The sequence below is a fragment of the Rousettus aegyptiacus genome, unplaced genomic scaffold (assembly GCF_014176215.1).
Source record: "Rousettus aegyptiacus isolate mRouAeg1 unplaced genomic scaffold, mRouAeg1.p scaffold_m13_p_17, whole genome shotgun sequence".
Classification (NCBI taxonomy): domain Eukaryota; kingdom Metazoa; phylum Chordata; class Mammalia; order Chiroptera; family Pteropodidae; genus Rousettus; species Rousettus aegyptiacus.
The window spans coordinates 39,915,106-40,178,323 of record NW_023416292.1 but is presented as its reverse complement, the minus strand read 5'-3'; the positions used below and the strand labels follow the sequence as shown (position 1 = coordinate 40,178,323).

Here is a 263,218-nt window from a genome sequence, read left to right as displayed (position 1 = left end):
ATCATAATTTTTCCAATTAGTTCTCACCTGAACTATAGAACCTAAGCAGTAGTAATCAGAATATTATGCAACTTCCTGGGCAATTTAAACCTGAAATTGAATAAACAGAGAGTGAAAGCCAGTATATAATGTCTTGCTTCAAAAGAAAAAAGAAAAAAAGTCAAAGAAAAAACAATATCCCTAGCACACAAAAACTGCACTGGCTTTCTATATGTTGAGTGAAGTATTCTTGGCCACATAACAAATTAAAAAGATATCTTTCTTCTGCTTTTATTTGTATATATTACTTTTTAGTTCTACAGAAATAAAAGCTACACTGAATTTTAAATTCTTTTACTGGATAATACTTTATTTCTTGGTGATCAACCCAACCTTTGAGGACATATTGTATACATTTCAAAAGGCAACTAAAAAATTGTTTTTTTCACATTTCTATAAAATACTATGTGGAACCTTTAATATCTGGTAAAGATGGAAGCTGTGAGAATCCTAACTGTACTTAGAAAGCCTTAGAAACCAAAAAGAAACATCTTATGGAAATACCGTTCTGTTAAAATGGGAATGCATTGGATTTATATATATCAATGTTATTAATATTCCCCAACTTATTAGGGAAACTAGCACAGTAAATGACAGTGGTGGTTTTAAAAAATTATGCCATCTCTGTGACAGTTTGTCCTGCTCTGTCCAAGCAACATTCGAACCAATGTGGCCCTTCTAATCTTGTGCCAAAAATGCAGTGGGTCTGCAGCCAGGGTCTTGGGCAATTTGTGAAGCCCTTGGCCTGTGGAGTTGTTAGTGTGGTGGCTTAGCTCACTGACTTCTCTTAGTCGCAATTGAATATCTAATGTTTCAAATTGTTAGTCAAGGTCTGATTCATATTAATTCCTGCAATTTCCATTAGCTTCATCGCACCTGCCATCAACTTAACTTGAACTTGCCTTTGGTTAAGTTCCAACTGCAGATGGAACTGTGGCTGCATTTTTTCCCGGAAACTAAATTGCTATGTTTTTCCAGAAGATTGCACTTTCACAGCTTCTTTACAGACTTTATAACACTGATTTTTTTTTTTTTTTTTACTTTTCCTTTTTGCCATGTTTTTAGAACTACCATCATGTTTTCAGGACTTTCCTTTTTAGAACATTTTTAGAACTACCACATATTTAGAACATATTTCGAAGTTTCTTGCAGCAAACTTCAAGTTAAATAGTTTAGTGCAAGTCCCCCACGGTGTGATGGCTCCTCTGGGAATGCGGGTGGGTGGGGGCATGGGTGCTCCCCGTTGAAGGAGCCCGTCTCCTCAGCCTGCGATGAGCAAGAACCTTCCTTTCACTGTCCCGACTGTCCCCTACATCTAACCTAAATTCCTGATCTCTCACCTGTTCTCATTTCTTCTGTCCTGTTAAGACCCACAACAGCTGTTCCCATGCTTTGCATTGTAACATTCCATGTGCTGCTCAGTAAAAGCCTGATACGGATGATCTTTACGGCCGAACTGCAATTATTCTCGTCATGCTTCAGTTGTTTTTGTGGCTGTCCTCTGGACTGTCTTCAAATTCCGCTCAGTTTTTAGCAAGCTGGCCTAGAGTTCTCTCACAGGGGTCTGGCTAGCACATGAATTAGCTTGTGGTTAAAACCTTTCTGCTCAGTACTGGGACTGCCTTGTAATGAATTCATTTGCATTTAATTCTGAGCTTGCAAACATCAAGGATTCATGCTACCTTCAGTGTTCACTTAAATGGTAATGTCTTCTGTAAAAGAAAAGGACCTGTAGTTATTTTGATGGGCTCACGATAATAACAAGAACCATCTCAGGTGTGGCATAAATAATTCAGAGTTGACCTGGTCTGTCTGATGAGATGTCACTGAAACAGGTGGTGACCTTGAGATGCTAGAGTGAAAACAGGTGCTTAGAGTTCAGGAGAGAAGTGGATCCAAAGAGAACTATTTAGGAGACATTTGAAAGAGAGATGTGGCCGAACCTTTTGCCAAGAATACTGTGATCGTAAGTGAGCAGGAGGGAAAGAAACCAGAATACAAGCACTATCCAGAATAGCTTCTAGGAATCTTTCTTAAGAGACGGCTTCCCCCTTTCCCTTCCATTCTGCTGTATGGAATGTGGCTGTGATAGTCATAGCACCGTCTCGGACAGTGAGGGCAGGTGCGACACCAAAGGTACGGCAGAACACAAGTCCGGAAGCAGCCCGGGTCCATAAGGACCTAATGAGGCAGAGCCACCATACCAGCTAAGGGCATCTACCTGAGCGAGATACAGGTTTTGCTGTTATTTAAGCCACCATTTGGGTCCCTCGTAGGTATGGTGAAACCTAGACCTAGCTAATGTACTAATGTGAAGTGTTGTCTTGAGGATTAAGCGAGACACAGATAACTGTTGAGCATGGTGCCTGGTGCATGATAGGCTCTCAATATATGGGGTTTCTCCTTCCCTTTTTGTACCTAAATAGTCCACAGCAGCCTGCTCACGATCTACTATAAGATTTGCTTTCACTGCCAACACTACAGTAACATTACAGGATTTTTTTTTCTAGCAAAAATTGAGACCTATAGAAGACTTTGTTCTATTTTCCCTCGTCTTTTGCTCAGGAAACAACCAACTTAATGGAACGACTTATCTTAAATAGAAATCTAGGGAATTGTGCAGGCGTTTCAAACTTTGGGAGGGACTGTATTATATGACAACGATGTGGGTTGGGCAGGGGAATGCTTGAGAAGTTGACTTGGAAGATAGATCTGCTTGTGTTTCCCATTTCTGCCACTTACTGTGGGCCCTTGGGCAAGTTGTTATCCTCTCTGAGACTTGGCTTCCTCATCATTGAAATAAAAGAATAACAATATATACAGTTGTGAAGATTAAATAAAATAATTAAGATGCTTAATTAAAAGCGTTATATATACATAACTATAAATGACAATACAACAATAATAACCATAGTGTTCAAATGTGGTGATTGTGAATATGCATGTAGCTTTCTTAAATTCTTAAAGTGACAGGGCATAAGTCAGTAATTCAGTAAGTCAATATATTAGGAAGATTCTATTTTTGGCATAGTGAATGCACCTGTAATGTAGGTAATGGTTTCCCATATAAACAATGTCGTGGAGTTTGGCTGTGTTCTTTCCCACTTGACATCAGATGAATCATTGCTTTGTTTAACTGTACGCAATAATGGATAAATGAATCATTTACAATAAGTATTTTAAAAAGTAAAATGATGGCCCAACTTCTGTTAAATCTAAAATGAGCTTGAAAGCACTAAACATTCTAATTAACAAATGAATTCCAGTGTACTATGACATAGACACGCTATGCATAGAAAGTAGAACCCTTTGCCAAAAATGTAAAACATGTGTCTTACCAATTAAAGAGTTTGGACAGATTCCTTTTCCTCCTCTAGATACTCTTCCTTGTAGCAAGCAAGGCGATTCAGAGGCATTCCACAGATAAAAGATCTGCCTCATAGCCACGGTTCCTCCATATTACACTTTGCTGGGTTGTTGGTTGTGCTTTATGTTATATTAGAACTTCATAAAAAACCATAATCAAATCAAGGGCATAGATTTTTTTTTTTTTAGTATGTTGACATTGGTTAATGAAATCCAGTAAGTTTCAGTTGTACAATTCAACAGTAAGTAAAACATATATATATATTGAATTGTATGTTCACCACCCATAGTTAGAATTCTTTCTGTCACCTCATATTTGACCCCTTTATCCACTCCCACCCTCTGGTAACCACTAGTCTATTGTCCATGTCCATGAATCTCTGTTTGTCCTGTTTGTTTGTTGGGTTTAGGTTTATAGCCTGCATATAATGATATCATGTGGTTTTCAACGTTTTCTACCTGACTTATTTCGCTTAGCATGATTATCTCGAGGTCCAACCATGTTGTCACAAATGGCAGTATTTCATCTCTTCTTATGGCTGAGTAATATTCCATTGTATATATGTACCACAGCTTCTTTAGCCAAGCATCTATCATCAGACACTTCGGTTGCTTCCATGTCCTGGCCCCCCTGAACAATGCTGCTATGAACATCGGTGTGCAAATATCTTTTCGGATATGAGTTTTCAAGTCTTGGGGGTAAATACCTAGTAGAGAGATTGCTAGATCATATAGTAGATCAATTCTTAGTTTTTTGAGGAACCTCCACACTGTTTTCCATAGTGGTTGTTCCAATTTGCAGTCCCACCAGCGGTGTATGAGAGTTCCTTTTTCTCTACATCCTCTCCAACACTTGTTAATTATTACTTGTCCTGTTGATTATAGCTATCCTAACAGGTATGAGGTGGTATCCCATTGTGGCTTTGATTTGCATTTTTCTAATAGTGATATCGAGCATCTTTTCATAGGTTTCTTGGCCATTTGTATGTCTTCTTGGGAGAAATGTCTGTTCAGGTCCTCTGTCCATTTTTTAATTTGATTGTTTGTTTTTTTATTGTTCTTGAGTTGTATGAGTTCTTTGTATATTTTGGATATTAGGCCCTTATCGGAGGCATTGCTTGCAAATATATTTTACCATTTGGATGGTCATCTCTTTATCTTGTTCACAGTTTCTTTTGTTGTGCAGCTTTTTAGTTTGATGTATTCCAATTCATTTATTTTTGCTTTTACTTCCCTCGCATTCGAGGTCAATAGATTTCTTTTTCAGATGAGAGAGAGAGAGAGAGAGAGAGAGAAAGAGAGAGCGAGAGAGAGGAAGATGTCAGTGGGAACCTGTTCTAAGATGAACTAATATCATATTGCTTTAATAAACTACTACAGCAGAGAAGTCATAATACCAAAACCCTTTCTATCAGTGACTGCAGAATACAAGCTGCAGTTAGCTTTTTCAAACTGCTAAGATCCATAGGACATATAAAAACTCTCTTCCTTGTAGCCCAGTAACCTCCTCAAACAGCATAAGATCATAATCTGAGCATTTGAAACATGAGGTGAGACATTTAGTTTTTTACACTTCTTCCAAGTACATTAATCCATGTACTTCTAATATTTAAACTGTGACTCAGTTTCCTCATCTTTAAAATAGGGATAATCATTATAATTGCTTTATAGGGTTGCAGAAATGACTAAAAGAATCAATATACATAAAGCATTAATGATGTCTAGCACTATAAAAATTATCGTCTCAATTTTTTTACTCTATTTTTCCCTTACTACCACTATGTGGCCAGCATATAGGCTAGATCAGAGGTCCCTAACTCCCAGGCTGTAGACCTGTACCAGTTTGTGGCCCAGTAGGAACCAGGCTGCATTGCAGGAACCGGACTGTACTGCAGGAGGTGAGTGGTGGGCAAGCGAGCGAAGCTTCACCTGTCTTTGCAGCTGCTCCCCAGTGCTAGTTCACTGCCTCAGCTCCACTTCAGATCAGGCATTAGATTCTTAAAGGAGCACCTGTCCCTGGTGGCAAAAAGGTTGGAGACTGCTGGGCTAGATGACTCATTGATGGTACTTTAACTAGAAGCTCTTTTATGTATATTCTGAAAGTATTACGCTCAGATGATGCAATCTTCCCATCGTTTGCTCCCTAAATGGTCATAATGTTATTTGCTTGCCCCATAAAAAGCAACACTTGAACCATAACCCTTTAAAGAACTGAAATGGCTTGGGTTTGTGTGGCCTAAGTATAGTTTATCCTTAGATGTATGGTTTGTGAGGTGGGATCTATAAGGCAGGGCTAGAGTGTTAAGACACAGTGATCTAACGCCAGTAAGAAAAGAACAAAGGCACCATTAAAAACTGACTGGAAATACAACTTAATTTTCAAAGCACTGCTCTTCGTGTTATTGGCACAGACCCACTTATGATAAAAGCTTTCAACTCCAGGCAAAGCTCTCACTGTGAGACCAGAAACTTCATCTGCTATTCATCTTTATTCATACCTATCCCAGGATTTGAACCGAATGTAAACTCGATATGTGTAGAATGAACTAATTAATCAATTACAGGATGAATGTTTAAAAAAAGCCTTTGAAGACTTCAAGGAAAGGTTTGTACTCCCTGGTATTACACGGCAGGGCTGAACTTCATCAGCTTTTTCTCAAGCCAGTTTACTCAGAATCAGCATAGAAATCCACCAACTGATCTTGGAATCCACTTTGACTGGAAAGGCATGGAAAATGCCCCAACAGGCCTGTGAGCTTCCAGGATCAAGAAACTATCACTTCCCTCCTACATAACCACTTCTTGGAATACGTGAACATAGGTACATTTTGATCTCCAAAATGGAAAATAGTACCAATTCTGGATCTCATTCTTTCAACTTCCTTCCCTTTTGTTTCCTTTTCAAAGTCAAGGGAATGCTCTACATAATGAATGAAACCTTTGTTTTCTTGTTGGCCACTTCCAGCAATAACATTGGCTTCACTTCCGTGTATACATAGTTCCTTTTAAACTTCAGACATTATTAGTGAAAGACTTGAATTTTTTGCCTTCTCCCCTTTGGTATCAGCCTTTAGGAATATGGCAAAAGCTTCGTTCCACCCACTGCCCACCTTATGATGTGGATCAGCACTGCTGTCTGGCTGTGCTTCTGGCACCTTGGACACCCAGGGAATCCTGTCCTAAAGGTCCTACAAGCAGCAAGAAGCAAATCCTTTGCTGAATTCTCAATGGATATGACTAAAGAGAAGACGGTAATGGCAGGGGTTGGGATAGAGCAGACAGCTCATAGGTTCAAGAACATCTTGAACCAATGATGTTGGCCCTTCAGGGGAATGTATTACATACTTATTTCAGGACTCTGTTCTAGTTTTCATATTCTTTAAGTGAGGAGGAAATTTTTATACCATGTCAGTTGCCAATTAATTCAGCAAAAGCAATCAATAGGGAATTGGTTAAATTATGGTACATCCCACACCAGATCCAGTCAGGCTCAGTAACCTTTTAGATACTTTCATAGTACTGTTTTTTCTACTTACATGGAATTATATTTTTATTTTTATAATAGTTTAATCTGTCTCCTCCACTAGATTATAAGCCTAATGAAGGTAGGAACCATGAGGGAGGGTAGTCGCTTGTTGTCCCCAGCCGGTGCTTAGCGCCATGCTTGGTATATAGTAAATGTTTAATATTTAAACGTATAATAAATACACATAATAGAATACTATGCAGCCATTTAAATGTATAAAATTATTTATTGACATCTAAAGTTACCCATGTTTAATTTTTTAAAAAACCCAAATTATAAAATAGTAGATATAATATAATCTCATTTTTATATAAAGAATAGCTATGTAGTGTACAGATACATTGATCAAAATGTTAATAGTGGTAGGACTATAGAAGATATTTTCTTTGCAACTCTCTGCATTATCTGAATTTAAAAAATAATAACATTCTTTTGATCCATTATTTTCTAACTTAAACATTATTTCCATTATGAAAACCATCAAATAGGTATTAAAACAATTTCTTTTCCTATCATAAAACTTCACTTGAACATAGATAATATTTGAAACATCTGAATTTCTGAATGCAAATCAAAATATTGTATTCATTTTGATGCCATTTCTGATTTAAGTAGGCTTCTCACAAAATGATCATGATATCTTTATTTCTGTAATTACCCATTAAGCCCTACTCTCTCTACCAGTTATAAAACTATAATTGGGCATTTCTATTATTTGTTTGTTTATTTTTTAGGTGAGGCAACTCTTGGTTAACCTCATAGATTGCAAGGGCCTTGTCAGCTTATAATCTTTTATTTTTTATGCCTACAGCATCTTCCTAGGTGGTCTCCCATCCAAGTACTATCCAGGCCCAACCCTGCTTAGCTTCCTAGATCAGAAGAGATTGCGCTTGTTCAGGGTAGCATGGCTGTAGACTAATTGGGCATTTTTAATATCTACTTATAATTTTCCCTTGTAAAAGATGTTAATTTATATAAATAAGAAATTTACAGATGATGACCCCTACAGGGTAACATACTCCTGGGTATCTTAAACGCTGAGTATAATTGCACTTATTTTATATACCATTAGCATTATTGTGGGGAATGGAAAGTATTTTTGTATGTAAATTCCTTTTCCCGACTAAGGATAATTGAAAAGTTTCATTAAGAGTCAGTTTAAAATAAGAAGAAAGAAAAAAGATAGGGCAAATATTATCTATGGCTACCTGTTTTTTAATTTTGTTTTTCTTGTCAGTTTCGATCTATTGGCACAAAGACCTTGGCATCATATTAAGAAGTCACATCATGACCTATAAAATGTGACAGCCCCAGGAGAACCAGACAACGTTATTCATTTTCAATAAAAAGTGTTAACAGAACAGTGATAACTATGTGCTTTAGAGTTTTAATCAGACTCTACAAATCAAATGATAATACAAATTGTGATGAACATGTATTGGCACAGAGAGGATCTACATTTTCTTCGGAAACTCAAAAAGTTCAAGGATGTCATCAATCTTCATTTCAGATCTAGTAGCATAAGTCCTGGGTTTTCTAAGTAGGATTTCCACAAATTCGAGAAGTGTGACATTGTAGCACCATCAATAATTCTGTGATCACCTGACCAACTCACATTCATTATCTGTGCCTTATATACTTCTCCTTTCTGGTTAAATCGGGGAAGAGCCTAGATATAAGGAACAGAACAAAGAGTCAAACTTCACTTGCTCAAAGCATGAGCTCAAGCAACAGCAATGCTGAAGAGTCAGGCAAATCCCCCTCCTTATAACAGAGAGGAAATGGCCATCCCAAATGACTTATGAAAATGCTAACTCCTACATTCCTCATCTTTGAGTGTGTGCCTCAATCTTTCAGTTTCTCCAAGGTATTTCCCATTCCCTGAACAATTTCCATCTGTACAGTAAATTTCATCTCATATTTCAATTATTTAACAAATATTTATTGAACACCTGCTATGTACCAGGTACTCTGCTAGACTGAGGACAAAGCAATAAACAGAAAAAATAATCCTTGCCCTCTTGGAGTTAACATTTTAATGGGGAGATACAAACAATTAAGATAAATAAGTAAAAGATATAAAGCAGTTTAGAAAGGGTATAGAGTGTAGGCAGGGTATGAAAGCAGAGGGGAGGTGGCATATTTTTTTTGATAAGGTAGGCAGGGAGAGCCCACCAAGAAGGCTTATATGTGGCCATATGGATACCCACAGAGAGAGACAGAGGGGAGGTGTGACTAGAGTGTTGGAGGACCAGCAAAGTAGGACCAGCTAAGGGCAGCTGCAGCAGAGAGGTGAGAGGGTAAGTGATGGAAGATGTCACATATAGAGCACAGTGGAGGTGGGGCACATTGTTAAGAACTACAGTTCTCAATCTGTCTTTAGTAAAGGACCTGTTCCCCCACCCCCACCCCCACACCAAATTTTTAATCCCTTGTAGGCTAATTAAAAAAGAAATTTAAGGACCCCTCATACACTGCTGGTGGGACTGCAAATTGGAACAGCCACTATGGAAAACAGTATGGAGGTTCCTCAAAAAATTAAGAATTGACCTACCATATGATCCAGCAATCTCTCTACTGGGTATTTACCCCTAAGACTTGAAAACTCATAGCTGAAAAGATATTTGCACACCAGTGTTCATAGCAGCATTGTTCAGGGGGGCCAGGACATGGAAGCTACCGAAGTGTCCTATAATAAAGGATTGGCTAAAGAAGCTGTGGTTCATAATACAGTGGAATATTATTCAGCCATAAGAAGACATGAAATACTGCCATTTGCGATAACGTGGATGGACCTTGAGATAGATAATCATGCTAAGCAAAATAAGCCAGACAGAAAAAGTTGAAAACCACATGATATCACTTATATGTGGGCTATAAACCTAAAAGCAACAAACAAACAGGACAAACAGAGATTCATGGGCATGGACAATAGACTAGTGGTTACCAGAGAGAGGGTAGAGGGGAGTGGAGAGAGGGAAGGTAGATAGAATAAAAGGGGTCAAATATGTGGTGACAGAAAGAAATCTAACTATGGGAAGTGAACACACAGTGTAAACATATATATGCCTTACTGTTAAAGTGTACAGCTGAAACTTATTGAATTTTGTTAACCAATGTCACCATAAATAAGAATAAATGATTAAAATTTTAATTGCATATATGTATATATAAAGTGAATTACTAAAAAAATGAAATAACATGAAGATCAAAATCCAGGTTAATGTAGTGACAATGATATTTAATAATAGTGAATGTCCTGAAATGGTATCCAGGACGTTACTGTTTTAACTCTGGTGGTTTTTAACCCTGAGTTAACAGGGATGCCCAAGCCCCATCCTCTCAAATTCCAGTTCAGTTGGTATGGGGTGAGCTTGGACATTTTTTTCAGGAAACCCAGATGATTCTAATGTGTAGCTAGGGTTAACAGTCCTTGTAGCCTTTGTTCTAAGTCACTTTCACCTAAAACAGGGCAACAGATCACCTATGTTGAAACCACTTGGGTTTTTGTTTAAAAAGGCAAGACCTGGGGCTCTGTCCCCAAGGCCAAGAGGTCTACATTTTAATCTAGCACTCACAATAGTTCTTGAACAGAGTAAAGGTTGAGAAAAAATTAATCTAAATAGTGTCTCACTTTGTTATAAATAATAATTTGGATTTGTGTACTAATGTTCTCTGATATTCTGAAATAAAGATATTTTGATAGAAGCAGATTAGCTACATTTGTGATTCTCCGTAAAGACTCACATAATGCATAATGGCTGATCCACACAGAGACAATTCAGATTACTACCATCTGCCAATCACAGAGGCAGCCACCAGAATTGCAGGCCTAGCATTTAGGAAGAACTGTCTTACTGAGCCATGAGCCAAACATTGCACTAAGCCTCACAAAGGGAAAGGAAAACTTCAGAAATGGTTACTTTGTGTTTACTCTCCCGATGTGCTTAAACACTTTTTCTAACAATTTAATAAACACACCTTAATTGTTCCAAGACCCCCAACTGCTACTTCAGGTGGCAATATCACTGGTTTTGTATAGGTACCACCAATCTAGAAAAAAAGAAAAAGTAGGAAAATGAAGGTTTCGAGGAACAAATGGCAAATGAAATTTTGTGCTTTTAATTGAGTATATGATCCGAAATCTTAAGAGATGGTTTATAAATGTGGACATTACTATTACTTACTGATCCAATGTTGGAAAGAGTAAATGTTCCTCCTGTAAGATCGGTAGCGTTCAACTGACCCGCAGAGCCCAATTTCTGGAGGCGGTTCAATTCAGCTGCAATCTCAAATATGGAACAGATCTGAACATTTTTCACATTGGGGACGATCAACCCCTTCTCAGTATCCATTGCTATGCCAATGTTATGAGAAGACTAAAAAAAAAAAAAATACAGTAGGCTTTTTCATAAGCTAACAGGAAAGAAAAGATCGATCTTCACTGTCATAAAAACAACTACCAAAAATTATTTCACCAGATTGGTGATGACTTAAAAGAAATTATTTTTAAAGGATTTCAAAAAGATTTTTTGAAAAAGATAATTTTTTGTTGGTAAGAATATAGGGCAACAGGCTATTTCCAAACATTGTTCGTGGAGATATAACCTGGTATAGACTTTCTAGAGAACATTTAACAATATGTACCAACACTTATAAAAAATATATATTAAGGAGAAAAATGTGGAAGTATGTAGAGATACACAGGGATATTGAGTTTAGATTGTAAGTTTGAGAAATTACAATCAAGATGTTTACAATAGGTTACTGGTTAAATAAATGATAACAAAGCTAGATTTACTGACATGTTATGCTGTCCATAACATGTTAAATGAAAAAGAAAAAAATTAAAAGGAAATTTTTAAAATAAAGTTAAAAGTTAAATGAACAATATGTATAATTCCACATATAATTTTAAAAAGTATATAAAAATAAAAATACTGGAAGGATGCACATCTCAACATAAACAGTGAGTTATCTTAGGGTCTTAGGATTAAAGGTAAACATTTTCTTGTCTGAATTTTTTGCAACTGGTAGATACTCAATCAGGAAATTGTGTTAATCATATGGGAAGACTTAAGATCTGGTCCCTCAGAATATCTAAGCTTACTTCCTGCTTGTATATTTCTATAAATATAAATAAGGACTAGCAACCCCAAAAGAGTTTTCAGTCTAAGCAAATTTTCATTCCAAACAGAAGAGTTTCCCTAAACGGAATTCAAACTTTCATTACTTTTCCCATTTAAATTACTCTTGTTTTAAAAAGTTACAGGAATTCCATTTTGAGAGAGGTAATTTTTTTGAAGGGAGGGTATAAAGGATGAGTAACATAATCCTTTCCTCCCAGCTGTATATTTCCATTATTTTAAGCAGAAAACCAAAAGGGCTTAAAAACAGCAATCTGCTTACTTAAATAGTATCATTATTAACCAGTAAAACCAATAACAACAAATTATGTTTCAGTTTAACGTTTTAGCCCATACTTTTAATTTTGTCTAAAAAGGATCACTATTTGAGGTACGACAGAAGCTTCTCTAACTGACAAACTCATTTGCACCATCTTCTATTACAACATTTTCACAGCACATAGCCCACCTTGTATGTTATATTCTGGCAGTTTTCATCCACGGAGGCATTAAGGATAGGAAACTGCAGTAATCCCAAGGAAGTAGCCTGTTTAACAGAAAGAGAATGTACTTTTAACTCAGAAAAGATATGGGCTTCAGAGCAATAAGAGGTGTAAAGGAAGGCGTGAGAGAACTCTTATTTACGCAGTTTAATTTCAAGTCTACGTGTACTTAGGCAAATTACTTTTAAGCAGTGTGGAACCAGGTCACACTAATCATTTAAGAATAAAAGATAAAGTAGTCAGATAGCTTGCAGACATCAAGATTTTCAAAATAACTATACGGACTGACCAAAATACCAGAGAAAATGCCTAAATTCTAAGTGATATCCTCACATTTAGAATCTGAAGGTTTCCGTGAGAAGTAAACCTGTAGTTCAAAAAGGCAGTAAATTACTTATTTGCCTTTTTAAAAGAACAAGTGATAAGGGTTTCCAAGTGCACTGACCATTAGCGGTTAGTGTTTGACCTGGTGTCCTGGCCAAGTGAAGGGAACGGCTGGCAGAACATGTACTTTAGAGAAGATCACCTGATCATTCGCATTTATGTCTTCCTGCTTCGCCTTCTCCCTCAATCTCTCTCCTTTTTTCTCTTCTTAATACCATTCCTCTTCTGTCCATATTCAGATTTCCTTAACTGTCCCCAAAATGTTCTTTATAGCTGTTTCTCTGACCATTCGAGATCTAATCGAGGTTTACATATTGCATTTGGTTAAATTTAAAAATAGCAAAATAAAAAAGGTTATGATTGTCCTTAAAAAGAATCCCTCCCCAATACCCTCATCTAGTCCCATTACGACTTCTTTATATACATTGTGTGTTATTTTTGTTTGTGGGTCAGTGGTCTTGACAGAAAAAAATCATAACCTTGAACTAGATAAAGTATTATCAAGCATTTGACTTGATAACTGTAAGTGTAATCTTTAAATAAAAATCTATAACTAAAGTTAAAAACAGTATTTTTAGAATAATCCAGATTTTGTAAAACAAAAGCAAAGTATGTGTTCAAAGATTAAGATCATTTTTTCCCCTGTACAATACTTTGTGGTATTTTCCAAATGTTCTGAAACTTACATAGGCAGAAAAGTGTTATTCTAAAACAAAACTAGCATGCTAAATTTTATTTTCAAAATAAAAATCAGATATTTCAAGAATTAAAAAAAGAAAAAGATCAAGTATTTCATTCAGACTGGAACATGAAGAAAAAATAGTAAAACAAATTCTGTATAATAAAGAGCTGGTCTATCCCTGCTCCAGATAGCTTTGTCACCAGAAAGCGGTAAGAGGAACTAATCTGAAACACAGAGGTGGTCCTTCCTCTTGCTCTTCAAGGTGTGGTTCTCCACTGGGGTCTTTTGTCTCGCTCTTCACCCAATACCAGGGCCTTGCTCCAACAGTCCTTCCCTCTCACACATTTTTAACTTTGCATTCTCCAGCTCTCTCCTTCAGCCTAAAAAGCTGCTCATTTTTCTTTAAGGGTGTGCTGGAGGGCAGGGGGCAAGTGTAACCTTTCCTCCATCTCCCTCAAATAACCATTTTAACCACCTATGCCCTGTCTATCTTTTATCAGTTTTTTTTGAGAGTCTCTTAACTCAATTTCTATTGAAGGGAAGAGGAGTTTGCCACCCCAAAATATGCCTGTTTGGGATACTGATTATTTTAAGCTGGTTATTTTTAAGAAATAAGACTCAGAAACCCTGACCTTCCCCTTAATTGCATAAAAGAATTTAGATAGAGGATCTGCTCCAGGAAGGGAGCTAGTATCATAGGTAACTATAGTTTAATATGAACTAGTGAGTGATAGAAAGGAACCTAGCAAGGCCCATTTGTGCAAAGTCCTCTGTGTCTCATTGTTACAGGTGGCCCAGCAAATATTTATTTACCAAACATTTGCTTCCCTATCTCCATGCGAATTGCCTACCTGCCCTTTGAAGCCCAAACCACTACCCCTATCCTCCTTTCCTCCTCAGCTCAAGTGGCATATAAGCCTTAACTAGCATCCTTGGATCTCATATTCTTATGCAACTCTCGTAAGCACATACTTAATAAATTTGCTCATTTTCTCCTATTAACCTGTCTCGTGTTAATTTGGTTATTAGTCCAGCCAGAATACCATAGAAAAGTAGGAGAAAATTTATTTTTTCCTCCCCCACAGTATTCATTCCCCAACTAATTGTAGGAAACTTCTTCCCCAACAATACTTTATTCAATCAGTGCTGGCTGGGGCCACTCCAGACCTCTTATTACTAATCCAATAGCCTGTTTCCATCCCTCATCCTACTTAACCTCTGTGTTGCACATGACTGCAATCTACTCCCCTCTTAAAACTTTCTTCTTCTCTCTTGATGTGAGAGGCTCAATCAATGGCCCCAATCTTTCATGCCTCTCTCTATACACACTTTTTGGTAGTAGTGCACTGCAAGCTGATTCTGAGCTTAGTCATGTGACTTACTTTGATCAATGAGTTAAGAACAAACTCAATACAGCAAAGCTTAGAAAAAGTGCTTGAATTCTGCTTTCTCTCTTCATCCCTGCTAGTATTATGAGACCATATACAGGTTAGTAGACTGGGGAGATGAGAGAGATATATAGAAGAGAAATGAATTATCCTTGCCAAGGCCATCCTACACCAACCAGTCCCTACTCGTCCTCCCAGCTGTCTGTGGACATACGAGTGAACTCTACCAAGATCAGCAGACTGGTCCTGCTTTCTTATAGACTCTTAAGAAATAATAAGAGGCTGTTGTTTCAAATCATTAAATTTGGAGTTGGTTTGTTATATAGCAACAGATACACTTGGCTTCTCGGTGGCTTTTTCCTGCCTTTCCTATCATCAGACCACAGACCCCACTTACCCTCTTCCATTGTCTTTGCCAACTCAACTTCTACCTACTCCTTAAACATGGATGTAAAACCTTTAGCCTTCTTCTCTTCTCATTAACACACAGTTTGGGTGATCTCATCCATGTGATCAATTGCCATGTCTCTACAGATGGCTCTATCACTGTAATATAGTCCAGATCTCTCATTTTCTGACATCTGTCACATCTCGTGTTTATAGAACATCCACTTGCTTGTCAGGATAGTTGCTAAAGGGATGGAGATAAAGAACAATTCTGCCTAATGAGGCTCAGTGTCCAGTGAAGAGACAACTGAGTGAACACTTACAAGACATAGAGATAAATTTGAATGGAAAACAAAAGGATATTTTAACTCAAAATGTGACACCCACGAAGGGTTTCTAGAGCGAGCTATACCTGAACAAACTTTGGTACTTAAGATGCAAATGTATTTGATTAAAGGAGGAGGGGGCACTTCAGGTGAAGTTGTATATTCCAGCAACTATGTGTAGCTTAATCCCTGACAGAGGGAGTGACTAAGGGATAGAGAGAACTGGAGAGGAAGGTAGCAGAGACTCATAGTAATATTTATATAATGCACTAAGGAGTTTAGTGTGGCAATAAAGGGGAACCTTTAAAAGAACCAGGGAATAATAAAATAATTTGATTTATGGAAGATCAAGCTTGCTGCAGTGTGAAGAAAGGGCTGGTGGGAAGTCACACTGGAGTTAGAGACAATAGTATGCAATTTTGAGTAAAATAGACAAGGACCTGAAACTTAGTTTCTCCACTTGTAAGCTATAAACTCTTGACAAGTTTCTTAACTTTTCTGGGCCCCAATTTCCTTAAATGGAAAGTAGAGATAGCAATATTTACGTGCCACGGTTATTCTGAGAATTCAAAGAATCATTTATATACTATGCTTAGTATAGGGTCAGGCACATGTTAGCAGCTTCATAAATGGTGGTTATTGTGAACTTGACTGTGAGTTGCTCAAGGTCAACGAATGGTCTTATTCTATTTTACAGTGGTCTCAAGACCTAGTACTAGAAATGATTCCGAAAGGCCTCCATTTAAATATGTTGGCTACATGAAAGAAAATACATGTCAAGGCCACCCAAAATCAATACCAAGTTTCATTTTTGTTCAAATCAGGGCTTTGCTGCAATGATCCTTCCAGAATTAAAGGACTTTACCTGACAGGACAACACTCCCCTAGCGCAAAGAGGCAAGTGGATGAAAATATGATAAGGAATTTCAGTTTTATAAATTCCTATGAAACAAAGCATGTACTGTGCATTCTTCAATGTGATATGGTGAGAAGTAATATTTTTATTCAAACTCATAGTTAATACATTGCATATTTACAAAACAAAATTTAGATGTCCTACTCAACCCTTGTTTGAAATGAATAAAATCTCACCTTTAAGAAGAAAGGCATAAAGGTGAGTTTAACTCCTCGAGCAAAAGCAATAGGCTGTAATTCTTCTCGTAGCTTAACCAGTTCAGCAAGGTCAACCTCATCACAATACCCAAAGTGAGGTATCTTCAGGGCTGCAGACATGGTCTTGACCATTGCTTTCTGAAAGCCTGGAAAACATTAAAAATATTTTTTTAATCATTTTTCCCCCCACTAAAATAGAAGGCTCCTAATGTTTACTCTCAATTAAACTCTCTCTCTTGGAGCTACCACCTACCTTCATTACATAACTTGAAGGTGACTGATTTCAATGCTGAAGTATTGACTGCAGCATAACACCTAGTGTAAAGTGTAATAATGAAACAGTTAACTGCTTTCAATGCTGTGGTATAAACAATTCACTCAATGGGCTTCCTGCAAAATGATTCTTCAGGAAGTTATTATCCTAAGAGTTTATAAATAATAAATCAGAAGTAATTGTTTTAAAAGCTAACTAAAATTAATATTTAAAATAATTTCAGTGAGTCTTCAAACAGAACAATTATTTTTGTACAAGTTTATAGTCCAAGAAACCTGCTAACATAGTACTCTTCAGAAATCAACAGTATAAATTGAAGCTTTTCCTAGAAAAACTTATTTCATTATTAAAAAGAAATCATACGCTAAATTTGAACTTTCCCTTCAGTAAGAATTACAAACACTATATTTTATACATGGATCTACTGTGGTAGCTTCCCCCCAGATAAATTACACTATTACCTTACAGTCACTGTTACCTTTTATGGGTTCTGTTCTGTCTTTGCCTGTGAATACCGGAGGTTTTGATATTGGTATAGGAATAGTCCTGTCTTTTGGTTTGGGTGGAGATGGCATAATTTCAGCTTTTGGTGAAGGAGGTAATATAGCTCCCGTCTGCTTTTCCAAATAGTTGAGAATGTCTTCTTTAAGTATTCTGCCATCTTTTCCTGAACCAACAACTTCACTCAGCTTAATCTAAAAAAAAAAAAGACATTTTAATGTTAAAAATAACACTATCTAAAAATAAATAAATCCATCATTATGTCTCTAAATGGAATTTAATGAATTTAAGGTAAAAAAAATCTCTTCCCAATAAGTTAGTATAAAGAAGTCACATTTTCATTATCTTAGAATACTATTAGCTATAGCTCCCTTCATAAGTAATCATGTTACTTTTGTACGTACTGTTCATTTGCCCATGCCATAACAATGCAGTATCTACATTGTACATAATCCATTGCTATTTATGACAACTTACATTTTTAAGTAGTCAACTATCTTACATTTCTTGCATAATTCTTATTTTTTTTTCTATTTTGGGAGAATACATAAGAATGAGAATTCAGTTTAAAGAAGAGTTAAACACTACAACCAATGCAGACCAATGTTTCTCACCGTGGCTACCAGTAAACACGTAATAGTTAAAATAATCATCATACAAAAGCTCTCTCAAAGTAGTTTTTTTTTAAAAAAAAAAAAATTTCTTAGATCAGTACAAAATACTGAAATTAACTTAATTAAGGCATATTTGGAATGTGAGTTCCTCAGCCCAAGTTAAAAGTCAAATAGATAAGATTTATTATTGCTTTCTACAGAATAAACATAGATGATATAATTCCACTTTCCACTAAACATTCATGATATTTTTTGGAAACATATAGGATCTGGGTTTATTCAATCTCTTTCTATGTTTGGTTACAGAGATAAAATATTCTCACTACATTTAATTCTATTTAAATAAAAAGACACAAAGCTTGGATGATATCCTCACACATAGTGTGTATTAGTTAATTTCTTAGGATTAAGTACTGCTTTTGTACTGGTGCTTCTCTAAAGATGGCTTCAAAATAATAAAGAATTTTACATGTCAAACATTTAGTTTTTAACAAATGAACTCAGAATTTAAACAAATAATTTTTAGGTAATTTCAAACAACTATAAATGCCATTGATTTTTAATTTTAAACAACCGAATTCATAAATATGCAAATTACAAAAAAAAGAAAAGCGATTTATAAAAACACATCCACAATTTAATTTCTGGTAATTATACAAGTATTCTAGTTATTAGACACATCTTTAGGAAGTGCTATAGAAAAGCCAAATTATGTATTTCTACAAATAGTCATTCTATAAAATTAAAGAAAAAATATTGATATAATGCTTTATAGCTTTCAAAGCAATATACAAGGTCATTATCTCATTTGATATCCTTATTATTATTATTTCTTATTTCCATTTTCTAATATACTAAATGGTTGTCATATTTGAACATATTTAATAGCTAATAAATTGTCAAGAGTTTATAACATAATTTACTTAAGCATTTCATCGATTTTCAACACATGTGCCTTCTAATTTTTGGCTTTGAAACACTTGGAAGAATGTACCCTAGATTATTTCCTTGGGAGTTTCCCAACAGTGAGATAACTGGCTAAGGGATATGAACATTTTAATGATTCTTAATAGGTATTTCCAAAATATAATCTTTACTGGTTTTTCCCCCTCTGTAAGTTAATTATTCCTCTCAAAAACAGACAAACCAAAACACCTCCATTTTAGGGCATAGTGGGAAGAACTCAGGCTTTGGAACCAGACAGATCTGTGTTCAAATCTCCAGTTCAGCTATTTACTTGATTTTAGGCAACTTTATCAACTTCTTTGCCCTTTCTCATCTGCAAAATAGGGGTAATCCAAACCACTGTGCAGGGTTACTATAAGGATCAGAGATAATGTTTGTATAGTGTCTGGCTCCTAAGCACTCAAATAGTGAAGTCAATAATTGAGGCAGTGTATAATGATGAAGAGTACTGGCTTTGGAGTCACAGAGACACACTTCAGAATTCTGGCTCCACCACAGTGTTAGCTGTGTGACCCTGGACCAGTTACTTGACCTCTCCAATCCAAGTCTTAGAAGCCCCCTTACCTCAGAGTTGTGAAGATTAAATGAAATAGGTATATACTTATCACCTGGGAGCCTCCCTGCCCTGGATGTTAAGCAGCAAGGTCTGGCTGATAAGAGAATACAAAAGGCCAGCCTCCTAGCCTCAAAAGTCAGGACAGTTCTAGAGTTATCTCCACCTCTCTGGGATCAGGTCACATCCTAGAGACTGCATCCTTCCCTGGCCCATTTTCCTTCTTTTCCCTTCTTTATGCTCATTCCCAGTACATGTGTTCACTCTTTCAATCAATCAGTCAATCCATCAATCAATCAGTCACATTTACCCAATCCCTGTCCCAATCTGTGCTTCTGGGGCACCTGATCTAAGATATTAGTATTTACAAGTGCTCAATGGTAGCCCTGACTGTTATTAGGCTCTAAGAAAGAATAATAAAATCACACCCCTCAATATTAGGGAATAAGTTCACAACTTTCTTCTCATTTCTCATGAACACTTTTATGCAACAGACATTTCAGTAACAGACATTTTCATGTTTGCTTTAATCCCAACTTGAGCTATTTCATGATGGGATAGCTGGCTAATTTTTCATAGATACATATATATACTTTCTATGTGATCTCGCACTTAAATATTAAGAAAACTTACATTGTTTTCCATTGCAAGGCGGCGAACTGCCGGAGTTGCCAGTGTCTTTTGGCCCTTTATCTCTTGGTGTGTGTGTTCACTGTGGGACACAGCAGGTGTCTCAACAACATCTTCTTCTGAATCTGGTAACATGGTAAATTTTTACCATTCAGTTCAGATTATTTTTAAAAAGAAGCTTAGTGGCGTATAATATATAAATTTAAAGTTTATAGTCAAAAAGCATAATTTTAGGCCAATTTGGAATGGAAAAACAAGTGGGTAGATTATGTGTGGGAGAAAGTACTGGTGTCTGGTATAATTTAATGATTGTTTTTACCTGGTGTTTACTTCATTTCTGTTAAAAGCATATAGCCAGTTACAAGTTAAAAAATGAGTTTCTTCCATAAATTTTAAAACATTTTAAACACTTTCCTAATAAATTTCCCATTTATAAGCAGCATGAAATAAGAATCAAATGGGAGGTAAATTACATGAATGAGTCATGTAAAATCTGTGAGAAACTTAAATGCTTTCCCAAGATAATAGAGCATTTAAATTTTTTCTTTGCTTTTAATATGGCTTAAGGAATACTGTAGAAGATTTTATTTTCATGGCTAATGCTAATTTGGTTATTCTGTTCTGTAACTCTAGAGTACTGATATAAGAAAACTAGGGCTATTACCATGTATTTTTGCAACCAAAAAAAAAAGTTTTTGAGAGCATTTAATTGTCAAAGTCTGACACTAGGAAATCAGCGCCATTTGGTAGAATCTCTGTGGGAGTTAGTGACTGCAGACCAAACCACTGAAAATCAATAGGCAACTGAGTTTGCTTTGACATCCAATTCTAAGCAAATATTTCCACTGCTGCAGCTGTGGGCAGACAATCTATTCATTCCTCCTCACTAGCCTATGAATTGGTCCAGTGGAGCACTCAAAGTTCTCCTAAGAGTGAGGAAGAGAAGAAAAAAAACTTGTATTGAGCATGAAGGGTGGCAGAATATACCACCTGAAAATATGACTGTAGGAGTTCGGGACATGGCACCCCAAAATATGCCGCTTTGTATGTTGAGCTATAGGTACTTCAAAAATAGGAAATGCAGGGAGAGGCTTTCTCCTCATCTGCTCAAAGACAGATCCTCCTAAAGGAACTCAATTATCATAAATCTCCCCAGGAGTTTCATCCACCAGGGAAGACTGACTCTTATCACAGGAGAGACTAGACAAATGGTCAAAGTATCACACCTCCCATATATTCTTTTAAAGGCTCATTATTTTTCCTCAAAATCATTTACTATTCCCTAAGAGGTCTACATCCCCCCTCCCCTTCCCCTATTAAGATAATATTTAAGCCCAAATTCTAAGTCATCTTTTTGAGTTACTCATTTTTCCTTGGGTGTTTCTGATGTACACGAGTTATATGTATTAATTAACTTCCGTTTTTCTCTAATTACTCTGTCTTTTATTACAAGGCTCTCGGTTAAGAACTCAGAGGTAGAGGGAAAATTATTTTTTCTCCCCTACAAGCACCTACTATGTATGTCAAATACTATACTACATAAGCAAATATCTTAATATTCACTCCAACTTTGTAAGATAGGTGTTATTATCCCCATTTTATAGATTTTTAAAAAGTGAGACTTGAGAGATGAGGAGATTGGCCCCAAGGTCACACACCTATAAACTGTAAGAGGTGGGATTCAATCCTAGAGCTGGGATTCAATTCGGTCTATGCAGTTGCCATTAGTCCCCAGCCCTGGCATATTTTCTTTCTGGTTAAACAAGCTGGAATAAAACTCCTGTAGTTTAAGACATAATTTTGTTAGAGAAATGTCTGGAGAGACATACACTAATATGTTAAGAGTGGTGATTTCTGAGTAGGAGGAATATATTTTCATTTTCTTATTTTTGGTTTTCTGCATTTTTAACTTTCTACAATGCAATATCCTGATTTTATAATAGAAATTAAAGAAATAGAAAGGCTTCAATAAGCTATCTTTCAGCTTTTGGAGGCAGCTTGTCTTAGTGGATAAAGACTCAGGACATCCAAGTTCTAAGTTTGGCTCTGTCACTGCCATTGGGGAAATCGTCCCACCTTTCTAGGTTGGGTTTAGTTTCTTCGACCTGTTAAACTGGAATATTTACATGTAATAAGTAAAATCATAACTGTGAAACATTTTATAAATTGCAAAGTGTGATGATGATATTAGTTACTCTATCATTATACAGACTGCAGAAGAGTCAGCCAGCCACTGAACTTCAGACACCTTTTAGACTTTCGAAATATCTTTATCTCAGTACTTTTGGATAGCAGCCAGCTTTGGGTTGCACCACAGAACTTATAGCTCCCCCGGGCCCTGATATCAAAGGTGTCGCCTAGATGTCGTAACTTCGGTGTATCACAGCAAGGCCTTAAGGACGTTCTGCGGTAGAGACCTAGCTTTTTGCTACCACTGGAACAGCCCACTGTTTTAGTTTTTCTCCGTAACTTTTTCATAATAGATTTTCTTTTTGTTGAAACATGTACTGCTTGTAAGTTTCAAGGTCACTGCTTCTTCTGAATGCCAGTTTCTTTACTTTTCATTTTTATTTCTTTCTTTTCTCTTCTCTTCCAGTTTAGTTTTCATAAGCATCACCAAGAGTGCTTTTTTATTTTTATATCAGTGGCAAACGGAACAATCCCACTTTATTAGATTCAATATTTGCATACCACAACTTTTAATGTTAGTAACCAGTGTTCAAGGCCTGAATCTTTAATTCCTGAGAGAGCTTGTTGCTTCTTTGAACACTAAGGTTTCCAGAAGCTTCCAGATAATTATTTCTGTACATGTTTATAAGATGGTAACTGGTCAAAAGATACTTATGCATCACAAAGGACTTTTTCTTTTTTTCTGATTTCAGGTCCTAAACACCCAAATTAAATCATTTATTAAAAGTATATGTCGCTTTTAGTTGGTATCCAATGACAAAAGGACAGTAGTAATCAATTGGCAAAAGAGATGAACACATTTACAGTACCTTTTAAAGCTCCTGTTTCTATGTCTACTAATGGTTTCCCCACATAGGCAATATCGTCTAGATTATAATGCAGTTTTTTAATGACTCCATCGTAACGACTGGTGATAGTAACAGAAGCTTTATCACTTTGAACTTCACAGATGCTATCAAATTGAGACACTGTATCTCCTTCTTTTACATACCTAAAAGACAAACGCCACACTAAATTAGATCAGTATCCATCTAGCCCAGCATTTTAGTTACAGATGGTGCATCGAAGAATGTTCCAGAAAAGACTATGACATCCAGAATCTCTTTGATGTATCTCCAAGAAATACTAAAATTTGAAACACCACTCATCGGTCTATAATCTAAAACTTTAATTAAACTTCCGAGTTCTCTGCCCCACCCATTCCTTGGAATCCTAAAAATGTATTTTAAGTGTGTTTTTTTCCCCCTTTATTGCTTAATTAGCCCTTATTAAACTTTAAGGGATACCTATTATTTCTATAATTACATTTAAAAATCAATATCCCCAATACACATCCTTTGTAATTTCATAAATTTTAGGTCGAGTTTTCCCAGTCTTTTTTTCCAGAACTATTTTAGCCGATCCTTGTATATCAGTGTCTTTATCCCGCAACCATTTAGGTATGCTTTACAAGGCTCTTCTAAATCTTCTTAGAATAGCAAACAGAACAGGAGGAATGGGACCAAACCTGAAATGCCATATATAATTTGGATTCTAACATCATTCTTGATGTATCTAGCACATTTCTGATTTATTACCATCAATTCTTCATTAAGATAATTGTTCAGTCATTTTTATTCCTTGTCTTTCTGTACTAACTAGTTCTCAGTCCATAATAACACATCACCCAAGACATGGAAACTAAGTTTAAAAGCACATATATGAACTTTGACTTCCAGAATGGTGGATTAAGTCCTTCCGGAATTTTGCTTCTCCATAAAAGCAACAAGTACACTGACAAAAGTCACTTAATAAATTACATCAAATAAAATGCCATGATGTACGATGAATCGCGTCACCAGCATTTTGGCAACACAAATTAGTTTTACCTTATTGCTTTAAAAAAAAAAGCAGTGTATGCTATAGAAAGAAGTGTCTTAATTTATATAGAGTCCTACTTATTTTTACTCTAATTATTTTAATATTACTTAAATTTTTTTTTTTCAGAATAACTTACCATTCTTTAATAGTTACTTCTCTAATCCCTTCTCCAATGTCTGAGAGCTTGAACTGAACAATTTGTCCTTGTAGAGCTTCAAAGAAAATGAGAAATAATCTCATTAAATATGTAATGCATTTCCAAGAGATGCTTTTACTTCTAAAATCAGAAAATTTTCTCAAGCAGAAGCAGAAATGATTCCATTGTATACATAAAAAAGCATTTCATAATTTTAAAGAGAATAACCATCATTAATAACCATCAAAGATTTAAATAAATTAAGCAATGACACTGACCCACTGACACTGCCACAGAACTTATATTTTCCAACTTCCAAAATAGTTTTCTTTTACAAGGGTGAAGAAGACTCTTCCGACAAGTGAGATTTTGAAACAATAGCAAGGAACAGAATATAGAACATGATATTGTGGTAAGGGAGACCCCACTGCATCTCCTTGCTTTATGTTATGAAACTGTAATAACCATAAAGGGGCCGCTTTTTGATTTCTTTTGACTTCATACAGCTATTCTCATTTGCCCAAACTATGTTCTGCTAACTTAACACGAAATTTTAGTCTTTTCTTTCCTCTTTCCATTTTTTACCCCTTTTTGAATTTCTACCCCCTTCTTATAACACTTGAATGCCAATGATACTTTATGGTAATTATCCCCCAGAAAAGAAGTATTTCTGGTCAACAGAAAGCATGTATGGATCCTCTCGCTTTTCCAGGTTGAAAAATGGCTGTGAACTTATTTGAGAGTGCTCCTTTATTTTTAGACTGCTATTATCAAAATTGCTCATAAAACACACCAAAGCTGATTACGGTAGTAAAATTGTTTAAAATAAATGAGGAGGTAAGTTAGTAGTAAAGAAATACAAGAAATATTTTTGATATGGAGGTCTTAGGTACCTCTCGTTTCCTCTCTAATAAGCTGGATCCTCTTATAGCCTGCTGCTCATTGTATAAACTGGAACCTTTCTGAAAAATAGTTTGGGCATAAGTATCAAAAGCCTTTTTTAAAAAAATTAAAATTGTTGTGGTGACACTGGTTAATCAAATCAAATAAGTTTCAAGCGTACAATTCAACAGTATGTCAAATGTATATTGCATTATGTGTTTACCACCCAAAGTTAAATTTCCTTCCATCACCAAATACTTGACCCCCTGTACCCCTATCTACCTCCTCAAAAGCCTTTTTAAAAGGTCTATATCTTTAACTCAGCAAGTAATTCTAGTTTTAAGACTTTTTTGCCTGAGGAAATAGAGAAGTACACAAAAGTTTGTACTTAGTAATAGAATAGTTGTCATAGAGTTATAATGAAGAACTGGAAATGAAACTAAGTAACCAAAAACAAGTTAAAACATTATGACACCTCTATACTCAGCAATATCACCCAAGGAACAGCACATGTAAGAACATGAAAATGTGACAGTGTATAGCGTGATCAAGGAATGGTAACAGTTCTATATGCTGAAGATAGGATATATATGGCAAGAAATAAGCCCAGATTTATTTGTGCGCCATGCTGAAGTGAGGCGTTTAGAATTTATCCTAAAGGTAATCAGGAACCAGTGGTAAATAAATATGGTCATAAATTCTTTGAAGCTGCTCCAATAAGAGGTAAAGTCTATTTCTCCACCACTTGAATCTGTGCTGGCCTGTGACTTGCTTTGGCCAATAGATTATAGCAGAAGTGAAATTGTGTAAATTCTGGAGCCTGGACCTCTAAGGATCTTGTAGCTTCTCCCTCCTCTCCCTTACAATGCTGCCTTGAGATCCCTCTATAAGGGAGCTGATCTAGTCTAATGGAGAATGAGAAAGGAATGTGGAAGAGAAATGAGATGCCCTGCCTGAAAATCAACACTAACTGTTAGATATGTGATGAGATCATCTTGGACCTTCCAGCCCAGAGGCTTTTTTTAGCCGAATACAGTCACATTCATGACCAGGCCAACTCCCAGAATCCCAAGAAATAATAAACTATAGTCGCTTCAAGCTGCAAGGTTGTGGAGAGGGTTGTTATTCAGCAATAATTAATTGATAGGGAGTCCTATCTGCAATTTCAGATCTGTAACTTAAGACCTATAATTTTAGAAAAAAGTTCTCTCTGGCAGGAATGTAATGGGTGGAGTTGGGAAAGAGGTGGCAGAGAAAGCAGTTAGGAGGCTACTGCATGTTAAGAAACTGAAGTATGGAACTTAATATATTTATATATTTTCAAAGCTGTCTTAAAAGGAGAAGAAATATATAAGATGTAAAGTTAACAGATCTTGGTAATCAAGATGGATCCAGGTTTCCAGTTTAACTACTTAAGTTAGGCGATACAGGAAGAGAATGTATCCCAAGCATGTAGAGCAGTGTCTTGGCATATAGTAAGTGATCAATAAATACTTGTGTTGAATGAATTTATTCTCATAACAATACAATGGGGTTAGATACTCTGATTATTCTTATCTTCCAGATGATGACACAAAGAGAAATTAAGTAACTTGCTTAAAGTTACACAACTAGTAATTGGTAGACCAAGAATCCAAAGCTCATTATAACTATTGAGACACTGGAGCTTGAATGGCCTCTATTTTCTCCGAGAGAAGATCAACTTTTGAAAATAGAAATCTTTTAAAAAACGGCGAATATATGTGTATCTTAGGGTGTTGTGGAAGATGATATGTGAAAGGCCTGGAAGAACTGATTGATCTCAGGGACGGTTAGGCCTGGAATCCCCCTATTTTTCATTGTTTCCACAAACTAAAGCACCAAGTATCTGTTAAAAAGTTGATGATGTAGCAAAATTCTAAGGTTCTTTATTAGGGTTCTAAATATAACATCAGAAAAAAATGTTTTAGTGTCCTTGCCAAATCTAATACTTAAAAGACTTAAGTTCTTTACAAAGGGTAGAAAGATTTTGGGGAAAGGTAATTACAATGTAAAAACCAGAGAACTTTATAGGTAGGAGCACCTCGGGCTGGTTTCATCATACCATCGTAACAGGACAGATTAAGTGCTTCATTTAACAAGTAATACAGTGAATACAAAGACATAAATTGTTAAGTCAACAATGTACTCTAACTGAGAAAGCCATACCAATGCTGACTATTGCACAAAGTCAGTCAGATGATACAGGACAGATGGCCCAAGACAACCTATTCCCAACATTATGAAGACATAGATATTAAGGGAAAAGTGTGTGAAAGAGGAGTGGGGTGGAGGTGGGGCAGAAAAAAAAATAAAAAAAGAAGCAAGGAGGGCCAGGATAGCAAAAAAAGTCAACTTCTTTTTACTTTGATAAGTCTCCAGTAACTTAAAAAAAAAAAGATAGTAAGATACAAAACATTATTTTGCATAGGCTGTTTTGAGATCATACTCACCAGCAGCTGTTTTCAGCAACTGATGTGGATGGCTATATTTGAATGAAGGATAACCAAAGAAATATACATATTTTGGCTTCAAAACATGAATATTACTACATGTTTCAAAGTAGTGAACACAAATCTAGAGGTGAGAAAACAAAAAAAAACTTTTATAAATGATCTTAATGGCTTATGTATGTAAATATATATTGGATTTCAAATCTATTCTAAAAATAGAACAATCATGATCACAATTTAAACAATATGAAATTATCTCTAGGCCCAAATCAGAACACTTGGCATCACTAACAGTTAAGTTCATGAAGATAGGTTTTCTTAAGTATTTTTGTTCAAGAAATCAAAAGAACTCAAACCCTAGCACAAAGAACATTTTGTTGCCTTTGTTTAGTAAAATTATACCCTTAGAGTTAGATATGTCTATATGCTTATGATTCTTGCCAAAAATTCCTTATGAAAGATGTTTTAACAATGTATTCTCTATATAAATACATGGGCTTGTAGGTGCACTTGAGTTATTAGAGAGTTCCTGAAATAAAACTACTAAGGAATTCAAAAGTGACATCGCCTAAAGACACTGGAACACATGCAGCACTGTACTGTAAAAAATATTACAAATGAGTCACTTTAAAATGGAGTCAGAGCTGCTATCCCAGAGGAACTGCCTCACACATCTCAGGCTTACTCCTCAAACCTTTGGAATGTCAAAAGTGAGCAAAATAATGTTTAGACTGGGCCTACAATAGCATTGCTTTCCAAACAACTGTTTGCAAAGATAATAGGAAAGCAGACAGAACTACTTGATTAAAAATTAAAGACATTCTTAAGAAGAAGCATCAATAAATTAGATTATCTGCACCTAGAGAAATTCCTTTTTTCTATTCATGTAATTATTCCCCTTCCCGTTCTCATAAATACTCCTTGCCTTCACTTCCTAATAGGGCCACTAGTGCTCGGGTTTCTGCCTGAATCAGTGCTCGCAGAATTGCAGTTCCTTTTTACAACAAATGCCTGTTGCCTCTCACTTTGCCTTTAGGTTAACAGTACCTAAAGTTTTTCCTATCATAATTTACAGATGATTCTTTAGACTTAACTTTAACTATTTTACATAACATCTTAGTATTAAAAAAAGACAATAAGTAGGCCTGAATGTATTCACCTTGATATATCAACACCTAAGTTTCTGAAAGATAGAATATTTTATTTTGAAAGTTAAAATTTCAGTGTTATTAATACCTAATTAACTGCATCATTTGTAGTTTATACTTTAGTGGCGATTAGCCCTTAAAATTTAAAAGTTATATATTATGTAAGTATTATAGTTATGCTATATAATACATATTTATAAATGAGTTGTTTTTCTTATAGAAAATAATAAAAATTTGATTTACTGACAGAAATAATAAATTTAAATTCTTACAGGATTTTTCACTTTAATTTCCAAGCTGTTACTAGTTTCTGTAGGCAAAGAAAAACCAAAGATTCCTTTCCTAAAACATGAATAATTTTAAATCATACACCTTAGCTTTACTTTAAGAGCTCATTCTAAAGCAACTTAATCTTTATAATAGCTACATTTTATTCTTATTAACATTTAGGCTCGTAATATAAAGCCTAACTAAAATAACTAATATTGACAGCTTAAAACTTAGAGAAATTTTAGCAGCCTTCTTGTGATCATGAGGTAAAGGCCAAATGACAACCCTGATAAAGATAAGTCATTTAATGCCGGCTGCCATCTATCTTTGGGATGCTTTGTATGCACAAATACGGAATTTCCTATTTATTGGTTGGGTTGTATTGCTTGTAGCTGAAAAATACCTAATATATATGCAACTGGAGATTTTCAGGACAGTAGGATATATGGGTCTGGAGTGGAGCTGGCTGGTAGACTGGGGAAATTTAGGAAGCATCAGCTACAGATGACAACCAAATTAATAGTGGATGTGATAATCCAGGAATTGCAACAAGTGCAGAGGGCCAAAGTCAGAACCTTTAGAAACACCAACATTTAAAAGTTGGACAGGGAAAGAGAAGGAGAGTGGGACCAAGTGCCCAAAGATATAGGAAGAATCTCAGGAAACTGGTGTCACAGAAGCCAAGCATGGAAAGCTCTCAAAAGAGGGGAGGTCTATACCTAGTAAGGTGCTGCTGAGAAGACCTTTCTTCTGGTTACCTCTTATTTACTCATCTTTCACAAATCTCAAGTTACACAGTATCCTCTGGGAACTCCTCTCCCACCCCCAAAACCCCTCCTATGTGTTTCTGTAGCTGTAGGAATTGTCCCTACACAGCACTTTTCACGCTGTGCTGTAACTGCTTGTTAAATGTCTATATCTCTCTCCCTGTCCTCCACCACAAGGCTGTAAAACACTCTCTTATTCATTGTGCATCCTCAATGGCTAGCACAATAGCTGCTACTTAGCAAGCCTTCAAAAGGTTTTGTAAGATCAGGAGTCAACCATTGTGGAATGACCTAAAGAGGGGACCTTGGCAAAAAATAAAAAATAAAATAAAATAAAATAATCTGCTATGCAAACAGGATAAAACACTATGATTACAGTATGTTAATTGGTGCTAAAAGACTGCGTGAAGGGGAAAATTGCAGGGGAGATAGTGGTGTGTTGCAGTTCTGGTGAGAAAAAGGTTAGAAAAATACTGGTGCAGACGCAGGAGACAAGCACATGTCCAAGGAATGAAGATTGAAGATTGAGCCGCTTTGCTCCTCGGAAGTAAGGACCCGTGGTGTTTGTTATGCTTTGTTTGAAGGCTCTCTTCCTCTTGACTTAAGTTCCCCGAGGGTCGTATTATCAATGCCTGCCACGAAGTGGGTGATGAACAAAGTAGGTGATGAACAAATGCTGAATGAATACGTATCTCCCTATCCCCAGTGCCTAGCCCACTGCTTAGCACCCAGACGGTGCTCAATGAAAGGCTAGGGGGCCAAAGGCTAGCTGAGCCTCGGGTTGTAGACGGAATGGGAGGGCAACTGAGTCAAGAAAGAAGCGCATGCAGGTAAGGGGATGGGAAGTGGGTCTCCAGACCAGTCGGCTCGCCACCTTCTCTTCCCTTCGTTTTGCATATGTCCCTTCACCTCTCCACGCGTGGCACTCGGAGGACAAAATAACACACCTCTCTCAGATGACTGCGGGCAAATCACTTCTTCCCTACCTCAGGTCTACTCACACTTGCTTACCAGCCTTCCCGCAATCCGGCTCCAGGTCCTCAGCAGCGTAACTACCGCCATCTTACCCCGGAAATGACAACTCTCTGTGGTTGGAAGAGTTGCCTTTGCCCTATTTGGAGCCGGAAAGCGCACCTTCCCCTGAGCGACCAATGGGGGCGGGGGGCGAGGGAGCGAGCCTCCCACCGGCCAGCCAATCAGGGAGTGGGGCGGGGCGGGAGCGACACTAAGGGATGCGGAGAGCTCACGCGAGATAAAAAGAGCGTCAGGAGGGAACACCGGAGGCGAAGATAGCAGCCAAAACTTAGTTGCAGAGACTGTGTTGGACAAGGCACTGCTGTGTAAGTACATGAGCACCAACGGTCATCTTTGTTGTCCATGTAATAGGGAGAAACAGAATGTTAAGGGAACGCAAAGGATGGGCACTTACTGGAGAAAGTTATGTGAAGTAAGACCTGAGGAATGTGTAGGGAAACATCCCTTCTTCGGCTTGTATTATAAGCTCCTTGATTACAGAAAACAGAACGTTTCTATACTTTGTAGCAAGGCTCTTTCCCACTAGGCGAGTCATAAGTATATGCTGAAATATTTCCCTATGACTGGCATTTCTTATTCCCATCAAGTGCTCTTGACTACTGGAATTGTCTTTTCTATTTTTTTTTTTTTTGATAGATGAACAAGGTTTCCTTTATGTGTAAAATAAATGTTATCAACAATATCCTTAGAGAATATTGTCAGATGCAGCTGCCCAATATATGCAATATATGTCAGATATAAATTGATTTATTTGCCTCTTGGAGAAATGTCAAATTTAGAGCTAATAAAGATTAGAGCTTTCATAGCCAATCTTCTTGAAATAATTAGGAAACCAATTTCTATAAATGTTCTGGATGACGTTTGTCTGTTCTTGCCTCTTGCGTGGAAATGAAAAGCTTACATGGGAATGTCTAAAGAATTAGAGGAAAAAAAATACTGAAACAATGACAAATAAATCCTGAACACTGAATCTTAGTAGCTGTGAAATTAAATCTCAGGTATTTCACAAATTCACTAATATTATGCAAAACCATTCTTTTTTGCCTTATTTGCCTTTCAGTGTATTTCATACACATTACTGTAAGCAATGAATCTAAGTTGCCTTTACAAGAAAATCTGATAGTCAATTTTTTAACTTTCCCACTAACAAAACATTTTATAGGCACTATTAATATAGTTGATAATACTCCATGCATGTGTTTGCATAAAAAGATGAAGTAGTTGTGCCTTTGAAGTGAATTATTTTTCTTTCCAAGGTCCCTATACCACCTTCTTCCTCTTAACTTTCCTTTAATTCTACCTTCTCCTGAGAAAATATTTTTTCTTTTACCCTCTTTTATTCTCAATGGATTACTGCTTCCAGAGTTAGTACTATACGTTTATCTTTCCTTCCCAAATCAAGAGATAAGCCAGTATTTACTAATTAATCCTTTCACTCAAAAGAAACAAGAACTCATTTCTTCTCTTTCTCAAATTAATAAAAATGACTGATTACAACCCAGGGATTCCACTCCTAGCCGTCTACTCAAAAGAAATGAAAACATACGTCCACACTAAGACTAGTTAGTACAAGAATGATTGTAACAGCATTGTTCATAATAGCCCAAATGTCCTTCAATAAGTGAATGGATAAACAAAATGTACATCCATGTAACGGGCTTTTATTCATTCTTAACAATGACTGAAGTACTGATGCATGCTTTAATATGGATGAACTTCAAATTTTTATACTAAGAATCCAGATCTGAAAGGTCACATATTGCACGATTCCATTTATATGAAATGTCCAGAGAAGACAAATCTACCAAGACAAGAAAGCAAATTAGTGTTTATCTGGAGCTGGAATGGGAATGAGGAGTGACAGCAAAGGCACAAAGGAGAGCTTTTTGTGGTGATGGAAACTTCCTATAACCAGATTGTGGTGATGATTGCATAACTGAATTTACTAAAAATCATTGAATTGTACACTTGAAACAGGCGAACTTTATGGTATGTAAACTTCAATAAAGCTGTTAAAATTGTGTTATATTGTATACATACAATAGAATAATGTGACATAGATAAGTCACGTTAATAACAAAAACCTAGACTTACCACCCAATTTAAGAAACAGAACCTTTCCTATGCTGGTGCAGATCACTCTCTGCTCCTCTTAACCTTCCCTCTTCCTCTGAGATCACCATTATCCTAAAGAGTGTATTTATCATTCCTTTGTTTCCCTTAGAATTTACGATATACATGGATCGCTAACAATACATTGCTTACTTTTGCTCATTTTTGAGTCTTATAAAAATGTCTTTTACCACATAAAAATGGTATCAAATTGTAGATATCTTTCAACAACTAGCTTTTGTGACAATACTACCATTTATTTATCCATTGTCTACTCAGTGAACATTTGTGTTGTTTCCAGCTCTTTGATATTACCGTCAGTGCTGCTGTGAATTATCTTGGTGCCTGTGCAAGTTTCTTTAGGGTAGTACTTTTCGGACTGTCATGAGCATTCATATCAGCTGGGGATCTTTTTTAAATGCAGTTTCTAATTCAGTCGATCAGGGTGGGGCCTGAGAGTCTTCATTTCTACCAAGTTCTAGGTGATACAGATGTTACGATTTAGCCGGATCGCACTTTGTTTAGTAAGGTAAGAACATATACCTAAAAATAGAATTGTTGAGACATGAGTATATTTATTTGTAACCAAGATAATGAAGAACTGCCAGACTATTTACAAAAGTACCTACACCATTTTTTATGTGTCTCTCAAGATAAAAAGGTGACAAGATGACACTACACGCACGCACGCGCAGAGTATCAATGCACCCAAGGCACGCACATTTCAAAGGGCAGGCTGCAGAGAAGGCAAACCCGACCTGTAGAAGGAGGTCAGTGCACTGCAATGTCCGGACGTCTTTTACATCTTCAGCTCTAAGAGTCTCCAGCTATGGGTACCGCGGGATCCTCGAAAAACCAGAGATAAACACAGATGTTTATGCAAGCCGGCGAGAGAACTGAAGAATCTGGTTAGAGCTGAAACATAGGCTTTCTGCAATCTGCGGTTTTTGCTGTGTTCAGTGCACACACGTTTCCTACCGCGCTCCAAGACACCTCTCCTACCGCCACCGCATCTCCCCGGACAGCTCCAGATTTGCTGGGATTCTGTCCGCACCGCCTCTACTAGCACCGCGTGATGCGCATGCGCACTGGCTGCCGGTTCGTGCGAACCCGGTCTCGCAGCGTGGGGCGGTGCTGTTGGCTCCTGCGAAATCCTGTTTTCCCGAGCGGCCGCTGCTTCCTTTTTCCGCCAGATCCCCGCAGCCCCGCGCGAGGACTAGGTTTCGGAGCTGCGAGGCGGGAGCCAGCGTCTCCTCTTCCCCGCGCTCGCGCGGAGGCTGTGCGGCTGCGGGCCGGGCCCCAGGGCGCCCGCCATGGCCGGGCAGCGGGTGGAGGTGGACGGCGGGATCATGGAAGGGGTGAGTGCGGGGCCGGAGGCCGAGGGGTGGCGACAGCGGCGGGGGCTGGAGCGAGCGGAGCCTCCCCGTCTGACGTCGTCTCTCTTGTCTCCGCACCCGCACTGTGGCTGCCCAGGGCGGCCAGATCCTGAGGGTCTCCACAGCCCTGAGCTGTCTCTTGGGCCTCCCCTTGCGCGTGCAGAAGATCCGAGCCGGCCGCAGCACGCCTGGCCTGAGGTAAATCGGGGCGCTGGGGAAAAGGGTGGGGGTACGCTGCGTGGGGCTGGAGGGGTGGGAGGCCAGGGGGCAGCCCGTGGGGGCGGGGCTTGGGGGCTCGCGGTGGCGGCGGCGTAGGACTGGGGGACTCAGGAACCCGGGCAGTGATGCTGACAAGATCCCGGCCTTAAAGTGGAGGAATATGAACCCGGGCGCAGGTCCTGGGGTGCAGTACTCCAGCCTGGGCTGTCCGCCGAAGCCTCAGTTGTGCGGTCTTGAAATCCTCCAGGGGCATGTTAGAAAATAGGCCCAGATTTTCTCTGGCTACAATTGTCTCATTTCTTAAAGATTTATCTTTTTAAAACGCGCCCTCACTTCATCGGGCATTCCAAGTACCTAGAGAGCTCGTAGCAGCGGGCAAGATAGATCAGGGCAGATCAGCCTCTACAGCCAGAGAAAACCCAACTTTTTAACCAGTGCGTTCTCTGCTGCCGCACATTTTAGATAGAACAGGAAAGGACACTAAGATGTGTTAATCCAGCTTTCATTCATATCTCTGGGAAGCTGTGCATATGACCAGAATTATCGGTTGTAGAGAGGGAAAAACGTTGATCAACACTTGATTTTTCATGTTTCTTTCTGGCAAGCTAGGCATGCCACTAGGTAAGTTTCACGTATATGCGCCTCTTAAAAGAAGACCCACTTTGAAGCCAAACTGATCCCTTTGTATTATTCCATTGTAATAGGTCAGCCATCTCTTAGCCTTTTATCCACAATCCATTTTGAAATGATTAAAAGGTAATTAGTGATATGTGTGAACATTAATTCCCTTTGCCACAGTCGTCTACAGTAATCCATTTCACCAGTAGTGAAATCCGATTCATTAAGGCTGTGTTGATACTTTATTAGTTTGCTAGAGCTGTCATAACAAAATACCAGGTTGGGTGGCCTAAACAAGAGAAGTTATTTTCTTACAGTTCTGAAGGCTAGAAGTCCAAGATCAAGATGCTGGCGGGGTTGGTTTCTTCTGAGGGCCATAAGAAAAGATTCTGTTCCAGGCCTCTCCCCCTCTCCCCCTCTTCCCCTCTCCCCTCCTCCCTCTCTCCCTCGCTCTCCCTCTCTCCCTCTCTCCCTCTCTCCCTCTCTCCCTCTCTCCCTCTCTCCCTCTCTCCCTCGCTCCCTCGCTCTCCCTCTCTCCCTCTCCCCCTTTCCCTCTCTCCTTCTCTCCTCTCCTTCTCCATCTCTGCCACTCCCTCAGTCTCCCTCCCTCCCTTTCTCCCTCCCCCCCCTCTCCCCCCTGCTGGTGGCCACCCTTTTGCTGCCTCTTCACATGGCATTGCTCTGTGCATGCATATCCCCCAACTCTCTGTATGTCCTAATCTCTTTTTATTGGGACACCAGTGAGAATGGATTAGGGCTAACCCTAACCCACTCTTTTAACTTAATCACCTCTTTTAAGGCCCTACCTCCAAGTAATTACATTCTGAGATACTGGGGTTTAAGGCTTAAGCATATGAATTTTGGGGGAACACAGTTCAACCTTGACAGGTACCATAGATTATTTAGTAAAGTGCAAGTGAGACCAGTGGCACTTAGGTAGCCTGATTAGTTTTCCTCTTTTGCATACTTATAATTTACAACAATATATCAGTGTATATGTTTACAGCTAAATTAACTGGTGTGGAAGGAACCTTTAAAATGATGCCTACTAGCAGGTTGTCTAGGTACATGAAAACCCAAAAGGAAGGTCTAACACGGAAGAGTGGCACTTACTGTGGTTAGACCTTGCTGTTTTCTTGCCATTGCAGTTTTATAAATGTCATAAAGTGTGGGGATATAGGCAGTCTGAATGCACACGTTTTGATGCAGTATTATGACCTGAAGGCCTCAACACTTATCTGGACTGGAAATGATTCGAGATTTATGTGATGGGCAACTGGAGGGGGCAGAAATCGGCTCAACAGAAATCAGATTTACACCAGAGAAGATCAAAGGTGGAATCCACACAGCAGATACCAAGACTGCAGGGTATGTGTCATTTACTTTCCATTTATTTACAGGCTGAGGGGTTAGACCTGGATTCAGATGCAGGTACTAGCACTAACTGGGCAGGTGGTTTAATGTCTTCGAGCTCTAGTTTCCTCTCTTTTAAAATGGCAATAAAACACCATTTAGGATTAGTTTGTATGTAAAGTTACTAATTGTTTACTGTGTAGTTATTATTATATCTAGAATTTTCTCGTGTATATAGTATAATGTATTTGTTTTTTACTTTTTATTAGAAATTGAATATCTGAAAACTACCAAGTTTTCATGCTCTGTAGTCATAGTAGTCTTTGTAGCATATTTAGTTCTTGGCTTGCAGCTAATTATGAACTATAGTCTAATTTTAGTCTAGGTATTTTTGTTGGTTTTTAGTAGATACTTATGCAATTCTGTTTAGAAATTTTTAGATGTGGTAGTCGTTTTTTTTCCATTGGAAAATGGGTATTTAACAATTAAATTGAGCCTTTAATGTTTTCCAAGAATCCTTCCTTTTGTTGACAAAACACAGAGAGCAGTTTTTTTTTTTTTACAGAGAATATTTTTATTTTTTTTTAATTGAAGAAATGATTTTTAAAAATTTCCCCCTTCTACCTTCTTCCTCCTGCCTTCCTCCTCCCCTCTGGTAACCACTAGTCTGTTGTCCATGTCCATAAGTCTCTGTTCATTTGTTGCTTTTAGGTTTATATCCCACATATAAGTGATATCATGTGATTTTCTACTTTTTCTGTCTGGCTTATTTCGCTTAGTATGATTATTTCAAGATCCATCCATGTTGTCACAAATGGCAGTATTTCATCTCTTATGGCTGAATAATATTTCATTGTATATATGTACCACAGCTTTTTTAGCCAATCATCTATCATAGGACACTGCAGTTGCTTCCATGTCCTGGCCACTGCGAATAATGCTGCTATGAACATCAGTGTGAAATATTTTTTCAGATATGAGTTTTCAAGTCTTTGGGGTAAATAGCCAATAGAGGAATTGCTGAATCATATGGTAGATCAATTCTCAGTTTTTTGAGGAACCTCTATACTGTTTTCTGGAGAGCAATTTTTTGTGTTTTCTGTGTTATTTGGCTGATTGCCATTGTAAGGAGCATCCTTTACCAAAATCCTACCCATTTTCTAGGAAGCTTGATAAAATAAGATATTATGCTGTAAACCTGATGCCAGGTTGTTTCAGAAATGACTATTTTAATAGATTGTGATTTTCAGTTTGAGAAAATGTGTAGTGAGATTTGAGTAACGATGTGAATAGACGTCTATGAAAAGGGACCTGCTGGTAGGCCTCAGGTGAGTTTTGCCAAGTGAGAACTTTCCTAAGGAGATTAAAGAATTTGAGGTATCTTTATAGTCAGCATATTATTTCAGGCATTATCCTGGATAAAAAGTTGAAAAAAGTAATAGTTAACCAACTCTCTAAAAATTAACTGAAATAGAATCATAGAATTTTGAAGCTGTAGAGAGAAAATAGAAACCATATTTTCAACCCTTCCTCCACTTTGTGAATTAGAGACTGAACGCCTTCTGGTGTTAAGGTCAGAACTAGAATTAGAATTAGAATCTAGGCCTTCTGGCTTCTAATTCACTAGAATGTGTGGGAAATGAGTTTAAAGTTGATAATCCAGGTCCATTCAGATGACTAAAATAAATGTGTTCCTAGAAAGAAAACACATCTTATGCACATCCTAACATTTTTATCCCTAATTGTGATTACAGGACCATGTGTTTTCTCAAGTGTATTTTTGTTTCTGTAATTCCTTATGCTACTAAAATTTAGGTTTTCTTTCTAGTCTTAGAATCTGCTTTTATTGGGGTGAGGAGGAAAGAACCGCTTTATATGTTGGGTTCTTAAGAGGGAATGAACAGAAGTTCAGTAGTTATAAAAATATGGTTTGAGTAAACAAAACATTTCCAAGCCTTTTTTTACTTGCTCCTAGGCTCTACTTGAGAAGGGGAATTATATTGTACATATTTTCTTATGTCTAACACATTACACAGTCAATAAACATTCACTAAATTAATGAAATGCATGATCAGTGATAATAGACTCTAGTTCAGTCAGTACGTATGCATCGCTGCCATAAGAAAGTTAAATAAAGGTCTATCTTTTGGTATGTGGAGGCTCTGTTGAACTCCCTTTCAAACTACAATCTAAGGATGTAGTTCCATAGTGTAGCGGTTGGAATGTCTGCTTTGCACGCAGAAAGTCCTGGGTTCATACCCTAGTGGAGGCATGGTCCATGGTCTACAGCCATGCCACCCTGAACAAGCCTGATGTCTGATCTCAGAAGCTAAGCAGGGTGGGGCTTGTTAGTACTTGGATGGGAGACCACCTAGGAAGACCAGGTGCTGTAGGCCAAAAAAAAAACAAAAACAAAAACAAAAAAACCCTACAATCCACATGTGAATATGATTGCTTTCCCTTGACTTTAGAAAAGAAGGGAAGGAAAATAAGAACTCAATTAGAAAATCTGACCAAATGTTTTCTTTTATTAAAAACTTCATATTCTGTAGTTATTTCTCATGTTTTCTCACATTATTTGATTGTAAGGACCAAACAGGTGAGTTAAAGCAAGGATTATTTCCTTAAAACTTTTTCTGTGTAAAATATTTAGCTATCGGTATATGTAAAATATTCTAATATATCATGAACTCCACAGTGGTAGGAACTGTATGTCAGCTTGATATCTGAAACAGAGTTTAGTGCATGGTAGACATTCTGATACAATCATTTGAATATTTCTAGAGCTTAACTGTTTTGAATTATGTTTATAAACTGCTTTCAAGAATCCTTTTTATAAAAATGTTGCAAAGATGGTTTTATTTTTAATTTGTTTTTACTTCTTTGTAATATCCAGGCGAAAAAGTGTCAGAACTTAGCTAAGGTCACAGAGCTATTGTTTAATATTGATTCAAACCCAGATTTGCATATCAAAGCCGGTTCCTTCCACTGTGAAATACTGTCTTTCTTTAAGATTCAAGATTTTATGATTTAGTTACTAAAGTTTTTTTTTTTTAACTTTGAAGTGTTTTTTAAACTTGAGGGCATGTACCTGCCTCCCCAGCTATCTATGCTTCAGCTATGGTGATGTGTAGTAGTATCACTTTCTTGAGACTTTTAAAAGAAAATACAGCTAAGCTTGTTCTGCCTTCTTAGGAGCGTGTGCCTCCTGATGCAGGTCTCGATGCCCTGTGTTCTCTTTGCTGCTTCTCCATCAGAGCTTCGTTTAAGAGGTGGAACTAATGCTGAAATGGCACCACAGATTGATTACACAGAAATGGTAAGGGCTTTCGTTGTTGACAAGCTAAGATGATGATCTCATAAATTCCAAATCTCCATTCTCTACTAAGTATAACTCGAGTGTTTTCGTGTACATACCTGTTTATTTCTTCATGGTGTCTAGTTCTGCTGAGGAAGAGGGTAAGAGATTATGTTTACTTAAGACTGAGAGTTGTATCTTAGAACAGTGTTCCTAGTGAATTCTTCGAAAACCTCAAGTGTAATTATTATATAAATTATTTATTATATAAATTAGATATTTTATATTTACAGGAAGCATGGTTTGGAAGAAAAAACTCAAGACAGGAATTAAATACTGTGTTTGACTAGAGTTGGTGAGGATGTGGAGAAATTGGAACACTTGCACATTGTTGGTGGGAATCCAAAATGGTGGCTGCACCATTTTGAAAACCAGTATGAAGGTTCCTCAGGAAATTAAAAATAAAACTGCCATGTAATGCAGCAATCCCACTTCTGGGTATTTATCCAAGAGAGTTGAAATCAGGATCTGAAAGAGATATTAGTATTCCCGTGTTCATCATAGTACTAGTCATAGTAGCAAACGTATGGGAACAACCTAAATGTCTACTGATGAATGAATAGATAAAGAACATGTGGTATATACATACAATGAAATATTATTCAGCCTTAAAAAGAAAGAAATTCAGGACATTTATGCTAAGTGAAATAAGCCAGTCACATAAACACAAATAGTGGCATGGTTCCACTTACGTGAGATATCTAGAGTAGTCAAATTCATAGAGTCAAAAAGAGTGGCATGGGGTTGGGGGAGGGGAGAAATGGGGAGTTTCTGAGCAAGGTGCATAAAGTTTCAGTTAAGCAAGATGAAAAAGCTCTATAGATCTTCTGTGCAACATTGTACTTATAGTCAACAGTAATGTATACTTAAAAATTTGTTGAGAGTAGATTTCGTGTAATATGTTCTTCCCATAATAAAATAAAATTTTGAAAAAAAATACCATATTTTGACTATAAAATTTTAAAATGATAAAGCTCAATACATTTGAATTCATCCACACTGCTTGTATCAGCAATGAAAGCTAAGTAGTGTTCTGATATACGGAAGTACCAATTTTTTAATCTGTTTATCTGTTAAAGGACATTTGGGATGTTTCCAGTTTTTGATGATTATGAATAAAGTCACTCTAAACACTTATGTGCAGGTTTTTGAGTGAATGTAAGTTTTCATATCTCTTGAGTAAGTACCTAGGAGAGGGATTACTGGGATCTAATAGTAAGTATATGTCTAACTTTATAAGACACTGCCAGATAGTTTTGGCACTCAAATGTCTGCATTGTTTTGCATTTTCACCAGCACTATCCGAGAATTTCTACATTCTCCCTAGCACTTAATATTCTCAGGGTTTAATGAAAAAAATTTTTTTTGCCATTTTAATAGATGGTATAATCTTCTTAAATTCAGTTTTTATAGGATCCATAAAGAAAATTAAACTTACTGCTCTTTACGTAATCTCATGTAAGGAAATGGCCCTAATTTAATATTACGAAATGCAGCAAAGGATAAATGTTAACATTTATTTTAATAGAGCATTAATACGATAATTATTATATACATAAAATATGTAATACTGAAAATTTGGAGAATGATTAAATAAATTATGCAGTCATCCAGATATTATTTAGGAAGAATTTTATGATGTCGGGAAAATGCTTTTGTTTATAATGTTAAATAGAAAAAATAAGGAGAAAACATTGTACATGTAGCAAGATGTCAACTGAATAAAAAAATTGAGATAGCAGAATGGAGCATTGTTTACCAGTACCCCTAATTTCTTATAGTGGGTTATATAGAGAAGGGTCAGGAAATGCTGTCCTCTGGGCTAATGTAACCACTGGGGTCACGTATCCTGAGTCGCACCTTCTTTTTTATTAGGTAGACTTGCTCGGCCCTGATTAATTAAATGTGAACATTTTTATTTTAGCTATAAGTCAGTTATTTTATTTGAAACGTAGAACTAGCCTACACATTTTTATATTACTGTTTATGGTGCCTCATTACTAGGTCCAAGCAGAGCACTTTTGTGTAATAAATATACTTGTTGAATCACTAAATATTGGTGGTTAAAGTAACAATAAACTGATTTTGCAGGTTTTCAAGCCAGTTGTTGAAAAATTTGGTTTCAGATTTAATTGTGACATTAAAATGAGGTAAGTTACTTATTTCTTAGCCTTTAGGCCCACTACTTGTGGTAAAAATAGAAAAAGTAGCCCTTAGTGAACTATCATTCTGGAGCCCACACATTACCTTACATGTGCTTTGTGGCTTAAAAACAATAAGCAGTAGAGACGTGGGGACTTGAAAGCAGCTACTTGTGATATCGCTTGTTTTGGGGGAGAAATATTTTCAAGGAAAGTCTACATTGAGACATCTTCATATCTTTTATTATCTATGCTCAGCACGGATTGAATGCTCACAGAGTAGACAACTGGAGTAGGCACTACAGGATCATTAAAGGGGTACTCTCCTACAATGCAGTCAGAATTATTTTCCTAAGAAATAATTAGGCATTAGGCATTCGGCTTATTTCTCTTTAAGGCTTCCCTTCTGTCCCTTAATAACAAGACCAGAGTTCTTGATGTGACATTTAAGCGCTTTAACATCTTGTTCCAATCTGCTTTTCTAGCTTCCGATGCTCTCCTCTCCTCTCAACATACCACATATTCTGGCTACGTGATTACCTGCTAGTCCATCAACGTACTTTGTGCCTTCAGACTTCCATGTCTTCGTTCATGTTATTCCACCCCTGCTCTCCTACAAATTGAAAACCCTCAGTTTTTCAAAATGAAACTTGTAATTACTTGTGTGAATTTCCATGAGTGTGCCTCAGTTAGAATTCATATTTGTACTTCTGTCATAGTCCTAACAGCTGAGTTGTGTTCTGGTAGGTTGTATGTGGAGCCATCTCCCCACTAGATGGATAGGCACACTGTCATTCTCATCTTTGTGTTCTCAGCATCCTCTGTAGGTTGACCGACACTGAATATTATTAAAATTTTATTAGTGTTCAGCTACTTAAGTATTCATATTATTTATGGAGCACCTAGTATGTACCAGTCATTGTTTTAGTCCCTGGTATATAGCAGGGACAAAGTAGACAAAGGCCCTGCCAGCAAGCAGCTGATATTCTAAAACACCCCTGTCAGACCGAACTTCCTGCACTGAGGGAAATGTTCCCTGTCTGTCTGACGTGGTATTCACAGGCCACACACGACTGTTGAGCACCTGAAATGTGGCCACTGCGACTGGGGAGCTGAGTTTTGAATTTTATTTTATTTTATTTAAATTTAAATGGTGACATGCAGATTGTGACTACCGCATTGGACAGCACAGGTCTATAACATTATTTGGAAATTTCAAACAATTATATGGTTGGATGTCATTCATGTTATCTTACGGTAAATACTGAGCTTTACATTTGTTGTGAATCAGTTTGTGTTTGTTGTACTTTTTATAGGGGCTACTACCCAAAAGGGGGTGGTGAAGTGATCGTCCGAATGTCACCAATTAAACAATTGAACCCAATAAATATAACTGACCGTGGCTCTGTGACTAAGATATATGGAAGAGCTTTTGTTGCTGGTGTTTTGCCGTTTAAAGTAAGTTGTTTAGATGGTCTTAGAAGTGTGTGTATGTCTTGTTAAGTATTGTATCATTTAAATTTTGAAGTTATTGAAAGATCTTAATTTTTAAATAAATCCTTTTGTTAAAGTTTTTTCTTAAAATTCTGTATTCCCTACTCTTAAAAATCAAATGTTTATATAATGCATGTAAAAGTTATTATTTTATTTGTCTTTGAGGGCTTGAAAACAATTGTAAAAATAATAATTTATTTTATTCTCTTCTACTGTTTGGCCACATAGGCAGCAAAAGAAATGGCGTCGGCAGCTGTCAGGTGCATCAGAAAGGAGATTAGAGATCTATATGTTAACATCCAGCCTGTCCAGGAACCTAAAGACCAAGCTTTTGGCAATGGAAGTGGAATAATGTGAGACAATATACTTTTTCCTAGACATTGGTTGAGAGCCCCCAAATAATTATCTTATTTAAATGAAAGATTTGTATTTTTTTAGTTTAAATTTATAATTTTAAGAAGGTAAATTTTAAAGGGCATTTATACCCAAAACAGCAGCATGACGAATTAAGGTAATTATTTTATTCCAAATTTTATTCTGAGGATGATTTGCCTTCATTACAAGAGCTCTTTTCTTTATACAGTGAACTTAGATGTTGAAGCTAATCAGAAGGTAGCCTTTGAAGATGAGCCTAAGAGAAATATTGGACTTGCTTTTCCTACCCCAAATGTGAAATCAGTTTACAAGTAGATGTCTTAGAAATGGCAAAGATCTTTTTAGAAAAGAAATATAGCTATTATATTAATCCAGTTAGAAGTTATTGATTTAAGTGTTTTAAAAATGTCTTGATTGTTTAAAGTGAATATTTAAATTTTAAAGTCTTTTTCAGTGTTTCTTAAAGGGTTTAAAGTAAATGCACAGTCTACATAATGTTGTTTAAAACCCAAACATCTCTGTAGGAAGGCTTTTTCATTAAGATAATCGTAAGATATTTATAGTACAGTATGCCAGTGAAGTGGTATCTTAGTGCTGACAACGTAACTTCTGGGAGGGCCATTCCTTACCTGCGAGTGACTTGTCTGAAGTACTGAAAGATAGAGATGGAGAATGCTAATCATGTCCCCTCTCTGTACAAAGAATTTCACTTTTGCAAAGTACTAGCCAGATCTAGTTTTTCATGTTTAACAGTCACTATTCTCTGATACTGTATTTGCATGTAATTTTAGAATATTGATAGCATAGGTAGTAATACTTTTTTTTCCTATATAGCATTATTGCTGAGACATCCACTGGCTGTTTGTTGGCTGGATCATCACTTGGTAAACGAGGTATAGATAAATGAAGGGGGTGTACAAGTCCCAATGCTAGTGTAACATTCTTTAATCATGTTGGGATGAGAATGTTATAGAATGATGGATGACAAGTTTAAAAGGATACAGTTAACTGATTCTCTTTCAGAGTCAATTAAATTTTTAGTTTTTTTCACAACTTTATATTTTGAAAATTTCAAACTTATAGAAAAGTTGAATGACTAGTGACTATCCATACACTGTCCTCCCAGATTCACTAGTAGTGAACATTTAGCTACAAGTCTTGTGTGTTTATGAACAATTTCAATATAAGTTGCAGGGATACCGAATACTGTAGCATGTATATCCAAAGGACAATGCCTGTAAAATCACAATGCCATTTTTACATCCAAAGAATTTATCTATTATATTCAGACGTAATCACTTCCCTCAAAAATATATATATTTTTTGAGTACTTACAGCATTTGGTTATCTTATCTGTTTAGTCTTTTTTTTTTTTTTTTTTTTTTTAACTACAGAATAGTCTCTTCACCTCTTCTTTTTTCCTTTCATGATATTGACATTTTGAAAAGTCCAGGCCATTTTCTCATAAGATTTCCCACAGTTTGGGTTTGTCTGATTGTCTCATGATTAGATATAAATATTTGCAGATGCTAAGCTCTCAGAAGATTAAATATACATGAAATCTTATCCTAAAAGTCCCATTGGTGATTTCAGAGGCCTAAAGAATGTTATACCAGTGCTAACAGGGATATAGTAAACATTTCACATTTTAGTAATTAATTTAGTTTTTCTACATTGTGCCTGTCATAGGTGTAAATGCAGACAAGGTTGGAATTGAAGCTGCTGAAATGCTATTAGCCAATCTTAGACATGGCGGTGCTGTGGATGAGTATCTGCAAGACCAGGTAATGACACTTGCAGGATAAAAACCTTCGAGCCTATTAGATTTGAATATTTCATAATTTAATTGAATATGAATTTTAATCACTCACAGACACTGATTAGCATTTTCTAATTCAGTTAGTTTTTAAAGTATTATTCTGGAATTTATATTCCTCAGATTTTAGTCTTCATCTTACTTGACCTGACTACAGCATTTAGCACAACCAATAACTCCTTCCTTCTTGAAATACTTTCTTCACTTGGTTTCTGAAATACTGTTACCATTCTGTCTCACTGGCCATCTATTCTAGTTTCTTTGCTAGTTTGTTATTGTTGTTTTCATCTTCTCAGCTTCTAAATTTTGAAGAGTTCCTAGGCTCAGGCTCAGGCTTCTTTTCTGTATTCATTCCTTCAGTTATTTTGTCTCATCTCTTGGGTTAAGTACTATCTGTATGGAAGCTGACAACTTGCAAGTTTCTATCACTAGCCCAGACTTTTCTTTTAACTCCGTACTCATTATATCCCTTATGCCTGTCAGCATCTCCACTTGATGTGTTGCAGACCTCTCAAACTTAGCACATCTACTCACATTGAGAAATACTAGTGAATATTTCCAAAAAAGGTCTTTTTAAGGTCTGCTCTTGATAGATTTTTCTTTCTACCACACTTTTCTCTCCTTAATCTCGAATCAACAGTCTGTGTTTAGAAATGTATTCTTCAAAGTTTCTCAACCAGTTTCTTAAGACAGTTTCCCTTATTTCTAGTCTCTTCCTTCTTGCCCATGTCTACTCTACACCCCCAGTAATTCTGTATTGGATGTATTGCTGTTAAAATGTCGTAATTTTAGAGAGCGGAAGAAGCTTGTCATTATATATACCAGCTTGTAGAGATATTTGGTCTGATTAAATATATTAACTTTCAACTCTGTATTTTATTCTTAATCATTAATTTAAAAAATTCTATATTGAGGACTGCTGCTAAGCATTTCTCTTTTTTTCACTCAGCTCCCCAATTCCCCTCCCTTCTAGCAATCACCAGTTTGTTCTCTGTGTCTATGAGTCTATTTTCATTTAATTTGTTTCTTTTGTTCCTTAGATTCCTCATATAAGTGGAATCATATGGTATTTATATTTCTCTGACTTATGTAACTCAGCATGATACCCTCTAGGTCCATCCATGTCATTGCAAATGGCAAGATTTTATTTTATTTTTTTATGGCTGAGTAATATTCCATTGCATATCTATACCAAAACTTCTTTATCCAATCATCTGTTGTTTGGAGTACTTCCATATCTTGGCTATTGTGAATAGCACTGCCATGAACATAGGAGTGCATAGATCTTTATGAATTAGTGTTTTGGTTGTCTTTGGAAAAATACCCAGAATTGCAATTGCTGGGTCAATAGGTCAATCTATTTTTAATTTTTTGAGGAACCTCCAAACTGTTTTCCATAGTGGCTGTACCAATTTGCAATCCCACCAACAGTATACTGGGGTTTCCTTTTCTCCACATCTTTGCCAACATTTGTTGTTTTTTAATTTATTGATGATAGCCAATTTGACATGTGTGAAATGATATCTCATTGTGGTTTTAACTTGCATTTCTCTTATATTTAGTTACCTTGAGCATCGTTTCATATATTTATTGCCCATCTGTATGTCTTCTTTGGAGAAATACCTATTTAGATCTTCTGCCCATTTTTTAATTGGATTGTTTGTTTTTTTGCTGTTGAGTTGAATGAGTTCTTTATAAATTTTGAATATTAGCCCCTTATCAGATGAATCATAAACAAATATCTTCTCTCATTCAGTAAATTGTCTTTTCATTTTATTGATGGGTTTCTTTGCTGTGCAAAAACTTTTGTTTGGTGTAGTCCCATTTATTTATTTTTTCTTTTGTTTCTATACCACACTTTGGTGACACAGGTTTTCATTATCTTAAGTCTTCCAGAAATCTAAAGAAATAGAAGTTATTTTAGGTATTTTGATTTCTAGTAGTAGTCTTATATAGAAAGCAATAGAATTTTTAACTCCAAAAAGTAGTAAATATTTTTTTTCTTTATTTTTTTCTATAGCTGATCATTTTCATGGCATTAGCCAACGGAGTTTCCAGAATAAAAACAGGACCAGTTACACTCCATACACAAACAGCTATACATTTTGCTGAACAACTAGCAAAGGTGAGTATTCCATCAGAAAGAGTAATTGATTTTTATTGTAGCTAATTTGGGGTCAGATTTTAATAAACAGAAAACTTAATCATAATCATAATTGCTATCACTCCCTGAGTACTTCCTTTGTGGCAGACGCTGAGCTAACTCAGCAGTTTATCTGAATCATCTTACTCTCTGCATGACCATTTTTAGGTGGCTATTTATTATTCCTTTATACATACGAGTAAAGTGAGGCAGAGGGATTAAATTGATTGCTCAAGAACACATGGTTTCTCAGTGGCAGAGCTGGACTTTGCACAAACCCAGGAAACCATATATTGAAACCCATGTGTGGTACTGCCTTACAGAGTAAGTAAAATGTTCTGATGAGAATTGTGAAACCAAATCACAAGGGATTTGTAGTCGGCTGTAAACTTAAGTATTGTATAAAAGTTTTAAGTATTTTATTTTTTTGTAATTCTGTTGATAGAATATTTGCTGAAATTCTCATATTTGCCAATCCTCTTTAGAAGAGTAGTTACAATTTTTAGTGAAAGAAGATTTAACATTGTATAAACTCCTATTTATACCTTTTCTACAGAATTCTTAATTTAAAAAAGTGATCAGCATGTATATTTCACCCATAATCAATATTATTTCTTTATAGAAAATTTGGAAAATAAAGGAAAAAACCTGCTCATAATTCCCTCCTTCTAGTAAAACTAATGATGACATTTAAGCATTTTTCTCCTTTTTAAATTATTTCTCTGCATTTTTTGTTCAGCTAATGCACACAGTTTCATTTCTTGCTTTTTTCAGTAATGTAGCATATTTCCATTTTGCTATAGTCTTTATTATGTAATTTCATAAAGTAATATAAAATTTATAGCTCAAAATTTTATAAAGGAAGGGGCTGACCTTACGCATTTTTTAAAATTATTAAAGTAATGCACACTAGTTAAAAAAATGAAGTATTGCAGGGTTGTACTAAGCACAAAGCCACTGTTGCCCTACTCCTAACAGTTTGTATGATTTTTAATATATACTCTTTTTTTGTTGTTATTAGAAAGCACAGGTAGATTTTGGTTAAATTGTAGAAAATGACTGAAAGGAATTGAAGACATTATATTTCATGGCAAGAGATATTTAACTATTTTTTACTTTTATACTTATACTAAGCTTATGTTCGTTATAGTCTTCACTTTTCACAGTATTTCGCACATAGTAGACAGCTCCCATGTTGTTTGAAGTGAATACGTAGTGGAAAGTGCTGTGAGCTGGAATTGATAGCTCTAGCTTCTTGTTCAGGTTTGTTGTGTTTTAAGTGAGTGACTTGGGGCAAGCTGCTTTGTCTTCCAGTGACTTCGTGCGGATAATTCATCTGTAAAATCAGGGACTGGGGCTATATAGTCCTTAAAGGCTCCTTCCAACTACAAAGTTTTATAATTTTTCAGTAGGTTAGAAATGATTTCCATAATTGTTACCTGTGTCCTTATTTACATATTGCTTGTAATTTGAAAAAAATATGTGTCTATAACTACATAATAATTTGGCTATCTAGCTTACAATTCAGTGTTTATTCATTTAACAATAATTTCCAGTGGCCACTATGTGACAGCACACTGTCACAAAATACTGAAACTGGAATAATTTGTGAATATTACTGTTCAGCAGGGCCCCAGAATAATGGTTTTCAAATTGTATTAAAAGAATTCTAAGGTTTTAGGAACGCTTGAAATCCCTTTGCCACAAATTCAGTCATCCTACGTAGTTGTTTTAATTTTATTTCAGTTTGTTAGAATGAACACATTTGCTTTTTTCAAAAAATTCTGTTTTCAGACTACAGTGTTGGAGATCAAATATTTGAAAGCCAAACTTGAATTAGTTACCAGGTGGAAAATACACTGTCAAGCCCAATAAAGATGAAGGAGGGTGTTAGTCATCACCTCCCCCACCTTCCTTCTCTGAACTAGATCTTTCTGAATAGTATTTTTAAGGAATTAAATTAAATACCTGACAAGGTAAAAGAAGTATAAATGTGTCAGTGCTATGTTTTAGAAATATTTTAGGAAATATAGTGCAGAGACATTATAATTAACAATTGAGATTTTAAAGTTGATGTTTGTCGACACTGTACTCCTCGGGGTTCTGATTCAGTGTGTGTGGAGTGGGGTTCAGGCTGTGTATTCTGACAAAACTCCACAGGTGTGTATACCTCCCAATAAGAATCATAGTTCTGGAACAAAATATTTATATCTAGGCTATTGAAATTCTCATGACTTGATCTTTGTGTCTCTGACATCTTTAGTAAAACAAGTTTGATATTAACTACCTGCTCGTTTAAGCTGGAGTTATGGGCCTTTCCCTCCAACCCTCTTCATATTACTTATGTACTAAATACTTTTCTGGTTTCAGGCTCAATTTACTGTGAAGAAAGTAGAAAATGAAGATGATGCCTCTAAAGACACATATATTATCGAGTGCCAAGGAATTGGGATGACAAATCCACATCTGTAGTATATTTACCTTTTAAATGATATCTCAGCAATGTATTGCACTAATGCATTTCATAAATACTACAAAACAGCAAATAAGAAGTACCTTATTAAAGGACCCAACTTAAATTTGGAGATAAAGTACAGAGTGTTCTAGATTTATTATGCATGCTTCATCAAATTAATCTCACTTAGAATATTTCCCGAGGTATGAAAAATGAAATATAAGATTTGGTGGATATGTCTAATAGCTGACTTCAGTATTAAAGTACTGATGTAAAATATTCTTTTCCCCTGAAGTATGTTTTTCTTTATGTAATAAATTAAGTCAGGAATGTAAATTTGATCTGTAATTTGTGTATAGTTCTAATCACTTTGCTGCATTCTTGTGTAAACTATGAGACAACTTTATGCACACGTACTTACCATGTCAATAATTTAATGAACATTTTCTCATTCTAAGTACATGTACCTTTTTTCTAGTTGGGCACTTGGTAAATTTTGATTTCAAATCTGTTGAATATGTTGGGAAAGACACAATGAGAATTGCAAAATTTCAACCATATACACACACACACACACGTGTGTGTGTATATGTATATTTTTTGGCTTGTATTAAAAAATAATTGAGTACCTTTAGAACAGACTGTGCTTTTCATTTCTCTATTTTCTCATACCTAGCAACTTCCACATTTAGATTACTTCCTGCCCTGTAGGCAATTGAGGTTGACTCAAATGAAATCAGTCTTGTGTACCAGCTAAATATGCTGTACTATAGTATAATGAGAAATTCATTAAAATTTGGTCCTGTCTTGGACTTTACCCAGTGGTGATTAAAACATAATCCAAGATATAGATCCAGAGGATGATATTTATCACACATTCAGAAAGTGCTGAGTTAGTCTGCATAGAACAGTGTAATGAAAAAAAATTATTTCATATGCATAATCGTAATTCTTGTCAGTGATTTCAGTGTCCTCAGACAGTTGGGTTCAATTTGCTTTGAACATGAGGATGACAGCATTGCTTGCTATTTATATTTACACATATTTATATTTATATTCATTGTAGATAAATTTTATGAGTTCCATTTTTGTAACAAATGAGATAAGTATCGTTCTATTTTAGAGTAAAACTATATTTTTAATATGGTTTTCAGAGGGGTAGTGATATATTTGGGAGTTTTCAGTTTAATGTGAACTTTGCAGCTTCTGACAGGATGTATAGCAGTGTGAAAGAGGTTGGCTGGAATACAGAGTTTGGGAACTTTCGAGTGAGATTCAAGGTCAATAGTGTGTGTGAGTTTGTGATTAATCTTGGCTTGGGCGTGTCATTCTGGTTGATTCTCAACTTAGGTAAAATGAAGATAGGACTTCAGTGAAAAAAATTTTTGATAATCCTAAAAGTGATTTGAATTTCCATTTATTTTCCTCAAACAAAATTTATTTCTCTTTCTACTTATATGTCTAAATTCGATTTCAATGTTTCTTTTTCCTATTATTTAAAACCACCTAATACAAGTACCTGTCGATTCAACACTATGTGTACATGGACTTTAAGAGTAGTCTTCAAACCACCTTCAAACAGATGTTCATACCACTTGGTTCACAAAGCCTTCCCATGAATTTTAAGTTCATGGATGTCAGTAATTTTCAGAGAATTGTTTTCAAATTTGTTTGTTTTCAAATTTCCCTCAAATAAATATGTACTTCCACAGACACATGGTCTGATTTTTTTGTATCAATCTTATTGAGACATATTTCTATAAAATCTTACTATTATATTTAATAACATTTCAAAAAATATTTGTTATACTCAATTGTATAGTAATACTAATTGTAATTAACCAAGCCAAAAGAAATTTTAAACATTTTTAAGAATCTTGTGTTTACTGGAAATTTTAAAACTTAATGCAAATCAATGTGCATATTTTGATTGCAGAAAGATATAACAAGGTGAACTTTTAAGCATAAAAATATAAAATTGGAGAAGTGTAATGTGAACTTTTAAGCATAAAAAATGTAAAAATGGGGAAGTGGAATGTGTTTTTTTAATGGAGCTGGTGGATATCAAACAGCTATATTTCTAGAGTCCAGTGGATAAATTTAAGAGACTCAGAATAGTTTTATTTTAAAATGGCTGTACAAACATACCTGGTTTTATTGCACTTTGCAAATACTGCTTTTTTTTTTTTTTTTTTTTTCTCACCAATTGAAAGTAAGACCCTCCACCAGGGTCTGGAACTGAAGATCAAGTCTCTCAAGATTACAACTCACTAAAGGCTTGGGTGATTATTAACATTTTTTATCAATAAAGTATTTTTAACTAATGTATGTACGTTGTTTTTTTAGACACAATGCTATTGCACACTTAATAAACTATAGCATCGTGTAAACAAATTTTATATGCCCTGGGAAACCAAAAAGTTTGTGTAGCTCACTTTATTGAGGTGTTCTAGAACCAAGCCCCAAATCTCTCTGAAGTATGCCTACTGAGAGCCTTTGCTATAATTTGAAATTTATGATGAAAATTTTTGATGCCCAGATATCTGGTTAAACAATATTTCTTTGTGTGTCAGTGAGGGTGTTAGAAGAGAGTAGCATTTGAATCGGTGAGACCACTAGAGCAGATGGCCCTCCCAGTGTGGGCGAGCATCGCCCAGTTCCTTGAGGGCCTGAATAGAACAAAATGGTGGAGAAAGATTGCATTTGCTTTCTGCCTAACTGTGGGACTTCGGATATCAGTCTTCCTCTTAACCCTCAGTGCTCCTGGTTTTCAGGCCTTCAGACCCAGCCTGTAATCTACACTGTTGCTCTCCAGCTCTCAAGCCTTCGGACTACACCAGTGGCTTTCTAGGCCCAGCTTGCAGATAGCGGATCATGGGACTTCTCAGCCTCCATAATCACATGAGGAATTAACTTATAATAAATCAGTCTCTCTCCAAACATATATTGAACTTCTCAACATATATATCTCCTATTGATTCGGTTTCTCTGCAGAACTATGATACAAGTGTTGTTACAAGAATGTATGAGTTTGAAGGAGGGGTTCTCTGGAACTGAAGATCAGGTCTCTCAAGAAGGGGTACTTTTTACCTGATGATCAGGCCATGAGAGCATTTCAGCTGATACTCAGACTCTTAAGAAAAGGGGGTGCAACCCAGCAGGTGCTTGGAAGGTTCAGATAGCATGGCCCAGAAGGTCAGAGAGCCCCAAGGGGCTAATAGTCCTACTGCCAGAGTGTCAGGGCCAGCTGAGCGAAGCTTGGAGTTGTAGTTTGCTGCTGCTGACAGGAACTGGAAGCAGGAAGAGTCCTTTCTCCCTTCCTCTTTCCAACCGCACGCAGGGTCCCTTTTGCAGAACCGAACCAGAAGCGAGTTGTCAGGGGAATCTGGAAATTATAATTTACACACCCAAAGGTTATGGGACAGTTTCACAAGGTGTGCTTAGAGCTGAGAGACAGTAAGTAGCCAGTAGAATCTCTCCTTTGGTCGTTCAGCATTCACTTACATGTTGCTATCTTACAATAATAACATCTTTTTGCTATTGCCTGACAAAATACAGCTATCCTTTTTGTAAACAGATATTTCCATCCTCTTAACAGAGGGCCAAAAGTCCTCCCAGTCAATATTACCATCTCCGGGTGATGTTAGTGTCTATTTTACTCAACCCCACCTGAATATTCTATAACACATAGAGTATAAAGTTAATAATAGTCCTTATATGAAATAAAAAGACGAAGGGGAGGGGGAAAAATAAATGAATACCAATATATAGAGAACAAGCAAGGAAGAAAGTTTGCATAACTGCTACAATCCTGTGTTCTTAGGTTTGCTATATGCTCTATGTTCCCTGTACCCTCTATGGGCACCAGAGACAGGGAGGTAATCTTAATCTTCACTCCCAAAGGGTCTACATCTTGGTGATCTGTCTTTAATGTGTTGCTGTGGTTTTGCCTTGATTTGTATTGCTGAATTCGAGAGTACTCAAAGATGGCTCAGAGAATGCCTTGTGCTCTAGACATAGTCCCTCTGCCTTCATTGTTATAGTACCACTCAATTTACCCTTATTAATTGGGAGCAATTGCCCCAGCAAAAACGGTGATCCCTCTTTGTTGTTTCAATAGCATGAGAAGCTCAGCCTGGGCAGTAGAGGTCTCGTCTTCCAATTCATTGGAGCCATTATCATGACCTCTGGCGGAAGCATTTTTCCTTTGGGAATTAACACCTCTAAAATCAATAGCAATCAAAGTTTCAGGGATGGGAAATAAAATTCGGGTGATTGAATTAATTATAATAGTGGAAGCCCACTCCCACTTCCACCCCTCAGTCCACGTATTCTAGCTATGGAGGAATGAGTATCCTATATTAGTCTCTGGTCCCAAGGATGGCCCACATCTTATAAGATAATGTCCTAACTTAGAGAGTGTTGTTTCCCAACTGGCACTGTAACTGGATTTTCAGTAGGCTGTTTTCATCAGCCCTGCTGCTTCTAAGGGGTGTCATACCTGGCAAAACCAATAAACTCTATGGTACACTTTACCTGAGAAATGAATTCCCCGATCAGAATCAGTATTGTGTGGGTCAACCATAAGTCCACAGATAGTCATTACACATATCCATTGTTGTGTAGCCGATTGCTTCGAAACTTAGCTGCTTAAAACAACAAACATTTATTATTTCACAATTTCTGTTGGTCAGGAATACAGGACCAGCTTAGTTGGGTGGTTCTGGCTCGTGGCATCCCATGAGGTTGCGATCAAGCCTTGCCACTGGGTGGAGCTACAGTCATCTCAAGACTTGAATGGGGTTGAAGGATCCACTTCCAGTCTCAGGTTTGGTTGTTGCTTTGCTTCTGTTCCTCCCAAGCTGAAAAACTGTGGGCTTTTTCATTGGGCTTCTCACAAAAATGCAGCTTGCTTTCCCCAATGCGAGGGACAAAGAGGGACAGAAACAGAAAACCCCCAATCTTTTTATAAACTTATCTTAGAAGTGATACCCCATCATTTCTGCCCTAGTCTTGTTAATTAGAAACACACCACTAGTCCAGTCCAGCTCAATCTCAGAGGAACGGGATTACTCAAGGGCATTAGTGGGAGGCGGGATAGTTGGGGGCCATTTTAGAGGTGCCTACAACAGTTATACAAGCAGAAACAACCCATTAAGGTTTTGGAGTAGATAACCAGTGTTTTCAGAAATAGCTCTTGGTTTGCTACTAGGCCCTGGTAGAGACTGAACTGATCTGGGACATCTAAAGACCTTATGACCTGAGCTTCCTATGATGAACCAAATGTTTTCTGATGCACCACGATACAAAGTTGGGTGACAGCATCAGCAATCCAACATCAAGTGGAAATGGTATTAGGTGCAGGTAGCCTAGAAGATGTAAGCACGTTACATGAGAAGATGCGCAGTCTTCTCCAGCGTCTACCCCTGCTAATCATTGCCACTCTACCAACCTATGGCCCTGTGGGGCAGTTCCCAACCACCAGCTGACTGAGGAAGAAAAAGCTAAGGCCTAGTTTACAGATGGTTTTGTAGAATGTGTTGGCGTTAGCTGGAAGCAGATGCTGAAGCAGTACAACCCATTCATTCAGGGGTGGCCCGCAAGACGGTGGCGATGGGAAATCCTCCTGGTGGGCAGAACCTGAAGCAGTGCAGTTGGTCGTCCACTCTGTCTGGACTGAGAGATGGTCAGAAGTACAAACACATGATTCATGGACAGCAACCGGCAGTTTGCCTGAAACCTTGGGGACTCAGGGAAAAAAGGTTTGGCAGATTGGTGTCAAAGAATAGGGGAAGAGGAATGTGGATGAAATTTTCAGAAAGAGCATAGAGTGTTAAAAAAAAATTGTGTCCCACGTGAATACTCACAAAGGGCATCCATGTGGAGGAGAATTTGAATAACCAGGTGTACAAAATGACGGGCTCTGTGGCTGCTAGTCAGCCTTTTTCTGCAGTTAGCGCAGTGCTCACTCAGCGGCCGCAATGGTGGGGGCAAAGGTCATGTGTGGGACCGACGACATGGACTTCTGTCACCAAGGCTGCTCTGGCTGTCCTCGGTACTCAGTGCCCAACCCACCAGCAGCAGAGACTGATGCCGAGCCTTCCACAAAGAACTTTCTTTGAGAAAGACTGGAAAACTGCCTGGTGGTGGGTGATCACAATGGGCGGGGGCGGGGGGCAGCAATTTCTCCTCACTGGACTGCTCGCCTTACTGAGGACATGGGTTTGCTTTCTCCGACCACGATGCTTCTGCCAACATGACTATCCTTGAACTAGTGGAAGTTCGAGACAATATTGCTTCTAACCAAGGAACTCATTTCTAAGTCATCCTTAGAAAAAAAGAAGAAAAAAAGATAGGACGGTATTATATCAAAATGTTAAAAACAGCTGTCTAATGGGAATTAGGGTAATAAGCATATATATTGCTGTTTCTTTTCATTTTCTCCTATTTTCCAAATTATGCATCCGAAATAATATATTAAAATACATTATAGAGGCAATTGAAGATGGTTTTTAAACTGCACTGCTGAAAGAGTTTAGCTTCCCGAATAAGAAAGGATTGCTTGGAGGCCACTCGATTTTAATCTTGATTTCAGTTCTATTATTTTTAAGCCACTCAGGCACAGACTACTGCAGTCTCAGTCAGTGCTTCGCAAGCTTCAGTGTACGTGAGCATCATCTGGGAATCTTACAATGATACAAACTCCCAGTCCACTTCTCCCTCCAGACTGGGTAATTCTGGGTGGGACTCAGGAAACTGCATAGTTTTAAAAGGACCCCCCAAGTGAGTGACTGTTGTTTAGATTGTTCACATGACACCCTTTAAGGAACAGTGCTCTAGATTTACAGGAGGCTCCAAGGCTGGGGAAAAGCTGGAAGGATTCAAGTAAGATTTGGGAAGAAACAGGTGCAAGTTGTTATTGTGTTGTCAATAGGATCAGATTCCAGAAACACAAGGAGAAAGACAACCCCAAATCCTTTTTGCCTTTGCTTAGCCTTGATTCAAAACGTAGCACGTCACCGCACTCACATTACCCACCTAGCCGAGCAGAACGGCCCTCTATCTGCATGAGAAAGGCCACGCAGCATAATGGCGCTGCTATCAGATTGCTCTCTCCTGACCGTAATCTCAGCTGCCTGCAAAACCAGTGGAGACAACTGGATGTGAGTTTGAATACCAGCTTCGCCACTTATTGGTTGTTGACTTTAGGTGAATTAGCTAAGCCCTTGGAGCCTTAGATTTGTCGTGGGAATATTTTTGATCTCGTCCAGAAGTATGACGAGTTGAAATACTTAATCATTCTAGATTATTTATGTGGTATTTTATAATTTATTCTTGTAATTATTTTTGATGCTTTTCAAATTATCAATATTATATTTTAAGCATTTTATATTATTTTATATTTATTGTCTTATAAAGTTAAAAGGACCAGAATCTCTGATACTCTTTCCAGCTCTAAAATTCTTTGTATATTCTACTAGGATACTATTTGTATTATAAACTAAGTGGAAACATTCAGGATTTTTAAATCACAATGTTGAGATTTAAAAAACAAGGTAATTCGCTTCATTGGGCAGAAGAAAAAAGGTAATAACCAGTATATTCCTAAATTGGATGAATGATAAGGCAGTGATTACGTCAGGCATAATGCAACTACGTGGTGAAATTGTAGGGCCTCCTGAACTAAAGGTCATCTTTGGACCTGTTCCTAAGTGCTAAGTGCCGCCTTATCGGACAAATTCTGTGAATGTCCTCAACGAACTTTCTGTCATAGAGAAAGAATGTCCATTGATGAGAAACTGGGGTTCCATCACAAACGGCTCCAGAGAGGGGCTATGGTGCTAAATTCCTAAGGAGGCTTTGAGCTAAAATAGGGCATCTCATCTCTCTCCTGATGTGTCTCAGATTTCCACCCCTCTCTGTCACCACCAGGGAATACAAAGGGGAAAGATTTTCCTATCAAAGACCAGGAGCCTGGAGTCCTGCCTTCTCCCACTTTCTCTCACTTTCTGGCACCCATCTTGTCTACTTCAACACACATTGTTTAGGTTTACGTGGGCACTGCCCTGATGGCATGGTGGGGGTTCTGAAGCACAAACACTCCACAGTTGAGATTTTTTTTTTCTTAAGTGCACTTCATAGAGTTGTGCATACTTGCCAAACAGACTTGTAGGTTTAAACTACTAAACAGATACTCTTCTTGACATTTCACTTAGCTCTTAGGTCTCTGTAAGGACCTTCCTCTTGGGAGCTTAGTCACTCCGATGGCCCTTATTCCCCCTTTCCATACTGTGGGCCTTTCTTTTCCCTGGAGGTGGCAGGCAGCATTGCCGAATCAGGGACACACAGTAAGTAAGTAAACCGGGTTCAAGGAAGTTTGTGAAAAGCGCCCAAATAAAACACAATAGAAATGGAAGGGCAAAAATAAAATAAATAAATAATAAAACAAAATAAAATGGAAGGGCTATTCTCAAGTCACCAGTGGGGAAGAGTCTGTGAGAGTCAGGGGCCATGAGCAAGTTAGAAAAGCATTCAGGAAATCAGAAGCAAGTACAAAGCTCCACACACAAGGAGACCTTGCACCTGAGCTGCAGTCGACTGCAGAAAGGAAGCACCGTATACTGTCGTTCACTGTTTGCTGTCCTGCTGGATTCTTGTTGTATGATAGACCCAGGTGACTTACTTTCCCACATAGCTTAGTCCAATGCTCAAGCTCGCCTTGCCTCTCTTGAAAGAACTTGATTCCATCCTGTCTGTGATCCACATCTATACTCTGACTGTTGATAGAAGCTGCACCAATTTCCCCTCATTAATTTAGCTGGTGTATCTTTTCTTTTCTTATCCTAGTGTTGCTGCTTTTTCTGTCCTGCGTTATCCATAAAGATCCTGGATAAATGGTTTTTTTCCCTGTCTCCTTATTTTTGTTTTTTGTTTTGTTTTGTTTTTCTGTCAGACAGTAATATTCTTCCTCTTGGGTTTCTCTCTTTTCTTCCTACTTACCTTCTTTGTAGTTAGTTGATCTGCAGTTACACTTTTCTACATTTTTTCTGGCAGGCATTTTGGTATTCTCTTAGAGTTTCCCCACTTTTCTCTTGTAGGTATTTTTAGCTTATCACAACTTCACTTCCTGTTTCTCCCCCATTATCAATCATTTTAGATAAAGTAGAGATTATCTGTCAAGAGTTATCTTGGCTCAAATACATCTTTAGCCTTTTCAATGTGGCTACCAACTTGATAAAAGTTCATTGTCTTGCATTGGAATAATTTATGTCAAACTGTATGTTCTGTAGAAGAATTAAAGATTTTTTTGTTTTTCCAATTGAATGATAATTCAAAAATTTAATATAAGCATTTTTAGGGTCCCCATTTTATGGCCAAATGCTTTTACAAAATTTTAGTGTTCATAGTTGCATTTATAACTAAATAGGCACCAAAGAGAACAGGGGTAGACTTAGCATATAGGTGACACATTTGAACAAAGGGAGGCCGAGTGACACAATGGTACATTGTACAGATGAATGTTTTTCAGTGATTCAAATACAGAGAACTAATGGGAGAAGTGAGTCAGCACAGCCAAGCTAAAGCAGACCTGTACTGGGGAAGCTGCCCCTTCTCGCAGGCCATGATGGGCAGCGAGATAGCATCTGCAAGCATGGTCATTCAGGTAGTCAAGCTTCATACTCTATGAATAAGGTTCCCTTACGAAATTGGTCTTCATAAATCTAATGGAGCAGAAGTTTTGAGATTAGCAGGACTACCATCTCACTCTTCTCCAATTTCACAACATTCTAAGGGAAGTAAATCACCAGATTGGCTGATATATCAGGGTCCGCCAGACACTGTAAAAATAATAAAACATTACCTCAGAAATACAGAAGGAAACTTGTGTATCAAGAAGAAATTGAGTTTATCTAACGTGGAGATCCAGAATAATCATTGACAATGTGACTGCTATTTGTCATCAGACAAAAGCGTACTCTTCATGATATAGGACTTCCAAAATGACACATGAGAAATTGTACATTAAATGCTTTAATAAATATTCTGTAAAAAAATATAGAAAATTTAGATGGACACTTAGATTTCCTAATTTATGTATCTTGGTCAGCTTCTTCACAAACTTACCAAATCGTTTGTATTTTATCCTTATTGAAGTACACATTTTTAAATGCTAGCCTATTAATTTACTCTCGGTTATCAAGTATTACCAATATTGAACTATTAAAAGCACACAATGTCTAGTAAACCATCATAGATTTCCCATAATTTCACTTTTCTTTCAGTTTTTGTTTATACACGCAAAGAATTTTCAGAATTGCTGCTTTGGAGAAGTGATTTTCCTGAAATTGAATGAGGACCAGTGAAATAATGACTCCATTATTTGTTTGTAATTCTCTTAATGTTTTTTCATTCACAAAGTTACTGGAGTACGAGTGGCTTAATCAGCCTATATTACTCAAAACAATAAAAAATATAGCCAAGGTAAAGCCAGTGACTCTGTAGTATTAAGACTAGGGAGTTTTTGCAAAAGATTATTTGTAACCTATATTCAAAAAAAATGTCAGCGTATAAAATGGAAAATAAGAGATCGAAATGAATATAGCATAGGAATAAATCTTTGACTAGAAATTGCAATTTATTGTGTTTTTAAGGCTGTTAAGAAACTCTTGTTCTTCTGTTTATTTTACTGTTTTGGTTGTGATAATTATGCAAATTCTGGTAGCCATTAATTTTCTCATACTTAATGTTTGAAAACCTCATAAGATCAACCTAAATATTTACCTTGTGAAGGTAATTTTATGAAACTTTAAAAGGGTATTCCTGTGCAAAGGGTATATATTATTGTGAAAGTAAAGCCTCACAAAGCTAAATAAATTCTCTTCTATACCTTAAAAAAAACCCTATACTGGAGCAGTGAATACTATGAGCAGTTTAAACCAAATTACATCAGCAGTCACTTTAACGTACTAGTTAAAATAGTGTTACTAATCTGAATGAATGTTATTCATTTTCAGATTTGACATAATTAATTTCTAAAATTTTAAAACTGTTTAATTGTAATATATATATATATGGATTGCAGCTATTTTTCATTTGAGGATATTTACATAACATAATAAATTCAATTCGTTAGGCTTCTGCTTCTAGCCAGGATAGAGTAACAGGAATTAGATTTATTTTTTTGCCTGAGACAATTCAAAAAGTGAACAAAATCTATGGAACAATAATTTCCAAGATTTTAAACATCAGGCAGTAGAGGATAGTGTTCTCTGAAAGCTTGAAGACATACAGTGAGCCCTGCAATTGTCCCAGCTGATTAGCCATGGCACAGGGAAAGGAAACCTGGGTAGAGCCTGGTGAACTCTCTGTGTTGAGGATACTGACTGAGGGCTTGAGGAGACCTGCGTGGCTAGAGCTTGCAAGATAGAACACCAGAGTGGAGAGAGAAAGCATTGCAGAGAGAAGTCCAGGAATCTGCAGAGTATTTGCTTTGAATATTCGGAATACTGAAGAGTGCATGCACGTGAAGAAATTACCTGAGGCTGTGACAAAATCAGCTGGAGAATTAGAGGGAGTAGTACTTGGTGCTCACATAGGGCTAGGAAAAGTACCAGTCCACTGTCTTCCTTTCCCCCGACTCTGCTGAATTAGAAAACCTCATAATTCACAGGACATTGTCTAGAGCATTCGGAATGGTCATGCCTTAGATGTGGGAATAATTAGCCATAGAATAAATGCTGAATTGGTTCCACCTAATAGTCCTAAAAGAAAAATCTAAAAGGACTAAACTGTCTTCCATTAACTTAATCAATTTCAAGACTATTTACAAGAATATAAAAATATCCAGTCCCTAAAAAGGTAAAAAACACAACGTCTGGCATCCAATCAAAAATTGTCAGCCAATCAATGCTTCAGGAAAATATAACCCATTATTACAAGAAAAATGAGTCAATAGAGACTCACTCAAGACTAAGAAAAATATTATTATCAGATAACATTAAAATATTATTATATTATATTATGTAAAATAGTACTGTAGTATATTACTATATACATCCGAACAGCTAGAAGAAAGAAGTGATATGTTAGAGACATGGAAGATATAAAAAAAAAAAAAGGCGCAAAAGAACTTTGAGGGATGAAAGCTATGATATCTGAGATGAAAACCTCATTGATAGAATTAAAGACAGATTAGACATTGCAGAAGAGTAGATTAGTAAACTTGAAGATATAACAATAGGAATAATCCAAAATTAAGTATATAGAAAAAAGTGAATTTTGAAAAGTGGAGTATCAGTTAGCTATGGAACAACTTCGAGCAGTTTAATATGTTTGTAATTGGAGTTCATGAAGAAGGGGGGATAGAAAAGTATTTGAAGAAATAATGGCAAGATAGTTCCACATTTGATAAAAAATATAAGCCCACAGTTTTAAGAAGCACAACAAACATCAAGCAAAAGAAGCATGAAGAAAACTACACCAAGGTACATCATAATCAAATTGCCCAAAACCAATGATAAAAAGAAAATCTTAAAAGCAGCCAGAAAAAGAAGACACATGCAGAGGGACAAAGATAAAAGATGTCTGCAGATTTCCCTGAGAACCAATGCAAGCAAGATGATGGCGGAGCAGTATCTTTGAAGTACCGAAAGAAAACAAAATGTAAGCAAAGATATCTTCTAAAAATGAAGTAGGTAAAATACATTGTGGACCTACGAAATCTGAAAGAATTAACCATCAATAGACCCACACTACAAGAAATGTAAAGAAAACAATACCCAGGGAACCCAAAACTAATGATGAACACCAGAGCTGGTAACTCCATGAGTATAAATAGATAAGGTTTTATTTATTTATTTTTTTAGGGCTTCCCCCCACCCTCTTAGAGCTTTTAAAAAGAGAATAGGTTGTCAAAACAAAAAATAATATTCTGTGGGACTTATAATATAGAGAGAAGTAAACTGTATGATAACAGCAGCACAAAGGCTGGGAGGAGAGAACTGATTATCAGTTTTTCATGCCATATGTGAAGTGGTATAATAGGTTCTGGTCTGTGACTGTGCCCTAATTGATACACACTCCATGAAAAATGCGGTGGATTTTGAATGGGATTACATTAAATCTACAGATTCATTTCTGTCTCTCCTTTGACTCGTGTCTTCTTTAAAGTTTTCTAATTAAGTATTATCATCTTTTCATAAAGAAGTTATACTTCTTTTGCTATTCCTAGTTACTTTATATTTTTATTGCTATTGCTCTGTTTTTTTAAAACAGACTTTATTTTTTTAGAGCAGTTTTAGGTTCACAGCAAAATTAAGCAAATTTTAAGCAGAGATTTCCCATATACCCCCAGTCCACATATAAACATCAAAGTATAAAAAAGTGCCAAAATAAAGTCATCCATGATTCAACCAGTATTGGGACTTACATTTTTGTATGAGTATAAAAAGGAGATTGGTAACTAAAAATTTTTTAAAAATTGGAATCATAGTCAATACAGTTGTCCAATCCATCCCCTACACCCAACCCATAGATCAGGAACATTTCCTCATGGAAATATAAATTCTTCCGAATTTATATTTAAATTTAAATTTAACAATTGAGAACAGCAGCAGAGTTCACTGGGCAGGACCAATGTGATATCCCGGCCACAGAAGAGCCTAATTCCCTTGGGGGGTAAGCAGGACTGGACAAGACAGCAGAACAGCCTAGAAGAAGGCTGTATTGTTTTTCAGGGGACGTCAAGTCTCCCAAGCCCCACCCCATGGTGCTGTGAGAAAGAGAGCTGTTCCTCAGAAGGAGGCTTTGTGCCTTTGTCTGTCTCTGGGTGTATGTGCTCACCCCTGAAAGCCCCAGACCTGGGGCAAAGACACAACTCCTCAGGTAAGGAAAGGACAAACCCAGGAAAAACAGCGATGTCTGTTATGTATGATTTTTATTTTCTGATTTGTTTGTTGTAAGAGAAGCAGATGACATGAGAATCTTGGTAACTCCCAACCGGGAGTCAGAAGATGAGGCGGGGGGGTGGGGTGGGGGTGCTTTGCTCGTTCTGACTTTGTTATGGAGTCTCACATAAAAACCTGGTGAGTAAATTAGAGGCAGCATGAGGTCATTGAGCAAAATGTCAATTAGTGATTTTCGTGTCCCATGTCCAACTCTGCGTTCTTTCTAAAGGAACAACTTTATATTTTTCGGTCATCAGCTCCACATTTTCATCTTACTATTTCACTTCAAATTCAATTTTAATAAAATTAAACTCATTGCCCTATCTCCACCACTTACCCAAGTTTATCTCCCGTTTTTTATTTTTATTATTTTTACGTAAAAAAAAAAAACCCATATATTAAGTACCTATAACATGGCTAGATGCTGTGCCAGGTACAGGCTAAGGCTAAGCCTCTCTGGGCTTAGGGGATTTACAGCTCAGCTGGTGGGGGCTTGGGAGGTGAGTGGGGAGACACTTTACAAGATAGTTCACAGAAGCGTAGTTATGCAATAGGACCAGAAACTAACCTCAAATTCCAAATGTAATCAACCAATTAGCCCCTTCCTCTCCATTTTTCAGTCAATATTTAGACTGAGCCCTAATCACTTTATGCCTGGATAACCAATGGCTTCTCTAATGGCGACTATGTTTTCCTGGCACCACTGCCAAACTAATCTCGTATGCAGCACCAGTGACTCCCGAATCGAGTTTACACTCCTCCACCAGCTTTTCACTGTCTCTTGAATTCTGAACCATGTTCATGTATTACCTATTCAAAAAAATTTTTTAAAAAGACTAGAGATTTTTGTTTAGCTCAGATATGGCTGTTCTAATTTGATGAAGGAAAAGTTTTGTAATAGCAATATGATGGTGGAAGTGATTGTTTTGTGATCTGCTGCTCAGTTAGGCTAAATAGCAAATATTTTAGTATTTATCCTAGGCTGGGATGTGAGGGAGGGTCGACCGCTCTCCGGTCCAGGGCTAGCTCTCACTGAGATGGAACAGGAGTGCTAGGGTCTTCCTTTCAGTAGGGCTGTGGGTGGGGCAGTCACCATGACTGACACGTTTGATATAACAGCACAAAGAAACTGTGCAATACTCCTTGGTTGATCTTCATGGCTACAGCTGCAGCATTTTAAAATCGTGAGATGAGGTTGATTCTTGACACTTTCTTACCTGACCTTTTTTTTTTTCTTGTCAGGATTCTCTCCTGTATATATCCTCCATATATGTCAGCCAGTCCTCAGTAAGGTGTTAACTGATAAGCTTTAAGGTATTAACCCTCTAAGGAGGATCTGCAGTTTTATCAGAAATCCTAAAAATCAAAAACACTAAAAAGCCGAAAAAAAACCCACTAATGTTATTGTGATCTTTCTGATGCATATATCTTTTCCATTGTACTAATCTGACTAATTACTAAGGCTGATCCTGCCTTTCATCTTACAAGGTCATTTACATAATATGAAAATTGAATGGTTTTATTTAATTTTTTTCATACCTTGTCTCATTTCACAAAATATTTGAAGCGACTTGAAATAAGCACATACCATAAAATGATGAGCTACAAATAAGAAATTAAAAATCGGGCCCAGAGAAATAAAAACTAGGGTAGGAAGTCATGTCTGGGCATAAAAGTAAAACACAAGTGAACTGCGAGAGTTGAGTTTCCAGTTCGGTCTAGGAATCCTGGATAAAGTGCAAAGGGAGACACGATATGTCGATAGTTATTCCCTCCCTCTTCCCTGTCACCCCACAAAAGCCCACTATTTCCTTAAGGGAAGTACAGAGCTTTTCCTAACGCATGACCCTAGAAGCAATTTCTCACACAGAGCTGTAAGCTTTTATTATCACCAATGACTCCACCTACCTTTGCATAATAAAGGGCACAAATCCAAAAAGAAAATAATTTTACCTGTATTAAAATGGAGCGAACAGTTAACTTGTGCATTGGGCAAACGACTTAGAGAGGGCTATGTATTTGTTTACCAGCTTATATCTCAGTAGGAAATAGCTAGGGATTTAAGCATCCTCATTTGTGTGCTTCAGAAATATCATGTAATCACCTGATACAGTTGCATCATTTTTTTTTGGTTCATATGAAAAGAGTAGAAGTGACATTCACTTGAAAATTCTGTTTGCTGAACTTTGTGATTTATGTTTTATTTTATAGTGTATTTAAGTTGTTCTCCACGTAATTAAATCCCTTTATTTAATGGGCCACTGGGGAAATAATCGTAGTTTCTAAGCAAAAGTTTTGTTCAGCTTGTTTTATTATTGACCTGCATGAAGAGAAAGTGTATTGGTTAAAACTGTAATGGACACGAAGCTAGGAGGGTTAATTCAAGCAATACACGATGGAATCCAGGGATCATTCTATTTTGGGCCCTTTAAATGATCATATCACAAACTGTCTGAAACATGTTCAAATCTCACCAAAAACACTTCCGTCCGTGGGATTCTTCCAGACCACTTCTTGTTCCGAGCTTCCGTTACTTGCTGCGCTCTGTGATCCCGCTGGTTCGGCCCCTCTCCCAGGGTTCGCTGCAGGTCTTCTTCCTTACTGACCTATTTGGACCCACTTCTGCAGCCGGGCCCTTGGCGCTGTTCCCTGGGGATGATCTGCCGTTCCGTCTTTGGCTCTGCGCCCTGAAGCTCCGCGGAGAGGGTGCTCCTGCCTTCCTCAGCTCCCGACCGTGCTTCCTCATCGCATGGGAGTGTGTGGTGCCGGAATCAGAGTTTACCTCCTTTGTGTGTTGACTGGACTCAAAGAATAAAGACACCTAACTGCTACTCAGAGTTCTTTGACAAAATGAAAAGCCTCAAGGGTATATTTATTCACTGATCATTCATTCATTCATTTGTCATCCATCGTATGCCAGGCACTGAGGACACTGAGGTAAAAATGAGACATTGTCTATCTTTGCAGAGTTGAATTAATGGCAAGGGAGGAAGTAATGTTGAGGCAGCTCTTTGTGTGTGTGATTTATTTATCGTTTACACAGTGGACATAGTTGGCTGGACATTTCAGCAAGTGTGATATGACAAGGATGGCATATGCTTAACCAAAGCTATTAACAGACCTAGTAAGGTGTTTCTTGGACTGGGTGATTTTGCCTCTCCCTCTTGCTCCAGAAACATTCAGCATCTGGAGACATTTCTGGATGTCAAAACTGGGATGTTGCTACATCGTGGTTAGATATCTGGGATGCTGCTGTATTGGACAGCCCCCATAACAAAGAATTATTGAGTCTAAAATAGCAGTACTGAGACTGAGAATCCCTGGCTAGTATATGCGTTACTCTGTGTGTTTCTGAGAGAACAACTATCAGGAAAGCTTCTTTTAGCCTGGTATTTATTATTTCTTTTTTAATTTTTATTTTTCAATTATAGCTGACATTCGATATTATCTTATCCTGGCATTTATTATTTTAATTAATGGTCGACATTTATTGAGTGCTTATTGGATGTTGGACGTTATGGTGAACAATTTAAGTGGATTATCTCATTTATTATTATTAGCTCTATTTTACAAGTAGAGAAACAGGTTTGGTGGGGTTAAGAAACTTGCCCAAGACCTCATTGCTAACAAGTGGCAGAGCAGTCAGCGCGGGAAAGTCTGGCCCTTCACCCTTCGCCACCACAAACAGCATCTCTAACTGAGAGGCCAGGCCTTCCCTTCCGCTATGCCTTAGCTCATTGGAAAATGCTTTAGTGACAGACTAAGCTAGTTCGGCCCTCTGTTGGTTATGGGATTCTGCCGAAGTCCGAGGGAAAGAGGGGTTGACATAACAGTATATAATTCAACCTAAATTTGGGAAAAGAGAATTTAACATCACATTAAACAGCAACCTCTAGTTTACGGTTAATTGTTCTCCCACATGGGTGTGCAGCTGGCTCATTAATCTGACCCAATTAAACAGAATCAACCAAAACTATTAGTCACATCTACTTCAGCTATGATTGAGTTGACACAGTAAATGACAACACTATAAATAGTGGGATCGAGCTAATAGGCTCTGATGCATTCAGCTTTCTTCTACTTCTACTTTTCTTTTCATTATCTTATAATTCTGCTTTACTAATAACTTTCTGGGCAGCTTTTGGTACATTTTAGGATCAGACTGCATTTTTTGTCACTTCGATATTTTCCGAAGGCAAAGCAGCGGTCCACTGTCATCCATACCTTTACTTGCATTACAAGGCCCAAACGCTCTGAGACTGTAATTTGATCTAGTTCCTTAACCCTATAATCTAACTGATAGAAGGTAATCGAACACCATGTCTGACCATGCGATAGGGCAGAATTCTTCTCACCTGAGTACAACAGTCTTGTGCCACCCAGAAGAATGAAAAGGTAACTCAGAATATGTGGGGTCCTTACAGCCCAAGCGGATACCCTTACGAAGAAGAGGAAGTATGGGCCCCACAAATCGCAGGTTGGTGTAAAGCGAGTGTGGTTTGTTCCCATTATGTTTCTGAAATGGCTTGCTCTGAGCTATATGTATGTGTACCCATAGATCTGGCCGTTTTATTTTTGGGTCCTGGAGGTACATGTGGGTACCGGCATTTTTAACATGTTCTAGGCCTCTTTACGAAGAGTCACTTTCCTAGATTCTGTGTCTGTTTGGCAGACAGTGAAAACGCCCTTGTACTCAGTGCCAGTAATAGCTCCCGGTGGGTTAAATGTCAAGGATGTTGATTTTCTTTCTTTTTAAAAAATTATGTCCATAGTATGAATTGTTATGTAAAGAGAAGGTTGGCAGGTGACGATGTTTTGTGTGTGTGTGAAAATTGTAGCACCTTTTCTCCTGCTTGTTACCAAGACTGTCATATTACCTTTCTCCCATATAATTCAACAGGTCTCGTAGACACTATTTCGTTAATCACTTCTCTGAATTCCTGGGGTATGAGTGCCTGGTGTTTCCTTCCTCCCCCCTCTTGTTCTTTAAAAATTATGGAGAGGTTAAAATTCTTAAACTGAATGATAACGTAGTAATAATAGCACCTACCGCTTATTGACGGCAACATGCCATGCACAGTACTGACTGCCTTAAACGCTTTCTCTCACTTCATCTGTGTAACAGCCCTTTTATTTATTTATTTCCATGTTACAGAGGAGAATGGTGAAGTTTATATTAAATAATACAAGTTAGATTAAATCATACAGCTAGTAAGAAAGCAGGCTGGGATTTAAACGCAGGTCAGCAGATTCCGAGGTCGATGTGATTGGCCACTTTTTTTGCATTGGAGACTCCTCTTGGGCTCAGGGTTGAGCTGCTGGATTGTAGAGCACAGAGATAATGGGTTAAAAAGTAAAAGGATAGACTGGGGATAAAGAAGTGGAACTTTTTTCCCAAGAGACTGACCGGATATCAATCTGTTTCCTATTTTTCTCAACCAGGTCCTGCTTCTGTATTTCAGAATAGTTCTAAAAGTGGCAAACTGCTCTAGGAGAACTAATGTGACTTTCCAGATAGATAATACAATAGTCCATGACTTTCATTTTTTAAGGGCACGCATTTTAAACATTTTCCTAGTGCTACAGATCTCAGGCTTAATACAAATACAGTTTCCTACACTGATCTTTTTTCTTTTCCCAAGAGGCAAATAGAAGCTTAACTGAGAAGATGCTTATTTACTAGTAGTGAAGTCACTTGATCAGAGATGTAATATGTTGAATTATAATTTCTATCCAAAATTCTATATGTCTTTAAAAGGACCTTTCAGGATAGTTAAGCTTTGAAGTCTTTGCACAAACCAAAAACTTTCAGGGGAGAATAGGAAATGTAGGTTCTTCTTGAATGCTTTCTATTACTTTCTGACTTCACCTGATTTGATTCAGCTGTTACACTCACACAATTTTCACCTAATTCATCTGCAAAAGATGGTTGTAGAGCTAGATAAAGCTGATATTTATTTCACTGTAATCTATATTGGTACCTAATGTTTCCTGAGCACTCTGCTCTCTGGTCCTGTGCTAAGATTAGGTATTTTATATCATATTATGTCATTTCATCTTCACAACCGCATGTGTAGGACTAATGTCATTCTCATTTTACAGACGATAAAACCAAGGTGGAGAGAAGTTTAGAAACTAGCGGAAATCTCACAGATATTGACAGAGCTTAGACTCAATCGTAGGTCTAATTTCCAAGTCAGTATTTTCAATTTTTGCCTCAGTGGTGTCTGGACTTCAGACAAATGTGGGTGAAATGTACAAGAGTGTTTTTTTTTCTTTGCTAAAAATCAGAGTGCTCTGTTTTTCAACCCCAACACAAACTTATAGCTTAAAAAACACCAGAAGCCTTATTTATTGTAAATGGAAGATCACAAAATCAGGAGGCACAAATTGTGTTGCAACACTCCAAATACCTCAGCCTGGTGGTAGAAACTCACCTTTATTTTTCTAGTTTTATATCCCAGAACTTCCTTTCATGTTCCCTTTGCTCCAGCCACACTAGGCTACTCATCATACTCCAAACAGGCTTCACCTTTTTATGTAACAAATTTGTCAAGGATTTAATACATACAAGGCACCCCTTAAACTTGGGGAAATTTAAAGAGTAGTCATTCCACAGTTGAGTGGGGATGCCGGTCTTGGACTGAGGTACCTTCACTGGAGATCCTGGTATGATAATACCCCCAAAGAGAGGTACAGGTAAATTTCTGAGGGAACACAGGAGAGAGAATGAGTAAATGTGACCAAAGTATCATTTGAGCTGTTTCTTGGCTAAGAGGATTTGGGCAGGTAGAGATGGGAGAAAGGGCATTCTAGATCTTCCCAAAGCTGTGGCATCCGAGCGTGGAAACTCTGAGCCTCTTCCCCATACCTTGCCTTATGCATCTCTTCCATTTGGCTGTTCCTGATCTGTGTCCTTTATAATAAATGGGTAATAGTAAATCAAATGTTTTCCTCAGTCCTGTGAGCTCTTCTAGCCAATTATTGGACCTGAGGAGGGGTTCATGAGAACCACTGATTTATAAATGGTTGGTCAGATGTATAGTGGCAACCTGAGACTTGTGACTGGCATCCGAAATAGGGGCAGGCTCATGGGACAAAGCTGTGAGGTCTGAGCTAACTCCAGGTAGAAAGAGTCAGAATTGAACTGGGTTGTGGAACACCTAGTGGGTGTCCGCAGAGAAACGAAGAATTGATTGGTATGAAAACCTCGCACTGTTTGGTGTCAGAAGTGTTTTGAATAGAAACAGTAGAGAATTATCAAAACCTCGATTTGTTTTAAAAGGTATGTTTCTTGCATTTTGAAGGCATTAGTACACTATGAACATTGCTGGACATGGGATGAGAGTAAAAATCTGATTTTATGTTGTGCGTATTCATTTTGTACCTGTGGTTTTTAATTACATAACGTCTACGAAATTGTTCATTAGACAGTAATACTCAGTGCTTTTAAGTGATTTACCTTTGGGAACACTTTATGAAATTTAATTATTCAACCTAGAATGTAAGAAGTAGACAGATTATTTTATGGTCAGAGTAACTAAACTTCTCTTGAGGGCCTGCGATTTTTCTTAACACAGCAAACTCAATAACTTTCAGCATATGAGACTTCTATATAATTAGAAAAAAGATACTAGATATTCTTCTATAATGTAACTAAAGACACACTTTCCTTCTCTCTATATATAGCACATAAAAATGCTATACCTCTAACATCATTTGAGAGCTCACTCATTAATGCTGTTGAGAATCTGGCCCTGAGAGTTAAGCCCCAATTCTCTTATCTACTCTATGTCTCAGCGTCTCAGTTTTGGTGTCTTTTGAGAAAAGATAACCTATCTGGAACCTCTTATTCTCTTTCAAGAGTACCTCTTGAAAATAGGTACCTTAAAATGTTAGTGTTTCCCACGGCTAATTCTGGTTTTCTTCTTCTCATTCCATATACTCTTCCTTGGAGGTAATTTTTATTTGAAAAAAAGTATATGGTGATTACTATGTGCTGTGCACTGTTGTAAGCACTTTACGAATAAATGGCTTCATCTTCATGGTGTTGAGAGATAGGCACTCTTATTTTTCCCATTTTATGGACTAGGACACTAAGACACAGCTTAGAAATTTGCCCAAAGTCCTGCCACTGGTGAGTGCAGGGGCCAGGGCTTGGGCTCCTGGAGTCTGTCTCCAGGGGCCATGCTCTTTATCACCTCATCATGCTTATCCTGAAGTTGAGACTGTGCCTATTCTGAGAGACTCATACCTGTCAGTCAAGGCCATTCACCTCTCCTGAGCGTCAGATCTATACATTTGAGTACTTAAGATATATTTCCATCTTGTTGTCCAGTAAATATTTCAAATTCTGGGTAACACCAACTTAGGTCATTCCCCCTATCCCCCGCCCCCGCCTCCCATGAACATCTATGGAAAATGGCATCACTATCCAGCCAGTGAAAAAGTCATAATTCTGGGAGTTATCCCCATTCCACCCTCAACTTCTACATAATCCGTTTTGCATATCCTGTCAATTACACTTCCTGAAGATGTCTTGAATTTGGCCTTTTCTTTATGCCCACAGCCATTGTTTGTTTCCTGGATTACGAATCACAGGGGTTCCAGTTCATGCATTAACCATGTCCACCACTGGAATTCATATGTGCTTGGATATATCTGATGAACTAGTGGGGAAGGCCCTCCAAAAGTCTATTTGTAAAAAGAAAAGTCAACGGAGGTGGGCTGGAGAATTCAGTGTAAAACAAAGAGGAAACAATGGTGAGCTTGACCAAGAAATAAAGCTAGGTTCTGGGTTTTCGAAGGGAAGGAGACTGCTTGGTAATGTATGGTGTTTCTTACCTGCATCTGAGACTCACAGCATTTGGTGCAACATACTATTGTTGACATTTTATACAAAGACATAGAACATTGCAGGATATGAACTTTCATTCTTGGCTACATATTAAATTTTTTGGTCATTAGTTTGATTTTTATTTATTTTAAAAATGACCTTAAACAACACTAGAGAAAATGTGGAAAAATATATGTCCTATATAACCCGCTGCCCTAATAAAACAACTGTTACCCTAGTTTGGTCAATGTGAATTACTCTTTAAATGAAATGCATGATTTTACTTTTACAATTATATTTAAAACCATAAGTAAGTTCTTAAATGAAATGGGCCCACAGAGTCATTTTTGTCAAGTTTTAGAATAGGACCTAAGATAAACTGGGTAATGCGCTATGTTTTCTAAAACCAAGGCATTGTTCTTTATACAATTTTTTAAGTCATAAAACCATAAATAATAAAACAGTATGTAATATACAAGTCCCCTGTAGTCTGTCCATATTAATACTATCATTTTGATGTATTTGCTTTGGATCATCTTTCTAAATGTTTTTTATTTTTGTTTTTTAAAAAATATATACAATTTTTAATAATGCCTTTAAAAAAAACCCTAACTTCGGACTTGACAAAGAAGGCGATAGTATAGTGATTAAGGTTATGTGCTTTGGGGGTCAGGCATACCTGGATTCCAGTCCCAGTTGCATTAACTCTTCAATATGGGGCACATTTGAATAACTCTGAGCCTCATTATCACCATCTGAAATGATTATGTATGATCAAATATTTTGGTTAAGTTTTTACCTAAATGATAATGTATGTGAAAGGCTTGCCATACAGTCTGGAGCATAATAGATATTCAAAAATAATAACCATTTTTACTAATTATCTTGTATGTTTATGCATTTACATGATCTTCCTAATTATTACCTTGAGTTTTGCGTAATAGTTAATTACATGAGTTATAATATTGTACATTTAACTGTTTTCTCTTTTCTAATTTATTATATTAAAAACAGAGATGGTCCATTGTTTCAATTTTTATTCCTTTGATTTTTACCACATGTGTTTGCTGGCTGAATTTATTCTTTCGTAAATTGTTGTCTACATTCTTTACTTTGTTGTGATAGTTGTAATGTCTTATAGATTTGTATACATTTTTGTATACATTGTAGTATATAACACAATACTCATTATTGTCATATATCCTGAGAATATTTTCTCTGCTTTGATTCTTACTTTCACATTTTGGTTAAGTTTTTTCCTAGTCAAATTTGTTCTCTTTTCCATTGCAGTTTCTTCTGTTGGGCCTAAGCTTTTCTCTCCTAAAGTGATTGGATAAATAATTAGTCAATAACCTAATAATTAAATTAAGTGTTTGATTTTTAAAATATTGACATCTTTCATTCATGTGGAATTCATGCGTAAGTGGGTGAGGCATTTAAATTATTCCCCCCATATTTCTAATCAGTTATCCTTATGTCATTTATTGAAATGCTCTGTTCAAAATTACTTTCTATATTTCAAAATTTTTTGTGTGGTCATTTCAGAACCAATATTATTATCCCAGAATACCCTGTGATCCAATTTCATCACTATATATCTCAGAGTTCTGAAATACTGTCTTAGCTTCTACTCTGTGTAAACTCTATCTTATTATATTTCACTCGAAGAAAATAGCGATGCCCCCAAAGCTGAAGTATAGGCTTTTAATTTGCCTTCTCATTAACTAAGTCTTTTGTAAATCCAATCATCACTGATTGTCTATGCTTATGAACAAAAGGCTAAAGGCCTTTTCTGAAATTTTTACATGGAGATGAGAGCGCACAGTAGAATTTATTCTCTAACCCTGAGTTCTTATATTATCTACAAAAATCACAGAAAAATGTCATGCTGAACACCAGCTAATAACCATGGTTTGGGCCTTCTATCAGCCCTAAGGCATGGATGTCCATTTCTCCCCCATCATTCTCACTCTTACTCCCACCTATCACCTGTCTCACTTATGGAGCCTGCTTGCTTATTTGGATCTTTTTCTAAAATGTAAATTCCTTAAGAAGTCTGCCTGGCCCTTGATTGTAATCCCAGCACCTACCACAGTGCAGGCAAATAGACAGTAAATTTGCTGAATGGATGGCGCATAAAGAAAATATATATTAGATGCTATGGGAAATAAAACATGGTTATGAAGAGAAATATTTTACCTAAAATATGTATGATGTATCTTAGGATAAGCAGAAATTATTTTTGTGTGTAGTAGATTATTCATATCACTTTTCCTGTATTAACAAATCTGAATTATACTTTAGATATAATCTGGAGAATGACATAGACTCCTTGTGAAGGAAGGCTTGATACATGGAAGATATAAAGTGTGTTTTTTTTTCCTGTGGGAATCAATACAGTTAGTTACAGATGTTAATAACAGCAACAGCAAGAACAACCATAAGGAATCTGTCTGATAATTCTATATCATTTTGTGACTGGAAACAAAAGGAAGCCAAAGGTCTTCTGTTAGTCTACCGAATATATTATTTTCTCCTGAAGTTTCTGCACAGGAATAGGTACCAGAAAACCTAGAGTTCCAAAGAGGCATCGAGGGTTACCATGGGAACCATAGGGAACAACATTTATGTCCCAGGCTTCTGGAACAGAGCGATTTAAAGAACGGGAGCCAGAGCAGGGGAATTTAGGAATCCACCGAGGATGCCTGAATGTGGTCCTTGGCCTGTCATACCCTAGAGACAGTACCAGGGCCACAGGCAATCAGAAATGAAGGCAACATTCACTTGTACCCTGTAGAGTTGTCTTCAGTGATAAAAAGAGCTTCTCTGTGAGTGTATATTCTGCTTATGTTGTTAAGTAGGAGTAAAGTAACAATACCTTGATCCAAATAGATATAGTAATTTGCAGCTTGTGAAAATCAGATTTGGAAATAATTTAGTATTTAATATAGGCTTTAATATTAATAACAAATATGTATGTATAATGGCATGATACTATGGCACTCTTATTTAATTCAACTATTATTCCTGTTAGAAATTATAATACCTTTTTAATGCTAGAAGAAACAGTCTGAGATAATGCATAGAATTAGTAATAGAGTGATGCCTGAAACCGGGGCTTCTTATTAAAAATCCAGTATTTTTTACATAAATTCAGGCTGCAAATGAACTGATTTACATATCTAACTGATTCGCATAAGTTCATCTCCCAACATTTTAATTGCTCATTTAATCATTCTCCAAACATCTGTCGAACATCTGTTTTGTGGCAGTTTCCTCATCTGTAAAATGGGAATAATAATAGTACCTCTGTTATAGTCAACTGAGGTGATAATAGAGATCTAAATTACCGTGCTTGGTTTTCAACAAAACTTAGGTGTTATTATTTTCCTGACAGAAGCATGCACAGAGTATAGCTGGGACACGTGTAAATAAATGTGCATGTGGGAACGAACACGGAAACTCGAGATTAAAACCTGTAGCTCACCACTGCCATTGCTCAGCAGGATGATGGTGATGGGGGTCTTGGTAGCTGACGTAGTAGTGATGGGGTGAGGAGCGGTGTGAGGAATATTATTTTATATATTTTTCGAGAAAAAAAAGTTCATTTTTTTTTATTTCTTCTCTGAAAAGAGTAAGAATGATAAATAAGTCTAGATGGATAAATTCTGTAAATTTAAAAACTGCATTGAATTGCTAGCCTATATGCAAAATGTAGCAAATTGGCCAATGAATTGAGCATTATTAAGTATATAGACCTGGTCATGGAAATTTCTTTTACCTTCTAAAATTACATTAGTCTTTACTGACTGCATTAGGCCAGGATGAGATGATTATTTAATTGTTTTATTTACTGTTCATGAAACCAATATTTCTTAAGCTACGTTCCATAGAATTCTGGTGTACTATTAATAAATCACAGGGGTGAAAAAATAATTCAAGTTTTTGTGGATTCTATGACAATAATAGCAATGGCAGATAATGTAACATCTTTTGTTTTTACATTCTGAGTTTAAATTATTTCAATATTGTCTCTAAAATTTTGAAGAAAATAGTTAAGATATTTTACATATACATTATTGCTTGGTACTTTATCATCTCAAAAGTTAAAGAACCTACGAATTAAACAATGTAAGTAAGTTAAGCTAAGTTAGGAGAAAATTGAGAAAAGATTGTTGGCAGTAGAGCAAATACTGCTCTTATTTCTACCACTGATCAGCCACGTGACTTTGGAAAAGCAATTCCCCCACAATGGCCCTCAGTTCCTTTTTTTTTCCTTTCGTCTATTTTGCCATATAATCTTTTACAAGTGAAATATATAAAACAGGGAAAACTAAGGTGGGGCCTGGGCTACCTTGGGCTCCATGAAGTCTTTTTGAAAACCAAAAATAGCAGTTTTTAGTTCTAGTTCTTGCTATCTTTAATTCTGGTTCGGAATTCTTAAACAGGCTTTGGTGACTAGTGTGAGCAGATCACACGAGACCAAGATCTTGGCATCTCTGGGCAGCTACATATGAGCCATACTGTCTATATATTTTTGTATTCTTCCTGTAACTGTAATATTTTTGTATACACATTTTACTAAAAGCTACTGTAAATTATTTTTGGTATCAGAGAAGGAATTAACTATCAAACTAAACAATTCACATTATTTTGAGTTTCAAGTTACTCAGCAGTACCATTGTTTATGTTCCTTGTTTCATAGTTAAAATGAAAATTAATTTTTAAAAAGAATACAAAGAATGTGTTCTATATTTTCTTTTACTTCTTTGGATAACATCATCATGACTGAATAAGTTAGTATAAGCATGTTTTAATGTCATATCCTGAGAAATGATAATTAAAAAAAATAGAATATGTAAATAAAATAGCTGTCAACCCGTTGACTATCTTGAGCAACTTATTCCTTGCCCTCTTCCAACGAAAGAGAATATTTTCCTTTTTTCTTGCAGCTAAATGATAAAATTTAGCTCTTTTATGTTTTTTTTTTTTAATTTTATTTTTTTTATTGCTTTTGTTCCCATTGGAATCTTCCAACAGTGCTTTTTTCCGTTATCAGTACTGTTCATCTCAGGCCACAACTGGCCTACATTCAGTTCTGGGACATACTTTTATCACAAAATATGGACAAATTGGAGAAGACAGTGACTGGACAGCAAGGGAGCTTGAAGCAATGTAAATTGAGGAAAATAGGGATTTTAATCTGGGGAAGTCCAAGGTCTGGCGGTGGTCCAAGGGAGCTGCAGTTTTGAAGAGTTCGCATGTGCAGGAGTGACTCAGGGTGTTCAGTACAGTCTCAAGGGGCAGAATTAGAATGAGAGGGTGGTGACGTATTTCAGAACAGCCTCTAGCAGTGAATTATCTAGCTCCGCAGGTGCATAAGCATATGCTTCCTGCTCCTCCTGTTCGGTGTGTCCAAGGCAGGATTTAAGCATTGTTTGCAGAGTTAGACTAAATGTTGTTGTTTTCCAACCTGAGACACTTCTACACTTAACTGTTAAATTTCTATGTATAAACTTACCTTCCTTTTCTGCAGTTGAGTGCCTCTTAATTCTTAGTACTTCCTCTCTGTGTGAAACTATTGTTTAAAATAAAAGTCAATTCCTAACATTTATATTAAGTTGGGTGGTTGGAAAGAAGTTTCTTCAATTACCTTCCTCTGTAGACTGTGAAATCATGACTTTATTATGAAACTATGACCAGAAGGAACTCTGACCTCACATAATTGAGAGACTAAAGGGTTTTATGATCTCATTAGAATCTTGACATGTATGTGTGCTGTGTGTGCACTATTTTGTTCACCATTTTTCTTGTGGAGTTTCCTATAACATTTAGATTGTGCAGCTTTTGGTTTAGAGAGTTTCGATTATATTGACACTTATTTTCCTTTCATGCACCATTAAAAAATATGACTTATAGGGTCTTCAAAATGAATATTATAACTTCAAAGATTTTATTATAATATAAATATGCTAAGGAAAAATAAGCTTTCATTTTGAGTTCTTAATTTTAAGGACTTCTATTTATTCAAGTCATAATTTACTCATCACCAACATTTCTGAGCAAGAGGGTTGTATGAAAGAAAATGTTTTTATAAATTCATTTTAGAAAATAATAGGAATGTGTTCAATTAAATTTGCCTTCTTTGAAAGTGTAGATTTAGAGTTCTTTTAATTAGGTGATTTACTTTAAGAAATTAAAATTTTATTTGTTGAATGAGAACTTGGACTTCTTTTTCTAGTGTAATTTTTCTAATGCAACACTGGGATGAAAAATTGTTAAGAAATTTGTTAAGAGGATTTAGATTCTACATGGATTTTAAATCAGCTAATTTAGAAAAAGATCGCCGTCATTGAATTAATTTAGCCTTTTAAACAAAGTGGGTAAGTTTATTCAGACTTTCACATACTTTGCTTTTCCCTCTCTTTCACATATAAAATCTCAATTAGAATTTTTCAATAAAATAATTTGAATTGGCCAACTTTATTGTCGACATCAAGATTTGGGGAAACACATATCTGGCAAAGTCAACTAACTGTATGAGTGTGGACAACGTATTTGAGATGCTCCCTTCTTTAGATAGAACTCGATAACCATGGCCGGTGGCCTGTAAAACATGGAATACATCTCGAAGGGAACTCTCATTACAACTCATCTTTTCAGTACTTTTACTGTTTTAAAAAACTCTTCGGATAGTTTTTCCTCGTGTGAGGATTAGGGGATAGTAGAAAGTACTCTTTAGTGATTCTCCCAGCTTTGAATTTATTTGGTTCTGGCCTTAGAGTCGGATGTTAGGGTAGGTTTTTCTTTTTACTATTATACAAGGGCACGGTCGATTAGAATTACCGAAACGTTCCAGATATTTTTTTCTTAATGTCGAAGTAATAATAATCCTCTATCACTTTCTGTGCCGGTTCAGCATTTTGGATAGCCAACAAAAGTGCCTCAGGGCTAAGACCAAGGATTTGAGCTTTACTCCCAGAGCTCGGATCACTGCCTCCAAGTCAGGGAGTCGGCTCCTGACTCGTGCGCCCCCTTTCTCCCAAAGGGTAAACAAGCCACTACTAATCCCAAAGCGGGTGCCAATCCAGCAATCACTCAGAGCGCATGCTCTTCTGATGATGGGGTTGGAGCGCCATTTTCGTATCAAAGAGTCTGCCCTCTAATTAGGCGCGTCTTCGGGACACCCAGCGTTAGAGTTGTTCAGACAGTAAGAGGAGCCTCACAGAAACAAGCCAAAGCCTTTGACAAGATCCACTCCCTGCAGCGCTTTGGCCGAGACGACGTAAATTCTTTTGTGTCAGTTACTCCCGTGGACAAGGGCCCCTCTTTCCCTCCTCGACTCCCTCTCCCCTTCCCTCCCCCTTCCCGCCCCCCTCGGTGGCCTCGCCCCCGCCCCGCCCCGCTGCGGGACCGCAGCAATATAAAGGTTAGGCATTTGTGATGATTTTACGCCCACAGTGGCGGCCCTAATGAGAGTGCTGGGGAACTAGATGGGAACGTTTTCCCCCGTGAGAACAAAACACAAATTATATCAGAGTCCAGTATGTGTAGAGGAAACCAGTGCGAGCTCTTCTGAACTAGGAGGTAGCGCTTCGCTTCTCTTTTCATTTTATTTTTTACAAAATGCGGATACATTAGAGGTGGAGATTGAAAGATTAGCTAGAGGGTAAGGCAGGGCTCAGAGAGCTGAGGTCCCTAAGAGCGTGTACGTGTGTGTGTGCGCGCGCGCATGCAAGAGTTTAGAAGAACCGTGGGTGAGTGGGGCGAGAGAGAGAACAGGAGACACAGAAGAAAAATCCGGAGTGCGTGCAGAAAAGGAAGGGGTGCCGGCGCGTTCTTGGAAGCGCTCGCAGCGCCCTCCTCGCCCTCCGCTCCCCACTCCGCCGGTTCATTCATAAGTTTCTTGTCCCGAGGCCCCGCCCGGCTCTTGCTGGCCGAGGACCCTGCTTTCCTGTGCAGCAATTGGTGGACGGCAACAAAGCCTTAGCAACCAGCTCTTAGTGACCCGCGGGGCGCCTGGTAACGGGCACGGCCGCGCGGGGGAAGGAGAGGGGCTGTCCCTTTAAGGGATGGCCGCGGAGCCGTGAAAGTGGAGGGCGCGGAGGGAGGGCGGGGAGGACGGTCTGGGGGCGGACCCAGGGGGAGGACGAGGAGGAAGAGTTGCTGCTGAAAGGAGGTGGCGAGGGAGGAGCCGGGGCCGCCGCTGCCAGCCCGCGGGCACCGCAGTCCTGCCCGCTGCCGCACGAGTAGCCACGGGCGCGATCGGGGCCAGACGTCTGCTCCTCCATGAGCACTTTGGGAGCCGGGAGAAGACTTTGCCCGGCCGTGAGAGCTGGTCTGCGTTTCCCAGGCGCGGCGGCGGCGGCGGCGCGGCAGGAACAGCCGGGTCCGCAGCGCAGCGGCCACAGCCCGGGGCGTGTGCGCCCCGCGCGGAGCGGGCTCGGGTTCCCCGCGGAATGTCCCCGGGGCTCCCGGCGCTCTGATCCCCCGGCCGCCTCCGCCTTCGGCGCCTGCTGCCTCTCGCTATCGGGCTCGGTGTTCGGGACTGCAAGCGCCCCGACTCCAGGGCAGTGGGGGAGCCCCCGGGGGCGGTGACCTCGGCTGGCCAGGACCCAGCCCTCCCCCGCGCGTACCTCGCTTAAGATGGCAGCGGAGTCAGGGGAACTAATCGGGGCTTGCGAGTTCATGAAAGGTGAGGAGCAGCTGCCCCGCCTCCTCCAACCCCCTCCCTCGCCCCCGACACTTCACTTCTCGCCCCGAAGTCCTGGCCACTACCCCCGGCTTCCCCCGGGGTCCCCAGGGTCCCGCAGCCGCTGCGCGCGCTCCGAGCCCCTCTCGCTGCCGACCCTCCCCGAGGACCCCCCGCTTCCGGCCTCTGGTTCTGGCGTCCCTCGTTCCCTCGCAGCTCCCTCGGGTGGCCTCTTCGCCGGCTCTTGGGACAGCGCCGCTTCTGCCAGGCTCCTGCACGGGGCAGCTAGCGGGCATCCTGCTCCGGGCGATCCTTTAGGTCGCCTTTATCTTAACTCCCTTGCTGGCCTCGGTTTTCAGGACCCCCGCCCCCCCCCGCCCCAATCACACCCCGTTGTCTCTCCTCCCTTCCTCTTCTTCAAGTCTCCGGAGCTGCAGGGGAAGGCTCGCCTCTCTCTTTCCTTTCCGTAGCGGCTGAGGTCTGGCGCTTTCTGAATCAAACTTGTATCCCCAGTTCTACGGGTATCCCCAGGTCCCCCATTGGCCAGAAACGAGGGAGATAATGGAGCTATGTTCCCGACGAGCCCCTCAGTCAGGTCCTCTTCTCGCCTCTCGTAATTTGTGCTCTTGAGTCTCTCTCTTTCTGGGAGAGATCAGGTTTCCACAAGAATTCCACGTGTTAATGGGTCTTTAAATAATGGTAGCAGTTGTTATTTTGTTCTTTCGTGTATTATCACCACCCCTACGTCCAGCTTCCCTACTTCTCATATGTTTTCTCCCATCTTTTGAACTTGTCTTTCAGATCGGTTATATTTTGCTACTTTAAGGAATAGACCAAAAAGCACAGTAAATATCCACTATTTCTCCATCGATGAGGAGCTGGTCTATGAAAAGTAAGTTTCTTTCTTTTTTATTTTTTCTCAACCATAGCTTGTTGGCTCTTTGGTGAGAAAACACTGTGCCTCTCTGTGTCAGCTTTTTTCACTCCCCCCTAGGAGTGCAAGTAGCAATACCAATTTTTTAAGGCTCAGGTGCTTGGGGAAAGGTGCAGGGACAGTTAACATAATTTGAACCTGTCAACACCTCAGTCCTTTTAGACCTCTGTCTATATTAGTTCTTACCACCAGGGCAGACTGCAGCTGTGGATTCCTAACCCTCTCAGAGCAGGGCCAGAGAGACAGGCACTCTGTCCTTGCCAGACCCTGTAATGGCCTGTGACTCAGTCTCTGAGTGTTTATGAAACACCCACAGAGTCCAGCGCAGTGTGTATCTTACAGGTGCTTCAGCTTGATGTCTTCCGTTGTCTCTCAGGATGTTTTTGTTTGTGCAGCTCGTTTTTTTGGAAAGTGGGACACATTTAGCTGGAGGAGGCTGTATTCAGTTCCTATCTATGAGTAAGGTTTTACCTGTATGACAGATTATTGGGTTATTTTATGTGGGTACTCCACACTTAACAGTATTATTTTCTTCGCCTTTCAGGAGTGCTATAGGAATACTGATTTACTTTCTTTGGTTACTTTGCTTCTGTGGGATTAGGATTTGAGAGTGTAAGATGAGTGTAGAGCTGTTTTCTGTGAAGGACCATTGGTCTACAGGAAAAAGATATCTTACTACTATAAGTATAGTACAAATTTAATTAGGGATAAATACTCAATAATTTAATTAGGGATAAATATTCAACAAATAAGGAATAAGAAGGCAGCATTGACTTGATTTTATGTCATTTGATTAAAAGAGCTGGTGTTACAGAGTAATCATATATTGAGTTAAACATTTAATTTTACTTTCTCGTGTTACCTAAATGTGCAATTAAATGAACGTAATTAAGTGAGCCATAGTCACTCTATTAAGCTTCCTAGGACTTGTCCTGTTAAATGAGATTTTGACAGTTCTAAGGATTTGTAGGCACCACCGGGCATCTATTCTAAGAGTGAGAGTATTCTCGACCTTCAAGAGCATAGCATATCTTTTATTTGAGGGAAGACAATCTTTAATTGTCACTTCATCTTGAAACCGATGTCTTCAGGACATTTCTCTTAGTGGTGCTGGGAGCAGGATGCTTCTTGAATGGCTGAAGTGAAAGTGGGAATGAAAGAGCCCTTTGCTGCTGCTGGTGAATGCCCAGAGCTCCAGCAGCAAAGAGGTCTAAATCCCTGGTGTCAGGTTACAGCTCAGCTCCTAGACAGAATGGAGTAATGCGTGGCCTGTTCCCTGACCCCTTGTACCTGGATGATGTCACTGCCTGGAGTATTTATTGAGTGTTCATTCTATTGTTGGGAATATGCATTATACTGGCTTTCTTTATGCGAGTCTAGGGTTTGAGGACCTCTGCTGAGTCTGAGGGTAGGGGTGGTATGTGTGCCAGTATGTTCAGTTCTGCAGTGACTAATGTGCCAGAGGTTTGTGAACAAGCTGCAGTCATTGAGGTCTGAGTTGCCCCTCTTGGGATTGGTAGATGGTAGGTCCTGCAGAAAATTGTGGTTTTTTGATTCTCGTATTGATAGAGGAGGATCATTTCTGATGTGATTTTAATGTTGGCATTTTAGGATAGGGCTACAAATTACATTATTCTACTGTATTTCTGGTGTCTTATAAAGAAAAGCGTTCTGGAGAGACAATCCAATTTATATTGTGAGTTTTGATATCATTTGAAACTGGTGAGGACTCCAGTCTTGGCAGAGCATTTCACTTGGACTCACCCAACTACCATAGCACAGAGGTGGCCATGGTTCTCATCGCCCACAACTCCATCTTTCTTGTTACCCCAACATGTTCCACTGGGCTAGATGATGTAGAGAATACAATGATGATGAATGCGCACATTACCTTCGAGGAGCTCTAAGACTGGTGGGAGAATGACAGGCCTGCCATTAGAGGTATAGAGAAGATAACTGCCATAGAGAAACATGACCCTGAGCTGGGAGGGGACGTGCCAGCTGGCGGGAGCACATCAAGGTGAGGGGTTCAGAAAAGGCTTTGTGGAGGAGCTAAAGTTGTCTTGAAGGCCAGACAGTCTTATCGGACAGAGATATGAGAGGAAAGGTCCCAGAAATAAGAGCAAGGATGAGGAGGCAGGCTCTGGATGATGTTGGGGGACTAGTAAGTCCTTTAGCTTGTCTGGTGTGTATATAGGCCAATGGCTATGTGCAATCTGAAGCTGAAAACTCAGTTCGGGGCAGATTGAATGTCAGGATGAGGAACCGCAGTGTCCTTAGAATGCTATGGGACTCTCCTAAGAGCTGTGGGGGCAGGCCATGGTACAACTGGATCTGTACAAACTGCAAATAATGGCAGATATCTACTGAGCATTTAAATGCATGCCAGATGCTGTTCTTACTGCTCCACAACTATTCATTTTATTTTCACAGCAGTTCAATGAAGCAGGTACTGTGATTATCTTTAGTGTGCAAATGATGAAAGGAAGGTACGGAGAGGTTTTGGTAACTTGCAGAAAGTCACAGAAGTAGAAATAGCAGCGCTGGAATATGAAACCAAGCCTTGTGATTCTGGAGGACATACATTCTTTCAAAAAAAATTAACATGAGACGAGATCAGGCACGTTCAGGGTGGTATGGCTGTAGACTAAAAAAAATTAATATGATAGCATCATTTAAGATGGATTAATTAGATAGGAGGTAATAGAAGGCCACTTAGAAAAATTCTAGAATGTTCAGAGGGAAGAAATAAATGTCTAGATTAGGACTGGCGGCAATGGTAGCAGAAAGAAGGGATCTAAATTTATACGACTTTCTAACAGATCTGCTGGGTGGGTTGGTGGGGTGCTGAGGAAATGGAGGAGTCGAATGAAGAAGTGCTTGAGACGGCTTGTGTCACGGCTTGTGTCACCGTGAGCCTGCTGGAGCCGTTAGCTGAAACAGGAAGTAGGGCAGAAGAATTGGCTTTGGTGGGGAGATCAGGCTGAGTTTAAGGCACTTAAGGGATCTCACATGATTTTTAAGTTCTTAAGTTTGGGAGTTTTCCCCACAGAGATGACGACGCTGTGAGAATGGTGCGATGTCTGGGGAGAAAGAGAAGACATCAAAGTCTGTATTTCATAGGCAAGGCCAAGGTGAGAGGAGAGAGAGAGAGGTGGGAATGAGCAGCTAAGAGGTGGCCAAACACTGAAGGAGAGAAGAAAGGGGAGAGGGACGTAAGCAGTGGAGTCCATCTCATGGGCTCCACTTCTTGGAAGTAGAGAATGAGAGACACTGCAAAGCCCTTCGAATGACATGTAGTAAGTAATGTAGGTTCTATCTGTGGAGGATGGCCTGTGGTGAGAAAAGATGTGAGGGTCATATTCTAATGTACATGTCTCTAAGGAAAAGGGTATAATTAATACACATTATCACAGAGGGCCTTGTACTGCCCTATTCCTGTGTATTTATTTGCTGAGTGTATAACTGAATGCTGCCTTTCTGGCTAAATTATTGCCTTGGAAATGCAACGATTATTTTTGAATCAAGAAGACTCTTTAAATATTAGGCTCTGAGTATTCTGGACACAGCTGTGTTTTGTGCAGATTTTTGTTTAGTTAGAAAAGGGTGATAGTGCTCCACGATTGAAGTGGCAACCTTCTGAGAAGCTGGTGGAGAAAAATTTTAAAAGTGGCCTCATGGATAATGCTATTTATTAGAAATAAAAGTGAATTTTATGCTTGATTTATAAATAGAACTTATCACATTAAAAAAAGGCTTGAGCAGTTTCAGTGAAGTGTGGTTGATAAGAAGACATACATTTGTCCTTGGGTTATGATTTCACAGATTAGAATTAAAATCAGAGTCTAGGCTAACACACTGGTGGGACAAAAGCGGCCCATAAAAAAGTAGGCTTTCAAAAATTTATCTGTCTTTGATTAAGCTACAAATAATGTGCAACTTTCCAGAAAGGCTCGTTCTTTTGGTTTTGGAATTGGACCCTGCAATACAAATACAGGCTTACTTTTCATAACTTGGCTCCAATTTTTTTTTTTTTTTTTTTTTTGGCTCAAAAGTTAGCAAAATCAGATATGTCAATGTTATAACCTTTGCGTGCCCCTCATAACAGCGATGATGGTGTAGGGTTGTTAATGCACAGAGAGCCACTTTGCTGAGGGTCTTCGTTTTCAGCCTTGTGCATTTTCATTTCTTCTCTCCTTGTGTTTGCAAAGGCAGGATATTGAAAGTGCAGGCGAGAACACTTCAATGGACATACTCTGGGGACTGGATAATATGCAGTTTTTGTAGCGTTTTGAAGAATTTCACCGAATGTTTTAGCGTGGAAGAATGAGCCGCCTCTAGTGAGAACTAATTAGCTAACTTGAATATTTAAATAATTTACAGTGTTAAATTTTCATTTAAACTGTATTAAAGCAGCCTATATGAATGCTTTTGGATAACTTATATAAGAATGATTTCTTTTATGTAGTCTGTAGCATAGGTTTGAGTAAATATGTAAACGTAGGACATCTTTGAAACACAAAAAAACTTCTCTTGCTTGGGAATATTTGTGGGAATGGAGTGTTTGAATTAAATAAAGGTGAGAAGAAACTTTCATTTTTTAATTTTTGCTTCAAGTTTAATATATAGGAAGTAGGTTCATTTAATGGAAAGGTGGATGCCATTTAAGCACAGGTACACATACAGATATGTATGTTCCGATGGAGCCTTAGAGCCATCGGAACATTGTTACCTTAGCTCTCATAAATTTCTATGGTATGTATAGAAGAAGTGATGTGGTTGAATTCAAAGACAAATATCACCATGGGAATAAAAATAACAGCTAACATTTATACTGTTGTGCCCGAGAATGTTCTATGTGCTTTACACACATTAAGTCAATCTTCAGAACAACCCTAGGAGTTTGGTGCTATTATTATTTACAGATGAGAAAAGTGAGGCTTTGAGAGACTAAGTAGTGCCTGGAGTCATTGAGCTTGTAAGTTGCTGAGCCTGGATTCAAGTCACAGGCAGTAGGTGCTGGAGTTCAGGCTGTTTGGCTTCCAGGATGTTTCCAGTTGTCTTGAGCCTGTGGGGGTGGGGAGGGTGCAGGCCAGCTGTGCCCCTTCCTGGTGCCCTTGGCCCTTCTAACTTGGGTAGTGATGACTTCGATGCAAAATGTGCCCATGACAGTGTGTGTACAAACTTTATGTCCAGGCCATACCTGAGAATGTGTGGTAGTAATTAAAAAAAATCTTTTCCCCTCACAATTCCACTTCTGTGGGTATAATCTTACTTTTTCTCCTTTCAGTAGACTGCCAAAAGAAAAAATGAGTTAATTGTCATTATATGTTAACAAGATAGATGAAAACAAAAAGAAGCCCAGTTTGTATAATCCCATGAAAACTGCTTTGTCAGCTGCCTGGATTTTAAAAGATGGTAGATTTCTACCATCTTCCCCCTTTCTCCTTCCTTCCATCCTAGCCTTGTAAAAATAACTCAGTATTGTTCAGGGCCACTTTTTTTCATGCTCCGTTTTGTTTTAAGCATATGCTTGAGTATGTGTATACCTGTGTGTATAACCAGCAGTAATGCATAGTATACATTATGAGAAAATGAACATATCTGTATACATCACCAGTCAGTTCTTAATTGCATGACCCACTTGCATCAAATTTTACCTTCTAGATCTTGATGTATTTAAACACTTGCTGTTTTGACCTCTTAGGCATTCATGGGAGATAGCTGGTCACTCATCTTCATAAGGACCAATTGTTGTTCAGTTCTTTCAGTTTTCTTGAGATAAGCTCGGTGAAAGTGCAAAATTTAACTGAGGTGCTAAGGACCCAGTTGAAAGAGGGCGAGTCTTAATCGGGCAGCCTGAGAGAGAGGGACCCAAATGGGCTGTCAAAGGGTGCCCAGCGGGAGAGCTGTCCGCTGGCCAAGCTTTGCGCCCCAGCACCACAGGGTGGCTCATTTTGTTTGAAGTAGGTTTCTAAGACATCATATCTTCTCATTTGTAAGTTCATAAACACATTCCAAAGCCAAAAGTAAATGGCTTTTACTTAGCCACGACTTAATGCACTTTGGAATTTAAAAAAAAAAAAAAAAAGGTAAAGAAAAGATGATACATTTTGTGGGAAATGAAAAAGCAAAACTTAAAACTTGTAAGTGGTTGAAAGCGGCTATAGAAGACACTGACATTAAGATTAGCACCGTGCTAATGCTTTGGGGACACAAATGCATAAAGAAGGAAGCGGAAACAAATACAGCGCAGGGCAGTATGTGAAAACCGCTTGCAAACGTCTGTCTTAAGAATCCAAGAAAGGAAGTGATTATTACTGCCCAGGATGATAAAGAGTTCACAGAGTGATGTTTGAACTAGCTTTGGAAGGGTGTGTGAGAGCAAAGTGTATATATTTTATGATCTCTGTGAGGACACGTACTACCTGTTTTTGCATTCCCTCGTGTCCCTACACCCAGCACAGACCTGGCAGAGAGGTGGTGCTCAGGACATTTTAGCTAAATGAGTGAGTGAGTGAGTGAAGAATGAAGGAAAGGGGAAAAAAAGAAGAGATTTCAGTGTTTGGGAGTAGCTAGATTCTGTTGAGGGAAGTATTTGAATGCAGAGAGGTCCCATGTGAGGCTGGTGATGGAGTTGGAGACTAGGTTATGGGGAGCTTTTGGCTCTCACCTCTGCTGGTTTGTGAATGGCAGGGAGACTGAGCAGGGTTGGGCTGTAGGCCCATGCCCCCACACACGGGACGTGGGGTCTGTTGGCCTGTGGCAGGATTGGCTTAGGGATGTAGCACATAGAACAAAAAGGCCAGATGGTGAAGGGGCTAGAAAGGATGGATTGACTGTGTTTGAGACTGACCAGATGAGGGGGTGTTGACGATAAGTTCAAGGTCTCTGGTTTAAGTGATCAGGAGAAAGTGACACCTTCAAGAAGACCACGTATGTAAATCAGAAGGAGGAGATGCCTTTTGTTGCTTTGTTTTATTTTGTGGGTGGGGAGACAAAGTAAAATGGGAGGGGGCTGGAGGGGAGTCTACAATGAAAGCAAAAGAGGATCTTTGTCTTTTGTGATTCTTAAGCAGAAAATAGGCAACGCATGTTCTGGGTGTTTAGATTTTTACTTGTGGAAGATCTGGGGAGGTGGCTGGAAAGACTGATCCGATCCCAGGTTTGTTCTTGACTCACTGATTTTAGTTGGCTTTTCTGCATATAAGTGTGGAATCCCTGGTTTCTTTTTTTTAAAAAAAGTTTTTTAAGCTTTAGTTTCAATTTACTTAAGAAAAAGTTGGTTTTATTAGTCAACTGAATACTCAGGACCACCAAAGAATCAGATATTGAATGAGAGGCATAAAATTATTTTGCTCTATTTATTGAAAACATGTAATATTCCCAGTCCTTAACACCTTGGAAGCATCTGCTAAATGATCAGACTTATTCATGATTTACAGTGAATTCTTTATAGAAAATAACTTGTGTGAACAATAGTTTTTAAACCAAGTGTTGCATTTATTTATTAATTTAATATTTTGGTTTCAAAGATGTTCACATCCTATAGATGAATTGAAGAATTTGCTTGTTTGGACTCATTCTTTTGTTATAAAATTTAGTTTTCTTTTGAGAACCAGGAAAGATGGTTTATTTCATATTTGCTCACCTTGATGGATATACTCCAGTCATGCATTTATCTGGTTTGTTGGGGAATGTAGTATTTTAGTGAGGCAGCTTCCACAAAGATTTGGAAAATCACATCTTGACATATCAAAGCATATTTCAAATATTCAAATATTAAAAATTTCAATATCAAATACCCAAGATTTGTGATTTATGAAAACATTTGAAAATGAATCTACAGTTCTTCCTTCATAAAGAATTTACCGATTAGCTTTATTTTGGTAATACTCAGACTCTATTTTTATGAATACACTGGTCTTACAGTTTAACCATATCAGGGATAGTTTTAGGGACTTCTGTGGAAAAAGGGCTCTCTGTTTATGGTGTTGCCATTTGTTGACCATCTGGTGTCTTTTAGTGGTTTTACCTTATTGTCAGTTTTTTATTGATGACTAACTACAGTAAGTAGTCCACCCATATCTGCCTTTTCACTTTCCGTGGTTTCAGTTATCTGGAGTTAACCGTGGTCCAAAAATATTAATGGTAAATTCCAGAAATAAATAATTCATGTTTTAAATTTCTCATAGTTCCGAGTAGCACGATGGAAGCCCATGTTATCCTGCCCTCCTGCTATCTGCCTGGGACGGGTTCCTTTGCCCTGCATATCCACACTGGGTACAATACCTGTCCGTTAACACTCAGTAACCACCTTGGGTACCAGATAGACTGTTGCAATATCACAGCGCTTGCGTTCACGTAACCCTTATTTCACTTAATAATGGCCCCAGAGGTATTCACATGACTTTTATTACAGTGTGCTGTAACTATTGTTCTATTTTATTATTGTTATTAATCTCACTGTGCCTAATTTATAAATTCGACTTTATCATAGGTATGTGTGTATAGGGAAAAACAGTGTGTGTGTGTGTATGCTAGTTTGGTACTATCTGTGATTTTAGGCATCCACCAGGGGTCTTTTGGAACATCCCCGCTTCAGATAAGGAGGGAGTACTTACTATCAGTTAAGTACTTTCTAGGTGCTCCTTACTGTCAGGTTAGCTTCTGACTTTATTGTCAATGTACCAGCCACTAAGAGTGGCCTGCCCCCTATGATCTGTCTGATGAGTCTGATATACTATGAGCACAGAAACCAGACATCACATTTCATTAGCTTTTGGCACAAAATAAGGCTAAATACACTCTGAGACTGAGACTGTCTTCTAAACAGAGTTAAAGGGCATGGCTTTTGTGGAAGGCTTTAGAAGAAATAGTATGACTTTATTTTTTGACTTACTTGTGATTCTCCTCTGTATTCCATATTGAGATTTCTGAATTGGGCTCCTTATATAACTGATTTCTTATTCTTTACATTTTTCTTCCTTTTAAGAGAATGTGGAATTCATATAGCATTTTCATTAGTCCTGGTGGTCAAATGACTGATTCTCTGAAGCTGAATTAATCTGAAGTTTAAAAACATTTCTTTTCTAAGTGTGAGATAAAGAAAACAAAAAGGTCTCTTCTAGGAAGCTGTGAATGGCAGTGAAATAGTGCCTTTCCTGTTCTTCCAGACCCTTCACTAGAGGCAAATGTTACGCTTATGTTCCGCAGGCAGCTCTAGAAAACTCAAAGGTAAAGGCTTAGGATGATTTTTAACTTGGCAAAACTCTCAGATAGAATCGAAGCAGTTCCAAATGAGAAAAGGAGTTGGGCGCTGTATAGTTGGGGCGAATCTTTTCATACTGGAGTGGGCCCCATTGGAACAAGCCGGCAACACGACACAGGGCCGATGGGGATGCGGCCCTCCTGTATCCTAACCTTTCTTTGTACTAGAGAGGTGGACGAGCTCACCATTCTCCATCTCCCTTGCAGTCCCTTCCTTCTCAGGTCATTTTTTTGTCAGTTTTGTCTATGTAGTCTTATTTTGTACGCAAAACTAGTAAAATGTGATATCTGATATCTCTCCCACATACCTGATATCTCTAATCTAACCTGGCATGTAGATTAGAAGGATTAAATGGAAGAGGCAGTATTTTCGCAGATGAACCAACCACGGCTCAATATTTCATTCATTCATTTACTCAGTCATCTCTGTGCCAGGTGCTAGGAACACAACAGTGAGCAAATTTTAGCCCAACCCTGCTCTCCTGGCACTGATAGTCCAGTGGGTGATAGGGAGGGATATTCAATAAATATTCAGACATATGATTATTTGTAAATCTGAAGGAAAAACCTACAGTTCTTTGGATGCACCTAACAAGGGACCTGACCTGCCGGGTGGGGAGGAGGAGGGACTAAGCAAGAACTCCCTGAGGAAGTATGACAAGAGCTGAGACCTAAAGGTAAGTAAGTGTATATTATCTAGGCCAGGAAAGGTAAAACGCTAAAGACCTGAGGCAGGAACTCAAAGAAATTGCTTGGCCCAGCCTTACTGGTAAAGAACTGAGGAAATGGTGCAAAAGAGAGAGTAGTGGCTGTACTGACCCGGCCGCACAGGTACGTTTTAGGGTTTTAGTTTGAATTCCAAGAGTTTAGAGAGGTAATGTGATCATCACTGGGTTTTAGAATACTTTTCTTTTCAGAGCCTCAGTTGCTTTACGAAACATGGGGAAGGCTATTCTTTTATGTACAGGGCATTGGTCATCGTTACGTTTCTACCAAAGCCATGTGCACACTGTCCGCGCAGCTCTCTGGCCTTCAATACCTGCCATTATAAAGAGGTGTTAATTTACGGTGCCTGAGAGAGTTTCTGTGGGAGTGAATTTTAATCTTATTAGTGCATTCCTGAAGTCTCCTCTTGTTTTTATTAATCTAAGTCTGGAAGGGTGAGTCTAGAAGGGGGTTGTCATTAATTGGCTGGCTGAATGGTGAAGTCACAGAATTACAGACCGCGATGCTGGAAGGCTCCTTGGTACCATCCAGTCTGTTTGGCTGTCGAGGCAAAGGGACAACACTAACCCGTTTTACAGAAGCAGCAGCTGAAGCTTTGCATGATCCTGCTACTTGTCCAGGTTGAGAAATGTCTAGACCTACAGAGAATTTTTATAAGAATTTGTTTGAGACAAACCGATGACAATTGCCGGGAAGCAAGATCTCAAATGTTTTGGAGAAGGACGTTTCACAGTTTCTTTTGTGCATTTGAAATTAAGGCGGGAACATAAGGAAGATTACCTGAGGGTTGGAGAAAGCCAGGTGGATTACAGGATAGTTATGGTCATGCACTTTCTTGAGGGCAATTGTGGCTTGTTTCAAAGATGTGTTCACCTAGATACACAAAAGCAGTGCACAGGGCTTGCTTAAAGCAAATGCAAACCTTTTACTAAAACAGTTATGTGCCTGGTGTGTGACTCCTCACCCCATCTGCCCAGTTAGGAATTTATGATCAGGTCACCCTGGGAGGCTACTTTCTGCAGCACCCCCCCCCCCTTTTTTTTTTTGTCCACAGCGCTAAGGAGAAGGGTTCCTTATCATCCCTAAAAACCCAGGCACTGTACCAAAGGACAGGAGTGAGAGTTGATGTGGGGGTTCACTCCTTTCTTGGTGATCTCAGCAAGTATTAAATTTTGTGCAAGTCAGTAAATAGTAATGATGCCAGGCTTCCTGATGTAGGAAGCTGCTTTCTGTCCTGTAACTTTGTTCTCCAGCTGTGCGGAAAGCATAGTGCATTTCAGGGAAAAAGCTGTGAGGTTCTTCTCCTTCGCCCTGGAGACATCTAAGGGAAATGCTTTCTGTATCTAGAGCCAACACCTTCTGTATCCAGAACCAATACCTCGAGAGAGCAGAATGCTTCCTATAGGGTCAGCAGCCCTTGAGAAACAATTGACCTGTTGAATGGGTCATCCATTATGGATAACTAGAGTCATAGACTCTCTAGATTCTGTAATATGATGTATATAATTACACATGATAATACATAAGTCTATAATATATCTAATACTATCATGTATCATAGTCTATAATATATGTAATGGTCAGAAATGTGATGTGATGTGATACGATATAATATAAATAATATAACTAATATAACATAATATAATATTAATGTAAATCAGGAAAGAACTTTAGAAGCCATCTAATTCAGCAGCTTCATTTGTTAGATAAGGATGTGGCATCCCAAAAAGGCTAGGACACCAGTCCAGGGACGTTGAGTTATCGAGTTGGGGGGCTGGACCCCCTTGCTCCCCAGTGGTCTTTAATTTTCCACCAGGTTCTGTGTGACTGTTGTGGAGCTGGGATGCTTCGTAGATGTGCAGACTTTCTTCCCCAGGAAGTCAACCTCAATGTGAGACTGTGGTTTGTTATGTTGTAAGGGCTTGAGCAAAAACTCGGACTGTACTTTGATTTTAGATTAGCGTTTGCTGAGCAATTGAGGCCTTTTTGAAATTTGATTATTATGAGTTTCAGCCATGTACAGCAACTTTTTCATCTGACCAGGGGGTACTGATGATAGCCCAGGGCTAGGGAGAATATTAGTTGGTATGTGTAGCCCAGAGGGCTGTACCGATTAATTTCACCAAAATTTTACACATACACACACATATAATCTCACTGTGCTTTGGAGGCCACTGCTGTTTGCATTTATCACATTGTAATAATATGTTTATTTGTCTTTTCAGTGGTGGCAAGCTCCTTGTGGGTGGGGAATGGCAGTCAGCATGCTTTCAATAAATACTAGAGAGAGCGAATGAATTAATAGACCAAAAGTGCCAGCAGCGTTGGTAAAAAATTGAAGAGTTGTCATGTCGAAGATAATCAAATAGAGCTTTTTCATCCTATTTATAAAATAGTTAAATTTTTTTTTTTGTTTTTATATTGTCAGTACCATGATTAACATGTTAACTTGTAGTATCTTGCTCAGAGCAGGTGGTCACACTTTTGCTGAATGAATGAGTATTGCTTGGAATGTAGCTTATCGTTTTGCTGAGTTGAAAATTTTCAAATGAAACTTCTGATATGTAGAATGTGCTTTAAGCGATGCTTTAAGCAATGATTCCTCTGGAATGGACCCACTTAATTTAGAGTTTGTTTGAAAAACCAACCACAGAATAATGAGGCATCATAAACTTCATAAATCTTGCACAAAGCACTAGACATGCCGGGTGCAGCAGAAAGGTTTCTAGGCCCAGCATCTGCTTCTCTAAAAATCTGCAGGACCAGCACTGTGGGCGGTGGGTGACTCCGTGGACAGTGGGTGGCCTGGGTAAACATTTGTTCTGATCTTTGGGCTACTATTTATTTTTCTTCCCCAGAAGGAGGTGACTATCCCTTTTCTCTCCTCCCCACTTGAGAGACTCCTGTAAAATTTGATTTTAGATATTTATACTTACTGAATAAAAGACAAATTGGCTGATTTTCACTTAATCATGAGTTTCATCCTAGCGATGGACCCATAATTTGCTAACCTTTTAAGAAGAAATTGAAGTTGGCTTGTAATGGTTAGTATGAAGCTGGAAGTAGATGCACCGAATTCTTGCTGCTTTCCTGAAATTTGTTCAAAATGAGTTTAAAAAGCTGAAACTACCAGAACTAAAAATGCTAGGTTAACCTTAAAGTTCTGTGTCAGTATTCATGTTCAAGTAGAAAAAAAACAAGGTGTGCTAGTCACACATGTTGCTTCTGGTAACCCAAAGACAGTGAAATCTCTGATGGACACAGGCTGCCTTAATTAATGCCGTATTGTGGTAGACGTGTATTTGTAAACTCTTCATTTTGGTTCTTTTGAATGAATTCTTATTGACAGGCCTTGGACTAGTCAGTAATTAGGTGTTATAGGCATAGCACATTTTGGATCCATGAGTGTTTTGTTTATACATACAGCACAGCATCACACTGGGAACTTTAGAAATAAATTAAGAACTTTCTATTTCAAATTATTGCAAGTTTCCTTTTTTTTTATTTTTTATTTATTTTTGCAATTTACTGTCATGAAGCCAGCAGGCAGGGACAGGGACAGCTAATTTTGGTGTTAGTTTGAAAATATTACCAACTTGCCTAACACAAATAACATACACATGTTGAACATTTTTCTGTAAGGCAAGTGGTTACTGGCAGATTTGATGTAGTGTAATGATGTTATCTATGATAGTGTAACTCGTGTAGCAGAAAAATGAAATCAAATGATTCCCTCAAAATAAAGGCTTTTTTTTTTTAAACTTGATATTTAGTAAATATATGATCTAGGGTAAATTGGAATTGAGCATCAGAATATTCATAATGAAGGCTTATTTGTTGAAGAGAATATTATGAATAAGATATTCTAAGCATATAAGGTGTGAGCTACAGTTCCTGAGTGAGAGGCTTATACTGCAGTTGGGCAGGTAGGATCTACATTTAAAAAGATAATTCATAGTATATGACAGTATACGTAGTGGTGAAGAGAGGCTCGAGTCTACATTCTGGAAACTGAGAGAAGCATAGTGTTTTCTCAGGGTGGACTGCAGGGTGATTAGGCAGGGTGATTAGTGAAGATGTAAGATGGAGAGGATTTGGACTTTGTTGCTAAAGTGGGAATGGAGAAGGAAGGGATAACTTAGAGTGGTAGTTTATTTGATGTATGAAAATTAAATTAATATTTATTTGTTCCCCTCCTGTGGTTGTGCGGTTTTATGTCTGAGTGACTAGGAGAAGCAAAATGATTTTAGTCTGGCAGGCTGATTTGAAGGAAGGGTGGGTTGCGTTTTAGACATTTTGAGTTCCAGATAATGAAGGACCCTGTAGACGTGAGGTCCAGCAGGTAGTTGGAGATGGAAAAGACTGATGCTGGGTCTCCAGTTAGGAGCCATCTGTTTTCCATAGGGTTCTCAGTGAGACTCGCGGCAGTGGGTGATCTGCGGACTGATGACCGCACCCTGGAGATGCCAGTGTGCGGAGAGAGGAAGATGAGCCCGTGAAGTGGAGAAAGGCCAGGAGAATGAAACAAAGACCCTCGGGTTTAACATGCTCGAGAACTGAGAGCGAGGTTTGCATGGAATAGCTGGAATTGGAACCCGGAGCACACGAGCTTTGTGCTTAAGAGGATGACAAGAAAGTGTAGGCCATGTGTGTGTTATGTTGGTGTTTTTCATTGCCTGCTTTTCAATCTTTGGAAGAAGTTATAAGAAATAGGCATTGGAACGAAGGAAACAGAGAAATATCTTCCAAAATTGGATGGAAGCTTTCCTCACAACTCCATACCAATCAACATATACCAATCATAATCCTCACTCTTAATCTGACGGCATGCTTCTACAGTATAGGAGGTTAGGAAGCACATAAAACAAATGGTAAAATGTACAGTTTGAGAACTGACAGTGTGCTTCAGAAATGTATCTATAAATGTAAAGATTATAATTAATGTTTAATGGGCTAGGTGGAATAAAAATAATTTAAATATCAAAGTAACATAGCCAAAAAGAAAGTGAGTACCATCGTAGGCCGTATAGTTATATTAGTTTCTCTCCCAATTGGGAAAACCAGTATTAATCCTGTATAATTTTTTTGGTGGTCGTTGGTTTAATCTTTATTTATTTAATTATTTTTTCAAGGTATTTCTCTTTTTTATTTAAGTATAGTTGGTATACAATTTTATATTAGTTTCAGGTGTATAATACAGTGGCTCAATATTTATACACCTTACAATGTGATCACTTCACTGAGTCTAGTGATCATCTGTCATCGTGCCAACTTGTCACAATATCATTGACTATATTCCTGAAGATAATTGGAATTCTATTGCAATTTTACTGAAAATAAAAATAAACATTGATGTTACTGAAAATTACATTTTTACTAACTACTTTTTTTAAAAAAATCTCAGTTTCTATGCAGATTTTGGACCTCTGAACTTGGCAATGGTGTACAGATACTGCTGTAAACTGAACAAGAAACTAAAAGTGAGTATTGCAGTGATGCTATATTTTGGCATTAAAATCTCGAACTGTGATATCTGACCAGTGGGAATGCTGTGCACATACCATTTAGTTAGGTAATTTTGATCTTTTGAAATTGATGTGAGTAGTTCCCCCAGAAGTTGAAATCGATCCTCCTAATTACCCCACAAAGGACATGTTAACCTCTTTCATTTTTCAGGATGAATTGAAAGATGAGCTGAATGAAGTCATTGGAATAGTGAGCTAAGAAAGAAAGCACACATCCTTTCAGGTTGTCGTTAATGAGTCTATCAAATTCCTTCCTAGGATGACTTTTCTGAAACCTCAGGTCAGCGTCTAGATGTGGTTAACCAGGTGATGAAGGGGCTTGTTGTTGCTCAGCAGGAGCTCCGGAGCACAGCTTTTGCTGTCTGATCAAGACTGGAATTTTTGCACACTTCTCTAATATCATTTCTGTAGAGTTAACAGCCAAGTGAGATGGATGAACTAGCAGTGATAAGAGCATGGACTCTACCTGCTCGGACAGAATTTGGTTGGACATTCGGTATTCATCTATATTTTTAATTTTACATATGGCTTTTTGTTGTTGTTGTTCTTAAACTCCGTGCATGTATGAAGAACAGTGACATCTATATTCCTAGTTTTGGTAAACTTCTTTCATTGCATAGAAAGAAATATTTTTCTTTTTCTTCCAGTTTTCTAAATGAGGATCTTAAATATAATGTTTCAGTTTGGAATGTGAAACACTACACAGCATGCTCTTAAGGATAACTGCTAAACTATAGTGCTTGAGTAGTTTATTCTTTTTGTGGGATAAAATGCCTTGTACATATTAGGTCCTTAATTTTGATTTGATTTGATTCATTTTTGTTCAAATCTCATCTTTTATTCGTAGTCTTGTCTTTTATTCTTACTGTCTTTTATTCTTAGGTGTAAGACGATCTATGGTGGAGAATTTCCTATAAAATATTTTGTATATTTATGAATCACAAAGTTTTGCCATCGATCTCAAAATCCTAAATGGTCATGAATGATATCAAAGAGATTTTTTTAGTCAACAATAATTTAAGATCTGTTGCAATTAACTTTTTAAAGTATTGTCTGACTTGAAAAGTTGTGTCAGCTCTTTTTGCTAAACCGATCTGCATTTTTCAGAAAAGAAGCTTCTGCCTGTAGTTTAGAAAGTAAAGTTGAAATTTTTTTAATCACCAAAGAAGCACATAATATCCTTGCTTTCTTGGTTAGTCCAATTAGCATGTGGTTGGTACGAACTGGGTATTATAATTAACATTCTATACCGAATACTGTGGGTAAGTGGATACATGGGCTTGTTTTGATTTGTTTGCATTTATGAAGCTTTCTTTCAACATTTTTAAAGTTTAATAAAGTTTAGACAGTTCTGTTGGTTCATTTCAGTGATCGGGCAATCTATTGGATGACTGAAATGACATTTTAGCTTTAATGCAATTAGGGGTAATCTATTACCTGCTGAAGGCATGCATTTTCAAAACCCAAATGTTAATAAGTCCTGGGTTATCTCAAGGCATACCAAATAGAATCTCTCTGTTAGGAGAAAAAGACTGACTTTACCAGTTTAAAGCTGCTTCTGCCTTATAGAAATCTCAGTTTCCTCAGCTATAAAATAAGGATTATAGCACTCCCACGGAGAGGCAATTAGGATTACCTCAGAAAATATAGGTAAAAGAGCGTTATAATTTTTAAAGTTCTATATAGAACAAAGTTACTAAGGTAACATTTGTGAATTCTGATAGGAAATGCAGTACAGTTCTTCAACAAAGTTTATGAACACCTCAGCCTCATAGCTTTCGTTTCCATATGAGAAAGCCGTCTGATATAATCTTAGGAATTCAAATGACCATTTAGTCCAGCTTCTTGATTTTATAACTACAGACAGGGAGGCCCAGGAGTGGCATGCAACCTGCCCAAGGCTGCAGGGTAAACACGGGGCTAGATTTCAAGGCTCTTGACTATATTATTCATGATCCTTCCCTCCACCTTTGTGGTAGCTGCAACCTCTGGTCCGATTCTCTTCCCAGGCTCGCTCACTGAGTTCACCTTGTTGCTCCATAGTGGCCTCGAGGATCCTCTGCTCCTTTGGCAGTGACCGTGGCTGCCACTGCAGCTGCTTCGCTTCCAGGCTTTCCAGACTCCAGGCTTCCCTACTTTGAATGTGTCCCGTTTTGTTACACACCTCACCCATTCTGTCTGTCTCACCCTCGTGAAATCTCCAGACCCTCGGTCTCCCTCTCAGTCCACTGTCCCCTTGCTGGTGTGTCTCGCCTGCAGCCACGGTCACTCATCATAGTGAGACCTTTGCTCACCTTGCTTCCATACCTTCTGTCTGGCTCGCCTTGACAACTCCCACTCTTGACATCATTCCTGGTGCATGATTTCATGCACTAATTTGCTAACTCAGTAAAGATTGCAGTACCTGTGCCCCTCCCAGGCTGCACTGCACCCCAAGCCACACCCCTGCTCCACACAGCTGCTCGTGCTGCCCAGTCTGACTCGAATGCCCTTCCCCTCTGGTTTAATATCTCCTCATTCTTTGAGAGCTTGTTCAGGGACCACCACTTCTCGGAAGCTCATCTTCATCTGTCTGGACACGGTTGGAGGTGGTTCCTTGTTTTCCAATAATTCTCTGTGCAGATCTCAATTATTGATGAATTATACTTACTACCTGTTTGTAGCTGTCTTTCTCAGTAGACTGTGAGCTCCTAGAAGATGAAGGCAGGCCTTTCAAGGCCTTTCAATTTTGTGTCCCCAGCGCCCAGCACAGGGTTACCAAATGCACAGAAAATTCTGTTGGCTTAATCACGATCCCCTTGACTTACAGGTCCTCGTTTATCCTTTTGCCTCCAGAGGTTTTAGAATAACCTGCCCTCAGTGCGTTTACATCCTTGATAGCCACTCACTGATTTCTTGATCCTTTGCTATCTCACTTTTGCCTTCCTTTACTCTACTGGAACTGCTCCAACAGCATCTTAAATACCGAAGGCGATGGCATTTACTTGGCCCTCAAACTCCTTTACTTCTCTGAATAGTTTAGCACTATTTTAACCAATAACAACTTTTTAGAATTCTCCTACATGGTTTAGTAGCTCCTTTTGGCACATTTTTTTTTTTTTTTTTACGTTGGGAATTTTTATCTCTTCCAATAAAGCTTTCATAATTTCTCCCCTTTTATTTGATGCCTTATGTAGATAGATAATATTTTGCAGTGCATTCTATTCTAAATCTAAATTTCTTATTTTTTATATGTATGTCAAAAACTATTTTTTCAAGCTTATGATTTTTCAAGCTGGTGATTTATTGCCATTTTTTTGTGTGCATGTCAGTAGACATTTTATTCCCAATGGCCTTTGTTTTAATTATGTTAATTAGAATGGAAAATTATCCATCAAACATCTGCTTAGATTAAAAACCCAAAATAGAAACCACCACCAGCAAAAACTCGTTTCTTATTTTAAACTATACTTAAAAAAAGTGTAAGTATAAGAATTATGCAGTAATAGATTGTAGTTTGCTATTTCTGGTCAGTAGTTACTCTCAATGAGGGAAGTTGTCAAAAGAAGGAAGACTTATTCAAGTGAGAACAATTGATAAAACTTTATATGTTATTGGAAAATGTCATAATGATGGATCAGCAATTATTAATCTGGTATTTCAAGGGAACCATAAACTCCTGAAATTATAATTTTGTGTGTATTTACATTTTTCTTCAGAGAGGATCTGTAACTTTTTAACAGGTTCTCAAAGGGATACTTGGCACAGACAATGCTGAGAACCCTGGGGTAGCATGTGAGGCCTTCTAGAGGAGAAGACTGTGCTGACAAAGACCGAGAAGTGGTATTTTAACAAACAGAATACCTTCTTCTAACTTAGTCATTTAAGAAAATTTTTCAATTACTATTCAAAAATCTGAAAGCTTTATAAACATGATATGATTTCAACTAGCTTTTTTTTGAAATAGTCAATACAGTTTTTACTGTTGATTTCACTTTTCCTCAGAGAAAAATAAAACCGTAGCCTGGGGGGAAAAACCCCTAAGGATATTGCTGAGAAAAGGGGACTTTTTCTAGGGCAGTGATTTTTTTTTTTTTAAAATACCTGCTCTGATGAATCAACAGGACAATTACAGTAATCTTGAGGACCATTTAAAAAGATCTAAAAGAATATTGACAGAAATGTAATTTTAAATGTACGAAACATTCCACGTAGCCCTTTCAGGGTAAAAGGAGAAGGAGCGAGGGCATGGTGAAATGGATTGTATTAGAGCACTAAAGCACCTGGCAGATGGCGGGGGCACAGAGAATGTCCTTGTTGCTAAATGAATCAGTGCAGTAATCCTACCTGGTAACCAGGCACCAGCCATGGTATCAGGTGATTGTACACAAGAACCCGTTTGATGTAATGATCAGACTACCCTCTTATTATAACTACAAAAAAAATGTCCAGATTTCTTCATGAGGTTATCTTCCCTTCCAGGTTTATGGGCTTTGGGGAAAAAAAAGAAAAAGAAGCAAGCTGTATTCTGGAGAGAGTTCATGTTGGTTAAAGAGGTTTTGGGGTTCTAAGGCAGTTCCAGTTCACACAGGAGGGAAAGTATGTGCCGTTTGCAAGGCAGGGAGCCCTCACGGCCTTTCAGAAATCTTCAGGCAAGAAAAACCGTGTTTATAGAGACTCACTTCGACTGTGTTATCAGCATGATCAAGCAATCTTTATAAACCACTTTCCTCTAACATTTTGACTTCTGCTTTAATCAGATGTGCCATTTCATTAATGAAACATGCAGGGTTTGAAACAGAATGGACCACGCAGAGACACCTTTTCCTTTTTAAAGCAACTATTCGCTCTGTTTTATTTCAGCTCTAAATGAAAACATGTTTTGTTTTGTACAGCCAAAGAAAATTTTCAAGAATATCTCTTTCCTGGGAAAGTTGGAGGTAAAACAGGCAGAGGTCATGGCTGCTCACAGGGAGACCTGTTCGTTTTAACCGCTTTTGCAGTGAGATGACCACTGACTGCTATGGAGACTCTGATTGCTGCAGCCATTACTGGGCTAGCCTGGTCACCTGTAAGAGAATGACTCCTCAGTTACCTTGGTCTCTGGCTGTAATCTGCTTACTCTGACCACCATCACAGACAAGAGCTTGCTTCTTTAGGGGGGAGTTCATGGGCTCTACTTTTTCATTAAATAGCATATTATCCAGGCTGCATTAATGTCTTCCTTAGCTCAATCACATACTGAAACATGCTACTCTCACCAAGTGACTTAAAGGTTTACTTTTAAGCATGGCAGACAACTTTACTAAAAGGCTGCTAAAAAACTGGTTTCTTTAAATTGGCCAATAACTCTCTTTTTTTTGGCTTTGAGCTTCCTCGCATCACCGTTTGTTTTTGAGTGGTTAAGTAGCCTGTGATCTCCTGGCACAGCTGAACGAGTGCATGATTTGTATATATCACCATGATCCAAGCATAGCCTGGGCTATTTGTGATCGGGTAGCATGGCACCATTCTCTCTCCCTGAGTTGCCGTGGCTTGTTTTCCGCAAGGAGTGATCCCACTAGAATGCAGCCTTTCACATAGTTTTTCTTTCCAAGATAGACAATGTCTATCGGGGTCAATACCCTCATCTTCATTTGTATCGTGCTATCATGGCAGTCATTGTACTTTGGTTTACGAGTACCACTGAGCATTTATATGCTATATTATACATTTGTCATGATTCGTATAAGAATGGTAAAACTTTGACAGGTAAGCAGTACTGGTCTGGAAATTTGATTTGATTAGGATTGATTATGTTAATTGATAGATATTCAGCACTAAACCTCATCTTTTATCTACTGTTTTTTACCTCGTTAAATGAAGCAATTATTGTACCTGTAATTAAGGTCCTTGCTGTGCTGTGAATGCATCCTTAGGCAGTTACACTCAACTGTTTGTGATAAGCCTTCGCCAATATTTTCCCCTTGTTTAGCATCAAATATTCATTAGGCTGTGAGGGCTTATGAGGCTCGAGATTGGGGTTCCGCTCCCCTTGTTACCACATTGCTCAGCACTGTTTTTGACATACAACAGGTGTCCAGTTCACACTGATAGAATCAACAGAAGTTTCTTCAGCCACAGTATTCCAGCGCCGAGGTTCAGCAAACTAGTTGCCTGTGGGCTGCATTTGGTCCACAGCCCTGTTTTGAGGGGCATGGATACTGTTAAAAATTTTGAATTCATGTCAACACCTACAGTTTTATAAAAATTTTCATTACATTCTAGATTTCTGGCTTCTGTTAAATATTGCAGTGTTTGTTATGGGTCCGATTCCTACACGGGAATAGCATTGGAGCTCGGCCTGCTGTGGGCGGATAAGCCATGCTTTTTCAGTTTGCCAGATAACCACTTCCAATTCTTGGTCCCTGGAAGCCTCTGAATTTGGAACCTCTGAAATAATACTATTTAAGGCAGGTTAGTTACTGATTCATTAAAGGAACTTGTTTCTAAGGTGTTATAACCTGGAATGCAAGAATTTATAAATTGTAATAAAAGTTTTTGAGGAATTTGGGAAAACGTGCTTTTTATAGCATGCTCTTAAAAGGCATACGGCATGACTTGGAGTTCCTAAGAGAACTTAAATGTCTTTTCAGGTTATTTGACCAGGTGAATAGTGTTTGAGGATTCATATAGAACATATCCAGGGGTTGGACAAGTCACGTTTTTAAGTGACTCATCTCCAAAATTTAGCAGTATCTTAGCTAATGGATTTCAGTGTGTGGTCCCTGGACCAGCATCATCAGCATTACTGAGGAACTTGTGAGAAATGCAGATTCTTGGGCCCTGCCCCGCTGGATCAGAAACTCCGTGGGGCTCAGCAGTCTGTACTTAGTATCACCCCAGATGACTCTGAGCCAGTCTTTTAAGAGGATGAAATATAATACAGTAATATAATAATAAAATGTAATGTTGCATTAATTTAGATTAATTAATTTAGATTAATATTCAGTTTGCTTTTATTTCTGAGAAGTTTCAATAATAATGACCAATTCAGCCTGAGAATTATTTAAATTTTGAATGATGAAACTTGGTAAGTTTTTATAATTGAGATTTTTACAAATTATCAAGCTCAGTGAGGGAGTCCTAGATTTCTCTCATCTACCACAATTGCTGTGAGAACTCAGCTCTCTGACGTGGCGTACGGGTTCAGCCAGGCAGGGTAAGCCAGGCCCGCTCTGGCTCTGGGCTTGTGTTGTCCTGCTTAAGGAGAGACAGAGCATGCGCATTGTATCCCAGGGCCTCTGGTGTGTGAGTCACTCTGTGTCTTGTCAAACTGGACACCTCCGGCACCGTTCCTGTTGCTTTGGGAAATGATGGAACGTAGCAAGTGACCAATAAACATTAGCTGTTATTATTTCTGTATTGTTGCTGGCTGTGTCAGCTTAAGAAGGTTCAGAAAGGCTATATATGCCAGTTTCCAGATACAAATCTAAAATAAGTGTAGATAGTGGCTACAGGTTATAATTGTAATGAGTCATGTGCAGACTTGCTGCAAAGCAGACAAAATAGCCCAGAGGTCCTAGTAATCTTTCTGTCATGTCCTCCCCTTTATATTTATGATTCTATTTGCTTTACCAATGTCTAAATCTTTGCCATTGTACATAGTGTTTTCGTAATCTCTGAGCGTCTCACGTAAAAGGAAAAGAATCTTAATAGAGCAGATGGCTCACTGAATGCTAGAGGTGATGGTGTAAGTTTGCAAGTGCTTTCCTTGAAGAACCCGGTCAGCTTACCGGCCCAAAGGGGAGACAGGCCAGGGTAAGGAATAGGTATTTGAAAGGAGAAAACATCAACTCATATAAAGCATCAGCTAAACAATTGGCAAACATTTTGTTATGCCTGAAATTTTTCATTCCGGTACCAGAATATTTCCTCTCATGAACAGCATTGCTGGCGTAAGACCAGGACAGGGTGACCCACAGGCAGGAGGCCTGGCTGTGTCAAAGAGGGAAATTAGGACAAGGCCAGTAAACTATAAGTTTTTTCTCCGTTATCATTAACTTTGAATTAGTTTTGATTCCTCAACTGAGAACTCAGCTCTCTGTGATCTGACTTAGATACTGGCCAAGTTTCACAAAGCAGAAGATTATTTCTTGACTGTAGTGTTTTTGAGACTTAACAGAAAAAACACTTGAATCCCCAAAACATCTAAGCAAAGTAAATGCTAGGAGCTTTAAAAATTTTACCAAGAATCAGGTAGAAGCCCCTTATTAAAAAAATAAAACAAAACCAGTTACTGTAATATGCAGCATGGTGACTATAGTTAATAATAGTGTATTGTATGTTTGAAAGTTATCGAAAGAGTGAATCTTAAAAGTTCTCATCACAAGAAGAAACTTTTTTTTAACTATGTATGTTGATATGTTAAAAAAAAAAAAAAAGTCTGTTATGTTTTCATTCCGTAGGCAGCTTCCGAGAGATGATATTTAAAAATAGTCAAAATGTCTAGGTAGATTTTTGTGGAGAATTCCTTTATCTGATATAATTTCCAAAAGCTTCTAAAGTTTAAAAAATTCTTTTAAAGTTCTTAAAATTTTAATTTGTATTTTATTTACTTAAAAAATTTACAGGAGAAAACAAGGTTTTTCAGAATTCTGTCCTCCAGTTTCATGGTTCCTGTGTGAGATGATCTTTGTATTCCATACATTTTAGAACAAGAGAGAAAAATTAAAAACAAGCAAAATGCAAAATGTTTGAAAACAAACAAAATAGGACCATTGGTGATAGAACAGTAATATGAGTTCATTACTTTTGGCAAGTAGATTTGTAAAATAAATTTAATTTTACATTATTGAATGATAGCAATAGTCATTATGAAACCTAAATTCTTAGTGGAAAAAAGCATCAAAACAGATAATCCAAACTTGGAGATAGATTGTTGATGTTTTCTCCCCCATAGGTGTTTTGGGGAACCAGGAGATGTCAGTAGTAGGAGTCTGGGAGCCAGGATTGCTGAGTCCTCACATTCATTCTGCCTCATGCTTTTGGGGGTCTGGCCTGTGGAAGACAGTTTTTAGGTGTTTGGGATTTAGGGACCACACTTAGGTCATAAGACCCTTGACTTTCCTTCCAGTAAATCAAACGTGACATTGCTGGAGAACGATAAGTGGTAAAAACACACAAAAATAAAATAAAATAAAAAAGGGAAATGTCCAACAGATAATAGCTCCAAAGTGAGAAAACGAGGAGACAGGTGTGGGCACCATCAGCAGTGACCTTGTAGTTTTTGGATAACTTCAGTATGTTCATTTGACTAAACTGATTGAATAAAATATACTTGTAAAAATTTTATTTCATAGGGGTACAGTAGTAGGCCTCGCTGGAAATAAGAACTTTGGTAATAAGAAACTTGCTTTGAGGCAAACACGTATTTCTCAAAGTTCAATTTAAAAGAGCAGTGCCATTTTCAGAATATGCGATTCTTGGTTATCAAAGAAATTCTTGGTTATCAAAGAAATGCCTGACTCGGGGCTCATTGCTAGGGTACCTGTTAGCTGTGCTTCCTGTGGTTACATGTTCAAGCCAGAATGTTACAGTTCCATCTTGGTAGAAAACAGCAGGGTAGAGGAAGGCATGTAACTGAGCTGTTGCATTTGGAAGGGGCTCTAAAAGCAGATAATCTGTGGACTATGGTCAATGTGTAAGGTGTAACAAACTGCTTTTACCATCAGTATGAATGGATAGATAAATAGTAAAATGTACTTATGAGTCTGTAATGTGAAGACCGTTTGTTAAAATACTATAACTTTGGAAATGCGAGGAAATTGAGCAGATTTTCTGGAGTTGCATCAGTGTTCTCTTTGTTTTACATGTGAGTTTTGATTAATTGATTTCATTTCAACAGATCTTTTTATTTGTACACTTCTTTTCCTGTTTAGCATGTATACAACATACCATGTCACTTATTTTGGATTTAGTTGAATACCTGAGCATGTAGCATATTGCCATATCACAGGTGCTTAATAACCATTTATGTGAATCCATGAATTTAAAATATAGCTATTAAGATGCTTGTTTTCCATGTACCATTTATTTTCACATAATTAAAAGGGGCTTCTTATAGAACATTCTAGAAAGAAAATATTAATATCGGTTCCCTAGTTAATATAGGCATTTAAAATTTTAAAGAGGAAAATAGATTGGTGGACACATTTAAAAATAAACTGTATAATAACAAAAGTATAGATGACTTTTACGGGTGTCTCGCATGTAGTAAATGAAAAAGGATGAATGTTACATATAAGATCAAGAGTAAATAAAAAATGGTTCTTGCTAATAACTTAATTATTTCCTGCTGTATTAGTCTCCTTTCTTAGAGAGAAACATATTTGTTATATTGTCATTTTTTATGTCACTATTGGGCTGTAAAAAGTCTGAGCTAGTAACCTTCTACCCCACTCCCCCAAAGACTTATGTACAAATGCCATAGACATGAAAGTTATTTCACTGGTTGTGACACATCTTTGAAAGTTAAGAGATGGTGTTTATTTTCTGTATGTGTCAACATTGTCTCTGTGGTTGCATTAACTCTGTTTATTCCCTCCTTCTAGTCATACAGTTTATCAAGAAAGAAAATAGTGCATTACACCTGTTTTGATCAACGAAAAAGAGCAAATGCAGCATTTTTGATAGGTGCTTATGCCGTAAGTAATTTTTCATGATTATTTTCAATAATGAGGCCAATGGAATGCTAACACTGTCACATAAAATCTAGGCCACTTTTTCAGTTTAATTGGGAGATGGTGGAGATTATTAGCAGCTTGGGAATTAATCTGGAATGGAAAGTGTAGACTAGGTATCAATGGGCTGCCTACTTTCAGATTTTATTTTCTCATGGCTAATGACAGAATCCTGAAACCACAGTAGCTTGGATTCCACACTTGTGTTTGTGTTTTAATAAAAAAAAAAATACCCATAAAGGATATTGCCATGAAAGAAAAAAAAAAAATATATATATATATATATATAGAAACACTGTTGATTTTAAAACACCGAAGATTTTAAAACGCTGTTGAGGTGTTCCTTTTTTGGGATAAGAGGAAAGCCTAGATTTCCTGGGGAGGGATTATTATTATTATCAACCCATTTATTCATCTGTACAAGTGTTTGCCGTAGGCATACCGAATATAAATCCTGCGTATAATTACAACTTCCTTAATAACTAAATAAGACTTTTTGAAAGTAATTTCAAATAGAAATTTTGTTCTTTGTAAGCACTAAAAGGTAAATGTGAGTTTCACAAGAATGTGCTACAGAATTTTGGTGTGACTGTTTCTGGAATTTTCTATATATATTGGGATTGGGCAAAAACTTGGAAGGCAGAAGCCATCAGGGCTAAAACACTTTTGCGACCTATAACAGCTTTTTAGGGACGAGTGCGATATCCAGAATATGCTGGTTTAAGGACAAGGGAGAGCGGTGTCATTTCCTGTCATCCTCGGTGGTGGTGGTGGGGTCGGTGCTGCTCCGGAGCCTGGAAGCAGACTGCCGAGTGACCTTTCAAGGGCCTCCCTCTGAGGACCTCGACGGAAGGAGGCACTGGCTGCTAGACGTCAAACTCTGCCACATCAAATCGAAGGCTGTGGAGGAAGATGCCCAGAGCGTTGTTGGAAAGACTGTCATCTGTTGCGGGGCGTAGGCTAACAGTGGCAGGTTGTAGGCCGGACTGCAGCCCCAAGCCTCAGATGCCCAACCCTGCCCACCTTTTGTCCCCCGATGTGGCTGCAGTAAAGCCTCGGGTCCTTCCCCGTGGTACTTTTCTGTCTCACTCTCTATAAACAGCATTTTTATATCGTACAAGGAATCATGACTAAGAATCAGAAAAATGCTTTTTCACTGGAGTGGCTCTGGGATGATGGGTGAGCCACTTTATCTCTCTTCACTTTATTCGGTCTCCTTACCTGTAAAACGAGAGGGTCGGATATAATGACCTCTAACTTTCCTTCCATTTCTGAGGATGCAAGGATTATTTGTAGTGCCAGCCAGGCTGTTGCTTTCATTTTAAGAGCAGACATGAAAAGCTGGCTGTTTGCATGGAGCTTCAGTGAAGTGCTGGAAGCCGAGTGAAGCAGACGTTCTTCCTTTTCACTTTATGTTGATGATTATTACTCATCGAAACTGATAATTTGACACTGAGTTTAAAATACGGAGAGCCTGGAATAACCTCTGGACTCAAGCCCCGTCAGCAGGCCTGTCTTTCCCGAGGGGTTTTGTGACGCCGTGTTGCTGAGCATGTTATTCGCGAGTCCTCTGTCGTAAGGGATTGCCATCAAGAAGAGGCCATCTGCTCTCTCCTCCCCTCCCTCGTCCCTTTTCTCTCTTCTCTACTTTTCAACGCCTGTCCTTCCAGTTTTTAGTGTCACCCTTAATTTCAGCACAACATCTCTAGAATTTTGAAAGGAAGCTTAGTAATAATAGATGCGTTGAGCTGGGGATAAAATACGTCATATAATGCACATGCCTCCACCACTTTAAAGCAACCAAATGAGAAAAAGGCAGCAGCCTTGGTGTGGCCGAAGAGCTGAGGGCAGCACCGGCTTGTCTTAGGCATTAGTTACAGTCCTGAGCAGCCGTGTCAAGTAATTATTCTTGTATCGGTCATTTCCCAGTTGATTTTCTTTTCTAATTTGGAAATGTGTTTCCCAGAAGGCTTTTTGACACAACACGTAATCAATATGAAAACCAAGAATTATAATCTTTTCTTAAGGAGAAGTTTGTTCTCTCATATGGTGTATATGCATTTGATTGTTGACACATCTTGTCAGAAGATAGTAAGTACTGTGCGTTATACGTACGTCTCAGTTAAACATTGCTGTTTGGATAAGTCATAATCTCCTGGGGGAATCTTCTTGGATTCAAAGGACCTTTAACCTTTGGAGCAGCCACATAGGCGATATATGAGGCAAGCTGCGCAGGTGTGTTTTTTCAGAGAGAAGTCTTTAACAGTGCAAGTGTTCTTTTTAAAGTGTGGAATCAACCCTCTATCAAGGGGCACTGACTAATAAAAATACTTTGTACTAAGGCAAGACTTTTTTTGTGAGCTGTAGTTTTCTCATTTGTAAAATTAGCATAATACCATGGGTTCCTGGCCTACCTTATTAACAAGATCGCGTGTCTAACTGCCGGTTTGATAGCTCCACATTATATATCTAAATGACATCTCACATTTATTGTGGCAAAACAGGCTATTTATTCCCCCAATCCTTGCCTTTTAAATAAATGAACGCCCATCGGTGGCCGAATCAAAGGGTAATTGTCATTTTGATTTGTTTTCTCTTCTCGTATATACTCATCACTAAGTTTGGTCAGCTCTACCTACAAAACATATGTAGAGGCAAAATATTTCTTTCCATCCCTATTGCTCTCACCTAGCCCAAGCCACTGTCACCGTTCTCCTAGGCGACCGTGCCACCTTCATACATTGTCTCCCTTTGACACTTTTGCTTCCCTTTAATCCAGTTGCTACACGATTTTCAAAGTAATGTTTTAAAAATATACATTAGGTTATGTCATTGCCCTGTTTCAGATCTGTCTGATGATGTTCACTCTCTGGAGTAAAATTTGACCTTCATACCAATGACATTAAGATCCTCCCTGACCTGGCCCTGCTGCCTCTGTGGGCGCCTGCTCACAATGGATGCTTCCCCATCACACTGGCCTTCTAACCTTGGAAATTCCATGCTTGGCCCCACTAGATATTTCTGTGCTCTCTATGAGGAATATTTTTTCCTCAGAGTTTTACTTCCTCAGAGAGACGTCCTTCAGTTTTTCCCTTTTTCCTCCACCTCCAGTACCCTCTAGTTCTTTGCTGTTTAATTTTCTTTATAGCACTCTAATTGAAATTATCTGATTCATTTATATATTTACTTGCTTATTGTCTCTTTGTTAGACTAGAGAGTAGAGACCTTGTCTGTTCCGTTTATTGCTGTGTCTAGGCAGTGATAAAATATTTAATAAGGGTTTAGGCCCAGGCATTCACCAACTGGAAGCAGGCCACAATGGAGCCTTCCTGCTGTGCTGAATCATGGGGAAGTCCAGGGTGGGGGGTGTCCCAGGGGAGAGATGAGGTAGCCAGTGTGGAGGAGGTGGCGTACTGCAGGCTACGGAACTGTGGGACTATTGAACATTGAGCATCAGCTTAAAACTGTGCCTGGCACATAATATTTGCTCCACAAATATCTGTTGCATGAGTGAATAATAGAATGACAAAATATGAAAGAAAGAAGGAAAATCACTTCCTTTAGGTAACTCTGGAGGAAAATTTGAAAATGATTAAATTGGACATGAAGCATGAGTCTAGTTAACATCTGTCTCCACACATACTTAAAAATATTTTTTTTCTTGCGATGAGTCTTGACCATTTTTTAGTGTACAGTTCAGTGGTATTCGGTACGTTTGCAATGTTGTGCAGCCGTCATACCTCGCTTTTTAGTGTGACATCTTATGGCAAACAGGCACCTACAGAGCTGGGGCTTTGCTCGTGGCTTCTCTGTTAGATCGTGACCTTATGTATGTCACAGAACCTTTTGTGCTTCTATTTCCTTATCTTTTTTAGTGGGGGAGAGCCTTTTTATGTTTTATCTCATAGAACTGTCATGAGTATCAAAGAGGAGATAAAATATAGAACATCGTGCTCAGTGGGAAATCCACGAACTCTTCTCTGTGGGTTATCCTAAAGCCAGAGTTGCTGGAGCGATGTGGCCTTGAACGATCACAGCAACACTAAGCAGATGACAGGCACCCATGAGTAGAGAAGGCCCTGCTCCTGAAGCATCTCTTGATCCCTAAGCCGTGGTCCTTGAGATGGAGGGCTCAGAGTTGAAGGAGAGACCAACTTTGCCGACCAGGTGTTTCCCTTCCAGGACAATAGTCATGCAGTTTTAGTGTTAAGAGTTAGGATGCATGGATCATTCAGAGCCTTCCAAATACTCTCATGAGTTTGAAGAAAGTGGCTTTAAGAAAGGTGGCTTCTAAGCATGAATTAATTAGATTCTTTCCCATGCCCAAAGACGAGATTCTCACCAGTTACTGTGTTGTTTTCAGTTCAGAGAGCTATGATAAAGAGGCCAAGGATAATTTGAATCAGGGCATGATAACTGAAGGGTTGGAAAATGATATGTACGAGAAGTGACAGTGAAGGCAGTGGTTTAGCTTGAAGGAAATTAAGTTCAGTGTTAAAAAATTAAGTTTTTCTTTTTTTTTTCATATATTTGAAGGATGCTTAAACAGAGGTGGTAACCATGCTGTGTTTTCCTTAACCCCCTCGTTAAGTGCTCACATTGCTAAATAAGGGGTCTGATTCTGGATTAACTGGGACTGGCCTGAACCAGATGTCATGTCTGAATTAGGGATGACAAGGCTAAGGTTTGTAGACTTTCTAATCATGTCTGCGTCTGCTGTTTATTCTGCAGACTACACTTAAGGGCTTAGTAGTTACATTCTACCTCTAAGTCTACTACTAATTACAAGGAAGCCATTCTCCATCTGGCGTGGTGGTTGAGAGCAAATGACTAGCAGAGTTACAGGCTCGGCCTCGAATCCATTTGTTAGTTGTATTGTCTTGAGCAAGTTATTTAACTCATCCAAACTCCCTGTTTTTCATCTTTAAAACAGAGATACTGACACTCCCCCTGACATGGTCATGGTGAGGACTGAGGGGTCATGCTTACGAAGGTGTCGAGGCTGTGCCTCCCATTTCAGTGCTTAGGAAAGGCTGGTGGCTTCAGGCAGGGAAGTCCGGTGGCCTTCCAAGAAGTTTTCGGAGCCATTGTCTTACCTCTCCTGGAGAACCGAGAGATGTTGCCCGGTTTTCACCTGCTTGTCTCCCCCCCCCCCCCCCCCCCCCCCGCCGTTCCCTCCCATTTTACACTTAAATCCTTCCTTGGCACAGTAGCAGCACTCAGATGTTTGTTAATCTGATGATTGGTTAGGATAATTCACTGGAAGGTATGAGAATGAGCTTTTTTTTTTTTTTTTTTTTTTGGTCCCCTCCTAGGGTGATATTTGCATTTTAAAGGAAGAACCTATCTAAACCAAATGAATTTCTCATTTTTGAGATGTGTATTCAGGCATTCATTAGTCCAGTAAATTTTTAGCTAAGATGAGTGCTACCCAGCACTGTGGAGGGCTCTGCAAAATAAAAATTAAAAAAAAAAAAAAAGGAAAAAAGAAAAGAAAAACAAATACCTAAATGAAAACGGGGGCCAGACGAGCAATATATAATTAGGAAAAGTATGCAATAGGTAAATAGGTAGCACATTTAAATAATTATTAACTAATTCAACAAGTGCTTTTCCAGCTGTTATCAGACATGACGCCTTGTCCTAGGAGGTGGGAATACTGAGGTGAATGACTCCCTGCCTTCTCGTGTGGGTCTTGGGGGACCAGCATCAAACCTGGGGCGAGGAAGGGATCAAGGATGGCCAAGCCCAGCAGGCCAAGTTGATGAGGGAATGTAGACGGGGGAAACAGAGAGGGGAGGATGTTTTTTTGGAGGGCTGAGTATGAGTGGTTGGGAAAAGATCAAATATATTTTAAACATCTAGTTTGAAAAGGGGATAGATAATTCAGTGAATTAAATTTTTTTAACAATTCAATTTAAAAGTGGCATAACCACAGTATAGAAGGAAAGTAGGCAAAATTTTCCACAATATTATTCTATACCTAAAATTACTTAGGTCTAATTGCAATGTAGTTTTGTGAACCTATTTTCACTTGGCCTACATATATTTTGTCTTTTTGCTACCTACATGACCAAATAATATTCCATTTAGTGGGCATACTATTGTGTGTTTAAAATTTTAGATTCTTTTAAAATGTCTTCATAATGTGACAGGCATTTTTCTGAATAATAAGTGTTTTAGCGGATTTTTGTCTTTAGACTTTCAGAAGCGATATTATTAGATTTTTTAAAAAATCAGCATATTTTTAGCCTCTTAGAACGTATTACTGTATTTAAGGCAATTTTCACTAAATTTGGTGTTATGCTAAATCTCTAGTGTCATATATATTTGCATATTGGGTATAAACATTAAAGATTTAGAAATTTAATTGGTGAAATGATGCCTTATTGTTTTGCTGTTCTTTTTTTGTTGTTGTTAACAATGAGATTTCCTATTCCTATAGTTTTGTTTCCAGGTTTATTAACCTTTTTAATAGTTTTTTTTTTAAAAAAATTCATTTCCTGTACTTGGACCATTAAAAATTGAAAAGTGACTCTCAGTCTATTTCCTTTAAAAAAAAACAAGTAATTGTTTCTGTGTCTAATTTCTGTCAGTGATACGGGTCCCTAGAAATCACACCCATTACTCCAAGTTTCTGTAAGAAATTAGGAAGTTTAATACCTTAAATTCTGTTACTTATCAAAATGCTGTATTAATAAGTCCTTCTGTAAATGTGAAATACAAAGGTGGTTAATCGAAACTATTGATTATTCAACCTGAGTGGTCTACTGAATATACAGAAAATTATATTCAGAACAGTATTATTTAAAAGTGGTTAATGTGTGCATGTGTTTTTGAAACCGATGAAAAAAAGGTAAACCAGCCCAACTAACTCTGAATTTGTTTTTGTTTTCATTGTTTGGACCAAGCATGTTAGTTTCCTTCATCTCCAAATAACAATTCATCTGTAAATTGCAATTTCAGACTGCTTTAAATTGTCATTAAAAAATATAGGTTAAACAAATGTTACTCAAAATTATAGGTAAAATTATCAAGGAAAATTTTTGTTCAAAAATAATAAAGGCATTTACCTTAAATATTCAGTAAAACAATAATAAAGCGGATGTCAGATACTCATGTTGTGTCAACCTCTGTGGCTTCTTGGTAAATTGAACAGGTAGCATCTGCTTCTGCTTGTAGAACTTGTGCAGAGGAAGGGAGGAGTGGCATGGCTGGGCAGGGCAATTTCCTGTTTGCAGTTCCTTCCTTTGGTGGCTTGATAGGCAAGAATGCTTTTGTGATATAGCCTGCAAATGGGCCAGACTGGGCTTTTCTCCCTGCAGGCTTGTACTTTTAGTGGCTTTAAAACAGGTCAGGCTCTCTAAAATTATACAGCATTTTTAATTTCAAACCCTTTGAATTTGGAAATTCTGTTAGTCTTCTGCAGATGGGTAGAGCAACATTATCTTTTATTCAGCTCTCCTTGCCTGTTTCATTTAGCTGTGGGCTAGCAAAATCAGCCGTGGCAGGGTTGTTTCTTAAGTTTCACTGAATAAATCTTTTCAGTATTTTTTTTTTCTTATTCTCCTTTGGTCTTCCTGATTACAAGCTTCTGCTGTTCTGTAAATAAGCTCTCAGATTTATATGCACATGCTCATCTACATACACACACGCTGTATTTAGTACTGTATATTTAAGTGCTGATATGCTGCTGTGTATGCTTAAGCAATTTACTCACACATATTTGAATCTTATTAGTAGCCTTGAAAAAACATACTTTTTAAAAAAATTTATTTTAAAATTATGGTTGACATGCAATATTATATTAGTTTCAGGTGTATAGCATGGTGATTAGACATTTACATACCTTATGAAGTGAACACCTGGTAAATCCATTACCCATCTGACACCAGACATGGTTATTACACTATTGACTGTATTTTCCATGCTGTATTCTGCATCTCTGTGACTATTTTTAATACTTCTTAATCCCTTCACCATTTTCAGTCAACTCCCCCCAGTCCCCTTCCTCTCTGGTGGACATCAATTTGTTCTAGGTCTGTGAGTTTGTTTCTGTTTTGTTTGTTATTTTATTTTGTTCTTTTTCTATATATAAATGAAATAATGTGGTATTTGTCTTTCTCTGTCTGACTTATTTTGTAATACCCTCTAGGTCCATCCATGTTGTTGCAGATAACAAGATTTTATTCATTTTTATGACTGAGTAATATTCCATTGTGTGTGTGTGTGTGTATACACACACCACATCTTCTTTATCTGTTCATCTATTGATGGACACTTAGATTGCTTTCATATCCTGACTATTGTAATGCTGTAATGAACATGGGGGTGCAAATATCTTTTTGAATTGGTGCTTTGGATTCCTTTGAATAAATACCCAGAAGTGGAATCGCTGGGTCAGATGGTACTTTTATTCTTAATTTTTTGAGGCCCTTCCATTCTCTTTTCCATAGTGACTGCACCAATTTACAATCCTACCAACAGTGCACAAGGATTCCCTTTTCTCCACATCCTTGCCAAAAAGACATATACTTCTGTGTGAAAAAGCTTTTGTCCATTTGTCTTATTTACTTATTTCTTATCTCTGTCTTTAGGGAAAGGAACTTTGTTTTCTTCCCTGCAACAGCTTCATCAACTAGAACAGTGTTTTACACATCATCAATGCTCAATAAATATTTGTGGCACGAATGACTGAATGTTTAATTGATAAACATTAATAACATTGATGAAAACATTGATAAATAAGTTACTTTCTACAAATCTTGAAAGTTTAATATGGAGTAATTTAAAAGGTAGAGTGTTTAAAAATGAATTATGAAGTCAGTACTAATTGTAAAAATAACAGCAAGAATCACAGTGTTTTGAGGCATTAATTTTTTTAAAGTTACTGAGTAAAATAAGATGTTTTATATAGTTCTCAAATTTTAGGACTGAAATGGGCTTTATTAATATATACAAACATTTGAATTTCAGTATTATGAGCGATAGTCTTAATTTTTGCCCCAACATTATTTCCATTTTTCTCAAAAGGAGAAAATCCTTATTTTACATATAAGTAGTTGCTAACAAATGTCAATAATTTTTTTTTAACAGTGGTGCTTGCAATCTCAGGATAATTTTCAGTAAAAAGTAATCCAAAAGCTCAAAAGAATAATACTGGAAAAATTTTTAATCAGAGTCAAATATTTAAAGATTTTAAATGTATGCATTTTTTTTTTATGGTAAAAAAAATTAGAAAAGAGGCACCCAAAGCCTTGAAGACATTATTTGTTATCAGAGTGTGATTTGAAATGTGTTTGCAATGCCTGATGCAGGTGATCGGCCCATCTGGGTTAGTTTGTAATTACCCTGTCCTATACATGTCTGCCTGGGCCTCATCTGGTGTTTACGTGAGTGTGAACCATCTCTGTTCAATTTTATACAAATATCTGGACAGAACAGGCTCACATTTAGACGTATCCCCAGTGTGCAGCTATAGACTTTCTAATCAATGAGACATCTACCAGAGTATATATAGAAACTGGAGTTAATACTTCCAAGTGTTATGCCAAATGAGGTTATCTGGCTGCCCAGTGATTTCTGCAGTGGTCAAATTTGATTGTTTATTGCTTTCTTTTAATTTAAAAATAAATGCGTGTTAATTTAAAAAATCAACTCACTTTTGCACAACCACTGAAGAACCTCCACAGGAAACTCACTCGGGAAATCCTTGCCACAGTCTTGCTTCCTCATTTGTTCATTTTAATAGGAAATAGTTGTTCGCGCTATACTTCTGCCTGGTTCATCTGTTCATTCTGACATTGAACAAATAATTATTGAGCAGCCATGTCAGACACTTTTCTAGGCTCTAAGGATATAGCGATGAATGAGAGAGAGAAAACCCCTGTCCTCATTGGGGGAGACAAACAAAAGGTCAGTGATAACTGCTACAGGGTGATGTGGCAGTGGCTGGCCGGCTACTTCGGATTGGAAGTTTAGAGAAGCCTTCTTCGAGGTGAGGACAGTTAAGCTGATAAAGAGGAAGAGCATTCGAGGCAGAGGTAGTAGCATGTTGAAAAGACTTTAAGGTGGGAATGAATTTGGTATGGTTGAGGAGCCAAGAGAAAGCCGATGTGGCTGGTGCACAGAGCATGAAGAAGCTAAAGTATGCAATAAAGTCTGAGGTCTTTGCCAGAGCTTGTGTGTGAGAGGAGGAGTTTGGCTTTTATTCTCCATGAAATGAGAAGTTAGTAAGTGATTTGCACTTAAAAGGCCTTTTAAACTCATCTTTTAAAACTCAACTCAAAGCTCTTCATGATATAGTTATCACCATCTTTCAAATGTCTCTTATGCTGCTATGCCATAGTAGTCCGGTTATTTACATGTCAGCCTTCTGCGATGTCTTCATTTTTTATATTCCTGAAATAACTCAGTGCCTGCAGGTAGAAACATGAATAAAGAGGTGGATTTGTCAGATGGGTCATTAAGGACATTGGCAAAGCCTGTTACTGTGCCCTTGAATTTCATTGAGAATGTAGACTTCTTATATCAACTCTCATTTCAAGCTAAGGGAATAATAGGTATTTGCAGTTCTGTGATATAATTCAGGTATTTAGCCTCCTGACTTTTATAAAAATAACACTTATAACAGTGATTCTCAGCTATGATTATGAGTCAGAAATACCCTTTGGCTAAATTTCTCATATCTGGTGAATCATAAGCTCAATGGGGAGAAGTCAGGATACCTGTATCTTAAAACAGATTTATAGGTTTTCTGAGTGTTATTTGAAGTTGTTATTCCCCTGGCTTCAAAGACATAAAGTAATGCACAAGGGATGCTCCATGGAGACAGCAACGTATTTGCCTTGTTCTTGTTATTATCCATGGTGCCTGGTGCCAGTAACTCTGCTGAATGAAGAAATGAGTCACTCATATGTAGAACTATGAAGAATTCTCTGCAGATCTCCTTTTCCTTTTTAGCTCTTCTTCCTCATTTTCTTTACTGTGAGTAACTGCAGTACAAGCCTTGCTGCTGATCAAAAGATGGGATAAGAAATTGCTCACCAGGGGTGAAGGAGGGTGTTTTCTGGAAGTCATGAGGTCTGCATACATTAGGGAGCCGGAAGGTGGTGGGTGTGTGTGTGTGTTGGGGGGATTCCCAGTAGCTACAGGGAAGGTGGATGAACTTCCTGTGTATTATATGTATTGGATCTGTGTGCAATACATCTGTTGGTTGGGTGTAAGTTGCTTTAAGTTGAAGGTGCCTTCACTTGTTTCAGTTCTACTCTTTGTGAAATTAGTAAACTATTTAGAGACATGGTTACTTCTTTCAAAATGTATACACATTTAAGAATGATTTATTCTATTATGTTCTTGAAGGATAATTCTGTCATGTGGTACATATTTGAACAGTTTGGGCTAATATACAGTGAAAATGCCACCGAATCCTTTCTGCAAACACCTGACTGATGTGCAAAGCTCTTGTTTCTCCTGCTTCCTCTAAGCAACAACTCTTTGTAAATACTGGAAGAGAACAACCAGTTCTTTGTATTCATTGTTGGTTTTCTATTCTTGAGTCGGTTCAAAGAATAGTAGCTTACAAGTTACTGTGAGAGTCTAGATCTGAGGTTTAGTTCATATGCTGTGTGGCTTCTGTCTTAGAAGTTTGGATAACATCTCACTTCCATAGTTCTTCAATTTGAAAAATAATGAGATGGCTTTTTTTTGGTCCCTCAGGTACATGCTCTAGTTACTAAAATGAAGACAATGGATTGTCTGGTCCACCTTACCTCCTCAGAGGTGATCTTAGGCTGCTATGAGTCCATGGGAAGCCAACCATACCTTGGTCTTACTGCTCTCCCACCCTGGGGGGTTCCATCCCTGGCAAGTTAGTCAGTCTTCCAGCTGCATATGTGCAGAAGGGTTTTAACCTTCCTTACTCACTTCTCGATTATCTTCCTCTAGTTACATCAAGATCTTTCTCCTCTCATGTTTACCCTGCCTCCCATTGCCTCAGAATTGGAATCAGTCCTAATCAAAATGCCAAACATTGAGGAAAGCAATGCATTCTAAAGTGGACATATAATAAAGTACCAATAAACATTTGAAATAAGTTAGGGTTCACTTTAGAGTCATTATGAGCATATTCATTGAAAGTTTCAGGTATACAATTCTATAATACATCGTCTGTGTATTGCATCCTGTGCTCACCACCTGAAGCCTAGTCTTCTTCCATCACCTTTTATTTTACCCCCTTTACCCTCTTCATTCTCCTCCCAACGCCTCTTGAGGGAAGATAATTTAAAAAACAAACACACTTCTGTATTTAGTTTTAATTTTTAAAATAATATTTTCTACTACATTTTATTTTAGATATGTGATTTTAATGATGATATGGGACATATTATCATTTTTGGACTAGCCTAGGAAACTAACAACTATAGGATTTTATTTTTGGGAAGTTATTTCCCAAATTATTAACCTTTATAAATAAGCTTTTGGAGTATAATTTATGTTCAAGTTAAGGATTTTCTATAATCAGTAATAGGTGTTAAAGGGATTTAAACACTGATTCTTGGTCTGTTATAGTGGATCTCTCTACATTTTTATCATTAGTGAAGTTATGGTTCTTTGCCTTCGAAACTTGATCAAATTCAGTCCTTAGTTTAAAGAACATGCTTTTCTCTCTCTCTTTTTTTTTTTACTTCTCTTTCTAAATTTGAAAGGTTTTATGAAATCTCATACTGTAACTGGAAGTAAACAGTGACACTCAGCACGAGGAGTTTTTCACATGAAACTGTTCTGTCTGAGAGTATGTATTATTCAAGTGATATTCTGGAGCAAAGTGTTTTTTTGTTTGTTTTATACAGAGACTAACTGCCTCCTGACAATGAATGATAGATGATGTACAGTGTTATGTTGACCTGTGCTTTGGACTCAGCTTCTGTGAGACTAGGGACTCAGGTTTTCTTGGGAACGAATATTTTCTCCTTTTTTCCTTTAAAGGGTTCCTTTAGACTTCTGTGTGCTGAGAGCGTTGGCTTAGTGTTTCCTTGGCTTGTTTAAAAGGTGCTGGGCTAGTTCATTGAGATGCAAGCAGCTCAGCAATGTCTGTGTTGGAACGTGAGCTCTCTGCTGCTAGCAAAAGATGTGGATTTGTCCTGGCTGTCACTATCAGTTCTGAAGAACATCTTTTAAGGCTGGTTATGAAAATTCTGGTTCCCATCAAATTCAGTGGGAAGACACACATGGCCAATGTTGTCTGCAATTCTCCTACATGGCCCATCAAAGAGCTCCCAAAGGTTTTACTCTAATTACACCAAGGGGAGTGGTGCAGAGAGTATTTCTATTCTAAATGAATTCTCAAATAAATAGAACTAAGTTCATCGTATATCAAATCCCAAATTAAAATGGGAAGAGGTCACATGAAGGTATTTCAGAGCAAACCTTACTTCAACCAAAAAAACCTCACTCATTTTCAGACCTTGTTTTTAGAAGGATGCCAGATGATTAAGTATTCTTAGGGCAGAAATAAACGACAGTGACAGAGACCTGCAATCAGGTCTGCCTTACTTCTATAATTAGGATTGCCTCCATATTTGTTAAGCAGATGCGTTGTCTCATGCTTTGCAGGCCTCATAATCTGTGATGACTAATAGACTAAAATCTTGAAGAACAGGAAGAATGACTTACCTGCTTTTACAGTGTTTTAAAGACTATGGGAGATAAGATGCATTCATTCTAGTGCTGTTTTAATTAGACTGTGTAGTACAATAGATTTAAAATAGACTGAATAAAATATAGGTTGTTTTAAATATTCAGTTGTACTCCTGGTCTGTAATCAGACTTACCTAATTTGTCAGTGATTGTTTAACACTGAATATTTTCATTTCTGTGAGCAATTAGAACAAAAGTAGAACTAGTGTGCATTTGAGAAATGTTTGCCTTTTCCTTTTTTTTTTTTTAATTTTAAAGTTGAATACAGATTGTTTTCTCAGTCAATGGTTATAATGGGAGGAAATGATTAAGAAGAAAAATGTTGCTAAAAATAATAAAGTTAAGCATTTTATTTGTGCTTTTGTGTATGACAATTAAGACTTAATGCAGTCTTCAGGAAAAAGCAGTTTATAAATTAAGTGCCCTGACATTTAAGAAGTCTGAGAACCAAAGTTGGGAGCCTAGGAAGCAACTTTAGACATTTTATTTTTTAATTGTTTGCAGAGTTTCTTATCTCATAGTATTTTTCTAGATGTTTGTTCCAAGACGTCTGCGGTTCATCTTTTGCAGGTAACTAGTAATGCTTTTCTTTCCTAAAAACAATTTATGAGAAGTTCACATAAGGAAAAATGGTACAGCATCAACTCTCTTCTGGTTGTATGGGCTTTTTTGGAGGGAAACATGGGCCACCTCAGGGATCTTTTGATATTTTGACAATGGACTTGATAAAACGGGCCAGCGCCTTGATTTTATGGTTGTTGATACTATGGCAACCAGGAGACTCAGGAGGCCATTTGAAAAGGCAGAACAGGGTGATGTCTGTACTTTAAAATGAGAGGGTTGAACTAAATGCTGGTCTCTGTGTTACGGTTTTTGTGTATAGCAATCGGGGAGTGTTTACAACCTCATGTTTCGATGTTTGCATCCATGGACAGGCTTCAGAGCTAACATTTCAGAAAGAACAATAATTTTAGGTCCCGATTCACATGGATACAGAGGGCAAAAAGGAAAAAAAATATCTGGGGATCAAAGTTTATCTCCTTTCTGTGGCCCCTTGCTACGGAAGAGTTCTGTGCTAGATACAAATCTGAGCAATTTGCATATATTATTAATTTATTTAATCTTTCCAACAATCAGTCTTATGAGGCAGGTAGAGCCATTATCCCCACAGGTAAGGAAATGGAAGCAGGTAGTTAATGTAATATAGCTTATAAGTGAAAGAGCCTGCATTTGAACTCGGGCAGCTTGGCAGTGAACTCGGAGCACTTAATACTACATTCTGTTACCTACTTTCCAGATAAGGGTCCCCAACCCCTGGGCCATGGACCAGTGGGTACTGGTCTGGGGCCTGTTAGGAAATGGGCTGAGCGAGCAAAGTGTCATCCGTATTTGCAGCCGCTCCCCAGCGCTAGCATCACCGCCTCAGCTCCACCCCAGATCATCAGGCATTAGATTCTCATAGGAGCACCCGTCCCTGGTGCCAAACAGGTTGGGGACCACTGCTCTAGATAGATGATCCATGTTCTGTGACCATGTGACCATGTCATACTTGTTCTCACATAAAATGTGTTCTTTCTCTCCACTATTTGTTCATATAGCAGTCAAACATTTTTTGAGTGAGTGCTATGCTTCAGTTACAGTGATGAGTCCTATAGATACAGAGAAATCCTGCTCTCAAGCTTACAGGCTAGCCGGGGCGACAGACTACAGTATTCACAGAAACACACTATGACAAACTAGGGAAGGAGGTGGAAGGAGAAGAACAGGTAGCTTTGAGAACATGAGGGACCCGATCCCATCAGGTCGCCAAAGAAGACTGCTCTGCCAAAGTGACTGAGCCGTGGTCCCAAAGAAGGGAAGGAAGTGGCCATCTGAAAGCTGCCAGGATGGAAGGAAGGCCAGGCCGAGTGAGGTCCCTTCATAGACCGTTCCCCCTTAGAGCCCTTGTTTCACCATCTTCGAATCCTAGTAGAGGTTGCAGACTTCTCCTGCATCCTCATATGTGTGTAGGTTCCTGTGCAAATTGTAAGCAGTAAGTGAATACCTATTGATCTTTGAGGACTTGTCTTATGCTTTCTACCTCCTGCTTCCTACCTTTCATCAGGTGCTGGGAGTGGAACTGGGAGGGCGAAAATCTGAGTCAGGTAGTATCCCTTGACTCTCGAAATACTTTTTGTAAGTGAATACAGATCACTTGAGTGAAAGCTCATCACTTGAGTGAGAGCCTCTTTCTTACTCTCTGTTAGCACATCACTGAAGAACTGACTATGCCTAGTTTGATGCTCTCATACCACTGGGCTCGGAAAGTTAATTTCACCAGCTCCCCTGGGCATTACCACTGAAGTCATAGCAACATATTTTAAAAATCTCATTCACAAATTAAACTGAATTAACCTTCTAGGGTGGACGTACTCAGATTGTGGGAGAAGGAAAAAATTCCCCTTTCTCTCCTCTGGTTCCTTTGGCTGGCTGAATAATCAACTCAACAGGAAGCAGATTGACAAGAGAAAATCAAATTGAATCTTGTGTGTATGGGAATTCCACATACATGAGAGAGTCAGAGATACAAATGGGGACTGAAGAATATAAGACATCCTGAGCTAGGGATGCAGTAAGGTGCTTTTGGGGCTTCAAAAGGTCATGGCAGGATGATAAGAAGAGCAGACATTTAGTAAATCGAAGTTTGCCCTGTCCTATAGGTCAAAAGAGGATATCTCTCTGATACACTCTTATGGGCAAGGACCCTAGTGAAAATTCCTTTAGCTATATAACTGGGGAGATAGAAGTTTCTCTGGCGCCTGAAGCTAAAATTGCCTCTTGCTCTAAGTAACCACTGAGGCATATCTTGGGGTGGCTTGTTCTGGATTCCCACAGTATCTTAGTTTAAAGCAGTTATTTATTAAACATGTACTTACTGAGCATCTATCTGCCAGGAAGCGTTTTAAGGTCAACAAAGGTTTAGAAAGCTTGGTCACTGCTTCCAGGAGCTTTCTGTTTTAGTGTAAAGGAAACTCATCCCAACACAGCTGTGAAGGGCCCATCAGGACTAGCTTAGGAGTGCCCAGGGGCACCGAACAGCCTGACTGGAACTGCCTGACTCCTGCACCCTAGCCCTGTGACCCCGAGCAACCGATTCTCTGCATTTCATGTGTCAAGTGGGAATGGAGATAATAAGGAACCTACCTCAGGGCAGCTGTGAGGATTGATGAGCCAAATTATATGAAGTGCTTAGAATAATGCCTGGCACTAGTATGGACTACATAACTTTTTTGTTTTTATGATCATTGTCATTATCATGGTCATAATCACTCTTAAGAGTCCCTTTACTAAGGAGTAAAGGGAAGGATTTCTGAGCTAAAGAAGAAAGGCATCATGGAGATGGTGTTTGAAATAAGGTCTAATTCAATAAGAAGAATTTTAATAGGCAGAAGTGCTGTGGAGAGTATTCCAGAAAAAACCTCAGATACCAGAAGATGTCCAGGATGTTTAGGGAATAGTTGGAGGAGTCCAGGCTAGCGGATGGGGTTTATCTAAGGAACAATGACAAATTCACCTGGAAAGGCAGGTTGAGACCTTATCGTGGTCAAAGGTTGGCTACCTGGCTGGACTTTTTGAGGATGACTTGATTTAGAAGTATTTGCAGACTCTAAGAGGATTTTATTTAATTTACCAGGTTGGTCTGTTGTTTCTATAAAATTAGTTCAAACTTGATATTCATTATATTGCTTCTCAGTTTGTGGTAAACACATTTTTAACTTTTAAGAGTTTTGTAATTTAATATTCATTTATGTGTAGACTATGCAAGTGATACTGGTTTTCCATTGATAACAATGATATAAAACACTTTAGAATAAATTAATTTAACTTAAAAGAGAATGTGTATTTAAGGAGAAATGATAGTGGATCGTGCTACATGTGGTGCCAGAAGTGGGAAGGTGGATGCATAATCGAGTTTGGGAAACAGTGGTTTATTGATGAATAATACTTATTACGCTAGCTCATAGTACTATAATTTTAATTATGTTGTTAAATAAAAGCCTCATAGCTATTATATATACATATAGAAACATTAGCTCTTTAAGAATCTTTTATTAAAGAAATTATGTTGAGTTATTTGGACTTTTAATACCTGGCATCAAAGTATATTTTAGTAGAAAAAAATCACTTTAATCATTTGACTCCTAGTCAGTTGAAAATACAAACGTATATGTCCAATGCTATTCTATTGAGAAAATTTCTGGTGCTTCATGGCAAGAATAGGGCAATTTCATATAAATGATGCATAAATACTCACTATTCTAGTGATAACTAGGTTTTATCAGTCAAAGGTTTGGGAAGATTCTTTCAGTTTGGATTTATATCTGTTAATATCTAATGAGAAGAGTAGGCAGCATTTTTTTTTTTCTGAGAAGAAGAAAAGGAAAATCAGGATATTTAGAAGACACTTTGAAATTAATTTTATCCATAAAATTTTTTAGAAATATTAGAATATCTGGTAACAAAGTTTTGAGTGTTTGTTAGATATAGGTTTTACTTTTAGTAAGCATACATTTAACATTTCACAACTATTCAGTTACTCCACATTTTAAAAAAAGACAAATTAATACATGTCTGTACGAAACACAAGAAACGTGGAGCTAGTAGCGAGTGTAGAGGAGAAGTCCTCCTTTCTTCCCTTCGCCCTCCTCAGGCCCTGTTCCTCAGGCACAACTACTGTCAACAGTGTGAAGTCACCTAATTTTGAAGGTCAAGTGTAATGGCATTTAGGAATTTGGAAGAGTAGGGACCTTTTTTCGCAGGTTTGCACTTCCGTTGCCTGCGTATGTATTTTCAAGCAGATGCGAGGTATAGAGTTGCTGTGGCTTTGGAGTCCGCCCTGTGCTGAGATTCTGACTCCACTCCAGAGCAGCAGTGGGAGTTGGAGAATTCCTCAATGGCGAGGCTTAAGCGTTGCTTCCTTCGGAGATCTCTCAGCTCTCAGGCCTCGTTTGCCTGGCTCTTTCTCTTTTTAATAGGAGACATGTCTAGAAAGTTCTGACGTAAGAATCCATGACATATTTTCTCCTGGAAAAATGGAATTTGGTATTTTAATGACCCCAGCCACGTATGCATTCAGCACTGCCCTCATTTATGAGAACATGTCACCACTCACCCCATGTACCTGTCATCAAGTTGTAAAAGGTCATTGCTTTTACCTGTCTCTGGAATCTTCCTGGAATTTAGATGGCCTCTGTTGGGTTTCACTTTGCACTTATTAATAATTTAGCACTGGGACAAAAATAAAAACAGAGACTCTCATCTTACAGTGTGAGAGCGTGGGTCCTGCGTGCTGAGTCACCCAGGTGAGATGAGCAGCGAAGCCCTGTGGGGTGGCCGGTCTAAAGGGGTATTTCATGTGGGCCGCTGCCTCTCTCCTGCACAATGGCTGTGGCTGCGTCAAAATCGAAGGGAATTAATGTAATTGCTCCTGAGGTGGGAAGTGTATTTTTGCTTTTCAAAGGTTGTTGTAGAAGCTTTAATTATCTAATCCAAACACAGAAGCTTTCTCCAAGCAGCTTTCCCTTTTAGTAGGCGTAGTCAGCTTTCAAAGACAGCTGCATCTTTGGGCTTGAAAATCACTGCATTATAACCAGCTCTATTTGTACTATATAACCTACCCATTAGGGTACAGCACAGTCCTGTTTTAATATTGGCTGCTGAAAACGTGTTTTAAGCTAGGATTGATTTAAATGGATTTTTGTGATTATTTGAGCTGCAACTCAAGATGTGATTCCTTTGTAGAGTCTAGTCCTCATATCTAGATGATTCTTTTACAGTGGTTTCATTTTCCCTCATTTATTATATTTGCTTTGGTTGGTAGGTCCTTTATCAGACCTTCATGTTTACTTGTCAAATGAATGTGGAGCTTTCTTACTAAAGTTAGAAGTATTTTTTCTGCATTTATTTTAGTTTTCTTTCTTTAGAGAATTCAGAATTGAGGTGTTTTCTATTCCTGAAAGTATTAATTTTTAAATATGTGTAATATATTGCTAGTGGTATAGCTTAAAGCTCAAAGAAACTTTGTAAGTAGAGAGGAAAGCCCTACTTAGTAAGTAAGAACCGAGACTCTGCCATTCTTGTCATTGAATTGCATAGGGTTCTGATGTTGGGACATGTCAGGGAAATAATGCCATTGATTCCAGGGAGAAGACATTTTAGGAATCAAATTTGATTCATGCTATAGAGGAAATGGACCAGTGCCCTCAGCTCAGAATTAAAACACTGAAGTGCACTTAGAATAAAACCAGACCCTCCCCAGGGTTTGTTTTGCCCTTCACCACCCGGCCACTACCTGGCTCGCCCATGCTTCCCTGCCCTTGCACGGCGTCTCTTCTCTGTCCAACTCCCAAAGCTCTTTCCCGCCTCAAGGACCCTGCCCTGTTATTCCCCCTCTCCCTTAACTCCCCCCACCACTCTCTCCTTGGTCATCTTACCCTGTATGCCTTCCAGAGACCCCTGCGCCACTGCCTTACCTCAGGCAGGCAGCCCCTTTCTGTTCTTGTTCCAGGACCCTATTTCTTTCCTTTTCAGCACGTACCTCAGACTATATGTTTCTGTTGTTTATTACTGTCTTTGCTCCACGAGAATGTCAGTTCTATTAAGAGATGCACCACTACCTGATACAGTGCCTGGCACATATTATATAGTCAATAAGTTGATTAAATGGAACTTGTTCACTGATTTTAAGAGCTCCTTTTGTTTATTTTTTAAAGATTAGTTTGAAATGTTGGACCTCAGGGATTCAAGTTTCTTTGGTATCAAGAGGCAAGCCAATATATTTTCCAATGCTCTTACATGCCTGCATTTTCAACCACTTTATTACGATGTTGAGTGTTTAGAGAGCAACATGGGCTTTCCTCAGAGCAAACAGAGAACTCGGTAGACCTTCCACGGATATCACACTCACTCTGAGATGTCTTTCAGAATTCACTGGGCACTGAATTATCTCAGAGTACATCTTCTCAGAAGGACAGGGAGGCCCTCACTGGTCTTTGGAGCCCACGTAGTACAATAATGGAAGGACAATTGTTTTGCTCCCAAAAGGGAGAGCCCTTCCATGGAGTCTATTCAGTGGGTGGCCTCCTCGTGGATCTGCCCTCTGTCTCTGAGCTCTTGCCCATCCTTAAGCCAAAGCCTGCAGTTCAGTTACAAGATGCAAAGGAAATTTTGGCAGCTCAGTTGCTGACTAAAGATCAGCATTATCACCATGACAGTTGTCCCTCAAAATGGAAGATGTGAAATGCAAGTTTGGTGAGTAATTAAATTAGTTTTAGTCGTTCTTTGATGGTGTTCTAAATGTTGCTATTTATCTGTCATAGGTAATCTATTTGAAGAAGACACCAGAAGAAGCCTACAGAGCACTCCTGTCTGGCTCCAATTCCCCCTATCTTCCATTCAGGTATAACTGCTTGTGAGACTTGGGCTGTAACACTTTGCTAGATGGCTCGCTGCTTTGGAGTTGGATTATTGTGTTTTTTAATTGTTTTAAGTCTGTGACCAAGATGTTATATAGAATGAAATGAAGTAATTGTTTATATTATTTCCTTTTTGCAGAGTTTTTTCTCCCTGTCTAGTAACTAAGAATAAAATAGCTTTCTCCTTTGAGGAATTAATTTTTTTCTTTAAATCCTTTTTTGTCTTGACAGTTTAAGCACAAGGAGTGCCTTATTCATGAGCTAATAATTTGTTAGATTTCAGTAATCTACGTCATTGATTCATCCATTCATTCTTTCATTTCCTGAGCATTGATTGAGCACTGACTGAATATCAGGGGCTGGGGATGTAGAATAAGACCCTCTAAGTATCTTCCTAGAAGATTAGTGGGGATCCTAAATCAACTGTTTAACATACAAATCCGTTTTCATCCTGAAGATGGCTGCCTTTTCATTAGTGTTGGAAAAGACCATTTAGTAAGTATCACCTGAAGAAGAGGTTTTAAAAATTTTGAGTAAACTCGAGCTTGTTGAAAAAGTAGAAAGGAACATACATCAAAACTCCCACAGCAGCCACCTCTGATAGAGTTGTGAATGATTCTAGTATTTTTGCCTTTTTGCGTGTCCACACCTACAAGCATATGCATTGCTTATAATTGTTACTAATATAATTGTCGGCAATAGTGAAAGAAAGGATCAGAAAAGATTGAGGAGGCCTCTCTGTTAGCCTTGCTCTCCTGTAAACTCACAGAGGGCAGGTCCCAGTGCCTGGCACTTAAAAGTACTTTTAGTAAATATTCGAATGAATAGATTAAGACTAAATCCTAAGGTTCAAAGGAGTCTCACCTCTGTTTCTTAGGCCACAGGAGGGGGCATTATTAATTGAGGGATTCCCTAAGTTTCAAGGTGGGGAGGAGGAATGGGGGAGAGGATGCTTAGCGTGCTTGGTCTCCTTAGTGAGATCAAGGGGTGAAGTTCACTGTGAGAGGAGACTATCCCCAGGCAATCTAGACTGTGAGCTAATTAGCTACCGAAGGGCAGGTAAAAAGTGACAGATTATTAAGCTAAGCGTGGTTATATTTTTAGCTTATGTGCGCCAGGTAATTAATTTGTTCCCTGAGAGCTAGAATGTTTGAATAGTTAAGATGATCAGTATGGAAGAAAAGATAATAAGGAAATTGTTACTACTTAACATAGAAATAAATCATAACTGTTATAATGGTAGCCTATTTTTCTAAATTGTTTTTATTTAAATATTTGAAAATATAAATTGGTTCAAAATATTTTTTAATATGTAAGAAAGTTTACGGTAAAAATTCATTCTCCCATTGTTTCTCTCATCTCTCTAGTCCTTTTTGGATTACTTCTGGTATTAGTTTATTCCTTCTAGAGCTTCTTCATGTACATATAAGCAAATAAAGATAGACATTCTCATTTTTTCCCATTTTTATCACAAAATGTAGCATATACTAGTCTAATCCTTGATTTTTTTCACTTGACTCATCTTGGATATCTTTTCATATTAGTAGCTAGAGAGCTTCCTTCCTCATTCTGTCTTATTTCTGTATAATGTACAAGAATGCATTAACCAGTTCCTAACGGGTAGACATTTAGATCATTTTCTATCATTTTACTTAAAGCTTTTTAAATTCACATAGTTTCAAATGTATTTTAGAGAAAGAAGCTGAGACAATGTTATAAAGAAAATTACAGTATTATTGTTAGTCATAAAGAGATTTTAGTAATCTGTTTGCATAAGGGTACTACTCATTATATGAAAAAAGAATGCTTAATAGAAATATGAGGCATTTGTTCCTTGGTTTAGGCACCTTGAATGTAGCTCTCAGTTGTATCTTTCTTATAACTCAATGCACCAAGAACTGTTTATCTTAAACTGCATTTCTAAATGCATACTCTTTGTAAACTGCATTTCTAAATGCATACTCTTTGTAAACCATACATTTAAAGTAGAAAATAAGACAAAGTAGTGCATTTATAATTTAGTGAGGAATTTAGTTGAAAAAATACTACTAGTTTTCTGAAATTTGACTAAAGAAACTTAATTTTCCCTAAGGCTAAGTTGCGAGTTGATTTTATTCTACAGTCCAGGCTGACTAAAGCTAATGCAGTATCATTAAGAAGCATCCTTCATAAGTTATGTAAATGTCTAACTGCTGTGTTGTTCCCCTGAAACTAATATTGTATTAAATTTCAACTGTAATTAAAAGAAAAAAGAATCATTTTCATGCTGGTTCCGGTCAGCCTTGGCCTTCATTTGTAATCTGGATTCAATTATCTGGTAGGTATTTTACAGCATTTGTTGTTAAATTACACTTTTATTATCTAGATTTTAAAAAATCTGCTGTTGCTGCATTAACACTTTTATTTAAAAACTGGAAGCCTTAAAGGAACTTCCATTTAAGTGTAATTGCTTTATTGTTTAAAGTCTTTTTCGAAAAGGAAGACCATTCGGAAGGCTTGTTGAATTGCGGTTGGTGTCTTTATGTTCTCTCAGTCACTAAATGCCTATGTTCCCATTTGTGCTGTATAATTTTAGCATCTTTCTAGTGAAGAGGGTTTAAGACTACTGTGAATTTAAATAATTACATTCTTCAAGATTTATTCATCTACAAACATTTATCTGAGCAGTCTCTTCTGTAAAGAGCTTCCTCATTTTTCTTGGGAGGCTTTGCCTATAATTCCGTACTACATTTTGCTCATGCCTCATTGCATTTGCTACGTACACCATTAAAGCAAACGTCTTGTATTGTGATTATTTGTTTGCATGGCTAACACTCCACCACATATGGCTGAATCTTCTCTCGGGGGCCAGAACTGGGCTTTTTTTTCTTATTTGCATGCCAGGGAATAATTCGTACATGCATTTGTTTGCTTTTTCTGTGCCAGTCACTGTAATAGTTTTATGGATCGAAAGATAATTAGGACAGCTAGGTACCTGCTCTGGGGAACTCCGTGTGCGGTTAGTAAGTATATAGGTACGTAAAACAATGGCAGTGTTTTATGAGTGTTAGGAGTGGGTGTTACGGGAATACTGAGAAAGGAGGTTTAACCCTAGAACTGGGGATTGGAGAAGTTAGGGGTAAGCCCCATGAATGCCTTTTATGTTAGGCTGAAAACTGGAGAATAGCAATCCAGGTGCTGATTTTAGGTGCTGGAATCTTTCATTTGTATGGCATAGGCTGTCTTTTATTATGGCAGGTTAAGTAGGATACTATATAATGTGATGTTTGTAGTGAAGGTACTTTATTATAACTGAAAAGACTGATTGAATTTTTCTATTTGGATTTATCTTAAATGTTTTTAAGTTATAGTTTTCTATTAACCTATTAAAAATTCTCTAAAGATGAGACAAATTTAACAACAAAAATTCGGCTAGCTTTACTGCCTATTCTTTCTTTTTCCAGTTTCATTGAGATATTACTGGCATATAGCGCTGTATAAGTGTAAGGTGTACAGCATAATAACCTGACATGCATATATTACAAAATGATTGTCACGATAAGTTAGTATCTATGACCTCATGTAATTACAAGCTTTTCTCCCCTTATGATGAGAACTTTTAGGATCTACTCTCAGTAGCTTTCAAATATACCACATAGCAGTGTATTGTATCCCCAGTTCTTATTCATCTTATAACTGGGAGTTTGTGCCTTTCGACCACCTTCACGTAATTCCCCACCACCAACCCCATTTACTTTCTAATCTTGGTTACATTTAACATTGTAGACTTCAGAGATAATTGAAGTTCAGGCTTGGTATGACACTCAGGAGTGTTTGTTGGATTGTTAGTGTTTGTTTGCAAGTCAGTGTTAGTTAGGGTGTTCCATTTAACTGTGAAGTAGTTTCGTCAAAAACTGTACTTTTCAGGTGTACTGAAGCTAGCCAACATGTTAATTACGAGTGACTTTAGATTAAAATTAGAGGAAAAGGGCATTTTTCACTTACTCTAATTCTTCGAGTCCATCTGTCTTAAGTGTTGGCTTTGTAATTGACGTTCAAAGGAACAAGGGGCCTTTCAGGTCTGGCTGGGGCCAGAGTCCGCAGAGCTTGAATTGGCAAGCCTGGTATAAATCTTTTTAGTTCCTCTTCCTTTCAGTGTATGACCAAATTTATAGTCTGTATCATTGACCCATCATCCTACAAAGTCATATTAATTTCAGCTGTGTAAGGTCCCACGAGACTACCAACCCTTTGTGCTATTCCCAGATTGTTTTCTTGGCAGTCAGTGGCAGCAGTTTTTAAATCTACATTCTTTAGTGTTCATAAAATGGCATTTGTGAAAACTCTGTCTCACAAAACATTGAAAAGATAACCAATTTAAATCGCTCTCCTTTTTGCTTTTTAAATTTATTTCTTTGTTTATTGGTCCATATGTATCATCTTGGTACGTGTTTTTGGTATTGATGATTCATAAATATGAAAGAAAGCAATTTTTCTGTGACATATAAAATTAAATGAGGAATAAAACTATAAGACTGTACAGACAATAAATAATACCCGAGGTCTCAGTTTGGAAGACAAATGCAGAAAGTATGATAGGAAAAATAATGACTAGGTGCAGAGGTGAGGTTGAAGTAGGGCGCTATATGCTGACATCCAACGAGATAAAGCTGGTTGGATGTCGTATCACCAATTGTTAGTTTCCTTACTTACTTCTCTATCTCTATCTCTCTCTATCTATCTATTTATTGCAGGTCTCTTCCTGGATAGGCCCAGGAATGCATTTTTGTGTGACTATTTTATTTTAAGTTGTAGCAGAGGCTAGGATTTATAGGTCAGTGTTTTTCAAAGTTATGTTGTTGGTTTTAAAAAGTCTGAGAAGCTTTAGAAAAATATTCATGCCCGGGTTCTGTTCCCAGACATTCTGATATAATTGGTCTAGGGTGAAGTCTGGATATTGAGATTTCTAAAAACTACCTACATGATTTCAATATGCTGCCAAGCCAAGGCTGAGAACTACTGCTCTATACAATTGGCTATGGCAAAAAAAAAAAAAAAAAGATTCAATGATTAAATAATTTTGGAACTCTCTTGGAGATGTACAAAGCACGTCTCCATTTTAAAGATTCCGAATGGTCCTGAGTAACGAAGGAGCCTGTTTAACTTTAACTCCAGATTTTTCAGGGCTTCATCCCTAATCCCTGCTCACTCCCCCATTGTCTATTAAGAGCTAGAAGAATTCGCGTTCTGAAACTCTGAGACATATTTCCTGATCCTCACCTGTGCAGAACAAAATGGATCTCTTGCGATTAGAATAATACACTGCCATTAGTGGAGCTATTTTTGTGCTGTTGCTTGAGAGTCTTAGAAATAGGAGGTTTATCAAGTAGTGGTATTTTGTCTACTCCGAACAGCAATACACAAGTTTTCTCTTAGTAAAGCTTTAACTGAGGGCCCATAGACCTCCCACAGGCAGGCAGTCCTTTAGGGACATTTTTCATTAAAATGGATCCATACTGTTTGTATTAAGGGAAGAGTTTGTTGTGTTTGGGAATGACCCCTAGTGATATCCCTGTTGCTGAGTTAAGGTTGTATCTTGGCTGTGTCTTAATGGGAAATCTCTGAAGCAGGAACTCTGGGTCCTCTGGGCAAGTCAGAACTTGAAGGTCTCTAACAAAGGCGCAGAGGGGTCAACCACGGAGAACTTGGCATTGGGCTTCCTCCTTCTTTCTTCTAAAGCCAAGTAAACATGGGCTGGTAGATGTTAGATGTAATTATAAAACATATCTCTGTACATTAAGTATTGGACCAGATATTTGTTAGCTTAAATATGATATTGTGATTTTGTCAAAGTTTATTTAGCAATTAACTTTGTACTTCAAAGGGAAAATTCTCCTTAGCCTTTTTCTCTTGAGTATCAAAAATGTAGAAGCAAAATTTATTTTATGCTCTCTTAAGACTTCCCTTTCTCAATTTTTCTTTATGATGATGGCCACCGCTGGGCTTCTCAGTGTTGATCTTTGGAGTTGTATCTGCCCCCACGGATCTTTACTAAAATTTTGTTTTGGATGCTTGTTATGATGGGAAAAAATATGCATTAGTGTTGAATATTAAGGGTGTGTCAGTTTTCTGAGTGTCGAAAATAGATGGAAATCGATGGTTATCTAGTCCAAACTGTTAACTCATTTTCTACAGTGGGGCATATTAAGTAACTTGGACCACCATGAAAAGCAGACTGTTTATCAGATTTTTCTTGTTAAAGCGGTAAATAAGCACCACTATACAGGACCTGAGAAGAGAAACATATCTGTCTGTCTATCTATCTATCTATCTATCTATCTATCTATCTATCTATCTATCTTTCTATCGTCTTTCATCTATCTCTATTTTAGAACACAGCGGTGATTCAGTGGTTTTAGTTGTAAAAATTGGCTCAGACTACTTTTTTTTAAATTTTATTTTTATAGTTTCAGATCAGTGTCACTGAACCCCTATCAAAAGGCCAGTGCCACACTTTTGTACTCTTTATACTACATATCCAGTAGCCAGCCTTAGATGATAAAGATGGTTTAGAACAAAATTGCAGTCATTTATGTTAACGAATAGTTATTTTGTTGAATGCCTATTATATGAAGGTCTTATTTTCAATACCAGAGTCAAAAGCAATTTGCTGTTCATTTTATCTTTATAGCAAAATTAATATAGTTAAATGGGTGGCACTCAGGTGCTCATGAAAGGCCCAGTGCACAGCCGTCGGGCTGTTTTTCTGGACAGACTCTATTCTGACTTTACATGACCTTTTAAACCATGACTTAGAAATGAATTTTCACATATCTCTGTTTCTTAGATGAACGAAGTGATTAATGTATAGCTTTGCATTAAATCTGAAAAGCAGGATGCCGTGTGTTCCATTTCGTTAGGTACTGGTTGTGCTCAGCTTTGGCTCTGGCCCATGAAGTCATTTGATGTTGCTCTTTCATGAGCGAGAGATAGCTTCGTTCTTCACACTAATTCTTATCAAATACATTTTTATCTTGTAGGTCTAGATGATATAAACGATCAGCTCTTTCTTTTCCCTTTAGCTGGTACATATATGTCATAGATTTGTCCAGAGACTGGAAGTGAGGTATACTTAAGAAATCGTGTGAAGTATTTTGGGCCATTGTCTAGTTCCCAAGTATTAATACAATATAGTCTACTGTTGAACTCTCTAGTACTGTAGCTACTAGCTACATGTGCTGTTGAGCACTTGAAATTTCTTTAAACTGAAAGAGACTGTAACTTTAAAATATACATTGGATTTCAAAGACTTAATGTAAAAAAAGTAAAATACCTTACTTATAATTATGTTGATTACTTTCTGAAATGGTAATATTTCAGATATTACATGAAATATATCATTAAAATTAATAAAATTTGTTTCTTTTTATTTAATTTTAATACAGTGATAAAAAACTTTAAAATTACATGATGTGGCTCTTCTGTGGCTGGCATTATATTTCTATTGGACAGCAATGATGGAGGTTATGTTTTTGTTATTGTACATAGTTTATGATGATTAAAGATGGTTTTTATATAAGTTTCGCTTTGAGAGGTCAGTAATTCTCAGCCACTAGAGTTGTTCAGGCATAAGTTGAATGATCTCTTGGTAATGATCAATTTATTTATTATTTTTTTCATTCACTCAGTCATTCACTTAACATCTACAACATAGACATGTGCCCAGCACTGAACTAGACTCCGGGTGTACAGACACCAAGGTCACATTCTCTGTCCTTAAGAAGCTCGTCATCTTGTGTAATTTGGTAGATGGGATTTAGTTCTGTGCTTGGAAGGGGGGGGGGTGCTTCACTGGCTTCTGAGGTGCTTTTCAACCTTTGCTCTGCAGGTGTTTGCATACCCCCTAACTACCTGCTCTCCAGAGAATTTAGGGAATCATGGAATCAAGACATATGTAGATCATGGTCATTCTCTATATGTCTTTTTTATTTCGTAGTCTCCACATTGTAAACACCGAGCCTCTGTTCTTCATTCTTTCTTCATTTCAAACAACTGTATTATCAGAAATGCTTTCTTATTGTTTTGTGTAAATATATTCTTTCATCTCTGATTTCATCTCCTCATTGTTAACATTTACAAGGTTGCTGTATTCTGAGTAATTTCTTAAATTCTTAGGTCACAGGCCGTGCTGTGTAGGTAACCTGGCTCAGTAAGGAAAAAGTGTTTGCCGGTTCCTGTTGCATAAATATTTCCACCAATGCTGACTTGGGCTCTCAAATTTTTGAATATTTAACAATTGACTCTTGAGAGGCTGTAGGGAGAAAGCTCTAGGCCAAGAACAAATCAGGTGCTTTTCTCTTTGTATCTAATTATGGATAGGGATTACAATTTTCTTAAATTTAATTTTTCTTCTACTGTTTCACTGCAAAATAAATGCAAAAACATAAAAATAAGCCAAATTCTCAACTGCTCCATCTATTCAAATATTCATTCGTTTAGTTTTTCATTCAACAAATAGTAACTTCCAGCCCCTCCCAATGTTATAGTTATGTGGATTCTTATAATCACTTCATAATAACTTTATGGTTCAGTTGACTATTATGTTAAAAGTCGCATTTAGGAAGATAGAATTGTCAGGATGGATGGAGTATAGATGGTCAAGATTGAGGTTGAGCTAACTTTGTATTTGGTTATCTTTAGACAACTGTTGGCTGTAATGCTAGTCTTCTGTTTTGGGGGTTAGAGACACATGATTTATTCTAAAGCAGAGATGAAAGATTAGAAACCCTGGGTGTTTGGGGTATTACCGTATCTCTTGAATGAAGAGCAGCCTCAAGTTTACTGGTTTAAGAGAGTAATGCAATACATGGTAAAGCTATCATGACAGATAAGTGTAAGAGCTGTAGTTTTTCCAGACAGGAAGGGGATGCAGACCATCCCTCTCAAAGTGTGTGGGATTTCAGTGGTCCTTTATGAGGGATATGGAAAAATGCAACATGTACTCTTATTCAACTCAGTGAATATTTGGCTCAATAAATATGAATGAGTGAATGCTTAGATGAATGAGCGAAAACGCGAACCAGGAATTAAGGAAACAATTGGGAACTGTAACTGCCGTAAAAACGGCGGGAGTTTAAAGCTTTATAGCATATTAGTATAATGATTTAAATTCTAAAAGCTCTTTGTAGCTTCTCTAAGGTGTCTGGGTTAAAATAAAACTGTGTTTAATATCAAGTGGCAAAGGAAGAGGAAACTACTTTGAGCATTATGGCTCTTAACTCTGTTCGATTAATACTCTGGCAAAGAGAACAGAAGGAAATGATATTAAATGGGCAGAAGGGATTTGGGGTTAATGCAAAGAAACCTTTTCTTGCTAGTGAGGATTAAGATATTAAGCTATTGAGTTAACAAAAGTGGCCATAGAATAGTATAGAAAAATTTGGGGGGATGAGCTCCCAAGCTCCTTTATTTAATTTAGATGTTTATTTGCAAACATTTATTGAATATCTGTTTTGTGCCGAGCACTGTATTAGGTCCTAGGGAGACAATAGTGAGTAAAAAAATGTATAGGTTGCACCTTCTCCAGGACTACCATACAAAGGCAGAGACTCAAATAAGCAAACCAGGATATATTGTCAAATTATAGTTAAGTCCAATGGAAAAAGAAAGTTGGAGACCTGATATTGCCAGGGTGGGGTTGGAAGATTTTCCTCTGAGGCAAGTGATCTTTGAGCTGAGAGGATAAGTTGGGTAATGTAGGCAAAAGGTGAGGAGGAGAAACTATGATGAGTAGGAGCAAAGGTTCTGTGGTGAGAGCAGAGTGTCACATCCAAAGAGCCCAGGGAAGGCCGCTATGATGGGCACAGACTGTGAGGGGAGCATAAGGTGAGGAGGAGGCCGGAGAGGCAGGAAGGACCAGATACCACATGGCGTTGTATCAGAGTTGAGGGTTTGAACTTTCCCCGAAAGCAATGGGAAGTCAGTGCAGGGTTGCAGTAGAAGTGACAGGATCAGATTTGTCTTTTAAAAATGTCACTCTGGCTGCAGGAAGAAAACTGACTAGAAAGGCTAAGAGTGGTTGTAGGAAGGCTACTCCAGCACGAGGGGTGGCGGCGGAACTGCACTTAAGAGACATTTTAGAGGGAAAAACAATGGGACATAAGACTAATAGGATGAGAGAATGAGACGGAGGCACTTCTGGATTCTAGCAGGAGGAGCTGGGGAGGGCTGGGGGACTGGCTTTTTATTGTCGCCATTATTGTTTTGTAGAGGGGGCAGAGTCAAGAGAATCTTCTAACACAATGAGCTTGAGATTTGAGATGCCTTTAAGACACCCGAATGGAAGTGTCACAAAACGCATATTGCGTTTTGGAGTTTTAGGAGTTTTAGAGAGTTTGTGTTAGGGAGATAAATTTGTTTTAGAGTTTCAGGGAGTGTGTGTTAGAGAGATAAATTTGAGGGTTATTGGAAGATAGATGGTAATTTATGAGATTGTGTAGGGCAGTGGTTCTCAAAGTATGGTCCCCTAGCAGCAGCATCGGTACCACCTGGAAACTTGTTAGAAATGCAGAATCTCAGGCCCTGCCCCAGACCTATTAAATCAGAAACTCAGGTAGGGCTCAGCCTTTTGCATTTTAAGGAACCATCCTGGAGAAGGTGGGAGCTCCTCATCTAGGGAGAGTATGGAGTGAGAAGAATTTGAGTCTGAAATCGACCCTTGAGGAACTCTAACTTTTAAAGACTAGGGGTGAAGGATGACTATGCAAAGGAGATTGGGAAGGAATAGCGTTTAGAGAAGTAGAAGAATCATCCAGGAACCAAGTCAAGAGAGTATTCAAAGTAGGGATTTACTCGTTGCATATTAAATTAAAACGATGCTTGCAGAATGTTCCCTGGGCTTAGAGTAACCACATCTGAAGAGGCAGAAAGTAGATTAGGGGTGGAGGGCAGAGGGAGAGGAGGACTGGGGAGCTATTGCAATTAGTGACAGAGTTTCTACATGGGGTGATAAAAATGTTTTGGAATTAGTGGTAATGTGAACTGTGAATACATAAAAAATTACTGAATTGTACATTTTTTAAAAAGGCCACAATAGTGAGTTTTATCTCAATTAAAAAAAAAAAAAAGTCCCCTGGGTGTAGCAATCTGGAGATCATTGGTGAGCTTAGTGAGAAATGTGTCTGGCATGGAGGAGGTTAAGGTATGAGAGAGAAAACGGAGGCAAGAGTAGTCTTTAGAGAAGTCTTGTTTTAAAGAAGACAGTGGTGGAAGGGAGATGTAGAGTCAAAAAGTTTTGGATGGTCTTTTCTTTTAAAGATGATAGAGCTTTTTAAGATGTTTGAATTCTGTTGAGAAGGATCTAGGAGAGAGAGATGGAGAGGAAAGAGATCATCAGTTGCGTGAAATAATGATAGAATTTCAGAGTAGGAAAGGACTCCTGAGGTTAATGGAGGCCAGTGTTTTTGCAACACGACATCCACTTCATAGAACTATGTAGGTGAACAGTGTTCTTCACTAGCAATCTTCCAATTCAAACTTGAACAGTGTGTGGGGCAGGTATCTCGCTGCCTTCCAGGGGCAACCATTCTATTTTCAGAAGGTCCTAACTATATCGGGTAGTTAAGGAAATATTCACAGGGAAGATGGATTTATAAAATGGAAGGTAATCTATAAAAGGAGAGATACTGTTGCCTTTATAGAGTAAAATCTCTCAGCTTTTAATGGACTTTGTCTTATTTTAGTCATTTCCTTCATTTTCACTTGCAGAAGAATCCAGTGCTGACAATTCCTGAGCCTTTTGAGAATTATCTTGTATTAATTGGGTTGATTCTCTGATTTTTCCACTCTCAACTTTAGTATTCAGTTTTCTTGGTCTTCTAATTTATTACTACTCATCTGATTTCCAGCTTTTAGAATTTTATTGCCATTGTCTGCTCTCTTATTTTCCCTGACTTTGTCGATTCCATTTTTTTAAAAAAAGCGTTTTTTTAGTGGGGTTTTAGTAGATACCCGGGTTCATCTGCTGCCTTTACTTTCTCTTTCTTGCTCTCTCGCCCCCTGCCATCGAGAATATATAGCATTTCTACGTGTCCCTTCACTTTTGACCGTGTATGAGCCAGGTGCCACTAATAAGCCATTCCTCTCTTGCCCAGTAATGGGTGCAGGTTTGGGGACCTACTGGTTTCATGGAACTGTCATGAGGATTAAATGCGCTAATGCATCTAAATTACCCAGCATAGTGGGGGTTCAAAAACGGTGTTTCTTCTCTTTTCCCCAGCCCTGAGGATGTAACTTAATTTTATTGCATCCTTTATTATATATTTTAGTTTGTAAACTTCTGCTTGTTTTTCTGGCCTGTTGTGACTGCTCTGTATCCTGATTCTATCAGATGGCATTTTACCTCTCCCTTCACTCTCAGATCTGCAGATTTGATCACCAAGTCACCAGGGCTCTTTTCAGTCCTTGGTGAAAATCGTGGTTGCGTGATAGGACAAGAGATGTCATGATAGTCTCACTATACCTTGCAGACAGTTTCAGAAAGACTGGGGCTGGAGTTGTTTCTGACAACTACATTCGTGAATTTGTTCAGCTGAGTCTAGGAGTGAAGATGTACTTGAGGGAATAAAGAATACCTCCAAATCTAATAATTTTTTAAACTCTTTTTTAAATACAGAAGTTTTGTTTTTTCTTTACTGGAGCAGTAGTTTTTAATTTTGGGTCTGTGGAGACAATTCAGAGAGTCACTGAATTTTGATGACAACACAATTATATCTTTATTTTCACTAACTTGTAACTTAGAAGATTACATTCAATTATAAATATTGGAAATAAACTATAGTAGTATTAGCAAAATAAATGACTGTCGCAGTAGAAATCACCGACACTTTTATGTCCCATTACGGTTGTCACATGTTACCTTAACGTATGTATGTTCATTCTTTCTTCCAAATGATAGTCCTTATCAGACCTAATACTGGGCCTTGTTATGTAATATAGTAATAAAAGTACATATTATAGTATTATAAACTTGTTCTTTCATATATCAATAACTTTGAATCCAATTAGTCTTCTGTTATTCCTATGTATTTTATTTTTTGCATTTAAAAACATTACTCTGAGAAAAACAGTTTGCAGGCTTCATCAGATTGCCGAAGGGGTCCATGACACACAAAAGATGCTGAAACCTTGTCCCAAAGAGACAGGTGCCTACGAGGGAATATGTGCTTATTTATATAAACAGCATTTTATCTTAGATGCCCAGCTACTCCTTTCTGGTTTAGTCCATTAGCATTTAATTTCTGCTATATGGTTTATGTCTTTACAAGATGTTTTGAAGAGGGGCTGTTTGGTTTTTCACTGACTCATGTATTCAGATGGCATTAAAAAAAAAAAAACTCTTGAAATCAGACCTAAATATCTAGAGTAATCCTTCCTATTTACATAGGTCAACTTTGAAATTTCAGGACATTTTTGTTAAACTGCTTTGCTGACTTACTGTTTTTATACCAGGTTCTCAGGATGCTGAAATTCAGTGATGTTGAGGTTGCATTTTAATTCATGGCTTAGCAGCCATCGGTTTATGTTACCCTGAATGATTGTGGTATAAAACTTGGTTTTATGTTCATTATATATTAAAGCCCTTAAAGATAATTTTCTCTCCATGAAACACCTTCTGGCACCCTTCCCCCTGCCACCCTTGACCGACTTGGTGTGGCACATTTGACCTTGTCATTGGCAGGTGCCTGACAGCTCTATTCCTTTAGGTCAGCAGCGGGGGCTGGGCAGAGAGACTGAGAGCCTGGAGGTCAAGTTTCTTGCCTTGGACGCCTTGGAACATCACTAGTGTTAAAGCTCCAGTGCCAGTTCTTGTTTAACTGACCTGAACTTGATACTTCAGTTTTATGTTGCCTGAAGTAGGTCCGCTAAGCTGCTCTAAAAACTTAAATAAAGGATGAAGTACTCAATTTTCGGTGCAGCAGGTCCCCACTCCTTTTGATAGAACACTTCATGGTGCATTAGAAGGTCGCGTGGATCCCCAGAGGAGATTGTTTGGAGCAGGCGGGATGGGACGGGTGGCATTTAATCCATGAAAATAACTGCTAGGTTCTGTTGACCTGTATACATTGCCCCCTTTACCCTTGTATTTGCCATATCCCTGGTCGTTGTTCCTCTAGTGATGGTGAATGTTTTACTGAATGAAACAGTCCAGTTCACTGTTAATAATAAGAATAGTCATAGTATTTATTAAGTATTTCCTTGTGCTAGGCATTATACAAAGGACTTTACATTTGTACTTAATGTAATCTGACAACAGTCCTGTGAATGGTCTTTACTCTCAATAACTTTATTTCACAGGTAAGGAAACCAAGACCCATAACTTGCTCAAGGTCCCAGCCAGTGTGGGGCAGAGGAGGCATTTGAACGAAGCCAGTCTGGCTCCAGTGCTCGGGCTCTTAGACCTGCTTTCTTATGAATTCTGCCTATTAGATTAAAGCAATTTCAGAAGTGCTACAGTTAAGCTGTAGGACTAGTTAACTAGTAGGAGCTGATGTGTTACGTAAGTTTCCCACGTTGACAGCTGTGAAGCCAAACAAATGTGTCCAGTTGGCTTTGGCATTTTACTATTTGAATATTTTAAACGTTTTTAATGTTACATTTTTTTGTGTGTTTATAGGGATGCTTCCTTTGGAAATTGCACTTACAATCTCACCATCCTCGACTGTTTGCAAGGAATCAGGAAGGTAATAACAATTCTCCTTGCTGTGGTTGACATGGTAGTTTGAAAATATGAAAAAGGAATAATGTCAGTCTTCTTGTCGGTGAGAAGAGCGGGGAGGCAGTAAACAGAAGCCTTTCCACTTCTCGAACGATGCTTGATCTGTAAAATATAGACTAGGGAAAATTAGGGGAGGGGTCTGGGGGTCGCTCTGTTAGTTCTTACAGAAGTGGAAGGGGTCTCTATCATTTAATCTATTTGTGTTCTGGGGCAGATTTATCACCTCTTTCTGCTGCTGGGTCTGTGACATTGCTTTGTCACCGTTCAGTTTCATTATCAAGCTAGATCTTGGTGTGGGAGAGACAGGAAGTCATCCAGGCTGCTGCTCTCCTCTGCTGGTATGGAGAACATTTCCACATTGGTTTTCGAGGATATTGTTACTCGCCCTTGAAGTCGGAAGGAGGCCAGATATTATTACCCAATTTTTACAGATGAGAAAACAAACCCAGAGTATAAGTCTCTCTCAGGGCCACAAGGGGTTATTAGGAGGCCTAGTTCTAACTCATATTTCCATATCAATCCAGAGTTCTTTCTAATATCTTATTAGAGTATGTCATAAACCAATGATTGTCAAAGTGTGGGGGCTTGTTAGAAATGCAAATTCTCAGTCCTCATTAGAGATGGACTGAATCACAAATTCCAGTTTCAATAGTTCCTTTGGGTGATCTAACGAACTGAAGAATTTAGAGTCATAATTATTTAGTTATCTCTAAATATACTGGAGAAGTTAATCTAGAAGATTGGTGAGGACTTTTGGAACATATTTTAGAAAGATTGATTTACAATCTGGGTAGTCATGTACTATGGATTCTGATGAAGGTTCAAAGTACCTAATTCCATCTTGAATATACAGCCATGATTTATTAGTCAGGAATGTATGTATTATATAACCCATTGGCAAGGATCATTGTGGACTGTAAATATAGTGATTTTCGTTATAGTTTCTTTTTTGGATATAAGATAAAACTGATTTTGCTATATTTTGAGTTGAGAAAATTGATACAATTGTATTACTTGTTTTATGTATATTTTTGACTTTGATATTTCATTTAAAAATTAATTTAATTATTATTTTCTTATATTTTATTGTGTTAAGAACCCTTAAGTCCCTTTTCTCAGTGTTCCTTCCTTGACAGAGCCAGAGGAAAAAATACAAATACTCTGTTTAAGTGGTACTTAAAAACTACTGTTTTAGCTTTAAAAAAATGAGTTTAATCTCTGTAAACCTAAAATAGGTTTCATATAGTTTTCTCTTCATTTAAAAACTATCAAGATGCTCTAGCCCATCCCTGCAAATTATATCACCAACACACACTTCTGGTGACACCATTTAAGAACTCTTACTGGGATATTACCCAACAGATAATTCACAATTATAACATTAAAAAAATATGCCTAAGGGAAAAAGTAATTTTTTATTGTTGTTATCATTTTGCCTATCCTGCCATCTGCTATAGCCTGTTTTTTTTTTTGTTTTTTTTTTTTTTTTTGTAAAACACCTATGAAATTCAGTTCACACTAGAATATTCCTGCCCAATCTTATGGTATAGAAATTTATGACATCTTTCTTGGAGTAGAGGAAAGAAGAGACTTTGTTCATGAATAAGGTCTTATGTAAATTCCTTGTTTCATCAAATGTCAGAGTTTGTTTTACCCACATGTAGATGAGGTTTTAGAAGATCTGGTAGATCTGTTCCACAGGTCTGTAAGCAACTGAGACATATTTCGCCTCCTTATATCCCCTTGATACGGCACCGAGCTCTGGGCTATTTTTGTGGCAGCGAGTACCCTACCTCCTCAGAACAGAGAGAGTATGGCTACATTTTTGCCCTTTTGAAACGTATCTTTCTTATTTTGATAAATTGGCATTGTCATAAGCACAGTTCATATGTGTGTGTGAACTACACACAGAGGCATGCACAGACTCACACTTTGAATAAAGAGAAGAGAAGGAAAGTAAGTGGTAGTTCAAGGTATCTTTTTGTCACTGTTTTGTCTGGAATGGTGCATATGAATGAACTAACTTACTTTATTTAAAAGTGAAATCATTTAAATAACTTGTTCTGCTTTTGTAGGGGTTGTCTAGACCAGTGATGTCAGAATTTGGGATTTTTAAGAATCACCTGGAAGGCATGTTAAAAATGCTAATCTAACTTCCCCTTCCCACTCCTCCTCCCCCAAAGAATCTGATTTAATGGTTCTGGGATGGGGCCTAGGAATCTGTATTTTAAATATAAATTATCTGAAGTGTTTCTGTTGCAGCTAGTCTATTTTAGAAACATTGGTCTCTAAAGTATTTTCAGAGATAGACATACTAAACCTCAGCTTAATAGATTCTTCTATTTTTAATGGCTTGACCATGTAACTTTTAAAGGTAACTGGTTTTATATTCTATCATAACCTGTATAGCTTCAGGATTTATAAAATAAAAAACCACTGTCCTCTTCAAAATATTATATTTGAGTAGGCCAGCTAGTTTTTAAAAGTTCTAAGTCATTAGTTATAAAAAGGAGAATGAAATTTTTCTTTGTGTTAAGCATATGAGTTCTTCCTTTTAAATTTTAAGAGCAGTCAGGGACACTTTTATTCTGTCAGAAACTGTCAGCGTAAAACAAATTCTCTCCAAGTAGAGTTTTAGGAATAGATAAAGGCCTATTAAATAAAAATGCCCTTTTTGGTAAATATCTCATCAATGATAAAAGGAAGATAAAACCTCCTAAGAATAATTGTGTTTTTTTCTCCTATCTGAAAACTTAATCACAGGTATGAATTAAGTACAATAGTTTCCAATAGGTTTTAACTGTAAATTTGCTTTTATGTTTTATTTCCTATACATAATTTTCCATATAAAAGTAATGTAAATTACAACTCATGAGGCATATTTTGTGGGACACAGTTTCATATTTTTCTCATGTTAAGTCCTACCTGTAAGACAGTATAAAAAGAAAAATGACTAATATTGGAAAATGATTTCTGGATATGCATTACAAATCAAAGTTTTCAGGTTTTCTCCTTCTGATTAGTGAGGAGGCTCATTTGTGAGCAGGAGTTCCAGGAATGGCTAGAAGCCTTTATCAATTCAGTGTGGAAAAACTAATTCAAATTCTGCTTTTAGGGATTACAACATGGATTTTTTGACTTTGAGACATTTGATGTGGATGAATATGAACACTATGAGGTTTGTACATTTTAATTTTTTGCAAGATATAATTACATGTTGATTAATTTTTTTTACCCCTAATACTCAGGTATTGCAAATTGAGTGGCTGCTATTAAATAAAAACATTCTGGAGTTTTCTGGAGTTGTCAGTTTGTTCTATCAGCTTTGGTTATTACTTTTAACAAAGAGTCACCAACATTTTAGATGGGGAAAGTGCCTTATCTATATATATATATTCTTTCATCACATCTTTATTGACAACTACTTTTCACCTTTATGAGAAAAATAAAAGTATAGTTTGGTAAGTGAAACTATGTCACTTTTATTTAAAATTCAGGGATTTGTGCCTTGTAATATTTTTGACTGCATAAATTTTATTTTGAAATATGGCTGAATTTGCTTAGTTCTGAGAGCTGGCTGAGTTTTCTCCCATGGCACCATCACGAAGCCTTCGAATAATGTCTTGCTTGCTCAGCAGTGCAGTTTCGGCAAAGGCTGTCCAAGCAAGGCCGTGTCTCTAAGGAGACGTTGAAGATGTGCAGGCCTTTCATATTTAGAAAGCTCAGGGTAAGATACATCAGGCACTTGCTTTATTTTCATGTGACGTACAGATGGCCCATTGTGTCACTTATTGATAAACAAAAGTGGCTTCCCAAATACGGTTTCTTAGGTCCTTCGCCAAGCTGTTGTAGAACGACACATCCTTCATGTTTGCACTGATCAGACAGACATGATTCTGGCAGCTATGCTGTGAAGGTCTGGTAAAGTGATTGCAAGATGATGGTCCAGAAGCTTCCATGAAGAATCAGTGTCAGTACATTCGTACTTTTCCAACAGGGTTTTTAAGGAATTTACAAAGAAGTTGAGAACTAAGAATAGCCATTCCTTTGAAATCTAACCATTGATCAGTTCAGTTAAAAAAATAAAAATAGTCTTTTTGCCTTAGAGAGAAACAATGAAGATTTTGGTTGTCCCCGAAACAAAATAAAATGGGGCTTTCCACTGTTTACCAGAAGGCTTGCCATTTTTGGTGATATCCCTGTGTTAGTCATACACAGAAAAGTTCACAAAAAACATGGAGGAAGAGCTATCCTACAGCAGTACCCTGTTCCTCGTTGGGAAGAGGGGGGAGGGAGAGAAATGCAAAGAAACATTTGGGGGTGCCTCATCACCATGGCTTACATGAATTACCCCATTCAGGACTAGGCCTGTGCAATTTCAAGGAGCTGCCTTAAGTACCCTCTTGGGAGCTTAAAGTTCATGAATAATGTACTTCAATAGCTGAGAAATTATTTTGACTTTTTTGAGCTATTTTATATCTGCCATGATTTCCTCCACCTCCTAAATTTTTTCTTTTTTTTTTTTTTTAAGGGGAAAAAATGCTTTCCGTGAAGTAGTTTTGTCAGTATGAGGCTATTTTCCAGAATACCAAGCTATTATTTATTGACTTGACCCTGTGCTTTTACACAGACAAACCTGAGCCACTTTTGGTGAAAGTGGTTAGAGCTGCGCTTGGCTACTGCAGACCTGATGGCAGACAAACTGGTTACAGCCTACTGGGGAGTGGAGTCACTGCACAGGGCTTCCCTTTGTTCCTCCCCTCATGGCACACCTGGAAAATGATAATATTTACTCAGCACCCTGTGGTCATAGCTCACAGCTGTTGGAAACTGGCCTGGGGATTCTGGCTGCCCCAGTCCCTGCCCAGGCAACTCCATTCTGTTATGCTGGTTGGGAAGCTTTGTCGTTTTTGAGAAATTATGTTGTCATATGAGAATCAAGAAGACCATTATGCTGTGGCCTCAATTAGATAACTTTTCATTTCATTTATTGAGCAGACATTTTTATTAAGTACTTCCTATTTGCTTGCTATGTTTTTAGGTCCAATATATTTTTTCAGGAGGCTACCTATAATTTCATCTCTTCATATGTGGGGTTAGAGTCCTTTTTGTTGTCACCTGCTATCATAGAATCCATATATTCTTGTGCCTCATTCTGCAGAAGTTACCATGTTTGGCCTTTGTCACAAGCCCCTATCTTCATGCTCTGTCTACACAGAATTTATTGGTCCATAATAGGCTGAATGTGGAAAATTTTGCTTCTGAGACATCATTATTGCTACGTTGAACTAAAGGATGCTCTTTTGGGAAAAGAGCATTGCTATTTTAGAAGAGGGTTTTACATTATTTTGGCCACATTACAGTGAAGCCCATCTGGGAGGTGTTTGTGAGAAAGTGTTGGTTGATTCTCGATGCCTGGGATTGGCCTTTCTTGAATCTTAGACCTCTTCCATCAAGTCTTCACATCACTATCGGAGTGTATGTTTTCGAAATTAAGTTTAATTATGTCACCCCCTGCTCTTGGTCCTTCGTGGGCTCCACACTGACTAAAAGTGTGGAGGAAATGAACACTCTCTAATACAGCACAAAAAGCCCTTTTTGCCTCAGGCTTTTTCTTGCTCTCCATGCTTGTCCCTTTCCCTTCCCTCCTCACGCCCAAATCCATGCAGCTTCCCAGGTGGAAGCGCTTCTTCATGCTTCTGTGCCTTAGGACATGCTCTCGCGTCTTCAGGCTTCTGTGCCTTTGGACATGCGCTCGTTGCTCCTGCTGCCTGTGGTCTCTCCCCTGCTGCCCACTGCGTTTGCGGGTCTGTCATTCTTAGCTCTGCGGGAGCTCTTTTCTGCAGCATTGCACGATATGCTGTTTACACATCTGTGTCCTCCCTGTACTCTGGGCACTTGAGGGCAGAAACTATGCCTCATTCATCTCTGTATGAATAAGTCACCCAGTATACTCATAGTGGCCAGTCATCAAATGAAAGAACTAATGAATAAATGAGTGAGTGAATACTAAAAATAGGAGTATAGCACATTTCAAGATATTTTATATAATCTGTTAAAAGTACTTTCCGATGGAAAGTGACCAAGACATATTAAGAATCTATTCTGATTTTGCAGTAATACTCTAGGGGGAAATTTTAAAGTTAAATTTATTGGAATGATGTTGGTTAATAAAATTATGTAGGTTTCAAGTGTACAATTCAGTAATACATCATCTGTGTATTGCATTGTGTGTTCACCACCCAAAGCCAAATCTCCTTCCATCACCATAAATTTGACCCCGTTTACCCTTATAAATCTCCCCTCCCCCTTTCCCTCTGGTAACCGCTGTACCGTTGTCTGTGTCAATGAATTTTTGTTTGTTTGTCTGTTGCTTTCAGTTTTATATCCCACATATGAGTGTAATCATATGGTTCTCAACCTTTACCATCTGACCGACTTCACTTAGCATGGTGTTCTTTAGATCCATCTGTGGTGCCTCAAATGTCAATATGACATTTTTTCTTATAGCTGAGTGATATTCCTTGTATGTAAGTATCGTATCTTCTTTATCTAATCATATATTGAAGGACATTCTGGTTGTTTCCATGACTTGGCCACTGTGCATAATGCTACAGTGAATATAGGTGTACATTTATCTTTATGAATAAGTGTTTTTTAATTTTTCAGGTAGATACCCAATACGAGGGATTGCTAGGTCATATGGTAATTCTATTCTTAATTTTTCGAGGAACCTCTATACTGTTTTTCATAGTGGCTGTATCAGTTTACATTCCCACTTAGCAGCATTTGAGGGACAACCTCTTGAAATGATTTTTCTTTTTATTGCCAGCCAGTCTCTGCTGCAAGAGAGAAGTTATTTATTTTATTTTATTTTATTCTATTTTTTCCTAAACCAGTTATTTGCAATGGAGATTGCTAGATATTGTAGTCTTTTACTAGGGCTTTCATGTAATGCCAGTTTAGTTTAATATATGAATAGAAATCATCTCTGGATTGACTATGACATCTGTCATTGCAGTTCGTAAGTAAATAGTCTAACTGACCAGGTGGTACAGACTCCAGAGGTGGCCCTTTTGCATATACATTGAGAACTAATAAGGTTTGTTCGGTCTCTTGACTCTTCGTGTGTCACCTCAGGTCAACACAAGAGTCCTTGTTATTGAAAACCTAAGGTTACGATGTTTCAAGGCTTTGCTTTGGATTAGAATTTGTACAGCAAACTGGAATGTAATCTAGGTGCTGCTTGGTCTGCCCTCTTTACTTGTTCATGGATTCGGAACTGGAAAAATGTGATTTTTTGCCACTGTAATTGTGAATTCCTACCATAGGACTGGGGTCAAGTAAATTCCAGAATGCAGGTATGTGGGCTTGTCCTTATCAGTTGGAGGAACTATGGAGGTGTGTCTCCCACTATGGTTTGATTACTCAGAGAACTATGAGAAGCATTTCACTGAAGCTGTCCTATAGTGTTGATTATACCACTCAAAAGTCTCAAGGTTAAGGAAACAAAATTCCTTCCCAGACACGGGGACAGCTGGAACCCAGACTTCCCACAACTGTAATCCACCACGCCCATTGCTGGCTAAAAGGTCATGTTGGTTAAACCTATATAATGTTTTGAGGTCTAAGCAATTTCCAAAGTTTTTTCCCCCCTCCTTTAAATTATTGTTTAATCGCTGTTCCTTATTTTGCCTCCACAATTCTTAAGAGGGCAGTCCTGACTCTTTTTACTCAATCAACTTATTGTCTAGCGTTCATCGTTGTGACTCTACTGTAACTATTCTTGCTAATTCAAGAATTAGCAAAACCAAATGTCTGTGCTTGGTCTTTTTCCTGCTTGATGACTCCGTGGACACCCTCTAATTCTAGAAACTCACTTTCTCCCTGTAACTTCTAAGGTTCTGTCCTTTGCCTTTTTCCTCCTTCCATCTCTGGCCATCTTTGTCAGTCTCCTTTGCAAGTTCTTGGTCTTCTGTGCCCACTTGAAATGCTGCTGCTGTGATTTCTGGTTAAGTACACTCTCCATGAGTTGGGGGGCACCTGTCTTGAAGTTTCGACAACCATGTATGTACTCATGGCCTCACATCTTCGTGTCTTGAGCACTGGATCGGCACCTGTAAACATGCCCTGGGTTCTTGCTCCCTGGGGGTGCGCCAGCAGAGGCGTTCACTGGTCTGGGCTGTTAGAAATGCTTCCCCCCAACCAGTGTCTCCTCCACCTCCGCCCCAGCTGTTGCTGTCAGAGGGGAAGCAATCATCCACTCCTCTTCCCTTCCACCACACCGTCTCTCTCCCTCCACCACACCGTCTCTCTCCAAAGCAAACCTAAATTAATAATCTAGAGCTTATTATCTAAAGCCAAATGGCATGGCAACTTAATTTAAACCAAATAACTCAAATATTTACTGTGCTTTCAGCTCATAAAGTGCCAGTCATTACAGCATGTTTGCATTTATGTGGCACACCTATACGATCAACACTTTTATTGTTTTAGAAGTTAGGAAACTATAAAGAAGGCACTTTTTAATCAATAAAAAAAGGCTTTGTAGTTCTGTCTTTGATTTTTTTTTTTTTTTCAGGAGAAGCAATCCTTGGTTGACCTCACGGATTGCAAAGCCCTAGTCATTTTACAACCCCTTATTTTTTATTTTTTATTTTTTTATTTTTTGATGTCTACAGCAGCTGGTCTTCTTAGGTGGTCTCCCATCCAAGTACTAACCAGGCCTGACCCTGCTTAGCTTGTCTTTGATTTTTAAAATAGCCTTTGTGCCACCACTAACCCTCATATGTACTTCTATTATGACACTTGCAAAGTTTAACGCAACATTTTATTTGATGGGTGTCTTAGTTTGGGCTTCTATAACAAAAATGCTGTAGATTGTGTGGCTTAAACAACAAACATTTGCTTCTCACAGTTCTGGAGGCTGGAAACTCCAGGATCAGGGTGCTGGCAGATTAGGCATCTGGCTCATAGATGGCCATGTTGTCCTGTGTCCTCACGTGGTAGAAGGGATGAGGGAGCTCCCTGGGGTCTCTTTTATAAGGTACTAGTCCCATGACCTAATCACCTCCCAAAGGCCCCACTTCTAAATGCCATCACACTGGGGATTAGGTTTCAACTTAGGAATTTTGGGGACACAGCATTCAGCCTCTAGCAATAGGTAAAGTGGTGATGATAATAGCACCTTTAAGGTTGCTGTAAGGATGAAATGAGGTGTGTGTAATAGCGTAGTGCTTAGCACAGCATCAGTGATAAATATCTCTATATATCTACATATCTATATATTTATATATCTATATATATGTGTTTGCTGTTATTGTTACTGTTATTTGTCACTCCCATTTGCCTTCCGACTCTTATTTAAGAGAACACAAGGGATGCTTTTTATTATTTCATGTGTGACACTAAGTTATAGTCCTTGATATATAATAAAGGCTCAGCAAATGTTTGAATGAAAGTTGAATTGTACTTAAAAACTGTTTATCCATGCTGTCTGAGAAAGCACCTCATTTCATAAAGGAATCAGTCCCGTAATTGCCAACCTCAGGCTCTCTCTTTTCGATCTTACTGTCTGTTAACAATTATATAAAGGCCAAATGTTTTTCAGTCTTTGGGCTGAAAAATATATTTGTGACTATTACAACAGTGACATGCTTTACTGGCACAGATGTGTTTTTTAGAAGTTGAAAAAATTCAAGTTTTCAAGTGCAGAGATATTTTAAAATGCACCAGGAGAGTTAGCTATTCCAGAGAAATCTGGTGAAGCTTTTGTAGACTGAGAATTTTGTAGTAAAGTGAATAATAACACTTAAATATATCAGTTTTAGAAATTTAGATTTCTTTCTTGGACTTTTCTTAATTATGCAGAACATCTGCAGTTTTTCTGCGTAGTACTCGGGAGGTGGTAGGCTTGAGATTGGAAGACGTCATTCTCTGGCCTCATTCTTGCTTAGATGTTTGTTTGCAAAATGTGGTAGGGTTAGAAAGTACCTTAAGTTTCTGTCTGATCTAGATTTCTTTGAAGTGTGTGTGTTCATGTTTAATTTAAAAAAGCCAATTTGTGTTACCTTAAATATTCTATTATTGATAAATATTGTGAAATTCACTGTGAAAGAAGGTACAGATATTAATTTTGGAAGCTTACCAAAGTAAGCTTATTTTGTATCAGCCAGTTAAAAGCTGTAACTTTCTTATTAATTTTTTTCTCAAATTTGGATGTAAGACCTAAACCTCTTTGTTTACTCCATCAACCTATCCAAGCTACTGACTATAGCCCAATATTATCTAATGTTTATCTTTGTGGGTAGGCAGATTTGCAAACATATTCTTTTAGTCCTGTGAGTGAATGTATCTTAGTGAGTCCATTGCCTCTGTCCATGTGATTGATTGTAAAAGGCTACTGTTTAACCAAATGGCTGTCTGTAATCCCAACAAACAGATGTAGCACAATGTATTTAGGCTTGCTTAGTGGTCTGGGATACAGAAATAGTGAATGTAGAAACTTGTTTTCCACTGTTCATAAAGAATTGGTTTTAGCTTTTTGATGATTAGAGCATACTTCTATTTTTGAATTTTTAAATGATGTTTTAAGCTTAATGATTACTCAAGAGAGGTGTTTATCACAAAGGGTTGAAATTAGATTCTTTATTAAAATTAATATAAATAGACAGCTATACTTGAGATTTAATTTGGTATGTATACTCATAACACTCATAGTACTGCTAAGATTTTATTTAGGGCATCATGGAGACATGTTTATTGTAATTAGATTAATGCAATCTGCATTTATAAGGCATCATGTAACATTTCATTTATAACTTTTCTTAATTGGAAAGAAACATCTGCATTTGAAACAGCTAAGTAGTACAGCTAAGTTTGGATTTTCATGGAAATGATAATGGGTAGTATAAGTAATTAAAGTAGAAGCTCCAGATTTCCTTGATGTCAGTTATTCCAATTTACTTAACAAATACTTATGAGCTCTTAAAGCAGAGTGCAGACTCTTGGGTTTGACTGGGATTCTTACCATTGAGGTCTGCGCCATCTAGTGGAAGAGCTTTTCGTACAGATAGCCTTCGTCCAGGAAAGAGAATGCTTCCTTCTCTGCCTGGGAGGTAGAGCCCTGAGGGTGAGGACTTGGGGACTCTGGGCCAAGCCTGGCGATGGGGTTGGGGTTGGGCCGGGGTTGGGCTAAGGATGCTCACATGAAGAGGCAATATATATCTTGTAACACATTGCACGAATGTGTCCCAATTATCTGCAAAATCTCAGATGCCTTCAGCCCTGCCCCAGGGCTCTAAAGGCACATGGACAAGGGAAGGAATTGGAGGAGATGCTGGAGCAGTGGGAGGATGCTTGGGCCCTTCCCTGGTCCTCAAGCCTTTTCTGTGGATCCCTTACAGTGTGTAGACCAGAGGCTGACAACTGGTAATCAAAGCCAGCTTCTAGGTGGGTTTTATTTGGTTTCACAGTATTTAAAGACATAATTTAAAATGGCAAATTTCAAACGTAGAGAGAAGTCACATGAAAATCCAATGGGAAGATCAGCCACATTCAGTCAGCTCTCCTCAAGGTGACTAGCCAGAGCTGAGGTGTACCTGCCTTTACTTACGTCTCTTGCCTGACCCAGGGCGCTGTCTGGATGTGCAGCCCCTGAGGGAGACCTTAGCTGACTCTACATTGTGGTATACCTGGAGGGTGTGATGGGCTTCTGTTCCTCACTCCTGCCTCCTCCTGCTTCCCAGTCTAAAAATCAGCACTGACAACAGATATCAACCTATAAAACGGGGGGGGGGGGGAGTGGAGGGGGGCAATGGAAATGTGTTCGTCATGACCCTGATATTTATAGATTTTTTTTTCATTGTTTAAATGTTTACCATGTCCATGGAAAACGCTTACATTTTCCATTTTCTCTTATTTCCCTTTATTTATTGCTGGGACAAGCAATGTTTGTTTTCATTTCATTTCACTACAGTGTGGCCAGAAGACAAAGTTATTTTAAGCAAAGTACCTCCACTGTAAATAAAGTTTTCTAAACTTTTCAAAGAGTCTAGATAAAAAATTTTCTAAAGTGGATCGAATTCATAAATATTATTTTGAGAATCAATGCATGTTTTTATTTTAAAGTATGTTACTTTGTTTTCATGTATGTCCAGTTAGTTTAGTATTCATAGAGTGGATAGCAGTTTTATTTGTAAGGGTTTCTTAAATTGTATAAGAATTATAAAATATTTTTTTTCTTTTTTTTTTCACAAAATTCTGCCAGCGAGTTGAAAATGGTGACTTCAACTGGATTGTTCCAGGAAAATTTTTAGCATTTAGTGGACCACATCCAAAAAGCAAAATTGAAAATGGTAGGTTTTTCTTTACTTTGCAATCCAAAAATTTATTTCAGTTCATCTTTAATTTCTTAATTTATTCAGATGATCCTTTTCATAATATTCTCCAAAGAATATTTATTAAATAAAAAATTGAATAGTAGTAATTAGTGTGTTAAATATTATACTTTAGTAGGCGGAGTGGTAATTACTGTTTTAAAACCAACAAATACTTAGGTTGCTGTGAATAGGATGCTCACTTTACCTGACCTAGTGATCAAAGAAGAATCCCAGAAACAAACTGCTCAAACCAATAAGCAGACTGCTGAATTCTGTCAGTGATTCTCAGGTTTAATTGGTAGTGGAGTACTATACCTCAAGGTATTCTTTGGGGGAACTCCATGTTGAAGAATGATGATGATGATGATGATGATGATCCTTTATTGAGTACTTACTGTATGCTAGTTATTAGCTAATCATAGCGTTATCTCATTTAATGCACACCCGACTCTGTGAGGTGTAGGTACTATTATCTCCATTTTATGCAGAAGAAAATTGAGGCTTATCAGTAGGGAATTTGCCCCCGGTCACAAAGTAGTAGTCAGAACTGGTACTCCACCCCAGAGCTGGGCTCCTAAACATGGCCACTACACTGATCTGTTAAGTTCTGTCATGACAACTAGGAATGACTTGGTACTGACAGTAATTAAATTATTTGCAGTACGTGTCTAGCTAGAGGCATACATATTCAGGAAGATAAAAGAAAAACTAAACCCTCTTAAATGAAACATGATCAGCTATGTTTTTTCTCATTGACATTTATTTTCTACTTATTTAGTTTTTCATCTAATATTCCCCAGAAGACAAGTAATGATGGTCACCGAAGGTTTAAGAATAATTTAGGGGAGAAGTACATTAAATTTTTAAAAATCACCCAAGAACATAATAGCTCCCTTTTTTTGCTATCTGGTCATAGACCTGGAATACCAATCCTTGGAGAGATTTATTCTAGATTTATTCTTCCATCATTATCACCACAAGTATTTATTCTGAAATCTAGTTTCATTGTATATTGTTATCCGTGCATTTAGATTTGATTTTTATTTTGCGTTTTCACACATGTGCTTATCATTTCATACCTATGATGTATCTACCAGGGAGGGAACCCTGCTTGAGTCATGTTCCCTCTGGGGATGGGTGATCTCTGACAGTTACACTAACAAACAGAAGCCTCTACTGAAGCCAGAATTAGATCTTTGCATTCAGGAATTTGCTAATGAATCTTTTTTGCTGCAGACATTGATTGATTAACTGCTGTCCTATGGAGTTGTTAGGAATAACACATTGAGTACCTGATGAAACTGTATTCTGACAGTTGGTCTTTCAGACAGGATTGATTAAATCCACCTTTGACCTTCCATGCAAAATGATCTGACTCAAACCCAGAAAATCTTAGCAGGTGTGTGGTATCAGTGTGGCTTTACTGTTGGGTGTTCGTTTGGCGAAGTTGAAAGAATTTTGCCATTTAGGATTCATGTGTTTTATGAAATTTTCTTAAAGAGAAGATTAGGTGTAATTTAAAAAATTATTTTAAATATTTTTATAGAGGTAGTATATATATATATTTTAAAAATGCAGATGAACTAACAAAAAGAGGATAAGTATGACTTATAATTTTACCCAAGTTTTCTAGGTGTTACTAGTTAGTGGTGCAATTATTTGGGGATTTTAATTTTCTTTCCTTCTGCTTCTCTTTATTTTTTACTTGCACACGTTTTTTTCCCTCTCAATGAATACACATATGCACACACATTTATAAAAATATTCCTTTTTTTTTTTTTTTTTTTACAAGCCGGAATCACCAATTACTGTCTTGTAGCAGCTTTTTTCACGTAACATATCACATATCACAGAGTTCTTTCATGGCAGTAAATGTGGATCTTCATTATAATTTTCCATGACTGCATTGTTCAATGATTGTGCCATATCCTATTAATCAATCAATTATTTTTTGACGAGATCTAACTTTTAAAAACTGTTGGAGTTGGCATATATGTTCATACATCTTTTGCAGCTCTGGTTTCTTCTCTGAAATCTTAGAAGTAGAATTGTTAGATAAAAGGATGTGAATATTTTATGTGAGAATTTTTGTCAAAAATCTTTAAACATTCTTTTTGGTCCCATACTGCAATATATATAGGGAAATAATTATAGCCATCATTGCTTACATGCCAGAAGTGGTGCTAAGCCTTCTGTGTACACATCATCTAATAATCAAAGCCAACCTCTGAGTAGGTGGTACTTCTGTCACAGAAGAGAAGAGGGGTGCTTACAGGAGTTATCTGACTTGCCCAGGTTCACATAGCTGGAATGTAACAGCATGTGGATTCAAACACAGGTCTCTTTGATTCTAAATTCTGTGTTCTTTAAATTTTTATTACAGAGAAAGTACCTGCCCACTAAAGAAATGTAAACAATATAGATAAAAAGTTACTTGTAATGATATATTCTAGAGGTAGCCACTGTTAAAGTATTGCTCTATATATGCATTTTTGTCCCCCTATGCGTATGTGCCCTCTCATCTTGAGAAAAAAAGGTCTGAAAGTGCAGCTTATCTAGTATTTGTTGGCTTTTATGATGTCTAGAACAATTTCATTAAGGCTGTCATTGGTAAAATACTGCTATTTTACTGGAATTCCCATTTCAAGATCTGATATTCACTAGAAGCTTTATCATGTTTTCTGTAAAGGGCTTTAACTTTGTAAATCCTTTTGAACTTAAAGTAATTTTGCAATGGAGTTAATAAAATTGATCCAATTATAGCAAAATATTGGCACACTTTTTTTTTTTTTTTAAATTTAGAAACACTGTTTCCCGAGGAGGTTGAAAGTTATTTTAGGGGTTTGTTAGTAGAAAAGGTAGACTTCTAAGGAGTTAACACTCAAATAGCTGTTGCTAGGATGTAGCAAAAAGAGGTGCTAAACTCTTGGGATCTAGGCAGAATGCAGTGAGTCTTAAGTGTGAGTCATGTCAATAGAGAGCCACCAGGAGTATTTGTCAGCCACCTTGGTTCCCATTGTTTTGACGGTGGAGAAGAGAAGAGCCCTACTTTTTTTTGGTTAAACAGGTTTGAATTGATAAATGAATAATACAGCAGTAGAATGAAACAAAAATTGGATTTAAAAATTTCCAAAAAAGCCCCCAGACTCTCAGGTAGCAAAGCCCTTCTCAACTCTATTTTAGAAAGAACGGAAAGAAGAAAAGAATGAAGGAAGGAAGGAAGGAAGGAAGGAAGGAAGGAAGGAAGGAAGGAAGGAAGGAAGGAAGAAAGGAAAGAAGGAAAAAAGAAAGGGAGTTGAGAGAGAGAGAGGAGAGAAAAGAGAGAGAGAGAGAGATTGAGAGAGAGAGAGAGAGAAAGGAGCACAAAGATAACTTGAGACAGGGAATCCCAACAATTCGAAGTGTCAGCCTTCTATCTAATGAGAGAAGCCAGGTGAGGCGCCTGGACTAGTTGAAGCTGGTTCTACCTTTTACAGGCTTTGTAAACGTGGGTGAGCTTCTCTGGGCATCATTTTCCTCATATATCAGATGGAGGGAATAGGAAGCACATTTCAGGCATCTAGTGAGGATTAGAGCTATTGTATGAAGTGCCTTGCCCAGTGTCAGGCACACATGAGGTGTTTATTAGATATTCTTTACATTTTCATCATGAATGAACCTAATATTGTATTGCTTCCTACCTTTGCTTATCCATTTTTCAGTTTTTACTTTTATTGATGATTACATAATCTAGCCATTTGACTCTACTGTTTTTCAGTTTTCTAACTTTAAATGAGGAGTTGGGAAGAGATGAATTTTTAAATCTCTTGGCTCTGAAATTCTTTTTCTGGGTTTGGTCAGCTCCAGGGTTCTGCCTGTGTTTTGCTGATGCCAGGACACCATCTAGTGGCCAGATGGAGTAAGGGCCGACGAGTGCTCCACCAGCCCCACGCACCCTGCTGATACCAGTGCCCCGTCAAAAGCATCCCAATGCATCAATAACACCCCCGTCAAAAGCATCCCAATGCATCAATAACACCCACAAAAAATTTAGAGGTCATAGGATATTGTCATTGTTTGTTAGTTATAACTCGTTTGAAATACTTTTGGGGATTTTAAAGAAACTTGCTTGCCAACTGTAGGAAGTGCCGCTCTTCATGTTCATATAATGTCCCTTTTTTGGAGACCCAAAAATTAGAATCAAGTTGCATCTTACCTGAAATCAGCGCCAGCACAGGCCCTGGAATAGACTTCCAGGGTTCAAATGCTGCCTCTGTCTCTTACCAGCTGTGTTCATGGGCCGGTTCGGTTTCCAGGCATGGCATTAGTAATCGGGGTAATTGCAAGGTTTAATGAGAAAATCCACATGAAGCACTTAGTGTAGTGCCTAGTACATAGTAGGTGCTCTCTAAGTGTTAGGTGTGATTATTATCATTATTGTTATTATTTCGATGTCCTATTGCCATATTTGGATAATTGTCCAGTGTTATTTTCTGAAAAGATATGCATAGTTTCCCTTAATAGTTGTTTTAAGTACATTAACTGTAATGCCACTTGGAACTTTGTGTATGAAAAGAGTGGTTCGTACAGCTTGGCTAGAGGAGGGGAAGGGACAGACACCAAACCAGCCATTAGCACACTGGGTACAGGTGCCATCAAGGAGGCGCCAGTGTGCTAGGAGCCCAGGCAGCGCTCTCTGCCTGCCACTCCGGGGGAGGCCTCCGTGAGCCCTCTCTGTCCCATGTTCACATGGTGGAAAGCTCTCGTTTCCTTCTGTCAACCACAGTACCCCTTAGGCTGGGAAATAATTTGGGCAAATAAGCCAGTTAGGAACACAGAGTTGATTTTCTCAAGTTGAAAATGTTTTCTCTAAAGATGTGTATATAAGTCACTGTTTCTGCATAGAAGACTAAATATGCTCAGTATTCCCTGCTTGCTTGAAAGTGAAAATCGTGTAACTGGGCTTGGGTGGACAGGCGTGCCTTCCAGTTCCGCCTCGTCCATTGCGTGACCTTGGCCCAGGGTACCAGTCCGGACTCTTGGTTGGAGGCAGTGGAACTAACTCTGGCAAATGAAGCCCAAAAGGCATTTATTTGCATTATGTTGGCAAGCTCCCAGCCTCCCAAGGAAGGCTGGAGAACGAAGCTTAGAAAATGAACAGGATCCAAGGGGGTAAACGAATCAGCTGGGTCCTGGCAGGAACGAACCAAACTACGACAAACAAGGCATTTCATGCGAGGCATTTGTTGCAGAGAAGTGAAAAGCCAAAAGGCAACACTGAAGAAACCAGAATACTGCGGAGGAAACTGCTACTGCCTTTAAGGCTCGAGGGGGCGGAAGGGGAAAGAGGGGTTCGCGGAGCCCCGGGGTGTGGAGTGGGGGCTCCGAAGGGCAGGCCCAGAGCTGGGGTTTCCATGTGGGGGCGAGCAGTGGACGCCGTGGCTCTGGGCCTCGGGCCCGTGGGTGCTGGGAGTGCCCACGAAGCAGGGGGGCGGGCGCCCCTGGGGTCCGAACCGTACACGTGGAGGTTTCGAGCCTGTCAACTATTTCCAGTACCTGCGGTTTTCCCACGCGCAGTGTTTCGCAGCGCCGCAGGCTGCTGCTTCTGGGGCCGTGGCAACCTCCGCTCTCCGGGCTCGCTCCCTGCCCCGAAGCTCCGTCCCCGGGCCCCGCCCGTGGCACGACCGGGCCTTTTGCTTACAGCTCCTCCTTGCCTTTAGGTTATCCTCTTCACGCCCCCGAAGCCTACTTCCCTTATTTCAAAAAGCATAATGTGACGGCCATCGTGAGGCTGAACAAGAAGATCTACGAGGCGAAGCGCTTCACGGACGCCGGCTTCGAGCACTACGACCTCTTCTTCATCGACGGCAGCACCCCCAGCGACACCATCGTGCGGCGGTTCCTGAACATCTGCGAGAACACGGAGGGCGCCATCGCCGTTCACTGCAAAGGTGCGAGCTGCGCTCCGGGGTTCCGGGGCCGGAGCCCGGGCCAGCCTGGCTTCCGCACAAACCAGCTGGTGTCTCAGGGGGAAAAAACGGGGCTTTGTTGTTGTTGTTTCAGAAAAGCGGAACATAAACCTATTTAAACAAGCCCTTCCTGGCGGCCTTCTGGACGAGGCGGTTTTTCTGGACTTACCAAGTTCAGGCTTGCTGCTGCCACGAGGCACCTCCACTAGGGGACATGACAGCAGCGGTGCCTGTGGGCTGTCAGGAACACCTTTATTTATTATTATTATTTTTTGACTTTATTCGTGATTCACAAATCGGGCAGCATCCCGTCTGGCACTTAGAAGGGAACCCCCAGGAGCTGTGCCAAACGGAGGCTTTCATAGGCAGAAGAGGGAAAAGAGTGGGTTGTTTCAGGCAAGGTCACCTCCTTCAAGAGACAAACCTGTAGAGAATTTTTATAACAATTTATTTGAGCCAAGCAGACGATGTGCCTGGAAGCCAGATCTCAACAGACGGAGAAAAATGCTTCCAGGAATATCTTAAAATAAGTACGCTTGTCAGAGGCAAAGGTTATCAGTTCCCCTGTCTCTTTTCCTACCAGAATTGCCCATGTCCTTTTTATCCTCCTCCATCTCCGTGGTATTTAATGCTCTTATGTTCTGATCCAGCTATCTGCATCCCCATTTCACCCTCTGCTCCTCCCTCCCCCTACTAGTCTTACATCATGGAACAGAGCGTCTCCCCTGTGAGTTGCTGGGTCATGGCAGCCTACTGGGCTCACCCCTGCTGGGCTCACCCGCTAGCTCACTTGCCTCTCAATGAACTGCAGGACTTGGTTATGTAAACGAATCTCTGGGTCCTTTGGGGTGGAGGTCATTCAGATGGTAAGAGGCATTAGGTTGCCATAATTAGCAAATAAAAATACAGGATGCTCAGTTAAATTTGGACTTCAGATAGACAATGAGTACTTTTTAGTATAAGTACCTCTCAAACATAAATGGCATGGAACATACATTCTGTGTTTTATCTGGCAACCTTGTGTCAGCTCCTCAGAAAACAGGAAAGAACATTTGCTCTAAACCTACTTATTAGACTGAAGAGGCTCAAATTCCATTGTAGATTTTCCAAGAATTTTACTGAGGTCTTTGAGTTCAGTGAGAAGACAAATCACTTTGGCCACCTTGAGATGGAGCCTCTAGTTCTCCTTTGCAGCTTTTCATAATGCCGCTGGGTGGTGCTGTTCTCATGGTTTTGAGTCACAACTCATGTGGAGTTTTGTCTAGTAGGTGTTGGAGATTGTACTGTTCTTTTAAGGTGCCTGGTGCTGCTGTAACTGACTTATTCAGACAAGCACAGCTTTGGTTCTGACAGTAATTAAAATACCATTTTGTAGGTCTTTGTTTCTATGTTTAAGATTTGAGTAGGTGGAGGTACTTTGCTGAACATGTGAGAGCGATGGGAAGCAGCATTTTGCCAGAGACCCAGAGGGATGGAAATGAGCTGCACGTGGCCCAGATTTAGACGCGGGCTCCTTATGTCAGGCTCATCCGCACTGACACAGTACATCCCCTCCCTTCCCTGTTTCTTAGCAGGATGAGGCCCTGACTGGCAGGACCTCCTGTCTCTGCCGGTGGCCGGGGTGGGGGTGGGGGGATGGGGGGGGAAGAGGGGGATCTGTTAGGAGGTCTCTTATCTTCACTCATTGCAGACAGCTGCTATCAGTTCTAATCAGGTCTCAGCGGAAGTGGTGGTGAGCTGGCTTACCCCAGGTGTGGTCCGTTTGCACACTAACTTTGGCTTTCTGTCTCACTTAATTAAAGGTTGTCCAAGCCCAAGGAAAAGCCTGCATTTCACATATTTCAAATATCAGTGGAATTTGAGTGAGATCTAATGGCAATATGGCAGCTCCCGTGTTTAGTAGGAGATATTCATATGCACTCTTTCAAATTTTCTTTTCGTGTCATGAAAATCAGTATCTTTCCTGGGACTCATTTGGCCTTATTTCTGAGGCAGTTTTATGATTTCCAGGTCATAGTTTATCTGTGTGTCATGTCTTGGATTGAGAAATTCGAGAGAGAGGAAATGCAAAGCTTTCATTAAAACTCAGCATCTCTCTTGATAGCCTTCCTCACTTAACAAACATTGTGAAAATATGACATTCTGGTGTTAAACATTGTCATTACAGGTATTCTCCGTATTATATCCTTAACCTGTGAATGTTGACGTTTTAAGAATTACATATATTTATTTTATATTGCAGAGGTTTTTAGATCTTTATTTAAAATCAGAGCCTTTTTTAAATTTGTTTAGTATTAAAAATAATTTCTTGCAGTTTTGGTCTAGTTAGTGCATTCCAGTCTCGATGTGGCTTCTTCTTTATATCCTTAGTGATAGGAGTTCCGTTCAGCTCATCTTCAGGTGGTTCTCAAGGGCGAATGTTCTATAATTTAGTTGTAGTTTTGATGTGGTCATGGGAGGAGGCGAGCACTGCGTTTCCATCTTATTGAAAGTCCTGAAATCAGAACCTTTTTAGCATTGAGGTCAGTTCTTATATAGAAAGGTCACATTTACATGTGGCGTCATCTTTTTAAGAGTGCTATTTCGTTTGCTTCCACTTGTGCACACACTTAGGATTCTTTTGTAAGGATTATACCTTCAGTTTAATTACAGATATATTGCTTTTAATAGCATACTTATCTGCTATAGGCCTGTTAATTATTTTGACATCTGCCCTAATTAAGTCAGCTTAATTTTCCGGGAATTCAAGCAGCACTGAACATTTTAAATGAACTACAAAAAGGAGGGAGAGAGAATCTTATTCTATGTCAAACGAACTTTGATGGCTGCTGGAAAGAGCATGCCATTCTCAACAACATTCAACATACAGTACGATGTGGAGAGACAAACTAGAAACTAGTTTGCTGGGAATGCGTCAAATATTATGTGAATTCTTGAAATTTTGTAGCACAAACAATTTAAAAAGTGTATTCTGGTGTGTGTTTATTGATATTCTATAGGGATTTTAGAAAACGCCTGGAACTGTACGGCGATTGGCGTTTAACTTGGTATAAATAGAACACTTTTCAGCTTCTGTCTTGCCGTGCCAGGGAACCCTTTAATTAAGAACGCGTTAACAAATTTGTTAAAACTTGGCGAAACGTTCCTATTTTGTTCACTTGTGGTAAGAGCCCTTAACTATTATTGAGTGTGAAGTAGGTTCTTTTTATAGATCTAAATTATAGACTCTTTCTAAAAGGGGGAAGCAACTTTAGTTTCAGAGAAATTTGAATGTTTTCTGCAGCACCTCTTTTTTTTTTTGGTTGTGAGTGTGTGTTGACGAGGAGCCCGAGGGAACCCAACTGCCCCAACTGCCCCTTGCACGGGGGAGAGGAGTGGTGAGAGGTAGTGTTGTCACCATAAAAGCCACCTTCTCTCCAGACACCGACATGGGGGACACGAAGGAGGACTCTGGACTTTACCTGGGTCCTGCTACCGGCCGTCCAGCTGTGTTTTATCAGCTTGCAGTCCCATCAGATGTCTAGGGAATGAACAACTCTGCAGAAACGGAAAATATCTGCTCAGGGCAGAAGCAGAACACGTGACTCTTAACTCCTATGTTAAAGGAAGAGCCCCAGTGAGGGCCGCAATTAAACGTTACTCTTTTCTAAAGAATGTTGGCATTTGATCTGGGACAAAGGGTACTTCAGATGAAAAGAGGCCACCACTTCTCCACTCACGTCTCATCTAATTAAACAGTGTAGACATAATTTTTAAAAAGGAGAGGTAAATGGGAAGAGATTGCCAGACATCTGTAAACTCAAGTTGTAATTTCGTTTGCATTTTCTATAAATCTTCTCAATCCCAGGTGATACTGCTTCCAAGGAGGCAAAACTGTTTTTTAAAAGGGGTAAGAAACCATTTCTGTATAAGGGCAGATTTACATACAGCACATAAAGAGATATGCAACATGTCCGTGGTGGTGAAATTTCACGGGGGACAAGAAAATAAAAGAAGCTCTTCGAGGAGAAACAATAATGAAGGTTGAAAAATACTGACATAGAGATATAGCTCTTTTCCAGTTTCACATTTATGAAACTAGGTTAGATTTTCAAATTAATAGCACATCAGAGTTCAATTTTTTTTACTTAGTGGAACTTAATGGTGTAATTACACCATTAGATGACATGATGGTCTGTTAGATTTGCTGAAATCCAGTGTATTTTCAGGTACTGGAGAGATAGAGAAGATTCTCTTTGTTATTTGACTAGAAAAAGCTGACAAAAGGACCCCTCCTTTTGAGGCGAAGATTCTTAAACATATCAAAAAATGAAGCCATCAATTTTCCCTTACTTCTTTTTCTAACTAACTATTTCCAAGCATGAAATTGACATTGTAACAGTATTCAGGCCAGAAATACCGGCCGTCTTTTAACTTTCCCTGTGACCCAATCCAAATGTCTTTCCAGTTCAGTCCTTCCCTTGTATTACTGCTGTGCGCCCCGTCTGTGCCTTTCCCCGCCCCCCTTGCCGTCCCGCCCCCGCCTGCCAGCTCCCAGCTCGCCTCTCAGGCTTCCCTCTGTCCTTCCCAGTTCCGCCATGTGCTGCTGCCAGATCGCTCTGCTTTCCTCATGTCACTGTCTTGCCCCTCAAAATGTATCGTAGCTTCATTCTGCCCTTTCCATTAAAGAAAAACAGAGATTTTTCTGTGATAGCAGGTGTATGTTTATTTAGCTACTGATGATATCATGAATTCCATAGTACTTTTTCATTGAGTTGAGCTTTGTTCATCAAAGCACCATCTACATACATCTGAGGAGTTATGACATGTAGGCAGGAGATGTGGCTTGATCAGTGCTCGGAACACTGGACATCTGGATCTGGGGACTCCTGACAATACCTCAGTCCTCCGTGGTGCCTTCGGCCCACAAATCGCTAACCTGCTTGACTCGGGGCAGCTCTTTAATCCGGCCCCTCAACACCCATGCAGCCTTATTTTACTCTCAATACACAACATGTTCTGTGGGTTGGCTAGACTTCCACTCATTCGACATAACTGTTCAGTGACCTTCCTTTTCTTAAGTCTGTTAAGTCTTTGTCATCAATTACACAGTCTTTGAAGACACCAGCAGCTTCTTTCTCTGAGAGCTCAGTTCCAGTTTAAACCTAATATGTTTGCTTACTGTTCCTTTGCTAAAATTCTTGTCTACAACTACTTTGATAACGCGACATTGTCAAGGGTTACATCCTACATTTGCTTGCATCCTTATCCTCTGAGTAGAGCCCTGTCCCGCGTATGTCGTAGGCAATAAATAAACATTTGACTAGCTGAATCTAATGTTTAAAAACAAAGATGGAGCCACTTTATCTTTCTATTTAAAGAAGTGAACATGATAGGAACAGATTTTAAGTAGCAGAAAAATAACTCAGCATAGTGCCTTGCTCATGATGGTACTTAACAAATAAAAAGTGATAGTAGTGCGTTCATTTCAAGAAGCCAGATATGGAAAGATTTAGAAAATGCCTCATCGGCTCAGCACTGTGAACCTGCGAGGGCAGGCATCCCACTTGTCTGCACATTTCTATCCCCGGCTTCTACCATGCACAGTCAGTCTCAGTCAGTGCTCGTAGAATGAATGACTGAATGGATGAGCCAGGAGTGGAAGGAATTCTGGGATGAGAATTAGGACACGTGGGGAATTTTAGTCCCGAGTTCCATATTCTCTTGTTACACAAATGTGAGTCAGTTGGTTAGTTATCTTTGGACTTCAGTTGTTCTGGTGTATGAACAACCACCACTATATTTGAGAACCTGTAGCTCGAGCAAGTTTTTGAATATCTTTGGAAAAGGAGGAAACCAGTGTATGTACATTTTTTAAATTGGCTAAAATGTTAAAGTCCTATCACTTTTATTTCTTTGGAGAGAGGGGAAAAAAGATAACGATTTATAAAAATACTTTGAAGAAATCACAATAACCAATCCTTCTTTGAAAATAATTTCTAATTTTACTTTATCTTAAATAACAGAGATTGGGTTCAACACAAAGAATATATGCTGACCAAAAAAGTTGTTAAAAATGAAGAGCCTCAGGAAATGAAACTTGAGTACCTCTGTATGCTCGGTTCTCTCTCAGTGGACTGTGTGCTCTCACAAGAGCGGGGGCCTTGTCTGTTTTATTCATCACCACAACCCCAGCTCCTAGCATAGTACCTGGCAGGGAGTAGGTGCTCCATCAGTACCTAATGATGGAAATAGTGAAATTCTGATCTCTCAGTGAGTTGAATAGAGGTTAGGGTGACCATCTGATAGAGAAAGTATTGAAACAGTTGTGGGCTAGGTCGTTAATGGAGCTCGATGATGGCTGTGGTGTCTTCTAACTTTGATTCTGATTTCTTATTCCAAAAATGTTAACAAAAACACTTAAATAGGTTAAAAAAAACCATAATAATATAATCAGTTATACTACTGACTCAGGGGTCATACATACAAACTGTCAACTGTAGATTCATCTCAGCCTGGGCTGGGACCAAGGGCAGGAGCGTGGAGACTCGTGACAGGTGATATTTTACCTATTTGTCATGGGACCAGCACAGCTTTAACAAATTCACAATGACAGTCTTTCCCAAAGGGCCTCGGGGATTGAACTTGATAGTTTTTCCAGGCCTTTAGTCTGATTTTTATATTTTCTTATATATGTTTATTTTAATCATATAATCTATTTTAAAAGATTTCTTGAATTAGAATTATCTTTTTAATCCCACATCATGTAAAAAGTATCACATTATTGTCTGGGCTTCAAAGTCTTGCGTTACACTTTGCACCATTGCAGTTTCTGGGCAAGGTGGGATTTCAGTGTGTGTTTGTGTGTGGGCGTATTTACTGTATTTTGTATTTCTTGTTCTGTGTCCTTCTCTTACAGCTGGTCTTGGAAGAACAGGGACGTTGATAGCCTGTTATGTCATGAAACACTACAGGTTTACACATGCTGAAATAATTGCTTGGATCAGGATATGCCGGCCTGGCTCCATTATAGGACCCCAGCAGCACTTCCTGGAAGAGTAAGTGTATTGTCTTCATTATCAAATTACACACATCCTGGCTCCTGATCTTTTCTACCTCTTGTTTCCCTGCTCGTGGACTTTGTCAAGCCCGTGGTTATAAAATGGCTGCCTCATTAGAGAAGTCAGTGCCTCTGATGGAATATTGTTGATTTGACAGCTCATGCATTCTAACTTCATACCTTTTATATCTCTTAGATCAGGGGAGAGTGAGAAGAAAATCACAGAGCGATCTCTGCCTACCTTTTTTCTGTCATTTCTATGTGTGATCTGGCTACAGTGCAATTTTCTTATGTCATCCCACTTGGCACTTTTCATGCTTTTCTTTTGTTTGCATGTCTAAAAGCAGAATGGGAAAAAAAAAAAAAAAAAAAAACAACCACAACTCAGGTCAGTGATTTCGGTGAGGCTGCTGCTCTCCTGACAACTAACTCAACTGCTGGTGTAGCAGCAACTTAGGAGTTACCAAGGAAGAACCGTGAAAGCTGGTTTTAGTTCTGGCCCTGCCACTAGCTGGCTTTATGGCTGTTATTTAGAAGAATACTTATACATTCCTTCCTTCCTTCACATCCTCATTCATTAACTATTTGTCAAACCTCAGTCCACAAGGGAGAGAGAGTTAACCTGTAAGGGCACAACCCTTTCTGGTTTCCCCCTTAAAATTGTAGAAATTGCAAGGTAAGGAGACGTAGCTGAGAATACCACAGGTCAGTTTGACCTAATTTTTCTTAGGGCGTCAGATACCGCAACCCTCCGTTTCATGCCTGCACATCCCTCCTTCCTATCTCCCTGCCATTCTTCTTCGCTGCCACACCTCAAAATAGTAATAGAAGAAATTAGAGTTATGAGGCAAAAACACTCCAAGTTGTAAAGAAAGGTGTGTTTTGTTTATAGACAGTTAAGCTATAACATTTAGGATATTTCCTTAGGCGTGAATCAGAACTATAGTTCCAGGTATTTGTCTGTGAAAACTGAGGTGCCAGAATGAATTCCATGTGTAACCGAAGTATTGAAGTCAGTCGTCACTAACGCCTAGGTTAGAACCTTCCTGGAGGCAGGTTCTTTGTCCGAGGTGCTATACCTTCTATATTTTGCAACATCAGTTGCAGAGCTTGTGTGGAAAATGTCTGCAGTCCTCACAGACTTTCCCAGGCTTTTTGATTGCCGCCTTCCGGCAGCAGTCTGTGGCCTAATCTGCTTTGTGGCTCTGAGTGGCACCAGAGGGAGTGTCTTGCTCTACTTGACTGTGACCCCTTCTTTTGTTCTTTCCTACTCCTATTTTTTTTTTTTCTTTCCAAGCCTATGTCTTGACAGACCCTATGGCCGAGGACATGGCAGAAGACATTGGTGCCATCCATTCATTCAGTAGATAGTTCTTAGGTGCACACTCTATCAGGCAATGCTCTTGGTCCTGGGATTGCAGCAGTGGCCATGACAGACACCCTTTAACCCAGGGTGCTGATGTTTCTCGTAGAAGGAACACACCATAAACAAGTATGTAAGTTTATGTGTGAGATCATTTCTGAGGGCGGCATGACCACAGAGACTAGCAGCAGGGGAGGCAGTGACCGGTGGGGATGGGGAGAGCCCTTTAGATTGAGTGGTCAAGGAAGGCTTCTCTAAAGAGAGTGGGACCTTGCGAGTGAGAAGGCCGGTGCTGTCGAAGTCTGGGTCTTATCCCAGGCAGGGGGCACACAGAGGTCCTGAGAGGGAGAAACGCATGCCATTTTTGAAGCCCAGCAAGAAGGCTAGTGAAGGTGAAATACAATGAGCTGGGGATGGGTGATGTGAGAGGTAGTGGGCTCAATAAATCGTCACAGAGTGAACATACCCAGATCAGGAAATAGAACCTCTGCCAGTATCCAGAAGCCCCCCTCTGCCTCTTCCATTCACTATCTAGTTCTAATGCCCAAGTAACCATTATTCTTACTTCTAACACCACAGATGAGCTTGGCTTGATTTTAAACCTTATATAAGTGAACCCAGACAGTAGGTGTATCTGGTTTCTTTCACTCAACATGACCTTTATTGTTATGTGTAGCAATAGTATGTTACAGAGAATATATGATGTCTATAATATATTATAGAGAATACGGTTAATAGGGAAATGTATAAATTACATAGTTTCTCTGATAATAATAGGTGTCATGCAGAAAAGGTATGTAGGGAAGAATAGGGGATGCTAAGAGGAAGCAGTTTTAAATAGGGTGGGAGTTGTGGCGCTCTTGGAAAAGACTTTTGAGCAAAGCTCTTGAGTAAGTGAGAATAAACCACTTGGGGTATTTTGGAGAAGAGTGTTTCACACTGAGGGAGCCAATGCTGAGGATCTGAGTGTGAATGTGTCTGAGGAGGACAATGGGCAGTGAGGCCGGGGGTAAAGGGGGCCGGATCACTCCTAGGCCTTGGTAGGAGATGAAAAGTCAACAGGGGGTTTTGAGCAGAGAAGTGATGTGATTTGACTATAATGCACGCGCGCGCACACACACACACACACTTTTTTAAAATTAAAACATTTTGAGATAATGTAGATTAACACGCTGTTGTAAGAAATAATAGAGAAGGCTCCTGTTGTACCCTTTCCCTACTTTCCCCTAAGGCTAACGTCTTGCAAAACTATGGTAAAATATCAAAAATCAGGATATTGACATTGATACAGTTAAGACAGGGAACATTTTCGTCACTTCAAGAAACTCTCCTCACATTGCCTTTTTCTAGCCATACTTCCTTCCTGCCCTTCTCCCCTCCTTAACTCCTGACAACTGCTAATCTGTTTTCCCTCAGTATATTTTGTCATTTCAAGAGTGTTAACATGTACGGAGTCATAGAGTATATAACCTTTTAGGCTATTTCATACCTTTTGGTATACCTACCTGCTGGATATATGCCTGCGATTGGAACATTTGGCTAGAGCAGGTATTACTAAAGAGTTTTCCAAAGTAGGTATGCCAGCTTATGTTGCCATCAGCAGTGTGTGGGAATTCCAGTTTTTTCACATACTTACAAATACTTGGAATTGTTAGTCTTTTAAAGTCAAGCCATTATATTTTGTTTGTAGTGGAAATTTGCTTTGAAACGGATGTTGGACTTCTGACTCCAGAACTGCACAGAAGTAAATATGTATTCTTCTAAGCCACTACATCTGTGGTATTTTGTTACAGCAGCTTTGTGTAGATAGGAAACTGATATAATATCTGTGTAGATATTGCCTATTTGAGTAGAGAGTCAGTGAATATGCGCAGTAAGATCCACAGCTCATAATGTGCACATAGGTGTTCTGAACTTCTCTTATTCATCATATTTCTACCTTGGAGTGTTTGAAATAGAAGAGTCCTATGATCCACATGTTATTTAAGGAAGATCGGGCTGTGAAAATAAATCAGATAATGGGAGATTGGAGCCAGAGAGGTTAAAAAAGAGAACCGTACTGTCATCTGAAAAAGGATGGAGGCATGTCCCAGGGTCTAGAAGTTGGACTGAAGAGTCAGACACTGCAGGAAATAAATTTCAGGCTTTGAAGACTGGCTAATGATATGAGAGATGAGGGGAATGACGCGAATGATGACGCAAAGGCATGAATAAATAACATGTTCATCAGGAAAGAAATGGGAGGATTAAAAAGTTTTCTGATAGGTTTTCATCTATCAAAATGACTGAACAAGTAAGAGGGATTGCAGTCCTTCAAGGTGAGCAATCCAATTAGTGCTTTTTAGGTAATGTTAATTCCAAATATATGACTTAGAAAATCTGGTTTGTCACATCCTGCTAGTCCTTGAACACCAAAATATGTTCAGGTGTTTGATTTCTATGCCTTGAAGAAACCTTCCTCTCATGTCACCAGTAGTAAGAGATGTTTATGAACATTCTTGTGAGTTGATGATGTGTTGGTAGACTTCTCCTTTGTTACAGTCTGAAATTTCATATTTAATTTTTTCTAGGATAGAAATAAAAATGTTTGCAAAATAACCATCAACTGTTTTTCTACTACTTAAAGCTGATGTTAAGCTAAAATACCTTGCTGAGCCCGAAATATGTCTTCTACCATACATCCTCAAAGTTCTCAAAATGATGCTCAAACCTGTCTCTTTCATTATTGAGCCAAATATTAACTCATCCTTTTCAAAGACAGCCTGTAGAAGTATGAAGATGAGATCAGGCTTCTTTTACGATTTTTTGGTTCTATTTGTTGGAGCCTCACTGTGTGGCACTATGCTGACCTCTAGATCATGATCCATTGAAGCTTTCATTCATTATAAGGGGATCTGTGAGGAACTGGTAGTGGTTCCCAAGGGGGCTTTCAGCTCTCAGAGATGCTTTACTTATGGGGCCCAATATCATGTCATTTTTATTTTTAAATTTTCTCCTGAGACAGAGAAAACTCACATCCAACCTAAATCAGGACCCTGCATGGGGTTGTATCTTTGCAGAGTAGAGTTTTCATTTAGAATGAAGTTATCTTTAAAGAAGTAACAATATTGTGGCTAAACTTTCATTTCTAAATTTATGAATCAGAAATTCTTCCATACTGCTTACTTTCATCAGCGTTCAGTTGGACACTTGGGCAGTTTAGTTATAAGCCTTCAGTTGTCTGCAGTGCTTCTCAAATATTGCAGTGCCTAAGGATCATTTGGGCATCTTGTTAAGTGCAGCTTGTGATTCAGTAGGTCAGGAGCGGGCCCTGACATCCTGCATTTCTAACAGTCTCTCAGATGATGTGATGCTGGATGCTGGTGGTCCACACCCACATTGTATGGAAAGAGTCTGCGGCTCCCTCTTACTCTGCAGAAATCAGCTTATGCTACATTCAGTTTGGTGCTCATAGCATTTGGTAAATTTCTCAGTTGAACTGAGTGACATTGGAAATTAATGGTTCAAACAGTGCTTTTTATTTCAGGAAATTACCAAAAATAAGATGAAGAAGACCCATTCAAGAAGTAGAAAAATGCTTGAAAGTGTCTAACAATAACAGCTTGAATTTTTAATTATAATTGGTTCCTTTTTTAAATAATTTTTTAAAAAATACATGCATTAGGTCAAGAAAAGTGGATTGCATTTTTAAATAATCTATTCCTAAAATATAAAAATTAAAACCTGGAGAATTGTAAACAAAAGAATTTAAAATAAGACTAGACAGTATTGTGGTAAATTTACTAGAATATCAATCACATTGCATAGGTTCGAGTTTGCACTATTTATTTGCAGTCACATTTTGCAATAATACTCAGTTATTTAAACCCTTGGAGTTGCTTTTCAGTATTTACTGTTGTATCATTCGATCCACTTGGCGGTCAGCTGGCATTGAATCTATTGGCTGAGCAAAAATAAAATTCTAACATGGGTTTAGGTATTGAGAAGAAGGTATACAGATGACTTTTTTGGCCATGGTGGCATCCGAAATCTATCTTGAAATACTTGTGCCAGTTACTAAAATTAGAAGGTTGAATGCTTTTTGTTTTGTTTCTCACATGAAAAGGGTTAGAGGTGGAAAAATGTAAGTAATAATGCAGTAGGTTTAGTTGTAAAGTCTGTATTTTGGCACGATAACAATGATATGTGGGATTCGGGTTTGAGGGGTTCTGTACCTAAACTAGAATTAGCTTGTTGAATCTTTTTGAGAATTTCCTAAACCATTTTTCTTTGCCTTCTAGCTACATTTTTGTGTGTGTTACAGAATCAGGAGCCTTCCCTGACATTCTCATAAATTATTTGTAAACATCTCCCTATTAAACCTTCCATTTGTACAAAGTATGGGTGAGTTCCTTGAATACCTATCTCTTTCCTCCCCATGAATCTTGGGTGCTACTTTCTGGTCTGCCTTCCTTTGATCTCAGATGAAGTTAGACCATTTCATTAGCCCAGTTCTTTAAACCCAGAACTACCTCTCTTTCCGTAATAGCCCTGCAGTAGTGGAACGGGAAGTATACAGGACAGGTATACAGGCGTTCAACTCATGTAGAGTAGGCCTAGGTAAAACTGGAAAGTAGGTCAGGTTTCTATACGAAATGACCAAATGATGGCTTTGGATGGACGCTGTGATCCAGGTTGGGTCATACTGGAAAATATGTGTTTAGGATGAAAGAAGTGATGTAGATGGAGCATTAGGATGATGTGGAGATAAGATGAGGTTGGTTTCAAGGAAGCGAGGGAGGAGAGGTCAGCTGCAAATGGAAGATGCTGTGCAGTAACTGCCATGTGTTCTGAATTCAAAACCAGAAGCATCTATAACAATGCAACGGACTTGACTTTCTTTGGGGGAGTTCTAAAAAGACCTGTGAAGGCTGAGTATCAAAATTAACTCTGAACTGGCTCGTATTGAAACCGAATCAGTTATTTTCCCAGGCCTGGCTAGCCCAGAATTGACCCAGGACCATGACTTGGCCAAAAACAGTGACTCCAACACTGGCTGCTTCTTTTAGCAAAGCTCTAGGGGGCAGGAGCTGGCCGGCACCCTACTTCAGGCCGGAACAACTTCCTGACAAGCGGCAACCTGACCTTTTCGACAGTGGCTTTGGGGGTGGTGCCGGCATGGAGACGGGCGGGAAACTGCTGGTGTCCAACCTGGATTTCGGAGTGTGCGACACAGATATCCAGGATCTCTTTGCTGAGTTTGGGATGCTGAGGATGGCGGCCCTGCACTACGACTGGTCATTGCCAGCCGCAGCCCGCCGCCAGGGGGTCCCGCTCCTCGCTGGGTCTGCTGAGCTGGTGTCCACTCTGGCGTTGTAAGCGTCCAGCAGGGCGTCCAGCTCCTCTGCAGAAAGCTGCTGCTTTGAACTCCTGCGGGTGCCTCTGCCTCTGCCCCGGGTGCCTCCACGGGCGCCACTCCGAGTGCCGCCGCCGAACCCTCCAGAAGCGCGGTTGCTAGGCGTCCCGCCTCTGTTGGACACACTGTGCCGGTCTCCGCGGTGTGTCAGTGACAAGCTGAACGTTCATGGGGCAGCCATCCAAAGGGGCGCCGTTGTACTGTGTCCTGGCTTTCAGAGCATCTGCCTTGTGCTCAGAGGGCACGTCCGCGGTCCCCGGGCTGCGGCCCGAGCGGTCATTTAGAGTGCAGGTGTTTTTGGCAGAGGGTCAGCAACGTCTCGTCCTCTTAGAAAATGCGCTACATTACTGGAGGATTTATTTTGAGCTGGTGTGTTAGCGTCATAGGATTTGACTTGTAAATGCTAAATACTTAAAAATACATGTTTTACTTCGGTTTGAGATGAGGCTTTTAAGGAGTAATAGACACCACAATAAAACCCAGCGTGGTTTCTATTGTCAATAAAAAAGGTGTTTGCGTAAGAGCTGCTGCCGCTTAAGCAGCACTGGGGTTCTTACTGCATTGCTTAGCAGCTCACAAGTCAGCGTCGGCACCTGCTCATCTTTAATATTCAGGTTCAAATCAAGTCTTTCCAGTGATGGGACCGATTGAGCCTTTTAAACTCAGCAAGTGAAAGGTGTCATTCGGTAATTTTCAGCTTTAGGTTGGCAGCTCCATCAGAATTTTCATTTCATAACATTTCAGAACTGGAATTTTTTTCAGTTTAGCCTCTTAGATCCCTCCAGCTTCTCTGCCTCTGTTTCCATGTCATATTTTTTATTCTAAAGACCCATAGAGGGTCTTCTTTCAATTTTGAGATCAAATCTACACTCTGCAGCATGACGTGGGGGGCCCGTTGTGACCCGGTTCCCGCCGCCTCCTCTCACATGTCCTCTGCTTCGGCGGCATCTGCTGACTTTCCCAAACATGCCGTGTCCTTTACTATCATTTTTTCTTCAGCCACCTCAAGTTTTCAAAACATGCTATGTTCTTTGATGTCACTATTTCTCTAAGCCCACATCGTTTTCTTTGTTTTGGGAATATTTTTTGCTGGCTAAGTCCCACTCATCTTTCTAGATACTTCTGGATTTTCAGAGAATTTCCCTCTGATTCCTTCAGGGGTCCTTTCTCCTGGAGTCCTAAGCAAATCTTGGTCATAAGGCTTTAACACTGGATATCAATTGTTTATTTTTCTCATGCTGAACTGGGAACTTCTTGAGGAATTTTGTCTTATCTGCATCCCTGTCCTTTCTGTACGTTTCACTTATCTGAATTTCTTACTATCTGTGAAGAGCTGAGTTTTCTCTCCCTGTGAAATCATAGTTTTTGTCAGTGGAAATTTTTACCACAGGTCCAAGACATTCATTTATGAAATTAATAGTTATTTTTTGAGCTGTTCATACTATGTAAAGGACTATGCTGTTTGTTTACTACTATTGGAAGGATATAAGATTCAAGCATCAGATAGAGTTATACTAGGTATAGGATTAAGTGGAAAAAGTCTAGAGGAATAAAAATTTAAGAAAGAGTTTTGAAGATGCAGAGCATCAGGGAGGGTATTCAATGGCTTTACGAAGATTTCCACAAAGAAAGAAAAAGTTAAGAAGAATTTGTTTTGAATACAAATACATATATATATAGTACATATATGCACATGTATATTTTATATAAATATGTATATACATAAAATATACACATATATATGTGTATTTTATGCCTACAGCACCTGGTATTCCAAGGTGGTCTCCCATCCAAGTACTAACCAGGCCCGACTCTGCTTAGCTTCTGAGGTCAGACGAGATCGGGACATTCCAGGTGGCATAGCCATAGACTGAATACATATCTTTACAGCTAGTATAGAAAAGTTAAATGTGACTCTCAGCGGTTATGCAAACCTTACCAGTTTACATGTCCTAAGCTCAGAAATGCTCCTCTGGATTGTTTGCTCCCAAAAGGCAAAAAGATCTGCCACCATAGAAAGCAGATATGCCATACTCCCTAGCGACTTGGTAGGTATAGATTTCTGGAATTTTTATTTTACACATATATTTAAAAATTCACCAGATTTTTGTTTTTAAATTTAATCTGTTTAGAAACATGCTGGAAGTTTCTTAAAAATAATTAATCCTAGTTTCAATTTTAGAACAACGTTAGAAATGATAAATTAGCCTTATATGTGGACAGCATATTTTATATCTAGAGCCTCTATACTGGCTGTCTCAGAAATTGAATCTAAAGGTATTTCTTTTTTCCCTTCCGCTTTATTTGGAAACTATTGAAAAATGAGCAAAAAAGGTAAAAGAAAAAACATATTTTGTTTGAAAGTAGGGTAAGACATTATATTTTAAAAAAGAAAGCCCCTCCCAACCATCCAATTGCATCTCTTGCTTTTAACATTTTGACACTTATTCTGCTGACTTCTCAAAATACTTTATACAATTTCTTTTAAAAAAAAATTTATTTATTTAAATTAGTTTCAAGTATACAGTACTTTGGTTGGACATCTCTATAGTTTATAAAATACTCCTCCTAATTGCTCCCTCCTTCCCCTGGCCCTCCACCTAACCATCATATTGATGCTAACTGCATTCCCTCTGCCGTGCTACCCATCCCTGGGACCATCCATCAGCTACTAATTTGTACTTCTTTACAAACTCTTGTTAAAACAATGTAATGATGTGCTACCTCCTGTCTTCTTTGATAGCAACTTTAAAGGTTCCTTTTCATACTTACTCTAGCTTTTGTTTTGCTTTGATATTTACTTACTTATTTTTAAATCACTTTTTAAAAAAAAAAAAAACAAATGAGGCATATTGTTTTAAAAAATAAAACTGTCGACATTACATAATTGAAAATGAATGTTTCTTTCCATTGTCAGCATTCTTCTAGCTAGATAATATTTTGGTACAGGTTCTTTTAGATAACTATGAATTTTTTGTTAACATTATAACATTTTTTTGCTTTTTTAAAAAACATGGGATTACACTTTCCACACTCTGTCACTTATACTTTGCATTTATGAAGGCTTTATTTCATGGGCACTCTTTTTTGTCACCAGGTGTAGATTCATCCCAGATTTTTTAGTAGCTACATAACATTTCACAGAATGGATCAACTGTAATTTAATAACCTGGATATCCATTATTTTGCTTTTACAAATGATGCTGTAACAAACATTTTCTTATGATGTACACAAGTTTGTATTTCTGTAGGATGATAATTCCTGGTTATGGATTTGCTTGTTGGGAGAGATTACACATGTAAAATTTTGCTGTATTTTAAAGGTTAACCTTTTCTTTGAGACTTCCAACAGAATTTGACCATAAACAATAAAGTTCTGATTTGAAAATAAACTACCGAAAAGGAAGGATAGATTCTTTTCCTGAGGGCCCAATGAGGCAATACAGTTCATGGAGGTTTTTTTGTTTGTTTGTTTGTTTTGCTTTTCCCCCTCAAGTTTTAACCTGAATTTTATATGATATGTGGAACTTTTGAGAGAAAGTATTACTTGGTTTTACTGTTGCTTTAAAAAAGAAATCTATTGGTATCATCTCCTTGATAATGCTATTATTTTATTGGATGTTGATATTCCTTATGATGAACAATGATGTTTTTGGTTAAATTCTATTCTATATCAGTTTGGTACAGCATGGAACAAAAGCTATTCTGTGGGGTAATTTATCTTAAATGTATGAAGGCGACACTATCAATAAAAATAGAAATCCTAGATTGTCATTTTTCTTATGTATTTCAAGTTCTTATAACCTTGAAAGCAGTTGTAATTGTGCCTTATTGAATAATACTTATAGATGAACTTCAGACACATTTTCTTATTTTCCCAAAGGATAATCTATTGAGGCTACAAGCCTTGCTTTGAGGTTGTGAGTTACAGGTTCAGGGCCTTTCATGGTGCCACACACAATTAGGTGTTTAGTACTTTTTTTTGGCAATATCTCCATTTAACTCAAGTTCTTTCACTTGCATCTTTGAGTCCAACTCACTCCAACTATTTTTACAGAGAAATCAAATTACTGCTTGAGAAATATTTTACAGATTTCAAATTCATATTTAAAAGACAAATGGGCTCACAGTGTTTATTGCCGTGGAATTTGTTCTAAGCATCTGAGTGAGAACTTTAATAGTCAACCCATTATGGCTATATAGACATATATTGGAGGATGATTATTTGTGTTTTATATAGAACTTTAATATAATTTATTTTGGCTTCAGAAAGTGACTATTTCATTTAATTCTAAGACCTCATAATCTGTCTATTTGGATTTGTAAATGTTTATCTGCTAATCTTTTTGTCTACAGGACATTATACTTCTGAGATGATAGTACTTTATTTTAAACATTATTGTATTTTCTTTCCTTTTTTACAGAAAACAAGCCTCATTATGGGTCCAAGGAGACATTTTCCGATCCAAACTGAAAAGTAGACCCTCCAGTGAAGGAAGTATTAATAAAATTCTTTCTAGCTTGGATGATATGTCTATTGGTGGAAACTTATCTAAAATACAAAATGTGGAGAGATTTGGAGAGGTGAGTTTTCCCCAGGATGATTTTCTTGGCTCCTTAAGACTCATGTTCTGCCTTTCTTTGTTTCCCAGTTAAACAACATATAACACAGCCATATATCTCTTCTCTGAGATGCTGAGAATACCAAAATTTTAGGTGTAGAGTCATTCACTTATAAAGCAGGAATCAGAGCAAAGAAAGTGATTATCCTTAAAAAGAAGAAAGCTGTAATTTAAGGAGAACTATTCTAAAGGGAACTACTGTAGTTTGGAGAATAGTTACAGAAAGGAAATCAAGAAGCAAACTTTTTACTTGAACATGGTAATAGATATCAATAAGACAAATTTTAATGTGACAATTGCAGAAATAGTATGGATCACATCACAAGTGGTACACTGAAATCCTCAAATTCGTAGTGATTTCTAAAGTAAGTCCAGCGTTAAAAAACATAACTAGGAGAAACATTTTTTTGTTGGGGCACTATTATAAGCAAACCATTTTCAACAGCTGACATACATTGTCTTATTTAAACTTTATAATTACCTGGTAATATTCAGGCAATATTACCTCTATTCTATAGTAAAGAAATTGAATAGCAGAGAAGTTCTAACCTCAGGGTTAGAAACATAAGTCAGTCCATGTCTATCTGATTCCAAATCCATGTTTTTTTCTATTACACCCAACAACCTCTGAATAAAAACGGAAGTGACTTATTAAGAATTAGGGTTGGGGCATTTCTAGAGCTAGGAGCTCCCTTGATATCATTTGTTCTAGTTGTCCTCTTGTGCAGATCAGAAACTAGGGCTCAACAAAATCTTTGACTTGCCCAAGCAGAGTTGTTTAGTAGTGGGGCCACTTTGAGAACTGGGAATCTAACTCGTAGTTTAGCTCTTTATACCAGAGTATGCCTTGAGGTAAAGCTAAGCACCTGATTTATATCTGTATTTTTATGTTCCTAAAGGAGCAAAAACAAACAAACAAACAAAAAAACTGTTAAAAGTATTTAAGCAGCAAATATAGATTTATGTTCTGTTAGACAGTGACCCATTGGACCTGGACAAAGGCCTGGAAAAAAATACTGTGGCTCAGGCTTAGCCTTTCAGGAACCTAAAATGGAAAGAATGCCTCATGGCTCTCTTAGGTCAGCAGTTGGCATCTCAAACAGGTTTCTTTCACCAAGAGAGATAACCAGAGTGGCTTGAAGATAAAGAGATAAGGAGAATGAATTTTCTTCGAGGACAAAGGATGGGGACTGTGGAAAAAACTGATTTTTCAGCCCCGTGGTATGTTCTCCATGACAGCCACTAATGAAGGGGCTAAATTTGCTTGTTTGAGTCACAGGTCCTGACAAAATGTAAATCTTAGCCAAGGTTATGCTGATGTTCAGGGCCTTTGTTGATATTTTCTTGTCTCTATGTTGTAGTCTAGCCTATTCAAAGCAAACAAAAAGGATCTGAACTGACATTTTCATGTGATAATAGAGCTCATAAGTAAGAACACTTCCTGCTCTGGTCAGCTTTTCCTTTCCAGGTCGAATTCGAGTAAATAGAGCTGTGAGTTATGACCTCTGAGAAGACACATAGAAAATTTACCCATTTATCTGAGAAGGATTTATCTTATAGGAACATAATGTCTTTCTATATCATAATCTGTATTAAATTAACTTCCGGGAGTTCATTCTCATACTTTTTTTAGATCCCAATTATTTGAAATTTAAAGTAAGTCAGTTTGCAATTGACCATATTTCAGTTGTTGGGTGTTTCAGCTCCTCCTCCCGATTTCCCATACCACCAAATTACTTTAGTTCTGGCCATTTAGAAGTGCTATTATTTTTGAAATTAGAGGACAGAAATAAAAAAAATTTGGAAATGCTGGAGAACTATGGAATGGTTAAGATTTTAAACAGTGACATATACCTGGGTTTCGGATCACTTCACAGTTAGGCGATGCTTTGTGCAAGTCACTCTTCTAAGTTCTTTTTTTGCCATGCTTATCCGGTGCTGATGCTAGAACATGACACGGATATGGGGAGTTAGTTTGTTCAAAAGTGAGAGTAATAGGGTTAATGATATCTTTATAGTTCGTGTGAATTCCAAGTGGGAAAATGAGTTGAGAATGCTGCAGAATTTTACCGTGTTTTGAATTCCTTACCAGCATTTGGGATAGAAGCCCATGGAAATTCTGGATTTATTGAGTTTGGACATAAATTGCAAAAAGGCAGTATTCTTCTAGAGGCTGCTTTTTTTATGTTGTAAAGTCAAGTCAGATTCAAAGTAGAGATACTAAATTTTCTTTTGATTTCTAGGCCTACAGGAGTTTTCCTGTGATTGAGTAGTAGGAAGCTCTGTAATTACTGATTTGGAGAGTTTGAAAATGTAGTTTTTTAATGCTTAGGGGGTGGGTGAAAGAAAATAACCGGAAGTATCAACCAGAGTGATTCTGGCATAGCAATGGACTAGGCTGTGGCTTTAATGAATTATCTTTGCCCACTTAGAATTATGAGAAATCTTAAAACAGAGGCTTTACCTTTATCGAGTCTGGTCTTTAGTGCTAGGCTAGACGATATGAAATACGCTGCTAATGTTCAGCCAAGTTTACATAAATAGACATCAGGCAAATAAGGATGTCATATTTTAATGACATCATGATTTACAAATCATTTGCTGTTTGACATCAAATGCTCATGAGTGGGGTCATCTTCGAAGAAAATCTGTGAGGTAGAAATTAAATGTCTCAGGCTCCGCTTTTAAGCATCTTTTCCCCACTCTTAGGGCCACGCAGCATTCCAGCTCCAATCTGAATGCTGCTGGGACCCGCCTGAGTCTGTTAGACAGGGGAGTGACAGGACACAGAGTCACGGCTTGGGGACGTCACTCCCGCTGTGATGTGGAAGGTGTGCTGGGGTCTGTGTGCAGCCGGGCGGGGAAGGCCAGGGAGGTGGCAACGGGGCAGCGCTCCAGGTGGTAAAGGTCTAGACCAGTGGCAGTGAGGACGGAGAGAAGATGGATTTGGGGCGCTCTGATAAGTCCTGACTTTTTATTGATCAGAAGCAGCATTTTATGAAGATGACATCTTTGCCTTTCTGCAAATTTTACATCTTATAGATTCAACATCTGAGAGCAGAAAAGAATTTTGGAGATGTCCCATCTACCCTTCCTAGCCAAATCACTTAAATTTGCTAAAAATTCCATTTTCATCTTTTTCTTCCAATCCTTTAATTTCTATTTTTACTCATTCTATTTCGAACTCTCCTTTTATGTCTTTTTTTCTATTATAACTCTTCCATTTTTATTCCCTAGTATGCTATTTTTTATCTGATATTTCTTTTCTTAATGGCACACTCGTGGCCTCCCCAGTAGCTTACTCCGTCATCATTTTAGTAATGTGTTGGTCAGGAATTACTTTATCCAAGTGAAATCTAGGAACACAATTACATTTATTCTATTTTAGTTTCCATCTTACCTATATAGAGAACAACTGGTGGGAAAAAAAGAAATCTTCATACTTTACACTCTTATTTGTTCTTTAGAAGGCCATCGTCCATAAATGAGCACATCTTTAAAAATGGCACTTTGTGTGTTTTAGTTTGCTCTCATTTTCCTGCCTTAACGTGGAGCAGGCTGGGAACCAACAGGAACCGAGCACTGATGCTCAGCCTCTCTGAGAGACGTACAGACAGGCAGCTTGTGACTCTCAGAGAAGCCTCTGGCTTTAAGCCTCCCCAGCCCTGTGACTGCTGTTCCTGGCCAGCGTGACCCTTCCTGTGATCTTGGCCTGCTTCACTTGGACCGATTCTTTAAGGCTCAGCTCAGGGATGATTGCCTCTACTTGGAAGCTATCATTGTAGTTTTTTTTTTTTTTTCTTTTCCACACCTGTTTGCTTTGTTTGTCTTTTTTTCTTTTTCATACTCAGAGTTGTAGTAGTGAGGTGTGGTCCTGTACCCAGGACATGCCTGCTGAGCCCGGGATGTATCCGTGGACCCCAATGTAGGTGGCAGGGAGTGAAGAGATACTTTATTCAGGAGTGACTGTTAGAAATGACTAGAATGTGACTGAGGGAAGTATACTTCTGTATATTCTTCATCAAAGAAGAGTTCTCGATTTCAAGAGGGAGCGGGATAGGTGACTGTTATGGCGAGAAGGGATCTTAGCAAATTCAAGCCTTTTAATTTTTTTTTCAGGTGAGGAAATGGGCAAAATACAATCTTTACTGGTGCAGTGTTAGTGTGCTGTGGCATATCTTTTAGGAAGAAGTTTGCATTTGAGGACAAGAAATCTGATTTTAAAATCATTGCTCTGTCACTAATTTCGGGGGAGCCCAGGCTGTGTTCTCGATACCTGCCAACATGTTTTTTATCTTTAAGGGTTATGCTCCACCCCAGTCCCCTCCCAGGTTGTGAGAATTAAATGCTAGCTGACATGAGAAAAGACCTAGTATGGCACATACATGTTTTTCAAACTATAAGACTTATTTCAACAGAAAACTCACTTTCCCAATCTTGTAAGCTTTAACTCCTTCTGGAGTTAAAGGAGTTAAGTGATGTTACTATATAGTTACTATATAAATATCCTGAATTCTTTTATCTCATTTTCATAAACAAGTTATAGAATTTGCTCTGATCTTGATGGTTTCTGGAAATATATTTGTACTGTATCTGTTGAGTCAGACATTTATCTGTACCCAAGCTATATTCCAAAGCCTGATTTTGTCTGTAGAAGAATCTCTTTGGTGTGGTTCATTTTAACAAATAGCTCCTTTTAAATTCTACCACTTCCATGCTCATGTTTCTTTGATTTGGAATTTGACCAGTATAGTAATTAGTGAATAGTTGATCTTTTTTTTTTTTAATGATTTTATTTGTTTTAATTACAGTTGACATGCAATATTATATCAGTTTCAGGTGTACAACATAGTGATTAGACATTTATATAACTTACAAAGCGATCACCCCAATAAATCTTGGACCCACCTGGCACTATACGTAGTTACTGCAATATTATTGACTATATTTCCTATGCTGGACTTTATATCCCCATTAATCAAGCATCATTTAGTATATATGTGGACAGTGCTGAATTCATAGTGCAGTAAAGCGATTAAGATAATCTATATAAAATATACATATGGAGATAATCTATACTTAAGAAGAAGAAATCTATATAAAGCCAAATTCTTCATAATGACCTTTCTATGGAACATGTGTTTCTTTTCCAGAACAATTTAGAAGAGGATGAAGACGTGGAAATGAAAAATAGCATAACCCAGGGAGACAAACTACGTGCCTTAAAAAGTCAGAGGCAGCCTCGCTCCTCATCCTCCTCTGCATTTAGGTAGATCCGTTTTAAACTTCCACCTTTGTGTTGTGCTTCCATTTGTGGGTAGAATGTTTAACCCTCTCTTTTGAATATCAGTAAGTAAGTACCGTTTTACCTCTTGCTTTCTGGCTTATCACTCTTTTGTGTTGTTTAGTGTTGGCCCTGTGGGTGATGGCTAAGTTTTAGAAGCTCATTGAAAACAACGGCTGCATCTGAATCTCGGGAATTCTACCTTAAACTGCTGAGCAATTTGTTTTCTGTCCCAAAGTCCTTTTGGAATTCCACCCTTCTCCTGCGAGTGGGTTTCCGGTCCCGTGACGCATCATCACGGGTGTGCCTGAGGCTTTTGTTGACATCAGGAGTGTGCAGAAAAGCTTTGAGGTGTCTAGCTCCTTAGCCCTACCTTCTGATTTTGAAAATTGAATAAGCAGTTCTCACCTATGCCTGTGAAGTTATCAGCCATCTTGATTCGGTCTGAAACGACTCATAAGAATCAACTGATGGGACTTGACTTCTGACCACAACGTTGAAAACCGGCTGATAGTTCAGATTAGGTTACAAAAGGCTTCAGGATCAATGTAGGTGCAAAAATCTGTAAATAGCATGAAGTCTTTATTGTAATATATGGCGTGGCAAGTCCACAAAGGAATATAATGGGAAACATCAACTTTTCTTTGACTTTTAAGTGAGAGTCATTCATATATAACAGGAAGAATATTTTGCCAGTGTGGTAAATGTCAGACTCCCAGGGAGTTTAGTCTTCTCGTGCTTTCTGGGAGAATTGTAACGCTTAAGTCAGAGTGGGTCTGGGCACAGCTCTGCCTGTGCTCTGCGGGCTGGTTTCCTGACCTGGGAGGAAAGGGTCACACAGCTCAAAGCTGTTTTCTGTAGTACAATGTGAAGATGGGCTAGCAAGCCTGGTGCTTAGTGCTAACCCCCGACCGCCACTCCAAAATCGAGGCGAGTCCCGTTTATGAGCAGCGGCTGTGGGCCAGGAGCCACGTTAGCTGCTTGGTTTGGATGTTCGGATTAACTCCAGTTGACACAAAAGGTGTCTGGGTTGGTTGCTTGAGACCGAAGCGGTGAGGTCACTGCCCAGGGCAAGAGAGCGGGAGCGGAGCCGGTGCGCGCGGCCGGTGCCCTGCCGGCCACGCGGTCTTCGTCGCACGTGTGGCCCGCGTCAGCGGACGGTCCCTCCAGGCCACTCATCTCTTTTAGTCACCATTTTCTCTCCTTGGAACTCTAAGAAATGGCTTTATATTGATTAACGTTCATTTTAAACACTGATATTTGATTCTTAAGAAATAAGGGGGAGGAAGGGATAAATTGGAATATAACTTGGAAAATAAATAGGGAAAAGAAGTAAGAGAATGTCTAGTACACAGATTATAGGAGGCTCATTCAATATGGTTTTTCTGTTTTTTTCTTTATTTTCAGAAATTTTCTCATTTTTTAGAAGTTTAGCTTTTTTAACAGCATCATGGTACCATCATCAGACGTTTTTTATTCTGAGTGGGTGCAATACCGCCTTGTGAGTAAAAAACAAGTTATTGTAAGTGAAATTGGAGATGAAGCAAAATGACTAAAAATTGATTTCCCGCTGGTTCTAGGATTTATTTGATGAAGTGAACAAATCTGAATATCCTTTGCAAGGTTCTCCCTTTTACCACTTTAATAATTTTACAGGTCTGACTCTGTACGATATTGTCTTCTAGTCTTTGCTGAAACATGCGACCGTGGTGGTGCCTGAGCGCTTTGTCTCTGATTTTTGTAGGTTGGATGATATCAAAGGACACCCGAGAGCAGCGTCCCAGCCTTTCAGGTACTGTTACCGGGATTCGCTTCCCAGTACTTGTAAATAAGCGCTACCTTTTAGGTGGCCATTGAACTGATGAGAATAGACTGCACACTCCTTTTTTTCCATTCCACATTGTTCCAATACACTTGGTTTCTAATGCTCACCGTGAAAAGAATTTTCGTTTTCCTGAGGTGCCCGTGAGGCTGTGTGGCCTGGCTAGTGTCAGCGAGCTCTATGCTTCCACCGTGTTGTGGGGTTCCTGGTAAATCACATTTGCTCTGTAACATCCCTTTCAATCCAGTGATAGATTTTTGCCTTGGATTTTAACATTTCTGTTATTCTTCCTTACTCCTATTTTTGCATGTGCTTGTTCCCCTATTTTCTAGTTTTTTCCGCCCCCCATCCTCAATTTGAAGAGGAAACATAAGTATTTTCCTCTGGAAAAATGTCCCCTGAACACACCCTGTTAGGTCACCAGTGTGCCAGGGGCTGGCAGAGGGCTTAGTGAGGGCAGTAGAAATGTTTGACCAAAACTGATGGTGAGGTAGGGAGGAAAAGGTGATTCACTCCTCACCACTCTTCTCTTTCAGACCCAGGTTTTAGGGCTGTGTAGAGGGGGTGGTTCTGGGAGGGCGCAGACTCCTCCAAAAGCTTGAGCTACTTCCTCTTCTATTCCCATTTTGTGTTAGAGGCAAACCATGTTGTAGCTGCTATTTGGAGGGAGGACGACGGAGGAAAGAGTCTACAAGTAAATAAGCTTTTCTATAGCAGATAGCAAAACAATGTTCAGCTACATTAAGCGACTTGTTGAGGACAAACAGAATTGGTATTTAAACCATGACTTGGCCTGGGCTGTCCAGATTTGAGCCAATTTCCCCCTTTTTGTTCATTCAGTAAACATTTAGTGAAAACCTTCTGAGTCTGGACCTTGTGTCAGCCCCTGGGGAATTGAAACGAGAGAAATTCTTTGCTACCAGTGGAGCTTATGTCAAGGGAAATAGACAAATATCAGACAGTATAGTCTAAAATGTAAAAGCTATGATTGACTATGAAAATACAATGAAACAGGATGCCTGGGAATTCAGTGAAGTCTCCTTGCTGGAAGAGGTAATAGGTGATTTGACCACCGAAAGATAAGCAGTCGGAGTGAGTCAGTTGGAGGCGGAAGAGGTGGAGGAGAGAAGATGGGAAAAGAGCCCATACAGAGGACAAAGGTGCGATGCGGTCCAGGCAGTAATTCAGGGCCTTTTTGTAGCTGGAGGACAGGTGTCCAGAGGCAAAGTGTGGCTAGTTGGGCCGGCTCAAAGAGGCAAACACCAGCTGTTGGAGGGTTTTATAAGCCAAGCCAGAGTTTTAGGCTGTCTAGGCACCGAGGAACGATTAAATGTTTTAAACAGTGAAATGACATGATCTAATAGTTTAGATTTTGCAGAAGGCTTGAAATTTTAGGAATAAGAATGTTAAGGAATAAGATTAAAAGATGCTACTAGTAGTCAAGGCTAAGAAATGATGCTAAGACAGTCGCCGAGTGGAAAGGAGGTATAGATTAAAAATATAAAGCGATAGAGGAATGACTGTCAGCGGCAAGGACAGGAAGTGAGGAAGGATGATGGGATCGTGGTTAAGAGTAGGACTTTGGATCCTGAACTCGAATCCCAGCTTTGCCACGTACTCACTCAGGACTTTGGATGAGGAGTTTTTCCCTGGTGCGTGTCCTCATTTGCCAGGTGGGAACTGAGATCTCAGCTCCCTCGTGGCATGAGCAGAGTTAATGTCTGCAGGGGTCTTAGAAGAGCTGCTGGCACAGACCGAGCGCCTCCTTCGTGCTGGCCGCTGCTGCAGTCACTGCTCTTGGGACCTGCCAGGATCTCTTTAACATTATTAGTTTATCTTGTCCTCATCAATTTGCTGAAAGTCAAGGTAACACAGCTTTTGTGTGATACTTTGTCTGTTTTTCTCCACAAAGATTGAGTTCTTCCTCACAAGGATCTGCATCTACTTTGAAGACCGCAAAAGCAGCTTCGTCCCCTTCAGTGACAGCCAAGAGGATAAACAGAGCCTCTTTGTCCTCCGGCGGCGCCGGTGTGAGAAGGTAAATTTTCTCTCCCTCTCCCAAGGTGCTGGTGTGAGGTAAAGGAAATCAGGAGCAGACAGTGAGTTTGGCTGAAGTTCGCCAGGGGAGTGAACGGGGGTCGGGGGCATGGGGAGAAACCACAGAAGGCGCTGTGCCCTCCCGGGCTTCTGTCCCTATCTCGAATTGTGGGAGGCGAGGCCATGGAGGGAATGCTGGGTAGCATCCCTTTTATAGGTTGCCCAACAGGATCCCGAAGACGGAGTTCAGCTGCACACACTGTTGATGCATGTTGTTGTCATTTATCCCCTGATGTGCATGGGCAGAGCCAAGACGGGCAGGGATGTGTCATGTAGCCAAGTGACCACGTATATTTGAGTTTGCTTTGTACTCTCCACTCACGTAGCCCTTTCCATTTACTTCGTGCCTCTGGACCAGTAGGACCCCAGACACTCATGGTGTTCCAGAGTGTTTTAGCCAGCTTCATGCGTCTTAACTGCCTGACGACAGAGGAAGTTAACGTGTCTAACTAAAGGCACATATAGTATTACTGAGTGTGATCAGGAAACCATGCTGTCACCATTTGCATTTATCAGAGCTGTCTTCGTCACATCCCCCTGTCGTCGTAATTGTGTGTTTTATGGACACAGACTCTGTGTGAGTATCCATCACTGTCCGTTTCTCCCTCTCACCTGTGTTTTCCACTCAGCTTTTCCATAAACTCCCGGCTAGCCAATTCTCTAGGGAACTTGAACGCCACTGCGGATGACCCAGAGAACAAGAAGACCTCATCCTCCAAGGCGGGTTTCGTGGCCAGCCCGTTCACCAACCTCTTGAATGGCAGCTCGCAGCCGCCTGCCAGAAATTACCCTGAGCTCAACAACAACCAGTACAGCCGAAGCAGCAGCAGCAGCGGGAGCACCCTGAGCAGCCAGCCCGGCCCCCTGGGCGCCAAGTCGGAGGAGCAGGCCACTGTCCTCCGGCCCTCCTACGCCGGCCTTTCTTCCTCCTCAGCCCGATTCCTGAGCCGGTCCATCCCTGTAAGTTCGCAGACACCACCTCTTGGCCCTCAGAACCCTGAAGGCAACTTTTGCGCCTCGCCTTCCTCTCCGAGGCTGCCACCAAAGAAATTTAATAGTGCCAAGGAAGCCTTCTGACGGGTGCCTTCCCGCTGTGCCGTGAAACTGTGCACATCCATTCCGCTGGCTCCTCTCCAAGTAAACACCGAGTTTCCACCGGGGTTTCTTTCTTCTTTTTCTTGTCCTCCCCTCACTCCTTTTTAATTGTTTTCTTTTTAGAAGGGAAACGGCGTGCATCCACTTCATCACAGACACTGTTGACTTCCGCGACTCCTCAGTTCAGTTTTCGGATCACTCTGCATCCTAGCACGTGTGTGGCGTAGAGCCGGGAGCTGATGCCCACAGCAGGCAGTGTTTGCTCTGGGTGCGGTGCGATAGGGGTTTTGGCTTCTTCCACATCACGTATTAGCAAGTGAATTTTCGGGGTATTTAAATGTGGAAGGTGCTGAGTGAACAGCATCTTCTTCGTATTAACCATTAGGCCCTTGAATATGTCGCCTCCTGTAGGGAACTGACCCAGGCTTAATTCAGTGGCACATGGAAAGTGCTTATAGAGAAGGCTTATGAGAGGGACCTGGGATACAGGGGGAGGGGAAGAAGTCTTCACTCCCCTAGAGATGGGATGAAAGTTCTAGCACACTTTACTCTTCAACTCTTTATTTAGGTTCTCAAACCCACCATTTAGTTACTAATGATCCTTGTTAGGGTAAGATCCGTTGGTTCAGCCCTTACTGTGAATTACTTTAATGACATATTTTGATTGCTTCGAAGGCAATTGAGGTCTTCGGGAATGTGAGTTTTGATTTGAGGACAAAAAAGGAAGGAAATGTGAATCAATGTTATGTGCACAGTGACTTCGCCGAGGGCTCAAGCAAACCGCTGGTGTCCTGGGAAGGCTGTGGTACCCCCTTCATGCCCACTTATTCACACGTTTCCTCCACCGTTGTCCAGGGCGAGGCTCATTTCTTCAGGGGAGAGAGAGGAGGAGAAGGGCTGGTGGCTGTGTGTCTCAGGGCCCACTCAGCAAAGCGATAGCCCGTGGGTGACAGTTAATGGGACCCACTTTCCTCAGGTGGCAGATTAGAATCCTCTTTTCCAACATGAGGATGTGGTGTCCATGTGTGTTCGTGTGTGTGTGTTTGTGTTTTGGCTGGACTCATCATGGCTCCCATCTCTAACTCAGGCCTCTTGTCAAAGTTTTTTTCCACCCTCTATCCACATATAGTCCTTTATGGCACATATAATTTTTCCTATCTGATTTTATTACCAGTGATGTTCTTAAATGTTTCTAGATGCCTGTAGATTAGGGTCTCAGGCAGTTGCCAGCCTATCCCACCCTTAATTTGACTCTACTCCCACTATCTTATGGGTATATGCATGCCAATAAAACATAAATTCTAGTAACTAAGGGCTAGATGGAAAATCATAGTGTGTTTACATTTTCATAACTAGGTTCACAGGTCATATACTTCACAGCAGAAATTGAGTTTGGTCAATATTTTCATATTCAGATTATGGGTCAGCTTCTTTTTTAGACTAAAGTGTACAGATCTTTCCATTTTCAGAGAAAGCATATCGTTATATACACATTTAAATATCTTGCAGATTTCATGGCTAGATGTTTTGTGTAATCCACATTTATAGCCGAGTTCTAAAAGCCCTGGTAGCTTGACAAGAATAACATTCTGCTTTTCTAGGTCTTAGTTTTCCTCTGCTAGTGAAAGCATAGGGGCATTCTTTAGATGACTGTTGATTCCCTCCCCACTCTGTGTTTATATAACTTAATTTTAGTTTTATTCCATATTTTCTTACTTTTCTTCACCTCTCCTCCTCCTCATCCCCCTTCTGGCCTAAATAGAGTAATTTTCCAATAATTAAATTTAAAGTAATAGTTTGTGTGGGCAGCTGCTGCGGTTCCCCTCTTTTCCCTCTTAACTTTGTCATTTTATTGTAAAGGCAAAGCGTTTATAAATAGAACCGCCAGCACGATAACATTTTTCTTTCTCTCATCCTCCCAGGAAGCAGTAGCAAGTCTCTTATAGCCAACTCTCCCTCCTTTATCTTTGCCTAAAAAAAAGGCCTCTGTATTTTTATTTTTTTTCTGAAAAGGAAGTCTCCAAGTCCTACCCCTGCTGGTTTGCTGACAGAAAGTCTAAATTAAGTTGGAAATTCCCATTTTATATGTCATAAAGTAGGAGGTTGTGAGTTTTTTTTCTGTTGGTCCAGTGCAGCTTTTCTAATTGTTGTGGCTTTCTTGTCTAAATAAGATGGTGCTTCTTTCCAGCTCTTCTGAAGATGTGAGGCGTGGGACTCTTGGAAACCTAGGAATAAATCACTCAGCAAAAATGTTTTAAAATCCTTAGGTAGGAAAGGAAGTCTATGTGGCAATATCCTCCCAGTAACTTTAAGAAAGACCCAGAAACTCCTAGGGGATGGGGGGTGACGGGTGTTCAGAGGGAGTCTAATATTTTAAAAGCTGCAATTAGCATCTCTTTTGAAAGCTTCATTTGCTCTCACTCTATGCGGCAGTTCAGCCCCCAGAAAAATATGAAAGCGATTTCCTTGTTCTGTCATTAAATGCTTAAACACGGAAAATAAGAACAAATGTTAAGGAATCCTTATGGCTGTGACAAAACGCTGAGAAACAGATCCTATTTTTATTTATTTGGCGGCTTCAGCCAGTGTTGAGTTTTGTCCTGCCCAGTACAATGTGCAAAGTTTCATTTTTATTGACCCACTTACTGTAAAAAAAATCCGTGTTCGTCCTCTGACTGTCAAAGGAGTTTTCAAATGCTTAGAAATGAGGGACGTGTGATTATGGCGTGGGTAGGGTGGAAGTATTTTATTAAATTGAAATTACTTGAGGGATCTGTCTTGAATGTTTGATGTGTTTCATTTTTAAGAAAGTTTCCACTGAATTGTATTCACCTACGTTGTCCTTACCTGACTCCACAGGCCTGAGTTAGGTCAGGGCGCTTCTCCCTTAAGCTCTTCTTACACCCTGCCTTGGTCTTAATCACAGCCTCTTCTCTCTCTGCATTTTAATCATCCGTTCACTTGTCTGTAGCCTCCTCTAGACTGTCAGTGCTGTGCGGGCAGGGACGATGCCTCTGGTTTTTACAGAGGTATGCTCTCTGCCTAGCACATAGTAAGCACTCATTAAGTATTTCTTGAATGGACAGTTACATGAATGAATGTGATAAGAATCATTGCTTCCATTTTAAAGATAAATAGCTTGAGCATTCGAGAGGTTAATGATCTTGCTCCTGATGGTACAAATATGTAGCACAACCATCGTTTGAATCTAGGTTAGTTTGACTCCAAAAAGCATGTTCTTTTGATTAGGTTATGTCATGTACAGACTGTGTAGGTGATTAAAATAGAGGGAGACCTAAAGCATGCTCCATTTTGCCAGGAAGGGTCAGGGAAAGCTGTGAAGAAGGTGTAACATTTTAGTTGGACTTTGGAGGATAAATAGGAGTCTGGTAGGAACCTAGTGATGAAAATAAGAAGTGAAGGAATGGCTGTTTCAATAACCAGAAGAACAAAGGGACAGTCTTAGTACTATAGTTAATTTCTTAGGTTCTGAAGACAGGTAGTCCTGGGTTCAGATCCTGTCTCTGCCACGTCCTTGTGGCAAGTACTTTGGCAAGTTATTTAACCTCTCTGAAAGGGGACTAATAATGGAAATAATAACTAGGGGCAGGTAAGGGTCTTGCGCATCCTGAAGCTTATACAACTAGATGGGACCTATTTAAGATAAAGAATGTAAAATATTTTGTAAATTTTAAACAAACACCTGACTACTTTGAAAGGGGTTTGTGTGCCTGTGGGGCCCTAAACTTACGTGGTAATGATAATAATATCTATGTAATAGGGTAGTTGTGAGCTTAATCTTAAATAGATTACACAGTGCTTATAGACAGTGCCGAGTAATTGTTACTGTTGTTTTATGAGCAATGAGTATTCCATTGTAGCTCAGGCTAGGGGCAGGGGATGACCTTAAGGTAAGGCTGGAAAGTTAGGCCGAAGGCAAACTGGGAGGTGCTATGTAAGCAGGAATGACTTGATCAGTTCTGATTTGAGAACTGATAGAACTGATAGTCCTTTCTTAGCAGGTGTCTTTGGGTAAATGCTATGCTCCTTCAACAATTATTTTGTGCTTTAATATACACAATAGTATCCGTACTGTTAAGTAATCATATATGATCAATTGCTCTACCATATTTTTATTAAATTTATTTTTTGTAAATGGAAACACAACTGTCCAGGGAAAAGTTATGGTCCCTAGTAAATGCCTTTTTTACAGTGTTTGACTATGAGGAGTTGTAAAATAATGAGCGTTGGTACTTAAAAAATGTATAGTCAGGCTGGTTACAAAGAATTTTTTGTTGCTTCTGTGTCAAGGGTCACATTGGTCTTTGTTTTATGGAAGCAGTCTTAGAGCAGACTTTTATTGTATTCGCCTGTAGCAGGTATAGACATAAAAATATAAGCCGTCCTGTAACATGATTCTTCTGAAAGCTGTTTCGAGTATCACCTGTTAAAATCCTTTTTGTCATTCAAAAAAAATCCAGTAGTAGCTTCCAGTAAGCTTTTATCCACTCTCACATTTTAAGTGATCCACTCGTACGTGCTGCTCTTCAGATATTTGCAGGGACAGTCTCGTGGCGACGTGGCAGGTTCTGTCAGTGACGCCGTTCAGCGTCTCTTGGAAGTTTCCATTCTGCCCTGTTCTGCTTTCTCATCTTCTTTGTTGTGTTAGCCTCAGAGATGATTTTCCTAACTCAGTCTCTTAATTCACATTTTAGAATAGAATCAAAAACACTTTCTGTAAAGGGCCAGATCGTAAATATTTTTGGCTTTGTGTCCCAACTGTTCAACTCAATACGTAAACAAATGGTGGTCCAGTGAAATTGTTTCTATAAAAACAGGGACAGGCTAGATTCGGCCCTGGGCTGTAGTTTGTTAACTCCTGCTTTGAAGCATTGCCAGAGATCGGATCCAATCTCAACATCTTAGTCTCCCTGTTCGAAAGTGACTAGCGAGCCCCTAAGGCTAGAACGTTAATCCTGAATTCCTTTCCTGAGCTTTCAGGCCCTCTGTACTCCGTTCCCCTTGTTGTATCTTTGTATCTCATTTACCCAGCTTGTCCCTGGACATGGGTTTTCTCCTCGCCCCTGCCCTCTTCGTCAATTTCTCATCTTTAAAGACATTAATTTCCACCTACTCTCTGAAGCTGCCCTCAAGAAATTGAACCCAACCATCGTTTTCTTTTTTAACCTCTGTTCTTAGCCATGACGAATATTTAGTACTTTATTTTATCAGTACGTAATGTTGCTATTACTCTTGTTTACATATTATCCATATATATGAGACTCGTCTCCAAATTTTCAGCTTTCCTTTTGCAGATATTTCATAAAGTTCTTTTATAGTTTCTAACACAGTACCAGACCCAGAAAGGAATTAAAAATATGCATTTAGTTTAAAGTTGAAACGAAAATTGAAGTGAAATGTTGCATACTTATTACTTTATCTTGCTATTCTCTTTATGCCATAGTTGCAATTGGTTTAAACACAGTTCCCTGTACCAGTGGTTAGAGCCATTTTTCTACCCAGCGGTCTAGTCTGCTCTTTGGTTAAGAAGACTCTGTAGATGAGTTCTCCAACTCAAATTTGACCAGTGTCAGAACAACCTGGTAGCCTCTGAATAGGTTAAATTCTTCCATGTTCTAGAATCAGGCCAATTTTATATGTGTATATAATATACTTTAAATTTATGAATTATATATTTATATAACTTCAAGATATAAATTATACAATTTAAAAAATATTTATATATAACTTAAATATATTTATATAAATAAAAAACATATATACACACACATTTTTTTAAGGACTTACTGGTCCTTAAGGTAGGACTTGGAATACGATCAAAAGGTTAGATCCAGCTTGGTCCAGTCAGCAGTTTGATGGAAGTCTGCCGGGCGATGGCATGTGCATTGAAGCGTGCTTCGTTTTTGCTTTGGAGTAATGTTTATGTAACAGTGAAGAACCACTGATTGTTTGAGCATCCATTTCCAATAAAATGCCCTTACTTTCCGATGCTATGTAATAACTTTTTCTGATTTAACTTGATTTTTTCTCCTTTGCCTGTTCTCCATTTAAAAACCTATCATCCTGTCCTGATTTATTTTTATTTTTTAAATTTATTTATTTAAATTAGTTTCAAGTATACAGTACATTGGCCCATCCCCACAGTTGTCCCTGGCCCTCCCACCTAGCCGTCATATTAATGCAGACTGCCTTCCCTCTGCCATGCTTCCCTTCCCCATGACCATCTATCAACTACTAATTTGTACTTCTTTAACCCTTCACTCCATTCTCCCAGCCCCCTAACCCCCTCTCTGTCACCAAATTACATCCTGTCCTGATTAACAAAATAATATTTAGTCACAAATATTTAATATTATATTTAATATTTAACTGAAGATTCAATATTATATTTTATAGTAAAGAGTAATATTAGCTTTCTGACCTTGTGTATTTAAATTGCTATGGTTTTTCCATCTCTTTTCATCATGGCATAGCCTTAAATTTGATGCAACTTTTTAGCTAAAGGATGCTAATATAATCAAGAACATGAGCTCAGTCTCAGTATCGGACTACATTTTTGTCATTCATTCGGCACTGGTATTCTTTTGTTCCCTTCCCAAGGGGACTTGGGAATGTTATTTGACAGTTAAAGCATCAAATTGTTTTGAGGTCAGCATGATTTAGGTGAGGCCTTCAAATTTGTGTATAAGCAGTTCAGGTACACACAGCGTTTGCATCTTGACCTAAGTGTAATTGAAGTTTCCTGTGTTAAATAGCAGCTCACGTTAATTTGCTGTCTAAAGCCTGTCAGCTGGTTTTGACTCATGGGAAAGGGCGCTTTCAAACACAGAACTTGCTCTAATCTCAAATACATTGGAGCTATTAATGCCTTGGTTGTTCAGCTTAATTTCACACCTCCTTTCTTATATAACATCAATAATACTTCTAGGTCAATAAAAAAAGCCTCATATTAATCTTACCTCTTTTTTTTTTCTTTTTTCTTTTTGGTCAGGAGTTAAAGAGAATAAGTGCTTTTTATATGTGTGTAAAGGCTTGTCCAATTTTTAAAAACTTATCCAGTATTTAACGTGTGTGCTGTGAGTGCTGTGTTTTAGTGGGGAAGGCGAGGCAGAGATGTGCCGTCGTCCTCCACTAGGTAAAAGCTCCACTAGGCACCTCCGGCCGAGCTGATCTTCTGCCCTCATTTTCCTTGTCTCTCTTATCTGTCTCTGCAACTGCTGCCAGAGTCTGCTTTTAACACGCCAGTTTTCAAATGTAAGCCTTTGCTTAAAAATCTTCTATGGCTGAAGAATAAAACCAGTTATTCTAAGACCTTCCCCCTTTTCCTTGAAGTTCTGCACTTTCGCCATATTATATCTAGATGTGGATTCGTGATCACGTGTGCTGTCTGCTTCAGTGTGCGTGTCCAGGCTTTTTCAGTTACGGGAAATTCTCGGCCGTTATCTTTTTGGATGTTGCCTTTCTGCTTTTCCTCCTACTCTCTCCTTTTGCGCTACTCCCTGGACTTACGCTGGAACCTTTTAATCAGTCCTCAGTGTTGCTTACTTTCTATTTTATATCTTTTGATTCCTGTCGGTTGGCTGTGTTCTGACTGAATTCCTCCTATTATCATCCTATTCATTAATTCTCTTTTAACCGTGTGCCTTCTAGAGTATATTCCCTACCTATTGACTTTTTAGTTTTAATGGCTGTATGTGTTTATTTTCAGCATTTCTAATTTATTCTTTATGATGGCTATCTGTTCTTATTTGGACCTTTTTTTTTTTCTGAACAACTGTAACGTTTTTTAACCATTATCATCATCGGTGATTGATTGATTACCTCCTATGTGCTGGACATTGCGTTGCATTAGGTGCTTTAAATATACATATCATTATTAACCCACAATTTACAGGTGAGGAAACCAACTCAAGGAGTAACTTGCCCAGAGTCTCATAGTTACTGTATCTGAAACTACCTTACTGATAGTGATCTTTATTTTTATTCACTCGGAAATCCATTTTACAGAACTTTTTATCATTTAGAGCATCGCTTCTGGTATCTGGGCTCCTGTATCGTTCCGCTCAAAACTTACCTTCCCACACTAACTCTTCTCTGAGACCTGCTACGACCCATGCCTATTTCCCAGCCCTCTCAGTTTTCTTCCTTCTGCGGCCTTCAGAGTCATTTCTGTTTCCTTTTCCCAACATTCTCTATTCACCTCGGACTTCCTTTCTGCAGTCACTTTATCACCAGCCTCCAAATTACATCAATTCAACCATCTCTTCCTAGTCTCTCTCCTCTAAACACCGTAGAAGCTATTCCCATAACTTTGCCAGTTGGCTCCATTTCAAATGAATTTCTAGTTGTCCTGCCCCTTCAATGCTCACCATGAGTTGACTTATCCCGTTGTGGCTTCCTTTCTGTCCCTTACCCTGGCTGTTCCAAAGCTTCTATACATTCTTTTATCTACACAACCCCTCCAGCCTCCGGGGCCAGTGGATCTTGCCTCGAGTTCTGCTGAAAACAGAATTTATCAGGAGAAATTTCCCTTAACTGTCCTCGTCTCCGCCTCAGAATTATCTACATCTGGACTCGTCCTTTAACATTAACTCCACTCACCTGCACACTCTGTACTTTTCTCTCCAAGCAGTTCTAGGAAGTGCCCCATCCACTCCTCTCCTTACAGCTTCCCCTGCATCGTTCTGTCTGCTCACCTGCAGGTAGGCACGCCCACATAGGACAGGGTGGTCTGACCAGTACTTCCTTCAGTCTTGTCAACCTTCATAGTGTTTCCTTCTGGACAAACGTGGAGCGAAAGTCTCTTCTTTGAGGCCAGATCTGATGGGCTCACGTTAGTCCTCACTCTTCCTAAGTCTTTCTACAGCATTCGATGGTATTGGCCACCTGCTTTTTCTTATTATTTTTTATTCCTTTTGAGTTTTGGAATTTTTTTTTCCCATTTTCACTCCTCCCCACCTTAAATCGTTACCTATTCGTCTTCCTCTGCCTGTCCCTTCGTGGTTTTTCCCAAGGCTCTGGCCTTGGCCAACTTCTCTCTCTGAGTAATTATCTGCTAAGCATTGGACTTACATTTCAGACAGCTTCTTACAGGCATTCCCTGGGAAAGAGTACATGCTCCTTTAATTGCCACCTCCTCATTTTGTTTCCTGGCTTAGTAATTACATCTTTTTTTGCATCTGATCATCCCAGCTAGAAACTGAAATGATCTCTTAACTGCATCTGCCTTTCCTTCTGTCACATCCAGTCACTATGTCCTGTCAGTTCTCTCTCTGAAATGTGTGTTTCATTCCTTCATTCTCACCATGGCTGCGCTAATTGAGGTCTTCACAGACTTGTAATAGCCCTGAAAGCTTCCCTTCTGTAAGTTTCTCTTGCCTGGAATCTCTCCTCTCTACAGTTGCCAGTGCTGGATTTCTAAGACACAGATGATTACATCATTGCTGTGTTCCAAATCATTCCGTGTCTCCACTTGGCCGATAGGGTCCGGTCGGGATCCTTACGCTTGCTGCTTGGGGCCCCTCCCCGCTGGACCACGGGCCTCACCCACTGCGTCCTCTCCAGCAGCTCTGCCTGGCATCCTGACTGGCATTCTGTAAGAGTGCCACACCCTGCCTCGTGCCCAAAGCCTGCCGCATGTTGTTCACTCGTTACTGCTCGTTTTTAACTTCTGGACCCGGCAGTAGTTTTCATTTTTGATGAAGCATTTGTTACCTTTACAGGCAGAGTGCCTTTTCCTACTCGACTCTCCTGGGAGTTGGTCACAACCCTTGGTTGCTCTCACAGTCACCTGTACCTGATTCTCTCTCCCTTGCTGGCTTTTAAGCTTCTTAGAGGCATCTTTGTTTTCTCAGGATCCAAAGTATATCAGGCACCTAGTAAATATTTACCGAACTAAAAGTTGGATACTATATCTGGTTCTCGGATGTTAAGCAGAGGAGTAAGGCCCTTAGGAGCCTGTATCATTAGCCTCTGAAGCACTAACAACAAGCAAAAAGAGTTTTTAGTTTTAGCTTTAATATACAGTAACATGAGAATTTATTTTTTAATATAAAAGTGGCTTTACTTAAAATAAGAGAAAAATTTTATTTAAAAAATTTAAATATAATTTCAGCGTTCCAATGAACTGAAAACATTCATGTAATGGTTGGCTGAGTCAAGGGGGGTGTCAACAATCTGTCACCTAACAATCGAGCTCTTTGTGATTGTTGAAAAGCAGAGATTAAATTCCCTCAGAAAAAAAAAAGAATCTATTAAAAGTTATGTAGGGAGGTAAAAGAATATTTTATATAGATATTAGTTAACCAAAATAGGCTCGTTAAATCTTGGGGTCCCTAAAGTACTTAGAGAACACTATAGAAAAATGTATAGACGTCTTTCAAAGCTGATTTTGTGTTACTAGGTTTCCAATAAAACCTTATCCAGGTATGTTTCTATTAGTGTTATTAGTAAAATGTTATGTTAGCAAAGACAGATACTTTCAGTACTATAAAACCACATCTGTAGAAATATGTATCAATCCACACATTTTGTGTGTTTTTAATTTATAAGCAACTCTAAAACTAGAAACCTGAAAAGCCATAAAGAGACCTGGGATTATAGGGACAGTTATAGATCAACTTATTTTTCCTGTGTTCATTTTTTCTTATTTGTTCATTAACACTTAAAACATAGAAGTTATATATAAAATAAGATACCAATTGCCAAATATGTGTCTTTTTCCCCTTTAGTTATCTATACTATTAAAACACTTTTAAAGGCCTTTTGCACTTGTAGTTAGAACTAAATCCAAGGATAATGAGTAAACTACATTTTTCTTCTCTACGGGACGTAGAAAAATGAGGACAGAAAAAGTCAGTGTGGCAGGAGTAAATGGCAATTTTGAGTCAGGATTTTGACCAGTAGGAATCAAACATTCGGATCATAAGGTTCTCTGGTTCAAGATAGTTGAACATTAAGATGTTGTTTCATTCATTTTCTGGCAAAGGCCTTAATCTTGTATTATTCTTTATAATTTTCTGTTTTTGATAGCCATATTATAATTTTATTTATTAATGCTCTGTTAGCATATATATCTATAATTATTAGACATTTTTCTTCCATGATTAGGTAACTGGGCTGTTTAAAAAAGAAACACCTCCAGAATAGCTAAATTTTTAAAGTCACTGCCTACATCTGCCAAAACAGATTAGTAGCAAATTTCCAGAACAGAACAAGTTGTCTTGATCTCCTTACCTAACACTTGGTTTTATGTCAAACCTAACTGCTTTCAGGGAACAAGACCTCTTGATGGAAGCTCATATTTTGACATTAAAAATTAGGGGGGAGGGGATGCTGCAAGTGTAGGGTAATTTTATTCTTATTTTCTGGTTGAATATTGCTGTATTATTAGGTTTATGGTATTCATATCATAAAAATACCATATATTCATGATAAGCTTGATTTGGTCTTAACTCACTATGATCTTGTTGAACTTACTGGTCACATGAAATTGAATATTCTCTTTGAGAAATTAAAATCTCTTAGCCATATAAATAAGTGCTACCTTATAAAATAATTTTACACTTCAGATCTCCCTTCATAATCATATCCATCATCATTACTGTTTTCTTTTTTTAATTTCAGATGCATTAGGCATTAGTTCTTATGGTAAAAATATTTTGGCCAGAGGTAATTAACATTTTAATCAGAATACTTAATCATGGATGTTTTTATAAAGAAAATTCTTTTTGGAGTATTCCTAAAAATTATTTTGGATTCAGTCTTATTGAAAGTCGTTTTAAAATGTATATATCTCCTTTACAGCAATAAATATTACATTTTCTTTTTTGTACTTTAATATTCCTTTGCTAACTCAGGATCCAACTCAGTCTCAAGTTATTATTTTTTCTGTCAAGATGATAGAGAATATTCGATTAGATATGTAGTGACCACAGGACAAATGCTAGAAGTATCCTGAGGCTTTATATTATGGTGGCTAAGAGTTTGGGCTTCACAGCCAGACTGCAGGAGCTCACATTCCAGCTTCACCACTTCTAGTTGTGAAATATTGGGAAAGTCACTACACTGCTTTGTACCTCAGTTTTCTCATCTGTAAAATGAGTTGTCTGGAGCATTTAATGAATCAATACTTATAAAGTATTTAGAGCTGTGCTGGTTATATAGAAAGTACTCAGTAAGTGTCTATTGTAGAATAATTGACCTGTTAGGTAATATATCTAGTTTATTAAGAATTCCAGGTCATTGTACTTCAATATATTTTTGAACAATAAAACCATTAGCAATAATAGTATTGTTCATGAGGTTCAAATATATGTGCATTTATACTATAAAAGTTAAAAATGCTGATACTGGCTGTTGTGTTTTCCGGGATGTTAGTAACTTCAGGATGTGTGTACTTCGGAGAACAGATACACCAGAGACCCTAGATACGGCTCCGTCGTGCGAGCTAGTGGTGCTTGAAATCTAGATACATCACCCCACACTATTGCTTCCCCCAGTGAAAGGCCTTGAATTATTAACTATGATTTTTAAAGTGAATAGGCCTGGTAGATGTTAACAATTCTCTTTTTTCCCCTAAGTCCACTTCCATTAAGATTTTTATTTTAGATTGAAAGCGAAAGGAAGTTAATTTGTTTCAAAATACTGATGTCAGAATATTTGCTGTGCCTTTTTACTGATCTATTTCCTTTAACTTTCTTTACACCATATAAAGAAATCATGGAATATGTTTTGTTCCAAGAACTTTGGTGGCGTATTTTTATCCTCCAGTGCCTAATATATACTACTGATGTTCAAGAATTATTCGTTGAATGAATTAACTAACATAACAGAAGGTCCCTTCTTTGGCCCAGTCATGTCTTCTTTTGTTTACAGAGACTTGCAGAGCCACTTAGGCACCATAAGTGAGCAAATTGGGTAGGAGGTAAAGGTAGCAGTAGAAATTGTGATAAACTGCATCCGAAGGCTGGACTAAATGCCAGCCAGAGTTTATGACCTCTGCCCTGTGCAAGGACAGGCTTCTGCCAGATGACATATGCCTCATATGAGTGATAGAAATAAAGTTATTTTAGACTATTTCGGCTTTCCAGATACATAGATAAAGTACTTTACCCTGGAAGAAAGTTAATTTCACAACTGTCACTTGCCTCAGGATCCATTCCTTTGCTATTTCTTTATTTATCGGGAATTGATAGACCTTGAGAGGAGCTTGCCAAACAACTTTATTTTAAATCTAGAAGCAATCTGAGGAGCTTTATAATTTCTGGTAGTGATAACACAAACAATTTTTCTAATTAGAACAAAAGGAAAATTAAATATTCCCAAGAAAACAAAGGCAATGTATAGCGTGCATGTGTGGCATTCTTGCAGCTGGGAGACACCTGGCTCTGCCCTCTCTGCCTACTTGCCAGACTCCAGGAGAAACTGAGAAAAAGCAGCTAGAAAAATGATGGTCCACTTTTAAGCTCTAATTGCTGGGATGGCAGCTGGTGTCCTACAAGTTAAATGTGGATGGGCTTCAAGGCGCTGGACTGGTTTCACTGGATTTTCCCAGTCTGACCTTTTTTAATCTCTCTGTGAGTTCAGCTCTATTTACATTACAGTGCTCTGATTCTTGATCATATCTCCTGTTTTGACGCCTTGGCATAAACCACATCCTGCAGCCAGAAAGACAACTTTTACCAAGTGTTTTCCATTCTGTCTAGAATCTCTTGACATCTCACCTCTTCCTGGAAGCTTGCAGCATAGAGAACCCCCGGCCGCCATCAAACCTTCCCTTAGCACCCCTGGCCTAATCCTTTGCGTGTGCATAACATAACGTTACTCTCACCCTGTGTATATTATTATTTAATGTTGACACCTTTGTCTTTTCATTTTATGTCTGTATGGGAGTTGGGTTTTTTTGTTTGTTCGTTTGTTTGTTTTGCCCTTTTGGGGGACAGGGACTATAACTTTTTGATTCATAGTGTTGATAGATACTTAATTAGTAAATGACTGTCGACAGGGTATAAAATTCACTGGGGTTTTGAAGATAGTGTGACTCCTTTTGTAAATTACTTGGAAAATGGACAAATTCTCTTTTAACCGATCCCTATACCATTAACAAAACGGACCAGTCTCAGATTTATGACCTACTAATAAAATGCTGCAGATCAATTTGAAAAATAATTATTGGGAGAGGAGAAAAGGGCATTTGGTAACAAATCAAGTAAACTTTGTTCTAAGGTATTTGGTTAGAAGAGTTGTTCAAAACTTTTTTTAATGTTTAAACTCAACTGTGTTTCTTCTTTTTAACTGCTGTTTGCTGCTCAAAATAACTACAGGCAAATTTTCTCTACCTCTGTCATCTCCTGGTTTGTGCCTGTTATCAGTACATTCTGATTACATATCCCAGTCACGCTCCTTTTATATGTTATTATCAAATATCATGTGGGAGGAACTTGCATTTTCCTTTTTTTTGAAAATTGCCCACTGTTTATTATGTTATGATTGTCAAGATTCTTCTGCACAAACGCTTTTGGGTCTTAACATCAGACACTACAGCTAGTAGTGCTTTGTATCTCCCTAAGTGGAAAGGATTTGTGAGGTATTTATTAAATTCAAATATTCTTAAGGAATTTACTTAAATCGCTGCTAATTCTACTGCATATTTATTTGATATGTATTGAATTAAGTAAAAAGTATATATATTCTTATAGTATATTCTAATAATCTTCAATTTAGTTACAAATGCCATTTAATACTTTTGAGTAAAATTTAATATTATTGCACAAAGGCTTGGAAGCAAGTTTGGCGCTGTCTACTAATTTAAGTAATACTTAATTTTTAACCACTATGAATAAATTAGTAAGCCTTTTAAAACAAACTTTTCTTGCAATCACTTTTACATTTGAATATCTCATCTCGTTCTTAGCAAAAACTTTGTTTCCCTCCTTTTTTCCTATTTTTTCTTATTTTATTTATTTCATTCGCCTGCTATACAATAGACCCAAACTGCCTTGTGTTGAGGGAGAAAGCTGTATGACGTGCTAGAAGTTTTATGTGTGGTGGAGTTTAATCTCACTCTGTGTCTCTCCCCTGCACAGTCCCTTCAGTCTGAATATGTCCATTACTAAGGCCTTGCCACGCCGGCCAACGCTGTTCCACTCTTAGACACAATTTCTTCATCTGGACGAGCAATGTAGAGAGAAAGTGACTGCTTGCTGGAAGAATATCTCCGCCTTCTTTCCTTAAATTAAAGAGAGCACTAAGATAAGACCTTCAAAGAGACTTGAAACTGGAAAACTGGTTAATAACTACGATAAATGCACTGAAACTCTGTTAATGGATGTCAACACTTTTTAAGACAGTTTTAATGTTGGATTTGGTATTTCGAAAGGTTATTTTTAATGTATTTTGGTAATACATTTGTTATTACATTTACATGTACAGTATTACATTATGTACGTATTGTGAACTTTAAAAGACTATTTTGATAAATTTATAAATATATAAAATTATGTAAAAACTAGACTATATTTTGACTTAGATTTTCTTGCTGTTTGCTACCAAAAATTTGTATTTTGAATTTGTTTAGTATGGTTTTGTGTACAATGAATACATAATTCCTCTTGATTAAGAAAAAATAAGGGAGAAAGTTTTTAGAAAGTTATTTTTATGTTCCCACTATGACTATGGCAGATCAGTTCATTTTTGGGGGGAAGTCTAATGTCATGAATTTATTCAAGTTTATCTCTAGCAAGAGTATCATTTGATAAGGCTTATTTAGACCATTTCCTTTCTCTTTGTTTTTGTTGCTGAGCCATTTAGTTTTGCATCCTTGGGGGCTTTGCTTTAGCAAAATTTAACATCCAGTTGAAGATCAGCATTCACCGAATGTTTCTCCCGAAAGCATGGCTTCGCCATGAAATGACTCAACATTCCAAATGCTTTTCTTTCTTTCCTCCTCTCAAAAGGGCTCTTAAGCCAATTAGAATATTCTGCTTTTGGTACGAGGTGGTTGTTGCCTATAATAATCACACATGGTCTGGCACCAGTTTTAAATCAATGAAGAAAAATAACTGAGATGCTGCTAAGTGTGTTAAAAGAGATATGTTTCAAAGAAATTACAAACCCCCGACACACAAGCTTGCATATCAGAAACCTAACATGAAAAATGAGGTACTCACAGCCCTTCCCTGTAAGTGTGATCTTACATTCAGGCCTCCAGAAGCCTGTAGGCTTCATTTCTGTGGGGAGTTGGGAAGATTTAGATTCTGATTCTCTTCCATGCTGCTTAAGAATGGACGACTCAGAGGACAGTTAAATGGATTTGTATGAAGTGCTTTACTCTCAAACCATTGAGTTTTTTATAATGTATTTATTAGGAGGGGGTACCTAGAGGCTATTATATATGCTTCAGCAAAACATCTTGTTTATGTTTTACATTTTTAAAAAGGCATTTGAATGAATGTTTGACTCAGGTTGATTAACTTAACCTTCAGTAACTACAGTACCAAATAATTGCACTAAACTTATAAAAAATGAATTGTATGTTTTAGGAATCAAAAATCAAGTGGAATTAAATTATATACCTTTTCTAAAGCTGAAATAGTAAAATATTTTATTATGAATTATTGTAAAAAAAAGATTGATTAATGTATAGGATGACATTGTTTTTTAAAAATTATCAGTGAAAAGTAATTCTGATGACATTGAGAAGTGGGGAAAGGGAACCATATTGCCAGTTTTAGTTCTGTGAACACTAATTTGTGTGCAGCTATTAAAATGATTGTAAAATTGACTACTCTAAACTCTTTATAATTATGTTTGTATATTAGTCATATGTATCTACATGTGTAAGTCTTAATTATTTATACACATGCGCATACATAGACAAACGAAGGAGTGTATGTATATAATATAGAAAGTATATAGAAAGTAATTCTACTCCAGTAATAAAAATTGTTTGACATGTATTTTGTTATGAATAGTTTAACTTCCAAAAGATATTTTGTTCTATTTTAAAGTGTAGAAGAATACACTGCTAATAAATAATAAAAGTTTTATGCAATTTATGTTTCCCCTGGCCTTTATGATTTGGATTTTTAGTTTTTAATGCACTGAAGTCTCGTTATAGTTCTATATTTGATCCAATCTTGTTGGTGTCTTCAATTCAGTTTGTCAAGATCTCTGTTCTGGAGTTTATGTTCCTTTACTGACTTTCCAAGTTGTGACCATTTCCTGAAATACGTGACAGTTTTAGTTCAAAGAGCACAAGAAAATCTTATACTTTGAATTTCACAAAAGTCAGATAATGTCAGGCTCTTACTGTTTTTTCTCTACATAATATTCCTTCCCATTAATAAACCACTGACTTTAATCAATGCTTTGGGACCTGCCTGGTCATTTATGACTGTCATATGATACACAGATTATCGTGTCCTTTCTTAAAGGAGAAATTATAGAAATAAATTGATCAGATGACACCGACTTCACCACGGTCGGATCTGTTCCCCGAAGAGCCAACTGGGGAGGAAGAAGCTGCATTCTTTTTTGGGGATATTTTGTGGATTAAACTGAATCTCTTTGGGTTGTGATGACTCTGAGGTTTTCCCCTTCTCTTTTGCCTTTAAACATTTTTCAGAACACAGAGGAAAGGTTGTGGGCAGGAAGGCAGCTTCACTTCTGTAGTTGGGAATCTGCCAATTAGCTGTCGTCATAACACTGCACAAGGGATACCGAGGTCATAGGACCACCTCTTAGAGAAGGTTTCTTATGAATCTATAAACCTGTCAGGAAGGGCAGAAAAATCTTTTGCTATGGATTTATTTCTTGTGAAAAAAAATTTTTAAATCACTTAGTTCCAATCAATATCTCACCTACTGGTCGTTGAGTTTACATGGCTTTGTTACTCTTAGATGTCAAATGATTTATGAATCACATAACACACTCGGAGGGGCGATGTGATAAATGTATTTATTTAGCTGTGATTCAAATAACAGCAGGAATGTGAGTTTACCAACGGCAGCTACACAAGTGTACTTTCAAAATTGTTCTCACTTGTATTCTTTTCCTTGGTGATGTGTCGAAACCATGAATATGTTAAAATTTTGTTTCTACTTAATTGTTGGTCCATGAGCTGAACAGTAAGAACTGTGTGGTGTTTTGTGTCATATAAGAAGTCTGCTTCCAGAGTGCCCTGGTAAGGTAAAGTTGATGCTGCCTACACAAGCCTTCGGTCCTGTTTGTGACACTCAGCAAAGCAAGAATTCGGTCACCGTGTGGCAGAAGATTACTTAAGGAGATTTCCAATTACAGCAAGATATAATTTACAACATAAGATAAAACTTAATTTACACACAGGTTGCATAGGGGCTGTGGCACTTATGGCATAGAAAGTAAAGTGGAAAATAATTAAGTTATTTTGAGCTGAATTGAAATGTTAATATATTCCCACCCAGTTCTTTCTTTATGGATCGAATTATGATAATCATATCAAGAAGGAGAAAAATAGCTTTTCTAGAGAATTTTAAATTTTTTTTTGGTGAGCGCAAGTAGAAACTTAAATTGAAAGACTACTTTTAATGTAAAACAATTATTTGGAGCTGGTTTTAAATGGACAAACATAAGGAAACTGACCTTACTCATTTGCCATGTCTTGCTGCTTTGACCTGCATACCACAAAAAGGATTTAAGATGACTTCAAAGAATGGAGCAGGTGTACCATAGAGTAGCCGGAAGGGACTTTGGACACAAATTTTGAGGCAACCAATGCTGGGACTTAAAGCTGAGATAAGTAGGCCTCTCAAATATCATTGGAGATTGGCCATCTCTTCCTATTTCGGCAAATTTACACTAAATACGCACCTTCAGTCAGCTCCGGGATGCTTCATCGGAATATATTTTAATCAAAATGTTAAGTATAATACAATACCTTGTTATTAACTCTAGGTTATATGCTGTACAGTAGATCTCTGGACTCATTCATCATGCATAACTGAAACTTTATACCCTTAGACTAATTTGGTAAGAGGGTAGACCTTAAGCATTTCCATCACAAAATAATGATACTAACAATAACAAACAAACAAAATTTAAAAAGACAGGAGCACTCATAGAGCTAAAATTTATTACAGTGAAGTTTGCAAAGCAAAATCAGCCAAGGGACGCATGCAGGGAGTGAGCTCTTATTTATTTATTTAAATTTATTTATTTATTATTATTTTTTAAAAGCCTACAGCACCTAGTATTGCTAAGTGGTCTCCCATGCAAGTACTAACCAGGCCCGATCCTGCTTAGCTTTTGAATTCAGACAAGATTGGTCATGTTCAGGGTAGTGTGGCTGTAGACTAGGCAGTGAGGTCTTGGAGGAAACTGGCACAAGCCTCCAAGTATCCTCTCCTAGAGGAGTTAATGGAATGTGCTTTATTCTCCAGCAACCAGTGGTGACAATACTGGTTGTCAACGCGTCATCTACCAGCGAAGCTCGTTAGAGAAGCACCCAAGGTTTTATCTGGGGGCTGGTCCTGGAAGCACCTTCTGCTGAGCAGACGCCATAATCCCAGGATCTCAGAAGGAAAGCAGGTGTTCCGCATACACTTTACTGTTCGCACGGTCCAGGCACAGCCACCCACCCTTGTCATTACGGGAAGTTTGACATCAGTGTTGGGAGCTGTGTACTGATCAAGTTCCCCCTGGCTTGCACTGGGGGACTTGAACGCAGGCCTTTCCAAGGACAACAGTCTCAGGCCTGCTGTGCAAACACTTTTCTAGTACACTCTGTATCTTAGCCAACTGACTTTGTAGTAACTAAAATCCGATTAAATAAATGTGCAGGTTTTACCTTACGGAGTTGACCCAAAGTCCCTGTTTTCGGAAGATTTCTTTATGGAGAAGAGTTGTGATCTAGGCGACAGGAGCTGCAGCTTTCTGGGGCTCCAGGACTCCGGATGGGCCAGAGCACTGGCTTCTGTCTTGTTTTTAAATGGATAAATTCAGACATGGTACAGCTCCCCCCCACCCCCCAAACACTCTGCTCCTCTCGGTGACGTGCCACCAGCCAGAGTCTCCAATATTCCACCCTTTTCTGGGTGAACTGGAGAAGAAAAGACTCTGCTTTAAGAGATGAACTAGTCTAAACGTTTGCTCATACTATTTACCTGTTATTCAATATGTGAAAGAAATAGAAATATAGGTAAATGCATTTAAAATATTGCAACTTCAAAAATATTAAAGTAAAAAGGTATTGTAAAAAATTAAAGCTAAAAAAATGGCTGCAATAAAATAAAGACACTAGTGAGACTAGTAAAAAGATACACTTAAAACAATAAAAATATAAATTAAAATAAAAAATATTCTGTAAATTGATAAACTGCTTAAAATAAGGTAGGAAGCAAATCTAAAGAATAAATTAATGAAATAATGCTAGGTAGAAACTGAAGATTTAAAAGAATGAGCTAAATAATCTAAAATAAGAAAGAAAAAGCCTTGGATTTTTAGAAATAAAAAATTAAAACATAAAAAATAAAGAAATTTAGAATGCTTTTAACAAAGCCACAGGGCTGCTTGTGCAGAGAAAGTTGCAGATGCTCACAGGCCTCCTATTACGCTTGATCTCAAGGTCGAGCTGCCCTGGACAGGCCTTGTGAGGGTCAAAATCCCCAGGCAGAATGTGCTAAGAAAAAGACCTATGAGCAAGACAATTTGTCAGCTCAAATTATCTCAGTTGGATTTCTAGTCTGGCATCTGCAGACCTGCAAAAGCTGTTAAGTCTTAAGAGAATGTCATGAACACATTGTGTGTGTGTGTGTGTGTGTGTGTGTGTGTGTGTGTGATTAGTGTAAGCCAGACAATGTGCTAAATACCATAAATCTATAAGTAAAACTTATGAGTTATCTTACTATATATCCCTAAAAGGTTTAGGTGAAGGAAACAGGAAACAGACGTGGAGAAGTGAAGTGACTTGCCCAAGGTCACACAGCTAGCAAGTGCAGCAGCCCTGATTTAAATGCAGCCTCAATGCCATAGCCAATCTCCTATCCTTTTTGCTGTCTTATGTGTAGACAGACTCTTAAATATGGGCTGATTGCTGTGAAAGAATGCATCAATGATACTCATTTTAAAGCTTCAAATTAGAGTACATGTTGTTAGACCCAGGAAAAAAGTTTGGTTAAAAGGTTTTATTGCTTTGAAAATATAGCTGTTTTAAGGAAGGATGTCTTAGAAAATGAATAGTCTCTTGCTGATTCTCAGCTAGCATGTAAAACCAAAAAAAAAAAAAAAAAACCCAAAAGTTCATACATTGGGACCTGATGGAAAAAATCAAATTCTTGAAAAAAAAAAAAAAGTTATGATCCGGTGTTGAAAAAATTAGTTGGCCAAAAGGCAGGGAGTCTGACATTTTTGAGCAGTCTGCCTGTGCACGTTGCTGACAGGCACAAGTAAAGGCTTCTCTTTCCGCGCTCACGACAATGAGCGACATCTAATAATATGAAACTTAAGAAATTTTTAATATAAATTTTAACATTGTTCTAATAATAAACTCTGAGCAGTACTTTTCCACATTATACCATTCTCTTGGTTTGAATGGGCTCAAACTCTGTGCATGAATGTACCTGACGGTATTATAATTAGAGTCTGACTTAGTGGAATATTTTATTGAAAGCATATCTTGTGGGTTTTAGTCAATATATTATTTTTATTTTTAAAAGGAGTATGATTCATGCAAAAAAATCAGAAGCCATATAAATTTAAAAGTTCAAATCTTTTCTCTCAAATCTGCTAACTTAAAGTAATCATGATAACAGACTATATTTCTATAGTTGATTTTTTTTTTCTAAAGCATGCTCTGTACTTAAATAACGACTCTACCTGAACATCGGAAATGTTATGTGTTTTCTTCTTCTTGCACAACTATACTCAGGGTTCCCAATGATGTGCTCTGTAAAAACAGGCCCCGCCCATCCTGTGAGTTACACTTTAAGGCTTCTTTTCACATATTTTATATACGGGTCAATCCTTCTCATCGTCAGCCTGCTTTCCCCCTCCCTCAGAAGCCTTTTCCTACTTTGGGTTCAGTGAAGCCTAATCGTTTTTCCTTCATTATGCTGTGACATCCTTTATTAAGGCTGATGATGCCTTTTGTTACTCTATCCCAGGTACCTGGCTCAGGCACAGGACCCTTTTATTTCACTTCACTCTTATTTTTTTCATATTTTCTCTGAGCGCTTCGGAAATTAAGTACTACGTTCATTTCATTTTCTTGGGTAGACCCTTAGCCATTAGATCTAGAAGACTGAGCAAAATCCAGTTCAGGACAGCTTGCTGCTGAAAGCAGAACTTTGAAGAGCCTTAATCAGAAAGGATTCGGGGATGCTTAATGGACCGCTGCCACTGGTGTGTTTGCTGGTCTAGAAAGAATGGAGACAATGAGAAAGGAGTCAAAATAAATAACTCATACAGATCTGCAGAGATTGGGAAGCCGACTGTGAATTGATATTCATTCACTCATTCCACAACGTTTAATAAAAGGCTACTGAGGAGCTACAGATACGAAGTTAGAACCTTACATTCAGTCTTCTGAGGAACACGTACCTACGCAATGACATTCCCACCTGATACCATGCTTTTCTCACTGGTCCTGAGAGAGCTCAGATAAACGTGAGGCAAGAGTGTGGTCAGAGGACCTTCACAGAGGAGCAGGCATTTGTTGAGATGACTTTGAAGGCAGCAAGAGGTGTAAAAGTAATTATTGGTATCTTTTTCTGAATTAAAAATCTGAATGTGTTCACCTGGCCAGAAATGAGAAGAACCAAGGACCTTCAGACCAGGGAAGCTGTCCGGTGCTCTCTGCTCCAGCAGGGTCCATATTTGCTAAACTCTAAGGGAGCCCCAGGACAAGAGATGGTTTGCAGGACAGAATCGGGGGCGGGGGGGTGGGGGGGTTGAGAGTTGGAAGGGGATCATACAGGAACTAAAGGGAAGAGGCATGGAAACACTTTATCCAAATATAACTTTCCTGATTGTTAATGTCCTCAAGTGTCTGTGTTTACAGGAGCCCTCTCTCTCTCTCTCTCTCTCTCTCTCTCTCTCTCTCTCTCTCTCTCTCTCATCTATCTATCTCTCATCTATCTCCCATCTATCTATCTATCTATCTATCTATCTATCTATCTATCTATTTATCTATCATCTACAGATATATATTTAACATTAATCTATTGTAAAGTGAACTTCGATTCCCATGGAACTATGACTCTTAATTCTGTCTGCATTAGAATCACCTAGGGAGCATTTCTAATTAAACCAGAATGAGGGGCATGGGACCTGAGATTGGTTTTTTAAGCTCCTCCTCCTCCTCATCCTCCTCCTCTCTTTTTAATCTCTCAAGTAATTCTTGGTGCACAGCAGAGTTAAGGAATCAGGGAGAGAAAGCCAAGCTTTCAACCATTTAACATTGTCATTTAAAATAAGGTTTTTAATTCTTCAAGGTGGCTTTCAAAATTGAGATACGTTGAGAAATAATATAATCCCCCCTTTCCTATCAGTTAACAAATATCTTACTGAAGGGATTGTGCTAGGAACTGTGGGGAAATTAAAAAAAAAAGTGGGACAAGGATGAGGAGGTGTCTTCTCCACGCCTTCATCCATGTTTTCATGCAGTCTGCCATCCAGGTAAGGAATTGCATAATCATGTATTGGTTGGTCTTTTGTGACTGGGAGATGCCTAACATTAACTACCTTAGGACACAAGGGGCTTGTAGAACCCCAGGCTACTGACAGCTGCTGCACATTACACCTGGAGAGTCACCGGCCTGACTCTCAGTCCTAAGTCCACACCTCTGGGATGGGATTCACATTAATAGGTGCTCTAGTCCTACAAAAGTGTGTGGAAGGAGTGGCTTGCCAGGCAGGTAAAACAAATGTCCTCTGCACCTGTATGACAAGACGAAGATGTTACGAGACAACACTGGAGAACAATGTGGTACAGAAGTGACTGAAGGATTGGTACAGGATATTGCTGTCCCCCACCTGAATGAAAGCTGGACCCTTGGAGCAGCTTTTTTGCAGAGTTTAGGTTTCTCATCACATGTGGGATGTAGTTAGGAAGAAATGAGGCAGCGTGTACAGGCTGCTTCACACACAGAGAATCACTGTCTACCCCAGCCTCAGTGAGCAGCAAGCTTGGTTTAATCTATGGTGTTTGAAGGACATCTCAGTGATGTCTAACATGCAGTCTGAAATGGGGTGATGGCCTCATCTCTTTTTATTTGTTTGTTTATTTATTTAATTTATTTACTTACTTTCTTATAATTTATTTTAATTACAGTTGACAAACAATATTATATTTGTTTCAGATATATAGCCTAGTGAATAAACATTTATACTTTTTACAAAGTGATCACCACAGTAAGTCTGGTACCCATTTGTCACCATACATGGTAATTACAATATTATCAACTATATCTCCCATGATTTATTTTGTAACTGGAAGTTTGTACTTCTTAATCCTTTACCCATCTTCCACCCGACCCCCACCCCCTCTCCTCTGACAACCATCAGTTTCTTCTCCATATCAATGGGCTTGTTTCTGTTGCATTTTATTTCTTTGTTTGTTTTTTTTTATGTTCCACATATAAGTGAAATCATATGGTATCTGTCTTTGTCTTACTTCGCTTAACAATACTTGCTAGATCCATCCATATTGTTACAAATGGCAAGGTTTCATTCTTTTTTATGGCTGAATAAAAGTGATATATATATATGTATATATCTATATATACACACATATGTGTATATGTGTGTGTGTGTGATATGTATATCACATTTTCTTTATCCATTCATCTGTTGACGGACACCTAAGTTGCTTCCATACCTTGGCTATTGTCAACACTGCTACAATAGCCATGGGGGTGCATATCGAATCAGTGCTTTTGTTTTCTTTGGATAAATACCCAGAAGTGGAATCGCTGGTTTTTTCCCCCACTCTTAAGTCCCATGACAGGGAGACCTCTAACATATTTTGGCTTTCACTGGGGCTCAGAGGGCTGTGCCAAACATCCAAAGAAGGTTTTCCCAAATTATAAAATAAAGGAATATGCTGAGGAAAGGGCTTCTTGAAATTGATAGTGCCAATTTGCTTCCCAAGCAAAGATGCCCCTAGGGAGTAGACATCTTCTTTCTGAGATGAGCACAATAGAATATATTAGTTTTTCTAACCACCACCGATTGCCTTGATGAGGTAAATACAGGATCGTGGCTCCAGGTTGTCTTATTTTTTTCTAGTAAATCTAATTTAGTCTTGAAAGTACAGGAACAATTTCTTAGATTTTTTTTCTGTCAATTCTGCTTAACTCTAATTTAGGGTAAAAATAATTGTGACCAAGTACCTAAAGGTGTGTAATCTTTTTTCCCATCGTGACATGTGAACACACACACACACACACACACACACACACACACGTGCGTGCCCGCGCGCGCACACACACACACACAGGCATGCACAAATACAGGGTACTCTTTTAAAGGAATTTGATCTCATCACTTAAACTACCCAAAATAATTCCTAAATCCTTGAAAACATGAAACTATCTCCATCAAATTCCTATCTCTATCAGACAGAAATATTTTTAAAGCAAATTTTTAAAAATAAACTACATTAAACTCCTTACTGGAAAAAAAGTCACTTCTGGACAGAGACCAAGCCAAAGCAATTTTAGTTCAAATTGGTTTTCCTGGAAAAGCTGAAAATGTAGTTCAGAAAAGAAATGCCTTGGCAACCTTACAAATCAACACTCAAAAACTAACAAGGTCAGACTACACGTTCTCCACAAGTACTAGTATGGAAAAAAAAAAATCTCCTAGGAAGCCTGTAAAAATGCAGATTCCTGGGCCCAGACAGTAACTCTGACCAGACCCAGGAGATTTGAAGAGCAGAGTTCAGTTGACTCTGAAAAAACAAACGTAGAGATTTACAAATTAATAGAACTAGAATGAGGAATTGTATTTGTTTTATGTGTTGTTTTGTGATGGAGTGAACTTCAGTGGGACCACCTGTATTAGTGTCACGGGGCGACCTGGATCACGGCACAGATTTGTCATGATGGCTATGGCTTTGGGTGTGTCATTCGCTGTCTTTGGATTTCGATTTTCTATAAAATGAAGAGATTGGAGTATATCATTGGTTCTTAACCTTTCTGAGGTAATAGGTAATAGACTCCTTGAAAAGATAATAAAATTCTTTAATCTTTTCACCAGAAAAAATGCACAAATTCATGCATACATTTTTGTACACAAATTTAGGGAGGGTCATAATTCCTTTAAAATACTCACAGTGATTCCTGTCGCAGTGAGTGTCAGAACTGGAGAGTCGGGCTTATCTTTTTCAGTTTCAGGAGCCCCACCAGCCACGATTCAGATTTGCTCTAACGAGAACATGTCCCTTTATTGCCCTCATTCCCCACCCCACGTTGGGAATCATGTCACTAATATACATGGCGCACATCTTACACGCTAGCCACTCCGCGAAACCGTTTGCATAAATTTAATCATTATAAGACTTGTCGGAGGCAAACGACATTATCTTCACTTTATAAATGAGAGATCTGAAGTGTGTAAAGGGGAAATAACTTGCCTGAGGTCACATGGTAACAACAAACAGGCCCTGGATTTGACCTTGAGCTCTTAACCTCTTTGACAGGGTTTTTCAGTCTGGGGACTACTGACATTTTGGGCTGGATAATTTTTTGTTGTTAGGTTCTGTCCTGTGCATTGCAAGATGTTTAACAGCATCCTTGGCCTCTATCCGTGAGATATATGCCAATATCACTTTTCCACCCAAGTTGTGACAACCCAAAATGTCTCCAGACATTGCCAAATGTACCCTGAGGGCAAAACAGCCCTCAAGGCACATTTCCTGACAGCATTATGTAGTGAGCTGGTATCACTGAGGGGTGGCCAGGGCCTCTCTTGAGCCTGATGGGGCAGGAGAAAGCTGGGAGCCATTATTATAAGAACTCATGTCCCAAACTGGAACGAACTATAGGTCATTTCCAGCTTCTTCCTTCTCTAAATTCATTATTTCTAAAAGCTCTACCAGTAACCTTTCTTGGAATGTAAATGCTCACATGCAGTTGAATTACTCTTAAGTTTGGCCATAAAACAACACAAAAGCTGTTGTTCATTTGAAAAACAACTTCTACAGTCCAAATAGCTCCACGCTGACAAGATGCTCAGCTGTGTTACCTCAAGAGACCAAGATATGGGGAATAGAGCTGGGAGCTGGAATGGAACTGCGGGCGGTCTCAGGGTCGAGCTTGGGGACACTGTGGCCTGGCTGCCAGCAGACGGGGAGGCAAACAGGAAACAGCAACTGGTCACTGCTGCCACTTACCCTTCGGTTTCCCAAAGTGTGGGAGACAGTTGCTCTAGTGTGTTTTGGTGGATTATGAAATCGAGTACCAGGAAAGTCCACATTGTATCCTGCCAGGATGGGTATGGGGTTGGTGTGGTTGTTAACAAAGGCTCTATTTATAGCGCGTGAAGAGCCCACTGTAACACGTGCTCAGAAAGTTCTGTATCAAGATTTACAGTTGTTCAAGTTCCTGATAGCCAAGAAGATCCTGTTTGGACATTCTTTTTCCTTTTTTTAATTTATTATTTATGCCTACAGTGCCTGGTCTTCCTAGGTGGTCTCCCATCCAAGTACTAATTAGGTCTGACCCTGCTTAGCTTCCAAGATCAGACAGCAGGCTTGTTCAGGGTGGCATGGCCGTAGATCATGGACTGTGGCTCCACTGGGGTGTGAACCCAGGACCTTCTGCATGTAAAGCAGACGTGCTAACCGCTACACTATGAAACCACATCCTGGACATTCCAACATAAATAAAAATGACAATTGATGAAATAAAAAAGACTTTAAAAATAATTTGGTGGCATAAAGTATGAGAATGTGGTTACATGAAGCTTTTTAAAGCATTTTAGAAAAATCAGTTAAAACAATCCTTGCTGTATGACTCTGATGGTGGTTGTATCTCTTGAGAAGACCATTGAGAGTGAAATCTCCATCCCACCTATCAAAGATTCCTAAGAGACGATCAGGCAACAAATATTACAGTATTCACAATGTATCAGACACTCTGATCAAAAGGGGAGCCTTGCCCTCCACTAGCACAACACGTGGAGAAGGAAAAACCCCACCTGGAAGCTTGGCTGTCTCAGGGATGTGCTCAGGCGCTCTGGGGGCACACGGGCAGGACAACTCATCATGGGGATCTAGAAGGACTCCGTGCAGGAGGTGAGTCTGCGTCCAGACCTGGAAAATGAGTAGAACTTGGCTGGGCGAAAGTTGGAACAGATTGTGGAGGGACAGCCAAGGGAACAGCATCCACTGAACAAATGGAGGTGTCTGGAAAGGAGGGAGAGAAGAAATGGCCACATGCAAGGATAGCAAGTTCACAGTGTGGCTGGGATGGAGTCGGAGGAGTGAGAGATGAGTGGGCAGGCGAGGGTGTAAGAGGTCACATGGACTGTTCTAAGGCTTCTGCAGATCTCGACACTTTTGGAGGCCCCATCACACATCGTACCAGACATATTAAAATGTACTCTGATCCCCTCTTAATTTATAAATAATAATTAATTGAATAGCAGTTGACAATTTAATAGCATGTCAATTTCTATTCTTAAAGTTTTCTTTTTGTATTTCAGAGCCAGTAATTCTTTTTTTCAGACATCAAACATTTTCAAAGGGTCTTGAAAAGCTAGTGTGCTATAGGTGCTGTGCTTATTAGGGCCCAAATGATAATGACAGCTTTGTTTTAAACTTGTAGGTTTAAACCTGCATAAACCTGGCAACTGTCTCTCCCCTGGACCCCCATTGCCTGCTGTCCGTTCTCTCCTTTTTCTTGCCCTTCTTGAGTTTTAGCAAGGCATGTGAGCACTCAGCCAGATTTGTCCCAGCTTCTCCTGCAGTAAGGACCAGCCATGTGACTAAAGTTTTGGCCCTTGGAGTGTGTACAGGAGTGATATGTGAAAATTACAAATCGGTCGCATCCTTAAAACGGAAGCCAGCTGCCCCCACTCCCTTCTTTCTCGCCCATCTCTGTGGGCTGAAATGCGAAAGTGCTGGTGGTGAAACAAGTCAGCCATATAGGCATAGATAACATCCTAGGGCAGAGGTTCTCAAACTTAGCGCACATCAGCATAGCTGTAAATTCTGACTCGGCGGGTCTGTATCATTCCTAACAAGTTTCCAAGTGATGCTAGTGCTACTGGTCAGGCTCACTGAGTAGAAAGTTCTTATTTGACAAGATGAAAATGATCCATCACGAGGCCAGTTGGTGGATGTCTAGCTTAGAATCCAAGTTTCCTGACACCCCGCCCAGCATCTTTTTCCATACTACCATGTTATCATATTTCATATTGAGTTATATTTTTGAATACATGATTTTTCCCAGTGAAAAATGATTTATTGGGAGGGGTATGATTTTTATGCAAAATTTCCCACATGAAATGGTTCAATGAGTGCTTGTGCCAAAGAGTCTGACATCAGATTGCAAATCTCTAAGATGGACCACCAGATAAAAAGTTCTGAAGTGAAAAGCTGTCATTATTGTTTACACTAAGGGCTATTCAGGTTCCTTGCTTCCTCTGACGCCCACTTTTAACCTTCTGACTGGTTCGTTTTTACCCTCTTACCATTTCATTATTAAAATATGAGCCAACTCTGAAAAGGAGTTTGGTGATGGGAAAAAACTGAAATTATTTAAATTGAGACTTGGGGATTTTCTGTGGGTAATTATCCATATCCCATGTTACGAAAGAAAAAAATGTTTTTTAATTAGAATATAAAGCGATTCTCTTTGAAAATGTGAGCTGGAAGAAGTCAGTCCTGGATATTGGGAGTGTATTTGTCCCTCTGAAAAATTTTGACCCCAGAATGAATAAGGCTGTGATGAAAGACATTGGGGGTATATTAAATTTTCTTCTAGCATTGATGGGGGTGGGTGGAAATAAAGACTACGAAGGAGGGTGAAAACTAGGTGATTGGGAGAAAGAAAAGACAAGACAGAGAAACTTGTTAATTACAGGACTTTCTGAGCAAGATATTTTTCTTCCTTTCACAAGTTAGAAGAAGCTATTGAATAATTCATGCCAACAGTGGAAAGGCTGCCTTTTTCCTGGGTGATGAATAACTGAACAGGAGAGAGCGCAGAGTGGGTTCACCACATGAGCCGCCCCTCTTGCTTCTGAGCACAGGGTGGGTGCTCTCTTTTCGAGCTCAGCTTCTGCTTTGCAGCAAAGCATCCTTGCTGCTGCTGCTGCTGCTGCTGCTGCTGCCTGCCTGCCTGCCTGCCTGGGCTTGCAGCCCGCCACTTTCCTTTCCCCAGCCCTGCTGCCAGCTGAGAAGTCTCCGGGCAGCTGCTGGTTTCTGCATAGGACCACGTGTGTGGATGCTGCTTGGGAGAAGTGGGCACTTGCTCTTGGCACTGATCCCAGCTGAGTTTCTCCTGTTGATTTCGGGACCACAGATGCTGCTGCGGAGGAGGTATTTCCTGGCATCCCTCCCTCTGCTACCACCAGCTGAGGACCAGCCCCAAATTAAGGTACCCTCAGACCCTTTCCCCTGGCATCCTCCCCAGCTGAGATAGCTCTGCTTTCTTCTGGTAACTAGGGGCTCCATCTGGCATTATTCGTGTGTGTGTGTGTGTGTGTGTGTGTGTGTGTGTGTGTGTGTGTGTTTGGGGAAGAAGAGGAGGCTGTTCTGTTCTTGGTATTTCTTGGTATTGCTGTTTAGGGCTCCCCTGGTTTCTGCTGAATGCAAAGAGGCCTCTCTTGGAGACATTCCCGAGGCAGGCACCTGTCATCTGCCACCCCCGATCTCCTCGAGATCCCTCTCTCCCCCTCCCCCAGCCCATTATTCTGCTTCAGCCTTTTGTGTCGGTGGCAGAAGGCTGAAGGGACGTCTTTGCCCTCCCGGCAGGCGGCAGGCGGGTGTCAGGATGGGCCGCGCTGCGAGAAGCCAACGCTAGCCTGCAAGGTGTGAAGAGTTGGCCAGAATGACCAACTCCTCCTCCACGTCCGCCTCCTCCACCACTGGGGGGTCGCTGCTGCTGCTCTGTGAGGAAGAGGAGTCGTGGGCGGGCCGGCGCATTCCTGTGTCCCTCCTGTACTCAGGCCTGGCCATCGGGGGCACGCTGGCCAACGGCATGGTCATCTATCTCGTGTCGTCCTTCCGAAAGCTGCAGACCACCAGCAACGCCTTCATCGTGAACGGCTGCGCCGCGGACCTCAGCGTCTGCGCCCTCTGGATGCCGCAGGAGGCGGTGCTCGGGCTCCTGCCCGCCGGCTCCGCGGAGCCCCCCGGGGACTGGGACGGCGCTGGGGGCAGCTACCGCCTGCTGCGGGGCGGGCTGCTGGGCCTCGGGCTCACCGTCTCCCTCCTGTCCCACTGCCTCGTGGCCCTGAACCGCTACCTGCTCATCACCCGGGCGCCCGCCACCTACCAGGCGCTGTATCAGCGGCGCCACACCGCAGGCATGCTGGCGCTGTCCTGGGCGCTGGCCCTGGGCCTCGTGCTGCTGCTCCCGCCCTGGGCGCCGCGGCCCGGCGCCGCGCCCCCGCGCGTGCACTACCCCGCGCTGCTGGCGGCCGCGGCGCTGCTGGCGCAGACGGCGCTGCTGCTGCACTGCTACCTGGGCATCGTGCGCCGCGTGCGCGTCAGCGTCAAGCGGGTCAGCGTCCTCAACTTCCACCTGCTGCACCAGCTGCCCGGCTGCGCCGCCGCCGCCGCCGCCTTCCCCAGCGCCCCGCACGCGCCCGGCCCGGGGGGCGCCGCGCTCCCCGCGCCCGCCCAGCCGCTGCCGCCCGCGCTGCAGCCGCGACGGGCGCAGCGGCGCCTCAGCGGCCTGTCGGTGCTGCTGCTCTGCTGCGTCTTCCTGCTGGCCACGCAGCCGCTGGTGTGGGTGAGCCTGGCCAGCGGCTTCTCGCTGCCCGTGCCCTGGGGCGTGCAGGCGGCCAGCTGGCTCCTGTGCTGCGCGCTGTCGGCGCTCAACCCGCTGCTCTACACGTGGAGGAACGAGGAGTTCCGCCGCTCCGTGCGCTCCGTCCTGCCCGGCGTGGGCGACGCGGCGGCCGCCGCCGCCGCCGCCACGGCCGTGCCCGCCGTGTCCCAGGCGCAGCTGGGCACTCGCGCCGCCGGCCAGCACTGGTGACCCGGCCGGGGCCCGCGCGAGGCGGAGAGTTTGGGTTCCTGCGCTTGTACAGTTTCCCCTGCCTGGATGAAGACTCTTGGGCGAAGAAGCCCAGTAAATTGGTTCGAAGATTCCGCCTTTGACCCCAAAGGGATACCTGAATCAAGCGAGGTGTCTTCCTAAATGGGGTCCTCCATTTTGAATGGCTACCCAGTTTTTACCCTTTGTTTCTGTGTTTTAGAGAAATCCTAAAATTAAAACACTGGAGACTTCAAGAACCGGCAGACTGGCATTTGAAAAGAACCAGTTAATGTATTTCAACACTTTTTGAAGATGAGCTTTCGTAATGTATTACCACTCCCACTTTCATCGTCTTACAATATCTGTGAAGCGCCTTGAGTGTGCATGAGCCAAAGGAGACACTACTGAAGAAGAAAATAATATCCGAGAAGCACTTTAGAAAGTAACCTGTCTTTGAGGATGCTTCTGCTATAATTTACGCTTTGTATATTCACCCGAAGAATGAAGCCGCAGATATGCCCACCAGTAACGAGTTGCCATGAAGACCTCAAGCCCTTTATTCTTAAAAGGGTTTTTATAAAGTAAAATCATTCCTGAATGAGAGAGAATCTTAGCCAGTAAGGAAATAAACAAATGTATTATTATTTTATACTCCTTTTTTGCACTTCTAAGACTGATAAATGGCAATGAGTGTTCAAGTGGAATTTTTCCATTGTGCTGATTGATGCTCTGGGGCAGCAATGGAATTTTGAAAATAAATAAGAGGGTTACCTATTTTAGGTACCAGTTTCACGTTTTTCTATAGCATGCACACCTGTTGCTACCCTCACTTTGTAATCCATTTACTTGCCTTATGAGTGTGAATGCAGCTCTGTACTTTAATGGTTACTAAGGAGAATAAGTTCTGTTTTCTCTTTACCATTTAAAATATCTCAATGCACATGATATAATTAAACACTAATAATACCATGACTGCATAGCTAATATTAGCTGCTGTTGCATGCTCCTAGATGCTAGAACTTATTGGGCATGTGGTCTACTAAAGCAATACCCCTTAGACAAGGACATTTTACTTCTTCCAGACACCAGAGGAAGTGGCCTTCAATTATTGGAAAAGAGACACAGAGACACCCTTGGCTACCTGGAGGAGTTCTTGTCTTGACTCAGTTTATGAGAAAATGCCCAGCTGGAACTTTATCTTGCAAATGGAACCACAGTCAAGATGGATTAATACCATGCTTTGGCTCTGCGAAGCCTTCTGTGCTCTTTTAGAGTTTTGAGAGCCGTGCATTGGAAAGCAGCACTGTTTCTTATGTAGCTCATATATATTACCACGACGTTAATATCGTGTCTGTTAAAGGAGATGTAATAAACTCAGTTATATATAATGGACAGTTCAAATGGGAATCTGTTTTAAAATGTATGATTTGAGGCTTGTCATTTTCATCTTTGGTTTACTAAATTTATTTAGAAATATTTGAAATGCACAATTGTGTGAAACCACTTTATAAAATTAAAATGGGAAGAAATTTTAAATAAGCATCTATCAGCAGTCTGACCACTAGTTACATCAAATCTGGGGCTGAACAGCCTCAGTTGACCATATAATTGCTTTGTAAGCCAGGAGAGTGGGAACACTTGTGCATTTGAATAATTATGAGAGTTGCAGGAAATTTTGACATGTCTGTAGTAAAACAAAGCAAAACAAATATGTTCATCACCAATAATAGATCAGCAGTCATTTTATTAATCTATCCCTTAGTGCATGCACCATTTCTCTCTTTCTAAGGTTTCTTCCACTCACATTTTCCTTGATTCAAATAATTAATTAAAGTTCAGAAAACTATTCTTCTGAGTTGTTTCCTTCTGTCTCTGGTCTTTTTGCAAACCTCCCTGAGCACTCTATAACAGATGACACTGTTTTAAAGCTCTAGTAATGAAAGTGCATTGTTTGTTCTGGCTTTATTTATTTTTATTTTTAGTTTCTAAAATTATTTCTACTTTATATAATCAAATAGGGTCCAAATGCCAGCATTACAAAGAAATAGGTATAATCTCCTTTCCTCTCCCATAATTCATTTGGGGACTAGGCGACAAACCCAGAGCTGAAGATTTTCCAGTTTGGAGAGGCTGGGGCACTTTTCCAAATCTCTTTCAGAAAGGTCTTCTTTTAGGCCTTTATCCTTGTATCTCCCAATGTTCCTATAATCGTTCGCGTATAAACTTAGTTTTATGCCTACCTGATATCTTGCAATGTTTCTGGCTAAAACAGAACCATCTCCTGTTGGCTCAGTGCCATGTGGAAGACCTAATTTGGGTTATATTTACTGGTAATTAACTCTGCAGGACTGATTCACTTTTAATTTCAAAGTAGCAATGTGTCTAAAAATGTCTTTCTAGGGCACTAACTGGGAGTGTTGGAGTTATTGCTTTTACAAATTAAGTTAATGAAGATTGTGTTCTTATTTAAATGAAACCACATATTATCCACTCAGGAATGGAAAATCCTAATTGCTGTTGTGGGCTGCTTTGCTTTGCTTTTCCTCCTTTTTTCCCCTTAGGTATGCCTCTTAAGACATATAGCAACACTCTCTGCCCCTTGTACTTTAATGGGTAAATTCTAGGATGTAATAGGTGTTACTCCTAGCACGTCCTTCCTTCCAAAATGAAGTATGTGCTTAACTAATAATTCCATTTTGTACAGAGGCAACCATAGGGGATTTTTATCTTAAACATTATAGGGAGATTTCCAAGGTCAGACAAGTTTCCTTATCTCTCAGGACTGGGGAGAAAGTTTTCTACAATGGAGGTATTATTCTCTTCTGGAGAATCCAGTGGGAGGGGAGAGTGGAACTGAGGGAGGAGGAAGGAATGCTCTTTAACTCTAGGAAAGAGAAAGCCATAGAAAAGATTTGCTCAGCAAGTGAACATTGGTCATGGTTCAGTGTAACTCTTGTTTTCCTGATGATGACCATCTTGGCCAACTTAATTGCTTCAAGCATAACCTTTTCTCTGTTCTCCCAGGGACTCAGACAATGCTCATCTGACTATCAGTCCTTTGAGCTAACTTGACAAAGTGCACCAATGGCATAAATTTAAATTTAAGAATATTGAGCAATACTATAGATGCCCCTTACTTTCAGACATTTTTAAATATTTATGGGTTCTGGGGCAAGAATGGAGCTCCAGATGGGAGGTTTTGGTCTGCAAGAACAAGGGGGCACCCCTTCTTTCCACCTCTACTCTCTCTTTCAGTACTTTTAGGGGGCTCACACATATGTGGGGACTCAGTCCCCAGGTCTAAGCTCTGCACATACCCACCACTCCACCAGCCACCTCACCCACCTGTAGGACCTATACTAGGGTCAGAGCACGTCCTGGAAGTGGCCTCGAGCCATTTGGGTAGGGAATTCCTAAGGTCCGGGTACCAGCACCTGTTAGGAGGGCACGGGCTCTAGGTGGGCACATTTCCTTGAGACTCCTCTCCCTGTGGGGAGGGGAGTGGCCAGAGGAGGGTGGGAGCAGACGCGTCGAAGCATGAGACCTGCATCGGGACTCCAGTTTCTCCAGTCTAAGGGCCATACTGCTTTCACACAGGTCCTTCTCAGGTAGTCTCTCCCAGCTCCTCTCACCTGCGGGGACTCCTTAAACAGGTGCCATACACAGGGTCTCCCCAGCTACTTAATCACATCAGGCCTAATGCAATAGGTGAGGAGGATGGTGAGGGGGTGGGAAGGGTGTAGATGAAACAAAGTAGGTCAGATGTGGAGCGGAGTGGTAGGCCATGGGTCGAAAGCAACAATAAGAAATTTCCGTCCTAACTGCTACTTTAAATTCAAGATGAAATCATTGGACGTGTGCAGTTATTTCTCTGGACCTTGCATAGAAAACTGTGTATCTCTGATTTGTAAAGCCTTCAACATTACTAATCGATGGCCGTGCTGTTTTGTTAGGATCCTGGGAGAAAGAATTGTGGGACTGTCTTTACTTCTGCTTGTCAGTTCACTGGATAGTAGACCTGGAGATCATCTAGCCCAGCTCCCTGCTAAAGCAGAAAATGCTTTAATTTTTCATTTATCTTGGTATATATTGGGCCTACTTCCCACTTTTCTATTCTCAGGGAGTAGAAAAGTATGTAGTGCTCCTTGTGTGGTGATGCCGTGACATACTCCAGCCTAATGAAAGTTCTGCGAAACGTCAGCGTGGTTGAATTTCTCTCTTACGAAAATCTGCCTTTATGAAAGTTTTGTTTCTTAAAAATAAAGTTTACTTTTTCCATCTGGAGATTAATGTGTTTTCACAGAAAACTTGTAACATTGGAAACAGAAGAAATTATATCATCCATAGTTTCACTTCCCCAAAATTACCACTCTTAACATTTTGCTGCGCTCATCTACTCTTTTTTTAAAAAATCTTTTTCTTATGTACACTTTTTATACTTTCCTAGGTATACTTAATTGTACATAATGATAACCAGAAAGTAGATACTGACGTATATTTATCTGTGCATGTATGCAGTTACCTATATTTTAAAAAGTGTAAGCAGAAGAAAGCTATTATAAAGAAGGACCTAATGACAGTATTTGTCACTATTGCTTTTAGAATATGCTCAACAACAAGCAACAGACTACTTGATTAACAATGGCTTAAACAATGATAACACTTAATCATCATGCGAACAGGAAGTCTGCAGGTATGTGCTTCCGGAATGTGTTCAGCAGCATCGGAATGTGATGATGGCCTAGGTTCTTTGCCTCCTTCCACTTCAGGGACCTCAGTGTTGCTGCTTTGTGAAGCCAAGGTGGCTGCCGTGACGCTAAGTGACAGCACCCAAAACAGGGGAGAGAAAAAAGCTTCTCTTGTCCCTGTGCTTTATGAGAGCGGGAACTCTAGAAGCTACCCCAAAAGATTTCTCCTGTCTCACTGGCCAGAAGTAGGTCGTGTGGCTGCTCCTAAAGGAAGCTGGGCTGTGAATATCTGGTATTAAAAAAAAAAATTATCATGAGAAATCTATTCATACGATTTATGGTTTGGCATTTGTTCTGCCCTCTATCTACTTAATGGATTTTATCTTTTCTTTTCTTTTTTTTTTCCCCCTGAGAACTTACAGCTGGGCTACATGCTAAAAGCAGTAGGCCCTTGTGCGATTTGCAGTGTCTAGAATTCATTTACTCTAAGTCTGTTGCACTAAAATAGAATCTTTTCTGACCCTGGTTACTTAGTATTCTGACAGTGAACACATGGAGCACATGAAAAAAACTACAACCAACCAGGCCTCTTTCTGTTTCTATCCCTCTCAAAGTTGTTTTCGACTGACTGTAGAAAGCGAACTTGGGCTGGGGCCGGCTCAGGCAGAGGTGAGAACAGCACCCCGGCTTCCTCACGCACGGTGACTGTTCCCAGATTACCTTCGGAACATATCGGGGTCTGGAGGTGGTCAGTAAATAGCAGCCCTCATCACTGACTGTTGGATGATGTGGTAAATAAGAACATAAAATGTGCAAATGATGGACCACAACATCACCTCTATTTTGATAAAGGCTCAGTTAGAGGGTGTAACTTCATGTGAGTGCCAAAATGGGCTTATTTAACATTTCCCTACCAGTGTAGTCCTTGGAAAAAGCAGGTCAGGTAGCTCTCACCAGTCCAGGTAGAGAGGGGAGAAGAAAGACTACATTTCTTAGGCTCAAGACCTTGTTAAATTAGCTGCACTTTAATGAGAAATGTGGCTAGTGGCTATTGCCTATCTACCAGGTAGCTCATTTTACCTCGAAGAGGTAGACTGAAACATGGGACAAGAGGCCAGGAGTGTCTAGCAAAAATCTCTAAGCATGGAGACCAGACAAATGAGGGAAGGGCATTTTCCTCAAAAAATATAGGTCCCATGATACTGTGCCAGGGTGCTGACAGGAGGGACGGACAAGCTTATGGTATAGTTGTTGCCCATGGACCTGCATTTCTACCTAGTTTTATCAGAGGAAATGCCTCCTAGTTTCTGGCAATAGGTAAATTGTCGGTTGTGTCAAGGAGTATTAGCCAGGTGTCCTTTCAACTAGATCCTAAATGCAAATGTAAGCTATAAACAAGTATAATTAAGTGTAGTATAAGATCTGGGAAAGAATTATTATTATTAATTATTATTAATATTGCCATATTCTGAATGTTCATTTTGGAAAATAGAAGACTGTATGGAAAAATAAAGTTGTTTTCAAATATCTGAAAGGCCATCAAGCAGGTTAATAACGCCAGCATCTATTTATTGATAACATACTATGTGCCAGACATTGTGCTGTGGGCCTAATGCGTGTTACCTTACACGATTTCCCCAACAACCCTACAAGGCAGCTATTATGTATGACTCCAGTTGAAAATATTGATTCTGTGAGAGTTAGACTTGCCTGAGCTTACCCAACTGGCAAAGGAAAGAGCTGACCATTGAGTTCAAGTCTGGCTCACCCAAAGCTTGGACTTGTAAACACAACACTCAATTTCAGATGAGGGAGAAAATATATGTGGGGCACAGTTCTACAAATAAAATTTGGCTCAGTGGGTGGGAGATAGATTTCAGCTTAATATGAGAAAGAACTTTGTCTCAGTTATAGGTGCTCAAAATAGTATGGGCTGTCTCAGGAAATTGTGACTTTTCAAACACTTGAGGAATTCAAGTAGGGTGTGGAGGACTAACTCTGGAAAGGATGTCTGTGTTATGTGGGAAGTTCTACTCTGAGATGCCTTTCAAATAGAATTTCTATGCTTATATAATACTTTTTTTTTTGCTTGGAGATAGCAAAATCTTTCTTGCCCTGGGCTTATAACATTTCAAAGGTCAGAAGGAATGTGTTTGGCAGAAACCTTACCCATATCAGCCAATAGAGAAGCAAGCCTTGATGACCAGGGCTGTCCCTCTTTGGACACAGGGACATGAATATGTCACTTTCTTGGTGACGTTGCCCGATTTCTGCTTCTCTCTCTCTCTCTCTCTCTCTCTCTCTCTCTCTCTCTCTCTCTCTCTCTCTCTCTCACTCACTCTTTCTCCCTGCCCCCATCCCTCTCTCTGTTCTCATCTCATTCTCAAATATTTTAATGGTATATAGGCCAAAAGAAGTACATAATTATATATTACTTAATTCATTTAAGAACTTTTATTAGCACAATATTTTGAAGACTTTGTTGGGAGTGAAAAAAGATTTCAGAGAACACTATTTGGATGCAAAACAAGCTATTGTTGACTTCCATCTAAACGCTATCCTTGGTGAAAATTCCTCGATGAGTTTTTTTCATGTGACAAAGTTCCAGGCAGATCTTAACCAAAGTCTACTTGTATATTTAGAACTGGCACAGCACAGTGACAATCTGGTTCCTCCCAATGTTTTGACACAATGAGAAATAGATTGAAACACTAAGTTATCAATACAAAAGCTTACTCTAAAGCTATTTTGGATTTGTTGGAGACCAATAATAGACTCTAATACATGTAAACCTAAAATCTTTATACACTTTACTTTCCAATTTTCTTGAACAAAAAAATTTGAAACTCTTCAATTCTAAGCACTAAAAATTTCTGTTTTTAGAATGTGGAAATGATGCTACTTACCCTCTTGTTTTACTAGGAGTGAATACAGCTTTCTTTATTATCTCTATCATTGTTGTTACTGTCATTGTTGCATTGTCATCATCATCACGAGCATCATAAGATATTTATTATCAGCTCAATGGAGCTCATTGGGTTATGCATATGTTAGCTTTTGCAGTTTAAGCAAACTACCCCAAAACAGTGACTTAAAACAACAATCATTGACTAGCTCCTATTTCTGTGGGTTAGCAGTTTTGTTGAGGTCATCTAGATGGCTCTTTTGCTGATGTTAGCTGAACCCACTTTTGAGCCTGCAGTCAACTGGTGTCCACGGTCTATACACCTGTCTGGCATTTGACTGGCTAGGGGCTGGACTAGAAGTCTGATGACAGGAGCAGCCCAGGCTCTTTCATATGATGGTGGTCTCAGAGCCAAGTTTCCACTTCTGCTCCATTTACTGAAGAACATTGGCTAAAGTAAGTTACAGAACCAACCCAGATTCAAGGGGTGGAGGAAAATAGGCCATCTTTTGAGGGGAATGTCTTCAAAGTCACATTGCAAGAATGTGACTCTTACCAGAAGGAAAGGATTTGTGGCCACCTTTTTGCAATTGTGCATAGCCATTAATACATCATCCTTGTTCTTAAGAGTCTTACAACTCTGTTATGGAGACAGAACATAAGTTAACAAATAACTCTCCATCCTAAGTATATGTGTCAATAAGTAGGTCAGAGTAGGAAGATATCAGTGAAGTCAGGATTACTCCACTGAGGATGTGGGATTTAGAACAATGCAAAGGGGAAAGGAGATCACAAACACAGAGGATAGGAGCAGAGACACTGTATTAGTTTTCTATTGTTGCCAAAATAAATTACCAGAATCTTTGTGGCTTAAGATAACTCAAATGAAGTTTGATATGGTCTTACAGGGCTAAAGTCAAGAAGCTGGAAGGCTGTGTTCCTTTTTGAAAATTGTAAAGGAGAATCCACTTCCTGCTCTTTGTGTTGAAGAATTCAGCTCCTTGCAGTTTTAGACTGAGGTCCATGTTTTCTTGCTGGTTGTAAACTGAGGGTGATTCCCAGCCTCTAGAGGCTACTACTTCCTTGGCTCATGGTCTCTTTCCTCCATCTTCAAAAGCATCACGGTGGGTTGAATCCTTCTCATGTCACATCTCTCTGACCTATTTTTTTTTTTTTTTTTTTTTTGTCTTCTGGCACTTTGAAAGGATTCATGAGATTAGACTGGGTCTATCCTTGGGTCTAATAGCCCCATTCTAAGATCTTTAATTTTAATATTAATATAGTCTCTTTTGTCATGTAAGGTAACATGTTTACAGGTTCCTGGGATTAGGATGTGACATCTTCGGGTGGCCATTATTCTGCCTGTCACAGACACAGAAGCAGGACTGTGTGTGGCATGTTCGACTGCAAAGAAAAAAGTTTAAAAGGGACAAAGCCTGGAAGGTAAGATTGTACTGATCCAACTACTTTTCTTATACATACCTTACCTTGGGGTAATTTTATGACTTGTCATTTTAGGTCTATGCCTTCTTTGACTAAACTTGAAAATTTTAGGCCTCCTTAGTGACTCTGAAACTTTTTCTTTATATCCTTATAAAGAAATCAAGAAATGCATACCAAGTTTTAATTTCCAGTATTTGTATTACAAAATGATATTTTTAAAATATAAAATTTACTTCAAATCTACTTTAAAAAGCTCCACATCCTCTCCTCACCTACCTGGGAGCTTGTTCAATTCACCACCACAGTGAAACAGGATTTCTTCGCTGTATTTCAGCTGATGATTTTAACCTCATCTACATCATTTGTTAACTCAGGAAACGGCCTGATTTGTCTTTGAAGTATCCCACCATCTTCAGGACATTATATAAACTGCCTTTATTTGAGAGCTGTTAGCTCACTTTTATATGACATTACCATATTTACAATTATAGTAAAAAAAAAAAATCTGTAATTATATGATGTCGGTTTCTTATTAACTAATAGAATGTAATTTTGTGGAACATCCTGTACCTGACTAGACTCACAGTCGCCTTTTCATTTTGCTCTTTTTGGAAGAGTTTTCCCCACCCAAGTTTGAGTCTGCAGTGTCATTACAGAAAGGATGGAGAACAATCTCTATTCTCAGGAATAGCAACAAGCAGCACAATTAAGTCTCTTTGAACCTCTGGGCCAGGGTGGAGATTAAAGGAGAAATGTTCTTTGTCTTAAAGACTACCTTCTTTCTTCACAAAAGAAATCAGTTTTCTTTACTCCGAAAAATGTAAGAACAAGAGAACTCATTTGCGAAGATGAAAATCTGAGAGCATAAAGGAACGGTAATTTGCTCTGGCTAAAAATAGACCCCACTTTGATGCATTTACGTCACGTGGGTTGTTCGTGGAGTGTCCAGGCTTCATCCGCAAAGAGGTGATGTCAGAGCCCGCAGTCAGGATCCAGACACAGCTGGTTCCAATGTGCCTTGCTTCTAAGTGGAATACATTTCCGTGTTTTTGCCTTCAGACTCTCCGCACAGAGATAAGGAGAGGCATAATTACTACACTTTTGGTTCCAGTCATTTATAGCAAGACTACCATATACCTGTGTAAACCGGACAGTTGAAATCTCTGCCTTTAGGGGATTTAGATCCAGTAGGGAAGAGAAACAGAAAAATGAATAGTTACACATGTAGTTGTTTCATTAAAGTTGGGATAAGTGACAAGAACCAAAAATGTGAAATGCTTTGCACACTTATCAAAGAAAGAACTAAATTAGTGTGGGGTGTCAGAAAAGGTCTTTCTAAGAAAGTGACATTTAAGAGACCCAAACAATGAGTCGGAGTTAATCAGGTGAAACTGCTTTGGGAGCCGGAGGAGGCAGAAGGGGTACTGCCCAGGCAGCAGCATCCGCAAACTCTGAGGTGAGGGCCACATTTCCATATTTCTCTTTACTTCCATCCTTAGCGGAAACTGCAGACCAAGGAGATTCCACAGTGTCGTTCTAGGTGAAGACAGACATTTCCTTTTTTCATGACAACTTCTTGAGAGAAGCAATGTTAGCAGCAGGCAACCCTTGTTTCACTCTCTTAAATTGCTATTTTTTTTCCAAGAATAGTTTTCACTTTAAAAAGTAAAAAGCTAATGTCTCAAATTGAGTTTTCAATTTCAATAACCATTTTATATCTAAACATTTCTTTTGTTTTTATCTTCAGGCCAATGTTCGGCATAATTGCTCGCCAAGCCTACACTGCGTTTTAGTTCTGATGGTTACATTGTGAAACTTGTCATCATCTAGAATAAAGTCTTAAAATTCAAATAATCTCCTCTTTGACCACAATCCATGTCCTTCCAGATCTCTCTTTGGACACGGCGTCTCTACAAATTCTTTAATTTTATTAAGATGTCTCGCTACTCCTTGAGCTCTCCATATTTTGTCACTACCTCTCTGTCTTTGATTTCTTTCAGATCCAACCCTCTTTACAACGCCCTAATCTCAACTTGACCCATTGTACTTCCTCTGCCCTCAACTGTCACGACCAAACGATGCCATGCAAATATTAGCTTTCTACACCCCCGCACCGAGGCGGATGAAAGTCCATAGAGGGTCTTTGTACTGCACTCACAGAGGTTGTCAGGAAGCAAGTAAGTTCAAATTCATGTTCATCGATCCCAAATTCAATGCTCAAGTAAAATGGCCAGGAAAGATTTGTCGTTTCTTCTACTTCTGGCTTCATTTTATGATGCCAGAATGTGTTAGTCCATTTGCACTGACAGATTATCTTCTCACTAAGAGAACTAAAGGCTTCAAAGCAATTTTGATAGGCTTAAGCTGGGAAATAGAAATAATTCTGAGATTTGAACTCTCGATGAACTTCACATATTTTTAGCAGGCCTTTATGGGTATTTAACAGAGCCTGTTACTGTTTTTGATTAAGACTGGAATTTCAATTGCATTTTGGATTTTAAAAGTGTATTTCTATAATTTTCTTTTTCTTCCTCCCCTCCTCTCCCACTGTTCCCTGCCTTCTGCACAATAACTCTTTCAGGTAGATACTATGGTTTACTAGACCAGGGTCACAAGCCTGTGAGAGGCCATGTCATCGGCAGCTCTGGCAGCAGGGTGCCATGGCTGGTCGCCATCCCTCTGAAACCTTCCCGTGCAGATTAGTTTCATATGTAGCAGCACAAGTACAGGCTCTGGTTGAAGGGAAGTCGTAAATAAAAGTGACAGCCTGTAATTTCTTCATGTGTTTGTTTTGAAATTTGCAAGTCAATTATTTGAGATGGTAGTATGACTCTCCAGATCTGACTCTCCAGATCTGTCCCTTTGAAGAAGAAACACAGTTTACCTCTCTTTTCCTTATTTCCAGAGTAGATACACTCTCCTTAACAATTACATGTGTTTTTTCAAATGGGCTGTTTATCACAAGTCTTATCTTGCGTATCACCTTAGCAGTAAAGCACCTCTATTAATCTTCACACTTTAGGAAAAGAAAATCTGTGCATCTTACTGGTGTATAAAAAGAGGTATTAATTTGTATCATTGAAGAATGCAGAAGGGTCGGTCAGATTCTTTGTAGAGAGGAAGAACCTTGTAGGATCTGACTGACCTATATTCTTCAACACTACAAGTTAATGCCTATTTTTATGGAAAAATATTCCATGCTCATGGAGAGGAAGACTCAATAATGTCAAGATGTCAGTTCTTCCCAACTTGATCTATAGATTCAATGTTATCACAGTCAAAATCCCAGCAAGTTATTTTGTGAACATTGATAGATTGCTTGTAAAGTTTATATGGAGAAGTAAAAGAACCCAGAGGAGCCAACAAAATATTGCAGCAGAAGAACGCAGCTGGAGAACTATGCAACTTTAAGACTTTCTATAAAGCTACAGTAAAATTGGCATCAGTAAAATAAAAAAAATAGATTAATATAACAGAATATGGAATCTAGAAACAGATCCTCAGGAATATACGCTACTGACCTTTGACAAAGGAACAAAGACAATTCAATGAAGAAAGGACAGTCTTTTCACCAAATGATGCTGAAACAACATCCAGGTGCAAAAAATTTACATAGAGGCAAGACTTACACTTTTCACAAGAAGTAATTCAGAATGAATCACAGACCTAAATGTAAAACACAAAACTATAAAACTTCTAGAAGACAACATAGGTGAAAGTCTAGGTGCTTTTGGGTTTGGTGATGAGGTTTTAGATACAACACCAAAAAGCACAATCCATGAAAAAAATTAATAAACTGGACTTCATTAAAAATAAAAACTGTGCTCTTTGAAAGGCACTGTTAAGAGAATGATAAGAGAAGCCACAAACCAAAAGAAAATATTTGCAAAAGATACACCCAATAAAGGAATGTTATCTGAAATATAAAAAGAACTCTTTCAATTCGTCAATAAGAAAGCAAAAAGCCCAATTAAAAAATGAGCCAAAGACCTTGGCAGACACCTCACCAAAGAAAATATACGGATGGCAAATAAGCATATGAAATGATGCTCAACTTTATATGTCATTAGGAAATTACAGATTAAAATGACAATGAGACACCACTACACACTTATTAAAATGGCCCAAATCCAAATCACTGACAACACCAAATGCTGGCAAGAATGTGGAGCAACAGGCACTCTGAGTCTTTGCTGGCGGGAATGTGAAATGGTACAGCCACTTTGAAAGACACTTTGGCGATTTCTTACAAAAACTAAACACACTCTTACCATCTGATCTAGTGATCATACTGCTTGGTATTTACTCAAAGGAGTTGGAAACGCTCACATGAATGTCTATGGCAGCTTTATAAATAATTACTCAAAACTAGAATGCAAGGTGACCCTAGCCAAGGTTGCTCCCGAGAGCCCCTGCCTCTTCTGAAATTCGACCACACTCCAGGGAACTCGGCAACTCAACCCTCTCCTCTCATCACCTATCCTTAAAAGTTTGAGTCTGTGCCTCCCATCCAACTCTCCTTCAAACTTGTTTCACAGTTTTAATTGTGGAACCTGTCATCAGTCAAAACTGTCATTCGTCTCTTACAAAGAGAAAAAGTATTTTAAAATGAGTTCCTCTTCAATGTTTTTTTGCAAGAAGTCCTAACATTTCTTAGTGACTCCGGTCACTCTGTAGGGACAAGTTGATTTGTCTCCTCCTTGGACATCCTCTCATATAAAATCAGAGATATCAAAACTTCAGCTTTCTATCCTTTAATAAAAAAAAGTCCTTTCTAGTAGCATCAAGGGATATGTTGATTGAGTTCATAGAAATTTCCCTTGGCCATTGAAAGTAATGAGTCTGAGTCTCTTAATACCCTGTTATGGATTTATTATCCATTAATTAATACTTTTTCTGAACCTAATTACTCCATGTCTTCAATTGTGCAATTATAAAACTCATCTCTACAGTATGAATGGAAGTGTGTTGGCTGCCCAGGATTTGACTGGCTTAGTTTACCACTCTGAGTGTGCCAAGCTGGGACCATCTTTGTATTTTGGACTTTCTTGTGTGAGAATATCTATCTGATTCCTAAAATCTGCCTATTGGTTCAGGTGTTAAATACAGATATTTAGAAGTGATCTGTAGAAATATGGCCCATCTTTCAAAAACATAATCAATATTTGGGGTAGATTTCCCAAATATGTGAAATAGTGTGTCTATAACATCATATACTTGTTTGAAATTCAAATATCTATATAAAACTGTGAACACATAAGAATGCGGGGTGATTTTTATGTGCCTGACAAGTGGAAGCAAATGAAGTAAAGCTGTACCTTCAAAAACAAAAAAAGCCATGAAGGATAAACATAAGGATCATAAGGATGGTGTTGAATAAATTCACCAAAAGGAAAAAGGGGAAGAAGGAGCAGAGACAGAGGTCTGGTGCTCCCCAGAGGGCAGGCCAGCACTGCTGGGGGCCAGGCCACAGGCCAGGTCATAGGAGAGACTGGAAGGGGTGGTCAATGCTCTAAAACCTGGGCCAGCTCCTACGTCAGCCATAAAACTTGAACTCGTGTGAAGCAACCCAGATGTCATGACTGTGTAACTTAGAGAGCTTCAATTCTCGGGTTTATGGATTCTAGATTTGTGTTTCAAAATAGCCTCAGACACTCACTTCCTGATATCAAGCTCCTCCCTTAACTCACTCTGCATCGTTGGCCCACTCCTTCCTTGGCCCCAGCATTAAACCTGTGTTTGCCTCCGTTTAGCAGGAGGGAAAAGAAGCTAAAGAAAAATAGGACCTAATTCAGGTTTTCTCTCTTAAGTAAACCAGAGATTTGAAACACAAGCACTTTGGAGAGGACATCCTGCGTTGACGAAACATAGTAGGAGGATGGCTTTATTTCCGTGGTTCTCTGGACCCAGACGGGCGGAGAGCCTGAGCCCCTGTTTGTTTGGATGGTGAAGCTCCAGGGACTTTTGCCGAACAAACTGTTCCCAATTCTAGAGCAAGACTGCTGAGAGTGCAAAGTTCAGCCTTTAAAGTAACATCTCCCTGGAGAAGCATCTTTCTACTGGGTGAAAGGCTTTGCGTATAGGAATGAGGCAAAAGGGGACTGTAGGATTTTGAGCTTTAGTGGATAGAGAGGGCTCGTAGATTCCAGGGAGTTGTTATAAGAGTTTTCTGATTTTTTTTTAGTAGAAAAAATGGACAGTTTTTATAAATTGACCAAATTGTCAGCAGATTCTCAGTTTTTCTTGTCACGTGTGGATAGTGTCTGACAAAATAGAGAACAGATCAAAACTAATGATTACCAGGGCCTCTGGACGCAACCCATTGTCTCTTTCTCAATCATTTTTTATTTTGCATAGAAACATATCAATTAGGCTAATTGAAATGTTACTATAATCTGTGACATGCTTGGCAAATTATTTACGTTTCTGCGTCAGTTTCCTTTCTGTAAATCACGACTAGAGGAGGTTTGATGTGAGAAATAAGTAAGTTCTGAAAGAAAAATCTCTAGCACATGGGAGGCACTCAGTAAACGCTAGTGCCATCCTCTCTCCCTCACAGGTGTCACTGGACTTCTTCAGTCCTTGCCTTTTGTAAAGACTCGTAGGAGTGACATGAGGAAAGCTTGCCTGCTAATCTGTCCTGAGAAAAGAGAAAGATTTGTTTATTTAACTGTTGTTCACAAGGTGCTTTTCATGTGAAGGTGCTCGCCAGGCAGTAGGGAAAAGATGAGAAATTATGCACTACGCCTTCCGTGTCCTCAAGGAGCACCCAGTGTAGACGGGTGAATAATAATCATTCTGGGAACGTGTAGGAGAAGCAAGGTTACTTCTTTCTGGTTGGAGGGAGCATAGTGTAGGGGACAGAACGGAGCCAGCACTTATTTAGTGCTCGTCAAGTGCCAGCAGTGTGATATGACCTTGCGTATGTTATCTTATGTAATCTTCACAGCAATCCTGTGTAGTACGTATTCATAGACCCGTTTTACAGGAAACCAAGGCTCTGAGAAGTTAAGAAACTTATCTGAGATCTAGCAATTTGTAAGTGGTGCACTTAGGATGCTAAACCAGTTTTATCTGACATCTCTGCTCTTTTTTCCACTTGCTATGACTTCAAGGTATTAAGGACAAATGGTACTTCTAGACAATGTGCCCGTTTTTCATAGGGGGAGATGGTGGAGATGGTAGAGGGTCCTCCCCCTTGCAGGTGAGAGGAGAGCATGGAGAAAGTTGTGGGGCGAGACAGCATATTCTCACTTCTGGTCATGGGATCTCCCCAAGGCACCGGTTCCACGAGGTAGACCCATCCAACAACTGGGTGGATAACACCATCTGGACAATCTAGGAGCAATCTAGAGCATATGTAGGAAATGCCACTGATTAATTGGGGGAAAAAATAAAGAAGAGCACTTCTGCCTGGCACAGTCACTTGAGAACCGAATCACAGTTGTGGCTCTGTCACTGACCTGATGGGGCGCCAAGGCCCCAGGAACTGTGATTGTTCTCATGTGTCTCCAGCCAACCCCCAATTTGTAATCCTTTGGGCTCCAAATGAAAGTTTTTTATGGTGGTTGTTTGTTTTGTTTTTAAACAATCTTCTTGACTCTTCTCCTTCTTATTGTTGCTCTGTTTAGCCTCCAGGGACAGAGAGTCTCTCTGGGCACTTTGGAGCCTCTCCAGGAAAGCTAACATTCTCTGAAGGGGGTTGTTCTGAAGAGGGAAAATGCTTGCTTTTCAAAAATACCTCCTAGGGAGACTATCGGCTGCCTTATTTTTGCACAGTCAGAGAAATTTCATCCTTAGATAAGGGATTTGAGAATAGTTGGCTGTGATTTCCTAAAAGACTCCATAAGGACAATTGTGGAGAACACGGTGGTCACTCCATTACCCCAGGGCCAAGGTCTCTTTGTTTATACCCCTCGTAGCTTTTCCTGCATTCTTAACCTATCTATCCCAATCTCACGTCCTGTTTTGAGGCTGGAAGGATTCATGGCCACTGGAAGGATTCATGGCCACTGGAACTATACTCGAAATAATCTACAGGGAATCAATATATTGTGTGCCTTTTCCTTTCATCCATTAATTTGTTAGTTCATTCTTTATGCATTCATCTGAATAGAATTTTCTGTTGTTAAGAAACATTCATTACACAACATCATGTTTTTTTAACCACAAGTCATGGAGAGGATACTGACTTCCTTTGTTTTGTCCCTCTGAAGACATGTGAAAGCAGCATTTCTAAAGAATTAAGTGCTTTGATGAATGGTGTTTTTACCCCCTATGTGGTGGTTGGAACCCATTTACTGTGGAAACATTTGACTTTAAAGGTGAACCAGTTTTCCAGCTTCTCTCCCCCCTCAGGATCTATGAAAGATCAAAGAAGAAGAATTAAGAGTGTAAAGAAATAGGCAACTAATGTGTTCAAGCTCAAGAGTACCAGCCAGAATCTAAGTTCAACCAGCACGCAACCAGGAAAGGGGCCCACTCCTTGGCTAATGCACCCTCCTGGTGTTGTGGGTTGGTCTGAATGTGCAAGTCACCCAGTGTGTCTTTCTTGTTCACCACATCTCTGTTAGTTAAGTGGTCTATGTTCATAATGTTTGTATGTTCATTAGAGTTTTGTCTCTAATTATCTTACTAATACATCCTCAGGGAGGTTGGTGATATAAAAATTGTAAAGAGAATACATCAATAATTTCATTATCAATGGTGTATCATATATAAAGAGAGCATTTGGTTATACCCTGTGGGGACTATAAAGTAGATTTTACACCTATTTATCAACACAAATGTCAGTCAGAATACCCTCTTGAAATAGAAGTGACTCAGTGCAGTGAGCCAGCCTCAGGCAAACATGTGAAATAAAGTTGCTATTTGATATCTCCCAGCATTTCTGCTCTTCCTTCCCCCCACTTAGACAGTACGCTTTTTTTCCCTCACTATCCCAAACTCATCTCTTTCCTCTCTTCCTTCAAATTCCAGTATCTAGAAATAATCTAAAACATATTTCCTCTAGGAGGTAAGAATGACTCAATTTGCTATTTCACTCATGGGAACTGGGTGGAAGTGTCTGTAAGGGATTAAGTTCACTGGAGTCCCTAGAATCAAGTGGCTTAGGTGAGCTCCGCAGCATCTGACGCATTCCCTTCGGAAAGCCTCCTCCTGTCTTGGATTTCCTGCCCTTGTACTTTATGGCTTCTCCCACCTCACTGTCTAAAGCACCTCAGATTCCTTTGACAGGTTCATCTCTAATCAATCTCTCCTCAAACACAGACCCTCTTCTCTCTTTCTCTATCTTCTCGCCTTAGGGAGACCACTCTCGTGGCTTTAAAAACCACCTTCATGAAGATGACTTGTAAATTTTTAAATTCAGCCCCCTGACCTCCAGACTCACTCAGAGCCGCCTGCTCTTCTTTTTCCAGCGGCCTTAAAATGTCTATACTGTATATCTAATCATTCTAAATAAGAATTATCTTGAATATTAACTCTTTATCTGATATATGCTTTCCATATACATATTTTTTCATTTCATCGATTGCCTTTTAATTTTGTTGATTTGTTTGGTGTGCATAAACTTTTTAGTTTGATTATAGTCTCATTTGTTTATTTTATTTTTGTTGCCTGAGCTTTTATTGTCAAGCCCAAAGAATCATTGGCAAGATCAATACCAAGGAGATTTTCCCTTATGTTTTTTCCAAAACTTTTACTGCTTCAGGTCTTATGTTTAAAGCTCTAAACCATTTTGAATTGACTTTTCGTGTATGGTATAAAATAAAGGTATAATTTCATTTTTTTTTTTTGCATACGGATATTCAGTTTTCCCAACATGATTTATTGAAGAGACTATCTTCTCCCCATTGTGTATTCCTGGTGTGCTTGTCATATATCAGTTGACTGTATATGTGTAGGTTTATTTCTGGGCTCTCTCTTCTGTTCCATTGATCTATGAGTCTGTTTTCATGCCAGTACCATACTGTTTTGATTACTATAGCTTTGTGATATAGTTTGAAATCAAGACATATGATGCCTCTAGTTCTAGCTTTGTTTTTCTTCTCACGGTTGCTTTGGCTGTTCACGGTTTTTTGTGATTCCACACGAATTTTAGGAATTTGTGTGTGTGTGTGTGTGTGTGTGTGTGTGTGTGTGTGTGTATAAAAAGTGCCATTGGGATTTTGGTGGGGATCACATTGAATCTATAGATGACAATTTTGGTTAGTATGGACACTTTAACAATATTAATTTTTCCAATATATAAATATGGGATATCTTTCCATTTCTTTTTGTCTTTTTCAATTTGTTTTTTCAATGTCTTTCAGTTTTCAGTGTGCAGACTTTTCTCAAGAGCAAAATCAAATACCGTGGTTAAGAAACGGGCAAAAAATATTTATAGACAGTTCCCCAAAGAGTTCCTCAACAGATATATCAAAAGGTGCTCAATATCACTAATTAGAGAAATGCAAATCAAAACCACAGTGAGATGTCATCTCATACATGTTAGAATACTATTATCAAAAAGACAAGAGATAACATGTGTTGGCGAGGGTGTATAGAAAAAGGAATCTTTGTGCACTGTTGATGGGAATATAAGTTGGTGCAGCCATTATGGAAAACAACATGGAGGTCACCAAAAAATGAAAATAGAACTACTGTCCAATCCAGTGATCCTACCGTTGGATATATATCCAAAGGAATTGAAATCAAGATCTCAAAGAGATATCTGTTTTCTCATGCTCATTTCAGCATTATTCTCAATAGCCAAGATATAGAAACAACCTACAACCTAAGTGTCTGTTCGTGGATGAATAAGAAAATGTGGTGTATATGTACAGACACACACACACACACACACACACACACACGCACGCACACACACACTGGGATATTATTCAGCATAAAAAGAAGGAAATCCTGCCACTTATAACAATATAAATGAACTGTGCTATGTGAAAAAAGTCAGACAGAGAAAAACAAATACTGTGTAGTCTCACTTATAAGTGGGATCTAAAAAGTCAAACTCATAAAACCAGAGAGTAGAATAGTGGTTACCAGGGGCTGGGGTTGGGGAAAATGAGGAAATGTTGGTCAAAGGGTATAAACTTTTGGTCATAAGACAAATAAGTTCTGGGATCTAATGTATAGCATGGTGATTACAGTTAATAATAAAGTATTGTGTACTTGAAATTTGCTAATAGAGTAGATCTTGAGTGTTCTCCATATGCGAATGAATGAATGAATGGATGAATAAGATCATAGTTGTGTGAGGTGATGAATGTGCTAACTTGATTGCGGTGATCATTTCACAATGAATACACATCGCATTGTACACCTTGAATATATACAACTTTTATTTGTCAATTATACCTCAAGGTAGCTGGAAAAAATTTTTAGTAAAGAAAAAGATGACCGAAAAAGGAAAAAAAAAAGAGAGAGAATGAACTATTATGGATTAGTAATGATTCAAGGAACTGGAAACATTTGTAATTATAAGGAGAAAAATGGGAAAATGTTGGTAGTCATGGTTATAGAAACACCTAAAGCTTAATTTAATTGAAGTGTAATGCTAATTTACCTGGAGGAGTTGATAGAGTTTTATGATGAACAATCCAGCCTTCCCATCTGTTCTTTGATTCGAATTATATTGTCACGATGGGTAATTTGGAGAGATGTTTATCAATTTTTTCTTCCTCTTATACGCACTATCATGTTCACTCATACTACCTCCTCCCACCAAGCAATCTCTTAGCATTGATTAGAAAATAGCTTTATCTATTTAGACTGACCTTTATTTTTAAATGATAGGCATTAGAAATCCAATTAGAAATTTAATTAAAATGTCACTTTCCTAACCTCTATTAAATGGCTTTCTAAGCTCCAGGAATAATATTGGAGTCCTCAGCTCATCAAAGACAATAAGAGTGCTCATGGGACTTTCCAGAAAGAAAAAAACAATTTAAAGAGCACTATATAACTACTGTCTTCATTCTGACTCCCCATCTCTCAACGTTTCTTGTTATATTTCTGCGACAGCTTCCTGTCTAATTATCTTGTCTCCATTCTCTCTATCCCATATTCAACCTGCAGACAACCATAGGACAGATCTTTTAATAACACACGTTCGATCTTATGATTCTCCAACACTTGCCCTTAATACCCTTCACTGACTCCCTGTTACCCCAAAGATGAGTCTGAACACTGTCATGGCATACAGGGTGCTTCATGGCCTAGATTCTTCTTATTTCTCCACTCTCACACCTTATAGTTTCACATTTTGTATTCACAATGGATACAGCCATATCTGCAACCTGAAGTTTCTAAAATGTGCTATTATTTTTCCATGTCTTGCCTTTGTGTCTGCTCTTCTCTTTCCTTAGAACATTTTTCCAGGGTAAGTGTCTCATCCTTTGTAAATCAGCTTTGCGCATTGCCTGGTGGTTGCATCTCGTGACAGACACTAGTACGCTATGTGTTCACCAAACCCCATTCCCCTTCACCCCCAGAATCAATTAGACTGCTTTCCCAGGCTCTCTCAAAGTTAGGTATGAACTAGTGACTAAGATTGGAAGAAAGGAATGTGGTTGAAAGTGACTTTCAGACTTTACCTCTAAAACCTCCTGGATAGTACTCTAATTTCTCTCTAGTTCATCTTCTGGCCATATGCAAAGGATCCAATGGAGGACTCCCAGGTCCGAGGACATAGGAGAGCCACTAGATTCATGAAGCCTGCTCGCCTGCTGAAGCATCTGATGAGGAACACCTGTGAGGACCACAGCCTGAGCAAGGAATAAACCTTTATTGTGTTATGTCTGTGAACTTTGGGGATTGGTTGTTATAGCAGTTATCTCACGATGACTAACACAGCTCCCTTGGTGACTCGTTCCTTCTAAAGTCTCTACTGCTCTGGCAAAGTTATGTGAATAAAGTACATCTCTTTTCAGGCCTGTCTAAGCTTGGTGAATTGAGCTAAATAAGAAAGAGAAGGTTTCTTTCCTCACCGAGTTCACATTCGGGTGGTAAAGACAGATAATATATACTTCATAAAAATTCGAAGCATAATTTCAGGCAATGATAATGCTGTGAAACAAGATAAAGCTGGCTAAGGGGGTAGAGAATGAAGGGCAAGGGGGGTCTATTTTTCTAATGTGATCAGGGAAGGCCTCTCTGAGGATGTTATATTGAGTGTCGAACCAAATGAAGTGAGGTACAAGCCACGTAAAGTTTAAAGAACTAGAAAGGGAAAGAGAAGGAGCTAAGGACTCAGTGTGGGAAACAACATGGCTAGTGATATCAGGAATATCAATGGGCAGAGGAAGAGCAAGAAGGTCCGTGTGGCAGCAGTGGAGTGAGTGAGAGAGAGAAAGAGAGAGTTCAAGGAAGTAGGGAAGAGCCTCAGATGGTGGAGAGCATTGAAGAGCCTGGGAGGCTTGTGAGCAGTAGAGTGACGTCAGGCTACTGTTTTAAGACCAGTCTGAGTTTTGGATTTCTGAGGGCCGACTCCTAGCTCCAGTGCTGCCCGCTACAGGCTTTGCCTCCAGCTCCCCTGGGCAATGAGCCGAGGTCAGATGCCTCAGCAAGTTTCCATTCGTCTCCTATTGTCATCTGGCCTCAGCTCATTTCCCTAATTTTCCTGCCACTTCATCCAATTATTTGCAAAGGCGTTTTTTTTTTTTTTTTTTTTTTTTAGTTTTTAAAAATACTTTATTGAACATTTTTAGGTATTATGTAGAAGGAGGGTTTCAGTTTCTGGTTTACCATACTGCTAGAAATCCAGATTACTTCTATTTGTCCATGAAATGAGAAGCAAAGGCTTTAGCTAGGAATGAGAGTGGGAGTGTCAATGGAAGTAAAGAGGAGACTGCTTGTTTTAGAGAGTGGGAGAGTAAATTAACTAGGGAAATGAAGGTTTTTGTTTTTGTTTTTTGATTATGTCAAAAGAGATTAGGCAGAGATTAGTCATTATGTCTAAGGTTATGGCAATGGAAGGATTAAAAAATATAGCCCTTCCCAAGAAATGAAGACTATTTAGAGAAACAATGAGTCACACATGAAATAATTAAAAGTCTATATTTCATTCTTTTGACCATTTATTAAATCAACAACAACTTATTAGTGATTATTTTAAAGCAGAAAACTAAAACACAGTCTTTGTTTAGAGTCTAGTAGGGTGAAAAAAAAAAAACTTAGTTTGCTAATAGAAGCATGTTCCCGAGAGGCCTCAGAGCAGTTTGTCTGAGGGAGGCAAGGTGTGTGGTCAGGAACACCTGCAGACAGCTGAGCTGAGCTTTGAAGGGTGAATGGAGAACTCCAGGTACACAAATGGAATGGACAGGTGGGTGTGTGCAGAGTAATGAAAGACACATGAAGACGTGAAAACACAACGTGATTCAGAGATGAGATTATTATTGGACTTTGGTGCAGTTAGGGAAGGCTGCAGAAAGGAAGTAGAACTTGAAGAATTCGAAGAATTTGAAAGGGAGAATAAATGGGAGGAGACTTTAGGCTGGGAAAGGATTTACAACAGGGGTGGGAATATTGATAAGTGTATGTTGAGGTGTTAGGAGAAATACGTGATGTAGGTACTCATCACCACAAGCACGGTATCTATTACAATACCTAGTCTCCTCCTGCAGAGTTATGGAGTGATGAGATCAAGGGAAGGCTAGACAGATGGTGGGACTAGATTATAGGGGATCTTGCCTAACTCTTGGGTCTGATGTTCACTTGTCTTTGCATGAAGAGATCTTTCCCCTTTTGTCTATTTCTGCCTCACAAAGCCTTAGTATATTGTTGAATCCAGTCTAATTTCTTCAGGCATGTGAGAACATCTAGCGATGGACAAACATCCTTCAGGAGGGAAGCTAGGTGGCACTACATTCCTACCCAGCCACTGCTCTCTCAAAGTCTAGGGCACCCTTGGTCAGAAACAAGTTTTGATGAATACAAACTATTTAGTGCAGCTTTGAGGTAGATGGCCTGGAAACCTACTAGAGAAAAAAAAATTTTGTGTGAATTTTTTATGTAGTGAATCACTGTTCTTTGGTCCAGAATTAGCCAGCTGATCTGCCTGAATTCTGCAATGAAGGATATAATTCTATTTGCACATGAAGACTACATGTTTTTGCTATTTGAGAAATTACGGTATTCTGCAAGCAAAACATTGAAGTGATGAAAGACATATCACTATCTCCTTCTAAACGTCAATAAAGAAAAAAAATCCTTTTGTTCCTTAGTTAGAATTAAAAATGTGAAGATGAGACAGAACTGCCTTCTCGTGCCCGTAGCGATAGAACTAGGACTCTCACCAGGGGCTAATGAAACTAAGAAAGTATTTGCCTGGATAATGGCCACCATTTTGATTTCTTCAATGTTTTTCTTCCTGGGGAAAGTAACATTGAGAGGTAGATTAATTTAATAACACTTTGTACCTGATGTAGGCAGTCAGCAGGCTTCAAAATATAAGGTACTTAACTACAGCAGAGTGAAACCAGAAAGGCGTCTAGACATCTTTCACTAACGGAACATGTCTGACTAAGACATAAATTTGCTATGGAAGAAGGTAAGTGCAGTGGAGAACGTAAAGTATGTTTATCTAACAATGAACCTTTTGAGAGAAGCTTTATCCTTTACATTAAAACTTTGTTACTCCCATTTCCCCCTTGATTTCTACTTTATTATCTTATGAAATTATGTTACCTAAGTTGATAAGATTGAACAAAACATTTAACCACAATACTACCTAACATGTCAATTACAGAGTCACCCTTTGCCGGAAATCAGGGGGCTGTATGGGCTACCGGCCTTGGATGAGAGTTTGTTTGAGTCAGTAGGAGCCAGCTGAGGTGGGATATAAGCTCCCCGAGATCACGTGACATGGAGAAAGCAGGGAACTCAACCCTAAACTAATCTCTGAAATGCGGCAGAAAGTGGAGGGCATGATAGGATTGTAATGGACAAATAGAGCCAAGAGTCCGATGGTGGTTAACAAATCGAGGACCAGGGAGGAGAATCTGCAGGGGCACAGACTGCATGGAAGGTACAGGACTGACCCGTGAACGCCATGTTCTGTTTTCTATGGCCCTTCTTGATCACATGCTGACATGTTTTTTACACAGCTGAATCTGATGCCCCTGTTTACTGAACTTTACTTCTCTTTCTTAGGGAGATATAAGGATGATCAGCATACTTTTTGACTTACCCTGAATGATATTTTTATTACCCTCATGAATAGTTGCATAATTTCATATTTCCAACATTGTATTGAAACACATACAAAAAACAAACAAAAAATCCCACATGCATTTGAGCTCTCATACTCTGAATAGGAGGAAATGTCTTACTCAACAATTATTTAAATGGCTTTTCAAAACTCAGTAAGAGAGCAGGATACATTCAAAAATTACAGTTAGTGAAGTAAGTATGGTAGACAAATATCCTGTAAGATAATTAGATTTTAAGAACCTGATTTTGATGAAGTAGAAAGTCAGAAAAAAAAAATACACAGAATGTTTCCTACTGTGTGTTTGTGTTTGTATTCCAATTATTTTAGTTTAAAATCAATTAGCTGTGGTTTTGAAAAGTGCTAATGTTTCTCCACAGACTATGTAAGCTGATTTGAAAAAAAAAAAAAAAAAAGCACAAAAACAAATTCAGTTCTTTGTAAAAAGCCTTGTTTCCATGTTTAGTAAAATTTTTATTGTTAAAATATTTCTCTTCCCCTCAATCACTTTCTTTCTTTCTCTATTTTATTCCATTGAGGGAGTATCCCCCCTCCCCCCCACCCAGATAATCATGAAAGCCAGAGATCTAAACCAGCCTGTAAATTCTGTGGTTTTACCAGAGCACTAAATCATAAAAATTCATAATTATAACAGCAAACACTTGTAGAGTACTTAGTATGTGTAAGGGTCTGTATTAGGCTCTTTATATGGATCAATTGAATTAATCATCATTAATAATTCTATGAAGTAAATTGTCAATTCAGCATAATTCGAAGTAATTTTTCTGACATCATTAGGGCTTATTGGAATCTTCTGAATGTTATAAAGTTGTTCTTTATCAACAGTATTTCTTTCTGCATGTCTTGAAGAAAATATCCTGAGAATCTCTGTTTCCTCCTAATGTCTCAATTTCTCAAAGCTGAAAGCTGATTGGAGACTTGAGAAGAGCATCTCAGTTCTTGACTCCCAGGTTAGACATATTATAGCAAAGCTAGCATTTTTTACCTTTCTCAGCAGCTTGATTGAAAATCACATCTCATTCTATTGGCTGGGGAAAAGGTTTGTTCTGTTCTAAAAAAGCGTAATTGTGCATTATAGGCAAAGTTATGGAATTCTCTCTTTCTCGGCAGGCTAAAGGTAGGCAACACTCTGGGAATTACTTTTTGCTCTCCAAGTGTCCTGTTGAAAGCTAAGCTTATGACTATGAACTGTCCTCCTGACATGTTCTGGGGGTCAAGAAACGTGTTTAATGTCAACCAGACTCCCCACTATCTTTTCCAGAAATGGCAATTCCGACACCTAATTAGGGCTGTGACAGTTTCCTCATTTGTTATGACCTCGGTTTCCCATTTTGCTAACCCAGGATGGAAAGTTCTCTTTTAGTTTGGCAGAAGTGGTATAAAGTTGTTGTCAGTGAGCTTTGTCACATGGCTTGTGTCCTTCGGCGGCTGTTTTTGTATTAATTTCCTCCATAAAGATCATGGGTTTGAGACTGGCAGCAAACATTCAGCCTCTGCAGGATGCCCCAGGGCATTTGGTCTGGTGTCGGGAGAGAGGCTGGAAGCCTAGGTTCCACATCCCAGCTTCACTGGTCATTAGCTCTGGGAACATGGGACAGTCACTCACTCTTGTGGGGCCTCGGTTTCCTCAATTTCAAATCAAGGTTAGAGAAAATATCAAAACACTATTAACGTTAAAAATAATAGCAGACATTATTGTATCCCCAAAAGCCATAGATGTTTTCTCTCATTTATCCTCACAACAGCACCGTGCAGCCGAGGCTGTTATCACCCAGTTTACAGAGGAGCTAACCGAGCTGGAGAAGGACTCTCTCATCTACTTGTTTAACATCATGTAGCCAGTAAATGATGGAAAGGGTACTTGAGGCCAGAGCACTTGACTCTGTTTATTCTCAAAGTGTGATCCACAGACCGACAACAACAATACCCAGGGAATCTGTTAAAAATGCAAATTCTTGGGCTCACTCTAGACTGACTGACTCTAAATCTTTAGGTGCAGGGCCCAGAAATCTGTGTTTAACAAGCTCTTTGGGTGATTCCTATGCAAACTAACTGCTGAATCACTGTTCTAGAACCTGTGTTCTCGATCCCCATGTTGTGGTTTTCTGCATTCAGTGAATTTGTCAGAATGTTTGGAACATTGCCCAATCAACTGGTTGTAGGTTGTCTCCTTCCTCCTGCACTGCTCCTGTATGCCCACCCATCCCGGCAGCAGGATCCCTGACCCAGGGAGGGCCTGTGGCTGGAGAAGGAGCAGTCAAGGGCATATGAAGGGTGCATTTTTCTGCTGTAACTGCCAGGACTTCTGTGGCTCATGCACTATCAAAGTCAATGCATATTAAAGTTTTGCTGCCAGAAACTCTTCTATTTTACAACTCAAAAATTTCGTAAACCATTGGAAATTTGTTTAAATGTGAGAAATTATGCTTGTTAAGTGCATAAGCTTCTCATTTCTGTCAAAAGGACTCTGATAGTCTTTATCAGTTCCTGGAGATTTTTGAGGATTTTAGTTATGTGAAGAAACCAGAAAAAACTGCCAACTTCTCTTTCTCTTGGAAAAAAGTCAAGTTATATTTATGACTACAAATGATAACAGACGCTGTAAAAGCAATAATTTGATATATACTTGTACTTTTACATAAATTTTTACAGGCCTTTAAAAATTCTTCTAGGAAAAAAAATAAATGGAATTTTCATTTTTTCTATGTGGCCTCCTATTGATCCTAGTTGCCATCAGATACCATATGATCAAGACATTTTTTAAAAGAGACAGAATTCCTTCCACTCATTCACAGATAATGAAGGGTACGCTAGTAAATGTTGCACTTATGGAGTGTTCAGAGAAATATGACTGAGAAAAAGAAAGGAAATACCAGAAAGAAAGAAATGTTTATGTATATCATTTTCTAAAACTGCTTTTGAAAAGTACTATCAGAAAAATTCGGAAAGTAGTACAGAATAAAAATAAAAATGATTCACTCTCACTATCCAGCACTGTTAGCATTTTAGTGCGTACCATTGTTTAATGTTAACTGCGGTTAGCATTTTAGTGTATGTATCTTCCTGATTTTTTTACAAATATTAACATTTATACTATAGATCTGTATTTTGCCAAAAATCAGATCTTCCTACGCATACTGTTCAGTGAATGTAGTAGTTGTGGTTCTCACTTCACATCGACACATGCAGATGTGCCTCTTCCTGGGGCGACTGTTTCTGCTGGGAAGAATTGTTAGCAGTCACTCTCGTAGTCCTGGTGCTGTTGGCTCCCTGTTGTGTCTGCCTGAGACATATCCAGCATCACCTACTCAGAATATGGAAGAATAACGGGGTGGATATCATATGCTTTTTATAGTTGACCACTTCAAAACCAAAATAGAATGCCTTTTGTGAAGCTCCCAGATCAGTCATTCTACTGACCATGCTTTGCTTGCTTCCTATATACTAAATTTACAAGTACTGTGCAGTTGTGCTTTAAAAAGTTTAACTTCAAGACACATTTTCTGTGATTAAAAGCTTTCTTCCCTTACCAATACAGATATTCCAAAATAAAGTTTGATCTCATTTCTTTTGTTATTTTTTTTTTCCTCAGGGAAATTCTGCCTCGGGAAAAGCACTTTTAGGGAGATTCCAGAGATCAAACTGAGCCAGTTGAACCATGTCTTAAGTATTTAGTTGTTGGGATTACTTGGAAATACAAACTTTACTGTAAATCTAAAAGGATCTAGATTTAGGCCTTATCTACACATACACTGGCTTGAAACAAAAGATCATTGAATTCAGTGAAGCAGTGAGGAACTAGGTACCAACTGGGCATACTATTCTGCATTTTTTTTCAAGCTGATTTTTATGGGAGGCTAAAACAAAATCCTTCTTTTGGTGGTGGGTTTTTCTGTGTTTCAAATAGAAAGACTTTATAAACACAATAAGTTTTGCCAAGAGTTGTTTACTGTAAAGACTTGCCAATTCAAAAAGAGAAAAATATGTCTGAATCTGATAATAGGCAAATTCTTTATTTTGGTAAAGTATATTAACCAAAGAACATACAGTACAGGCATGAAGAAAAGTCACCCCATTCTCCTCCAGATCCTGACACTCAAGTAATAATGTGTACTGGAATGGGACATGGAAAATATAAAAGCAAATCATTGAAAGTATACCAAATTGTCCTCAGATTGTCAGAAATTATTAGTGCAACTTTAAGAAAAAATTATTTTTTCATCAGTGACCAGAATTCCTCTACCACCACCTCTGCCTACGTAGATATATAAAAAACAATAGTTGTCCAGTTTATCAATAATTTTCATTTTCTGCTCATCCGAATCGTTAACATTTCACATCTTTCGTTCTCCTCTTTCTTTATTATCTGTAAAAATTAAATAAAGACTATAAATTATATATTTAAAATGTAACAAGTAATTCTACTTTAGAAAATAAGCCTTAGAAAAGAAATTAGAAAACTGAACCACGATATCTACCTTTTACCCAAATTCTGTGACTACCCAAAGTCAAAATAATCCACTGAGAATAAAACAAACTGGTTATTAGAAACCCTTGAGTAGAAATAGGTATTCAAGAGAACAAAATGTTTTTAAAAATATGATTTGATAATTTATGCAGATGCTGCCTCCTCAAGGAGGTGGAGCATAAATTCTCAGCCCTTAAGTATAAGCTGCATATAGCAGTTTCCTTTCAAAGACAACAGTATGGAAAAGGGAATGGGGGTAACTTTACAGAAGAGAAGCCTGGAAAATGCTACTTCAGCCAGGTGATCAAAGTTGACATGTACAGCAACAAGACATGTCAAAAGCATTGATCCTTGATATGTATGGAGACTAGCACTTTGTGGTCTTCCTTCCCTGAACCCTTAACCTCAGTGTAATCTTAAAAAAAAAAAAAAAAAAAAAAAAAAAAAAAAAAAAAATCTAATAGATAGGCATCCTAAAAAGTACCTGGCCAGTAGTCCTCAAAATTGTCAAGACCACCAAAAATGAGAAAAGTTTATAAAACTGTCATAGCCAAGAGGAGCCTCAGGAGACACCACAATTGAATGGCATGTAATATCCTGTATAGAAGAATCCTGGAACAGGAAAAGGACATAATTAAGAACTAAGGAAACCTGAATAAAGTAGGGACTTTAGTTAATAATGAGGTATCCATATTGATTAATGCATCGTATAACATAAGATGTTAACAATAGGGAAAGCTGTGTGCGTGGTCTGTGGGAACTCCGTGTACTATCATTGCAAGTTTCCTGTAAACCTGAAACTATTCTAAAATTAAAAGCTTATTTAAAAAAGCAAATTTTATCAACAATATCTGTTTTTAAAGATACGCTCAATGTGGAAAATCCATACCAATAAGGATAAAGGGAAAAATGTCATCCTTGGTAGGGGGAATAAAGTGTGCTGTGGCTTCAAGTGAGAAAACAGGTAGTGGATTTGGTCACTGGGTAAGGCTGGAGCACAGAGCAAAAAAGGTGGGAGGAGTGAGAGATGATACTGGGCTATTTTGGGTCACTCAAAGAGGGTCATATTCCCCATGCTAAGAATTTTGTTACTTGCACTGGCGGTGAGAAGCCATTAGAGGCTTCTAAGAAAGAAAATGATATGATTTGGTCTTGCTACGGAGAGCTGACTCCTACCGAGGGAGAGGATGAATTGGCACAGGTAGAAAAAGCACTCCAGTTCTCCTCAAGTCAAATTAGGAAGGCACAAGACTAAGTTAAGGCAATGAAGTAAAAGTGGGGAGAAAAGGTTGCTGCGAAAAAGTTAATCTCTCCTCTATCTATATGTTATTTACTCGTCAGTAGGTCAACCAACAAATCTCAGGGGCCACAGTATACAGCCCTTAAAGGCAGTGTACCACCAGTGGGGCTGTATAGAGTGGCTATACACTGTCCTCTGGAGCAGGATAATGGCATACCTCTAGGGTGTATACGTTGGCTGGGCACTGAGTTAGATGCTGAGTGGACAGTCCTGAACAAAACCGATATAGTCCTTGTCCACATGGACTCTCCCTCTAGCCAGGGCTACACCAAGACTGGTTGCTACCCTGGGCAGGGGGATAATTTGGCATTATTTCAAACTGAGAGGGAAGAAACAGTGCCTCTTCTCTCTAGCCTAGAGCAATTCAGCTCTGCCCCCAAATTTGCAAATCTCAGCCAGCTAAGCAAAAACCCTGGGGCTGACCATTCTACCTCCTTAAAAGGCAGTTTAACTTGTTCCTTTGATCTTCACTCCTCACTGGGAGGCACTTAGTCTTCCTTGTTCATATTCAGTACTCTATAGGTGGTCAGGTAAATACATATTTCTTCCGCCTTATTACATACTGGTGAGCTTTTAGCAGTTAGCTGGGCTTTAGCTCCTCTTTTAGATCGTTGTTTGGGGCAGCTGTCTGGCTGTGCTGGCCATTAATCCAGCTCTAGTCTAGCGTGAATGACTGACAGTAAATAAACCTTTATAAATATCTTGAAGTTAACTTTATTTTGCGTCTTCGATAAGAGGATTACCCCAGCACTCCCAGGCAAATCTCTTTACCTTTGTTTTTCCAGCCCATTCTGGAGGTTTCCCAGGGAACAAACATGGTTTATGGCCAGTGGGACTCCTTAAAGAGGTCTGAATGAGGCCAGCGGGGCAAAGCAACCCACCTGTGGTCACCATTCCCCAGGTCATGCGGAGAATGCTGCTTCCTCAGTGCACAGCAGAGTGATGGGGGGAGCCAAAGCCTGGAGAAGCACTGATTGATTCCAGCAGTAGATTTTTGCCAAGAGATGGACTCACTTTTCTGAATAACAAGCTTTTCAACATAAATACATCTAAATAGCAGCAAAAGGGACAAGAGGCAAACTGGGAGCTTTGTTTTTGGTGCCGGGAAGTCTCATACATTAGATATGTGAGGATCCGGAGTGTAAAGAAGAGATTGCAGACCAGTGCACATCATATTTAATTCTTTTTGGAAAGGTCTGATCGGCAATCAGTAATCCAGTTGGATCTCAACACATGTCACGACTAGGATAGTGTGAATTTAAGCCATCTTTACTTCTTAAAGAGGTATTTGTATTCTATTTAATCTCCTTTGGGAGACATGAAGGTTTATGCCCTGGAAACAGCACTACAAGCATGAGCTTGGAGTTAGGAGGGTTTGCCAGGGAAGCTTCTGAGTTCATGCGGTGCAGAACCTGTGCCCTCGTACACAGAAAAGAAGCCGTGTAGCTCATGGTTGTGGTTGAAGATTCAGGAGGAGCAGGCAACCCTCTGGGCTCTTGATGGCATCACCATCGGTGATGCTGAGGGCACAGCAGTCAGATTTTTCTTTGCTGACCGTCTGACTTCATTTTGAACTCCAGTTCTTTTACTAGTTGGGCAGATTACTTAACCTCTTGGAGCATCAGAAACCTCATCTGTAAAATGCAGATAATAATAGATACCACCTCGCAGGACTGTTCCTAGGAAGTTTGAATGCAATGGCACTGAACACAGTGCCTAGCACTTTGTCAAGCACTCAAGTAAGATATTGGCTGTTACTGTGAAAGGAGAGACTAAACTAAGATTGTGGCTTACTGCTCTTTCCCATGAAGTCTGAACAAACACTGGTCCTGTTTCCACTGAGGAGCGGGTAGAAATGGGGTAGAAAACGTGAGAGTTTCAGCAAGCTCTAAATGATCGTGCCAGGTAGCTGATGACACTGATGCAGCTTGGGCAATTGCAGAGATGCTCTGAGTGACACTTCTCCTACTCCCTACAGGCTTAATGCTGAAATAATGACATGGATGACAGGTTTTCATTTTCCCCCAATTTTCCTGCCTACATGGTTAATCTAAGGGCTCTATCTGTGTGCTGTATCTGGTATAGAATACAGAATTCTAACAAAGATGTCTAAAATGTCTTAAAATTTTGCATCCAGGAATATTGCATTGCAAATCCATCCAGAGATCCTAGTGTATCAGATAAGCATAAACATAATCATACCAAATATTAGGAGTTTAAGGAGCTGCTTTCTGGGGCCCACAATTTGAACTCTCGCTATATTTAGACAAATTCAAATTGGAAAAAAAAATAACTGCAGCAGTTATTAAACATCAGAATGAGTTATTTAACGCAGAATAAATTCTCATTTTTCCGAGGTGACTTGGAAGTGACGTTGCCTGAGGAGTGGATGCAATAATGGGACCTACTGAGCTTTCTCTCAGCCCTGTCTTGTTTCATACAGGATCTTGTGCAAATGCTTTATATTAGCCATATCACAAAGCATCTCACATATAACTATATATTTTAAATCTCTTTTCCTTTCTATGGCAAAACATACCAGTATATATACTAATATACAATGGTAATCGATCCACCTCTATTTACATCTCTTAAAATAATTAAAATAATTGGGAATAATACTAAGCATTTATTATGCTTACTATGTAACAGGCCTGGTGATAAGCAGTTTACATGTTTTGTATACTTTGAGCTCTAAATTGTATTTTTAACTTACTGTCTGACATTGCCACTTAGTTATTCCACAGGCATTTCAAACTTAACTGTACCAAAACAAAATTTATGATTTTATTCGATAACTCTGATACTTTCCATCTTAGTAAATACCACTGGGTAAATAGTTGTAGGGATACATATCAGTCACCCTTGATTTTGTCATATCATTCATATTCTATATCTAATCTCTTAGACAGTTTTGCCGTTTCTATCTCTAACATAAATATAGAATCTGCCCATTTTTCTCCAAATTCACTCTCATTACACTAGTACAAGCTACCTTCACTCTTCACTTATGGCCACTGCAATAGCTTCTTCCCATCTTCAACAGTGAAACCCTAAATCCATTATGCATAGAGATGAGAGTGATTCTCCCCCCAACACACACATTTTACATTGAAAAATTTGAAATATGCACCAACGTTGAAATAATTTTATAGTGAACATTCATACTTATCACATAGATTCTACCATTAACATTTTACTTACATGTATTAGTTTGCTAAGGCTGCCAAAAGCAAAAACGAAAACAAAACAGAGACTGGGTGACTTAAATGACAAAGATTTATTATCTCACAGTGTTGGAGGCTAGAAGTTCAAAATCAAGGTGTCAGCAGATTTGGTTTCTTCTGAGGCCTTTCTCCTTGGCTTGCCGATGGCCGCCTACTGCCTGTGTCTTCGCATGATCGCCCCTCAGTCTATGCTGTTTGTATCCTAATTTCTTCCTCCTATGAGGATACCACTGATGCCAGATTAGGGCCCCCCGTATGATCTTGTATCATCTGATTTCCTCTTTAAAGGTTCTATCTCCAAATAAGACTACATTCTGAGGTATCGGGAGTTAGGACTTCAAAATATGAATTTCGAGGTGACACAATTCAGCTCCTAACACATATACTTGCTTTTCTGTCCATCTATTCATAACTCTATTCACTCATTAATCCATCTTAATTTGGGTGCATTTTAAAGAAATTGCAGATATCAGTATCCTTCCCTCTAAACACTTCGGCATACATGTAATTAACTGGAGTTCAAGATTTGTGTAGTTTTTTGTTTCGTTTTAATGTAAAATTTAGTCCTTAAATGTACAGTTGCTGAGTTTTGATGATCATGTAACCCCAACCCTTATCAAGTGTAGGACGGCACCCCTCCCAGCCCTCCCTTCAGCAAGTTCCCTCATTCCCTTCCGGGGCAATCCCTGCTCCCACGCCCATTTCAGAGGAAACCACTGTGCTAAGTTTTTTACCACCGTGGATGAGCTTGGCTTATTCTAGTATATCACGTAACTGCAATCATATAATATGCTGTCACCTGTGTCAGTAATTCATTCCTTTTTATTGCTAAGTAAAGACTCATTTGTGAATACGTCACTTTATATATCATGTTTATAATTTTTTTTTTTATTTACGTGGACTGCTTCCAGTTTGGGGCTATTATGAATAAAACCATTATGAATATTCTTGAACAAGTCTTTTAGTGAACACATGTTTTCATTTGTTTTGGGTAAATACCTAGAAGTAGATTTGCTGGGTAGACGTACTTTTTAAAACAGTGATCTTTTTAAAAATGTGCTAAATAATGTCACTTCTGTTTATAATTTTTCATTGGCTTTTTGTTGAACTTAGAATGAAATTCCCCTATGAATAAAGCCCAGAAAGATCAGGCTTCTGTTTCCTCCCTCCCTAGCTCAATCTCAGGTTACTCCCCAGACCATACCCCCCCACCCCCCCGCCACCCGCCTCTCCAGCCAGCTTGTCCCACCCCAGTCTACTCCCTGCACGAATGCGCTTCCAACTCTCCCAGCCTTACTGTTTTCCCCAGCCAAGAACTTTGTTTTCGCAACCCAGGGCCTGGCTGATTCTATCTTCTCCTTCATGAGTAGACTTGAATGTCACCTCTTCAGAGAGGATTAGAGAAGTTAAATTACTTGAGCAATGTCACACAGCTGGGAGAGCCAATATGCAAATCTATGCAAATGTTCAATCTGAATCCAGAGCCCTTGCCCCAACCGTCTTAAAATACAAATCCTCCTTCAATTGCATGTCTTGTGATAACTTCTTGCTTTCTCTCTCTAGCTACCATTCATTGTCTATTTCACTTCAGTGTCTTTTATTTGTTTCTTTGCTTTTCCTATTCCTTGGAACTATTCCTACTAAAGTCACCTATTTGTCAAATTTGGTGAAAAATAATTTTCTGCCTCACATGGTTTGTTTCTTTTCAGTGTTTGACGTAGTTGACTATTTACTTTTCTTAACATGGTTTGCATTTGGTTTATATAAGCATATTCTTTGTGGGTTTCTCTGCTTCTATAGCCCCACATTCTCGGTCTTTAGGGGCTCATCGTTCCATTGCTTACCCTTCAGATGCTGGTGTTTCAAGGTTTTCACCTGGTCTTGTTCTTGGTCCTGTTCTTGTTCTTGTTCTTGTTGCATTTCTCCTGTTCTCACTGGGAGATTCATCTACACTCACGGTTTCAGTCACCTCCTACATACTGATTGTCGTCTCAGCTAGATCCCCAGTCCTGTTCTTTCCCTGAACTATAGACCCATAATTTGAATACCTATTACTCTAACTGCATGTCCCAGAGGCACTGTGTTAGTCACCAGACACGCAGAGAGGACATGTGTAGGTGGAAGAGCCCAGCTGAACTCCTACTCAAAAGTCAGCGTCAACTGCCACCGTGCGATTGAGCCATCTTGGACAACCAGCCCAACTGAGTCTTTAGAAGACTGCAGCCCAGATAACATCTGACCGTAATTATCTGAGAGGCCCCACTAAGCATTGCCCAGCTGAACCCGGGTGACTCAGAACCATGAGTAATGATCATAAATTATTATTTTAAACTACTAAGTTTTAGGATGGATCGTTATGTAGCAATAGATGACTGGAAACAGGCATCTTAAATGTAATATTCCCAAACTGAACAAACTGTCTTTCTCCTAATCCATGTCCTCTTGCGTTCCCCGTTCTGGTTAACGGTATAGCCTCCACCCAATCCTGAACTTAGAAGTCATCCTTCTTTCCTTTTGTTTTTTGATCAACTTCTACACCGAGCCAGCTTTCCTCCTAGTTCTAGAAATACCGCCAATTAAATAGCTCCTGTCACTCTCCCTCCCTCTCTCCCTGTTCCCTTTTTATTTTTTATTTATTTATTTTTTAGTTAAGCCCCTCACCTTTTATCACCTCTATGGTTACGTTACCATCTTAGCTGGTTTCCTGTTCTGTGGCCCCTCTGTAATACATTCTCCATTTTGTTGCTGGTCATCTTTCTAAAGCATGGATCCGGTTTTGGGTATAAAAGCTTTCATGGCTCCAGCTGTTCTCAGGAGTAAGTACAAGCTTTAGCTGGGTACACAGACACTTTAACATCTGGCCTATTACCCCTTCACTTTCATTTCTTCTGATGCTTGCTCCTGCGCACTCTGTCCTATTCATGTCCAGTTCCATTTCCCCTAGAAGGCCCTGTTCTCCCATCTCTGGACCTGCGTACACTACCCTGTAGTGGTTAAGGGCTCAGGCTCTGCTTCTCATGGTGGCTTTGTCACAGTCTGGCTGTGTGAGACCAACTTATTTGATCTCTCTGTGTATCAGTTGCCATAAATAATAATTGAGACTACCTCACACGGTCCTTGGGAGGATTAAAAAGATTAACACAGGTAAAGCACAGAGAATAGTGCTTAGCACATCATAAACACACCAATAAATGTTGGCTGCTGCTAGCATTTTTCCTTTCCCTGGAATTCTACCTCTGGTCACCTCCCCTCTTCCTGAACTTATTTGCCCAGAAACTCCTATATGACTCCTTGAGATTTGAGACTATCTTATCTGAGAAGCGGCAAACCTTATTTTGAATATGACTATGAATAAATGTGACACTAATAATGAGCCTGATTTTCCAGGTTTCAGAGGAAAGGAGGATGTTTGTCCTCTGCATTAGGAAGTACTGTCACTGATTCCTGCTGTCAGGACTCTCTTCTTGGTGGCTGTGAGCTCTGGAGTTGGGCAGTCTGAGGGCTGGAATGGAGTCTTGCTACTGGTAAATGAGTATCCTTTGTAGAAGAGCGTCCTCTCAGGACGACTGCAGTATCCTCAGCCACATGCTGTAACACTCAGGCCAGCAGCTATGACCGGGGTAGGGTATGTTGTTGGAACAGAGGCTCACACTGCAGTGTCCGCAAGATGGGGACCAGGCCCCTTCAGCAGCTGCAGCTCTCACTGTTTTCAAAAACAATGCTGAGGGTTCCTTCCAGTCCTCAGAGGAAACACTTTCCTTTTACGGAGGCTACAAAGAGTTAGAAATTTCCACAGCCTAAGAGAGAGTCCCACTATAAAAACAAAAATGTAATGAATTATGATAGCTGCTTGTTTAAACTGTGTTCACTCAGTTTCTCAACAAATATTTACTGAGAAACTACTGTGTGCCAGGTCCACTACAGGGACAGAAACTACTTATTTGTATTCATGTCAGTATAGTGCCTAGAATCTAATATAGGCCATGCACTGTATACAATGCTATTTCTTTTAGCCTGGTCTGAGTTTAGGATGTGAGTCATTTGTGAGACTATGGAGTAGATCTTCCTTCTCTCCTTGAAGCAAACTAACCTTTCATGGGACTTGAAGGTCCTGATTTTGGTCTCCTTACTCAATCGAGTCAACTAACTGAAGTCAGAGGGGCAGTGACTATTTGCATTGCCAAGATACTATTTAATGAGGACCTTTGTGACTAAGGTCTTAAAGCCGAAACTTAAGCAATTAATACTGGCTTTAAAAACCTCATGGGATAAACATTGCGACCCCCTAGAAAATTCTGGGAGTTCCAGCTTGATTGCTGACCTTTCTTTGCTGTTTATCTATTTGTTTAGCCTCAGCATTTCTGAAGCTTCCAATGTATACAGAATACTGACCTGGGTTCTGGGAAATAGAGTGAGCTATGCTCTCTGTCTGCAAGTTGGACATATTTTAAGTGGAATACAATAAATGACATATCCAAACAGCTTAACCATTATAAACAGAGAAAATAACTTTCCTCGGTAAGAGCTTTCAGCAGCTCTGGATACAGTCTTGCCCCAGTGTTTGGCCA

General features: G+C 38.9%; 4 protein-coding genes and 3 pseudogenes across 15 annotated transcripts; 5 read left to right on the top strand and 2 right to left on the bottom strand.

Annotated features, from left to right (window-relative positions):
- Positions 1–8,298: 8,298 nt before the first annotated feature.
- On the bottom strand, positions 8,299–31,178 carry DBT (dihydrolipoamide branched chain transacylase E2). 5 transcript variants are annotated; one of them, XM_036235148.1, is made up of 13 exons: positions 31,114–31,170; positions 30,577–30,734; positions 29,338–29,407; positions 27,918–28,041; positions 24,565–24,640; positions 23,378–23,559; positions 20,382–20,503; positions 17,593–17,809; positions 16,820–16,986; positions 12,527–12,604; positions 11,119–11,310; positions 10,913–10,984; positions 8,299–8,600 (listed from the first exon to the last, which is right to left on the bottom strand). In XM_036235148.1, exons 1-13 carry the CDS (start codon positions 31,162–31,164, stop codon positions 8,433–8,435), a joined length of 1,677 nt encoding a protein of 558 aa, XP_036091041.1. In that variant the 5' UTR covers positions 31,165–31,170; the 3' UTR covers positions 8,299–8,432. The 5 variants fall into 5 exon arrangements, 3 of the variants coding, with proteins under 3 accessions (XP_036091041.1, XP_015988936.1, XP_036091042.1); XR_001595464.2 differs by lacking the exons at positions 8,299–8,600; positions 10,913–10,984; positions 11,119–11,310 and adding exons at positions 13,087–13,240; positions 15,412–15,645; XM_016133450.2 differs by lacking the exons at positions 29,338–29,407; positions 30,577–30,734 and having other exon boundaries at positions 31,114–31,178.
- A 160-nt stretch (positions 31,179–31,338) lies between these two features.
- Positions 31,339–52,805, top strand: RTCA (RNA 3'-terminal phosphate cyclase). Of its 3 annotated transcripts, XM_036235147.1 has the most exons (12): positions 31,339–31,442; positions 33,903–34,607; positions 34,723–34,823; positions 36,687–36,830; positions 40,011–40,134; positions 42,265–42,323; positions 43,631–43,772; positions 44,037–44,161; positions 45,018–45,076; positions 45,873–45,967; positions 48,020–48,124; positions 50,513–52,805. In XM_036235147.1, exons 2-12 carry the CDS (start codon positions 34,563–34,565, stop codon positions 50,612–50,614), a joined length of 1,101 nt encoding a protein of 366 aa, XP_036091040.1. In that variant the 5' UTR covers positions 31,339–31,442; positions 33,903–34,562; the 3' UTR covers positions 50,615–52,805. The 3 variants fall into 3 exon arrangements, with proteins under 3 accessions (XP_036091040.1, XP_015989021.1, XP_015989019.1); XM_016133535.2 differs by lacking the exons at positions 31,339–31,442; positions 33,903–34,607 and having other exon boundaries at positions 36,672–36,830; XM_016133533.2 differs by lacking the exons at positions 31,339–31,442; positions 33,903–34,607 and having other exon boundaries at positions 36,611–36,830.
- Positions 39,097–39,211, top strand: LOC118613076 (annotated as a pseudogene).
- A 7,414-nt stretch (positions 52,806–60,219) lies between the features above and the next one.
- On the top strand, positions 60,220–60,530 carry LOC107504400 (annotated as a pseudogene).
- A 20,339-nt stretch (positions 60,531–80,869) lies between these two features.
- Positions 80,870–209,565, top strand: CDC14A (cell division cycle 14A). 5 transcript variants are annotated; one of them, XM_036235145.1, is made up of 16 exons: positions 80,873–80,966; positions 82,873–82,963; positions 98,406–98,481; positions 109,098–109,190; positions 130,283–130,362; positions 145,032–145,098; positions 148,249–148,311; positions 157,402–157,489; positions 163,213–163,443; positions 170,360–170,498; positions 181,683–181,842; positions 187,034–187,149; positions 188,909–188,956; positions 190,899–191,024; positions 191,713–192,043; positions 207,286–209,565. In XM_036235145.1, the coding sequence occupies exons 1-16, from the start codon at positions 80,873–80,875 to the stop codon at positions 207,313–207,315; spliced, it is 1,833 nt and encodes a 610-aa protein (XP_036091038.1). In that variant the 3' UTR covers positions 207,316–209,565. The 5 variants fall into 5 exon arrangements, with proteins under 5 accessions (XP_036091039.1, XP_036091037.1, XP_036091038.1 ...); XM_016133538.2 differs by lacking the exon at positions 80,873–80,966 and adding an exon at positions 81,574–82,074; XM_036235144.1 differs by lacking the exon at positions 207,286–209,565 and having other exon boundaries at positions 80,871–80,966; positions 191,713–197,856.
- Positions 179,012–179,129, bottom strand: LOC118613047 (annotated as a pseudogene).
- Positions 209,566–222,595: 13,030 nt separating the features above from the next.
- GPR88 (G protein-coupled receptor 88) lies at positions 222,596–228,096 on the top strand. Of its 2 annotated transcripts, none has more exons than XM_036235143.1 (2): positions 222,596–222,722; positions 223,158–228,096. In XM_036235143.1, the coding sequence occupies exon 2, from the start codon at positions 223,234–223,236 to the stop codon at positions 224,386–224,388; it is 1,155 nt and encodes a 384-aa protein (XP_036091036.1). In that variant the 5' UTR covers positions 222,596–222,722; positions 223,158–223,233; the 3' UTR covers positions 224,389–228,096. The 2 variants fall into 2 exon arrangements, with proteins under 2 accessions (XP_036091036.1, XP_036091035.1); XM_036235142.1 differs by having other exon boundaries at positions 222,596–222,780.
- Positions 228,097–263,218: the final 35,122 nt, after the last annotated feature.

What these genes read in the sequence shown, in the direction of transcription:
- DBT (XM_036235148.1), bottom strand. Translation starts at nt 31,164, where the DNA reads ATGGCGGTAGTTACGCTGCTGAGGACCTGGAGCCGGATTGCGGGAAGG. An exon ending in GCCGGATTGCGGGAAGGCTG is followed by an intron (nt 30,735 to 31,113) that starts GTAAGCAAGTGT and finishes ACTTCGTGGCAG; the next exon opens with GCATTGATAATACGACCCTC. An exon ending in TGTCTCCTGCGTCTGCACCA is followed by an intron (nt 29,408 to 30,576) that starts GTATTTTTCTAA and finishes TTCATGTTTTAG; the next exon opens with GAAAGGAATCTTTGGTTTTT.
- RTCA (XM_036235147.1), top strand. Translation starts at nt 34,563, where the DNA reads ATGGCCGGGCAGCGGGTGGAGGTGGACGGCGGGATCATGGAAGGG. An exon ending in ATGAGTATCTGCAAGACCAG is followed by an intron (nt 45,968 to 48,019) that starts GTAATGACACTT and finishes TTTTTTCTATAG; the next exon opens with CTGATCATTTTCATGGCATT. An exon ending in TTGCTGAACAACTAGCAAAG is followed by an intron (nt 48,125 to 50,512) that starts GTGAGTATTCCA and finishes TTCTGGTTTCAG; the next exon opens with GCTCAATTTACTGTGAAGAA.
- CDC14A (XM_036235144.1), top strand. Translation starts at nt 80,873, where the DNA reads ATGGGAACGTTTTCCCCCGTGAGAACAAAACACAAATTATATCAGAGT. An exon ending in GTTTGCAAGGAATCAGGAAG is followed by an intron (nt 145,099 to 148,248) that starts GTAATAACAATT and finishes TTCTGCTTTTAG; the next exon opens with GGATTACAACATGGATTTTT. An exon ending in ATGAATATGAACACTATGAG is followed by an intron (nt 148,312 to 157,401) that starts GTTTGTACATTT and finishes AAATTCTGCCAG; the next exon opens with CGAGTTGAAAATGGTGACTT.
- GPR88 (XM_036235143.1), top strand. Translation starts at nt 223,234, where the DNA reads ATGACCAACTCCTCCTCCACGTCCGCCTCCTCCACCACTGGGGGGTCG.